Source organism: Ostrea edulis, chromosome 6 (assembly GCF_947568905.1).
Source record: "Ostrea edulis chromosome 6, xbOstEdul1.1, whole genome shotgun sequence".
Lineage (NCBI taxonomy): Eukaryota > Metazoa > Mollusca > Bivalvia > Ostreida > Ostreidae > Ostrea > Ostrea edulis.
Genome location: NC_079169.1, coordinates 10,824,414 through 11,105,860, shown reverse-complemented (window position 1 = coordinate 11,105,860; position 281,447 = coordinate 10,824,414). Strand labels below are relative to the sequence as shown.

Genomic DNA, 281,447 nt, shown 5'->3' with positions numbered 1-281,447 from the left:
ATGTTAACACTCACAGATCATGATACCGGTAATATTAATACTCACAGAACATGATATCGGTAATATTAACACTCACAGAACATGATACCGGTAATATTAACACTCACAGAACATGATACCGGTAATATTAACACTCACAGAACATGATACCGGTAATGTTAATACTCACAGAACATGATACCGGTAATATTAACACTCACAGAACATGATACCGGTAATATTAACACTCACAGAACATGATACCGGTAATATTAACACTCACAGAACATGATACCGGTAATATTAACACTCACAGATCATGATACCGGTAATATTAATACTCACATAACATGATACCGGTAATGTTAACACTCACAGAACATGATACCGGTAATATTAACACTCACAGACCATGACACAGGGATCTCAACACTCACAGAACATGATACCGGTAATATTAACACTCACAGACCATGATACCGGTAATGTTAACACTCACAGACCATGATACCGGTAATGTTAACACTCACAGAACATGATACCGGTAATATTAACACTCACAGACCATGATACCGGTAATATTAACACTCACAGAACATGATACCGGTAATATTAACACTCACAGAACATTACACAGGGATCTCAACACTCACAAAACATGATACCGGTAATGTTAACACTCACAGAACATGATACCGGTAATGTTAACACTCACAGAACATGATACCGGTAATATTAACACTCACAGAACATGATATCGGTAATGTTAACACTCACAGATCATGATACCGGTAATATTAATACTCACAGAACATGATATCGGTAATATTAACACTCACAGAACATGATACCGGTAATGTTAACACTCACAGATCATGATACCGGTAATATTAATACTCACAGAACATGATACCGGTAATATTAATACTCACATAACATGATACCGGTAATATTAACACTCACAGACCATGATACCGGTAATATTAACACTCACAGAACATGATACCGGTAATATTAACACTCACAGAACATTACACAGGGATCTCAACACTCACAAAACATGATACCGGTAATGTTAACACTCACAGAACATGATACCGGTAATATTAACACCAACAGAACATGATGCCGGAAATATTTTGGTCTGGAGGTTTTAAAACTTTTACGGTACTCATACTCAAACTCAGCCTTTTTCGTTTTGAGTATAACTCCGAGCAAGCTCCACGCATACTCGAAAAATCTTGAGCATGTACTCCATTTGAGTATGAGAATAACTTTATTAAAGCTTTATAACCTTCACTTTTGATAAAAAGATCATTGTAGATTGGACCCTGGCATATCAGCACTCAAAGTCAATAAAAGCGTGCAATCGATGTCGCCGGCACTTTATTAGAAAATAAGCTATACCAAATCATATATTTTGTGTGCTATACATTCATGGACCCATAGCCTCCCTAGGCATGGTATACTTTTTATTTCCCCTTTACTTATAAACTTGGTAGGAAGCGTAGATACCCCAATTTTGTAACGTACGTGACTGTCGCCGACTCAATTTTTAAAATTGAACAAGCAAATATAAAAATCTGAGAGCGTGTTTTTAAATTTTCTTTGCGTTAATATCATTTGTATTTCCTAAATTTTCATTCAATAAAAGTTTAACAACTTTTGCGTATGATTTTAAGCAGTGGTGTATATATTACTCCATGTCGCCAGATTATATTATGTGATCATAGGGTCAATTAAACACCCAATGTATGGACAAAGATTTCGTATTATCTTTATGTTTTTGATCTATTTTGGCGCTAAAATATTCAAAAACTGTGTGAAAATATTCATCAAGCGATATTTGGATGTGGCATTGAGAAGAAGTCATCATATTCTCAAAATTTCGAATTCTGATTTTAGAAATGTAACATACGATACACTAAATTTTTTTATGAAAACGTATTTGCAGAGCAAATGTTACCCCTTTTATGAAAATCTCGTAGTGTACAGAGAATGAAAATATAAACATTTCTTTTGCAGAAGTCATTGGTTGGTCTGAAATTTGACAAACGTGTCAAGATGTAACATTCGTGATGTAACATTCGTTACCGAGAAATTAATTAAAGGGAATGATAGAACAATTTCCAGCGTATTTTTGCTCTCTCTCTCTGCATGATGTGGTATACGACATGAACGTCTACTATGAACATTTGAGTTTGAAAGTCAATACGTGTTAAACTTTGAGAATTAGGATTAATTTTCTCTTACGGTAAGTACTGTTACAACAACTGCAATGTTTGATATACAATATTGATTAAGCAGATGAAATGTTTTGGTCTGAATTTGTTCTTCTGATATCAAAGAATGTATATCGTATTCCAAATATCTCGAAATTCTTCTGGTGTAAGAATTACATTGAGTAGAATGCTGGTAACATACGTTACTCAAAGTAACGTACGCTACTTAATGAAATGCTTGATTCGACATCAAATATTGAACTACATATTGACAAAATATCATCATTAATGATATGTTTGTTGAATATCAACTATGTTATGAAGAAACAAATGTGTTATTGTTCCCGTATTCACTAGCATATACAGATATCCTCTGCAAGAAATACAGGCCATGTTTTTCTCTGCTACTGTCCTATTTATGATACATGTAACTATGCAACTCTACATTTATCAATTTGCTAGAATTCAGCATCTTTTCATAATATATCTTAGAAATGAAGGGACTAATCTCTGATGATTGTTCTATGCAATCTTATAGAGAAATCAATCAAAAATATTTTATCTGAGTTTAACATATGTTACCACAAATTCCGTTACGTAATATTATTCTACTTGTTTTTAATTTTTTATTTATTTTTTTCAGAAATGGCGCTTGTGAGAGTAAAAGTACAGAATAACTACCATGAAAAAAAATGTATTAAAACATAAGAACAACCACGAAAAAATGTTTTAGAAATAATATTATATGCTCCCCTTGTGGCAATACTGAAAAGGTAGAATGTCTGTATAGACAGTGAAAATAAAGGTTTAACTACCGGTCAAAGGCTACCATAATGATACATGTAAGTTTTGTCTCTCAAAATACTTATAAGCAACTGGTCATTTGAGTAATTTTGTATGACCTTTGACCTTGTGACTTGGAATCCAATGGGGGTCATCTATTCATAAGGGGCACCAGTGTTTCAAGTTTGATGTCTATCAAGGAAAGATTTCTCAACGGACAATAGCGTATGTCCAGAGTAGTTTAACCGTTGTCCTTTTGACCTCAAAATTAATAGGGGACATCGTTAAATATTCATTCAGAACACCGCGTGGTGGATTATACTGACAGTTTCTATGGAAAGGTATTCCAAAATAAGCAATAAAAACATAAGATTCGGTATACATTTAATTAAAATGTTGGGAAATTAAACATTTTCTTTATATTATTATTGTAAACAGATTGTTAGAAATGGGTACATATGATTCTTTCCATTTTTTGAATAGAAATGATGTGTTTATAGTAATGAAAGGAAAAATAAGAAACATACGTTGCTTTCATTGTTTATTATAACAAAGAGCAATCCAGGTTTCAAAACATGTGTCTGTTATTTCTATAAGAATCATGAGCATTTAAATAGCGAAACATCAATCTATCACTTTTGTTTTAATCGCACATTTATTGCAAATTAACAAATTCAGAAGAAAAGACACATTTGGTAAAAATTTTTGCTTGTCTACGTTATATTTCTATTAAAATTGGTATTTCCATTGAATTAAGTGATGTCGTTATGATTTTGCAACATCAATCGTAAAGAATAACTGATGGTGGCATCGTTTTGGCACAATATTTTCATGGATGTACTGTTGTGTAAGTGTTGAAACATACGTTACATAATTATAGCGCTACTTCATTTACATACAAAAAAGCTATCGTTCTATATCTATTGCTAGTCTTTTGTTTTCATGTTTCATAAATATTGAACTGTTCGAGAATATTTGTTAATCAATTTTATTTTTTGCCATTTCAATGATATTGAAAGTGATATCTATTCGTTTATTTTGCGCTCTTAAAATCTTATTGCTGACTTTTACAGCAGATAATTTCTTGTTGTGTTGATTAAATATTTTCTTTGAAAACCTGTATTTATTGTCTTTCACAAATTAGAAAAATATATGCTCAGTCAATTCTAATACAAATTATGGAATAATACATGGAAAATTAATGTTTATCTTAAATATTATCATGTCAAGGACTCAGTAACGAAGGTTACATGTGAGAAAAATCTCGAAAAATATACCATACTTTGACCTACTGTAAAAAAAAATCTGTCATACTTAACTTGAAACAATTTGAGGTGAGTGTTCAACAGATATTTACCATTAATAAAGGCATGTTACCATATATATTTTGAATGGTCGATAAACTATTATTTTGAAACCCTCAATTGCACGCTTTTATTGACTTTGGGTGTCAGGCAACATTCCATTATGATGAAATTGTATAAAATATTGTTCTTTTATCACGTCAAATATACAGCTGAGGGCAATATAACTATCAGACGAATGATCAACAGGCGTTATTTTTTATTGTCTGTCAGCCATACTGTTTTCATTAGAAGTAATATTTAGTGATTCAGGGCTGTGGTTAGGATATCACTAAATGATTTGCATGATACATGTGTAGGTAGTTAAAGGTCTGCATGATACATGTGTGTGTAGTTAAAGGTCTGCATGATAACTGTGTATGTAGTTAAAGGTCTGTATGATACATGTGTGTGTAGTTAAAGGTCTGCATGATACATGTGTGTGTAGTTAAAGGTCTGTATGATAACTGTGTATGTAGTTAAAGGTCTGCATGATACATGTGTGTGTAGTTAAAGGTCTGCATGATAACTGTGTGTGTAGTTAAAGGTCTGCATGATACATGTGTGTGTGTAGTTAAAGGTCTGCATGATAACTGTGTATGTAGTTAAAGGTCTGTATGATACATGTGTGTGTAGTTAAAGGTCTGCATGATACATGTGTGTGTAGTTAAAGGTCTGCATGATAACTGTGTATGTAGTTAAAGGTCTGCATGATACATGTGTGTGTAGTTAAAGGTCTGCATGATAACTGTGTATGTAGTTAAAGGTCTGCATGATACATGTGTAGGTAGTTAAAGGTCTGCATGATACATGTGTGTGTGTAGTTAAAGGTCTGAATGATACATGTGTAGGTAGTTAAAGGTCTGCATGATACATGTGTGTGTAGTTAAAGGTCTGCATGATACATGTGTGTGTAGTTAAAGGTCTGTATGATAACTGTGTATGTAGTTAAAGGTCTGCATGATACATGTATATGTAGTTAAAGGTCTGCATGATACATGTGTGTGTAGTTAAAGGTCTGCATGATACATGTGTGTGTAGTTAAAGGTCTGTATGATAACTGTGTATGTAGTTAAAGGTCTGCATGATACATGTGTGTGTAGTTAAAGGTCTGTATGATAACTGTGTATGTAGTTAAAGGTCTGTGTGATAACTGTGTATGTAGTTAAAGGTCTGTATGATACATGTGTGTGTAGTTAAAGGTCTGCATGATAACTGTGTATGTAGTTAAAGGTCTGCATGATACATGTGTGTGTAGTTAAAGGTCTGTATGATAACTGTGTGTGTAGTTAAAGGTCTGCATGATAACTGTGTATGTAGTTAAAGGTCTGCATGATACATGTGTGTGTAGTTAAAGGTCTGTATGATAACTGTTTATGTAGTTAAAGGTCTGCATGATACATGTGTAGGTAGTTAAAGGTCTGCATGATACATGTGTAGGTAGTTAAAGGTCTGTATGATAACTGTGTATGTAGTTAAAGGTCTGCATGATACATGTGTAGGTAGTTAAAGGTCTGTATGATAACTGTGTATGTAGTTAAAGGTCTGTATGATAACTGTGTATGTAGTTAAAGGTCTGTATGATACATGTGTGTGTAGTTAAAGGTCTGCATGATAACTGTGTATGTAGTTAAAGGTCTGCATGATACATGTGTGTGTAGTTAAAGGTCTGCATGATAACTGTGTGTGTAGTTAAAGGTCTGCATGATAACTGTGTATGTAGTTAAAGGTCTGCATGATACATGTGTGTGTAGTTAAAGGTCTGTATGATAAATGTTTATGTAGTTAAAGGTCTGCATGATACATGTGTAGGTAGTTAAAGGTCTGCATGATACATGTGTAGGTAGTTAAAGGTCTGCATGATACATGTGTGTGTAGTTAAAGGTCTGCATGATACATGTGTAGGTAGTTAAAGGTCTGCATGATACATGTGTATGTAGTTAAAGGTCTGTATGATACATGTGTAGGTAGTTAAAGGTCTGCATGATACATGTGTGTGTAGTTAAAGGTCTGCATGATACATGTGTGTGTAGTTAAAGGTCTGTATGATACATGTGTGTGTAGTTAAAGGTCTGCATGATACATGTGTAGGTAGTTAAAGGTCTGCATGATACATGTGTGTGTAGTTAAAGGTAAATAGACCACAATGATGAAGTTCTAGAGTCAATCTTTCAGTTGCTACACAAACTACAGCTACACCAAGATATGTTTAACAGATTCCTGTGGATACAGTATAAGGTGATTAACAGTGACGGATTAAGAAATTTCTGAACCGGAGTGGATAGGTTTGGAGTCTGTGGACTGTCTGTAAGCCCCCAGCGGGTCCAGGACGAAGTCATGATGGTGGCAAAGGGAACAAAGCTCCCTGAATTTAATCGGTTCTAACGAAATACCTATATATTTCACGGTTTTATGAATATTTTTATTTAAAAAATGGCCCATATTTGTTGGTGGGCGTGCGCTCGACCCTGGATCCGCAAGTTGTTAAATAATAATTTTTAAAAAACATATCGTCGCAGAGGCCTTATTTGCAGAATGTATACACGTGTGTAAAATAGTTAATGTTTGATAACCCAGCAATGAATGTCTTTATTGCCCTCCGCCGCAGAAGAGGACACGTCCGTCACACTGGACTTTGTGGACGTAACTTCTCGGACACTGCTGTACGGACTTTGTTCAAATTTTGCTGAAATGTTAGTCACCATATTATGTAGTTGATCATATCACACAGCGATTTCATTCTAGAAATTCCCAGTTTACTTTCGGAAGGTCGGTGGTCTCTTCCAAGGTACATGGTATCTGGGTTCTCTCTTCCACCAACAAAAACTGTGCGCCACCATATCACTGAAAAATTGTTGATTGTGGCGGAAAACATCAATCAATCAATCATTCTAGAAATTTTACAGGGGTTATGGGACTTTTACGCTTTTACGGGACATGCAACGCGTGGCTATCTTGTTTGATCAGACTGGCTCTTAGGTCATTGGTATAAATGTACCTTAACAGTAGAATTTGTTTCGATTCTTGGCATCTCTGTCGTAACATTCAGTGGTACTCGGGAGGAGGATACGTGAGCCGTTGTCAAAGACCCGAGTAGTTGTGGGGACGTGGCGGGAACCTTCATTGAAGACTGCGAACAATTCATCCCCGTTTCTGAAATGTTTATACATTGGTTTTAATGAATATTTTCAAATATGAGTTTAATTTTCACAAGTAAGTGAGTTTACAAACAAAACTTCATGTTAATTTTTTTTTTTTAAATACATTGATTTTCTTCATTGGTAATATTATAACAGATAGTGCAGTTACTGTATACAAATGTTGACTTATGCTCAGATACAGAATGGAAACAATATAACCCGTGGTTTGTATGGAATGCCAAATTAACATATACTCAACTATTTAATTAATTTGATGTGCTCAACATTTCAATTAAAGGTCTCTTTGAATAATTCATAATATCTTCAATTCTGAATTAGTGCGCGCAATAATTGATGATCGCTGTAATCGGATTGTTGCTCTCTTCAAATAAATTGATGATATTAACAATTGAATTGATATTAACAATTGAATTGATGATATTAACAATTGAATTGATGCGCAGTACAATTCATTTGAAGAGAGCATTAATTCAATCAATGCGCGTATCAATTCAAATAATGCTCGCAATAATTGAATTACTGCTCTCTTCAATTCGGTTGTAGCGCGCATCAATGTCATTAATGCACGCAATAATTGACGTATTGCCCTCTTAGATTAAATTAATATCATTAATTCAATTGATGCTCGGAATAATTCTTTTTGAAAGAGCAACTATATAATTAAAGATATCTCTAATTCAACATATCCACAAATTAATTAATGATCTCTTTAATTGAACTGATACTCTGATCCGCGCATAAATTCCTTATACAAAAGCAATGTAAATAATTAAAGATATCTTCAATTGAATTGCGCGCATCATTTCAATTATTTCATGCAATAATTAGATTGAAGATATCTTCAAATAATTAAAAATATTCGTTTGGAACTCAGTAGGTTCGATGCTTCAGACTGGATGCATGATGAGAGAGACAGCGCCTGGAACTTGTAGATGATGAACGGAAAACCCCCAATTTATAAAAATTAAGTTATTATTCCCAAATAAACATAAAATGTCTTCAATAAACTACTCTCTCTTAGTAAATAGCGTTACCTATATACATCTTTAGTCTTCTTTTTCTTCGAGAGAGAGAGTCTATACTCAGGTAAAATTAAATCAGTAATACAAAGAAACACACCAAAGTGGACACTGCTTCCTTTGAAAAATGGCCATAGAAAATGGATATTCATTCTGCACTTTCTGAAGATGACGTGATATTATTATGGTGATAATTTCATCAGGTCATCGTACGGTGGAATGTAGAACAACAACAAAATTCTATCATGCATATTGCAGCGGTCGTTGGGAATGCATGTAGCAATATTGAAGACGTTTTACTGTCAGTTTTATTCCCTAAACAACTGCTCAAAGGTTTGGTTAAATTGAACTATGTCATGAATATACCTACCGTGGGAAGTGACAAAGCGTTGCAGAACGAGATAACATATATATACGACTATCACACAAATACAGACAGCGACTGGGTGAGTTCTGCGACATCTGTATATATTCATGTCCACAACTGAAACAATCAAAATCATATCAATCTGAATTTAGTCAAAATCATCAACAGAGTTTATCTGTACATCTGAAAAGATTATAAACTGGTCGTTTTAATAGAAAATTAGTATCCCGTAGATGCAGAGAAGATACACAAAGTAAAGAAGCGGTCCTTTGTGTTCATTGGTGACACGGAGAAGGTCGACTTCATTCATGTGTCGCGGGGAGGGGAGAGGACACTATCGAATGCGTCGCTAGTCGCGCACACCTTGCCAAATTTGGTACTAAGTATGTCGAGGGGGGATTCTCAGCAATGTTGCCACAACCACCGATGCACGGGTATTTTACACGCGCGCGCGCACACTCAAACCTTCAACCTAAGTGCTTCACTAATGCTAGTATATTGAGAATATTTTGTGCATCTCGGTGGTTCTAAATCACATTTCAAATAACTGTCTAAGCACATTTGTTTTAAGAAATATGGAAAATGTCACCGCAAAGAAACTTACCTGCTACAATCTGATATAAAGATTACTTAACCAATATTTTTAAATTCGAAACAAAACCAGTTGGTTTGAATCCGAGTCTGCATGAGGTATTTAATTCTTACAGTTTGGTAACTGGGAAGGAGCCAGTACGAACGGAAGTGTCAATTTATGACCTTTAATGAAGGTAAATCATTAACCCCGAGCAAGAAGTTCATTGTCTGTAAAACTGGCAACAGACAGACCGTAAGTTATCGTTCTTTTAAAATTATTGATAAAAATTTGAAACATGTATGTGACTAAACCATGAATTTATATATTCTTATTCAATCACACCGTCGGAGCCCACTGGTTTTCTCCCTCATTCCCGTTCCACAGCAGTGTAACGGAGAGAAAACCCGTGGGTTCCGATGATGATTTAATCAATGTGTATGAAATCTAAAACTGTTCAGCCTATGCATAATGCAAATTGAATTAATGTTTGATTATAACATCAAACACTTAATTAAAAATAATTATTTGTTACATGAAAAAAAGTTTAATGCGGTTTTGTATGATACTTACTTGCAACTCTCAACCTGCAAAGAAGACAGTCATTGGTATTCGCGGTAATGGACATAAAAATGCACGCAATATTCCATCTGTAAGAATATACATGAAAGTGAATCGATATATGCAATGTACATGTATAAAATCATAAGGCATTTATGCGAAAGGGAATGTTTCAAGTTTGTCATGGGAGGGTAAAATGTCCTGATAGTATAATGTCCTGATTACATGTATTTCTAAACTATGGAATTATGAATTGCATTAATCAATTTTTTTGACTTAATAGATCAATATTCTCAATAATAACAATTTCTATAAGAATTACGGGGGTGGGGGTGGGGTGGGTGGGGGTGGGTGGGTGTAAAATGCATGGTAGACCTATACTCGGCCTTGAATGGACTCAGTCATGAAAAAATTGCCTTTATAAAATAGATATATATTCCAGAAATAGATAAACATTGAAAAATATGTATGTTAACATGCTATTTTCATTGTTATTGCTTCTCAAAAGTAAGTACCCCATCCACATATAATCAACATTAATGAAAATGTATTCCTCCTTCTTATTTTACTTAATAATAATTATTTTTCCAAACAAATGGGCTGTTATAAGCAACATAGACTATATACCCATTATTTAATGATATGTAATCATTTATTTTAATAAATTTGAATAACTATTTTCATAATGTACACTTTGTGATCCCAAACATGTTAAAACAAATACTGTTGGAAATGCCATTTGATGTCAATATTGGTCTTTTCCCCCAATTTTTATGGACTAAACCTTGAATAAATTGTTTCTAATTTACAGATTATTATCTCAGAAAAGGGATTTGCGTAAGAAAATCATATGCTGATGTATCATTTTAAAAGCTATAAGCTCTAAAACAAGTACACCTCCCCCCTAAAAAAAATCTTGAATTATACATTATCATATTTTCATACGACATGCAAAAGAGTATATTTACAACCTTGGATAATAATTTGAACGAAAACAAATTCTAGAAGAGGGTATTCACAATGTTAATGTAAAACGAAAGTAACAAACTGAATTTTGATAGTTTTGCTTATTATAATTAATGTGTGTGTGTAATGTGTGGTATATGTTTTATCATAAAATCATTTGCATGTATACATAAATTGGATATACGTACATGTACACCAGGAGTTAAAGGGACAAACCATGCCCTTTATTTAATATAATATTTCCTAAAAACGGACTAAGTTTAACAACCTGTAATTGTCTCAGAATTGAAGAAAATCAAACTCCGTGTCACATGCACATCTTCCATACCCATACAAATACTCTGTAAAATAAGGTCCTCACTTGAAAACTGTGGAAGGAGAAAACATACAAATCATGTTCTCTCTATGTATTAATTCCTCAAAACTGACTAAGTTCAACAACCTGTAATTTTCTTAAAAATTTAAGAAAAGCAAAACCCTTGTCACATGAACATATTCAATACCCATACTAACACTCTGTAAAACAAGATTACCCTCACATTAAAATTGTGGGAGGAGTTAATCGGACAAATTATGTACCCTCCATATAACAATAATTTTCAAATAAAGGAGCAAAACTCCTGCAAGAGAAGTCGAAAGGGATCAAAATAGCAACATGATCTAAAGTGATACACAAAGAAGCTACCTAGCAAGTTTCAGCTTGATATGAGACAGAGAAATTGAATTTGAAACAACAAAAAACAAAAACAAACAAAAAACAAAAAAAACCAACGGACGGACGGACATCGCTGTATCATATGTTCCGTCTAAAGACGGGCGTATAAAAATGAGAGGGGTACGGTATAACGACCTGATTTTGGTGTATAATGATCTGATGACTTGATAGGATAAATCCACAGGCACTTGGGGCATGGATCATGATCACTCCACCCACCCCCTCCCAAACCTTATTCTTTCTGATCTGGGATATAATTATTTTTTCAACTCTGCATTGCAGATCATTCAAAACAGTTATTTTTCGTCTCTGTCACGTATTCGTAAAAATCACGTTATCAGTGATTCTATAATCATTAGCATATAATCACTGATATAACATGACTTTTTACCAATATGTGACAGAGACGGGGATAAGGGGGTTGAGGAGTGGGAGGGGTGGGGGGGGGGGTGGGGGTTGGAATGCCCCAAGTGCCTGTGAATAAAACATTCGATTGAAAGCATTTTATCCGGTTCTGAATTATTTTTTTAAAATTTAATTCTTGTAAAATATAAAATATTTAAGGTATACATTAAAGCTGTATGACCCGATGTTCATGTAATATTTTTGTACATAATTACTTTAAAGCTGATTAATTACTTTATAAAGTTATTAATTTTCCCTTAGTTACATGCTTGAAAACATCTGCATGTAAAAGAAAACTGAGAATGTTATTTTAGACAGTAAATATAGTCTGGTACTTATATAATTGTACAGTGTTAGACGTCTATAAATAGACCCACGAGCGTCAGGGGAATCCCAACATGATGTATTATAACTCACACGCAACTGTCTAATTTTAAGGCTTAAAGAGCTTAAAACAACGAATTACTAAGAGGAATTTGATATTTTTATTTCTATTAAACTTATGGCACGTTACTGTTGTTACAAAATACACAGCAGACCACCGATGATCTGAAAGTTTGAACTGAAGTTTGAGAAAGCTACAGGGGTAGATAATATATCACCCTTGCTATTAAGACTAGCTGTGCCATCTATAGCTAAACCATTAGCATGTCTTATAAATAAGGCAATAGAAAATTCAGTTTTCCCCGATTCATTAAAGAAAGCCAAAGTATGTCCTATTCATAAGAAAAACAGCTGTCTAGACAAGGGAAATTATAGACCGGTCAGTGTTTTGCCAGCCATCTCAAAGCTCTTTGAAAGAGCCATCCATATACAGCTTTCTGAATATTTTGAATCTATATTTCATCCTTTCCTTGCTGCTTTTAGAAATGGGTATGGATGTCAGTCCACCTTACTTAGGATCATGGAAGACTGGAAGAGAGCCTTGGATGAGAATAAGTATGTAGCCGCAATTCTTATGGATCTCTCTAAGGCTTTCGACTGTCTCTTCCATGATTTGCTTCTCTTAAAACTTAAACACTACGGTCTTGGAAATGAAGCCTTAAGTCTTATGGAAAGTTATCTCAGTGAGAGATATCAATATGTGAAAATCGGGGAGTTTTCTAGTTCCTTTCAACCAGTTTCCAAGGGCGTTCCTCGGGGCTCGATACTTGGACCAATACTGTTTAATGTCTTTATAAATGATATTTTCGGTTTTGTCTCTGACTCTTCCATTTATAATTATGCTGATGACAACACTGTTTCTTACTCTCATGAGAAAGCAGATATATTAAAGATCACATTGGAAAATGATAGCGTATCCCTTTTAAACTTGTTCAATTGCAACAAAATGAAGGTAAACCCTGACAAATTTCAGTAGGAAAGAAGAGCAAAGATTTAGAATTAACTTTTGATTTAGGAGAAACTACTCTATGCAGTGAATTAAATGTGTTAAAAAGAACAGGACACAATCTTAATCGTCTAAGTAAACTTACAATTTACCATTCCTTTATTTTATCAAATTTTAGCTACTGCCCCCTCACCTGGCACTTCTGCTCTGAGAAGAATACAACAAAAACGGAAAAACTACAGAAAAGGGCCCTTTGTTTCATATATACATATGACGAATTGCTTCATAAATCTCTTCTTCCAACCTTAAAAGTAAGGCGTATGCGCACACTGGCTATAGAAACTTATAAAATTATAAATAAATCCAGCCCTCTGTTTCTTCATGACATCATTGCATTTAAAGATCACTCTTACAGTTTTAGATACACAAACACTGCCATTGTGCCCAGTGTCAGGACAACCAGGTATGGGTTGAAATCCTTTAGGTACAGTGCTCCTAAGATCTGGAACTCTTTGCCGAATGAAGATAGGCATCTTACCACCTTAAATCAATTTAAAAGTTTTATTTCCACTTGGTCTGGCCCCACATGTAAGTGTAAATCATGCAGATCTTAGGTTCTATGGAGCGCCAAATTAACATAAACTCAAATAATTGAAGATATCTTCAATTAATATCTTCAATTATTTGAAGATATCATCAATTCAATTATTGCTCTCTTTAATTGAATTAATGCGCGCATTAAATCAATTATTGCTCTCATCAAATAAATTAATGCGCGCTTCAATTCAATTATTGCTCTCACCCATTGAGTTAATGCGCGCATCAATTGAATTAATGAGAGCAATAATTGATTTAATGCGCACATTAATTCAATTAATGAGAGCAATGATAGATTTGATGCGCACATTAATTCAATTATTGCTCTCTTCAATTCATTTGATGAGAGCATCAATTTAGTAGAAATATTGCTCGCAATAATTAATTTAGAGCTCGGTATAAATAATTTGATGATCTCTTTAATTCAATTGAAGATATCTTTAAATCATTTACAATGCTTTTGTATAAGGAATTAATGCGCGCATCAATTCTTTTGAAGAGAGCAACAATTCAATTAAAGAGATCATTAATTCAATTGCGGATATGTTGAATTGAAGATATCTTTAATTATATAGTTGCTCTCTCTAAAAGAATTATTGCTATCCTCAAATGAATTAAAGATATCATTAATTCAATTGAAGAGAGCAATAATTGAATTAATGCGCGCATTAAATCAATTATTGCTCTCATCAAATGAATTAATGCGCGCATCAATTCAATTATTGTTCTCATCAATTGATTTAATACGCGCATTATATCAATTATTGCTCTCTTCAATTGAATTGTAGCGCGCATCAATTCAATTGTTGATATCATTAATTCATTTGAAGAGATCATTATAATTCATTTAAAGTGCGCATCAAATCAGCTGAAGAATTAATGATATCATCAATTCAATTAATGCGCGCAATAATTCAGAATTGAAGATATCATTAATTATTTGAAGAGATCTTTAATTCAATTGTTGCGCGCATCAAATGAATTGATGATATCTTCAAATAATTGAAGATATCTTCAATTATTTGAGTTTATGTTAATTTGTCGCTCCATAAGGTTCAGTGTACATATAGATTTATATGTTGCTTCGGCTCTTTCTATCTATGCAGCGTTTATGTGTGTGTTTACATGGCTCAATAGACCTTTCTTTCTATTTTACTTTTATTATTTATTTTTTTAGTAAATTCCATCAGCAATGAAATTTTAAATATTTATATGATTAATTTACTATCATCATTGATTTTAATTACATTTAAATTATTTTCAAAAATTCTTATACTATTCAGCTTTTACTTGAAACAGCAAACATAGCTAATTGGCTTGAAATTTAATGATGATTTATATATATATATACTCTTCCTTGTAGTATTTTATTTCTTCCTCTTAGTCTTATGCTTTCGTATCTGTATATTCTTGCATGAAAGTTTTCTGTTATTTTGTATTCTTTTGTTAATTTGTGTATATGTGTACATGCATGCTATGTGTCTTTGTCCTTGATATACATGAATGTGATAGTCGGTTTAAAAGCTCTACAGAGCTTGTGTTTTGATATGTTGAATGTATATAGTGCCAACTTTAAATAAAATTTACTTGACTTTAAATAAAATTTACTTTACTTTACTGGTCACGTGACTGTCACATGAAATGGCAGAGTGACGTGGTTATTTGTAAACATCGATTTAAAATCAAATAATTTGGGTTAAAACAGGTGAAATAATGTATGATGTGTCATACAGCCCCATAACTACATACGTGCAATGATTTAATAGCGTTTTTACGAGATGGAAAAAATATTGTAAATCGGACCATACAGCTGTTTGGACAAATATATTGGTGTTGAACAATGTTCACATTGCTGGATTTGGAAACATGCAGGGTGGTTGAGAGTTCTACAATAAGATATGTTATACTGATATTAATTTTTTTTTAAAGATTTACTTATGATATTGAACAAATGTAAAAGTTTAATATTATTAAAAAAAAACCCATTTAATTCTGCAAAACATCATGGCTAATCAACGTATGTACAAAGTCTAACCAGGTCAACCCAAAATGGGAACTTGTAAAATTCAAAAGTGCCTTTGAACAATAAATAAGAAAGATTTTTGTCAGAACTTTAATGTACACCTTAAAAATGTTATATTTTAAAAGAATGAATTAAAAAGTCAAATTTAAACCAGAGAAAATGCTTTAAATTGAATGTTTTATCATATCCAGTTATCAGGTCAGTATTCTAAATTGTTTTTGCATTTCTCTTATAGAAAATGTTAATATTGAGTATATTAAATAAAACAAGAAATGTTTGTAAAACATATATGCCCCCCCCCCCCCCCCCAATGGTGCAAAATTGAAAAGGCCAGGTTATACACATGAATCATTTAATTGATAGTACGAATGTGGTGCCAAACCAAACAAATGAATAACAAAGCACATTATACATAAATTTCATTGACTTCGCGGCTTTTGATTCCATCCATAGTGACAGCTTATGGAAAAATTATGAAGACAATTATGGAATCCCAGAAAAGTTTACCAGAAACATTAAAGTGTTTTATACCGACTTCAAATGTTCTGTGATAGATGTGATAGAGGGAAACATCTTCGTGGTCTTTGGTAATCAGGTCTTCCAACAATCTGTTGGAATTCCCATGGGCACGAATTATGCTCCTTTGTTAGCGGCCTGTTTCTATATTCATATGAAGCAGAATTTATTCAAAAACTTATACGCGAGAAGAAAAAAATCTCTTGCTGTGGCCTTCATTCGACATTTAGATATATCGACAACACTTTGTCTATTAACAATAATAACTTTCATTCATTTGTCGATTCGATATATCCCTGCGAGCTCGAAATAAAAGACACCACAGAGTCGTCCACTTCTGCTTCATACTTAGATATTTTATTGAAAGTAGACATTAAGGGCAAACTGACAACTCAACTTTATGACAAACGGGATGATTTCAGCTTCTCCATCATCAACTTCCCACATTTATGTAGTAATATTCCATAATCACCTGCATATGGTGTTTATATCTCTCAACTGATTCGATATGCAAGAGCTTGTTCTGCGTTTAGTTAGTTTTTAAATCGAGGTAAGCTACTGACAAACAAGTTGATGTTATAGGGGTTTCTTTATAATGGACAATAAATTAACATATACAAAGGAAAGCAACAGATATGGTAGAAGAAGCAGAGAGAATGGGGCTCATCGTTGATATCGGGAAAACAAAAGTGATGAGAGTAAATGGTAAAAACAAGGAGAAAATATGCACCAAAGGAGAAGAAATAGAAGAAGTAGACTCATTACATACATAGGAGCTACAGTAACACCAGAAGGAGGGGGAGTGGGAGATATAAAAAACAGATGTTCTAAAGCAAGGAACACCTTTACCACGCTAAAGAAAATCTGGACCAGCAATAACATTAAAAGGAAAACCAAATTCAAATCATACTAAACATTTGTACTTTCAGTACCTTTATACGAATGTAAAACACGGAAAATGAACAAGGGAGACAACAAGATGATAGACACATTCCAGAACAAATGCTTTAAAAGAAAGATGATATAGATAAAATGGGAAGATCGGGTGAGAAATGAAGACCTATTACAGAGAATAAAAATGAGACCAATTAATTAGTGAGGAAGTAGCAACTAGAAGAAGGAAATTCATTGGACACACCGAAACAACATCTTACCAGTGTCTGTAACATCACACTAACATGGGCGCTAGAATGGAAACGAAAGCATGGACGACTAACAACAACATGGCACAGGACAGTAGAAAAAGAGAGGACATATGCTGGATGGAAGTCGTGGAACAAAGCACAAACAGCAGTAGACAACAGGAGTGAATGGAGATGCTCTGTAGAGGCCCTATGTGCCACCAGGCAAGAGGAGGATAGGTGAAGGTGAGGTGCCAAACCAATTCTGAGATATTGAGCAGACAATGTCTTCCTATGTCCAGAGTAGACTCACCATGTGATCTAAAAATCAATAAGGGTCATCTACTTCTCAGGATGTACCAGTATACCAAGTTTGGTTTAATATTGGAGACAATATATTACTATGTCCAGTTTGACCCTTGACCATGTGAACCCAAATCTTGTAGAGGTCATCTACTCATGATATACCAGTGTACCAAGTCTGTCAAGCATAGGGTTCTCAAGATATTGATATTTCTATGTCCAGCTTCACCCTTGATCATGTAACCTCAAAATCAATAGGGGCCATGTACTCCTCACAATGTACCAAGTTTAATGTCTGTCAAGGAAAGGGTTTTCAAGATGTTGAGTGGACAGTATTTTCCTACATCCAGAGTGAATTGACCCTTGATCTTCAACCTTTTGACCTGAAAATTAATAGGGGTCCCTTTCTACTCATAATCAACCCACATATGAAATATCATTACGATCATGTGAATGGTTCTCAAGATATTGAGTGGACATGTGGTCTACCGACCAACTGACATACAGGTGCAAAGCAATATTCCCTCTTCTTTAAAGGGGGGCATAAAAAGTTTGGTTAATGCACTTCATAATTTCATAGTTTAGAAATACATGCAATCAGGACATTATACTATCAGGACCCATTGCACGAAGGTTAGTTAATTTCAACTGACAGTTAATGTCTAGTTAACACTCAACAAGAAAGGTTAGTAAAACATATACATGTATACTCTATTTTTGCATTTTCGTGATTATCTCCCTTTAAAAGGAGCACAGCCTGTCATTTGAAAAAACTTGAATTCCCTTCACCTAGAGATGGTTTGTGCAAAGTTTCAGTGAAATTGGCCAGCTGATTCTGGAGAAGTTTTTTTTTTCAAATTGTCATTGTATTTTCACTATTATCACCCTTGGAAAAGGATTTGAAAAGCTATGCTTTTTGCCAAGTTTGGTTGAAATTGGCCCAGTGCTTCTAGAGAAGAAGTCGAAAATGTGAAAAGTTTAAAGACAGACAAATGGACAACGGGTGATCAGAAAAGCTTACCTGAGGTAAACACTGGATCACACAGCCTTTAAACCAAATCACAAAACCTTCTAGCTTTATATCAACGTCTTGGTGAAAATATGGTCGAAATGTCACAAACTCGGTGTATAAAAACCAGTCCAACTCCTAACAATTAATCATGGCTATCTCTTATTAGAGGGACATTATACCTTAACATTTATTACTGTAAAGACACCCATTCCTATCATTTTGGCTACGAAAGGACAAACAGACAGTGGAGATAATTTATTTTTAACATCACATTATTATGACCTTGACAGCTATAATGATATTTACAGTTTGATTCCTTCTTACAGCATGAAAAATCAACCTCATCCAGATCTTCCCAGTCACATGCTGATGTTAAAATGTTTGTACAAAATATCACCCTAAAAATTGGACAAATATATTAAACACAAATCGATGAGCCCCCTCTTCTTCTGTCAATTAACATTACTTAAGTGAGGCTCTCTTTTCTTGGATTTTGACAGCCGCTTTCTTCTTCATCATCTGAAGCCTTTTTTCTGCATTAACCACGGACGTGCTCCCTCCTGCGGTTTGTTTACTAGACACTGGTGCCTTTGACTTGGGAACTTCAAATTGTGAGCTAGGGGGTAATTTTGATTTGGATGAATCACCTGCTGCAGTCTTGGCCTTGAGTGCCTCAATCTTAGCGGGGTCTACCATAGATTTGGATTTCCCTGACTCCGATTTTGACTTCTCTGATGACGACTTTGATTTAGAGTCTTCTGATTTAGAACTAAGTTTCGACGAAGAGCTGGATTTTAACATTCCACTTGACTTTTCAGAGGACTGATCAGATCTCTGTTTTCCAATGTCTGTTTTGGATGAAATGGAATTTGATCTCTGTAATTCTGATTTGCCTGAGCGTGATTGGTCAGATTTTCCAGAAGAAGATTTTGATTGGTCGGATTTTGGAGATTTGCCTGGCTCTGCTTTAGCCAGCTTTGTTTGCTCTGACTTTCCTGACAGATTGGCTGCTAGACTCGCTAGTCCACTCATAGGTTTAGCAGAAACGCCTCCCATTCCACCAGTGGGTTTAGCTGCTAGACTAGCTAGTCCACTCAAAGGTTTACCTCCTGAACTACTAGAACTGTTATTTGAAGTGGAAACCTGAAAAGATATTACTTGTTTGGAATACACAAGGCAATAGATGTGCAATATTTCACAAACCCTAGAAAATTCCTTAGAGCGAGAAAACTGACAAGTCAGAAAGGGCCCCGCAATGAATATTTGAAGATAAAAAAGTTTTCATTCCAGTATTTCACAAATCCTATAATTTCCTAAGAATAATGATGGTCCGAATCTTTTAATTCATTTAAGTTACAAATTGCAAGTTACAATATTATTCAACAACATGGATCTTCAGAGTCTCTCAATACCAAAGTTGCATAGACAGATGATGGGGTTCCTTATTGCCTAAAGTGTTAAACTGGTGACAGAAAAGTAAACAAAGGACTAGATATTTTAAAATTACCGTAAATTACCTTCAGCAGTAGCCATCTGATCGAAAATAAAATCTTTGCTCCACTAATCAATTTGGTAGCAAAAATATCCGATTCATGAGTAAAAAATATATCCTTTATCAATCAGACCATGCTAAAACCCAACAAAATATGAAATAACATCCATTTTTACCTTCCTGAAGTTGAAGAGTCCAGCTGGATCACTCTTACTGGACTTGCTAGAGCTGGAGGAACGGGCTTTTTCTTTGGAATCCTCTGCTTTGTTTTTACTCGGTTTATTCACCTTGTAAACAACACCGATATTATTATGCTTTCATTTTATACTTACTTGTGACAATTTGTAAAAGCAACATCTTTATTTAGGAATGACAAAAAAAAAAAAAAAGTAAATAAAATGTACAAAATTTTGTGGCACGCACCATTTTCTTGAGACTCTTGGTACATTTGTAGCAGTACCAGACGAATCTGGGATCGTGGACATCTTGTTCAGTAACTGGAGGTTTGTGACATTCCTACAAATCAGTCCGCAAATGTTTGATTTTGTAGATTAACAACAGCCTTTATACTTTATTTGTTAATAATTTCCACAATTTCACATCCCAGTCTGAACTTATACATTATATAAAGCAAGTCTCGAACCTGATGATACAAGTGGTGACACTCCTGGCACTCAACCAGCTGATTTCCAGTCTTGACATCAAAAGATCTAACAAAAGTAAAGAAAAAATCCATAATAAACATTAACTGCTGTGTAGTTCTAATATTAACTTACTGTTATGAAAAATGATCTTTAATATTCATCATCACTAACTTGCAAACAACACAAGCGATATCGAGTCCAATGGCAAAGTCATTGAAATCATCATCACTGTCCCCAGAACCTTTGGTTTCTTCTTTTACTTTCACTTTCTCATCCTTTTCTTGTTTCACTTTCTTTTCCTCCTCTTTCCGGGACTTCTCTTTCTCTTCTTTGTCTTTACTCTGTGGTTTCTCCGCAGGTTCTTGTTTGATATCTTTGACTTTCATCTCTTCATCACTTGAGGGAGTAATTGGACGTTTGGGAGATTCTTTTCGTGATTTTTTGGGTGGAATTTCATCAGTAACTTCTAAGTTCTCTTGCTTCACCTATGAAAAGAAGCAAAAACTTCTGGTTTTCTTTCCACGGCAGAATTTTTTAATGAAGTGATTAAATATGAAAGATAGACACAATATATATGACTTAACATACAGTGTATATACAGGTGACTCTCAATAACTCAAAGTTCAAGGGACATTGATAAAACTTGAGAATTCAAGAGTTCGAGGGATCGAAATTCGGAAATTGTAGGTCTGACCATATGGTTAAGATTTTATAGTACCTGGAAATGTTCACCAACAAGATCATAATCATTTTGACATGTTTTCCTTCATATTTGTCAGGTAGTTAATTTGATATCAAAATAAAGAACTTTATTTTGCATTAATAAAAAGATTTCAAAGTTAGTGTATTTATTTGTTCTTTAATCATGCGTACAAAACTAAGTTCCGATAAAGATTTATTATCGCTAACTAAACAGAGCACAATGTTATGTCACTTTCCACATAGCAAAAATTCTAACGAATGAGTAAAACGATCTTTTAGAGTAACTTTACACAAAGAACAAACTTGAGAAATTTAACAATCTGCAGATCTCTAAATTAATGTCTAAAGCTTACTCTCTAGTTATCAAGTCAAAACAAATTATAGATTTTATTCATAGTCAGAGTATATATAATTTTAATCATCACAAGACCCCAGTGAAAGGTGTAAACGGACCAATTGGTCAATTATATACTCAAGTGTGTCACCTCCTTAAAGAAGCACAGGCGATGTTTCACCTATGTAAAAACCTAATTACCACTATCACAATATCCTTCGGCATTCAACGAAATCCAGGTAACATCCAAGCGGAAATTATTACACACTTGGTTAATGGTGGGTATACGCTACCACCACTTCGAGAGATCGAGATTGAAAAACAATGAAATATGTTTTACGGGACCCAACTTCACTTCGAGAGATCAAACATTCGAGAGATCGATAGTAAATTTGCTTTGTTACATAGAGAAAACAAGATATGTTTGTGAAACACAAATGCCCCTCATAATGGCCAATTCCAAAAATGGCCAAGGTCACAAGGACCACTTGGTACCAGTAGAAAGATCTTGTAACATGAAATGCTCATGTGCAATATGAAAGCTTTAATATTTACCATTTAGAAGTTGTGACCAATGTCAAATTTTCTAAAAGTAGGTCAAATGCCAAGATCAAAAGGTTTAGAACCCACGGAAAAGTCTTGTCACAAGGAATACTCATGTGAAATATCAAAGCTCTAACATTCACTGTTCAAAAGTTATTGGCAAGGTTAAAGTTTTCAAGAAGTAGGTCAAGCTCCAAGGTCAACGTCACAGAGTAAAAAATGTTGGTATACACAGAAAGGTCTATTCATGTGAAATATAAAAACTCTAGCACTTACTGTTCAAAAGTTGTTAGCAAGGTTAAAGTTGCAGACAGAATGATGGAATGACAGAGTGACAGACAGGACAAAAGCAATATGCCTCCCCCCCCCTTGATCTTCGATCTCGGGGGGCATAAAAATCAGGACCATGATTTCACTTTGAGAGACTGAGAACTTCGAGAGATCGAAGTTTGAGCTATCGAGAGTCACCTGTATTTCACAAATTCTATGTCTATAATATCTACAGTTGAAATTTGGTATTACGAAAATCGATATATTGAATACTAATGATATGTCAAAGTGAGTTGGAAGTTCCCACTACAGATTTTCTTGATGTGTTTTAACTAAATATCCCCAAGCCCCAAATAGCTAAAAGTTTTTTCTCAGCCACACTGAGTTCAAGATAGCAAGGTTTGACTGTATTTTTCAATGTCCAACATCATTTTATTAAATCTTTTAATTAAACAAGTTTACTGGTTAAATTTACAATAAGCATGAACTTCTGATACATGTATTTCTCAATTACAAACATTTTTCATTGAGTGACCTTAACCTTTATCAAACGTCCTTGGGTCAGTGTTGTGACACAACATCTAGCATTAAGCAATCTTCATGATCAATACTTATAACCTTTTACTGTCTTTCAGTTACACAATTATGCCCCCCCCCCCCCACACACACAAAGAAGAATAGATAAATAGACAAAGTTATCATTCCAACACTATGGACCCAGTTTGGATTCTTGTCATCCATGAGAGGAGAGAAAAAGTTTGAAGTCAATTTTGCATTTCCCGTGGGGATGCGGGTTAGAAGAGGTCCTCAGTACTCCTTGCTTGTCGTAAGAGGCGAGTATATGGGGCGGTTGTTCAGTCTCAGATGAAACCATACAAATTGAGGTCACAGCAGGTTTGGCACGATAAAGATCCCTCCCCAGCAATTGTGATGTCTCCACATGAGTGAAAAATTCTCAAGCAGAATATACAGCCAACCAAGCATTAGATGATCCATGTAACACCAGCCTCGGGACCGCATCCCTGACCTATGGGTCATGAATTTCACGATGATGGTAAAGGCCTTCATGCTCATTACATCTATGTACCCAGTTTTTATGCCAGATGTTCGAAAGTTGAGAAGATTTTTTTTAAATTATAGTATTTGTCCAGATTTGAAACCTCACCCCTGGGACCCTAAGAGGTCATTGACTTTAAAATAAATTCATTTAGTATTGTTTCCCAATTGCAAATGAATCCACACAGCAATTTTGGTGATAAGAATGTTTACAATGCATGACCAGTGATGACAAAGATACCATTTGGTCACCTGACTAAGGTGACCCAAATAAATCAGTCGTGAGAATGACTACATAAATCACCTTTTCAATGTTCCGTTTTTCTGCCTCTCGTTTTTTGGACTTGCTTTCTTCTTTTTCTTTGTGTGATGACTTAGATGATGATGAAGATGACTTGGAGTCAGAGCTTGCACTTCCCTAATTTTGCAATATTACAGAGTCACATTTTAAGTTGAAAAAAAAAGAAGTTCTGTTTCCAGTAACAACAATATGCATGTTATTAACCAAATCCTATATTATTCCAATTTAAAAGATTTAAAAAGTCACAAAGAGTTTTAAAAAAACCCAAACAACTTTGTTACAAAAGCAGATCTTACGTTCAAGAGGAACAGGAATTTATTTCGTTATATGAGTAAATTCGCTATATCCATGTTTGTAATAGACCAATGATTTTTATATTGAGCATGTAAAGAATTTGCCAGGGAAATCGGTTTAACTTTGCTATAGCCATAAATTTGCTATGTCTGTGTTTGCTATATTTGAGTTTTACTGTACTATACGTAAATGTATTATATATTGATTCATACTGAGGATTGATTCTGTTTAGCTTTATCACCTTTTGACCTTTCTTGGCATGAAGGACATCGTCCAGTAATTGTTTCAATTGATCAGCTGAGTCCTTGCTCTTAGAGTGAAGCAGCCGCAGAGCTTTGACAAACATCGGATCCAAATCTGTCATCGTCATTGCCTAACAAGGAAATAACTAGAAATCTAAACACAGTTAATGCAATCTCTACCCAGAGTTATCGTTCCTTACACTCGCAATACCTCTGTCAATGTCTCAAAATTAGCAGTGATATTCCAGTTTTTACAATTAGCAAATATAAAACAAAGAACTAGTTTATGAAATATCATGAAAATGTAGGGCAAGCAACTTATTACAGTTTTTATTTCCCATTACAATGCATATCTACCTAGAGAGTGTAAGCAAAAATATCCGCATTTCAACGCAGTTCAATGTTTCTTGTGTTACAGAAAGACATGACATCTGCTAAACATTACTTTATTTACATATAGTTTTGCGACTGAAGTTGAAAACATATTTTATTTGAGTATTTTTACTGTTTAACAGGAATCTTGATAAACCCCTCAATAAGTTGAAAGAGATATATGTGAGTGTACAGAATGATAAATCTGGGTAGAGAATACTGTTCTCAACAGCAATATACATGCATAACTTTAAAATAATTTTTCAGTAATTTATGTTCATCAAGTGAAACTTTTTCTTTTATCGGCATTGCATGTTAGTGTGTGCAAGATTATGTGGGCACAGCAAAATTATAATTCATATACTTTGAATTCCTTCAATGAAATGAAACTGTCTGTAATAATAGAAGTAGAGGTCTATACCATACCACCCCTATGTGCTTTGTTAAGGGTATAACTTCTACCCAAGACCTCTGAAAATACTTACTATATTTGATACACCCCCCTCCCCCAAAGCATTTGGCATACCCATTATATATATTGTAACAGGAAGGGAGAAAATGCAACGGACCAGACCAAGATAATGCGAGATTCGAACCCGGGCCCCCTGAATCTCTAGTCAGGTGCTCTACTAACTGAGCTATCTGGCCACCGGTGATTGAACACGGCTGACTGCTACATTTCTCCCTCCTTAATCAAATTGTCTTCACCTTTGAAGACACACAACCCAGATTCTATAGCCCCTGGCAGGACTTTCACCTGCAAGTCCAGGGGTGGTCAACAGCACCAAATGTACCAGGATGGGAGAAAATGCAACAGACCAGACCAGGATTTGAATCCGGGCCCCCTGAATCTCTAGTCAGGTGCTCTATCAACTGAGCTATCTGGCCACCGGCGATCAAATCCGACTGACAGCTACAATATGAAGTGGAAATAAAGGACCTTCCCATGTTAGCTGTGAAATGTGGCTCCCGGTGATTTAGTAAAACATAAAAGTTCGAATTATAAAATTTACAATGCCCCAAGATGTTCATTAATACCTTTAAACTTAGAGGTTTAGCATTTTATTTTACTGAAAAGTTTGTTAACATTAAGTCTGGAGCCTTTTGTCTTTTGAAATCAGGTTTGTCTGTTTTCTTAAATCTCTATTGACATTCATCGATTGACTGGTTTTTAAAGGGCAAGGTTGTACAGATTTCTCTTTCTATTACAAGTCCTTTTTGTAATAAAGAAAATTTTATATCCAAAAGTCAAGACTGGACAATACTGGTGATGAAATTCATAAATATAAATACAATAAAATCTGCAAAAACTATACGTTTTCTTTCTACCTGTATTTACCTTGGGTAGTAATTCTGTTATTTTCAGGCTAAGGGTGGCCATTTAAAACTTAGTTTTATACCCTTACCTCTTAATATCCCGGGGAAAGGACTGTGCACTTACTGGAGATACATCAGTGTTTAATATTTACCAAAAAGCATAATAATTAAATCAATTTTTTTCTTTGGTAAAAAGGGGCCACAAGTTACAGCTAAAGTGGGGAGGCACTTTGGCTTCATTGCAATTATCTACGAGGAAATTCGAATTACACCCCCTCCCCCTTGAAAAATACTTATTTTAAAAAGCACACCTCTTGCCACCAATAAGCTTTCCTTGTATGTAACACATTCAAGGATGTATGTATATTTTTAACACTATCTAAATTATTCTGTAATAAACTCTTTACCAGCTGTTTTCTTGGTAAGTACTCTCAATCCCTATTCCGGAATTTTTATGAAAGTAAAAACCAAATCTTAAATCGATCCCGATCTCTAAAAACATTTTTTTAAAATGAATTTGTTTTGAGTTTATATGCATATTAAGATATAATTTAGGACCAATATATAGATGCCTCAAATATGTATACAACCATTCTCATTGTCTATCATAAGTTAACATATAAAATCTAAAAGAAGTCGGGATCAATATTTTGAAAAAAGAAATGTAAACAGTATGGAAGGGAAAAATGCAAGATGATCAGAAAATCTATCTTCCTCTGGACGTCAGCTTTCAAGGTAATTTTGTCTTGTCTGATTTTTCGTGATTTGAGTATTTGTTGTTTAAGTAGATCTCATTAATATTTGAATGTGTGAATTAACCAAAACATACGGGATTTGAGTTTCAACAGTTCAAAGCGTCTCGGAGACATCCACATGTGATTCTCACAATCATGAAACTTGACAGGTAATAAAAATACGGTGTGACCGTTGGACCGAGCGAAGCATGATATGGTCATTGGCGTGTCCCAAGTGATAGTCATAATTCTGTTCAGTACTGTAAATTACATTTCATTTAAAAATATTATTTATGAAATTCCCATTGCGCTAAACGCCCAGCATCAAAGGAGGATAATTACAGGATCCACCTATTCCTTTAATGCGGAGAAGACGTAAACCGTGCATAGTGACATCAGATATAGCTTCTACTTTTTTCTTCGTCTTTCAAACCAAACAATTATAAACAATAATTCATTTCAAAATATATATTATTTATGAAATTTTCCTTGCACTAAATGCCCAATAACATCTAAATATTAAAGGGGGATATACGAGGATAACAGTTCTACAGGATCCGCCTATTCATTTAAAGCGTGGAATATAACGCCAGCCGACGTGAATTGTGATGTCACATTTAGCCCCGAAATTTTTCTCTTTCAAATCAAACAATTGTAAACAACAATACACCCCGTTTACAATTTAAAAGACAGTTAAAACAAAATTAACCAATAAATTCAAAGTGGTAAAAGGTAAGCGTAAATATATCGTATATTTTTATTGAAAGAAACTCATGAACTCATTCATCTATTTAGTCGTATTACTGTTTTTCTATATAATGATTGGCTAAAGACTATAACAATGATAATCATACCATTCATTTTTAACAAACTGGGTTTTTGAATTACAAATTGCACTTTAGTCTTGTATATTTGGCATTCAAAATTAAAACACGAATAACTGTAGAAGCACTAATGAACAAAGCATAATGGCGGCGCCCATATGGATCACAAAACTTTCACGTATATAGAGATTATCTGTATTCATTTGCAAATTTTCTCATTTTTTATTTTACGTATACATGTTACCTTTAGAGCCTCGCTCGGTATTATATACAATAGTGAATATAAAAGTGATAAACTCTGTTCATTTACAGGAACCGGTAATTTTGTCAGCTCCCAGTAAGCCTATCTGATGCAACATTGAAGTACGTGTACGGGTTACAGTCATTTCGCCCCATCGGCATTTCGCCTCATGCACAAGCGCCCCAAAGTATTTTATGGTCGCCACAAACAGATCCCCCACACCCCATAGTCGAATATCGAACGCCTCAAACTACAATTACGAACGCTCCAAAGTCTTATTATGAACGCCCCAAAAGTCTTTTACAAACGTCCCATATAATGTACTAGATCAGTTTATCATTTTGACATAATAAATAATCGACACCATTGAAAAAAAGAAGTTGAAATAATTTAAAGTCATTAATTATGATCACCCACAATAATGTGCTGGATTATTTCTTCATTTTGCCTGTGTAAATAATCGTCATCAGTGGAAAAAAAGCGTAATTGAAAATAGTCCTTTATGAACACCCCAAATAATGTACCGATGTACTGAATTTTTTTTCTTTCTTTTTGCCTTCAAAAATAATCGTGGCCATCGTTAATAAAAGTTATATATTGAATTATTAATTTAGTTAAAAATAATTATATGATAATTATTATAATCAAACAAATAAATATACAGAAAAGTGCCAAAGTCTTTCGCATTAGTGTAATTAATTGCTTGCCAGGAAGGCACCAACCTATTTATACATAAGATCTACCACATGCACATCTTTGATGATCTCGCAGGTGTTTGGGTTCATTCCCCCACCCCCCCACCAAATAAGCTACATCAGTGCTCGAGCTGGGCTTCGCCATTTTCGCCAATGGCGATTTTTTTTCAAAAATGGCGAAAAAAAAATAAAGTGGCGAAAATCCCTTTTTGCAGTAAATTATATTTTAAAATCTGTCTTGTGTTTTCCTTTGTCAGTGACACATTATCGCCTGTTTGTTTATGCAGTCAAAATCTGCTTATTCAGTCAACACGTGCGACCGGAAATCTCGCGTCGCTCAATTGCACACAGAGCTGGTCACGAAGGCCAGATAATAGCCTTAGGTAAGGTATGGCTGCAAGAAAAGTCGGCGATTATGTAATAAAGTACATCGGACAGCTGTGTACCCTGCTGTGGTCAATTGTTTAACATTTAAAGTCTTATTCATTATCGTCTTATCATCTTCACATTAATGTCCATTCTTAACCACAGAACCGACTGGTAATTAAATTGGCCGTATTATTGTGTATAATGTACTTATACATCAATTGCTTGTTTTTGCGGCCAAGCTCGTTGATTACAAGATTTTGATTTTGATGGGTTTAATTTTAGTTCGAATATTTCATAAACATCGCGGTCGGTCACCATTGATATGGACATAGCAATTTTAATAAATAATTTTCTTTGAAGTTCGGTGCGCAACAGTATAAAAAAGCTAATCTCATAAGACTATGCACCCCATTCTATTTTGACACTAAACTCGTAGCTTCTGACCCTAGTCAGTCTAGAATTCACAAGATATCTATGTTTTTTGCTTTACAGTCAACCCCACCTGCTCAAACATCTTATTCTGTCCAAATTGCAAAATCTTCCATACCAAAACGGAAATTTAATAGGGAATGGTTGCAATACAACTCTAAATTGGGCTTGATATTTTGTGACATCTGCATTTCGGGCAATGTACACAATGTTTTCACAGAGGGGTGTAGCATCATGAAGTTTATATTTATATGATTTATTATCTGATTTTTGATTTCCATAATAGAATTTATCAAAAAACAAACCAACTTCTTAATAATTCAGAAAGAAGTGTTTAGGAATGGTAGCTGGATATGATTAAGTAATGTAACTGATTCAAAATGCTAAAATCAGTGTAATGAATAAAATAATATGATGGAAATAATTGTAAAGCATGAGATTATTTGCGCTGCGACGCATCCCGAAAAAGTGGCGAAAGGGAAATTTGGTCCAGTGGGAGCACTGAGCTACATGAGTTGATTTTTTGTTGAAAATATTTCTAATGCATGTCAACAACTTCTTGCATACCCATAAAGTCCAAAATAATTCAAAATAACCCCTTTTTAAAAAAAAAATGCCCTAGGCCACTGGTTATAAGTTCTGTTATAATAACCAGTGAGGTTTTTTTTTTTAAAGGACTTATTTTGGACTTTATGGGTATGCAAGAAAAAAATAATTAAATCAACTCATGTAGCTTATTCGGAGGGGGAGGGGGGGGGCTGAACCCAAGCACCTGTGGATGATCTTAGAATCTCATCAAAACCGGAACAGACGGTGTGACGAGAATGTTCCACACTTTGGTGTACACATGGCGATCCTCGGTGTACAGGGTCTGTAGACCAACTTCCTGGACCTTTCTCCAGACTGCCTACGACCAGTGGAAATTACACCCGAAAAGGGACATTCCAGGAATTGTTGTTCACACTGCAATGAAGAATATTTCTTTTGAAAAACGTGAGCTAAAATATTGTTCTTATCCTTGCAATTAGAAGGTCCAAATTTTAGTTGCCTACATTATATGAGTTATATTCTTAATTTGTAACATAAAAAATGAAGAATATTTCTTTTGAAAAACGTGAACCAGTCCTTTTAAGACATTATAAAGCATGTGCAGACAGTTGGGTACCAGTCCTGCTAAACAGAGTACGCTATCTTCTAGAGATTACTGTAGAGTTCGCTGGTAAAATTTCTTAATTTAACTGCTGTTCGTAGGTGTTCTTACTTTGGTTTAACCTTATACATATATATCTGGAATATATTATGTTGGTTTTCATTATTTAGAAATTTTTATTATACAGTATTATAGCTAAAATATTGCTCTTATTCTCGTACCCGTTGGATACGCGCCCCAATGTACATGTAAGGCAAATGTGCTGAATTTATGTTTACCATACACCTATATGTAATATATAATGCTGATCAGAATAGAGATTTACGAAATCTGGAAATGCCAGTATTTTACACGTAGTAAGGTATCATTAAGTATTATGTATAGAATAACGACCATACCATTCAAGAATACTTAGCTACTGATTGAGATTGCTCAAAAAAAATCTCATGAGCAGTTATTTAATCGATGACTTTCATAAACAATATTACGTAAGAAAGGCCAATCCTACAAGTATCAAAAATAGATAACAAAACTGAGACTTTCTTCTCATACATTAGCCATTGTATACAACGAAAGCGTGATTCAAATGGTTTATTCAATCAATTTCATTCCAGCACTTCAATCATTCATTCAAAAACGAATAATACATAATATGTAATGTGTTACGATAATAAGTTCATTAATACTGGTTATCAATATCATATTGTTAGGTAAAATTTCAAGATGATTTCGTAAATACCCATGTGTTATTATATATATATATATATATATATATACATTTTAATTCTTTTTAAATTCAATTAATGTATATTCGGTCTTAATTACGATTTTAAAGAGGTAAAAAGTCACTTACCACCTTCTTGCACCATAAGCACTTCTCCATGTCTCGAAAAACCGAATGGAAATGAAACCGTATAAATTTTCATTCTGCAACTCAACTACGATAATTATGAGAGTTTAGTATTGCTATAAAAACACAGCATTTCTTTTTATCAGCCGCACGTTCGGTGCTCCTCCCTTGAAGTGAACAAATTTAATTAACAGGTTACATAATTAGAGAGGCTTGGTTTTAAAATATCACAACACGTAATGGTAAGAAAACAGCCGGCAAATTGTGTAAATAATTCAAACAATGGATTTGCAATTTTAATTGTGTATCTCACATCTATCTAAGATTGAAATACCATCTTCTCTTTTACATAAAATTTATCGTATCAATAATATGTTTTAGAAAAAAATATATCACCAAATACATGGAATGTATTGACTACAATTTAACATTGACATAGACCCCCCCCCCCCCAAATAATCAACACATTCATGATTTCGTAACTACCTCCAGTCTAAAGACAATCGGAAATTATTGTTTTTCTTATCAAATTTATGTATAATTATATTTTGATAAATTATGAAATTCAGATTCAAATTAGTAACGATTCTCTTATAAAAGAATATTATAAAACCTATAAGAAGATAATATTAGTGGGGCGCCCATAGAAGACTTTTGGGGCGTTCATAATAAGATTTTGGGGCATTCGTAATTGTAGTTTGGAGCGTTCGATATTCGACTATGGGGTGTTGTGGATCTGTTTTGGGGCGACCATAAAATACTTTGGAGGCGCTCGTGCATGGGGCGAAATGCCGATGGTGTGACATGACTAGCAACCACGTGTACATATTTAATATGTATCATAATGATATATTTCAGATCTTTATGATTGGTCCAAACCAGAGGAAAAATACCAGTATCTACAGACAGCAGTTCCTTTCGGAAGGTCAGGTTTGAGGAGGCAGAACAGCAAGACTGGTACCCTTGTGTCATGTAACGAACAAGACATAGCTGTCTTCAGGTACCACAACAAGGTGTATGCTATCAAGGAGAAATGTCCGCATTTAGGTAATTGATTAATGAATAAACAGCAACTGTAACATAATAAATGTTTGATGATGTGACAGAGCAAATTCATATGACAGTGTAAATTATTAACAATCGACTATGTTAAAGCTAAAAGGAATGAGGAAACACTGCCAACAGTTTTAAGCATGGGAATTTTACACAGCAATGATAATCAAATAAAACATATAATTTCATTGCTTTCCAAAATGTAACAAATCTATTCATGTGGGTTATGAAACTTTAACTTTGCCATTGTCAGATTTGTCCATTGCTACTTATAAGATATGAATGTGTATTAACTCAGTATATATGTAAGAAATTTATTCTCAAGAACCACTGAGCCAGAGGAGCTGAAATTCACATGAAAACTTTCTGACATAGTGCATATTTAAGTTTGTTAAGATCATGACCCCTGGGGGTAGGATGGGGCCACAATAGGGGATCAAAGTTTATACAGATATATAGGGAAACTCTTTAAAAATCTTCTTCTCAAGAAAAACTGGTCCAGAAAAGCTTAAATTTACATGAAAGCTTCCTGAATCATGTTTGTTAAAATCATGGTCCCCAGGGGTAGGGTGGGGCCACAATAGGGGATCAAAATTTCACATACTAATATATAGAAAAAAAATCTTTAAAAATCTTCTTCTCTAGAACCATAGGGTCAAAGAAGTTTACATTTGCATAAAAGCTTCCTGACATAGTGCAGATTCAAGTTTGTATAAGACATGGTTCCCCGGGGGTGGGATGGGGCCACAATAGGGAAGCAAAGTTTTACATGCAAATATATAAGGAAAATCTTTAAAAATCTTTTCAAGAACCACCATAGGGGATTAAAGTTATATATATATATATATACACACTATATAATCTGTCTAAACCGGCTATGTGTGGTTCCAAAGAAATTGGCCGGTTTGCACAGAGTCCGGAGTGCAGAATGTTGACAAGAATGAGAGTTGCTTCCCTTGTATTCACTATCTATGCATACGTGTGTAATGATTGCTAACGTTTTAATATACATTTATCACAAAAGAATTCAAAATGTAAAAATATAAATGTCAGTGTTTTATTGTCGTGCTCATTTGAAAAAGTTTCAATTTTTATTAAACAGTTTAAAATCTGGGAATTATTCGCGCAATTTTCTGTTGGTAAATTGTCGATTTCGTCTACATCATCGCCGTTATCAAGTGCTACATTATGTACGTTCGTCAAGTTTGTGTTGTGTTCGTTTAAAATTTGTCTTTCCCATCTTTCATTGAGGGCGCCATTACCTCATACGTGGTGCTGTCATAATTGAAAAGTGCACCCCCTAAAAATCAGGTTTTATTTTAAACTGATCGCGACTCATCGCCAATTGCACTCTTTTACTTACCTGTGGCTTCCCTTGCGACACCCTTTGTGTACATCGCGTGTGATCGACCGAATACCGACAGGTTGGTCATCGTGGGGTTGCTGGTTTAAATGCGATAATTAGAGCTAATTACGAGCAGTTGGGACCTTGTGTACACTGAATACAATTGACCGCAACAATTAGGGTGGTGTATCATCGAGGGGCCGGTTTACACAGGATAATTAAAGTTAATTAATAGCAGTTGGGACTGTGTAAGCCGGCCGATATACAGAATACGCAGTATCTGGAGTACAGGGAATTATTAATAAAGGATTTGTTAAAGAAATGTTAGGGACTATATTTTGTGGCCGGAATTGACAGAGCGCCGGAGTACTCAGAGGCCGGTTTGGACAAATTATACTGTATATATATATACAGTGGAGCCTCGTTAATCCGGATACTTTGGTTCCCAGCAAAATCGTCCGGATAAATGAAGCGTCCGGATAATTGAATCGCATATTTTCTAGCTTTGCATAAGTAGCCAATATGTGCCTACTTTATTGATGCATAGTGAATTAAACACATTCTATCATTGGATTTAACCATTTGCATTAGTAAAAATAAATTATGATAATGTTAACATTTACATGTATTTCAAAGCACTAAAATTTAATGTACGTGTTCAGTGTATTTGCCTGTGCTTACATTATACATGTATATTAGGACTACAAAAAAATATACAAAACTGTGTAACGTATGCACTAAAACAAATAATGAAGCACTATATGTAACTATAAGTAATTAAATCATTAGTAACTAACATAATCATTTACATTTCAAACATTTCATCACACTTTTACTTCTTAAAGAGGCCGGTAATTTCCATCTGTCACGGTTCACGGGTTCGGCGGTCTGTTTTAACAATCTTCATCGTCCAAAGTTGATATAAGAATTTCGTGATTATCATGTCGGTTGACAACATTCTTTAACCAAAATTCAATCTGCCAGACTTTATATTTCTTATTCTATAGTTATCCAAGACAATATCAGGAGAACAAAAGAATTTAAGCTCGTAATATCAAGACCTACTACTGCTTTGATCTAGTCACGCGCACCTATTATTTTCATGATGTGATAATAACGGAACAAAACTTGGGTGAAATTAACATTACAGGTACATACAGAATTTAATTGTCATTTTTCTTAAAATGGTAATTTTCTCACTTCTACGCAGAGTTTAAAATTTCGAAAGCAATAAAACTCTACAACATCGTAACAAGAATCAATCGTACACAGGTACATTCTACATGCGCGACATTCTAAACGTTAAAAAATTATACTATATATACATGTGCATGAACATACATGTATATATCACGCCAATCAACAGAATAAAATCCAGATCTAGAAGTATAATCTACACTCTTTAGATTTGAATAAGCCAATATCAATTTACGAATCAGTACAACTGATACGTGTAGCAGTTAAAAAAATTTATCATTACGGCATGATGTTTAATTTATTAATACTATTAGGGTATTGATCAAGACTATAAAATAATATGCTACAGATTTATTTACAAAATTCAACACTACATGCAATAAAGATCTTATGTGCGAAAATTGGCAATACAATGTCTCGATCGGTATGTGCTATCTAACGGACTTATCATCACACACCACCTAATTGGAGGGAGGTGTTGACAGGGTACAGGTAATCGCTTCAATTAGACAGTTCGGCTTGTTTTCTTTATAATTTACACCTTGCTAAAATTGTCCGACACAGACCTTCCCTAAACAAAATTACCGTCCGGATTAACGGTACAATTTTCAATGCATTATAACGTTTTGTAGTAAAAAGTGACCGTCCGGATCCGGAACGCGAATTTCCGGATTAATGATGCAAAATAATGTATAAAAATTCCGTTCCCTAGAAAAATCGTCCGGAAGGTGAAGCATCCGGATTAATGGCGTCCGGATTACCGAGGCTCCACTGTGTATATATATATATATATATATATATATATATATATATATATATAATTATATATATATTTATATAGTTAAGTGTTTTAACGATCAAATAGTTGTATATGTAAAATTAAAACTGGTATCGATGGGATGAAAAGATTAAATTTGTTTCTCTGAGGCTAAAGAAAGGTTTTGGTCGAGAAAGGGCAATCAGACAATTTTGAGTATTTGTCCTGCAAGGACATCTCTGTGTTGATGATGAATAAGTAGAACGTTATTTTTAGTGATATTTTGATCCTGAATCTGTACTCTACTTGTGTATATTGACAGGTGGCCCTCTCCATTTAGGAGACATAGAGGAACTCCCTGGACATACTCTCTGTGTCCGGTGTCCTTGGCACAGCTGGAGATTTGACCTTGACACTGGGCAGTTAAAGCAACCTAAGCTACCTGGAGTGTGTTCCATTGTTTACCCAGTTATTGTCAAAGAGGATGGAAAACTTCTTGTTGGATTCGATCAATTTGATCCGAAGTATTTCTCTGTGGATGCATCATTTTAAACAGATATTTTTATTTGTGAGCCCAGATGTTTAGGTGTGTTTATGTGGTATGCAATGGGTGACTTTTGTGATATGCATATATTTACTTTTCAAAGTAAAATCTTCGTTTGAGGGGGTGTTTTTGCAGGGGGTGTTTGTTTTTTAATGGTTTTTAAATAATAAATCGTTTTTTTCTTCAGTTTTACAGTATGTAACATTTTGTTAGAGCTACTAGTTAAGAGATTTATACTGATAAATGGCTTTTGTTATTGGGGTTATATTTACCCGGTTTTTAATACTTGATTTTATTGGTTGATTTTTATAGTCTTCTGGTACATGTATATTTTACATGTATGTGCATGTTTTATAATAACTGATTTTATTTGCACTGTATTTTAGAAAATGTTTTTTATAAACAGTCTCTACAAGTTGTAGAGGGATTTACAACTAAAGTTTACAGGAAATGAAAACAGCAAGCATGCCCTCATATCCAATTAGTATGTATATAATGTTCTTAGAAAGTCTCAGTTTACAATTTTCTGGTCACAAAAGTGCGTGGAGCTGGATTTTTCGAACATCAGTTTTTGCCATTTTATGTGAACGTTAAGTAATTTCATTAAACATTTTTTTTATACAATGTTACATAGATTCTAAAAGGAACAGACTGAAAACTGCCCAATAAAACTATATGTAATTCTCTACATCCGTGTCATAGAGGGGTCATATTATGGTGTTGAGCAGTGTGTTTGTCAGCACAGTGTGGGCCAGTTAAAAACCAGCACTTATAAGGCCAGCGTCATTGAACTTGTTGGACATGTTTCCAATGATTAGAGAGAATTATTGTTTATCAAGGTCAAACTTAGCAGACACAAAACAAGATAGAAACCACTAATATAAGACAAGGAATCGGAATAAGACAGGTTGTATTAGGGTTTGTTGTTGTGCGTCTGCCTATTTGTCCATTTGCACCTTGTGGGAAGGATAAAAATAGCACTAATAAGGTTAGGATATTCAAACCTAGGACTCCATATTCCTGGTAGTGAGATGAAAATTTCACAAGGTCATATTTTCAGGGGTAAACACAATCTAATGAAAATTATATGAGATCGACTCGCATATGTGTGGATCTAACATTTGATTTTAAGATTGCGGTAAACATGAAGGATAACTTCTAAGACTAGACTAAGTATAATCAAACTTGGTGCACACGCTCCCTGTTGTTTCTGTACGTTACTCAGGGTGGGTGGTTATGTTAAGTTTAACATGTTTTAGTATTTTCTGCTCTGTATAGGAATAACAAGTTTTGTTGTATATACTGTTGACTTAAGTTTAACACATGTTTTAAATTAGTAGTACAGGGATAGGTTTTTTTGTATAACAGTGTATTATTGGATTCTGGAATTATTTTAATTCTTGGAATTTACAAAACTTGGAAAAAGGTCTTATTTTTTTTATACCCCCCGCAACAAGTTGTGGTGGGGGTATACTGGAATCGGGTTGTCCGTCTGTCCGTCCGTCCGTCTAGACGCAATGGTTTCCGGGCTCTAAAGCATTATCCTTTCCACCTACCGTCACCATATCATATATATGGACTACCCATGGGATGAAGATGTTCCCTATCGATTTTGGGGTCAAAAGTTCAAAGGTCAAGCGCACTGGACATCGAAGTAGCAATATGGTTTCCGGGCTCTAAAGCCTTATCCTTTCCACCTACCGTCACCATATCATACATATGGACTACCCATGGGATGAAGATGTTCCCTATCGATTTTGGGGTCAAAGGTCAAGCGCACTGGACATCGAAGTAGCAGTATGGTTTGGTTTGTCATGCCATTTGTTTTTTACACTCAGAAAAGAGGTACCTATTACCAACACCCTTTGGGAGATTGGGGTAAACGGGGGGTATTCTTAGTGAGCATTGCTCACAGTACCTCTTGTTTTTAATGAAATATTGTTGTTATTTAGTTGTGACTAACCTAATTTGACCTGTGAATTGAAGTTATTTTTGTTAGTTAGGTGTGACTACTGATTTTTTCAGACAATTTTTCAAATTCCAAGAATCAAAATCGTTCCAGAATCCAAGAATACACTGATACATATACTGTTGACTTAGTCTAACACATGTTTTAGTATTTTCTGTTCTTTACTAGGATAGCTTTTTTTGTATATACTGTTGGATTAAGTTTAACACGTTTTAGTATTTTCTGTTCCGGGATAACTTTTTTTGTATATACTGTTGGATTAAGTTTAACATGTTTTAGTATGTTTTGTTCCGGGATAACTTTTTCGTATATACTGTTGGATTAAGTTTAACACATTTCAGTATTTTCCATTTCGGGATAACTTTTTTCGTATATACTGTTGGATTAAGTTTAACACATTTCAGTATTTTCCGTTTCGGGATAACTTTTTTCGTATATACTGTTGGATTAAGTTTAACACATTTCAGTATTTTCCGTTTCGGGATAACTTTTTTCGTATATACTGTTGGATTAAGTTTAACACATTTTAGTATTTTCTGTTCCGCACTGGGATAGCTTTTTTCGTATATACTGTTGGGTTTTAAAGTTTAACACGTTTTAGTATTTTCTGTTCCGTAATTTGTTTTATGCATGTTTTCATATATTTGTCTGTTTTAACTTTGATTAGTGTATTTTGAGTATACCATGTACATTTCAACTATTTGGTTGCCAATGAAATAAATCAATCAATAAAAAAAAAAAAACCTAAAAAAAAACCCAAAACCGAATGACTGGTTTTGTTGTATATGATTGGTTTTGTTGTATATGATTGGTTTTGTTGTATATGATTGGTTTTGTTATATGTACATGTACTGTTGAGTTGTATAAATTTCACCCTGTGTTCAATTGTATATACTTTGTTGTTTTATAAACTTGTGTGATATGTTAGGTTTGATAGCAATAAAAACATGTTATTGCACATTCTTTTCATATTTGTTTGAGATACAACTGTTTTGCATGGCAATCAAATGTTTTGATAAATAATTTCAAACATTTTCCTTTGTACAACAGTCAGGCAATTCGAAATTTATCCTTGTTCAAAATAAGGCCAGTGAAATAACTTTTACAGCTGCTCTGATTGGAGTTGAACTGTTCACTGGATACCAGACCTATTTGTTGTGTATTCAACTGCTGAGTAAACCAAATACATAGAAAGAGTAGGTTTGTTGGTGCTAACCAAATCTCGCAATGGAAAAGTTGGTCAAAAGTTCTATTTTTAGATTATTTACTCTATTGAGTTGTAAATTTTGTCTTCTTATCTATTGGTCAGAACTGTGAAATCATGTTTTAGATGTCTATAATATTCAGTTGTATAAATTTTGTTTTCTCTTTATCTATTGGTCAGTACTGTGAAGTCGTGTTTTAGATATCTATACTACAACAGAAATCGGATGAAAGGCAGCTGAGAGTGAAATCATGGCTCCTGGGGGTAGGATGGGGCCACAATAGGGGATCAAAGTTTTACATACAAATATATAGGAAAAATCTTATTCTCAAGAACCACTGAGCCAGAAAAGCTGATTTTTACATGAAAATTTTCTGACATAGTGCAGATTCAAGTTTGTTCAAATCATGGCCCCCGGGGATAGGATGGGGCTCCAAGGGGGGATCAAAGTTTTACACACAAATATATAGGGAAAAACTTTAAAAATCTTCTTCTCAAGAACCACTAAGCCAGAAAAGCTGAGATTTACATGAAAGCTTCCTGACATAATGCAGATTCAAGTTTGTTCAAATCATGGGCCCTGGGGGTTGAATGGGGCCACAAGGGGGGATCAAAGTTTTGCATACAAATATACAGGAAAAATCTTTAAAAATCTTCTTCTCAAGAACCACTGAGCCAGAAAAGCTGATTTTTACATGAAAACTTTCTGACATAGTGCAGATTCAAGTTTGTTCAAATCATGGCCCCCAGGGGTAGGATGGGGCCACAAGGGGGATCAAAGTTTTACATACAAATATATAGGGAAAATCTTCTTCTCAATAACCACTGAGTCAGAAAAGCTGATATTTACAAGAAAACTTTCTGACATAGTGCAGATTCAAGTTTGTTCAAATCATGGCCCCCGGGGGGGGGGGGGGGGGGTAGGATGGGGCCACAAATGGGGGGGGGGGATTTAAAGTTATACATACAAATATAGGAAAAAGCTTTAAAAATCTTCTTCTCAAGAACCATTGGGACAAAGAAGTTGACATTTACATGAAAGCTTTCTGACATGGTGTAGATTCAAGTTTGCAAAAGTCTTGGCCTCCAGGGGTAGGTTGGGGCCATAATAGGGACTAAGGTTTTACATGCAAATATATATGGAAAGTCTTCAGATATGGGCCAAGGTGACTCAGGTGAGTGATGTGGTCCTTTGTTAACCTGGGTATCAGCAAAGCCAGTACTTTGATGATGGTTTTCATAAGTAAAGATTATTCACCAGGGGCTACAATAGGGGTTCAAGGTTTTACAAAAAGGAAAAGAGAATCACAATGACACACGACATCTAAGGCCTTGACAGAGCCACAAGACGATATCAATATTCTTGATGGAAGTTTTTAGGGCACCTGAGGACCTATTGCAATTGGTTGTCATCTGTTGCACATTAACAATTGAACATTTTTGATCTTTTAACTTCTTGATAACTACCATTCCAATTCTTTTCAAATGTGGTATGAAGCATCTTTGTTACAATGGGGGACGTAAATGTAACAGAGTTAGTCAGGGATTTCATTTATTGAACATGTATTGCTTTACTTTATTTACAAAGTTGAATATTAGAAAAAAGTTTTATCTAATTTGAAATCATTACTAATTATGTATTTGTCTTGATATTGCATTACTTGTTTAATTTGACTGCTCACCATGCAAAACAGGTTTTCCTTCTTTAGGATAATTGTTATTATTTATAGATCACTCATCTGGTCACATGATTTTTAGGAGGGAAAATTTCTATTGAGGACAGGTATTCCTATTTTCATGCCCAAGCAGTATCGAGGAGTTGTTTTTGAAAATTTACCATAGTAGTTTGTTAAGCAGGGTCAACAATAACTTACAAGTACATCACCACAATAAAGAAACAACCCACAAGACCGGAGCTCATCTTATCATTCCACCCAGTTGCATAAATTGTAAATTTCAGGACTCCTGCACCCTTGGGGGTGGGGTAAAAATTGACCAATTTCAAAAATCTTCTTTACATCCACACTTTCTCCCTCTTTCAGGGGAGTCTTATTATTGTTTTTGTACTTTCTGTCCGTCCGTCTGTCACAAAATCTTAAAGAGTGCTTATTGGATAGACTTGAAACATTGTACAATGCTTCATTGCCATTTGTAGATGTGCGTATTGTCAGGACAGGAGGATCCAATTATTTTCCTAAAAGTTAGAGTGGATCTAAGAGGGGTGGAGGATGTAAAATAGCTTGTGAACACTTCTCCTATATGGCTTATCAGATAGATTTGAAACTTTGTACAATGTTTCATTGCCATTTGTAGATGTGTATATTGTTGGGACAGGAGGATCCAATTATTTTCCTAAAAGTTATAGTGGATCTAAGAGGGGTGGAGGATGTAAAATAGCTTGTGAACACTTCTCCTCCTATATGACTTATTGGATATATTTGAAACTTTGTACAATGTTTCATTGCCATTTGTAGATGTGCATATTGTAGGGACATGAGGATCCAATTATTTTCCTAAAAGTTATAGTGGATCTAAGAGTGGTGGAGGATGTAAAATAGCTTGTGAGCACTTCTCCTATATGGCTTATCTGACAGACTTTAAATTTTGTATGAGACTTCAATGCCATTTGCAGATGTGCATTTTGCAGGGACAGGAGGATCCAATTGTCCTTAAAGTTATAGTGGATCTAAGGGGTGGAGGATGTAAAATAGCTTGTTAACACTTCTCCTATGTGGCTTATCAGAGTTTATATTGTTTGTGTTCCTGCTCATGCTTTCTCCTCCATACCATGCAGTACATCAGAGGGAGGACTCATTTGGAGCACTACCAATTTGGGGAGCTGGGGAGACATTTGTTTTTCATAAAAACAATCTCTAGTTGCATAGTGACGTAAAGCAGGAAGGCCTCTACCAAAGTTATATATTTCATGTTCTCTGGAGTAAGGGTTCTGACCCAAGGGCAAGGCCAAACTTGGTATTTTAATTACGGTAGTGTTTATGTGTAAAACACACCCCCAGGTATCAGGGTGGGGCCAAAATCATTATAGTGATTATAATTTTCGTGCTAATTTGAAAGACTTCTTTATGTTTGCTGATAATGTATAAAAAGTAACAGCATATTTAGGAAAAGCAGGAAAGAATGTACCAAAATTATGAATTTTGCAGCCCTAGGTAGGGTCCAAATTAGTCATATCGTGTTAATGTTAGATATATTTTGTAAAGCCTTTCATCAGTATAGGCACTTTTGGGGTCATTTAAGTTTTAAGAACATATCTTGTTTTATACTGTTGCTAGATATAAAAATTTAGCTTAGATATGCAGAATAGGATTTCATAGACCCTGGCATTTAAGTGATACTTTTAACTAATACTCAGGTGACAGATAAAGCCTGTGGGGCTTTTGTTTAATCAAGTCTTCTAAATGAACTTTATTCTTCCTTTTCTTGTTCTTTTTACATGCACCTAAAAGTGTCCACAGCTTTTCTCAATATGAGAGAAAAATTCTCGACGGGAAGTAAAACAATCAATCTTCTTTCTCGCGCCTAAAAGTGTCTGACACCATTCTACATAACCCATTGATGAAAGTATTAGATATTCAAGAATATGATAGGCTGATGTATCTAGTTGAGCAGAAATATTGTTGTTTTCAGATTGAAGGGAGTTACGGTACATTTTGGGGGGGATCAAATGGGGGTGAGGGCTAATATAGAATTAATAGAACAGTATTACAGGGCCTACAAACTAGAATCAAGGTTAAGGAACTCTAGTGACCTTGACCTCTGACTATGAACATAAAACTTGTATTACTTCAGAACCAGGTCTGATAGAGACAAGGGATCTTCAAGAAGATTGATGGGCCCTACAAATTAGTTTCAAGGTCAAGTGACTTCAGTGTCCTTGACCTTTAACTTAAAAACTGGTATAACTTTAGAAATGGGATTAATAAAGACTTTGACTCTTCAGAAATACCATCTAGTTTCTAGGTCAAATGGCTCCTGTGACCTTGATCGTTAAATCTCATTTTAGAACTAGGACCGATGGAGACATGGAATCTTCAGAAATTATAAAATGATGCAACCTACAAACGAATATCTCCAATGACATTGACCTTCATCATAACTCGTAGTATTCACTCTGAATTTCATATCTTTCCTTTATAAAAGTGTATCCACCTTATCCTCCAAAACCTTTCACCATTAACTATAATCCAGTCGTTTCATTCACCATTAACTAATCCAGTCGTTTTATTCACCATTAACTAATCCAGTCGTTTTATTCACCATTAACTAATCCAGTCATTTCATTCACCATTAACTAATCCAGTCGTTTTATTCACCATTAACTAATCATGCAGTCATTTCATTCACCATTAACTAATCCAGTCGTTTTATTCACCATTAACTAATCATGCAGTCATTTCATTCACCATTAACTAATCCAGTCATTTCATTCACCATTAACTAATCCAGTTGTTTTATTCACCATTAACTAATCCAGTCGTTTCATTCACCATTCACTAATCCAGTCATTTCATTCACCATTAACTAATCCAGTCGTTTTATTCACCATTAACTAATCCAGTCATTTCATTCACCATTAACTAATCCAGTCGTTTTATTCACCATTAACTAATCCTGTCGTTTCATTCACCATTAACTAATCCTGTCGTTTTATTCACCATTAACTAATCCAGTCGTTTTATTCACCATTAACTAATCCAGTCGTTTCATTAGGGAAATGTCTTCACCATTAACTAATCCAATCGTTTTATTAGGGAAATGTCTTCTTTCTGCATCAGTTCTATTAAAAGTGGTACATATACAGTCAAACCTCATTATCTTGAACTCAGTGGGACCGAGAAAAAACTTGGAGATATTCAAGGATTCGAGGGTAAAATAATTGTAGAATAAATGGTTGGGACTTCGACATAACCATGGTATTCGAGATAGGGGAAGTTCAACTGTATTATAAATGTAAATAAATATATTATTCTTTAACGATTGACAGACATATTCTACACTTTATTTTAATGTCTCATTGGCATGGATTTTGTGCAAGGGAGTAAATATGTGAAGGAAACAGTATAGTAATAATAAAATCTCACTTTTATACAGCCAGTACTTCATTAGGAAGACTATAACTGGCAGATTATTATCATATCTTAATCTAGAAATCCATTTAAGAATTATAAGAGTAAAATATTTCAAATCAGATATGCAAGCATCCTTGTGTATTGTACATTCAAGACTGCACACACCATGATTCCCAAGGCTAGGGTGAGGCCTCAAAAGGGGTTCAAAGTTTTACATATGATTATATAGAAACATTCCTTACAATTAACTTCATCTAAAGGGCCTTAACTCTCAAAGGCCTTAACGGTACAGTTTGTCATGAATTGTAAGCATCTTCATATAGTGGCGTCGGTGGCCGAGTGGTTAGGCCGTCAGACTCTCGACCAAAAGGTCGTGGGTTCGAGTCCTGGCCACAGCAGGGCTGACGTTGTGTCCTTGGGATAGGCACTTTACATGAATTTCCTCACTCCACCCAAGTGTAAAAGGGGTACCTGGCTATAGACAGTGAAAGATATGGTTAGAATGTTAGTGCTCTTGCGCTTGTAATGGCAGCTTGCACTGTATGCTTCCTAGGAGGCTGAGAAAGTTCTAGATTGATATAAGGTCTGCCGGGGTAATAATGTACATTGATTATTGTAAAGTGCTTTGAGCAGCATACGCTGGAAAAGGCGCTATATAAAACCCATCATTATTATTATATAGTGTGGATTCTAGGATCATTTTCACATCATGAATTCTGGACAGGGCCACAAGAGTGGCTCAAAATTTTACATAGATAGTAATTAATATTTGAAGTACAAATTGTACATCTAATATGCATGCATTCTCATGTAGCAGGGATTCCACTTTGTTCATGCATGGCTTCTGGGAGCAGGGATTTGAATATTCCATGGAAATCAGAGGAAAACTGGTCAAGAGGGAGAAAAACACCTCACCTTACCAGGAAAAATATCATTTTCTGTCACATTAGATCAAACACAGAGTGTTTCATTTTTTTTTTAATTGAGCTAATCAGAGGATTTCCTCTGAAGAGGAAAAAATCACACCCTGTGGGAGCCACAATTCGGATTCAATGATTTGCATAAAAAATAGAGTTGCTCAAGTGAATAATGGGCCTCTTTTATTTGTTAATGGACAAATCCACTCAGCTGGTTTTCTTATACATGTATATTAACAAAGTTAAACCCATCATTTGATAACATTAGATTAGCTCCAAAAGAACAAACTTATTGGAGATGGATGCAAGCATCACTGAGACTATAAAAATTCCATACACACCCTTCAATTATCAGATCATGACATTAAAAAAAAGAGACTATATTGATGACCAAAGAACTGCCATGACACTCGAGCAAGTCATATGGAAAAGGTTACTGGGATTGGCAACGTATAAAATATAGTCCATTTAGGAAATACCTTCAGTTAGCTCTAAAACTGTGAGCATTTCTACACCTGGAAAATGGAAGGAATAAAAGATTGAAATAAAGTTGTAGAATTTTATTTTAAGTACATATATCAACAAGAAAATAACAAATACAATCACAAGTTTCAGGTGTCCATGTAGAGGCTGCCATTACGTCGCTGACATGACTGATACATGAATGATAATCGTTTTAACCACCCTATAAAATATTCTACTCCTCGAAAGAAAATTAAATACTATTTACAACAGATTTTAATACACAACCTACAGAATTTCATGACTATAAATGTAGTTATTTGTTATATATGTCAAAAGATATTTGGTTGAAAATTTCTGGGGAAATGAAGGATCTACTGTTTTTTCTATCCCACTGCCATACAAGGAATGTCGGATTTAGAGGTGGGAGTATCACTGATTACAGGGGTAGAAAAGCAGCACAAAAGAATTAGAAAATACACTCAGGCTTATACACCCATGTACATTCTAACTGCTGAAAGAAACCAACATTGAACATGAACCAAAGTCAGAATGGAAAGGGCAGGGTCACTGTCAAAACTCAATCACTACCCTGTTTGCCCCCCCCCCCCCCCCCCCCCCAATCAATGGGGTTGGGGAATATGCCAGTTTACATTTATGCCTTAAGTCTTTTTCATTTTCTATATCAATGGGACAATATAAATACAGAAACTATACAACAGTAAAGTTTGTAAATATATAAACAAAATGTCCTCTGTATAGATTGGGAATAATATAAGTATATAATGTACAAAATAACATTGATTTGTGTACGATATGGCTCGGGGTAACTATCTAACTGATGCTACGTTAGAATCATAGAGTAAAATCCTGAATATGAAAGTCAGGGGTGGTTAACGTGACTTCAAACCGTTAGGTTGACTTTGATGGCAAAGCTTATATAAGCACCATAACTCCAGACGCCAAAGTTCACAATCAGTATTTTACAACAAGCCTTCTGAATGCTATTATAAAAAGTAAGCTGACTGAGGGCATCAAACAGAATAAGGCAATGTATGATACATGTGTTGTGTACCACAGAGCAACTTCATCCCAACTCAAGGGGAACTTACTGAGATATACGATACAACATGTCTCAATTTAAAAAAGGCAAAACTTTATCCTCCATGAAAATTCTTATTTTAAGGAAAAAAATATGAAAGGCATCAATGTGGAAGCAGACGATATACGTATAAATTCTTTCTGAGCTTAATAAAGAAAATCTTTAAAAATACTATCAAAAAAAAAACAACTCGTATCAGTTCAAAACAAATTAAACACGTAAAAGCAGCGCCTATTTCTATACAAAATTACTTCAGTCTTTAAAGAATCTGTTTAAACTTTCAAGGCAAATTTCTAGCTAAAATAAAGACTACATGGAATGCTTTTTTAATATCATTTACCCTGGGCTATCTTGGAGAATCTAGCTGTTAACAGTATAATCGGTGAAAGATCAACATATGCACTAAATACAAATATTCAAAGTCACTGAAGTGCATGTGAAAAACAAAAGATAGTTCCGTAGTGAAATTTTCTCTTTACAGTTTATTTCATATAAAAACATCTTTTTTTAAAAAAAATCTCCTGCAGTAATTTCTTGTTCAAGATTACTGATATCAAAGTCATTAATCTCAGAAATATCAACAGTTTCCGGTCATAAGTTGAAAATAAATTGTAAAACCAGTCATTATCGTTATTGCAGAGATACACAATTTAAATTAAAGGTCAAATTTCTTAACGAGTTCTAATACTGAGAGTCAGTTTTGTAAATATTGTAAAGTAATTTTTTTATCTATATTAGTTTGTCATGAAATTCATACAATAATAAATAGCTAGATGATTCAGGCCGTCTTTAATTTCATCATAATGCATTGAATTGGCTTAAAAATGCACTGGTCTTGTATTTAGGGGATAATATTTGATTAAGAACTCGTTTTCGTTTGAGGAGTGTGGACAATAAATTTGATGTTGAAATTGTTTTACCCATTAAATAATTACTGCTACCTATAATATACATAAAAAATTCAAATGTTAGGGTAAAAATATCTATACACATACCTAAATCATGAAAGGCAATGGCAATACTATTTGACATAAAAAAAAAAATAAATCTGTTACATGCTTTAATAACATTGACTTTCTCTGACAGCACTGCAGTCCAAAGCGCTTATCAAAATACGCTAGTCCCAAAATACATTCACCATAAGCTCTGAGCTGATAGCTATCCAAATCCTGACGTGGAATTCGACAATTTTTTATCACAACAATTCCATTCTGTTTGGTCAATGTATCTTAAATTTTCTTAGAAAAGAATTCATAAAATGATTTCTCTGTATAAGCTGTAAATCTGCTATGTAACATACTATCCCTTTAAGGCTATTTGGTACGTAAAATGCTTGCCTAAATCTGGATCAACATTTTACTAGCAACAGGCTAGTGTATATATATAATACATGTATAACAATTTCCCACTACCAAATGTTCATATACTAGTAAAAAAAATACATCATTAAAATATTGGCATACATCTCTACCATTTCTAATTAAGGTATTCCATGTATAATGACCATATTTCATATCTAATAAATGGATGGTGGAATATTTGTTATCATGGTATCATTTTGAAGGGTTCATCAAATAAAAATAATCCACTATAGGAATTTTCAAAGTTTTGTTTACTGCTTGATTTATTTCACCTAGAATTTAACATTGAAGTATATGGGAAAAGCATGTTTTATTACAATATTTTAAAAACAAATTACATTTTCATACTAATCTCTTGGTAGAAAGTTACATACACTTTCTTTTTATGAAAATATGAAATAAAATTAATCATTGACCACACACATTTTTAGAAAATTAGATCTTTCTTATTTTTACAAAGGGCAGACAACTCTTCCAAAAAGTCTTAAGTGCAAAAAGGTCTGCTTCTAATCATTTACCAGTCATGTGAATTTCATCTGCTTCACTTTCATCATTATTTAACAATAAACTTTTAAGTTGATCTAAATCCTTCAAAATTGTTCATTATCCTTTCATTATACATGGAATACCTTAAGTGATTATATAAACTTATCCACATGACTCGTCACTTGAACTTTCATCTGAACTTTCTGAGCTTCCATCGCTCACTCTGATGGCAAAGATTCTAGCATCATATGAAGGCTTCATGCTATGCCTGTAGGCAATGCGTGGCATCTCAGCAGATACTGGGCGACTGGTTTCTGGCTCCTTATAAAAGAATTTTTCCCTGACAAGATTAGCCGGAGCCGAGGGCCTGTGTGGTAATTTCTTCGGAGCCGAAAAACCATAAGGTCGAGAATTAACTGGATTCAAAGGGGGCTTTTTGTTTCTTTGGTTTTGAGGGAGTGGAGGTTTTGGATGTGATCTGAGTGAATCTTCAGTGTTTAGTTTGACTTCAGAATTTTCCTGTTTCTGTTGACTAGAGTTGGGGCCGTTTCTTACCCTGTTAGAAGAGAGAGAGTGGTTACCATTAGACATTTTCCTATTCTTTAGCACCGTCGAATCAGCAGGTTGAGCAATGCTATCACATTTAGAATCACTGGACGATTTCTTAATCTCTGTCACTTTTGAATCTGTTTTACTGGATTCTTTCTCGTTCACAGTTTTTGCCGAGTTTGATCTCTGTAGAGGAGGGCGGCTAGCACCAGGTACCTTACATTTTATATTCCTATCAGAAACAGTCCTACGTATCGGCTTATTACTTGGTGGTTTCCCCTTGGAGGAGTCAGGGGTATTGGATTTGGGGCGTACACTGACTCTGTCGAAACGAGACGGTAATTGGTTCATTTCATTGGTGACCTTGGTAGCTGTTGCATGATTGCGATTGTTCCCAGCAGGTCGTTCAGACCTGGTTGTAAGCTGCGAGTCTGAGCTAAAGTTCCTCTTTCCATTCACTACTGGTTTGCTGTTTCTTTTCATGTCTAGATCATTTTTGCTGCCCCCTTTTGGGGCACTCTTTGTCACACCTAATCCTTTTCTGTAGTTGCTAATATTACGAACATTTTTAGGTTTTTCTTCATCAGAGGAATCTGATTCAGTTTCTGAAACTTCTGATGAGCTCTCAGAATCTGAGCTGTATAAGTCAAATTTTGCAGGCTGTCTCCACAGTCTCACTGGTGGATCTCTTGGGGGTGGAGGTTGTGGTCTGCTCTGCATTTCTTTCATTTTCTTTGCGTAGTCTGGTGAGCACTAAAACAAGTAAAGAAATTAGTAAATATTCTTCCAAAGTATAATTTAAGAAATGAATTCAATTTTGTTTTCATATTTCATAAGATATAAATGGGTTTATGATCAAGCATCTATTGTGCCCTGTAAAAAATCGTGAAATTTCAGCTCTGTGGAATTAAAGCAGCCTATAGTATTGGTATTGTTTTCCTCCAATTATAATTTCATACAGCTTTCTTTGGGACGGTGTTGGGTTTTTTAGTTTACATATGATGTGTAATCCATTTTCTGGAATGCTCTTTCTGACGAATTAGTTATTGCATTTAAGTTGATATGAGGATTTTGATAATACTGAATTCTCTCAAAGCTCCTGAATTTATCCACTAAACTGTGGATAAAATGTAAGAAAAAATAATCCTTCAATTTTTACTCATGTGGGATAGGGAAATTCCACCTATGAAACAGGATTCACTGTCTAGGACTCGGCAAGACTAAGCAAAGCCTCATCCTTAAGAGCCTCATCTAGGACTCAGCCAGACTAAGCAAAGCCTTGTCCTAAAGAGCCTCATCTGGGACTCAGCAAGACTAAGCAAAGCCTCATCCATAAGAGCCTCATCTAGAACTCAGCCAGACTAAGCATAGCCTTGTCCTAAAGAGCCTCATCTAGGACTTAGCAAGACTAAGTAAAGCCTCATCCTAAAGAGTCTCATCTAGGACTCAGCAAGACTAAGCATAGCCTCATCATAAAGAGCCTCATCTAGGACTTAGCAAGACTAAGCAAAGCCTCATCCTAAAGAGTCTCATCTAGGACTCAGCAAGACTAAGCATAGCCTCATCATAAAGAGCCTCATCTAGGATTCAGCAAGACTAAGCAAAGCCTTGTCCTAAAGAGCCTCATCTAGGACTCAGCAAGACTAAGCAAAGCCTCATCCTAAAGAGCCTCATCTAGGACTGCAAATCTTGTCTTCTCAGTGAAATTTCCCACTCCCATACTCTTACTAACGAAGGATTGTATCATTCCCAAATGCTCAAGTATCACAAATTTAACTCTGGTTGGTAGCTTGGTCTTTGTGTTTGCTGAACTTCTGTCGAATTCATCAATATTCATTTGCCTTTATCATGAGTACCACTTCTCGGACAGTATATCTGATATAACTATATATAGACTCCATTCCCAGTTCACTTACTAGCACAAATTTCCCCTCCTCTTTGGTAATTAATTCCACCATATCGTCCTTCCAGCCCACCAGGTCTGTGAACTTCTGAACACTATTGATGAGGTCACCTGAAACATTTCAATACATGTAGTGTACATTTTGTACAAACAGCTAAGCACACATCTCACCCTCATCCCTCAGTCTCCTCAGTCTCTTGACTATTACTAAAGGTGTCCCTTTTCGAGGATCAAAATTTTGATGAAGACAAATGACAAACAGTATATCGTATTTAACCTTAAATTTTCGTTTTGATACCTGGTGAGATGAAGTCCTGTGCACGTCGCTGATATTTGAATGGCCCTACAGCATGCATGTTGAACAACATCCGAGGCACTCCCCACTTCACAGAGTCAATGATTCCCGCAAAGGGTTGTACCTAAATTACAAAGGATTGTACCTAAATTACAAAAGACTGTACCTAAATTACAAAAGACTACCTAAATTACAAAGGGTGGTACCTAACATCATCGCAAACCATGGGTTATGTTTCATTCTATTTCACAAAATAGAATGAAACAATAACACTTGGTTTGCGATGATGAAATTACAAAGGGTTGCACCTGAATTATAAAGGATTGTACCGAAATTACAAAGGGTTGTACCCAAATTACAAATGGTTGCACCTGAATTATAAAGGTTGTACCTAAATTACAAAGGGTTGCACCTAAATTACAAAGGTTGCATCTAAATTACAAAGGGTTGCACTACATGTAAATTACAAAGAGTTGTACCGTTACCTAAATTACAAAGGGTTGTTCCTAAATTACAAAGGGTTGTACCTACATGTAAATTACATAGGGTTGTATCTAAATTACAAAGGGTTGTACCTAAATTACAAAGGGTTGTACCTACATGTAAATTACAAAGAGTTGTACCTACATGTAAATTACAAAGGGTTGTTCCTAAATTACAAAGGGTTGTACCTACATGTAAATTACATAGGGTTGTATCTAAATTACAAAGGGTTGTTCCTAAATTACAAAGGGTTGTACCTAAATTACAAAGGGTTGTACCTACATGTAAATTACAAAGGGTTGTTCCTAAATTACAAAGGGTTGTACCTAATTACAAAGGGTTGTACCTACATGTAAATTACAAAGGGTTGTACATAAATTACAAAGGGTTGTTCCTAAATTACAAAGGGTTATAGTACCTAGATTACAAAACACACAATTCAACCAAGTGCAGTTTATGATGACTGCTGTGATTAAGGGGGAAAATCCAAAGAAATGTATAAATATTGAATAACAAACCTCTAATGATGTTCCCATGACAATGACTAGATCAGTCTGCAACATGTCTCTCATGTAAAAATAAAACCTCTTTGGTAAGTCCTCACCGAAAAATGTTATATCTGGTTTGACAACTCCCTAAAAATGTAAACGTGCAATGACTTTGTTCTGTTATTCCTTATGTTAAGTACATATTTAGTAAATACCACTGAATGCAAGAACATTGTCAAGGTGACCTATGTCAGACCCTGACATAATTAACACACTGTGTCAACCTTCGTTATTATTTTCTGAATTTTCCTCCTTCATTCAACATAAGATGATTGTTGGACACAAAAAATCACATGATGTTCTTTCCTAGCATATTAAATAGAGAAAACTGTAAATCTTAAACATACCTAGCATATTAAACAGAGAAAACTGTAAATCTTAAACATACCTAGCATATTAAACAGAGGAAACTCTATATCTTAAACATACAGTGCATATTAAACAGAGAAAACTCTATATCTTAAAACGACATACCATGCATCCTGGTTTCTTGCACTTTGGAATTTTATCTGAAAATACTGCTCCCTAAAAAATAAATATTGTCATCAATCATTTCTTTGCATAATTTCAAATTACATTGCAAAAGTTGTGTATTTCATGTTTAAAGAAAATCTGCATGTAGCAGTACTCTGAGGATTTAAGTATTATTTACTTTAATATCCTCTTTATCATGTTTCAGTCGACACACAAGACAAGTGGCATCAGAAAATGTACCATGGGCTTCCACCATCTTTTCTGCAGGCAAGCCAGCAACTGTAACATTATATATGTTATATTTATCATATGTTATTTGATTTACATCTATAATATATTGTATATATCAGTTTACATCTGTAACATATTGTATATATCAGTTTACATCTATAACATATTGTATATATCAGTTTACATTTATAACATAGTGTATATATCAGTTTACATCTGTACATAGTGTATATATCAGTTTACATCTGTAACATATTGTATTTATCAGTTTACATCTGTAACATATTGTATATATCAGTTTACATCTGTAACATATTGTATTTATCAGTTTACATCTATAACATAGTGTATTTATCAGTTTACATCTATAACATATTGTATTTATCAGTTTACATCTATAACATAGTGTATTTATCAGTTTACATCTGTACATATTGTATATATCAGTTTACATCTGTAACATATTGTATTTATCAGTTTACATCTGTACATATTGTATATATCAGTTTACATCTGTAACATATTGTATTTATCAGTTTACATCTATAACATAGTGTATTTATCAGTTTACATCTGTAACATATTGTATATATCAGTTTACATCTGTAACATATTGTATATATCAGTTTACATCTGTAACATAATGTATTTATCAGTTTACGTCTATAACATAATGTATTTATCAGTTTACATCTGTAACATATTGTATATATCAGTTTACATCTGTACATAGTGTATATATCAGTTTACATCTGTAACATATTGTATATATCAGTTTACATCTGTAACATATTGTATATATCAGTTTACATCTGTAACATAGTGTATATATCAGTTTACATCTGTACATAGTGTATATATCAGTTTACATCTATACATATTGTATATATCAGTTTACATCTGTAACATATTGTATATATCAGTTTACATCTATAACATATTGTATTTATCAGTTTACATCTGTACATAGTGTATATATCAGTTTACATCTATACATATTGTATATATCAGTTTACATCTGTAACATAGTGTATATATCAGTTTACATCTATACATATTGTATATATCAGTTTACATCTGTAACATAGTGTATATATCAGTTTACATCTGTAACATAGTGTATTTATCAGTTTACATCTATAACATAATGTATATATCAGTTTACATCTGTAACATATTGTATTTATCAGTTTACATCTATAACATAGTGTATATATCAGTTTACATCTGTAACATAGTGTATTTATCAGTTTACATCTATAACATAATGTATATATCAGTTTACATCTGTAACATAGTGTATTTATCAGTTTACATCTATAACATAATGTATATATCAGTTTACATCTATACATATTGTATATATCAGTTTACATCTATAACATATTGTATATATCAGTTTACATCTGTACATATTGTATATATCAGTTTACATCTGTAACACAGTGTATATATCAGTTTACATCTGTAACAGTGTATTTATTAGTTTACATCTGTAACACAGTGTATATATCAGTTTACATCTATAACATAGTGTATATATCAGTTTACATCTGTACATATTCTTTATATCATTTTATAACCGTAAATGTGTTGTTTATATCAGTTTACAACTCTATCAATTTACAACTGTAACATTTGGTTTCTATCAATTTACATATACTGTAAATTTCACACTGACATTTTGATACAAAACTTTACTTCAACAATAAAATGCTTTCTTTGCTGTTTTATCGGGTGATAAAGGTAGCTGGCATTGTAGAAAAAATTCATAACCTGCATAAGCGAGTTAATTAACGCGTAAGCGAGTTATGTAATTTTTTTTGGCAATGATTTCTACCTTCATCACCCAATCAAACAAGAAAGAAAGACATTTTATTGTTAATATTTATATTCTTATGTATTTTTAAAAAAATTAAGAACTAGATTTAAGTACTGAAATATCATATCATTGACCATTTCATTACTTTAAACGTAACAGACAATACACCCATTGACCTTGGCAGCGCTCCATATTTGGTTATGATCACGCAGACAGGTGGTACATGTATTAAAAAACCGGATCGAACTAGTTTGCAACAAACATGTATTCATTTTATTTGATGAAAGCAATGTCAATTTCAAAAGAAATGTCAGCAAAAACATTCAGTGAATGTAATTATATACACATTATCAATGTGAGGTATTAAAACATACTTCTCTCGAGGCCATCAATATTCTGTGTGTACATGCGGAGTAACATCCCCTTGTCGTGCAAAAGACGAACGAAATAGTGTATGAAATTTGGTCTGTATTTCCCAGTGGGATATAATTCTTTGGCAAGAGTGAAGAAAGGTTTGGGATTATAATGGAAGAAGTCTATGTCAAAGATGGCCTCTGGGTAAGGAATTCTGTATTGCTGAAGGTTGTCATAGAGACCAGTTCCCGGAGTCCTAGGAAGAAGGAGATACAAATGCACACACTACAGTCTACTCCAGATATAATGAAATTCAGGGGACCAACCTGAATTGTTTGTAGGTTGGTTGGTTGTTTGTTTTACGTCCCAACAATTTTTTTTTAACTCATATTGAGGTGTCAACAGTTGTAGGTGAAGTACCACAAATTTAGACCCATGCTTAGCGCTCAGGGCCGTAGCAATGAGGGTTCTTTAATGTGCCAATGCCTGCAGCGACACAGGACCTCCATCATTTTTAAGGTCAAATCTGAAAGACCTGTGACTCTCACTTTTGAATGCCAACCATTTGGCAAGGAGCAATCACTACCTAAGTTTACATCTTAGGTTTGATGTGATCATGACATGAGTGGGGCTCGAACTCACTACCTTCCAGTTATGAAGCGAACACTCTACCACTGAGCTACTGTGTCTGGTATCTGTCTTGCACTTTGGATGTAATGAAACTGAATTGTTCATCCTAAGTTCAATATAACCAATATTGAAGTATATAGATAATGTTACTGGGAATTTAATTTCACTTCAATATAAGAGATAGTTCAATATAAGCAACTTCAATATAAGTGGAGTAAACTGTAAATAGTATTTCATTGAGCTGAGACAGTTGTCAGTAGGACAAGGTCCAATTCATAGACTATTTCTTTATAGATGTCGTGCAGATCTAAAGCTGTGCCTATTTTTCAGAAATATCAATCCAAGCTGTGGTAATTATGAATGATTGAAATCACACAAAAATCCAACAGTTAACTATATAATTATAGAAAACACTGTATGTACTGAAGATTAGGATAAAGTAATCATAAATATCATAAATATATATACATACATATATTATACATATATATATATATATATATATATATATATATATATATATATGAACTTGTTGTATGAGTGCTTTTTGATATCAATGGCTAACTACCTGAAGTCTGGAATACCACTAGGGGTGCTGATCCCAGCTCCTGCCACCACCACAATGTTTTGGAATGCCTCATTCTTTATCGCCATGGCAACATCTTCCAGAGACTTCACCCTGGTTCTGTCATTGTTTCCTCCAATGGTGAATATTCCTCTCCTGTATCAATGAAATGTTATCTTATATTCATTTGGAATTCAGAGGAAATGGGTAATATATTGTTACTAATAGAATCCTTCCTTAGTACGAGTGTGGGATAGGGAAATTCCACCGAGGGGACAAGATTCGCAGTCTAGAACGAGGTTTTGCCGAGTCCTAGACAGCAAATCTTGTTCCAGAGGTGGAATTTCCTTTATTCCACACGAGTAAATAATGAAGGATTATTTTTTTCACATTTTACCTATACAGCTTCGTGCATAAATTTAGGAGCTTTGAGAAAATTCTAAATTATCAAAATCCTCATTTGAACTTCGATGCAAAAACTAATTAGATAGTTAGAAAGAGCATACCCGAAAATGGTTTACACTGTAAGTGCAAACTAAAAAATCCAAGGTGTCCACCAGAAAGCTATATACATTAAACAATGCAAAATATTTTTACTTCACCCTGTAACATAAATCTTCACCATGTAATGTAAATCATAGAAAATATATGACATCACAATCAAATGACGTCGCAGCAGAGTGAGACAGAAAAATCTCACATGGCTGTCTCACATGGGTAAAGTTGATCTCATACTGTGATAATCTGAGAAATGTATGTCCAACACTGACAGTAAGACATGTTGTTGTGGAATGCACCTTCTAAACAAGATTGTACCTCATGTTGTTGTGGGCTGGACCTTGTATACAGGGCTGTATGAACCTCTCTTTCACCGTGCTGTTGTGGGTTAAACCTTGTACAGTAAAACTCTGATATAGCGAATTTCTGGGGACCCTCCATAAAAATTCGCTATAAGCGTAATTCGCTATACGTTTATAGCGAATTCATAATTCATATATAACGAATTCATTATAAAACTGATTTGTTCTACATGTATATCAGTTATATAAGAAACCAGCATTCGATATACTTGTGTTTTGTATTGTCTTTAAGAAAAATGAAGCATATATATTTTCGAGAAGAAATATTTTTATACAAGAAATATACACATTGATTTATGTATGATAATTTATCTTGATGGATTATTAAGTCATGCAAGAACCTGTCGACAGAGAAATGTCAACAAAAGTTTGCGCAATACATACATGTACAGTCTATTGCAATTGTCATTTACTTGTTGCTTTACACAAGTAAAGGAGTATACGATAAAATAAATGCAATCAAACTTCAAATTTAATTAGCGAGAATAGTAAACAATACTGACAATATATTTGCTAAACGTATGTGTAAGTATTGTTTTGCGTTAACAACCTTTTTTGAAAAAATACAAACAAAAATTTTGCAATAAGTGTGGATCCTTTATATCAATGGAAGACGATTGTTAAAAATCACAGAGTTTAAAATGAAAAAACAAAATAAATTCGTTATAAAAGGTGATATTTACGTTCAGTTTTAGTTCAAGGGGAATAGGAATTTACTTCGTTATATCCGTAAATTCGCTATATCCTTGTTCGTTATAGACGCATATTTTTATATAGAATACATAAAGAATGTGCCGGGGAAATCGTTTTCACTTCGCTATATCCATGTTCGCTATATTCGAGTTTTACTGTATATAGGGCTGTACGAACCTCTCTTTCACCGTGCTGATGTGGGCTAGACCTTGTATACAGGGCTGTACGAACCTCTCTTTCACCGTGTTGTTGTGGGCTAGACCTTGTATACAGGGCTGTACGAAGCTCTCTTTCATCGTGTTGTTGTGGGCTAGACCTTGTATACAGGGCTGTACCTGTATGAACCTCTCTTTCACTGTGTTGTTGTGGGCTGGACCTTATAAACAGGATTCTACCTACCTCTCCTTCACTGGGTTGTTGTGGACTGAGCCTTATAAACAGGATTCTACCTACCTCTCCTTCACTGGGTTGTGGACTGAGTCTTATAGACAGGACTGATCACACTGTACCCACCTCTCTTTCACTCTGTTGTTTCGGACTCCCCTCATGCCATTGGTAGACTCGGACTGGATTTTGTAAACAGGACTACTCTGGGACTGGAAAGTCCGGAGCTGTGACCTTGGCCCTTTAAGTCCTGTGCCACTGCCCAATGGCAGAGGTTTAGCTGAAAAATAAACATTTCACATATTCAATATATGTACATACTAGGTTATGCAACTTCAATGTTGAAGTTTGTTAAAATGTCTCAAGTGTAACATTATACAGAGTTTATGCAAATATTTCATAAGCTTTGCACAATGTTAAAATCGATTTAAAAAAGGCCAGTCGATGGTTTTATGATGATGTCAATATCTATCTAATAATGAGAAACTTTGGTAACATGAAACTCCACACACCTGCAATAAAACCTCATAAAATGGAATCAATATTTCGGATCCAGCAGGGAGTCTTTGTTTTTGAATGAGGAAGGTTTGTCACAATGAATCCATGCATAATCCATGGTGACCAGAAAATGAGTTCATGCCAAAGCTCTCATACAAACCAAGTGACATATACCAGACACTAAAAATCAATTCACCTTTTCAAAGCTTCCAATCATATGCAGTCAAAATTTAAAGGTCACAATCAATACATAACCCTTGACATGACAGTTTACTGTTTCCTTTAATTCAGAATGAATATGAGTAGGACACTCTTTGTATTTAATGTTTCATTTATACCAGTACTGTATTCATAAGGAAGGTATGCTGTTGAATGGAATGATATAGCAATTTAAAAGTCTACCTATACAGCAGGCCTTTCTTTACACATGCAAACTGTTCTTAAAATTTCAATTCAAAACATTGTTCAGTCTTAGATTTAACATGCATACCACAGCAGCTGTTAGTGGTCTGAAATTAGAAAGTTTCAAGTGGCGTAAAATGATCTGCATCTCCCGAGTTTATGCAAATGTCCGTACAGGACGTTCCCAGCTAAGTAACATCAAGAAACATTTTATAAAAATGTTTATAATATCTGTAATTCTAATTTTGGTGTAAACCTCAGTACAGTAATGTTAGAATTATTGTAAGCGAAGTTCTACAATGTTTCTGTTGAGAGTCTAACACAATACGTCAGGCCATATAACAAAACATGTGTTTACAGGACACACTGACCCCAACATTTTTATATCATCAGTATTTTTATTATTCAGGCTTTTTCCCACTTTTTCAATCACCTATTACATTATTAGATGATTGATTATATATTGTTTTAACGTCCCTCTTGAGAATATTTCACTCATATGGAGATGTCACCACTGCCGGTGAAAGGCCGCAAAATTTCGACCTATGCTTGGCACTAATTATGGCCTTTGAACAGGAAGGATCTTTATCCTGTCACACTTACTGTGACAAGGGCCTCGGTTTTTGTGGTCTCATGTGAAGGACCGACCCATTTAGTCGCCTTTTACGACAAGCAAGGGGATACTGAGGATCTATTCTAACCTGGATCCCATGACCTGCACCAAAAATATTTTATCTATCAATCAGTGTGATAATTCAAAACAGACCCCAATAGATAATTCCATGTTGATGACATTTAATGAGCAAGTTGATCAGTATCACCAGTTTAGTCTAAAGTGTTTACTAAATCGAACAAGGTAGCTGCTGCATCGACAGTCGCAGCCATCACAAACTGCATAGTTAATGATGTAGAACATTTATAACTAGTGATGAAACGATTGTCGCCGATGATCGATTGTCGGTCGTTCAGAGACCCACGATGCTACTAATCGATTAAAATATAAAAGTCGCCGACATCGTTGACCAAACGAAATCCAGAAATCACTTCAACTTTGCTCAAAGTTTATTTGCTGTATGTTAAACCCGATCAAAAATAAGCAAACAAAATGGCGGGATATGTGAAGGACGGTAACAACAACAACATTCAAAAGTTAAATAAAGTAGTCTATCTCTGATATCTTTGATACATTGAGATTATAGATAAATTCCATTACTTCATATATTGAAATTCTGATTTATTCAACTGGGAACAAATGACACAAAAAAGAATTCAAATGTTGTTTCCATACATTTAATAATTCTGTTATGTATTTTGAGGGGGAAACACTTAAATGCCAATTCCGATTATAATCGATTATTAATCGATTACATGTGTCCAATTATTGCCGATAATCGATTATGGTTTTTGGTCCGATTGCCCATCACTATTTATAACCATGATATAAAAGCCAACCCTCAGCTAGAATCAATATGATGTAGGGGTCTAGCTAAGGCCTATCATTGTGCTAACTCAACACATCTATCACATGTACCGATATCAAACTTGACACATCCATCACATGTACCAGTATCAAACTCAGCACATCCATCACAAGTGCCTGTATCAAACTCAACACATCAATCACATGTACCAGTACTGAGTAACAAACTCAACACATCCATCACATGTATCTGTATCAAACTCAACACATCCATCACATGTATCAGTATCAAACTCAACACATCCATCACATGTACCAGTGTCAAACTCAACACATCCATCACATGTACCAGTACTGAGTATCAAACTCAACACATCCATCACATGTACCAGTATCAAACTCAACACATCCATCACATGTACCTGTATCAAACTCAACACATCCATCACATGTATCAGTACTGAGTATCAAACTCAACACATCCATCACATGTACCAGTAACAAACTCAACACATCCATCACATGTACCAGTATCAAACTCAACACATCCATCACATGTACCAGTAACAAACTCAACACATCCATCACATGTACCAGTATCAAACTCAACACATCCATCACATGTACCAGTATCAAACTCAACACATCCATCACATGTACCAGTACTGAGTATCAAACTCAACACATCCATCACATGTACCAGTAACAAACTCAACACATCCATCACATGTACCAGTATCAAACTCAACACATCCATCACATGTACCAGTATCAAACTCAACACATCCATCACATGTACCAGTATCAAACTCAACACATCCATCACATGTACCAGTAACAAACTCAACACATCCATCACATGTACCAGTAACAAACTCAACACATCCATCACATGTACCAGTGTCAAACTCAAAACATCCATCACATGTACCTGTATCAAACTCAACACATCCATCACATGTATCAGTATCAAACTCAACACATCCATCACATGTACCAGTATCAAACTCAACACATCCATCACATGTACCAGTATCAAACTCAACACATCCATCACATGTACCAGTATCAAACTCAACACATCCATCACATGTACCAGTAACAAACTCAACACATCCATCACATGTACCAGTGTCAAACTCAACACATCCATCACATGTACCAGTATCAAACTCAACACATCCATCACATGTAAGAGTATCAAACTCAACACATCCATCACATGTACCTGTATCAAACTCAACACATCCATCACATGTACCTGTATCAAACTCAACACATCCATCACATGTACCAGTACTGAGTATCAAACTCAACACATCCATCACATGTAAGAGTATCAAACTCAACACATCCATCACATGTACCTGTATCAAACTCAACACATCCATCACATGTACCAGTATCAAACTCAACACATCCATCACATGTACCAGTAACAAACTCAACACATCCATCACATGTACCAGTAACAAACTCAACACATCCATCACATGTACCAGTATCAAACTCAACACATCCATCACATGTACCTGTATCAAACTCAACACATCCATCACATGTACCAGTATCAAACTCAACACATCCATCACATGTACCAGTATCAAACTCAACACATCCATCACATGTACCAGTATCAAACTCAACACATCCATCACATGTACCAGTATCAAACACAACACATCCATCACATGTACCAGTATCAAACTCAACACATCCATCACATGTATCTGTATCAAACTCAACACATCCATCACATGTATCAGTATCAAACTCAACACATCCATCACATGTACCAGTGTCAAACTCAACACATCCATCACATGTACCAGTACTGAGTATCAAACTCAACACATCCATCACATGTATCTGTATCAAACTCAACACATCCATCACATGTATCAGTATCAAACTCAACACATCCATCACATGTACCAGTGTCAAACTCAACACATCCATCACATGTACCAGTATCAAACTCAACACATCCATCACATGTACCAGTGTCAAACTCAACACATCCATCACATGTACCTGTATCAAACTCAACACATCCATCACATGTACCAGTATCAAACTCAACACATCCATCACATGTACCTGTATCAAACTCAACACATCCATCACATGTATCAGTACTGAGTATCAAACTCAACACATCCATCACATGTATCTGTATCAAACTCAACACATCCATCACATGTATCAGTATCAAACTCAACACATCCATCACATGTACCAGTGTCAAACTCAACACATCCATCACATGTACCAGTACTGAGTAACAAACTCAACACATCCATCACATGTACCAGTATCAAACTCAACACATCCATCACATGTACCTGTATCAAACTCAACACATCCATCACATGTACCAGTACTGAGTAACAAACTCAACACATCCATCACATGTACCAGTATCAAACTCAACACATCCATCACATGTACCAGTATCAAACTCAACACATCCATCACATGTACCAGTAACAAACTCAACACATCCATCACATGTACCAGTAACAAACTCAACACATCCATCACATGTACCTGTATCAAACTCAACACATCCATCACATGTATCAGTATCAAACTCAACACATCCATCACATGTACCAGTATCAAACTCAACACATCCATCACATGTACCAGTATCAAACTCAACACATCCATCACATGTACCAGTAACAAACTCAACACATCCATCACATGTACCAGTAACAAACTCAACACATCCATCACATGTACCTGTATCAAACTCAACACATCCATCACATGTACCTGTAACAAACTCAACACATCCATCACATGTACCAGTGTCAAACTCAACACATCCATCACATGTACCTGTATCAAACTCAACACATCCATCACATGTATCTGTATCAAACTCAACACATCCATCACATGTACCTGTATCAAACTCAACACATCCATCACATGTACCTGTATCAAACTCAACACATCCATCACATGTACCAGTGTCAAACTCAACACATCCATCACATGTACCAGTATCAAACTCAACACATCCATCACATGTACCAGTAACAAACTCAACACATCCATCACATGTACCAGTATCAAACTCAACACATCCATCACATGTACCAGTAACAAACTCAACACATCCATCACATGTAAGAGTATCAAACTCAACACATCCATCACATGTACCTGTATCAAACTCAACACATCCATCACATGTACCAGTATCAAACTCAACACATCCATCACATGTACCAGTATCAAACTCAACACATCCATCACATGTACCAGTATCAAACTCAACACATCCATCACATGTACCAGTATCAAACTCAACACATCCATCACATGTACCAGTAACAAACTCAACACATCCATCACATGTACCAGTATCAAACTCAACACATCCATCACATGTACCAGTACTGAGTAACAAACTCAACACATCCATCACATGTACCAGTATCAAACTCAACACATCCATCACATGTACCAGTATCAAACTCAACACATCCATCACATGTACCAGTATCAAACTCAACACATCCATCACATGTACCAGTGTCAAACTCAACACATCCATCACATGTACCAGTATCAAACTCAACACATCCATCACATGTACCAGTATCAAACTCAACACATCCATCACATGTACCAGTGTCAAACTCAACACATCCATCACATGTACCAGTGTCAAACTCAAAACATCCATCACATGTACCAGTGTCAAACTCAAAACATCCATCACATGTACCAGTGTCAAACTCAACACATCCATCACATGTACCAGTATCGAGTATTAAATTAGCATATCAATTAGATGTTCCCGATATCAAATTTAGCACACCAATCAAAATTGTCAAACCAATCAGATGTATACACCATTTGTTTCATTGTTTGGGAATTTCAGAGCAAAATTTGAGAAAAATACCTGCTTTTTAGCATTGGGGATGGGGCCTTATTTTGGCCCCCTACAGACCCTATAAAAATCCCTGACCATTTAAAAATAAGGAAACCAATCAGAGAGTAAAATTAGATATTTGAAGGAAAACCTCAGAGTTCAGGCTGAGGACTTAATTGAGAGAAGTTGGTGACAATGGGGACTGGCTCTCACTAACAGACATTTTCACTCATTTTGATACAGAGTACATCTGACTAGTATGCTCATGTTGTACGGGGTATATCTATATATACGATTGGTGCACACTGATTTTAATATTATTGGGTATATTTTATTATTGTGTAAATCTTGATATTGAGTAGATCTGATTGATTTGTTAATTTTGATAGCGAGTACATCTAACTGGTGTACTTATCTTAATATCGGATATACCAGTTTGGTATTTCAATTTTGATGTAGGGTATATCTGATTGGTTTCCTTTGCAGGTGAATTTGAATTTATTTGAGAAGAGGATGGTAGTAATCTGATTGGTTCAACCATCAGTACCCAGAGAGCTCGATCAGTTAGTAGAGCCCCGGACAAATTCGATGCAGGCCAGCTCTGATCTGTAGCATTTTCTCGGCTGTTTCCTTTCCAGAGGGACTTATATAGGGACTTGTCATATTTTGATATACATGATTGTATATTATACCGAGCAAAGCTCAGACGGGCCGAAGGCCTGTCCGTGAAGCAAGGCTCTAAAGGTAACACGTATATGTAAAATAAAAAATGAGAAAATCTGCAAATGAATACAGATAATCTCTATATACGTTCACTGAAAATTTTGTGATCCATATGGGTGCCGCCCATTAGTTGCTTCTACAGTTATTCGTGTTTTAATTTTGAATGCCAAAAATACAAGACTGACATGTAATTTGTAATTCAAACACCTAGTTTGTTAAAAATGAATGGTGTGATTATATTATTGTTACAGTCTTTAGCCAATCATCAAATAGAAAACAGTAATATGACTAAATAGATGAACGAGTTCATGAGTTTCTTTAAATAAAAATATACGGTATATTTACGCTTACTTTTTACCACTTTGAATTTATTGGTTAATTTTGTTTTGTTTTAACCGTCTTTTAAATTGCAAACAGGGTGTATTGTTGTTTATAATTGTTTGATTTGAAAGAGAAAAATGTCGAGGCTAAATGTGACGTCACAATGCATGATTTACATCGGCTGGCGTTATTTTCCCCGCTTTAAATAAATAGGCGGATCCTGTAGAACTGTTATCCTCGTATACCCCCCTTTAATATTTAGATGTTATTGGGCGTTTAGTGCAAGGAAAATTTCATAAATATATTTTGAACATGTTGAAATGAATTATTGTTTATAATTGTTTTGTTTGAAAGACGAAGAAAAAAGTTGAGGCTACATCTGATGTCACTATATGCACGTCGGCTGGTGCTATATTCTCCGCATTAAAGCCAGAATAGGAGAATCCTGTAATTATCCTCAATACATAGATATCCCCCTTTGATACTGGGCATTTAGCACAAGGGGAATTTCATAAATAATACATATTTTTAAATGCATTGTAATTTACCGTACTGAACAGAATTATGACTGTCACTTGGGACACGCCAATTACAATATCATATACTTCGATCGGTCCAATGGTCACACCGTATATATAAATACTACAAGGGAAGACACTCAAACACACATACCCCCATCGATTTTCAGTTAAAATATTGCTTTAATGTTTATTAAATTGGCCTAATCTCTTGAACAATATGTTAGAAAGCTATCTGGTGTAAGGGGTAAAATTTTGAGACATTTGGTTAGTGGAAACAGAACAATTTTTATTGTGGGCCTCATTGTGAATTTGGTATACATACCATATTAGGATGCAAAAATAAGTGTACACCAATAATCTGAGTGCAGGAAAGCAGGAGAGATGAGGGGAGGGGGGGGGGGGTCTTTTGACTGCTCTCCCTTGTAGTGTTATAGTATATATCAATAAAATAAGCTTGGTCTGTACCCGGTAAATAGTTACATACATTGATCACTGTTCGTTATCTTCACCTTGCATGCAACAGATATAGTCACAGCTGGTCAATATATGAGGTAGTTTTCCCGACTGGTGTCAACGCTAAATGTAAAACAAATGTTTAACGACAAGCCCATGTGGTCTGTTGTATCATTATCTCGTCCAGATTCGACTTGATTGTTCGTACTAGTGGATTCTATATGGACTGGTGCCAGTGACAGTGATAAACCGATGAATACACACTGTCAGATTGCGATACAGATAAACTTAATTAACGTACCTTTACCAACAGCCGTCATAATGACTTTTAGCATTTTATGTTTTACATTTTCCTGGATTGATCATCGCCACATAATGAAAATGTTCTTTTTAAGAAATGTTTACAACTTTCACAACGGGAACAAAGTTTATCAAACATTCGCCATGTTTGACTTGGAAACTGACTATTTTTACCTTCGTGATGAGAGAGTTCCGAATAAAAGGGGACATATCAAAAGCTAAAAAAAAAAAAAAAAAAAAAAAAAAAAAAAAAAAATAATAATAACATTTGGCTCTTATTTCACAGTACATGTTCTACAATTTATTATTCATTGCCCGATCCTTTGTAACTTTCGTATTTGCATGGTCTGTGTTAAAATCATGCATTGTATAATCATACTTATAACTATAGACTCTATATAGTTTCTTTACTTATGACTTGTCTATATATTGTATACCTCCATAACATATGAATTGTATAATTAGTGCAAAAAGGTTCAGAATATTAACATTACAAGAGAGGTTCAATGTTGAAAAAGTGTATTAATTTCCACTCAAAAAAGTTTAATCTAATTAATAACCAAAGAAAATGTGTATTACCAACTTTGTACATGTAGGTCAACATTAGAAAACCACACATTTATCAGAATCGTAAAAATAGATAAAAACTTATTCAAATGACAAATTTTTTAATGTCAACACTCAACAGTTTAGAAAAACTGCTAATTTATGAATATATTAAAAAAAATTGTGGATATTTGGGAAATCGTATATAATATTTAGACATGCAGTAGAGGAAATAGCAGCATAGGAGTAATTGCCCTTGACAGCATTTTTAAAATTATCTATGAGGGGGCAGACAGGGGTAGCCCTCTCCCTCTCCCACACTACCCCAGAATAGTGATAAACTGCATTTTATTTGGGTACTGAAGTGTATTGCATGCCAGTTTATAATACATATTTAAATATAACAGGTTTACGCAATATTGCGATGTATTCTTTCTTTATCAATTGCAATATTAGTTGCCGTCCGTCGTGCCCATTGTGCGTTAGCAATTAAACATTTTTAACTTTTTGATAACTACTATATTTCCAATTCTTTTCAAATTTGGTATGAAGCATTTTGGGACAATGGGACATAAATTGTAAATTTCAGGACTTCTGCACCCCTGGGGCGGGACAAAAACTGCCCAAAATTTACCAATTTTCCTAAATCTTCTCTACAACCGCACATGTGTAAGAAAACCTAAATGCATAGTGATGTAGAACAGGAAAGCCTCTACCGAAATTGTAAATTTCATGATCCCCGGGGTAGGGGTTCTGACTCTGGGGTGGATCAAACTTATATATATAGATATAGTATATATGTACAAAACATGTAAATGATGTATGTTTAATGCTATTGATACTTGATTAAAACTAAAGAAATATTTAGAAGGAGTAGGTAGTCCCTTACCAAAATTGTAAATTTCATGACCCTAGGGGGTCAGGGTTTGGTTTCAGGGTGGTGTCAAAATTATTATAATGATTTTAAGGACTTCTTTAAGTTTGTTGATACGGTATAAAATCTAACTGTATATTTAGGAATAGCAGAAAAGAATGTACAAAAAATGGTGAATTTTGCAACCCCGGGTTCAAATAAGTCATATCGTTTAATGTTAATACATATATTATGTGAAGCCTTTCATTGGTGTATGTACTTTTGAGGGCACTGAAGTTTTAAGAACACATCCGATCTTGTTTAATACTGTTGCTGAATATTAGAATTTAGCTTAGATATTCAGAATAGGAGTTTTTTTTTTCTAGATTTCGTAGCTATTGGGACCAGTAATACTTTCACTAGTGCTCGGGTGATAGATAAGGCCTGTGGGCCTCTTGTTTTCTGTATTTGTAAATTGTTTCGTTTGTCTGTCGTAACACAATGGGGACAGCATCGAATACGTATATCCGCTGTGATCAGTTTGATGCAGATAAGTATAGTGAAAAAGGAAAAACGATCCGGAAGGAGTTTTAAAAAAAAAGTAGTAGAACTTCCCCACTAAACCTCTTTCTTCCCCCCCCCCCCCCCCCCCCACACACCCGGCCCTTCCTCTCTCCCTGTCCGCCCCCTCATCAATGGAAAATATAAGCATTTTCACTATGAATAGTTTAACAAATTTTTATTTCATCCATGCAGTGAATAAAGTTCTTTTAAAAGATATATTTCTATCATGCGCAAAGTTTTATTCAATAAAGATTTTTGCTAAAACCTATGAAATCTGTAACAGGAAGGGAGAAAATGCAACAGACCTGAGATTCTAACCCGGGCCCCCTGCATGATCTTTAGTCAGGTGCTCTACCAACAGAGCTATATAGCCGACGTCGATCGAACCCGGCTGTCGACCGCTACATATCACATGAAGACATCGATCTACCTTATATAATGATAAAATTTATCGCACATAAATGGTTACAATATGAAATATTCACGATATTATAAGTCTAGCAGGCATAAAAGGTTCAATGGAATATATCATTTTAACACTGTATCACGTGACAAACAGAAAATCGAGGCAGGAATTTTCCCATCGTCTGGTTGTTTAACGTCCCTCTCGAGAATTTTGCACTCATATGGAGACGTCACCAAGACTGGCGAAGGGCTTCAAATTTAGGCCTATGTGCTCGACGCTTATACGGTCAATTGAGCAGTGAGGGTTCTTTAGCGTGCTACAACTACTGCGTTTTTAATGTTATATCCGAGGATCCGTGACATTCATCCCTGATGCGGAGCGTTTGGCGATGGAACTTTCACTACCTGTTTTAACGACTTAGGTCTGTCGCGGCCTGGATTCGAACCACGACCTTCCGCATGCGGGGCGAACTCTCTACATCTAGACTACCGCGGCGGTTCTCAGTTTTGAGATTCAGCCCTACTTTCCAAGCGTTCTCTACCGAACTGATAGTTAATTTGGATTAGTATTGTAATATAATTAAAGCTATTGATATATTGTTGTCAAACTTCAGATCCCGTAGTGAGATTGTGAAGTTGGAATCTCTTGTATTTGTGCCTTGGTTGTTCTTCTTTAAGTCGATGACAATGAGGAACAGGGAACTTGATATTACACACCATCTTGTTTTCTCACCATCGTCGACAGGAGATGCTTGCTCTTCCTGGGCACCTGGTCCCGCCTCTGGTGTGTCCGGGGGTCCGTGTTTGCCCAACTATCTATTTTGTATTGCTTATGGGAGTTATGAGATTGATCACTGTTCGTTATCTTTACCTTTCATCGTCCATCACTGTGCACCCAATATCATCATATAGATGTCCTTCGTGAATCAAGTCAAAGACTTTTTCCGAAATCAGATATAAATGGCTCTCCACTAGTTAATCTGTCACACGGTGTGCCGCAATATGAATATACCTTTTCACATACACTGAATCTATTCATTCAAAATCTCTCTTTCCGAAGACATCGTAACCCCCCTTCTGAATTTACTCAATGATGACGTTGCCCACAATCTCATGCTAGGTACAATATATAGCACTATCACACTCCTCTACTTTCTAAATTCTTTTACAGCCCCCTTCTTTGACACACTTGTAACTTCACAGTGATTCCTTTCTTCCATTTGTTCTAGTATTGTCTCCTCGTCCCACACCGTTTTGAATAATCTTGACAGTTCTTTCTTGCCTCCGATTACCCATAAATATCAATACCCAGTACATTTCCAATCTTGGTCTTCTTAACAGCTCGTTTCATTTTTGTCACTTCCGAGGTGTCCGTCTCTTGAACCGCCTCCACAGCTGCATCCTCGTCCATGTCTCTATCACTAGCACATCCTCGAAATGTCCAGCCCATCCCTCTCACCTTCTGTTTCCCTGTCGATCTCTCCATTCTGCAGACTAAAACTACCGACACTGAAATATCGTCGCATGAGGAGGGGACATGATAGAAACATTCAAAATACTAAATGGAATTTGTGTTAACAACGTCATAACAGGGTTATCAGGGCCGTAAATTAATCTTCAATTTGGAGGAGGCAGGAAATTAGGCGGGGGTCTGAGGGCCGCCCAGGCCCCCAGACGCTGAGCACATTTTGTGCACACTGAACACGTTTCGTGCAAAATCCTTGATTCTAGGGCCTTCTAAGGTGTTACTTGACTAACTCATTCTAAAAGAAAGATTTGGAATGCTTTTTAAGGGAGGTATCATGTTCTTAGTTATTGGAAACAACATAAATTCTAATGAACTTTAAATTTTAATTTTTTTTGGCTCAAAAGTTGGAGGAGGCAGCTGCCTCCTCCGCCTCCATGTAATTTACGGCCCTGGTTATCTCAATTGAATGGTCCAGTGGCGATTAAATGTGCGGTCTTTCGGATGAGACCGCAAAAACCGAGGCCCCATGTCCCAGCAGGTGTGGCACGATAAAGATACCTCCCTGCTCAAAGGTTGTAAGCGTCGAGCATAGGCCTAAATTTTGCAGCCCTTCACCAGCAATGGTGACGTCTTCACATGAGTGAAAAATTCTCGAGTGGGACGTTAAACAATAAACAACCATCCCTGTCAGTCTCTCTCTATTCTGCCTACCCCTGTTGTTGGCTATAATGCGTTACCTCTGACCTCTCCATCTTCCATCCACTTCCTCCTATCTTCCATACATTTAGCGCTTCTCTTCCCATCAGGAAGTTTTTTCTTCTCAATTTTCCGTTGGCTTGTTCAGATCTTGTGATTTCAATCATTTTCTCTTCGATTGTCTTCCGTGTATAATTTTTCAGCCATTGTTTATCGCCTGTTACGACAGAGAAACGTCGCATACAGGGTTTTCTAGGGGAACCTACGTATTGGCAGGAGATGATTACTTACTAGGAGAACCTACGTATTGGCAGGAGATGATTACTTACTAGGAGAACCTACGTATTGGCAAGAGATGATTACTTACTAGGAGAACCTACGTATTGGCAGGAGATGATTACTTACTAGGAGAACCTACGTATTGGCAGGAGATGATTACTTACTAGGAGAACCTACGTATTGGCAAGAGATGATTACTTTCTAGGAGAACCTACGTATTGGCAGGAGATGATTACTTACTAGGAGAACCTACGTATTGGCAGGAGATGATTACTTACTAGGAGAACCTACGTATTGGCAAGAGATGATTACTTTCTAGGAGAACCTACGTATTGGCAGGAGATGAGTATTTACTAGGAGAACCTACGTATTGGCAAGAGATGATTACTTTCTATGAGAACCTACGTATTGGCAGGAGATGATTACTTACTAGGAGAACCTACGTATTGGCAGGAGATGATTACTTACTAGGATAACCTACGTATTGGCAAGAGACGATTACTTTCTAGGAGAACCTACGTATTGGCAGGAGATGATTACTTACTAGGAGAACCTACGTATTGGCAGGAGATGATTACTTACTAGGAGAACCTACGTATTGGCAAGAGATAATTACTTTCTAGGAGAACCTACGTATTGGCAGGAGATGATTACTTACTAGGAGAACCTACGTATTGGCAAGAGATGATTACTTTCCAGGAGAACCTACGTATTGGCAGGAGATGATTACTTACCAGGAGAACCTACGTATTGGCAAGAGATGATTACTTACTAGGAGAACCTACGTATTGGCAGGAGATGATTACTTACTAGGAGAACCTACGTATTGGCAAGAGATGATTACTTACTAGGAGAACCTACGTATTGGCAGGAACTGATTACTTGCTCCGCTCTCCGGATCTTTTATCGTGCTGCTAGTGAATGAGGACACGCTTATAGACACGACACCGATAGACGTCCACCATTTACCCTACATGTCCTTCTTCCAAGAAATGATCATTAATTAGATAATTAGAAACATTTCTTCTATAGAGTAGTGAAGTTGCACTCTCTGAGGCCTGGGTGGGTCACACTTCCATAAGCAACGTATTTTAGATTCGCAATTGTAGAAATGGTAATACGGTAGCAGTAATCTCGGCTCAGCTGGATAATTGGAGTGACGCCTTCAACGAATCTCGGAGCAGTCCTTTATAATTCATGCCTGGGAATTTACATTAGACTTCGACCCGATCTAGCAATTGATGTGCACCTGGGTGTCACTCGCTTCAAATACGCAAGTTATTTGACTATTAAACCAACTATCACTATCAATGCTGTACGTCTAGGCATGGGAATCCCAAAATAAAAAGTCACAATTTACCGTTTCAAATGAGAAATCCCATGAAGGAATCTTTATCTCCTAACATTGAAGAGTATTATGGGATTTCCATGAATAGACGGTAAGTAATACTGCATTAATAGTGGTAGAAAGTTAGTTTAACAGTGCACCATTTGAAGCCAAAACCAGCGTCACCTAAGTGCACACTAGCTAATTGTTAAATCTCGACTGAGATTCAGCTCGGATGGATATTTGAACTGACACCTTCACCTATAATCTCGGAACAGTGCTTTATAATTCATGTCTTGAAATTTACATTCAACTTCGGGCCGTTCTAGAGATCTCGCCCTTTATTTCTATTTTATTACGGCTAGGTCACTTCGTGACGTCATGAAAATTTCAGAAACGAACTAGGTCTGTTTTAAATGGGCATTGGCGGTGAAAGTGATGGGAACCATTTTCTCTTTAAAAATTTCAATGGCATAGGAATATATTACCTGTATCGCACTTCTGATATATCCAGGGGTCCGTGTTTGCCCAGCTCTTTATTTTGTATTGCATATAAAAGTTATGAGATTGACCACTTTTCGTTATCTTCACCTTTCCGTATACATCTTGGTGGAATAGATGCGTGGATTCCCCTACCTCAGCTGTTTCGGCGCTGTCCACTACAACCTCCAGAGGTGCACCGACTGGGGTGATCAAATCCCAGCCCGGAACCGCTTGGCTCTCCATCACTGCTACCCTCTCAGTTGCTGGTATTCCACTTGTCTGACTTCCTTCTCCACATCCCGCGGGGATCCGGGTTAGAATAGGTCCTCAGTACCCCTTGCTTTTCGTAAGAGGCGACTAAATTGGGCGGTCGTTCGGATGAGACCGAAAAAAACAAACAAGGCCCAGTGTCACAGCAAGTGTGGCATGATAAAGATCCCACCCTGCTCAATTGCCATAAGCGCCGAGCATAGGCCTAAATTTTGCAGCCCTTCACGTACCGGCAGTGGTGACTTCTCCATATGAGTGAAATATTTTCGAGAGGGACGTTAAACAATATTCAATTAATCAATCAATAACTCTCCACAACCACATGGATGTCGTCTGCCTCTCTACACAAACATATTATCAGTCGTCTTCTCTCTGCTCCCGTTATAACCGATAGCTCTCCACATTGAATACCCAACAAACACTCTGCCTCTCACGTCTACTGAGAAGAATCAGACCCCCCCATCCATTCTGTTGACAGACCTTCATAAGATCTTGGTGCTTCAGATTTTTCCGCTCGTATGCGGCGTCCTCCATTCTGTCTTCCTACGGCACAGTCCGCTTCGAAAGAGTTGACTGCTATGTTGCCGCCGACCAGATGACTATACCGGGCCTCTTGTTCATGGCTGCTATCTCAGGTGGAAATTTCGTTCTTTGTTTCAGGTCTACCCGCATAGATCTGCCAATCTGTTGGTGTTCCTAACATGTTACTACCAGTTTTTTTGTTCCTTTTCACCTTCCTTTACGAAGTGGACAAATTTCAAGCCTTTTCTGCGTTTTGACGTTTCTCTCCAATGTATCAGCCAACTCAGCTAGTCCTTTACGGTGTCTCCATGTGTACCTTCCATCTTTCAACATGCAGATGCCAGATAACATATGATCTAAATTGGCTGGTTTACTACAAAGAACACACTTTGGGTCACCTGTCGTACCTCAAGTTGCAAGGTTAGTTCGACTTGGTAAAACATCGCACACTGATTTTAGCTTAAAATGAAGTGTGTATAGTTCCATCTTCCAAATATCGTTCCCTCCTAACTTCAGCTGAAGTGTACCTTCCCAATTCACCCAGCTGCCATGTTTCTTCCTTCCCACTGCTTTCACCATTCTATTGTCTTCCTCCATAGTTCACCCCGTGTTTTATACCAGTTTCCGTTTCTCTTCAGCTGCAGTTCTCCATTTTGCTATATTGGTGTGACATCAAGTCCCTACCTTCCGACATCTACTCTTCCAACTTTATCTCACTGTGCCCGCCCCCTCATAAATAACCATTGCTGCTGAAAACATGATGAGTTATATTGTGCATCCTGTGAGAAACCTAATAAAAGTACGTTAGATAACTGCCTTTAGTGTAAAGAAATTATGTAAAGAAAATGTATTGTCTTGCAAGGCAAATATTCTTTAGTCACCAAAATTACACATTCATGTGCCTGCTTTGAGGTTAAATAGTGTTTTAAATATTTAAATACTGGTGTTATTACTTATATATAAAATATAAAGCAATTTTCATTGAATTCAATATTTGGTGACAAAATCACATAAAATGTCCCTGTGATGCTGACGAAAAAGGTGAGATGGTATATCTATAGTAGACCTAGTTTGAAAAATATTTCAAGTATTTAGGTTGATGTTGACGTATTATATCAATTGCTTTGATTACACAGTGAAAGAAAACTTTTAAGATTGTGCATCGCCATGTTTGCTCATACGTGTATCGATCTCGGAATGCAGACGATTGATTTATATTGAATGAAAAATATTCTTCAAAAACATAAATTTGATTTATAACATATATTGATTAATTTTTGTGATTACAAAATATCTAAAAAAAAAAAAAAAAAAAAAAAAAAAAATTAAAGAACTTTTAGTAAATTTGAAATCCCAAAACTTTTCTCAAACCAACAACATCAAAACGTATGACTTTTCAACACTTTACATTTCTCATGATAAATTAAAGACTAGACTTTTTGACATCGTAGACATTTGCTTCTTCAACAAAAATGGAAAACGGAAATATTCATATCTAGTGATCGTTCATCCAAAAATTACTTTGTTAAACACCACTCCGATTCCACACACAAGTACTCTGAAATTGACAGAAAAAAACATGCTAGAGTTCCTCATTGACAATATCTTCATGGTCTTTGGTGATCAGGTCTTCCAACAGTCTGTTGGAATTTCCATGGGCACGAATTGTGTTCCTTTCTTAGCTGACCTGTTTTTATATTCTTATGAAACAGAATTTATTCAAAAACTTCTACATAAGAAGAAAAAATCTCTTGCTGTGGTCTTCAATATTTTACATTTAAATATATCGACGACATATTACCTATTAACAATAATATAATGTTCATTCTTATGTCGATTCGATATATCCCTGTGAGCTCGAAATAAAAGACACCACAGAGTCGGCGACTTCTGCTTCATACTTAGATATTTTATTGAAAATAGATGTAAACGGCAAACTATAACAACTCGAGACTTCATGACAAACGGGATGATTTCAACTTCCCATATTTATGTAGCAATATTCCATTATCACCTACACATGGATTTATATCTCCCAAATGCTTCGATACGCAAGAGCTTGTTCTGCGTATGGTCAGTTTCTAAATCGAGACAGGCTACTGACACACAAGTTGATGATGTAGGGGTTTCAACAGTATCGTTTAAAGTCAGCATTTCGCAAATTCTAGGGTCGTTATAACAATATAGTTTGCCAATACAACCTATCATTGGGTAAAATGCTGTCTGACTTGTTTCATACCGATTGTTAAGCTGTTCTTTGCATACTGGTTTTGACTACGGATAACTCCGTTTACCTGATCAAGATATAGGGCTCACGGCGGGTGTGACCGGTCGACAGGGGATGTTTACTCCTCCTAGGCACCTGATCCCACCTCTGGTATATCCTGGTGTCCGTGTTTGCTCAACTATCTATTTTGTATTGCTTATAGGAGTTAGGAGATTGATCACTGTTCGTTATCTTCAGCTTTCACCATCAGTTAATTATTAGTTTGAAGGTATGACCACGGCATTCCTTTGCAATAATTGTGGTAGAAGTTTGAATATACTTACTTAGTATATTTTTTCACGTGGTCCATTTCAGAGAAAGTTGTTAGATCAGTTGACATTATTAACGTTTGCTTATATGCGGAAGTTTACATGGATGTGTATACCTAGAATCCTTCTATGGCGCATACATAGAAAATACACTGTTCAAAATTATATTAAATGGATGTACAATATAAATTTCATTTATTAGTGTATATTATCATTATTTGTCCAACAATAGTTACTCCATAAATTCCTGTGAATTGTTTAAAAGACTAGACATTTCCCAAAATTTCAGATTTTAGGAGTTAAAGACCAACCGTCAAATTATCTCCCCTTGATCGAACTCTTCTGTGTATTGCATTGACTTTGCTCAGCGATCGCCATATTGCATTTTGATGTATTGTTTTGAAGCAATCAAGTGAGAAAACTGCTGGTTTACTACAAGAACAACTTTAGACAACCAAACTGGACAGGCTACCAGAGTATCTTCGTGATACTATGGACTGGTTTATGGGGTAAGTATTTATCAATTGCGGCGAATAATATTGTAGACATCAGATGTATTTGCTTGATCGTCTGCATGTGCCAATCAAAAATCGATGAAGCATCCAAACAAGATTATGAAGATACTAAAAGACTTATCTTGCAAATTCATTTCTTGGTACATAATCTGTTTCTCTAATGTCAGTGTAAATAATGAAAGTCACAGCATAATTAACGTTTGTTGTATTTTCCAAAGGTCATGGACACTCGTAAATTAGTATGATTTTGTAAATAACGGGAACAAAATCTACTTCAAAATATGACATTAAAGCAACATCCCTATTAATAGTATGATAAGGAATAATGAAAAAAAAAAAAAAATGAAAAATAAATAATTGAGTGTATTAATGATTTTGTGATGAGTGATCACTCGTTGTTAATTGTTTTAAATCCACATTGATTTGTTGTATTCAATAGAGATATTGATTAACTGAGGTCTCAAACATATCAGGGGCAATGTTTGAATAGATACTTACACATTTATGAAATTTTTCTGCTGGTTGTTTTTTCTTTTTTTCTTTTGGTAAGCTCAATTTTCCCTAGGCATCCCTTTTAACTTAACTGTAAAAATTTAACACCATATTTATTTACTGTTTTTAAAAAGTTTTGTACTGTTTTTGTAATGCATTTGGGACAACGTATAAAATGGGCTGAAAATGTCCACTTATTTGCTAAAATATATTTTTAAAAAAACCATTGAAATATATACTAATTGACCTTTAAGTTAGCTTAACCCAGGTAAGGGAATGAACTAAAACTCTTTATATATGCAATTCAACTATATTCTGAAGTTCTGTTAGAATATGTTGCAAAATATGTTGATTAACTCTCTACAGATATATTCATGTATGGAAAAAATGTGGACATTTCAATTTTATGGTTACTCGGTTTCATCTGTTCATTAAACAGATTTAATATGATGTAAAAATTTTTTTGCATCTTGCCCGCACTGTATGGCGGCTGTGGATGACATTGCAAGTACTTCTAGTATATTTTCCAGTGTTCAGTATGTTGCTATAATGAGATATTACTCCATGTGATTAATTTATTTTGGAATAAAAATATAGATTGTGGAAAAAAATGCAATAGAATAATTGTGTGGTTCTGGTTTCCCACCCTGTTATTCAATCCCTGACCTAGAAGTTTTTAAGCTTGGGATATTATAATCAAATCATCTGCCCTTACCCCCATAGAAAGTTTATGACATTAGGAAATGGTAGATGTCAAAAAGTACTGAAAGTAATGTAGTATTAAGTAGTGAAAGCTTGATACGGATCGTGGAAATCAGCCTGGAGAGTTCAGTGGTTAGAGCACATGACCATCTTTGCTAGTCAAAGGTTTTCGGTCCACTCTGCTCCTCATAAAGTTTATGCAAGTAAAGTTTATGTGGAGCGGAAAGGAAAACCCATGGCTAGCGAAGATGACACCTAACTAGTAATGCAGGGGTCCTGGGTTTGATTCCTGGTCCAGCCTTAGATTTTTCTCCTCTTCTATACTACAATATCATAATTCTGAGTAGCACAAGTTTACACAATATTTCAGTTTCATAGTATTTCATTTATCATCAAATATCCACTTGAGACTTTTGTAATACTTGTCAAAGTTTTTTTTTTTAAAAATAAATCAACCAACCTGCCCTATTTCTGTAAAGCATGTAACAGGAACCACAATTACTTATTTTTGGCCTCACGTCAAATGTTTATAATGTCAAATTATATGGAATGAAGCTATTTTTTTTAATTCTAAGAAGTGTGGTGATTTTTTTTTTTACCCTTTTATACAATATGAATTGTTGTTGTAAACTAATAGTAGGGTGTAGGTAACTGTCTTTGTGTAACATTCTCTGTGTAGGTATAATTTTCTTTGTGTGGGTAACTTTCTTTGCTTGATGTAAAGAATAGAGAGTGGCTATGTTTGGAGCATTGCTTAATCTACTTTGTATATATAAACTTGATTCTGGTGTAAACATGTGGTTCAATCTTATCATTATCAAGGTATGAAATCCTGAACCTGTTACAAACCTACAATTATTTAGGCCATGTGGTTACCTATCTCTGAGATACCGGGTTTTTATATGTGTATGTTAGTTGTTAAGTTGTGAAATAGAGATACTCTTGTGTATGAAGATATTTCATATCATTACTGACCTTAAAAGAGCATGAGAGGAGAGCTCTGCACGACTAGGAGACACATTTCATAACACCTTAAAAGAAGATAAACTATATGCAAGTCCAGATTTTTTTCTTCAACATCATGATACTCATAGATGCTACAAAAGACTTTATTTTCTGTGAACTGTTTACCGGTATATCAAATGAAACTATTTCACTTTAGATATATTTATATGTGCATGATGCTTGATTATGTTTTATGTAGAGGTTAGATGTCTGTTGTCTGGATTGTACAAGACATATGTATGTAATGCAGTTCTCAAAATTAACAGCTGATCTGAAGAGGCCAGTAAAACTGGGCTAAAGCTGTCAGAAATATTTGTATTCACAATTTTTTTTGGCCTAATTGACATTCAATTAAAAATCCCTCAATAAAATGGGAGGTGTGAGAGAGAGTGTGTGTTATTGATGTTAATGATCTAATCATGCATAATCAAAATTGATAAAAAAAAAAAATGAAATAATTAATTGGAATCAAAAATGTGTAGTACATTAACATTTTGTGTGTTAGCTTGATTTGAGCAGGTAAATTAGTAAGCAAACCAACTTTATTGGCATTAAGGGCCAGCTATGTTCAAGTAATTTTATTCATTATTACAACTGAGGCCAAAAATAAAAATGGATTTGTTTGATGTACTCCGACCGACCCATCAAATTTGCTACTACCTGATCATTTTTTTCAGCAATTTAAAATTTCATTTTTTAAAAATTTTTTTTTTTGGTTCCCTTGAAAAATAGAAAATTCTTCTTATTTAAAAAGAAAATATAAAACAAATTCATGACAACAAAAAAACAACAAAAAAAAAAAACAACAACAAAAAACAACCTACCTGCCGACCCACCTTGAAAAATGTGGGTCGGAGTACATCAAACAAAAATATTTTTAATGATGGCCTGAATATTAATACTTAGAGAGCATTACAAAAAATACACTGTACTGTATGTACATACATTACAAATTGATCTAAATTTATGTAAACCAAGGAAATAGAGACTTTTGCATAGAATGTCATTGACAAGGACAAAAAATTAGGATTAGATATCATTAATGAATAATCAACGAATAAGTAATTACATGTAACCGGAGTGACATTTGGATTAGATATCATTAATATATAATCAACGAATAAGTAATTACATGTAGCTGGAGTGACTTTTGGATTAGATATCATTAATATATAATCAACGAATAAGTAATTACATGTAACCGGAGTGACATTTGGATTAGATATCATTAATATATAATCAACGAATAAGTAATTACATGTAGCTGGAGTGACTTTTGGATTAGATATCATTAATATATAATCAACGAATAAGTAATTACATGTAACTGGAGTGACTTTTGGATTAGATATCATTAATATATAATCAACGAATAAGTAATTACATGTAGCTGGAGTGACTTTTGGATTAGATATCATTAATATATAATCAACAAATAAGTAATTACATGTAGCTGGAGTGACTTTTGGATTAGGTATCATTAATATATAATCAACGAATAAGTAATTACATGTAACCGGAGTGACATTTGGATTAGATATCATTAATATATAATCAACGAATAAGTAATTACATGTAACTGGAGTGACTTTTGGATTAGATATCATTAATATATAATCAACAAATAAGTAATTACATGTAACCGGATCGAGTGACTTTTCTACATTTTTTGTTAGAGCCCTCGGCCTTTGTGATTGGGAAAAATCATTGACAATTTTATCAAATTAAGAAAAAATCAATAAAATTGTAATAAACCTTTAAAATTGATATGTGAAATGCAATATATATAAAAATAATTTTAACATTTATACAAATGGTTCTACTTTTGTAACTTTCTCTTTCTTAACACTTTGAAGTTAATTGTTAATTATTTTCTCTAGTGATGAAACGATTGTCGCCGATGATCGATTGTCGGTCGTTCAGAGACCCACGATGCTACTAATCGATTACAAAATAAAAGTCGCCGACATCGTTGACCAAAAAAAAATCCGGACGTCACTTCAACTTTGTTCAAATTTTATTTTCTGTATGTCAAACCCGATCAAAAATAAACAAACAAAATGGCGGGAGATATGAAGGACGGTAACAACAATGACATTCAACAGTCAAATAAAGGAGCCTATCTCTGATATCTGCGATACATTGAGATAATAGATAAATTCCATTACTTGATATATTGGAATTCTGATTTATTTACCAGTGAATAAATGAAACAAAGAAAAATTCAAATGTTGTTTCCATAAATTTAATGATTCTGTTACATCTAATTTGAGGGGAAAACACTTAAATGCCAATTCCGATTATAATCGATTATTAATCGATTACATGTGTCCGATTATTGCAGATAATCGATTGTGGTTTTTGGTCCGATTGCCCATCACTAATTTTCTCTAAATTTTTATATGATAGGTCTTTGTTTAAGTGACAAATGCATATGAAAGTATGTTGTACATGAAAAATTCAATTTAAGAACAATACATATGAGGGGTCATTGTCTCAAGCCACGGTCCAGAGTCTGCATATAACTCTCTCCCAGATGGGAGAGGATTGTACATATTGGCGGTGGTTTGTGACGATGATGAGGGGTGGGGGCAATTTCAATAGGAAAAAAATCAATAGTTTTTGAGAGGGAAAGGGGCCTGTATTTGGACCCTAATTGAGTGAAGAAAAATCACTGTATAATGTTAGCAGAGACATTGTAAATACAGTCTGATGGGATGGTGCGTTTAACATGCTTAAGGAATACAGTTGTTTGATGGTTGATTTGTAGTAGATATTAGATAGGGTCTAAGGGTTTTTGATGATATATAGATTCACTGAATTAGAGAGCATTAGAATAAAATTGAATAAGACCTTAGTATTCACAATTAACTTTTAGATTGCTTAGCTGTCGGAAACCTGTTTGTTATTAGGTTATTCTCATCATTGTTTAGATAAACTTTACACCTCGTTTATGCAGTTCTTATAATTGATACGTATCTCAATCAGCCATATGTGCAACGCTGATCAAGAACTGGCCAGTGTCCATATCTGATTAAAGAAACCAGGTCTTTGGAAGGTAGACTTGATTGTGGTCAGACACAAGAGAATGTCATTGATGGAGTCTTGGTTATTGATCCCTACCTAACCGCCCTTTGAGCAAATATCCACCTTTTAAATTAGATTTGTTGAGGCAATTTCACTCTCATTCTTGTTAACGTGTTATGAACCATAAATTTTCGTAAGTGATATAAAGGTATCCCGCTACAATAGGATTTCTTTCTTGGTCCCGTCCCGTCCCCCCCCCCCCCCACATCTTCCTTACGGATGAACAGATACAGATATTGTGTGTATCAAGTCCCAGCTACAGATCAGTGTAATTTTGTAATCTGATTTTGAAATTTGTGAGAATCAATGCACTGGTTTTAGTTATACTATAACTCACAGTGACGATCTACAGATTGTGTAACTTTAGACAATGAAAGGGCATATAGAACATAGGATGATGTTTACATTATTAATTATGCGGTACCCCTGTGATTTGCTTTCATTTTATGACATCGGTTGTCAGTATTTATAGTTATTGAGGTTTTGCATGTGAGATAAAGGCATTAAAAACATAACCTATGATTGTGAGTCAATAAGGGCCAGAAAAAGTTCCCGTTTCACTCAATGCTGGTAATTCTTTGCTACATATATTTGCTATTCAGATAGGCAGATAGTTTTATTTGGTGTTTTATGTTAGAATCATTAGATCTTATTGATACTATATTTAATTTAGTACTTTAATGAAGCATATTTGATTAAGTCAGTTAAAATCACAGATAATTATTCTATTTTTATACAATGGTGTATTGATTTTAACAAAAGATGAATTGTCCTAAATATCTACCCCTTTTATAATGCCAGGATGTCATGTGAGCTAAATATAGTTGAGGAACATCACACTCTTGTGAATATTGATCTAATGTAGGGGCATTGATCAGCTGATTCAGCAAAAGGTCTGTCTTGATGTATGCAGTCACTGAGTTTCTAGGTGAGGGTGCAGTGTACCTAGTGATGATGAAACATGTACATTCTGTTTTGATAACTTCCTGGTGCAGATAATTTTATATAATTTAACTGCTTCATTCCATACCAAATCCATCTAAATCTTGTGTGCTTTTGTATATATATGTTTAGGTATATATGATACACATATCTTGATTTAGTTGTGTTTATAAAACAAAAGCATTATGTTAAAACAAGTGATGGTCTGATGCATTTGGTTGCATTCTATACTTTGATATGTAATACTATTGTAGAAGGTTGCTACTTTGCACTTTATACTGTGATAAGCTATTGTAATGATGAAGTGGAAGGTTACTGATTTACACTTTATACTGTGATAGACTGTTGTAATGATGAAGTAGAAGGTTGCTGATTTACACTTTATACTGTGATAGACTGTTGTAATGATGAAGTGGAAGGTTACTGATTTACACTTAATACTGTGATAGACTGTTGTAATGATGAAGTAGAAGGTTACTGATTTACACTTAATACTGTGATAGGCTGTTGTAATGATGAAGTAGAAGGTTACTGATTTACACTTTATACTGTGATAAGCTGTTGTAATGATGAAGTAGAGGGTTACTGATTTACACTTTATACTGTGATAGGCTGTTGTAATGATGAAGTAGAAGGTTGCTGATTTACACTTTATACTGTGATAGGCTGTTGTAATGATGAAGTAGAAGGTTACTGATTTACACTTTATACTGTGATAGACTGTTGTAATGATGAAGTGGAAGGTTACTGATTTACACTTAATACTGTGATAGGCTGTTGTAATGATGAAGTAGAAGGTTACTGATTTACACTTTATACTGTGATAGGCTGTTGTAATGATGAAGTAGAAGGTTACTGATTTACACTTTATACTGTGATAAGCTGTTGTAATGATGAAGTAGAAGGTTACTGATTTACACTTTATACTGTGATAGGCTGTTGTAATGATGAAGTAGAAGGTTGCTGATTTACACTTAATACTGTGATAGGCTGTTGTAATGATGAAGTAGAAGGTTGCTGAATTGGCAGAGAATCTGGCATCTGGTCTTCACTACATAATTAATACATATTACACACAGAAAGCCTAATTAGATCTGTCAATGAACTACAAGTGTTCTTTTTTTGAGCTGGGTTCAGTGTATCTTTGTTGCACTGGAATACCAAGATGAATGTTCTGCTGCAGTTTTCACGGCTGCACTCCACTGCAAGGTAGTACTGGTTTTGTTTTTAGATTGCATTATAAGTTCTGTGTTCCTGAGGGTTATTTTGACAAAATCGAGATAAAAAAAAAAATGTGTATTATATATATTTTGTGATGCAGATTTATATATTAATGATGATAATACATGTTAATGATTAATAATTGATAATAATGGCTGTCATATGAATAATTTCCCCATTAGAATTAGAATGAACAATCCCAAGGAGAGATCACTCCTGAGGGCTTAACCATATCTTCTCTCACACACACATGGCAGGTGTGACCGGTCAAAAGGGGATGCTCTCTCCTGGGTGCCTCATCTCACCCTCTGGTGGTGCATCCAGAGGTCCATGTTTGAATGGCCTTTCATTTACATTTTTAGCATTCAATAAAACTTGTTCATTTCTCCTAAAGAAGGTACTGGTTTACAAGGTCATCTCTAAGATTTATTGAATTGTTCATGTCGTTGGTCATATTAGTGTGTGTGTGTGTGTGTGTGTGTGTATATATATATATATATATATATAAATTTTGTATACATTTGTACATATATTATATTAATATATATATGTGTATGTATTATAAAAACTCTAAACACTTTCTTTTTAACCCCTACTTTTTTAACAGTAAAACATTTTCCTTACTGTACTAGTAACTGTTTGTTAAAAAAAATTTGTGAACATGCAGTGAAAGGTTACAATACTGCAGCTCTTAGGAAGAACCCAGTTTGAATGCTAATTAACTGAAGTGAAGAGGGATGTACACAGAAGATGGGAAACAGCAGTATTTTATTTGCTTTTGTTAAGAAGCAAATTGATGGTATCTGTATAGGAACAAGATTTTCTGTTTGTGGTATAATTGTTTTTATCTTATCAAAACTCGTTGAAAGCAGGATATGGCTATTTAAGATTAGGTTGGTGCATACATTAGGTTTCACCTTCATTTTAAGTGTTTATCTGTTTTAAAAGTGTCGAAAACACAGGTAGATCCCATCATGAATTGTAATTTGATCGTTACCAGACAAGGTGATAACCACTGCTTTATAAATCCATCAAGTTTTTGAATTTTCCCGAGAATTCAGGTTTTTCCATTCATATATGATATGGGGGCAAAGATGCAAAATTCCTTTTTAGTTTTTTGTATTTAGCATTGTATAGGTAATTGGAGCATGACATCTTGGGAAGTTTGAAACTTATTTTGAATGAACAATTTTTAACAGTGGCTTTATTATTCATAAAAATGCAGAATTGTGTTACATAAAAGATTAGAGGACTAGCTACAGACTGTTCCAATTTAAAGTAAATTTCAACAGGTAATTCTTAGAATTACATATATATACATAATATGTACTGAGTATTGATAATTGTCTCCCCTAATTCCAGAAGGGGGACACGTTGTTTTAGTGTGAATTTTTCTTCTTCCGCTTCTCATACAAAGTTTGTCTGGGCCATATCTTTTTTGTTTTTTGACATAGACCTTTGATATTTGGTATGTAGGTAAACCATGATAAAACAGTGTGTCATTTGCCATTTTTGATGACCTTTGACCTTTTATGTAAAGGTCAAATAATAGAATTATTGGGGCATTTTTGTTGTCTGGACCATAACTTTTTCATCTTTTGACATAGGCCTTTGCTATTTAATATGTGGGTAAACCATAATATGGCAGTGTGTCACAAGCCATTTTTAATGACCTCTGACCTTGACCTATTATATAAAGGTCCAATGATAGAATTTGGGTTTTTTTTTTGTCTGGACCATAACTTTTTTGTCTTTTGACATAGGCCTTTCATATTTGGTATGTTGGTAAGTTTGATTTACTATCTTATGTTCACAATACTGTTGGTTGAAGCTTTTATGTACCGTAACTCTTAACTTTCCACATTAAGGATGATCCCAAGAAATGTTTTTTTTAAAAAATATGGAAAATGGAAGGGGAAACATCAGTTTTAGTGTGCTACAATAATTCTTCCTATTTTAAAAAGAAAAGTTAATAGATTTCTGTAGCATTGTTTTTGCATTTGCACACACATTTCAATTATATGTTTAGCAGCATAACTCTAAGTCAGGTGGATGGGAAGAATATTGAATTATCTGTACGTGCAGGTGTCTGATCCTGCACACATATAAAGTGATAGGTATTTATGTGCCACATCCATCTTGACATGGGACCTTAGTTATAGGTTTATTTGGTCTCAGGCGCTGGAATAGCTAATTTCCATGATTCATTGTTCAAACCGCCAACCTGTTAGGATGAGGGGCCTATATATTTTACGAAAGACTAACTATTAAAATTATTTTCTTTAATTGGTCAAAAATGTTTCCATTTCTGTGTAAAATTTGTGAATATATGGTTGTTCGCACATCAGTTGTTTATTTTCTTGGTGTTGCCATAGATTTAAATTTGAAAAAATAAACTGCAAAAATTATATGTGGTTGTAAGAACTTTTGTAATGGGCCCTTGCTCCTTAGCATAGAAGAAATTGCCCTAACTGATGTGCTGCAAGGGTGACAACTGGTAATCTAGCTACCACTATATACAGCATTGAAAGTTGTTAAAGGTATAGGTAAAATAGCAACACCAGCTGGTGTCACTGATTTCCCGCTTCGATCTGCTCTGACTCTCCTGCACATGTTACAATGTAAAGCAGTGGTAAGAGTTAGGAATCTCAGATTATCACTATAGTATCTAAGTATTATTTTCCATTGCTATGCTGAAAAATCTATTGGTTGAAATCATATTATAAAATGTAATCCATATTTTAAAATTATTATTTATTGTAATTCTATTGGTTGAAATGATACCACATAATTAGAGAATATACGTACTGTATATCATATGCTACAATATAATTGTATACTTCATGTTTCTTAAAATAGGTGTGAAGAATAGTATAGTATGTTACGATGATATTATAAACCCCATGTTTCCATGTAATAGATCTGAAGAAAAATTAGAAAGCAATTGTAGTGTGTTAAATTGATGGGTCAAATTATGATTTTAATATACTTACAACCAAGAGCACAATGTTGATGGCGGCCTGGAAGACAAAATAGTGTACATGCTGATAGTATAAGTTGTAAGTCACATTATATCTACATAAACATTATCTACAACTTGTACGTGTAATTTCACAAGATCAGCCATACACAAAAATTTGGTTCTCACCAATTAACTTTTACATATAGGAGATTTAAGCAATGAATAATGATTTGCAAAAATAATGTCTCGTGAATAAATACATCATTTTATCCATGCAAAAATAAAGTCTCGGGAAAGGAAAGTGATCTACAGTAAATCATTTGTTTGATCACAATCTGACAGACAGACGGATTGACAGACTTACAACTATAGGCCGGAGTTTCAGCAGGTAAAATGGTGTACCATTCAGTGCAGTGGTAATAGAGAGGCAAACAGATGGCAAACAGATGACTTTCTTGAGATAGCCAGTATATGTGGTCAAACTTTTATTGATAATGACTAGAGGATTAATTCTGCACTCTTTTGTTGATGAATAGGTGGAATAAGTATTACTGTAATAAGCCAGTACAATCCTATAATAGTTTACAAGGTTCTGAAATTAACCAATATTAATACACCCAGAATATTATTGACTGAACATACTCATTTTTTCAGTGTGATCTTTTGTATTATTATTTGTGTAATGTAGAAAAAGAGGACTGCTGAGTTAATGCTTCTATAAATAAAGATGATCTCCTTTGTGAATGAGTGTCTTTATTTATGTCAGAAATAAGAGAAGTTTCTCACCATTACAGGCTATTTATGGGGACGGACAGTGACACAGATATTAATGATTCTGCCCCACTGTCATATGTGAAGCATTGTTTTTCTCTTTTTTTAATATATATCTCCAGGGAAAAGCATTTTAATTGGAGTGGAAAATATTTAATTAATCTTTCAAGGTAAGGTAACTCGCATATCTGTGTATAGGCTTATTACAAAGATCCTAATTTGTAAACAGGACAGAATAGGCTTTAAATTCTTAAAACGTGGTCCTTGGCCGCCAGTGAAACATCAAAACAAAAACCAGCCCACTGAAATAAGCCAATCAGATGTTAGCAAACAGATATAAAGAGTAATTTACATATCAATATAGACACACCACTTCTAGTAAAAGCACGTGTTTCCTCTTCAGAGCGGTTTTAGTCATATTTATATTTCACCACTCCGTGTCAATATATCACACTGTAGTTAAGGTTTGGAATGACTTAGTTTACCTTTATATCTATACATAATGGGTGTCTTTTGAAGAGGGCATCCCTGGGTCAGGTGATAGGAAATGATCAGCTGTTGTGATGACTTGTATGTTACCTGTGTGACAAAACAGACCACATTATTGGTGTCATGTGCAAATAGCTGAAAAAAAAGAAATGATGTGATTTTCACAAATTATACAAGTGAACTTTTTCTGTTACAACTTTTTATATACTTTATTTTTTTGGTGAGAATTTGCCAGAAGTTGGAGTGTTTTTGAATCTAAATTTATACAGTGCTTCAGGGACCGCCTGTCTCCAGCTCAGAGCTTCATGTAGTACCTGAAATATAGTTGATTTAAGATTTCATGGTATCTGAATACTAATTAATTCAGTGACCTTAATTACAAACTGGGGAAAAATCCTCCGAATGCTGAAGGTTAAATCGACTCTGAAGATGGCATCAGGAGTGTTGTTTGTTGTCAATTTCTGGTAAGCTATTCACGTCATTGATTTCTAATATATAAAGATGTTATTTACAAGTGTCTTTGAAAATTGATGATTTACACCCTTTTGTGACCTGTATATATATGCAAATAATTTGATTTATTGGAATCGGAATCTATAATGTGTTATGCATCAGCTGTTTATATATATATTATGTAGGCAATAATACTGTCTTACGTTGGAAACTGAAGAATTTTAAGTTAAAAATATTTGACTTTTAAAAGAATTATAAGACTTCACAATATGAGTAAAATTATAAAGTACAGGGATATGGTATTAGGTCAGTTCTGTTCTACACAGCATCAGTAATTTTTAAAGTACAAGGACGTAATTTTACATAATGTGTTGGTGATCAGTCTAGAATTCATGATTACTGTAGATTTATTATTTCCTTTAGGTGTTGACAACATTTTCTGAGTTACTACTGTAAAACAATCCTGAAAATACTCAAACTGTGCAGTAGCATTTCCATGTACAGAATCAGTTCTTTGTTTTCTATATAAAAGAAGCTAGGCTATACATTAATCACGGGCTGTTCTTCATTAGTGCTATTGTTCTATACTCCCAGCTGATAGCAGATTATACAGGTATCACATGGCATTGGGAAAGTTCCAATAGTGGCCAGTATCAGTGGACACTGATTAATACTATAGCCTTGTCCTTACTGTACTAGTAACTGTTCATTAAGTCACATGTCAGCTGACCATTACTGGCTTCCAGTCGCCTAGGGAAAATCTTTGATAATGTACAGATGAGTGTAATCTAAATGTCATCTGACTGAGAAAGTAGATAGTACAGAGGTTAGATCAATGATTGCTGGCAATGTGTGTAGCCATTTTATAGTACAGTTGTGTACACTTTTATAGTACAGTTGTGTACGTGGGGGTTATGCTTCACACCTGCAGTCTATTATTTATATAGTTATTGACTTAAAGATTTAACCACTGTAATTCCATTTCCTCGTATCTCTTTCCTTACATGGTTGTAAGAAGCAAGCTTGAATTCTATAGTCAGGCAAAGTAGTCTTAAGTAGGGCGATAAAAGTCCAGTAGTAACAGTAATATTAAGTCAGAATAGTCCAATAGTAGGGCGATAAAAGTCCAGTAATGAGTCAGAATAGTCTAAAAGTTGGGCAATAAAAGTCCATGCATTAATAAGTCAGAATAGTCCAATAGTAGGGCAATAAAAGTCCAGTAATAACAGTAATAAGTCAGAATAGTCCAATAGTAGGGCGATAAAAGTCCAGTAATAAGTCAGAATAGTCCAATAGTAGGGCGATAAAAGTCCAGTAATAAGTCAGAATAGTCCAATAGTAGGGCAATAAAAGTCCAGTAATAAGTCAGAATAGTCCAATAGTAGGGCGATAAAAGTCCAGTAATAAGTCAGAATAGTCCAATAGTAGGGCGATAAAAGTCCAGTAATAAGTCAGAATAGTCCAATAGTAGGGCAATAAAAGTCCAGTAATAACAGTAATAAGTCAGAATTCCAATATTAGGGCAATAAAAGTCCAATAATAAGTCAGAATAGTCCAATAGGAAGCAATATTTTACTAAGTCCAGTAGTAATGTTTAATAGCAGAACTTTACATGTGGTGTAAAAAGGGGGATTTACAAAAGTTATTTTAAAAGGAGTTCACCATTTGAGGACGGGTGAGGGCAGTCATTTTTCTTTACCAGTTTGGAATGGTAATGATACGAGAGCAGTTGTGAAAAATGTGTGTCTAAATTATTGTTGAAATTTCATCTATTTCTGTTGTCAGTGAAATGAACATTCTAAAAACACAATAAAAATTCATGATGTCACAATGATGAAATTGTTTGAGAGACTTTAGCAGTACTTTGGATTTATGGTATTAAGGTTGATAGGTACCCAGCTGGAAGCAGAGAGGTCGAAGCAGAGGCTTAATAAGATTCCAATTAAGATGAATCTAAATTTAGAAGTAATTTGTAAAACTATTTATAGAAGTTGGTGAGGTCAAAGAGATTTATTGTATGTTTAATCAGTAACCACGCTTAAATCAATATTTGTTTAAAACTAGAAAGTGAAAGTCACCGATACTGACAGTTACATAAGATAGAGAAAAATAGATTGTGTAAAACACGAGGATCAAAGGAAGTCCAAGTTTGCACATTCATCAATGAGTAATGTTTCCTTGAAACTTGTTGAGGTTTTGTAAAATAGAATGTTGACAATCGTGATTCATTTGTGAACAAAATCAGGAAGGGTTGTCTTCATGCACTATCAGCTGATGCTCTCAGTGGGGTACTACCAGCTGGGGGGTGGGGCACTATCAGCTGATGCTCTGGGGGTGAGGGGTTGTTGGAACCATAAACTAAACTGCACACATATATAATTATATCTATGCAGTCTTATGACAGGCTGGAGTGCACAGGTTTAATACTGTATAAGACCTATATATTCAGCCCCTGACACAAGGTCTTAAAAATATGATGCATTCACAAAATGTCAGTGACTGGATGATTGATTATGTTACATACCATACACATACATGTATATTATAGTAAGGTCTTTGTTGAACAATGAATGAAATTTTTATGGATTTTGATTATTGAATTATTTTACTAAGCTCTGTAATGGTGTAAATTTCTTGTGAGAGGATTAAGAATGACACATGCCATATGGCATTGTTTGAAAACAAATGTTTCCTGAGTAGTAATTTGTAAGAATGATAATTATTCATTATGAAATGTTGAAGACATATATTGCATTTGTCATAACCATGTCTATTTTAAAATAACATAGATTTACAGGCAGGTATGAATCATTCTTTGGTGGAGTTGACATTGGTTTAAATGACGTTCCTATCATTGTACAAATAAGCTGTATTTTCTTCATTTAATCTGATTGGAACGACACACATTGCTTTTTATAAATGTTGGCTTAGTCATGACTGCATAGTAACATTGCATTTTGTTGAAAGAGGAAGGTAGAACACATTTTGTCTATGTAGTAAAATTTGACCAACAATCAGTAATTGGAACTTAAAACTCTGGAGTCACGACACGGAAAACAATTGCACCAGACATGCTCAAATCGTTTGAAAAGGCTTAGATGTAATAGATTTAAATGGCAGGTTACTACTAAGGTTTCTTGATTTATGACACATATATGGTGGTTATATATGTAAACCTGGATGCTGCATAGTACAGATTAATAAACCACATTGTTAGTACTAGTGTCATGACGAGTTTAGTGGTCAAGAGTGAAACGGCCAGCACTAGGTCGAATTGGTGTCCTCAGGCAAGCCTGGAATTGGCAGTCACTCCAGTACAAAGCTCAAAGCTGTCACGTGGCCTGGTGGTCAGTTAGGTGCTGCGTAAAATGCTTACACAGCTATATCACTCCTATTGCCAAATGACCATATGTATATAAATATATATGTCATTGACAAATGGCTTAACATGTTTTTTGTGACTGCAGAAAGATGTCTGCAGTAAATGATTACTATAAGGCGCGTGAGTGGACTCTGTAAAGTTTGACAGGAGTATGGTATTATGTTTGTCTATTGTCTCAGAGGAAGATAATAATTATCTATAAACCTAGAATTGTTAAACTCTAGAGCCATTGATAGTCAGATAAGACTGGGATCATTGATATAACAGGCTAGGTCATCTGACTTATTTATACAATTAGCACTCACAGGGGTGCAAGTCCTCTCTTCTAGCTTACATAACCGTAGAAACAATGAAAAAAGAGGTACCCGTGTTGCCAATATGCTGTGATTGTTAAAATTCTTCAAGGTCAGGTGTCTCAAATCACGTACACAAGTTTGTGTCTTGCAATTATTTTATGCAGTGACGCTAGAGGTGTTTTTCGATCATTAAATGGTTATAGATACCCTATTTTCTGCTTCAGTTGTGTGATAAAATCGTAGGAATTAATTGTCTGTTTTCACCACTTTCCTTTCGTTTATCAAATTTTCGGTCACTCACCCAGACTTTGTAAAATTGAACGTGGCACTGCTCTGTCAATTTTCACTCCATCTGTCTTGAAAAAGTAGCTTATTGTTGTGTATGTGTTTTAAATTTTGTGCTTTTAAGTTGACTGATGAGCAAAATTGTTATCTGTTAAGGTGAACCTGTGATTAGTTTTGGCATTTTTGTTAGTTAAGATTCTGGATAGTGGTTATGCAATCTAATGTGATAGTACCAAAAAAAAAGAAGTAAAAAATAGAACTGATTTTGATATGGCAGTCTATCTGGTCTAGTCATTAGTACATGTCTATGATACTTTATTTAATATCACAGCTCTTGCAAATCAATAGTTATAACATTTGATACAAGACCAGGATGACAATTTGTACTTCATTGTACTTGAGACATATCCTACTTTGTTAACATCTCCTGTCCAGGGTATAAAATTGTCTATATAGCTCACTCTATCCTGTATTCAGCTGCAAGGCTGTCTGCAAATGATGCAAAGTCCACAAACAGCACAAAGGAATGTTTAAATAGTCTGTTTTCTGATTCAATATCAGTGACAAAAGGACAGCTGTGATGTATCAGTGATTGAAGCCTCCATTTTACTGTAACCTACCTGGAGGCTGGGAGAATTGCAAAGGGAGGGATATTGCACATCAGTCTCGTATTCTGCATTGTTAGTCGCTGTAAGATTATTGGTGGATTGTAATGTGTTTAGATTTGCTGTATTCAGTGTTGCATCAGATTCCTGCTCAGAGGAGACGTGGGATGGGGTTAAAACACAGGTGAGATACAATTAACTTGTGTAATAATCTGAAACATGGATTATCATTCTGCCATGAAGTTGAAAGCTTTATTTCTTAAAAAACAAGTTCCAAAAAAAAAAACCTGTCAAAGGTTAAATAAGTTGAGTTATGTTGGTTGTATCTTTTTTGCTTATTTACTACCCTGCTTTAAATGTATTGCGTCGTTGTGCTTTTGATACTTGTTGGGTATTTCAACAGGATCTGAGTGCATTGTTCAAATTCCCGACCTTTGCTGTATAAATGATTGGTGTAATTTTCACAATCTTGTTTATGTTGTACCCGGATACACTGACAGTAAATAAAGGGTTAATATAGGTAGCGGGTGCACTCGACTTCACAGCTAAAAATGAGGGAAAAGCGACACAGGTAGGTGGTATGCCTCTTAATTTATTTTTACCGTAAAGTGAAGTAGAAAATTGACGATACATGTACATCTTGCTGTATTTGTTTTAAAAATTATGTGAGCATTTTGATACCTGTGGTTGGGTGAAAATCTGAGATTTGAAACTATTGAAGTGTGTCGTGATAAAATGTTCATGTCTCCTGCATACCCACAGGGGTGCTCTGCTTTCTGGGATATTGTGTAATTGTATACATCTGCAGAACTACAATTGTACAGATAACAATCAGGCTCTTCAACCATTAAATAGCCATTAAAAGGAACAGATGTATGTGATAGGGAACATTGTGCTGAACTCCATCTTACACAATGAACGTGCAACTATGCTTGTAGTTCTCACTTTGTGTGTTACCTTAAATATAAGAAGGGCTAAATATAGCAATGTGTCAACAATAAAATTGATTTCTGTCTCTCTATTGTTTGTAAGGAGAGAGAGAGAGGGAAAGACAGAGTAAAGGTTAAATATAGCAATGCCTCAGCCATAAAATTGATTTGTCTTTGTATTGTGTGTAATGAGAGAGAGAGAGAGAGAGAGAGAGAGAGAGAGAGAGAGAGTGTGTATTAAAGTATAGTACATGTATAATAACCATGAAGTATGGTATATGTCAAGATCCTGAACAAAAAAACTTGCAAAAAATAACACGATTAATATTTGATGCCTGCAGGGATCCTAATTTACATATAAAAAGGTGAATATAAAATTTAAATTGGAATGAGAGCAGGTATTTGTAAATACATATTGGAGCCAGGTGAGCTGACAGAGTATATGTTACTGACCTAGATTCTCACAAAGAGATGTCCATGGCCCCAGTGATTATCTAAGCTGGACAATGTTAATCTCTTTATGTATCAGCAGATGGGTCTCAGAAAGTAATCAATCATTTTAAAACTGCTGGGCAATCAGATGGTCAACAAGTACATTTTTATGAATTAGCAAGATGGTATAGGTCAACTGGCAAAGCATACAGAGACATCATAAACAACAAACACATACAGAGACATCATAAACAACAAACACATACAGAGACATCATAAACAACAAACACACACAGAGACATCATAAACAACACACACACACACAGAGACATCATAAACAACACACACACAGAGACATCATAAACAACAAACACACACAGAGACATCATAAACAACACACACAGAGACATCATAAACAACACACACATACAGAGACATCATAAACAACACACACACACACAGAGACATCATAAACAACACATACAGAGACATCATAAACAACAAACACATACAGAGACATCATAAACAACAAACACACACAGAGACATCATAAACAACAAACACATACAGAGACATCATAAACAACAAACACACACAGAGACATCATAAACAACAAACACACACATACAGAGACATCATAAACAACACATACAGAGACATCATAAACAACAAACACATACAGAGACATCATAAACAACAAACACACACAGAGACATCATAAACAACAAACACACACAGAGACATCATAAACAACAAACACATACAGAGACATCATAAACAACACATACAGAGACATCATAAACAACAAACACACACAGAGACATCATAAACAACACACACATACAGAGACATCATAAACAACACATACAGAGACATCATAAACACACACAGAGACATCATAAACACATACAGAGACATTGTAATAAAATTAGATCAAAGTGAAAGTTCCAAATTTGATATAATGATGCGTTTTCGCTACTTCTCTCTATACATGTATATATTATGGTACAAACTTATGGAACATGGTTAAGGGAAATAAGTATTTTAATTACAATCAGTATTATAAACATAAATCTATACAAGTGAAATAGAAAAACAGACTGAGATGAAGACTTTTTTTCATTTTATTTAGTTATTGATATGTGATTTTTAGTGCATTTCAAAGATGGACATTACATAGCATGCACATCTGTTTAAGTGTTAGCATAAATATATATCATATCTTGAAAACTTTACTGGCAAATGTATCTATTTTTAGGAAAGGCAGACGGAAGGACAAGGACTCGCCCACGCCCCCAGCCCCTGAGGAAAGCAAGCGGTACTTGGAGGACACCTGTATAAAGGAACGTGTGACAGATGCCGATTTCTTCCGACTGGTATCACTTCCACACAGTCTAGATTACAACGAGTGGCTAGCAACACATGGTACTTACACCTGAAGATTTTTCCATTATATTTTGCAGCGCTTTCATGATTTTTTTTTTTTAAACAGAACTATGAAAAATTGTGTTTTCCAATAATTACAGTTAAGAAATAGATACCAGATGAACTTATTTGCAACCTCGTTATAGTATATCACATGGGAAATAATAAATTGCAATGGTATCATAGACAATTTATATACATGTATTTTAAACTTTCATTTTAATGTAACTGATACAAAATGAATACAATTTGAACATTTCTTGTAGCAATCTCATTTTTCAACCATGTGAACCTTGTATATGGTGTGGTGTCTGAGTACTGTACCTCAGAGGTATGCAGCACAATGATGGGGCCAGGGAATGTGTAAGTACAGACATGGGAAGTAACTGATATCACAGACGGATAGGGGAGGGAAAGCTTTTATCACAAAGGATCACAGATCTCCATGTTTAACAGGAATTGTAAATTATTCTAAAATAGAGAATGTTTAAGTATGGGCAGGGAAGGGAAGTCTGATATCAGAGGGCAGATGAGAGAATTTTTACATCATGGAGGATCACAGAACTCCAGTACATTTAACAGGGGCAGAAAGTGGGGGAGTAGGGGCAGAAAGTAGGGGAGTAGGGGCACAGGAGCAGAAAGTGGGGGAGTAAGGGCTAAGCCCATTTTTTGACTGGAGCCATATGTAAACCATAATATAGAATAGAAACAAGGGAAATGTTAGACCCAGGGAAACATTAGCAAAGGGAAGGAACTACAGTAAAACACAGTTATGGTGAACTAGCTTATAGCTCATAATGAATTCACACTTACAGTAATTCATAGTTACAACAAACAAGCTTATAATGAATTCATGCTTACAGTAAACACATTTATGATGAATTCATGCTTACTGTAAAACACGGTTACAGTGAACACATTTATAATGAATTCATGCTTACTGTAAAACACGGTTACAGTGAACACATTTATAATGAATTCATGCTTACAGTAAAACACAGTTACAGTAAACAAGCTTATAATGAATTCATGCTTACAGTAAAACACAGTTACAGTGAACACATTTATAATGAATTCACGCTTACAGTAAAACACAGTTACAGTGAACACACTTATAATGAATTCACACTTACAGTAAAACACAGTTACAGTGAACACACTTATAATGAATTCACGCTTACAGTAAAACACAGTTACAGTACACACATTTATAATGAATTCATGCTTACTGTAAAACACGGTTACAGTGAACACATTTATAATGAATTCACGCTTACAGTAAAACACAGTTACAGTGAACAAGCTTATAATGAATTCAAGCTTACAGTAAAACACAGTTACAGTGAATACACTTATAATGAATTCACTCTTACAATAAAACAAAGTTACAGTGAACACACTTATAATGAATTCACACTTACAGTAGAGTGATTTTCATTTCCTGTAGTTTTAAAACGTATCATAAACTTACTGGACATAACAAATTACATTTGTAATGATCAAAATTGTTCATTCTAGTACTCTGCTTTAAGCATATTTTACTGTCTACCAGGCATTGGCATAACAAGGAGAAATATTACCCAAACACACTGGGCTCCATTGGTAAAGAAGATAGCTAGGGGGTGTCATCTTTGTGAATGAAATAACGAGAACTGTATTTAAAATCTAGTGATATGATTGTCATCGCTAAAAATTTATGAAAGTACTTAGAGGGGAAGTAACTTTTGTATAAAAAGTATGCAAACAACAATCCTAAATTTAAAGTAAAATTTCCAAGGGAAGTTGTATGAGAATCTGATGAATTGAGACCTTGTACCAGGAAATATCAACTGTCACCGCTAGTCTGCCATGTCTGAAATCTTTTGAAACCAGGAAATAGGAAGTTTATATTACGGATTTCTAAATCAGATTTGTTGGACTAGAGACTACCTCTTTAACCTGGGATTATGTTGCTCTCTGTAAGATTCCTGCTTACCTTGGTTGTTGTCAGGAATGCTGATACTGATTCTTAGGGCATTTCCATTTTTTGTAAAATTTAGAAATAGAAGAACCAACTAGATTTCTCTGTGGGAGCTAGGACCTACATGGTTTTAAGAGCAGCAAAAGGAAGATTTAGTGTCCTTGGTCTCCAATTGGAGATGATGAATTGGTTTTAGTTTTGTAATTTTTTCATGCAACAACTGAGACAGCATAGATTAGGGACAGCTCAGATAGAAATGGGGGAGAGATAAAGCTTCAGTTTTAAGTGGATTATTTAAATGTAGTTCAGATTTAAAAGCTTTTGGGATCAACTTTACATAAAGGGGTAGTGCTATGATAGAAACTTTCTATAAAGGGGTGTTGTTATAATAGAAGCTTTGGTATTGCAGTGCACATGAACATGACCATAATATTCATGTGATATGAATACTTTATACTGTAGAAATGCATTTACCAGTTTTATGTCAGCACCCAATATTTATTTATGGATGCATAAATATCTTTAAAATTAACAACCTTCAAGATTGACCATGATTTAATAATAGGATTTATGGGATTTTCAAACACAAAGTGTAATGTATTTTTCTTCACAATTCATATTTAAATCTCATTTGAGTGCTTCATTCACTTTGGTTATGATCATTATTTTGTGGTTGATGGCCTCATTATATTTTGATTGATTTACTATATCCAGCACATATGTAACAGCTGTTACTGCTAAAGGCACACAACACATCAGATTGATACCCCATCAGTGCATGTACTTCCGATGTGTATAGAAAAAAATAAACTTATAAATACACATATAATACTTGTTTTGAACTAGGATTATGAATGCATGCATCAATGAAGAGATCTAACAGTATTGAAATGCAACGTATTTTATTCTATAGAGAGTCAATGAGAAATTCTTGATGCTGTTCCAAGATATTTGCCTGATTTTGATGTGTTAAGATCTATTTATGGCATGGTATGGCATACAGATAGGATTATTTGGCTTATATAAGGATATGACTTCATGCAACATCTGAATGCTCTGTTACTGACTCACAACTCTAGCTTGGACCACAGATTTTTATTTTCATGGTTTATGGATTTTTTTGGTAGAAAGTTGAGGTTGCATGGTCAATCAGAATGAAATTTAAAAAACAAGATAGGTAATGCAAATCTGGTCAGCGGATCCATAGATTAACATATCATAAAACTGTTACCTTCATTAAATGTAGACTATAAAAAGAACCACAGTCTCATTGATTGCAGTCCTCCAAGTGTCATTTGTTTTCTTTATGTACAAGGCACTCCCTCCCAATCCCTACCCCCCCCCCCCCCTACACACCCACTCTAACAAAATTACACAACAAAAACAAAATACAAGCAAAAAACATAAATTTCTTTATCAGGTTTCCAATATGTAGGTTTTAAAAGAGTTATTTAAATTATACTTTTAAGTGAAATGTTTTCAGTACAAGAAAGATTGGGATACTGAATTGCTGTTGCAGTAAAATGAACTCTTTTTGCAGGCAATTTTTGTGGTATGATGACAAAGGGAAGAAATACAAGTACAGTGCCCCTCAGTATGTGGACATAGTGACCACGAACATCCAGAGGGAGATCTCCGATGAAACAGTCTTTCCTACAAAGTTTGGTAAGGTTGTGGCTTGTATAGTGTGATGATAATGTAGTGAGGAAAATATTGAAGTGACAACCTTAACAATCATGACATTGTTTACAGTGAAACTTCTCCAAACCGGCCCCTCAGAAAACCGGTTCTCCCTGAATATCAGCCGATTTTCAAAGTCCCGGCAGAAATCTTAACATTTCCTTACAAAGAAAGTCTTACAAAATCGGCCACCCCTGAAAACCGGACATCAGCCACTTTTTAATGTACATTTGTTAACAATCATGTGTAATTTACCCTTAACATACTGGCCACTTTTTGAAGACAAGAAAATTTTGGCCAGAGGTTGATCAAGATTGTCCAGGTGTGCAAATTGACTGACCTACTGGCCAGGTGGGAAATTATCCACTGGAGGTGTGAAAAACACTAGTGGCCTCTTCAATTTCTATTGTTTACCTGTGCTGTCAAGGGTGTTAATTGACACTTAGCTAATCCAAGAGACCCTTCCAAATTCTGTACAAAATGTAAAAAACAGTTAGGAACATATTGAATGAATACAGTATCAAACACCATATTGTTTCACCATATACTATTGTATGGATATAAGCCGTATTTAATAAAGAACAAACCTATGACTGTTAATGATAATTATTAAAAGATAGATTAATTTTCTTGGTTTCCATAGGCTTAAAATTCCAAAGAAATATTCAAATTACACTATCATATTTACTACTGTACTTTTCAAAAACGTCAAAACAAAATTGTTAAAGACATAAGCGATGAATGTAAACAGAGTTCTTATAGGTAAGAGGAATTCCAATAATAGGCCTCTGTGTTTTCTTTATGTATCCTGTTCTAGATTTTCAGTTTAAAATTAGATGATTTCAGGGAGAATATTTCTTGTAATTCATAATTACCTTTAGGTACAAGCGGACTAATTTAATCTCCACTGATAATTGATCACCAGATCAAAGTGAACAGTACCTACTTTGTGAATATTGAGATAAAACGTCTATAATTGCTAAATTCTCGGTATACCGGCCATCCCTCTAAACTGGCCGTTTTTTCCGGTCCGAGAGCCGGCCGGTTTAGAGAAGTTTCACTGTATATGGATTCACCACCCCTAATTTCAGCGAGAATATTTCTTCTAATTCTTAATTACCTTTAGGTACAAGCGGACTAACTTATTCTCACATTATCACCAGTGTGAGATAGACTTTACCCATGTGAGACAGCCATGTGAGATTTTTCTGTCTCACACTGCTGCGACGTCATATAATTGTGACGTCATATATTTTCTATGATTTATGTTACACGGTGAAGATTTACGTTGAACGGTGAAGCAAAAGTATTTTGCATTGTTATCTTTAAATTTTGATGTATATAGCTTTCTGTTGGACAACCTTGGGTTTTTTAGTTTACACTTGCAGTGTAAACCATTTTCGGGTATGCTCTTTCTGCCTATGTAATTAGTTTTTACATCCAAGTTCAAATGAGGATTTTGATAATTTAGAATGTTCTTAAAGCTCCTAAATTTATGCACTAAACTGTAGGTAAAATGTGAGAAAAATAATCCTTCATTATTTACTCGTGTGGGATAGGGAAATTTCACCTCTGGAACAAGATTCGTTGTCTAGGACTCGGCAAAGCCCCGTCCTAGACAGCGAATCTTGTCCCCTCGGTGGAATTTCCCAATCCCACACTCGTACTAATGAAGGATTCTATTAATCTCCACCGATAATTGATCATAGATCACCAGATCAAAGTGAACAGTACCTACTTTGTGAATATTGAGATAAAACATCTATAATTGCTAAATTCTTGGTATACCGGCCATCCCTCTAAACCGGCCGTTTTTTCCGGTCTGAGAGCCGGCCGGTTTAGAGAAGTTTCACTGTATTTATTAATTATCGGATTTCATTAATTATCTGCTGTCTGATAAAGTGGTAAAGTTTGAGAAATTTTCTGGGCAGGCACACCATTATGAGCTTGTAAACGTTGTAATGTTTACGAAGAGTAAATATTTAACACTACGGAGAAAAGACTTGGTCAATAAGTTTCCCTATTGATAAAGTTGATATTACATAATTATTTTGTATTGGTGTGTTTTATCGGGATATTGTAGTGTATTATGTGGGAGGAAATTATGACATTTACATAGAAAGGGACATGATGAAACACAAGTTTTAGTATCCTAAGGGAGGTAACCCTTTGTACAGAAAAATAAATGTCTTGTTGTTGTAGGACAAACTTTTCCCAATACGTTTGAGTCCACAGTGAAGAAGATCCACAGATATTTGTTCCAGGTTTTAGCCCATATATACCATGTACATTATAGTGATTTTGTGACACTACAGATGCACGGGCATTTAAACAGCCTGTTTACTCATTTCATGGTGTTCAATATCAAATTCGACCTTCTGGAGGAGAAAGACTATGAAGTAGTCCAGGACTTAATGAAGGGACTGATTCAGCTCCTCCCAGACCCGAATCAAAATGAGGGCAAAGAAAACAGTGTGCCCTCTTCAGACAAGGACAGTAACTGTGTCAACATGGAAGTGTCTCCGACACACATATAACATGTGATATGTAGATACATTGTACTATTTGTGGTGTGTATTTCTAAGGTCGTTGTATGTTACCACTTCAGAAGGTTTTCAAATGCCTTGCCTCTGGTGAGGTGTTCTGACATTGTAGGGGGCGTGTCCAGTTAGTAAGCTAGGTGACACTTTGTTTATGTATGGTTTTATTGTTCATTGTTACAAAAATAAGTGCATGGACGTGTCTTTTTTCTTTGGATATCTACAACATATTCAAAAACTTACAAAAAAAAGAAAATACCCTGTAGTGGTTTGGTCATTGTTCAGACTTCAATCTGAAATTATTTTTTTCTCTGATTAATCACATAGTTTGTTTTTATTTTCAAAAATTTAGTACATGTAAAATGGCTTTCTTGTGATTTGAATTTGGCTGGGATTGTTTTGGTGTTGAGGTTTAAAGATCGGGGTCTTGGTTACTATATATAGACAAGCGGTTTCCGTCCATTTTAGCAGTAATGGCTTACTTTAACATATATGGTCTTGCAATTTAAGCTTTTATTTAAAGGCGGCAAGCTGGAATTTTTTTCTTCAATTGATACCTCAAGGGTGAACAGGATTTTAACTTATAATATTCGGAAAGTGTTAACATTTTTTCTGTGCCGGGTAGATATTGCTTTTGCACATTAAGGAGAAAACACACCTTCATAATGGCTGACTTCCTTTCGAATCACATATGTATGAATTATTTTCCTTTTATTACCTAGCTGGTTAGTTCAGTGGGTTGGCAGCTGGTGTTCTGTAGATCATGAATTTTGAGTCCCACACCAGTTTTGATTTTCCCCCATTTGACTTCATGATAGTATAGCATTTCTTTTTAGAATAAGTTCAATTTCAATTTTCAATTTTTTGGTATTTCCTAGCAGCAGCTTATTTCAAAGCATTCATAGTAATTTGGGACTGGGCTGAAACAGTACAGATGAATTTTATACTGGGTTGAAACAGTACTTAGTTATTTGAGACTGGGCTGAAACAGTACAAATGAGTTTGGGACTGGGCTGAAACAGTACAAATAAGTTTGGGACTGGGCTGAAACAGTACAAATGAGTTTGGGACTGGGTTAAAACAGTACTTACTAGTTTGGGACTGGTTTTAAACAGCATTTGAGTTAGTGACTAGGTTAAGGCAGTACATTAGAGTTTTGAACGGGGTTACAACAGTATACTGTATACAGGTTATTTTCACCTTTCTACACTTACAGATGGTTTTGTTCCATTTCAAATTCACCTAGACACAGTTGTGTTAAAAGAGACAAAACAGTTTTGCCTAGTCTTGAATTTGCCCACTGACGAGAATGAAAATAAAACATGGGTGAATATTACTTTGTATACAGTATAGAAATTTTGGACTGGGCTAACAGTTTGGGACTAGATAATGCTCTACTGGTTACTGCTGCAGTAATGTGGCAGGTGCCTCCCCTTCAACTTTCATTATTTAAGGTTTGTGACCTTTTTCAATCAATACTCAAAAATTTCTTTAAAATAGACATGTTTATAATTTGATATTTTCAATATTGATTTGTTCTGGAGATGGACATTGAACTAATGATGCCAAAATAGCTTGTGAAAATACAACAAATGTTTTGGATGCACATAGATGGTGAATCCTCCATTGACCTTACAACACTGTCTTTCTTCCAGGATCTCATGCAGATGTTTTGTGATGTAGGTAGGATTCTGTATATAGCTGTAGAGTGTCTTTGTAATCTGTTACAGTGTTGACATTGCAAGCTGGCCTTTGTAAGTTGTATCTCAGATGTTGGTGATTGCTGGTGCGTAACGCATTGTTATTGTGACAAAAACATTTGCAAGATATCAAGTAGCAATTTATTATCTGATTGTAATTTTTATATCCAATGTTTTTGTTATTTATGTATGACACACATATTCAGATGACTGGTTTATGTTGTGGAGAATTGTTGTGAAGTACCTTCTGCTGGCTTCCAGTTCTTGGGGGAAAATTTTGAAAATGGGTTTCATTTACATTGCTGTAAAAATAGCAAAATTAAATTTTGCTTATAACTTGGTGCCCGCTTTATTCTTACACTGATAAATGTTTTGCAGGATATGAATTAATTTGCCCTTTAATATTTTTTTGTTTTAAATGTTTTTTTTTTTGGTTTGCTCCTGTAGATGTTTAAAGTTTCCTTGATCCTGTAAAGTGGGACAAAATTATGGAAGACTAAAGACCTGTGATGTTTATGTTTCCTGAGATTAAGTTTCAATCAGGAAGATATTAAATTCAGAATGTGTGTCGTGAAAGGAATTTCTAAACCATATTCTGATATCTGCATACCAAAAAGAAACATATATACTACAAAACGTGCTGTTGTTCATTGTTCAATTGTATTTTGTGTGGGATTTTTTTTTTAATGTAAAAGCTTTTTAAACACTCTAGCATAAAACTGTGTGCATACAAAACACCAATGTCATCATGTAAGCACAGGTTTCCATAGAGAACAGTAATTGTGGTAATTACATTCTCAGTGATATTGATTAGGCTTTTAATGAAAGACATAGTCACTAATCCTTTGTAAAACTGGTTCATAAATTTAATCATTTGCGTGTCAGGTTCTTGCAATAAGTTACTCTAAATATATGCCCATACTACATTGTCAGTGGATAATTCTCTGAAAGTGCGTGACCCTAACTGCTTTCTTCTGGCTCTGTAGGTTACAACAGTGGGAAAGAGTGGCTGGTTATTGTTTTATTAGCTAGATCTTCTGCAGGGGTTGCATTTACCCCGTTTATTTCATATCTTTAAATACTGCATATTTCGCCTTGTTCTAGGTTAGAGACTATGCCTTTAAGAAATTGCCTGATAAAGAATTATTGTATAGGTCGTAAAGATTTATTTTATTGATGATAATGTGGAATTCAAGGAAGAGGAGATTTTATTACATATACTTGTTGTTGACTAATAGAGTACCAAATAATCAAGAGAATATAAAGATATATCGGTATATACAGTATGTTAGAACTTCCAGTGGGTAAATTTATGTATATTGTATATTTATTTTTGCTATCATCTGGGTTTTCCAATATGTGTGTGTACATTCCTACACCAAATTCCAGGTTCTACCCAACAGATCACTTGTTAATGAAAATTGACATGTCATTGTGAGAATTTATTAATTATGTTATTTCCTTTTCTTTAAAAAAAAAAGTGTGTAAAAATGTACAATGTTTAGTTTTTCTAAAAAGTTTTTTTTACCTAAATACATGTATTAAGCTTTTTAAAAATGTTTTTTTAAAGGTCAGTTATTATTACATTGTCAAGGGATGGAAGCTTTTTTTTAAAACTACATGTAGGAACTATATTTTTGGCCATTCAAATCATAAAAGAAGATAAATCTTTTTCTTTTTTTTAATTTTAATTCATTGTTGCTACTACATCCATCTGCATTATGAATTAACAAAAAGACAGCAGTTCATTTATGTTAATCACAGATAAATTAGCTAATTTGAAGTGGTAAGGATATATACTTTTAGATGCTGGTGACTGAAAACAAAAAACCACAAAAAACTAGCTGAAATCTGTGTACTATACTATTCACAAGTCCTGATAATTGTGTATTCACTTTTGCAGGTGTTGAACACATTTCCCCATGGTATTGATTTGAATGCTAAACCTGCAGTGATGCTATTTGCATGTATACATTTTTCGGGGAAATGCTCTGACGATTAGTGCAGACATTGTAGAATGTACTTTTCCATATAGATGGAAAGACAATAAATGTAGATGGATGAAATTTTCAGTTAGGATTCTTGTTCGATATACATACATGAATGTAGGGTGCTCACTGAACTTTAGACTATAAGGTGAAACTAAACGGTCAGGTCTTTATCCTAAGAACTGGTTTCTCCGGATACCAAAGAATATCATTCTCTAGCTGTAACGACGGCCCTATTTTCAGTTTTGATACCTAATATTATGTGTCAAGTGGGCAAAATGTATTTTTAAAAGTGCCAAATGCATTCAATGACATGCAAGCAAACATTCAACATTTAATGGAGAAGGATTTGTCATTTTAAAAGTGATGTAATTTTTTCCTTTAGAATGTATGGTAATGAAACATAAAGACAAATTGTTAATCCATTTTCAAGCCTCATTTTATTTTTTTGAATTTTACGAGTTTCTTTTTGAGCAGGAATAATACTCAGTGTTATGATGCATCAACAGAGTGTAAGGTTTGAATGTTTGTTTAAAGACAGAAAAAAACAACTTAGAAAATATCTTGCATGCCAGGCTTAAAAGAAAACATTATATCTTCAAAATAATGTGTTATATGAAATCCAAATGGTAGTGCTCATCCATTTTTCTTTTATCGTTTTATTTAGAATTTATTTTCTCCTTAGCAAAACAAATATGTAAAAGCCCTTCCATCTTTTCTGTAGATAATAAGTTTTCCTTAAAATTTCTCATTTTTACAAATCAAAAGACGTGTTATTTTTGTTCCTATATTGTTACTCAAAGTATGAAATGTTATGTTCTAGTCCAAATCGTGTTGCATAACAGAATTTTTGTGCTTTAAGTGTGCTTACTGGAGTTCAGTTTGTTTTAAACTTGCACTTACAGAATCGAAAAGATGTGTCATTCTGTTCACGTGTTAGGGATAGCCATAGTTAAAATACGTGAACACCGGATGTTAATTGTTAGTGTCACATACACTCACAATCCTAAACTAATGGAGATGTTGTATAGAACAATTTGTGTGCAATAAACTGTTACATTTGATGCTAAATAGTAGGTAGAAGTTATCTACCCAATAAATGTGAAATATGGTGTTTCTCTGTTTACATTTTGTTATTGCTGTTGGGATGAAAGCACAGGTGCCAGACATTACAAAAAATCTCCATCTATATTGAAAATCGCCTTACTACACCTATAAAAGATTTTCACGAGGTGAAGTTTACCTATAAAAGTGGAGTTAACACGTGATTTTCACGAGGTGAAGTTTTTGTAACATCAAGTACTGTAAACCAACGTTTATTTGCGTGCGAGAAAATTTGGAGAGATTAGCGAGAACCTCATTATTGCGAATATTTCTTGTCGTGAACCAGTCCTTCAGTGTCTATTATCTGTATTAATGAAGAAGGCTTTATCGTGAAAATTAATCTCCGCGAACCAGTTTACCACAGATGAATCACAAAATAAAGTAGCTGCGAATAATGGTTGGTATACAGTACTAGATATAAAAGTGGAGTGTAATTACTTGTACTGAGAATTAATGCCTTAAAGACGACCACGGTGAACGACGTCGTCATGTCGTAAACTGGGTATATTAATCAAATATTTGCATTCCATAGATAATGTTGGTCTGCAGAAATTTTCTAAAAGTTTCTTTAGAACAAGATGCCATTTACTCAGAGCTACAATCTTTAAGTGAGTGGAGATTTGAAATGGAGGCTTAGCAGTAAATGAAGATGTTCGGTGAACGAGTATTGTACATGTGTACTACAAGTCTCGGAATGCTAGCATCTTGCTCTGACAAACTGTAATCACCATGTACACGTCGCAGGATGAATTATTTCATGCGAATAATACATGAATATGATTTCATTACATAAATCATCATTTCATTACATTACACAAATAACATTGTAATCCGTTCCAACCCATTCATATTCATTGGGATGAATGCTGATTGGTGGAGAGATGTGTGTGAAAGGTCGGTATGGTCTATGGATGGGTGCGATTAGTTGGTATTTGTGAATTGTTTTAGTGCTATATAAGTTAGATTTGTGCCAAATCCAGACTAACCCGACAACACTCCTACTCGGACAGTGAGTGTAGCAGTCAGCTGGGTTCATTGCCGGTGGCCATGCAGTTAGCTCAGTAAAACACCTGATTAGAGATTCAGGGGGTTTGTTGCATTTTATCCCTTCCTGTTACATTTGGTGCTGTAGACCAGCCCCTGGAACTGACAGGTACGATCCTGGGTTGATATCTTCAAGTGTGAAGACATTTAAGGAGGGAGGAATGTAGCGGTCAGCCGGGTTCGATCGCCAGTGGCCAGATAGATCAGTTGGTAGTGCACCTGACTAGAGATTCAGGGGACCCGGGTTCGAATCCTGGTTTGGTCTGTTGCATTTTCTGCCTTCCTGTTACACGAGCATTTACATACGAATTTCTATTTGTTCAAGTTTATGGCGAGTTTGAATGTACTTTATTAGTAAATATTAATCTATTCTTTTTTAAAAATTCTAGATGATTTCATTACATTAACTAAAATGTACGAGTGATAGAGAATATAGATTTTAGAGCATCCTCCAGAATTTGGGATGGAGTATATAATAACAGGAAAGTACCTATACCAACAATCTGTGTTATTTATAATATTAGATGGTCACATACCTTATCAGGTAATCTTTACACCTGTATTAAGTCTCCCAAGTGAAGTTTGGAGATGTACTGTGTTTGCTAGGTTCTTATTACTCTTCCGCTTCTTTCTCAAGCCTAAATTAACTTTCTGACACCATTCTCCATAACCAGTTGATAAATGATAAGCCAATGTATCTAAAGGTGCAGAAATCTTTTTGTTTTCAGATTGAAGGGGTTAAGGTAGATTTTGGGGGGATCAAATGGGGGTGGGATTTAACATAGAACTCTACAGGGAAAAAAAATTAAATTCCAAAAATTCAACAGAAATAACTTGCAAATACGATAGAGTCCTGGGGTCTTCAGAAATGAAAGGAGAATGATGGGGCCTACAAATTAGAATCAAGGTCAAGTAACTCCAGTGACTTTGACCTCTGACCATAAAAACTGGTATAACTTTAAAACCGGAACTAATAGCGACATGGGATCTTCAGAAATGGCAAAAGGATGACAGGAACTACAAACTAGTATCAAGATCAAGTGAATCCAGTGACCTTGACCCCTGACCTTAGAACATAAATTTGGTATTACTCAAAAACCAGATCTGATAGAGACGGGGTCTTCAGAAATTATGAAAGAATGATGGATCTACAAATTAGTATCAAGGTCACATACCTTCAGTGACCTTGACCTTGACCATACAAACTCATATAACTTTAGAACTGGAATTGATAGAGACAATTATGGACCTTCAGAAATGATAAGAGGATGATAAGATCTACAAACTGATAAGATCTACAAACTAGAATCAAGGTCAAGTATCCAGTAACTTTGACCTCTGACCTTAGATCATAAACTTGGCATTCTTAAAAACTTGGTCTGATAAAGAGATGGTATCTTCAGGAATAATAAAAGGATGATGGGATTTACAAATTAGTATTAAGGCCAAGTGAATCCAGTGACCTTGAACATAAATCTGGTATAACTTTAGAACTAGGACTGATAGAGACATGGAATCTTCAGAAATGATAAAAGGATGTAGTAACCAACAAACTTGTATCTCCAGTGACCTTGACCTTAATTGATTATAAAACTTGTATAACTTTATAACTGGGACTAATAGAGACATGGGGTCATAAAAATGATGAGAGGATGTTGGGACCTACAAACTAGGATGAAGGTCAAATGACACCAGATTTACTGAAGGAAAAGAGGGTGGGGGGGATTTTTTGAAAAATTTCAAAGTCAAAGTTGTGATGTAGATTTTTCAAATGAAGTTAAAATTGGCATGGATTTTGTCAAGGGAGGGAAATAGTAGTACTCAGAAAAAGCCACTCTTATACAGCCAGTACTTCGTTTGGGAGACTGTATAATCGTAGGATTATAATCATACCTTGTAGTTGGCCAACTTTGGAATGTGAGGCCACAATTCATATACAAATATGTACTTATTCTGTATATAAATGTTCGATATTTTTTACAACTTGTATGGTCTTGTTTTCTATGTAAACCATTATTCACTCTCATAGTGGCCCCATCCTTTAATTAAGGCACACTTTGAAGAAAATTGAATAAAAGCTATAGGATTATGCAATTCAGCAATGGGTTCAAAGTTTTACGTAATTTCCTCAAGGACCACAGAAGTACAATACTGCCAGTTTCCTCCACAAGCATCCTCATGTAAGGTACATTCGTATTTGTTCACACCACGATACTAGGGTCACAGAAAAGGTTTAAAGCTTATATACAAGATAAAATTCTTCCTCATACAGGGAATATTAAAGACTGTTCACACCATAGGACATCGTCGGACACCCATGGCTGATCTTGTCTTCTATAGGACATCGTCGGACCCCCATGGCTGATCTCGTCTTCTATTAGACATCGTCGGACCCCCACGGCTAATCTCGTCTTCTATAGGACATCGTCGGACACCCACGGCTGATCTCGTCTTCTACTCATCTTGCTTTATGTGGAAAATATAACTGTTTTGGCGACCCAGTGTGACTCATTAGCTTCTTGTTCTCCATGTTTACATGGGAATTGTATCGATGTTTTTACAGTGTGCGTGCGACACTTTCTTTATTCTCCGTCTCTGAATAATCATTGTACACTTATCCACTAGCTGTGTGGGGGATAGCCCTTTTATCAAACCCAAGTTAAGACCTACCTCTCAAAGGAAATAATTTCTGCTGTGGGTTTGATAAATAACTATTTTCCTCACTGCCAATGGACAAGTCCTTCATCGTACTGCTGTCTTTCAAAAATAACTTTAGCTATAATATTAACAATAAGATTTCCTAGATTAATGATCTGAATATATTGATCCAAGGCTGATATGCAGTTTCAATTGACATTTATTCCACACTTTAAGAGAGCAACAGTACATGATCTAAATTAGCAATCAACATGCTGTCCCCTTAACATCTTTCATTTACGCTTTATGACGTTTGGACATATTTGGGAACTCATTACACACTCTGATTAACCAATCAAATTGCAGCAAACCACACTTTGGCATTCAAGGCAAAAGTCTTTTGAGAGGTAGATAAGAAATGTTGTATCCTTGGGAATAGTTCTACTATCATCAGGGAGTGGAGATGTTATTCTTCTGAAGCAAAACAGTTACTTTATCTTCTTAACTTTGTTTCGGTATTATTCTGACAAAAGTATTTATAGCGTAATTTGCTTTTAATTGGAAATTATCATATAAGTATCATGTGTAGTCTGGCAGTGATTAGCTTTATAAAAGTACAATACAGTGGCTTCACTAGCTTCTCAGGTTTATTTCAATGGACACTTATAAACAAATTCAATAAACACCAAATATAATAACGTGAAAAGATCTATCGTAACAGTACACAGCCCTGTGAAAAAAGTTAATGTTCCTAATACACATGAATTCTAAATACAAATACAATATGCAACAATGCAGCTCAAGAACATTGATGACTTTGCATCCACTCAAACCTCACACATCTAAGTCTCCTGGTCAATGTCGCCCTGTTCCACCACCGTACTAACCGAGTCCAGGGATACATTGTCATCCGAATCAGACATTTTTGACAAGTCCTCGGTTTGGATGCACTTACTGTCAGTTTCTATGGAAACACTCTCCATAATTTTTTGTTTGGCTGTGGTGCAAACCTCCAGCATTTCTCGGAGACCATTGTTTTCGTACTGAAGTTGAACCAACTTTTCCTGGTCTTTTGCTGAGTGTTCGTTGTCAATAGTAACCGCCTTCTGCATCACAGCTGCCATTTCACTGATTTTATCAATTAATTTTTCTAAATTCTGAAATACATATACATTTTATTGTAAAACATGTCTGATAAAAGTTGCATCACTCCTGAATGAAAAGTACTTTTAGTTATCCAGGTCCAATCAAGGGTGAACAGGATATACCCCAAGTTTTGTTCCATACAACCTGACGCTGCAGTAACGTCAAATTTATTTCAAATGTAACCAAATGATATTAGAGGTAATTATTTAGTGATTAAAATAAAGAAATTCGTGTCAGATATGTTTTTTACGTGATTTACAAGCTGGAATATATAACGTGACATCACAATACACTGAATCGTGACGAATATGTTCTAAGAACATTAGGATTATTTGTTTTCTATGTATGTAGAGAGAATGTTTCATGATGTCAAATCATTTACCTCCCGACTTCAGAAATTTTCAACCGTTTTTTAAAAAAACATTTTATTAACTATTCTGACAGCACTTTTTATGGACTCTTCTGACAGTACTTTTTATTGACTATTCTGACAGTACTTTTTAAGGACTATTCTGACAGCACTTTTTATTGACTATTCTGACAGTACTTTTTACTGACTATTCTGACAACACTTTTTATGGACTATTCTGACAGTATACAGTTATTGACTGGGTTCGAGGACAACAGCTGTTTTGTTTGACCCGAGAATGGGTCTGTTGCCCGAAGCGGTTGGCTGAGGGCAACAGATCCGTTCTTGGGTCAAACAAAACAGCTGTTGTCTGAGGACACATTCTATAACTGTTTTGTTATACACTTTCAATTTTTAGGATGTTTTACTAGACGCACATGCCGTGTGACATGGTTTGTTGACTTCGAACTTTGAACATGACAGAGGAATTGTATACATTTATCAACACTTCCACTAGTTTAAAAGAAAACCTACGTAATATCCTAATTAAAAATTAATAATTACATTTTTCGTGTTTCTGTGCTGTGTTTCATCTACTAAATTCTGTATCTTCATCAGTCAAATCAGTGAACCTGGCCATAGCAGCAGACCGAGAACCACGTGACTTACATAGCCAATAGAAATAAAGCAGACTATTGCCCGGTCAACAGTTTGTAAACTGTTGACCGGTCAATAGACCACGAGTGTGAGAATTGGTTTAAAAGTAAAAATGTTACTTCTAAATCGTATTAGCTTTATATAAGAAATCTTTTAAGGTGTATAACAATACTTTTTATTGACTATTCTGACAGCACTTTTTATGGACTATTCCGACAGTACTTTTTATTGATTATTCTGACAGTACTTTTTATTGACTCTTCTGACAGTACTTTTTATGGACTATTCTGACAGTACTTTTTATTGACTATTCTGACAGCACTTTTTATGGACTATTCTGACAGCACATTTTATTGACTATTCTGACAGCACTTTTTAACAACTATTCTGATAGTACTTTTTATTGACTCTTCTGACAGTACTTTTTACTGACTCTTCTGACAGTACTTTTTATTGACTACTCTGACAGTACTTTTTAACGACTATTCTGACAGCACTTTTTATTGACTCTTCTGACAGTACTTTTTACTGACTCTTCTGACAGTACTTTTTAATGACTATTCTGACAGCACTTTTTATTGACTCAGGGCTCAACAGTAACTGTTTTTCCTACTTGTCCATTCGGACAAGGGACAAAAATATTTACTTGTCCGAACTTCAACTTCAGTTGTCCGAAAAATTTTCAAAAGAGATCTAATATTGTCAACTTGAAAACTGTATTTAATTTACTTAAGATATAGTCCATGTTTATACCTGCTTGATTGATTTTTGATCTTATTTTCTTGATAAAAACAATAAATGCATAAAACAAAATTTTATTTAGACTTCCTGTCTTGAATCAATGACTTCGTAAGATCAATGGATGATTGAAAGCAGTACACAATAAGTGAACACCGATCCCGATCGAGTGTGACACAACTAGTTTACATAGCGATTGATATTGGGATCAAAGTTCATTTTTCATGCATTACTTCTGACTCTGAACTACCGATAAACTTTTCACCAAATTGTTTGGAGACTTCTTTACATAAAAAAGCACTTGTCCAATCGGACAAGTGCCCATCAATATTCACTTATCCGAAAGGTTTTTCCACTGGTACCAGACAAACATTAATGTTGACCCATGTGACTATTCTGACAGCACTTTTTATTGACTATTCTGACAGCACTATTGACTATTCTGGCAGTACTATTGACTATTCTGACAGCACTATTGACTATTCTGACAGCACTATTGACTATTCTGACAGCACTGTTGACTATTCTGACAGCACTATTGATTATTCTGACAGCACTATTGACTATTCTGACAGTACTTTATCTTTATTGACTATTCTGACAGCACTATTGACTATTCTGACAGCACTATTGACTATTCTGACAGCACTGTTGACTATTCTGACAGCACTATTGATTATTCTGACAGCACTATTGACTATTCTGACAGTACTTTATCTTTATTGACTATTCTGACAGCACTATTAACTATTCTGACAGCACTATTGATTATTCTGACAGCACTATTGATTATTCTGACAGCACTATTGATTATTCTGACAGCACTATTGACTATTCTGACAGCACTATTGACTATTCTGACAGCACTATTGATTATTCTGACAACACTATTGATTATTTTGACAGCACTATTGACTATTCTGACAGCACTATTGACTATTCTGACAGCACTATTGATTATTCTGACAGCACTATTGACTATTCTGACAGCACTATTGACTATTCTGACAGCACTATTGATTATTCTGACAGCACTATTGACTATTCTGACAGCACTATTGACTATTCTGACAGCACTATTGATTATTCTGACAGCACTATTTATTATTCTGAAAGCACTATTGATTATTCTGACAGCACTATTGACTATTCTGACAGCACTATTGATTATTCTGACAGCACTATTGACTATTCTGACAGCACTATTGACTATTCTGACAGCACTATTGATTATTCTGACAGCACTATTGATTATTCTGACAGCACTATTGACTATTCTGACAGCACTATTGATTATTCTGACAGCACTATTGACTATTCTGACAGCACTATTGATTATTCTGACAGCACTATTGATTATTCTGACAGCGCTATTGATTATTCTGACAGCGCTATTGACTATTCTGACAGCACTATTGATTATTCTGACAGCACTATTGATTATTCTGACAGCACTATTGACTATTCTGACAGCACTATTGACTATTCTGACAGCACTATTGATTATTCTGACAGTACTATTGATTATTCTGACAGCACTGTTGACTATTCTGACAGCACTATTGATTATTCTGACAGCACTGTTGACTATTCTGACAGCACTGTTGACTATTCTGACAGCACTGTTGACTATTCTGACAGCACTATTGACTATTCTGACAGCACTATTGACTATTCTGACAGCGCTATTGACTATTCTGACAGCACTATTGATTATTCTGACAGCACTATTGATTATTCTGACAGCACTATTGACTATTCTGACAGTACTTTATCTTTATTGACTATTCTGACAGCACTATTGACTATTCTGACAGCGCTATTGATTATTCTGACAGCGCTATTGACTATTCTGACAGCGCTATTGACTATTCTGACAGCACTATTGACTATGCTGACAGCACTATTGACTATTCTGACAGCACTATTGACTATTCTGACAGCGCTATTGACTATTCTGACAGCACTATTGACTATTCTGACAGCACTATTGACTATTCTGACAGCACTATTGATTATTCTGACAGCACTATTGATTATTCTGACAGCGCTATTGATTATTCTGACAGCGCTATTGACTATTCTGACAGCGCTATTGACTATTCTGACAGCACTATTGATTATTCTGAAAGCGCTATTGACTATTCTGACAGCACTATTGATTATTCTGACAGCGCTATTGACTATTCTGACAGCACTATTGACTATTCTGACAGCACTATTGATTATTCTGACAGCGCTATTGACTATTCTGACAGCACTATTGACTATTCTGACAGCACTATTGACTATTCTGACAGCGATATTGATTATTCTGACAGCGCTATTGACTATTCTGACAGCACTATTGATTATTCTGACAGCGCTATTGACTATTCTGACAGCACTATTGACTATTCTGACAGCACTATTGATTATTCTGACAGCACTATTGACTATGCTGACAGCACTATTGATTATTCTGACAGCACTATCGACTATTCTGACAGCGCTATTGACTATTCTGACAGCACTATTGATTATTCTGACAGCACTGTTGACTATTCTGACAGCACTATTGATTATTCTGACAGCACTATTGACTATTCTGACAGCACTATTGATTATTCTGACAGCACTATTAATTATTCTGACAGCACTATTGACTATTCTGACAGCACTGTTGACTATTCTGACAGCACTATTGATTATTCTGACAACACTATTGATTATTTTGACAGCACTATTGACTATTCTGACAGCACTGTTGACTATTCTGACAGCACTATTGATTATTCTGACAGCACTATTGACTATTCTGACAGCACTATTGATTATTCTGACAGCACTATTAATTATTCTGACAGCACTATTGACTATTCTGACAGCACTGTTGACTATTCTGACAGCACTATTGATTATTCTGACAACACTATTGATTATTTTGACAGCACTATTGACTATTCTGACAGCACTATTGACTATTCTGACAGCACTATTGACTATTCTGACTATTGTGTACCTGTGGCTGGTCCTTTCTGTGCGCGATTGTCTTCTCCTGTTTGTTACTCTGAATCAGTTTCATCACCTGTTCCCGATACTTTTGCATGATCAGTGCCAGGGCCTGTTGATATTCCTCTAGAATTAGACGGAGCTCTCGATTCTCCTGTTGTAATTCTCGTATTTGACGATTCTCTTGGGCTATACCTAACACCAGGGTAGACCGTGGACGGTGTTTAGCAATCTCATTTAGTTCATTAATATCATCTTGATACTGGAAATATACAACAATAAGCTACAGTTAGATGAACAATTCTACAAAAAAGCAAGGAAACTTACAAACAGGTTGACTGAGACTATACCATTCTAATATTTATTATTTGTATGTGCTTGTATCCACAACTTAGTCTACTGAATTTCCAAGGATGTAATCACAACGCACATACATGTAGCAAAACAAATACAATATACACCACTGAACCTGTTTCATGGCATCCATTCGTTTGTGCAGTGTCTGTGTGTGAGCTATCAGAATATCAGCTGACGAGTCGTGATCTCGGAGCCTAGCCACCAAGATCTGGGCATCCCCTAACAGTTTTTCTATGCTCAGCGCCATCTGTCAAAAATCATATTTCATAAAACACATATTGTTCTTCTGTATTCTTTTAATCACACACCAAAATCAACATGACAGAATACACATATACTCAGACAGTTACAGAGTACTAGTAAGACTGTGTACAGAATACACATATACTCGGACAGTTACAGAGTACTAGTAAGACTGTGTACAGAATACACATATACTCAGACAGTTACAGAGTACTAGTAAGACTGTGTACAGAATACACATATACTCGGACAGTTACAGAGTACTAGTAAGACTGTGTACAGAATACACATATACTCGGACAGTTACAGAGTACTAGTAAGACTGTGTACAGAATACACATATACTCAGACAGTTACAGAGTACTAGTAAGACTGTGTACAGAATACACATATACTCAGACAGTTACAGAGTACTAGTAAGACTGTGTACAGAATACACATATACTCAGACAGTTACAGAGTACTAGTAAGACTGTGTACAGAATACACATATACTCAGACAGTTACAGAGTACTAGTAAGACTGTGTACAGAATACACGTATACTCAGACAGTTACAGAGTACTAGTAAGACTGTGTACAGAATACACATATACTCGGACAGTTACAGAGTACTAGTAAGACTGTGTACAGAATACACATATACTCGGACAGTTACAGAGTACTAGTAAGACTGTGTACAGAATACACATATACTCAGACAGTTACAGAGTACTAGTAAGACTGTGTACAGAATACACATATACTCGGACAGTTACAGAGTACTAGTAAGACTGTGTACAGAATACACATATACTCAGACAGTTACAGAGTACTAGTAAGACTGTGTACAGAATACACATATACTCAGACAGTTACAGAGTACTAGTAAGACTGTGTACAGAATACACATATACTCGGACAGTTACAGAGTACTAGTAAGACTGTGTACAGAATACACATATACTCGGACAGTTACAGAGTACTAGTAAGACTGTGTACAGAATACACATATACTCGGACAGTTACAGAGTACTAGTAAGACTGTGTACAGAATACACATATACTCGGACAGTTACAGAGTACTAGTAAGACTGTGTACAGAATACACATATACTCGGACAGTTACAGAGTACTAGTAAGACTGTGTACAGAATACACATATACTCGGACAGTTACAGAGTACTAGTAAGACTGTGTACAGAATACACATATACTCGGACAGTTACAGAGTACTAGTAAGACTGTGTACAGAATACATATATACTCGGACAGTTACAGAGTACTAGTAAGACTGTGTACAGAATACACATATACTCGGACAGTTACAGAGTACTAGTAAGACTGTGTACAGAATACATATATACTCGGACAGCTGAACTGAAGAAATAATCAGAGACAAGATATTTGTAACAGTCAGTTTCTTTGAAATTTATCATATACAGTGAAACTTCTCCAAACCGGCCCCTCAGAAAACCGGTTCTCCCTGAATATCGACCGATTTTCAAAGTCCCGGCAGAAATCTTAACATTTCCTTACAAATAAAGTCTTACAAAACCGGCCACCCCTGAAAACCGGACATCGGCCACTTTTTAAAGTACATTTGTTAACAAACATGTGTAATTTACCCTTAACATACTGGCCACTTTTTGAAGACAAGAAAATTTTGGCTAGAGGTTGATCATGATCGTCCAGATGTGCAAATTGACTGACCAGCCAGGTGGGAAATTATTGACCAGAGGTGGCCTCTTTAATTTCTATTGTTTACCTGTGCTGTCAAGGGTGTTAATTGACACTTAGCTAATCCAAGAGACCCTTCCAAATTCTGTACAAAATGTAAAAAACAGTTAGGAACATAATATATGAATACAGTATCAAACGCCATATTGTTTCACCATACTATCGTATGGATATAAGCGGTAGTTAATAAGGAACAAACCTATGACTGTTAATGATAATTATTAAAAGATAGATTAATTTTCTTGGTTTCCATAGACTTAAAATTCCAAAGAAATATTCAGATTACAATTTCATATTTACTACTGTACTTTTTAAAAACGTCAAAACAAAATTGTTAAAGACATAAGCGATGAATGTAAACAGAGTTCTTATAGGTAAGAGGAATTCCAATAAGAGGCCTCTGTGTTTTCTTTATGTATCCTGTTCTAGATTTTCAGTTTAAAATTAGATGATTTCAGGGAGAATATTTCTTGTAATTCATAATTACCTTTATGTACAAGCGGACTAATTTAATCTCCACCGATAATTGATCACCAGATCAAAGTGAACAGTACCTACTTTGTGAATATTGAGATAAAACGTCTATAATTGCTAAATTCTCGGTATACCGGCCATTCCTCTAAACCGGCCGTTTTTTCCGGTCCGAGAGCCAGCCGGTTTAGAGAAGTTTCACTGTATATGGATTCATCACCTCTAAGTACTACAATTCTTTATTCATTGGTTTTTAAACTGTTGGCTATATGGCATGAAATGAGTTGAGGAAAATTGAAAACAAAATGTGGATTGTTCAAACTTTTGACTATATGTTGCATGCCCATACCGTTAGGTAAAATACCACTTGTATAAAACTGCTACACACTGGTCCAAAATACCAAGGCTTTCCTGTAGTTGTATAGGACCTACAAATATAGCTAAGCTCATACTACGCTCATACTAAGCTCTAAGCTCATACTACTAGTATTACTGTATATTATGTGTGAACCATATGAAACCATATTGCACATATGCACTCATTATAAACATGACATGTTGATCTAGTACCAATGCACCGTCCCGTGGTATCTTTTGCATTACAGTGGAGTTAATCAAAATGTACTTTACTACCTTTACTATTATTACATGTAGAGTTGTTATGTACATGTATATATATAGACATCTATATATGTATATGTATTTTTTTTCCCCTATGTGTATTTCTGACTGTTTTGCATTAGGATACACGGTGGTACTTACATATATTACATCAAGTAATGTCTCGTGTTATGTACATTGTCTAAGCTCATACTACTAGTATTACTGTATATTATGTGTGAACCATATTGCACATATGCACTCATTATAAACATGACATGTTGATCTAGTACCAATGCACCGTCCCATGGTATCTTTTGCATTACAGTGGAGTTAATCATAATGTACTTTACTACCTTTACTATTATTACATGTAGAGTTGTTATGTACATGTACATATATAGACATCTATATATATATATATATATATATATATATATAGACATCTATATATATATATATATATATATATATATTTTTTTTTTTCCCCTATGTGTATTTCTGACTGTTTTGCATTAGGATACATGGTGGTACTTACATATAATGCAAATAAGTATTATCATGTTCAAACGTCTCATGTATGAACATTGCTCATACTAATAGTGCAGATTTTACTCTTGTTTTGTTTTTCTTTTTATCGTCATTGCACATTGAAATGTTAACAATCATGTATGCTGTATGCCCGAGAGGGCCCTAATTTGGAAATAAATCATATTCTATTCTATAGCAGTCTGAAATTCAATTATGAAATATATAAATAGCACAATACTGATTATAATAAAGGGCGAAATCAAAAGATCGATGTCGGATAAAAAAATCTAGATTCAAATTGTTTGGGGAAGGGGAAGTAAAAACCCGTAAGTTTCTGTCATCCAACATCGATAACACTTTAGTGGGAAAAAGAAAAAGACAAATGGCTATTAAAAACCACATAATAATATTATATTTTAATGAATATTTAATAGTTGTATTGTACACTTTAATTTGTGTATAAACAGTAGTAAAGGTACACAGAGTGTTATTCATTATCGTATGTTTTTACATGTTAATCGATTGGTTTCAACATTCATCATATTTAGAATTAAGGTGTTGGGGGTGGATCTTGGTGAAAACTATGTGAATTTAGCTTTTTGTCAGACATTGGACTTTTGATCTCGCTCCTAACATTAAAAAAAACAAAAACAAAAAAACAAACCAACCTGCATCTGTTTATATACAGTTTGATATTTTCTTTTGCATTGTTTATTTTTACTTTTTTTTTTTGGCCTAATTGATAAAAACAAATTAAAAGAATTGTGTTACAGACGACATACTAAAAATCAGAAACGCTTTCTTTAAAATATTTCAGATATGAATCTTCCTACCTTTTCAGCATTTAATCGCAAATGATAAAATATGATAAATAATAACGAGGAAATTCGAAATGTATAAATAAAAGTAAATGAAGCGTATATTGCCATTTCAAGTCTATCTCCGAACGACTGATACATACGAACCTTCAAGATTTGAACTTCATCATCAGTAAATCTTCCAAATATTTGTGTATCAAAAGCAATTTGCTAGCCCCAAAAATTAGTTTGCGGAAGTAAGGCTCAATAAAATTATACGTTTCAGAACCTCTATCGCTCTAAGTTCCGGATTTCATCTCTCTCTCTCTCTCTCTCTCTCTCTCTCTCTCTCTCTCTCTCTCTCTCTCTCTCTCTCTCAATTTCAAATAATGAAAATAGGCCTGGAAATAACATTTGATGACCAAATTATATATACCGTACATATGTAAACCACCAAATTTTCCAAATGCTGTTGATCATTTCATCATTTCATAATCAGTGGATAAAGTAATTTCAAAGTATGATAAAATCATGATTATTGGTGACTTAAATTTTGATATGTTAGACATAGATAAAAGTAGACCTCTACTAGTCATATGTAATATAATCTCGTTAAAGGCCCCCCACAGATCCGCCACTGATATAATCTACTTAAAAGGCCCACTTTGTTTTACAAGAATATTCAAATCTCCAGTTTGCTCGATGTCCGTCTAACCAAAGATGATTCCAAAATACACAAGTTATGTAATTCTAGCTGTGGGGTAAGTGATGTACATAATTTTATAGCCCGCATTCATTTGAAATGCAATACCAGTGCTTTGATTCAAATGGTCGAGATTGATCCCAATATTATATCAAAAGTAGTAAGACCAAGTAAGATGGAGCGAGAGACAGGAGATTACGATCACTTAACCAATCAGAAACCCAGGCTCAGGAGATTACGATCACTTAACCAATCAGAAACCCAGGCTCAGGAGATTACGATCACTTAACCAATCAGAAACCCAGGCTCAGGAGATTACGATCACTTAACCAATCAGAAACCCAGGACAGTGAAAGATATACAGACTCTCATGAAAAAAGTTCATCAAAGATTAAGAATACTGGAAATGATAGTACAGCTATAGAAAGCTAAATATAACCCGAGGTCAGAGAGGGAAAAGATGACGGAGAAAGTAAAGGAAGTCCATACTTTGAATGAGAATGGAAAATTCGGGAAAGTGAAGTTCATTGAAAGAGGCCCACCATGGGAAAGAAGGTTAAAGGTCAGAGTAATATAAGGACTATAGGACAAATGTAAACTGTGGGAAAGAAGGTTAAAGGTCAGAGTAATATAAGGACTATAGGACAAATGTAAACTGTGGGAAAGAAGGTTAAAGGTCAGAGTAATATAAGGACTATAGGACAAATGTAAACTGTGGGAAAGAAGGTTAAAGGTCAGAGTAATATAAGGACTATAGGACAAATGTAAACTGTGGGAAAGAAGGTTAAAGGTCAGAGTAATATAAGGACTATAGGACAAATGTAAACTGTGGGAAAGAAGGTTAAAGGTCAGAGTAATATAAGGACTAGGATAAACGTGAACGATGTAAATAAAATGTAAATTCATTCAAATGCTGACAGTATTTTATAAAAAAAATAAATTGGATGAATTGAAGACAACATTTTTATCAAAATACACCAAATCTGACATTATTACAGTTGTACCGAAAAATGCAAGGTTGACACTGTCCAAAGCGGAATCCCAGGTTACGAGTTGTTTCCAGGAAATTTTCCAGCTACAGCAAAAAGAGGAATAATCATTTATGCAAAAAGGGATTGAGTAAAATTCAGTTGAGTTACAGATAGATGATAACTTCAGTGAAAGTGTGTGAATCAAGTTAAATAAAAAAAAAAAAATAAAAAAAAAATAAAAACTAAGACAAATTGTTGTTTGGTTGTATCTACAAGGGCCCATGTCGTCATCTGAGGAAAATCTACAAGAACTGAATACGTTACTAAGTACAGCCCGTAATCTTAGATACTCTCATTTGCTTATAGCAGGATATTTTAACTTTCCAAACAGGCTGGGCAGCATGGAGTACAATTAAGTGATATTACAGTTGAAGCATTCTTGGTGTCTAAGGGATGATTATACAAGGCATAGACATGGACAGGAGCCATGACTATTGGACCCAATATTAGTGAAAGGTGAAGATAACGAACAGTGATCAATCTCATAACTCCTATAAAGAATACAAAATAAAGAGTTGGACAAACACGGACCCCTGGTCATACCGGAGTAATCTGTAGTCAAAATCAGTGGACAGCAATAACTTGGTGAAAGTTTAATATCAAGATCGAGTGATCACAGAGTGATTAGTTTTGTCTATCGGGTACAACTGTTACTTAAAGTATAAAAATCAAGAATGTGAGCATAGGGACTATTATAAAGGAAACTACAAGGCACTTTGAACTGAAATGAACATCAATTGGGATCAGGAATTTGGAGATATGGAGACCAGTAAAATGTTTTAATGAGAAAGTTGGTTAAAGCTATAAACAATCACATACCTAAAAGTAGACCTGGAAACACCAAAAAGAAGTATATCACTTGGTAAAGAGACAGTCAGTAGCATAAGGCAACACAGAATGTGGGAAAGGTACACAGAATCACGCAGCACGGAAAGGTATAGAGCGGACTGTAAGGCACGTAAGAGAAAGGAAAAGGAGAAGCAAGTAGCAGAATCAACTAATACAAATAGTAAGAACTTCCGGAAATTCCTAAATCGGAAGAGGAAAAACAAAAGTGGTAAAGCAGCGCCACAGGAGAGGCAGTTTACGACAAGCAATGCTAAGGATTAGGCAGATGTGCCAGCAAACGTTTAGTAGTGTTTTACAGAGGAGGGCAATGAAGGACTACCGAACATAAGTACCAGAGGAGACACATGTGACGAAAATGAACTGATTAGTCAGGAGGAAGAGAGAAAATGGATTCAAGGTCTTAATACAATAAGTCATCAGGAACAGATAAGATTCACCCAGAAGAGTTAGTTGAGCTGAGTACAGTAATAGATCATCGACGCAAGCCACGGCTGAAAACTACACTCCTCTTCTCGTTCAGCCGTGGCTGATGAGTAATAGATATGGCTTTTTATCTGATCTGCAAGAAGTCATTAGATACTGAAGAAGTTTCTGATATTTAGAAATGTGCTATCATAACAACCTTGTTCAAGAAGGGAGACAGGAAAGTTGACATCTAATTATATACCAGTTAGCTTGACCAGTATACTATGTAAATTAGTGGGGGAAAAGTTGTGCACAAGATAATTGTAGACCACATGGAGAGGTTTAACTTGTTTAGCAAATAAGCAGTTTGAATTCTTGGGAGGTAGGTCAACATCAATGGAGTTAATAACAGTACATGATAAATGGATAGATATATTAGATCATGCTGAAGTTATCAATATAGTCTACATGGATTTTATGAAAGCATTCGATAAAGTGCCACACAGGAGATTATTGTCAAAGATGAAAGCTTACGGAATAAGTGACTGTCTATGTAATTGGGTTGAGCATTTTCTACCTGAACGTAAACATTGTGTGCAAGTAAATGAAGTAAAATCGGATTGGCACAAAGTTACAAGCGGGATTCCACAAGGGTCAGTTATTGGGCCAGTATGTTTCATGCTACAGATCAGTGACCTGCCGGAATGTGTGTCCTCAGATGTCTTCATTTTTGACGATGATACCAAAATCTTCAAAGAAATAGTCAGTAATAGCCATGGCGAGGACATACAAGAAAACCTGGATAAGTTGTTTGATTTTAAAAAACTTGGCTCCTTAAGTTCCATCCAGACAAATGCAAAGTGTTTTCAATGAAAGGTGAAGATAACGAACAGTGATCCATCTCATAACTCCTTTAAGCAATACAAAATAGAGAGTAGTTTTAGAAATTTTGATCTAGGACAGGTGGATTTTAGATACGAGGACCACAGCGACATCAACCTACCTAGAGCTTTCTCTGATTTTACCAACAAGTTTGTAGTTATCATTGACAAACATGCTTCAATGAAAAGGAGAAAAAATCTTACAAACCAAGTCCCTTACACGAATAAAACACTACGGAAAGCCATTTACAAGAAGAGATGCTGCATAATAATACCAAAAGTGCAAAAACTAGGAGGCCTACAGAAGAGCCCAAAGAAATTACGTTACCAAGACAACGAAATAATCAGTAAATGCTTACTCCCTTGAAAGATGTACAGTGGACTTAAATGTAAAGACTTTTTGTCTACCATTAAACCTTTCTTAATGAACAAAGGCAGTTGTTTTCAGAAATAGACAGTCTTATCAGAAAAAGATATCTTGGTTACCTGAACAGACTAAACTCACGGAAATATTCAATAACTTCTTTGTAAATGTGACCCAAAACATTGAAATCACACATGTAAAATCCCGTGGGGATTCGAGTTAGAATAGGTCCTCAGTACCCCCTTGCTTGTCGTAAGAGGCGACTAAATGGGGCGGTCCTTTGGATGAGACCGCAAAAACCAAGGCTCTGTGTCACAGCAGGTGTGGCACGATAAAGATCCCTCCCTGCTCAATGGCCATAAGCGCCGAGCATAGGCCTAAATTTTGTAGCCCTTCACCGGCAGTGGTGACGTCTCCATATGAGTGAAAAATTCTCGAGAGGGACGTAAAACAATATTCAATCTATCAATCACACGTGTAAATATTGACAATAACCACCGAATTATAAAGGCTATTGGTGACAATTTTCCATAACTCGGGGACAGATGATTCCATTTTAAACCTATAAATGAATGAAGCGTTTGCTAAGAAACATATAAGTAACATAAACATTAAAAGGTTACAGGTGTACATAAGAATTTTCCCCTTGGTACTGCATCTTGCAAAGCCTATTATTGCCAAACCACCGACAAAACTTGTAAATATGTCCTTGACTGACTTCCTCTGTCTTTCCAGACTTCTTGAAAATCTCATATGTGCCCCCCCCCCCCTACACAAGAAAAACAGTGTACTAGATAAGAGAAATCATAGACCAGTAAGTGTTTTATCAGAGATATTCATTTCAAAATTAAGGATTATCTCCCTCATGCATAGCTCTTATCCTTGGACGAATTTGGCTCCACTTGTTTTTGGCTATATTTAGATCTAAAACTTCATAGTTATTTCGGATTTCAAACATTTCGAATGAGCATCACTGAAGAGATATTATTTGTCGAAATGCGCATCTGGTGCATCAAAATTGGTACCGTAGAAGTTTTACAATATGCCTAGGATCTTTGAAAACGCTATCAACACTCAATTATCAGCCTATTTTGATGACTTTTTCCATCCCTTTCTAGCAGCTTTTAGATCAGGCTTTGAATGTCAGTCTACCCTTTTAAGAATTACTGAGGATTGGAAGAGAGCACTTGATGTATGCCGCTGCTATCCTAATGGACTTATCTAAGGATTTTGACTGTCTCCCTCACAACCTCAGTCTGCTCAAACTAAAACCTTATGGTCTCTCTCCACCCGCAGTACTAGATATCTTACATAGCTACCTATAGTGTAGAAAACAATGTCTCAAAATTGGCAAAAATATAAAGTTCCTTTCTTGATATTTTCAAGGGGGTACCACAGGGCTCTATACTCGGATTAGTAATGTTTGATATTTTCATTATTGATATTCCTTATTTTGTTGAAAATACCACATCTCATTAATATTCTACACGACTGCAACGGATATTTCAATCAAATAACTTCAGAATAAGGTGAAACGTTTTAATTTAACATTTATACCATATATCTGCACTCAAATTCATATAAAGTTTTTAGCTCATATATACCCTTAAAGACCCAGCAATGTAAAACTTTGCGGATTGTAACACCCTACCCCATTCTGATTTTGTTTTCAACAATTGTATTGATATACTTGAAAGGGAAAGTGGTATTCTCATGGACGGGTTTTCAGCAAACAAAATGCAGGCCCACCCAGAAAAAAATTCAAGCCATCTCCCTCGGTAGAAAGACAAATGATAAAACATATCTTTTAACTCTTGCCTGTGAAGAAGTGAAGCTCTTGACGTTACTATTGATTTTAGTCTAAATTTTAATTCCCATATTTCAAATATTTGCAAGAAAGCAGCTCGTCAATTAAATGTACTAAAGCGGATAGGGAAACTTCTTTATAGGTTGGATAAACTCACCTTCTACTTTTCTTTTATAATGACAAATATTAGTTACTGTCCTCTGGTTGAAAATTCGAGGCAATACAAGAGCGAGCTCTACCATTTATTTATGAAGACCGTATTTGTACTTACAACCAACTCTAAGTTAAATGAAATCTTCCCTCACTGAAAACCAGGATTATAAGAACCATGACCCTTGGAGTTTTTAAGTTGTAAGTAAGCAGTCTCCTGTTTATGCAGGACTTGGTGCAGCTAAGAAATTCAAACAACCATTTCAGATACCAAAAAGACTCTGAAACTACATAGACCAGGGACTACTAGGTATGGTAAACAGTCATTCAGCTATACAGTCGCCACACTGTGGAACTCCTTACCTAACCATGTAAGGAAATCATCCACCATCAGATCATTCATTTACACTTGGAGGGGGAAACTGTAGATGCAGGTCCTGTTGAGGACACGCGGCGTGGAGACGCATGGCTGAATGAATGTTTTTTCTCTCAATTGTCTTTGGTTTGCTTCTTCGTTTTATGTAAATTTTGCAGCCGTTCATCTGCATTAAGCTGCTCAATTTTGATTGAAAGCTTTATTTTGATTTTTCTCTCCTTATTGTTCTCTTCTTAACTCTTTTTTTTTTTTTTTTTTTTTTTTTTTTTTTTTTACATACATTGTAACTGAATTATTTTTTGCCTGTAGTATATTTCTTTTATTTGAACAGCTTACAATAAAGAAATATTCAATAGATAAAGCTTAAGGTTCTTCAAAAACTCGAAAAGTAGAGACAGAAAGGTAAGATAAAGTGCCTGTGTGGTACATCCCCATATATCCCAGCTTTGTTGCGAGGGGATATATCTGTACAGTACATTCCTATTTACAAGAATTTCTTTCTTCAGTAAAGCATGGTCACCATCCATGCTTTCTCTTTTAATTCTAATGTTGTGGAGACATCGGAGCCAATGTACGTAAAACTCGCACACGTACACATGAAACGGAAAGTACATTTATTCTTATATCGCTCAATAATTAAATCCCTGCAGAGAGATAGATGGATAAATGTAACTTTTAGAAGAAGGCTTAAAATACATGTCGCAGGATTTTAACAAATTAGATCGATGTTGGACTGGCGAAGCAAAGCACAGAGGTTTGTATTGTGCTGGATATATTGCAAAAGATGAAATTAACGGTGTTTTTATTGTTTTCCCTGCTCTCGTATGTTAGATCAAGTCATTTCAGAGGAGGATCAATCTCATGGAAACCAACAGCATCACCTCAAGAGGTGGAATTACGTATATTTAGTGAACTTCTGTTGATCAGTTTTGTCGTTTGCTAAATTTGAGAGGAAATACTTTTTATCACGTTTCAGTTAATTTAATCTGAGGTAGTTTATAGAAAAATAATTGATACTATAATCGAAATTAAAGTGAAGCAAATATTTGTGTTGGATTGTGTGTTTAAGAGACCAATGAACTGGATTGATCTATTATTGACAGTGGATTATACAGAACATAAAAGCTTTACATAATTTGTACACAAGACTCAGTTAAACTATAACTACTGAACACGGAAGAAATGTCACAAGAAATAAAAGCTTATTATGCACTTAAAAGGTTACAAAATGATGTCCTTCGTGTAATTTTTGTACTGGTCTAGACTATAATTCTAATGGAAACAAAGGATGAAATGAAATGGCTATACATAAACGGCCTTGAATATATTTATAAAAATAATTTTTCTTGTTTCATGTTAAAATTTACGTGGTTCAACTCATTTTAAAACATTTGTATTTTTATTATTTAAATGTTGCATGGTGCATAAATTCGTCATAAACGGTATATAAATCTGAGTTTAAAGACAGAGCTTGACCTATTTGAAAATCCAGTGGTAGTGCAGTTAAGAAATTTGATGTTGGGTGATGACGCTTATGGCTGCAGTCAAGTTTAAAATAAGTTCCATTATGCTGATAATAGATGAACTATAGAACGTGTGTTACTCAGCTAAAGGAGTGAATCATCAGTCAAATAACATTACAAAAGTAATACAATCAAAATTCTCCTTATTTTGATCAAAGAACAAAATTTAAAAAGTAATAGACAATTCTCTGATCACCCATGTTATTATGTAAGAGGTTAATTAGACTTCACACCTCAGCATTAATTATGGTACTATACCTACTCGGTAATCATTCAGAGGACATGTGTTACGGTCTTTTGTAAGCAAAATTGGGTAAAACAGTTCTGAATGAATTTTCGATGTTAGTGAAATGCAAATAGAGGTAATAAAACATTAGCTCTTGCACAGGGATTGGAGTTATCACTCTCAAGTTGATTTATTACTATGTATGTATCACAGATAACAACGACAGGCAATCACACCACCCAAGTCAAGAACTCAAAACTATGGAAGAAAGATGTATGGTTTTTTGAAATCATTGACAGTTGCTTCTTCAACAAATATGGAAAACGGAAATATTCATATCTAGTTATTAGTCATCCCAAATCTTACTTTCTTAAACACCACTCTGATTCCACGCACAAGTATTCTGAAGTTGAAATACAAAAATATGCTAGAGTTTCTCATTGACAATATCTTCGTGGTCTTTGGTGACCAGGTCTTCCAACAGTCTTTCGGAATCCCATGAACACTAAATGTGCTCCTTTGTTAGCTGACCCGTTTTTATATTCAAATGAAGCAGAATTTATTCAGAAACTTCTACGTGAGAAGAAAAATCTCTTGCTATGGTCCTCAATTCGACATTTAAATATATCGGGGACGTTTTGTCTATTAAAAATAAAAACTTTCCTTCATATGTCGATTCGATATATCCTTGTGAGCTCGAAATAAAAGACACCACAGAGTCGTCCACTTCTGCTTCATACTTAGATAATTTATTAAAAGTAGATATTAACGGCAAACTAAAAACTCAACTTTATGATAAGCGTGATGATTGCAGCTTCTCCATCGTCAACTTCCCATATTTATGTAGCAATATTTCATTATCACCTGCATATGGAGTTTATATCTCTCAACTGATTCGATACGCAAGAGCTTGTTCTGCGTTTGGTCAGTTTTTAAATCGAGGCAAGCTACTGACAAACAAGTTGATGATAATGGAGTTTCAACAGTCTCGTTTAAAGTAAGCATTTCGCAAATTCTATGGTCGTTATAACGAGCTAATTTACCAATACAACCTATCATTGGGTCAAATGCTGTCTGACGTGTTTCATACCGATTGTTAGACCGTTCGTGACACACTGATTTTGACTACGGATAACTCCGTTTACCTGATCAAGATATAGGGCTCACGGCAGGTGTGAGCGGTCGACAGGGGATGCTTACTCCTCCTAGGCACCTGATCCCACCTCTGGTGTGTCCAGGGATCCATGTTTGCCAAACTATCTATTTTGTATTGCTTATGGGATTTATGATAATGATCACTGTTCGTTATCTTCACCTTGCATGGCAGGCTTTGGACAATGCTTTTACATCAAGGAGATGGAGTGACCACCGAAAAACTTGAAGCTTTGGAACATTTTCATCAAGGATAGAAATGACACAGACGTTTACCTATGAATGTGCACATGTGTAGACTGATTTTTTGTGAGAAAATGGCTACCAAATACGAAAGATGTACAATACATGGGTCATTTCTGGGAATATTTATTTGAGGAATAATCTTTTATTAATCATAGTTGCATGACAGCCATAGACCTTTGTTGTTTTTTTGTGTAAAATTTTGAATATTCAGGATTATGTAATGTACAACGTGAGGATTTTATAAGCGAAACAAATTGAAAACCAATTTATTTTGAATTTATCTTTTGGAGGCTGATATAAGTAAGTCAAACATAGCTACACTCTGTATGTCACCATGCCTGAGTTGTACAGGTAACATCCTGTGTAAACAATAACAAACAAAATCACGCACACTGGCTGTCAATTTTGAATTTCAAATAAAAATATATGCCCTGCTTCACATTTCCCCCTGAAAAATACAGCTTAGCAAACATTTTACAGCAAATTCAATTTATGTCCAGAGGTGCACATTTACAAGAAAAGCATGTCTGGCAAAATTCTGATTATAAACTTTAGTATTTTGATATTTGTAAATAATTCTCTGCAATCTGAATATAGTCCAAAATTCAAATCTACCACCAAATTTCTCATTGGCTGCTATTTATACTCTGATACCTGCCTTAAAGCTTGCATTTTCCCCATTAGCTGAAATTTTATATGCGTGTGGCCCCGTGCGACCATACTTTTACAGATCTGAAAATATATGGGCGATAGTAGGTACAGTTAAATCATTTAGGCTATGTTTATATCTTATCAAAAAGTTTTTCATTTTGTATGGCAATAGTTGTACCCCATATTGATACTTAAGAAAAAGATTAGTAATATTTTTGTTAGAACCACTCCATTATGAAATCTATTTGAACTTTATGACTTACCTGGAATAGCTCGCTCAATACAAAAGACGATATCACGTGATTCGGATGCGTTGGAACATAAACACGCCTTCAACGTCATATATACCTTAAACAGAGTATATATATATATATATATATATATATATATATATATATATATATATATATATATATATATATGATATATATGTGTGTGTGTAAATTATTTACCAATACACTAAATTTTGATAATATGTACCTAGTTATATACACGTGTACATGTATTTACCATTATCAGAAATAAATTGACGTTTCTGAATGTAAACAAATAATTGTATATTTCCATTGTTTACATCATTGGTAAAGTGGAGTTCAATTATTATCTCATCATTTGAATTCATACGTTCATTGATTATTGCTCGCAAAGATTAATTTGGTATACATGTATATCTCTTAAATTCAAATGAAGATATCTTTCATAATATACAACGATTTTATAACTCGAAAATCAATTTTTGTAAAGAGGGCAAAAAGGAGACCATTAATGCAATTGTTGATATGGTGCATTGAATCAAATAGTTGCTCTCTCTCCCCCCCCCCCCCTCTCTCAGAATTATTTCGCCCATTAGTTGGATTAATGATATCCTTAATTCAACTGAAGAGAAGAATATTTCAATTATTGCTATTATCAATTGAATTGATACGCGCATTTATTGAATTATTCCTCTCTTAAGCTGAACTGTGGCGCTCATCAATTCAATTGTTGATATCATCAATTCATTTGAGGAGAGCAACGATTCAATTACATTGTATTCCTCGTATCAATTCAGCGGAATAACTAATGCTATTATCAATTTAACCAATGCCATAATCATTCAGAATTTAATATATCTATTGCAAGCCGTTTTACTATTTATTAAAAAACGAGATATCTCTTTAACTTTGAGCGATATATCTTACTTTAAAGAGACATCTCTTAAAATTAAGAGATATCTCTCAAAGTTGAGAGATAATTCTAACCTTAACAGATATCTCTGAAAGTTGAGAGATATCTCTTAAGCTTAAGATATATCTCAAATTTCTCTTTGAATTAGAGAGATATCTCTGTGATTTTGAGAAGTATATCTTTATTTTAGAGATATATCTCTTTAAAATGAAGAGATCTCTCTTTAAGATAAAGAAATATCTCTCAAAATCAAAGAGATATCGTTATAAGATTTTAAATAAAAAAAAAATCTCTTAAAACAGAAAAGGTATCTCTTTCCGAATTCAAGAGATATATTTCTCTAACTGAAAGAGATATCGCTCATGATTTTTTAAAAAATATTCTTAAATGCATGCGGAATGATCCCCAAAACGGAAGTGCGCCAAAATTGTGTTACATGGCAAAAGTTCGAAGTGAAGAGATGCAGGCTTTCGATCTTATACATATACATATTTTTTATTTACTCTGTCAAACAAATCTACTTGATCTATGTTTAACACGGTAGAGACAACCTCCTCTGCATGTTCAGCCATTTTGATCATGTGTACTTATTATGTTATACAAAACGCGCAGGTCCTTTGTCCTTTGCAGGACCATTGTATTCAATTTGTTAAGGTCATGTCTTTAAGAGATATCTCTTAAAGATATATCTCTATTAAATTTCATAAAAGAGATATCTCTATAACATTAAGAGATATCTCTCAAATTAAAGAGATATTTCTTTAAGTTTAAGAGATATCTCTTTTTCGAATAAATAGTAAAACGGTTCGCCATAGACATGATTAATTATTCGAAGATATCTTTACTCGAATTTGTTGCGTGTATCAAATGAATTAATGGTATCTTTAAATAATTAAAATTGTCTTCAATTATTTCAGTTGATGCTAATTTTTCGCTCCGTAGTAATAGGAAAAGCAGAAGCACGTGGGTGAAATTAAGCTTGGCCATGAAGTCTTTCAAGGATGTAACTGCATAATTCCTGTCTGAGGTAGCGCAGGCTCAGTGGTTAAAGATCTCTCTTCGTGACTGCGGGGAAGTTGAGAGCACGACACCAGCTCGTATTTTGAACGTGTCAAACATTAAAAATAAAAAATGTAGTCACTGCGCCTTTGTCAGACACTCAGCGTGTTGAAATGAGAGTTACTAGTCTTTTGGATGCTGAAGCCCAGAGTTACAGCAGAGTTTACCTTGAGTGCCATGGATAAGTACTTCACCTACAGCTGGTGACATCTCACAATGAGTGAAACATTATGCAATGGAAGTAGCATATATGAAATAATATTGATAATAAAAACTTCCATTCCTTAAAAGTCTGGGAAAAGTGTGAGATTGCTATCAACCGGAAATCTATATTACGCCTTATCAACAAATGTTGTATTACATTTGTGACAATTTTAAATCCATTGTATCTCCGATAAAAAGGAGGGGAACTTTTTGAAAAAGCACAATGTAAGGGGGATTACTCCCAGCACAAAGAAACAAATACATATAGCATAATATTAATTTTGAGAGAATTCATCTCATTTTCAATGACATCTTTTATTTTTCATTTTGACAATGATATGCTCTCTTTTTTAAGTCATAGTAAGCACGTCTTTTCATATAGTACAAAACTCATTTGAACAGCTTACAATAAAGAAATATTCAATAGATAAAGCTTAAGGTTCTTCAAAAACTCGAAATGTAGAGACAGAGAGGTAAGATAAAGTGCCTGTGTGGTACATCCCTATATATATCTCAACTTTGTCGCGAGGGGATGTGTATGTACAGTACATTACTATTTACAAGAATTTCTTTCTTCAGTAAAACATGGTCACCATCCATGCTTTCTCTTTTTAATTCTAATGTTGTGGAGACATTGCAATGTATGTAAAACTCGCGCAGGTACACGGGAAACGGAAAGTATATTCATTCTGAAATCACTCAATTATTAAATCCCCGCAGAGAGCGCGAGTAATAAATGTAATTTTGAGAAGAAAGCTTAAAATACATGTAGCAGGATTTCAACAAAATTACATCGATGTTGGGACTAGCGAAGTAAAGCACAGAGGTCCGCATTGTGCTGAATATATTGCAAAAGATGAAATTAACGGTGTTTATATTGCTTTCCCTGCTCTCGTTTGTTAGATCAAGTCATTTCAGAGGAGGATCAATCTCATGGAAACCAACAGCATCACCTCAAGAGGTACAATTACGTATAATTACTGTACTTCAGTTTGGCATATTGATCAGTTTTGTCGTTGACTAAATTTGAGAGGAAATACTTTCAATCACATTTTGCTTAATTTAATCTGAGGTAGTTTGATAATAAAGAATTGATAATATTATCGAAAATTATAATGGGAAGCAAATATTTGTGTTGGATTGTATGTTTAAGAGACAATTGAACTGAATTTATATATATATATATATATATATATATATATATATATATATTACAGTGGTTTACTGTAATTAAAATACATTATATATTTTTTAAAACATAATTTGTACGCGAGGCTCAATTAAACTATAACCATTGAACCTGAAGAAATGATACAAGAAGCAAAATATCATTTTGCACTTAAAAAATTACAAAATTATATCCTTCGTATAATGTTGTATACTTGTCTAGACTATATATATTTCTAATGTAAAACTTATACGGTACCAATTTTGATGCACCAGATGCGCATTTTGACAAATAATGTCTCTTCAGTGATGCTCAAGCCGGAATTTTGGAAATTCGAAATAACAATCAACTTGTAAGAGCTAAAAGAAAAACTAGAGTGGCAAAACCTGCAGCCAAATTCGTCCAAGGATAAGAGTTTTGCATGAGGGAGATGTAATCCTTAATTTTGAAACGAATTTCTAAATTTTATCCCAGCAATTAAATATACATCCGTATTTTCAAGCTAGTAACGAATTACTTAGCTACTGGGCTGTAGAGACCCTCGGGGACTAACAGTCCACCAGCAGAGGCCTCGATCCAGGGGTCGTAATGTAAAACTTATACGAAACCATGTAAACAAATTTCGAAAATCCTTAAAATCTTGCAGCGATAGTACTTGAGCTTTTATTTGATATTTCTTTCATCTCATTGTTTAAAAAATATGTAAGAAATGAGCAAACATTTAACATGAATATAACTATTTTATCAATGGTGAGCAAACATTTAACATGAATATAACTATTTTATCAATGGTTTGTAGCTTTAATACTGTCTTTGATAAATCCATCCGTCAGAACTACATACAGAATAGTACGTAGAACAAACTTTGTTAGGGTAATCCGTAAAAACATCTCTGGGTGAAGACAAAACAAACTTATTTTTCACTGAAATATTCAACAGTAACGTACATGAAAACTTCGGCATTTTTTGGGGTTGTATCTACCTCACCGTATACAATCCCACAGTAGAAGTGCGGATTGCAAGTGTATTTTACAAGGTAAGTTGACATATCTACCTTTGTTAGATCTACAGAGATAAAACTAGTCTTATATTAACATACGACGGTACACAGTGATATCCCCGCGTACTCTCACTCTTTCACCACCTTGCAGTTCGTACTAGAAATACGTGACACTTTAATTCGGCAACCACACGCAAGGATACAAGTTCGATCGATAGTTGGTGAAATTTTCAATTATTCTACCACTTCATATAATATAACTAAAGCCATATAATGCTGTAGCAGATACTTTTACGATTTCCGAAATTTCACGTCAAATAAACGGTGAAAACTTCAAGTTTAGTGTGTCCCACTCGGCGGTACATCTTTCGGTGGAGGTAGGGGGAAATTAACCAACCATTGTGATGAATTTAAGAAAGTGTCATTTGGATTTGAAATGAATATTAAATCATCTTTGCATTGATAACGAACATATTGTAGTCATTCTTTGCTTTGCAATTGTCTTTTTTATTATATAGCTAATAAATAGTATATTATAAAATATGCATAAAATCTAGAGAATGTCAGCGTTCAATATCCTGAGAATTTATTGAACGTTAACTTTGCATTGCGTAAATTGTATGCGCCCGAAATATTCCGAGTATGAGCGTTCAATATTGACGTTACCGTAGCGACGTAATTAAGTCAAAATGGCAGACGACGGTCCTCCGAATCTGACAGAGCCGGTATTTGATATTTACTTAAGCAAAATGCTTTACTGTACATAAATTATGTCCCCATTTACAAAATCAGTTAGCTTCATGCATTAATGACGGGTTAAATATTGAACAGTTAAGAAATGTATGTGTTATTGCACACCTTCACCTTAGATGTCAATATTGATGAATTCTTGTCTATTTTGGAGTAGTTTGAGTGAAAAGAGATATAATTTAACAACTAAATACTTTAGCTATATAATAAAAGGGTTATTGAACTTGTATAGGTGAATATTGGCACTCGTTGGCTGTCAAGATACACTCGCAAGCTAAAATAATAAAGAGTCAAAATATCAATGGTTACAATTTCAAATACTTCATAGAATAATTCCTACCAATAATTATCTTTTCAAACTTAAATTAATAGACTCCCCCATTTGTACATTTTGCAAAAGTAACATAGTAACACAATTAGCTTGTCCGATCTCTAACTTTCATACTTTTTGGTGCATCTTTGTGAGACTTACATAGCATGATTACATCCAAAAGAGGAAGGTTCCTATTTGTTTTGAAAGCTTTGTGAAACTTACATAACATGATCACCTCCAAAAGAAGACGGCGCCTATTTGTTTTGAAGTCAAAAGGTCAAAGTCACTTTGTCACTAAATGCCATAGGTTTGAGCTTGTCAGGTCTCTAACTTTCATACTACTTGGTGCGTCTTTGTCAAAGGTCAAGGTCTCTTTTTCACTATATACTGTAGCTTTGAGCTTGCCTCTAACTTTTATACATGTACTTGCTGGTGCATGTTTATTAGACTTTAAATGCTGATGGCATTCAAGAATCATGTTGCTTTTGAAATCCAAAGGTCAATGGTCAAGGTCATTATCACACTAAATACCTATTGCGGCCATTCAAAGCTTCATACTTATAAACTATATTAAATATGTGCATGTTTTTACTTCGTGAATGCAAGCGTGCATAATTTTCCAAACTGCAACTCGGCCAAATGCATCTTTGATGGAAATTAAATTTAGTTCAATCAGATTTGATTTTAACTGCATGAAGAAACAGTGTACTTTTGTTACACCAACAGAAAAGAAAGTTACAATATACACGTACTCCAAAATAAAAAAGGCTGCAATGATACATGTAGCAACAAAAAAGTGAATAGGCACTTCCCTTTATAGAACTGGAAAAAACTATGTAGAGTCTTTGCACCAATATCCAGTTACCATTTGCATGAAATACATATTGCAAAGAGAGACTGGGGAGATTGTGTTTTACATTGTAATAGAGGAAGTCAGATTGATAGTGTACTCATTGTTATTGGAGGCTCGAGTACCATAGCCCATGCTTTTACTTCTTTTCCCACGTCTGAGAGTAAAGAATATTTAAAGATTTAATACATTTTCACTAGAGAGCCATATTGCCCCCCCACCCCAAGGCCTAAACCCCTGACCAAGGGGCCTTGAATTTCACAAGTTTAGTAAAGGGATTCATGGAGATAGTGTATTTGGTTTTTCTCCTACATGTGTGGAGTAGAGAGTATTTTTGAAAAAATTGGCATTTTGTTGTTGCAGCTTTTGGTGCCACCCATGAGGCCCTGGGGGAGCTAAGATAAGAAATTTCACAATTTATATTTCTCTTATCCTACAGAATCTTCACATCAATAATGGTAACAATTGTTAATTTTCAAGAAGTTAGAAATGTAAAATCGTTAACGGACGATGACCACGACAATAGGTCACCTGAGTGACTCGTGTGATCTAAATATAGTAGCAATATGTGGTACAGACCGGTTAGAAAGAGGTTTAGAAAGTTAGGTATAGACTTTTCAACGCTAAATTCTGGTATTTTAGGAGTGGTTCAAAAGGGATTGGCCAAACAATAAAAGACACGGTATCAGTGGGTTCAACAATTTTGTATTTAAGAAAATGCAGGACCAATTTCGTATTGAAACTGTACCTTATTTCATTTTATCAAAATTACATCAATAAACAAGTGATTTAGGAGGAATTTGCCGTATCAAAAACTATTCACTTTGAGAAAATATGGCCTAGTATTCTATTTTGTTCGTACCAAAACACACATTTGAAAACTACCGCATGATATTCCTATTTACTGAAATGTGAATATTTGCATATATATCTACCTTGATATATAGATGTATAAATATAATGTTCTTGAATTATTTAATCACTTGTGTGTTTCAATGTCAGAATTGTTATCATCATCTCTATGTTTCTGATTTTGGAGTTGTTTGAAAGCAAACATTTATTTGTATGATTTGCCATATACACAGTGAACAACCTTGGGAGTTCTGTGCTTGCTTTTTACATGGTGTGATAATTGTTTTGGTTTACGAAAGTTTCATTGCAATTTGTCACGTTTGAAATGCTTAGTCTTCTTAACGCTGCAAGACATTTCGTGAGTGTTTACATATTTGAAGAGTCTACAGCATTTAGAGTACATTTTCTTTACATTACAATGTCTCTTGGCATGTCTTTCCAAAACGTATTTGTCTTTAAATTCTTTTCCACATTGCTTACAATTTGCACTAATTATAAGTGATTATACTTGATATGATTATAAAGGTCACGTTTAAAAGAAAAATGTTCGCCACAATGTGAACAAAAGTTTTCCTTTTGATCGAGACGTCTTAAATGATCCAACAAGTAATATTTTGTATTGAATTTTTCCCACGGTGGTCGCTGATGAATGACATTTTCTGTGGCTGTTTGAATTTCTTTTCAAAGAGTAATGTTTTCCACAACCTAGGGTTTCAAATACCTCCTCAACGACATCAATAAGTTGTTGTCTAATTCACCCTCCATCTTACAATGTAAAAAGAGCATTAATTTCAATAATTCAGAAAAGTTTAATCGCTCAATTATCTAGTTATAGTACGCAGCATTAGAGGAATTACAGTTAATGCCTATTTGAACAGAGATGATCGAGAAAGCGCAAATAAGATTCATAATTTTTTAAACACCGAAAAGGCCAAATATTTAGACGATATCCTCAGCGATGTATAGGGTAGTTTCGAAACAGAATCAATTCCCCCTTTTTACCAAACTCACTCTTAGAAATTACGTTAAAAGAATGTTGGTCTTAAAAACAGTCAAGAACTGAATTATGCACATCAGATAATAAATAAGTATATTTTATACTGTATATGCTGAATTTTTACAAATTTTAATAACATCATTTCATATTCGATCCTTTTGTATATGAAAGGTGAAGATAACGAACAATGATCAATCTTACAACTCCTATAAGCAATACAAAATAGATAGTTGGGTAAACACGGACCCCTAGGCACACCAGAGGTGGGATCAGGTGCCTAGGAGGAGCAAGCATCCCCTGTCGACCGGTCACATCCGTCGTGAGCCCTATACCCCGATCAGGTAAACGGTGTTATCCGTAGTCAAAATCAGTGTGCCAAGAACGACTTAACAATCGCTATGAAACATGTCAGGCAGCATTTGACCCAATGATAGATTGTATTGATGAACTAGATCGTTATAACGACCATAGAATTTGCAAAATGCTGACTTCAATCGAGACTGTTGAAACCCATGTACCATCAACTTGTTTGTCAGTAGCTTGCCTCGATTTAAAAACTGACTATACGCAGAACAAGCTCGTGTGTATCGAATCAGTTGAGAGATATAAATACCATATGCAGGTGATAATGGAATATTGCTACATAAATATGGGAAGTTGACGATGGAGAAGCTGAAATCATCTCGTTTGTCGTACAGTTGAGTTGTCAGTTTGCCGTTAATGTCTACTTTCAATAAAATATCTAAGTATGAAGCAGAAGTGGACGACTCTGTGTTGTTTTTTATTTCGAGCTCACAGGGATATATAGAATCGACATATGAATGAAAGTTATTATTGTTAATAGACAAAACATCGTCGATATATCTAAATGTCGAATTGAAGGCCACAGCAAAAACAAATTCTACTCGAGTATAAGTTTTTAAATAAATTCTGCTTCATATGAATATAGAAACAGGTCAGTCAACAAAGGAGCACAATTCTTGGCCATGGGAATTCCAACAGACTGTTGGAAGACCTGATCACCAAAGACCACGAAGATATTGTCAATGAGGAACTCTAACATATTTTTTATTTCAACTTCAGAGTACTTGTGCCTGGAATGCATGAAACTACGTGATTATAGAGAAAATGTTATTGTGTTTAATATCAAGCAGGCCTAATGTTTTGCAGAAGACACTTATAAAATGCCTTTAAGTGTGCTAATGTAAAAGAATGTTAAAAGAAAACATTGGTATAATGTTTTAATAAATTCATTATTGTGATCCGTATTCATTATTAGAAATGATTTATATTTCATTGATACCCCATTACTTGGAGATTGGTTCATTACCTCTACCGCCACTAAAAGCTGTACCCCCGAGTGACAAACACTAAAATTGAAGTTTTCACCGTTTATTTACAGCGTTATGTGCAGAAACCATGCGTATTACTTATTTTATATGAAGTGGTAGGATGATTGAAAAATTCATTAAATGTCGATCAAATTTGCATTCTTGTGTGTGGTTTCCGAATAAAAGTGTTTACATATTTCTAGCACGAACTGTAAGCTGGGGAACAAGTAAGAGTAAGCGGGGATATCTCACTTTGTTCCGTCGTATATAGACTGTAGCATAGCTAATTATGTCAACTTATAAAATACGCTTCGAATTCAGTATCCCGTAAGGTTGCTATTCCGCATCTTGAGCCAAATATGGGGTTGCACATGGTGGCTTAGTAAATCCGTGTTTATAAACGTCGAAGTGTCCAAATATTGTTTTTCCAATTTTGTACAGTTAACATTTATTTAAGATTTGCATTCCCACCTTTTACCGTGAACTAATCTTTAAAAAACTTCGCGATATCTTTGTTCACTTCAAAGGGGCATTAGCTGTCATTTTGTCATAAAAAATTGAATTGAATGAAAATTGCTCTATATTATATATTTCAGTAATAGCACCAGCATTTAATGATTTCAGACACTTTTTAATCCCAAAGCAGGCACATGAATATGTAATTTGAGAGAGTAAATAATCATTGTCTTGGAAGACAATAATTCTTCCTTATGAAAAGTGAAGATCACGAATAGTGATCAATCTCATAACTCATATAAGCAATACAAAATAGATAGTTGGACAAACACAGACCCAGGGGTACCGTATCAGGTGCCTAGGAGGAGTAAGCATCCCCTGTCGACCGGTCACAACCGCCGTGAGCCCTATATCCTGATCAGGTAAACGGAGTTATCTGTAGTCAAAATCAATGTGCCAGGAACGCTCTAACAGTCGGTATGAAACACGTCAGACAGCATTCACCCATTGATAGATTGTATTGGCAAACTAAATTGTTATAACAACCATATAACTTGCAAGATGTTGACTTTAAACGAGACTGTTGAAACCCTGTACCACCAACTTGTTTGTCAGTAGCCTGCCTCGAGTTAAAAACTGATCATACGCAGAACAAGCTCTTGCGTATCGAATCAGATGAGAGATTTAAACACCATATGCAGCTGATAATGAAATATTGCTACTAAATATGGGAAGTTGACGACGGAGAAGCTAAGGGTAACCAAACATTTGGAATCCTTAGCTGTAATCGTCATATCAAGGTATAACCAAACATTCGGAATCCTTAGCTGTAATCGTCATATCAAGGTATAACCAAACGTTCGGAATCCTTAGCTGTAATCGTCATATCAAGGTATAACCAAACGTTCGGAATCCTTAGCTGTAATCGTCATATCAAGGTATAACCAAACATTCGGAATCCTTAGCTGTAATCGTCATATCAAGGTATAACCAAACATTCGGAATCCTTAGCTGTAATTGTCATATCAAAGTATAACCAAACATTCGGAATCCTTAGCTGTAATCGTCATATCAAGGTATAACCAAACGTTCGGAGGCCTCAGCTGTAATCGTCATATCAAGGTATAACCAAACATTCGGAATCCTTAGCTGTGATCTAATTGCAAATTACATAACAGGGGGCTTGATTTAGCCATTTTGAAAAGACTCTCTTGCAGTAATCTTCCATTTCCCTGCTTGATAAATGATTGTACAATTCCTTGACGGTCAAATTCTAAATATGAACGAACTCCACGAAAGTCGATTACTTGCAGACAATGCAGTAGCCTACAATGCCATCAATTAAATGTTTACTTTGTCTAGAAGTTTGTTGTGGAAAAATAGACTAAAGGTGTAAATAATAATCCGTTGAAACATCGAGTGTAAATAAAATTGTCACATCAATCACGGTAATTATTTGAATTATAAATGAAAATAAAATAATATCAAACAAATTGTTCCAGTGAACATTCCTTTGAGAAATCTTTGTACATAATTTATTTTTAGACAAATCTATTATTTGGTTTCGTCCTCGTTGCTTAGCACATAAATTGTAATAACCCATTTTTTGAAATAATTGGGTATACTTAACAAATTCCAGGTGGGGTTAATTCCGGACACCCTCCTCCCGACCACACTCACGATACGTTCATGCTATATTTAACAAAGAAGTCTTAGAAGGAAGTAAATCGAAATCTCAACTATTCATATTATAACTATAGAAATCCATCCTGTATGAAATGTGCCTATACATCTTTAGTTCTTTGTTACATCAATATTTAAAATCATTATATTCAAAGAAATCTAACCATTTTGATAAAGATTATATCTATTTTTGGTATAGTTTTACTTGCCCTTCACATACAAAAAAACTTTGGTATTAATTTGTTTGGTTTAGAGTGTAGAATTATATTTCTTCGATAACTATGACATTATAAACACCATTCGAAACGTTTAAAGCGAATGGAGTATTTTTATGATTCACCTGAATATCTATATCTTTCATAGCATGACCAAACAAATAAATTAAACCAACAGCAATACACCCCCCCCAAAAAAAACAACAACCAAAAAACAAATAAACAAACTGAGCCTCTTCTTAAAGTAGATCCGTGAATACGTACATAATGATATGTTGAGATCTTGTTTTCAGATTCTGAAGGGTTGTTTAAAAATATGTTATCATGATGCCTTCCTATCATAGCTAGAAATAAACAGAATTATTATCTATATCAATGTAAAAAAATATTACAGTTTGTAAAATGCTTATTTTTTCAAGTTATCTGTCCAGGGATCCGTGTTTGCTCAACTATCTATTTTGTATTACTCATAGGAATTATGAGATTGATCACTGTTCGTTATCTTCACCTTTCTGCAAATAAAGAAATAAATGAAGGGACCACTTACTATTATAGAAGCACTGAAATATGTTCTCTGTGTGTATCCGGGTAGAACTAAATATACCTACAATGTTTAGTGATCCGGGTATAAGGATTAATGACCGATTACTCCTGTGTTTTCTATATAATGCATGTATACATATACTTTAAATACAATTTTTACTATGACGCCCGTGAGAAATTTCTTTTTGTTTGTATTTTTGTAACCCCCCCCCCCCATCCTCCCTAACACTGCATCACCTCATTTTTACATGCTATCACGCTTTACATTAGACAATCTAATTAGAATTTAGACATTATATATGGTAATCATGTATATGAGTGAATCTATCATGTGATTTTAATATCGAGTCTCTCACGCTGATCTCTGACTCCGAACTTGGAAGAAACAGTTTTCAAAACATTATTTTATTGTTAAAAAGTGGCTAGCCTTACGTATTTCTGAAATAAAACAGTGATTAACTCGCAAGGAGCTTTTATTAGCTGATCTAAACTTGTTAATTGCAGATTGAAATTTCCTACCAGATGGCCTGGAGAAGAAGCTATAGCTCGGGAGCTTACTGTGATGACAACAAAATTTCTTCTCGGGGTGTATTGTCGGTCAGTGCCAGACTGTACTGTAGGGTGGGCTGCAACACGGAAATTAGCAGCATGTGGGGGACATGTATCGCTTACAGCGCCAGTCAGGACTGGTCTCTGGGAGAAGGGTCATTCACGTATACTCTCCCCACATCGGGGAGCAAATACCAATTCAGGTAACTAAGCCCCTTGATCAACACGAGACGGTGATAATCAAAGCAAACCAGATATCTCCGTTGAGGCTGTATATATATATATATATATATATATATATATATATATATATATATAAACACTACGTTCCAACGTCACCCAATACCTAGAAGTGTCGGATCCACAACGTGTATACAATGTCAAATATAAAAGATTATACAAAGCACTAAAATGACCAACGACACGAACAACCAGATTGTCAAATTTTCGGAACGACCTGTCCCTTCTTCAGGTCAAACGAAAAGAATTCTATAATGTGGCCAATATTAACAGAGAATAATAACAAAACAACAAAAACAAAAACTACATATAAATACATCTAGTACCACAACTACACTAAATCTACAAACATATTTACACCACAGACTACATGATTTTGGTTTTTAAGCTTGCCAATCAATGTTAAAAGACGCTCCAGAAACCGAAGGAAATGATAATAAGGGCTAAACTGGAGAACTTTTTACATAATGGAGGTTTCAAAACATGTTCATACCTTATATGTCAATTATGTAAATATAGGTCAGACACTGAGAGTTTTAGCAGTCCTGTCACAGGCCGCAGTTATAAAATATTGGGAAACTTTTCCTGCAAAACCAATAACTGGATCTATCTCATCAGTTGCAATGTCTGTCAGAAGCAGTACGTAGGAGAAACAACCACCGGTCCTCTGTCAGAACCAATAAAGATTTGCTAGTAACTACACAATTCAATGACTATAATCAACGATATGTTTCGATTGGTCAGATTCCGAAAGAAAGCAAAAGGAAAAATTCTGGAAGCACAGGTTGAAGTCATTCGAACCGCATGGTATCAACAGGTATCAGGAGAACTCGTACCCAGAAAATTGATGAATAATACTGATATCTTTAAACGTTAATGTTGGTTTAATCATTTTGTAACCAGTAAATTAGGTATCTTAAAACGATTTCTAAATTTTTTGGGCGTTTGATGAAAGTGGGTAGAGTTTTATTGAGGTTAGAGAACTACTCATTTCTTTATTTATGGTTACGGTGAGTTTAGATAGATTCATTGTTTTGCTGTTTTCCGCCATATTCAACAATTTTTCAGTTATCTGGTGGCGCCCAGTTTTTATTGGTGGAAGAGAGAAACCAGATACAATGTACCTGGGAATAGACCACCGACCTTCCGAAAGTACACTGGGAAACTTTCTCACTTACCGGCGCGAGTGGGATTTGAACCCGCGCAGACCAGAGGTGAGAGGCCGTGTGATTTTGAGCGCGATGCTCTAACCACTCGGCCACGGAGGTCCCAGCGGGTTTAAACCTTGTGATAGGGGCATTGACCGAATATTGGGTTACCTATAAAAAGGGTAGATGAAAGATAATAATAATAATAAATACTTATTTTTGACAGGAATGTCACATTAATCGTATTGGGCCAATGGACAACTGTTTCCCTTACTTTTGACAAAAATATATTGTGTAGATTAATGAAATGTTAGAGTTTCAAAACCTATCTTCTAGTTACTAAATCTTTCTTCCTTGTGTTCAATGTTACTAGATTGGAGGGCTGTTGTTGGATGACCTTAAGCGGTGTACAGGCTAATGGGGACATGAGGATGACCATGACTGCGGACTTAGCGACGAGGGTAGATACCGGGGTCATCAACTCCTCTCCTGTCGTTACCATGGCACCCTTGGTTCGCCTCCTCTCTGGATGCTTCCACACGTTCAAAATACCTGGTAAATCATTGTAGAACGCAGTTGGTATGATGCTGTCAAAATGTAGTCATTTTTACCAAGAGGGAGTAGTTTTAAAGACAATAATTGCAAAACGTGTTGATTTTTCACGTTAAAGAAAAATAGGTACTGTATGTTTGACATGTAATCAAATTCATAAAGATGGAAACTTATTTATCATATTCAATTTATAGCGACATTTTATATAAAGATGTCTTGACAATGATATGATATAAAATCATAACCCTCTTTAGTTTCTATACATTGACCTATTCATTTACATGTTATATCATGTCTTGTCTATATATAGACATTGGCCTCTGTTCCAGTTATTGATGCTGACGGGGACATCCTCCGCTGTCGTTTTCCCGGCTCCGACTCCAACGAGTGTGGATATCTCTGTGGCGGACTTTTCGGAAGTGCAATAGATACGGTTTGTAATGGACAGGAAGTACAATAGATACAGTTTGTAATGAACAGGAAGTACAATATATACGGTTTTTAATGAACAGGAAGTACAATAGATACGGTTTGTAATGGACAAGAAGTGCAATAGATACGGTTTGTAATGGACAGGAAGTGCAATAGATACGGTTTGTAATGGACAGGAAGTACAATAAATACGGTTTGTAATGAACAGGAAGTACAATAAATACGGTTTGTAATGGACAGGAAGTGCAATAGATACCGTTTGTAATCAACAAGAAGTACAATAGATACGGTTTGTATTGGACAGGAAGTGCAATAGATACCATTTGTAATGAACAGGAAGTACAGTAGATACGGTTTGTAATGAACAGGAAGGAAAAAAGATACGGAATGTTAGTTCCCTGGATGAGCTATTAAAGAAGTACTCTTATTAGTAGGTAGTAACATAAAGACACACTTGCCATGGATTATATTTTCTTCGTTCAAATAACGCTCCATCATCAAAATAGTATCTAATCTTGTAGGGTAGATGGGGTTATCGATCTATTGGAGGCTGTGCTAATTCATGCATAAACGCCAAAATTCGTCTATTGTAGTTTATTAGTCAGCCCTCGGGCTGACTAGTTATCATACGAAGAACTTCAAACTTGTACTATAATGGCCATAGATCAAAATAGATTGACAATCCTCATCTACCAGTATCAAAAGAAAGTAAACGATTGTTACCTACAGTAACTATCAAAAGAAAGTAAACGATTGTTATCTACAGTAACTATCAAAAGAAAGTAAACGATTGTTATCTACAGTAACTATCAAAAGAAAGTAAACGATTGTTATCTACAGTTACTATCAAAAGAAAATAAACGATTATTATCTACAGTAACTATCAAAAGAAAGTAAACGATTGTTATCTACAGTAACTATCAAAAGAAAGTAAACGATTGTTATCTACAGTTACTATCAAAAGAAAGTAAACAATTGTTATCTTCAGTAACTATCAAAAGAAAGTAAACGATTGTTACCTACAGTAACTATCAAAAGAAAGTAAACGATTGTTATCTACAGTAACTATCAAAAGAAAGTAAACGGTTGTTATCTATAGTTACTATCAAAAGAAAGTAAACGATTGTTATCTACAGTAACTATCAAAAGAAAGTAAACGATTGTTATCTATAGTTACTATCAAAAGAAAGTAAACGATTGTAATCTTCAGTAACTATCAAAAGAAAGTAAACGATTGTTATCTATAGTTACTATCAAAAGAAAGTAAACGATTGTTATCTTCAGTTACTATCAAAAGAAAGTAAACGATTATTATCTTCAGTAACTATCAAAAGAAAGTAAACGATTGTTATCTATAGTTACTATCAAAAGAAAGTAAACGATTGTTATCTATAGTTACTATCAAAAGAAAGTAAACGATTGTTATCTACAGTAACTATCAAAAGAAAGTAAACGATTGTTATCTATAGTTACTATCAAAAGAAAGTAAACGATTGTTACCTACAGTAACTAGTATTAATATTTTAAACTGTTAATTATATGCGCAAAAAGACCTAAACTCTACATGCATACTAAATGGAGTAAAATGAAATGAATGCTACGCAAGATCAGTTGTATGTATGTATATCAATGTAATCTTGTGGTTCATTTCCTAACCTTTTTCTTATATGTGTTTTGTATAGCTTTAACCCCAATTATGACCAGGGGGGGGGGGGGGGGGGGGGGTTGTCTTCATTTAACAAAATGATTTTACCTGATGAGTATACTTGTATTTCAATCTGACAAATCACACAATGTTTTTTGTTGTGGAAATATACAAGAAGAATTTGTTTTCAATATTCTAAGCCGCCGCGGTGGTCGAGAGGTTAGAGCATTTGGGGCGGAAAGCCGGGATTCGAATCCCGGCTGCGACAGACCTAAGTCGTTAAAACGGGTAGTGACAGTTCCATCGCCAAACTCTTGGCATGAATGTCTCGGGTCCTCGGAGATGACCTAAAAAACGGATGTTCCGTGTCACAGTAGGTGTGGCACGCTAAAGAACCCTCACTGCTCAATCGCCGTAAGTGCCAAGCATAGGCCTATATTTGAAGTCCTTCACCCGTCTTGGTGACGTCTCCATAAGAGTGAAAAATTCTCAAGCGAGACGTTAAGCAAGATACGATCAATCAATCAATATTCTAAATACCATGGTCCTCCGTTAGTTGGCCAATAAAACGTATTTTGGTTGGTTTTACATTGTTTAACGTCCCTCTCGAAAATGTTTCACTCATATGGAGACGTCACCATTGCCGATGAAGGACTACAAAATTTAGGCCTATGTTCGGGATAATGGCCTTTGAGGAGGAGGGGGGGGCGGGGGGGGGGGCTTTATCGTGCCACACCTGCTGTGACACGGAAGCTCGGTTTTTGCTGACTCATTCGAAGGACCGCCCCATTTAGTCGCCTCGTACGACAAGCAAGGGGTACTGAGGACTTAATTAACCCGGATCCCCATGGCACTCTCTAGTTTAGAAGGTTTTCTTCACTTGAAATCTGACAATTGGTACCCGTATTGGTCTTTAGGATTCTAACATTACATGATAATTTTCCAGTGTGAAATTCAAAAGCCCTTCCTATGACCCCGCTTTGAACCCAGTAATCATGGAATTAAGAAACTTGATCCAGCATTACATGGGGATGATTGCATACAATTGTAAAAACAAAATGTTCCCCTGTAATTCTCGACAGAAAATCTGGTATAATTCCCTGTGTAATGAGTCTTTATTGTGACTTGGAATGGTCATCTTCCTTCATTTGAAAAAAAATCTGTATCTAAGAAAGCCTCGTGGGAAGGTTTAGGTTTAATCTACCCAGTGGATGGATAATGTAAATCTGACAGGCAGATGCCAAACAGAAGTTGATAGATCTCGATTGAACCTTCGGCTCCAGTTACTAAATTTGAATTCTTTACTGCAATCATTCGATTTACAGAAAGGAATGCTATAAATGGTTTGCTTTGGAAATACAAATATTATACCACTCCTAGGTCCATTCTAAAATATTTTTCCATCCCACACTACACACTAGGGCACGTGCATGTTCTCGTACAATGCGACTTCCGGAACAGGAACCTATGGTGTGCACATTCAGATCGAAGACTTTTCAAGTGTTGCACCCAACACAGTCCTCAGCTCCGTTCCGCTTCAGTTTCTGATAATGGTGTTTGACGACCCCCTGGACTGTAACGATGCACCTTCCTTTGTGAACCCCACCCCTCCCGAAGGTAGCTGCCATGTTGTTACGAATACATTTCGCCAGACACTCGTAGCAAGAAGTAAAAAGGCATCACACACGTAAGATTATCATTCTATCGATTTGATGGAACTTTTCGATATATTTCATGTATCATATTTTGAAATTTATATTTGTAGAGTTACAAAAATATCACTAATGGGACCAATAGGAACGACAAAAACTAGTTTGTCCCCTTATGGTGCCTCCGGCAGGGAGTGGTCAATTACAGTCACGTGGTCACCAACGAGTAGTCAGCGCGGGCTTCATTTGATGTGTTTCAATGCAGAAATTGAAAACAAGTTATGAGTCGGCATTCATTTCAACTTACAGAATTACATGAAATGAAAAATAATAAATAATACCTCAAATTTTGAATTCTTTGAAGTTATTTTGTAAAAAAGAATATCGATTTTTCAGACTTTCCTCAACCTTGACTTGTATTGATCTGCTGAAAGAAAGTAAGTTGATTTGTTGGATTCTTGGCAAAAAAGAATTGATCGATTGCAATAAAGAGCATACAGTTGTGATTCATTATCATACTTCATCTTATGCTATGTATAATTTCGATTTGTTCCAAAACGAAACCGTAAAGTAACATTCCAGTCATCATGTAGTTGATATTTTGCTGAAATGCAATGTGAAATGGAATGAAAAAAGAACGTGATATTAATAATGCTACCACTGTGATAAACTCTGACTAGGGGTTTTATAGATCTAGTATGTTTCATCGCTTCTCATCGTGTCAGAGTGTAACGACATACATTATATGTATTATACAATTTTTGCAGCCCCTCCTTCAATAGAGCTCACACAAGGATGTTTAACACCATTGGGAGAAATAGAAGCACATCTCATCAACACATTAAAGATGTGCTTTGGCAGAAAGGTAAGATGAAACTCCTTGTCAATCAGGTCATTGTCACAATGGCTGATATTTTATACTGGTAAACGCGTAATCTAACCACCAGTAATTAGCACATATGATACACATGAAAGGTGAAGATAACGAACAGTGATCAATCTCATAATAACCTTATATAAAAAACGAACTTATGTAAATTCATTCAATCAGAAGCAACAGCTGTCATGATGAAATTTCGATGGCTTCATGACAATGTTTCTTGGATCATGTGACTGAATATGTAAAGGCTATTGAGAATAATTCGAAAATATGGCGCCAAATTGTGAAGTCGTGACAGACATTTTAAAACTTCCTCACTGCTTTAAACATGATAGTTCTGCCTACTTGGCCTATATAAGAACTTTAATGCCAAAGGTAACTATGAATGAAGTAAATGAAACAATTGTACTTTTCTTGATGAACGACAACAGAAAGTATCATGCATTAACTTTCAGCTCAGAGATGCTAAAATATAGATATTTTGAATAATAAATTTCAAAAGTCTATGCAAATTCCACTTTTTAGTGTTTCTTTCTTTGACAGTTTGTTCGTCCCACAACAGACAAATTCTTAACAATACACCACGCCAATGGAACTGAGGCACGCACATTTAATATGACAGACCCGGCTGTAGCTTCATTTCCGGTTTCGGGAGGTCACGAGGTCACAGTTACGTTGGGTAACTCTTTTAACTTTGATTTGACGAAGTGAAACAAAAATGATATCACAAATAGAACGACTCTCTAAGTTTAAACATTCGTTTGTAGGTTCAGTTCTTCTACCTATAGGAGACTACTACGTTCTCGTCAATTCAGGTAAAATACAATTTTATAGTTAAATTCTATCTCATAGTTGTGGATTGGGAAGGTGGTAAATGCATTTGATAATTCCTTTGATATGTTTTCAAAACAATTCATTTAAATAGGCGCGAAACGCATTATACAGTTTGGATTGGTTTTAATTGGTCAAGATTTTTTGTCAATCATTATACTTATTTCGCAATTTTGAAATTATTGGTAAGTTGTGTGTATCTAATGCTTTTTATATTAACCGTAGTTTTAGCAACAAACATAGCAACGTTCTGCACACTTGTATGGTCCTCTCGTGTGCTGAACGATTTATCTTGCTAGACGAAAATGCTTGCTAACTATACTTGTAACATTGTTCGAGTTAAATACATGTACTTGGAAAATATATACTGTATAACCATTTTAGAAACTTCAACGAGATATGCAGTAGAGTGACCACGTGATAAAATCCTAAGGTTTTCTCAGTAGAGTTGATTACGTACTCGACATGTTCGATATCTCCAGGCCAATATATACTGCTGTGCTACAGCTAACCATCGTTTTTTAAGTCACTGAGAAATCTTATTACACTTCTTATTTGATAAATGTCCATGCTTTGAACAGGCGTATAATGTTATGACCTTTGAACTCCTAAACTCCTCATTCATCTCCTCATTGAAAATTGAAATTGTTTTGTTTTGGCGTTTTATATAGCAAACGAATATCACAAATGCATATATAACAAATTGAATTTATCCATTATGCTAATGGTATAATATTCATAATCAATAACTATTCGGGATGTAATTTTAGAGTGATAGCAAGTTCCTAACGCCAACGACAATAACAGTTACTTAAACTGACATGATTAATCGAAACCTGCATGCAAAGGTCTTACCAGCAATACAATTCGTAAAAACTGACTTGATTTATACTAGCAATACAATTAATATAAACTGATATAATTTATGATAGAATTAGAGTTTGATTAACTGGATATTGTTTCTACTAATAGTACAATTTATTTTACTGTCATGATTTTACTAGTGATACAAGTTCAAACATCTGACACTCTCATCGTTTGAAAACGGAGGTTACAAGTAAATGAAATCACCTTTAGGAAAGATGAAAGGAAAATGGATATCCAACATCCATTGATTATTGTACATACACTGATCTGTGGATATATAAATATGACGTACCTTTTTATATCAGGATCTGTTGCCGCTGATTCCTTTGATTGTTTATCGGATTGGAAAGGGATCACACAGCCCTTCTTCTGGAACTTCACTGTCGGTAAGGAAACTTATAGTTCAATTTGTGGAAAACAATGTATATAGAGAACTCTTGGTTCTATGAATTTTTGCATTATAATTAAAGACGATTGTATTATGTTTCATCTTTTTCAATTAAGTGGACTTTGACCCACCCGTTCTTACATTTACATCGTCTCCAATACAAATGAACAACAACGAGACTTTCACCTTGACATGGGATGTAAACGAGGCTCTTTCGGTAGAAAGCTGTAATTTGACCACACCCACTTCAACTTCCATAATTACGTGCAACAAATCCTTCAATAGAACCAATCTGATGGCGGGAAACTACTCCATAAGTATCGAAATAGAGGATTTGTCAGGAAACAAAGCTCGACCTTATGTACATCAATGGATTATCGGTATGGTCAATAACATCTAATCACAAAAATATACTTACGCTAATTTTACGCTTACGAATTCCTGTATCATATTTTCTAGGAATCTGGATATTTGAATAATGCAGTAATTGATTCCTTCGTCAATGAAGAAACAGCACACCACCCATCATATAATTGAATGATTTATGTGCATACATTAATGATATATCTTACCGTTCAAAAATCTTTGTCTTCGTCCAGGGGTGGTCAATGGCACCAAATGTAATAGGAAGGAAGAAAATGCAACGGACCATTTGATCATTCAAACTGATATTTAGTCTCTCTGTTGCTTCCTCGCTGCGTAAAAGAAAAGGAGCTGGGGAATCGAACCCTGGACCCTGATTTGCTAGTCAGGTGTTGTAATTACTTAAATATCTAAGCCAATATCCAGAATCCAAATCACTATAGTCATCCCTCCTTAAATTGTCTTCGCTGACTCCCGTGGGGATCCGGGACAGAATAAGTCCTCAGTACCCCTTGGTTGTCGTAAGAGGCGAGTAAATGGGGTGGTCCTTCGGATGAGATCCCAAAAGAACAAGTTCCCGTATCATAGCAGGTGTGGCGTGATAAAAATTCCTCCCTGCTCAAAGGCCGTAAGCACCGAGCATAGAATCAAATTTTGCAGTCCTTTACCGGCAATGGTGACGTCTACATATGCGTGAAAAATTATCGAGGACATTAAACAATATACAATCAACGATCTTCAATCAATCAATCTTCGCCGTCGAAGTCACATAACCCGGATTATTTTGCCTTTGGCAGGACTTTCATCTAGAAGTCCAGGGGTATTCAACGGCACCAAATGTAATAAGAAAGGAGAAAAACAACTAACCAGACCGAACTTAGAACTTTGGCCCTCTCAATCGCTAGTCAGGTGTTCTACCAACCAAAGCATATGTTCTATATGAAAATACAAAAATTTTCAAAATTGGACGTCTTTCAGCGTCAATTGAAAATCATTCTGAACATAAATTTTGCATTGACACATACTAATCTGTATAGTTTTCATAGAAAATGGTAATGTTCAGAACATTTTCCTGTGAACTTTAAAGTCACGATTGTGTTATGTAGATGTAGTCACAAACACGGCATTGGTTAAATCAATTGCCAAGATCATATCAAACATTTCGTATTGATTGATGTTTTCCGCCACACTCAACAATTTTTCGGTCATCTGGTGACGCCCAGTTTTTATTGGTGGAAGAGAGAACCCAGATACAATGTACCTGAGAAGAGATCACCGACCTTCCGGAAGTAAACTGGGAAACTTTCTCACTTACTGGCGCGAGCGGAATTCGAACCCGCCCCGACAGAGGTGAGAGGCCGTGTGATTTTGAGCGCGATGCTCTAACCACTCGGACACTGAGGCCCTTCGAACATTTAGTAATTAGTAGGTCAACTGTAATATGAGTCTTAACAAACGTACTGTTTTGTCTGTAAACATCTAATAATTAACTTATTGTACTGACTTCTTTTTGTACTGGGGTACTGTTAAATCTATTTTTCCCCGGAGGTTTATTATTCGTTGTTTGTAGTTACCAACAGTCGAAAAGTAAACACCAGTGAGAAAGGACAATGGTTGAGCCACGAAATCAAATCCAGGAAAATTGATTTTTCCCTCAAAAGTCGAAAAAGTTTACCCTACGAAAATAAGTGAAGAGTGATTTTATTTTGATAGAAACAGGAATATGATGAAGCGTTTTATTCTCTAGATCAAGTATCCTTTGTCTTTGGTTTGAAATTTCTAAGAATGTACAGGAAATGATGAATTGTTAGCACATGATGTGTTTTGTAGTTGACGTCACACCCCCAAGCCTCACTTTCACATTAAATCCATCACTGACAAAAAGCAACGCAACTGTAGCATGGACTGTAAGCGAGTCCTTGACATCGTCTGCTTGTATCATTACATATCCAAACACCACACAAGTGAATGACACATGCAATGGTCAATGGGAAGCCGTAGATTTACCACGTGGTTCATACGAGATTAGCATCACGTTAGTCGACTTGGTTGGTATGACAGGAGGACCGTTTCTTCACACATGGACCAACAGTAATAAGATATTGTCACTTACTAGTTGTAATGAGTTCTCGTAAAAAACAAACACCTTACATTTAAGCCGTAATAACATTAACAGATCATTTTTTAAAGATGAGTTTTATTTAGAAAATACACAATAAACATCAAAATGTTTGTGGACTAGCGTCAAAATATATGTAACATGCTACATTATACCAAAATTTTATGCACATTTTTATTTGACATTTTATTTCGATATGCAAGAGCTTGTTCTGCGTATAGTCAGTTTTTAAATCGAGGTAAGCTACTGACAAACAAATTGATGGTACAGGGGTTTCAACAGTCTCGATTGAAGTAAGCATTTCGCAAATTCTATGGTCGTTATAACGATTTAGTTCGTCAATACAACCTATCATTGGGTCAAATGCTGTCTGACGTGTTTCATACCGATTGTTAAGCCGTTCTTGGCACACTGATTTTGACTGCGGATAACTCCATTTACCTGAACAGGATATGGGGCTCGAGGCGGGTGTGACCGGTCGACAGGGGATGCTTACTCTTCCTAGGCACCTGATCCCACCTCTGGTGTGTCCAGGGGTCCGTGTTTGCCCAACTATCTATTTTGTATTGCTTGTAGGAGTTATGAGATTGATCACTGTTCATTATCTTCACCTTTCACTTTAGTGCAGAGAGTTCAAGCTAATGAGAGTTTGATAATTCAAGTAGCATCACATGATACGGTATAATGTTTACGTTAGCACAATTTTCTGTAAGATTTTGAAATATCCCACACCTTTTCTTGATATCATTCTCCACACCTACTTAAAATATATTGCAGGTGGTGAAAACTATCTATAAATATTCCATACTTTGTAGATTTCTCCGTAAACTGATTAATGCATTGCGTGTATTATTCCTTCAGTCGATGTCACAGTTCCAATACTAAGGTTTACACGTAACCCGAAACAGTCTCTAAACAATGCCACCATCACGTGGGTAACTAGCGAGGTTGTGACTGCAGTTTGTGAAGTGGAAGGTCCTTCTTTTTACCGGTCTCTGGTATGCCATGAAATGTGGAACGAGGATTATCTACCAGAGGGAACTTTCACACTTAATGTCACAGTTTATGATGAGTCTCTGAATATGGCAGGTCCTTTTCAACATAGTTGGTTCAACAGTAAGTTTTGGCATTCTTGTCCGTTAACTGGTGACACTACCTATACCTTAACTGTATCTTGTAGACTTGTAAATTAAATCTTTTACAGTATTGTTGCGTGTACTATAGGTTTTAGATTAGTTCAATTACCTGTAATTTATCTTTTATATCAATACACTTTTTCAGTTTAATGTTTAGTGTTACTATTAATTGATATAATACTTTAGACGATGATGTCAATTTATTAACATCCCCTAACCCCCGGAGATATGTAAAATGCAATGAACAGTCTGCGAACTAAATTCCTCCCTAACGCACTTTGTTAAACGATGTATACAATATAATATCGATGTTGCTGTCACGTGATTTTCTTTACAGGAGACGTAAAGCCTCCGGAGTTGACCTTGACCAGTACTCCCTATTGTGATAAGTCCTCTGATAATGCCACGGTCACTTGGACATACAACGAGGTCGTTACATCTGTATGCATCGTCAATACATCGATACAGATCAAAGTATTTCCTGTCTGTGACGGAAGTTGGAGTGGAACATTTTTACCCGAAGGGAACGTCACTTTGGAAATAACTGGCACAGATAAATCTAATAATTCTGCACAGGCCAAATACACATGGTACAATGGTAATTGTCTCTGTTGAAAGGTGAATATAACGAACGGTGAACAATTTATAACTCCTATAGGGAATATAAAATTGAGAGCTGGATGACAGGGGATGCTTACCTCCTAGGCACCTTATCCCACTTCTGGTGTGTCCAATGGTCCGTGATGTTCAACTCTCTATTTTGTATTGCTTATAGGAGCTATGAGATTGATCACTGTTCGTTATCTTCACCTTTATATGAGCTATGAGATTGATCGCTGTTCGTTATCTTCACCTTTATAGGAGCTATGGGATTGATCATTGTTCGTTATCTTCACTTTTCCTTTTTTGATGATAGTTCTAAGTAATACTGTAAAGTGTAGATAATTTTAGTATTCTTGATTCTTTGAAAAATATAGGTCTATCGAGTGGATCAAAATCCCACCACTGGTATATCCAGGGGTCCGTGTTTGCCCAACTCTCTATTTTGAATTGCTTATAGGAATTATATGATTGATCATCGTTCGTTATCTTCACCTTTCATTTAACTATATTGACGGTAAATGACACAATACAATGATTTGTGTCATGCTTTCGACGTTTTATCTATTAAGAATATTCACTTTCATTCATAAATTGATGAGATATAGCCTAGAGAAATCGAAATAAAAGACACCATGGAGTCTGTCATCTTCAAAATTAGATATTTTACCGAACATAGCCGGTAAACACAAGTTAACTTTTATGACAGATGACTACAGCTTCCTCAACTTCCTATATTTGTGTATCAATATTCCATTATCACTTTCATAAGGTGGGTATGTCTTTTAACTGATTCAATTACGAGAACATTATCTGCGAATGATGTTACTTGAATTTCAACAGTCTTTTAAAGTCGGCAGTTTGCAAATTCTATGAATGTTATAATGATCTTAAAATACAACCTGTCATTATGTTCAATGTTCTCTGCAGTGTTTCATACCAATTGTTAGACCGTTCTTTACATACTGATTTTAACCAGGGATTACTCTGATCGAGATATAGGGCCCACGGCAGATGTGACCGGTCAACATGAGATGATTACTCCTCCTAGGAACTTAATGCAATGTTTGGTGTTTCTAGGTGTCCATGTTTGCCCTTCTCTTAATTTTGTATTCTTTGTAGGCTATATGAGATTGATCACTGTTCGCTATCACCACCTTTTTCATGTAGATGACGTCACTCCTCCAATCCTTACATTCACGCGCATTAGTGTCCTCACAGTAAATGACGCAACAATCACGTGGTCGGTAAATGAGCCAGTGTTGGCGACCTGTACTTTGATAACGCCTGACAACACCACTGTGTTCTCGTGTGACTCTAGATCCTGGTCTGGCATCAGTTTACAGGGAGGAAACTACAGTCTCAATATTCGTTTAATCGATCTTGGCAACAATACAGCGGACTTTGGTCATAACTGGCATAACGGTGAGTAAGTCAAACAGAATAGCATTGTCGTAAAATAAAGCAATCAAACTTTATTGATACAACAGTGATAAGGGTGAGTAAGTCAAACAGAATAGCATTGTCGTAAAATAAAGCAATCAAACTCTACTGACACAACGGTGATAAGGGTGAGTGAGTCAAACAGAATAGTATTGTCGTAAAATAAAGCAATCAAACTCTACTGATATGGTAGTAATAATCATAATAGAGAAAACTGTTTGATTGCGCTAATCTTGCCATGATCTGTAGAATATATGACAACGGCAGTGCCTCATAATATCAACTATGTTTCAATGTCATTATTAAATAGTGGATACAATCAAACCACGATTGAGGTTTTCTGAAAAACCGCCAAGAACTTACAGTAACGTAACAATAACTTGGACCGTTACGGAACCGGTAAACACCAGCTGCCTTATTCAGGATCCCACAAACTTCACAAGTAACGTGTCATGTGATGGAAGCTGGGTAGGCGTGGACCTTTCTCCGGGATCATTCACAATCACGATCACGCTGACAGATTCATCAGGGAACTTTGGAGGACCCTATGTACACTCTTGGATTAATGGTATTAATTTCAGTTTTTTAATATTATATATCCATTTAAAAACTTTAGGACAAGCTATGTAACGTACATTAATTGCTACATCAATCTGTATAATTCCTGTAAAAGTGACGAAGCATATTTCGTACGATGTAAAATCTCTGGTCATTAAAATAACATTGTTTGCTTCATTTTTCTTGAAAAGTACATTAAGGCATGTAATTTTAACTTACAAGATACCAAGTATTCTTCAAACTAGAAAATCTAAGACATAAAATCAAAGTTCCTGACGTGTAGTCTTACGTCAGACAGTCTCACAGCTTCTTTTAGCAATAAATAATAGTACGTGCTTTCTGACTGATGTTAACACGTGCGGTAATACTATTGCCTCTTTAAAAACATTTTCCAGATATTTCAATATATTTACATTTGCAACTGTTTTTTCTTATATAACACTATTACGAGCAAACGTATTTATTCCTGCATAAATCCACTACGGGGTCAATAGAGGTCACGGCTGTGCGTATGAACATTTGTTAAAAGTAGGTAACAGGTACTACTTTTACTAAGGCAATACACATCTAGCAATCGTTCTCACTTACTACAGAAATCTATCAATAGATGAAATCAACATCACAAAATGTATTTCCGGTTTTATTTGTATTCCAAGCAGTGGACTTTCATCTATAATTGATAAAAGCATTTCTGTAAACAATATTTTACTATTGTATGTCTAAAATTTCGTCTGCTACAACTTCACCCTGGTCATCGGTGATGCGGAATTGTACCTACTGCTAGACGATGACATTAGGGTTTAGCAAAAAGGTCATTCACAGGATGTATGGCCGATAAGTCGTCAAAGTGCATTAAGACCTACACACCACACTGCTTCCATGCCACAGCAACCATATAGGTGATTGATGTCGGTTTCCAAGTTTAAGTCGGGACATCGAAGCGAGGCGTCGTTAAAAACCTATTACAGAAATTTATCGAGTCAAAAGAAGCGTTCAGTGAGCTCATGTTTGTCAACGATTACATATCCAAATCCAAACCGTCCCTTACCTTCGTGCAGTTCCACATTCTCTGCGATGTTCAGTTCTTTCCGGAGATTCATCTGAGCTGCGTCCTCTGTCCTGTCTATAAATGATTTGCCTACACCTGATGACTCCCCCCCCTGTTCTTCATGTTCCTCCATCTCAGTCTTCTGTTAACTCCGTAATATCCACAGAATATCTTTCAAAATCGGTCTTCAACGTCTTCACTTTTCAAAAGTGAAAGTGCATCACAACTGTAAGTGTAACATTGCGCACCCCCGTATAAATCATAATTCCCCACCCCCTAAAATTAGACATATGGAAGAATTTCCCATTATATACTCCCGAGTTAATGTATAACTATATGTTGATATACTTGCTTTCTAGCGTCTTAATAATTAAGACAGTTCTTCATTTTATGGAACTTTGTTTTGTGTTGTCGTCATTTTGAACATCTATGACGCTTCGTTGTGGACGTCAACAATTTGAAATGTATGCAAACGTGTTGTTAACACAATTCAGCAATGTTACCGACCAAAAAATGTAAATATAAGTAATAAGGTATCATTTTAAAATATTTATCGGGATATAAATACGGGTTGGTACATGATCAAATTTTCCATAAAGCCCTTCGGGCTTTATGGAATTTGATCACGTGACCAACCCGTATTTATATCCCGATAAATATTTTAAAATGATACCTTATTTCTTAAATAAATACAGTAGGTACTTCAGTGAATCTCAATTTAAACTGAAATATTAATATCAAACATGTACGTAAATGAAACGTGCATACAATAAACCAAACCCAAACAAAGAACAATTTTTCAGAGGACGTTACACCACCCTCACTCCAATGGAATAGGATACCGCCTTCACAAACTGCTGGAAATATGACATTGTCATGGACGACAAGTGAAGCAGTGACGTCAGTTTGTATCGTTCAGTCTCCTGTACAGTTGATAACAGTATCCTGTAACAACAGCTGGATTGGAGCAAAACTAAGGAATGGAAATTACGCGCTGACAGTCAAAATGGTAGATGGATCTGGAAATGCTGCTGAATATGTGCATCGGTGGAAAAACAGTAAAGAGTTTTCCTTCTCTTGCACTCTTACACACAATGATACTGTTAAAAAGAAAGTGGAAAGAACTAAATACAAAATATAGCGTCAGTCGGTCACATATTACATATTACGGAGTGTCTATTATGATATGTTTATGTAAATGGAAGGTATTGTGTTTCAGATGTACAAACAATATACATGACTGAATAATTTTCAACCCTTTCAGATGTACAAGAATTAGTTTATGAAGTTATTTTAATTCTTTCCAATATTGATGTAACGGGCAATATCAACAAAACATCCAGAAAGTACACCAGACTTGTCGCAGAGAGCGAAGTGTCGGTAAGTAGAAATTGCAAACCTCTATATCAGGTTTATGTACCAGAAACTGTACATTGCTACAATTAATTATTGTTTTTTTTAATTCATAAATTCAACCCAATTGAGTTTGTATAAGACATAATAAAAGATGTGTAATTGCTTCCAGTTTGTTTATTCAATATATGAAGCTTAAAGAGAGATTGCTTTGTCGGTCTCCTTATATCTATGAAAAAAGAGTTGCAGGAAGTGTTGTGAATTTTCAGCACAAGTATCGGGTGTTGTAGATGAAGTACACATTTTCCCTTTAGAGTTTTGTCATCTTTTTATACTCTTCTATTCCCTTTTCTCATATGTGTGGATGTCTGCAGACCAAGATGCCATCCCCATTGCCCTCCATCTACTAAAACTACATCTTCCTCTCCAACCTTCACGATATTTGTATCATAGGAAGATCTTCTCTTAGATCCACTGATATTTAAAATGATGTACTAATAGACACTGATATTTTCAGTTGGAAAGCTTCTACAAGCCGAGAATCAACAGCTTTAAGACTATCTATATCAGAGACATTACTATTGTGTAAGTACATGTAAATGAATCTACTATACAGTTGAATCATTTATCATCGTGGGACTGATGTTTTGCGGTTACCATCCCTTTTTCGTGAGAATAAAGATTAGTGGTTCTAATTTTTTTTTAGAACATCCTCTTAACATTGAACAATGCTGGATAATAATTCAAAAGAGTAGTAATTCAAGGGCATTCTGTTGACCGCCAAATACACGAAGTTTGAACGAGAAATCATATTATTCTACAGTATAAAGGAAATAGTAAATTGAAATTCAATTAAATGAGTGCTGATATTGACCATATTTGATATTTCAAATTCGAAAAGCAACAGAAGAAGGCGTAGCATCCGAACGAACGGTGACCTTTCTGTTGATCATGATGTGGTAATTGACGGCTCCAATATGTCTGCCAGTACGGCGGCTCTGTCCAAGACCCTCTCCACGCTATCCACTGGAACCTCCTCCATACGGCTCAGGGGGTCAAATTCAACATTCTCCGAAGTCACTTTAATGATCAACGAAAGGACGACAAATGGTAGCATTTAAGCCATTCTGAACATATTAACATGTCGCAGTGAAAATACTATCTCAACTTGTTTGCAAATTGAAGACTCAAATACATTTAATGTGTCATCAGTTTTTCAATGTACTATATATATCTTATGGTCTATGATTAGGATTTTATCTTATTGTTTAAAGAATATTTGTTGCAGTAACATTCACTCGAAGAACTAGGACATGTGAAATAGCTGCACTATATGTGACGTGTTCTCTAAGAGAGCATTGCGACGAGGACACCGGTTTCTGCAAGTAAGCTGAACAGTATGTTAAGCTTTATAACATTATATTATAGTACTTCGTTACTAGCTTGAAAATACGGATGTATATTTAATTGCTGTGATAAAATTTAGAAATTCATTTCAAAATTGAGGATTATTTCCCTCGTGCATAGCTCTTATCCTTAAACGAATTTGGCTCCACTTTTTTGGCACTCTGATTTCCCCTAAAATAGCTCTTAGGGCCTACAAGTTTACTGTTATTTCGGATTTCAAAAATTTCGGTTGATCATCACTGAAAAGATATTATTTGTCGAAATGGGCATCTGGTGCATCAAAATTGGTACCGTATAAGTTTTACATTATATGACAGAACAGAAGTTCTTAACTGAGAATAAAAGATACACCATTTCCTTGGAAAACTTCTTTTTGGATACAAAAATACAAAATAGATATGTAAGACTCCAAAATGCGATGGGACTCCAAAGTGAGATGGTCACGCCAAACCCCGATGGTCTGCGCCAAACCCCGATGGTGTGACACGCCAAAGTGCGATGGTCCACACTCATGCACCAAAATGCGATGGTCTGACACGCCAAAGTGCGATGGTCTGACACGCCAAAATCCATTGGTTTGTAAACGACACAATGTTTTGGTGCAGACTGTACCACCCGTGTGTTGTTTCACTAAAATATCAGTGCAAAATCCATGCATAAAAATAAGAAATTCAACTTATTTCATTACCATCTACTTGTGTTATCAAACACAAAATTTTCCAACGCAAAAACGTATAGAATGTTTTGCATTATCGCATATCCCCAGGATTTTATTACGTGTACGCCACAAGTAATAAATGATCATGAATTACAGAATGTTTGGGCGAAGTAGATAGTTCGACAACAAATGTACTTTGCCGTTCTCACTATCCTGAACCTTGTATACTTTGCCGTTCCTGTCGTCCGTGTTGCATTTCTTAGGTTTTATTTTGAAAGACGTCATAATGACGTGACGTCACAAACGTTACTGAACTCCGCACCAACGGGCTTTAGCGTGGCCATCGCACTTTGGCGTCCGTAACGTTAACAAACCATCACACTTTGGCGAAGACCATCGCACTTTGGCGTGACCATCGCACTTTGGAGCGACCATCGCACTTTAGAGTCTTACAGATATATTGTTACAATGCACAAGTAAGTTAGCATTTAGCCCTAGTGTTAAGTTAAATGGTAGGGAGTTGAGTCTACATGTTTCCTTATTATTCATCTTGTGCCTGATTACAATTAGTTATTTTGATATTTCAAGGGGTTCATGACAGAATTTTCCGTCCTATAACACGCGAGTTTGTGCGACTCACCCTCCCACGATTGCAGTAGAAATTTCCTTATTTTCTATCATATGTTAAAAAAATGCTTAATTCGCGACGTCGGGCCATTTAATAAATCTGTTTTTCGATGCGCTACTACGACATAATATCTCCTTGCAAAGTGTTAGGTCATCTGAGATGAACAATATCGTAGGAATTTCTTATGACATACCTACGTCAAACTCGCAAAATCTTGTTCCTCCATCGGACTTCCTTTCTACATCTGTCACACAGATATGGAAATATTGGATGTCTTTGTTTGTGTCAATATTGTGACGTCACCATCATATTATGAAGTGCCAGTTGGACTTATGCATGGCGCTCATAGCCGCACACAACAGTGCTGATTCTTTATCGTACCAACACAGATCATGACAGGCAACTTGTTTTTAAGATCATATATCAAAGATCAGTGACCTTTACGTCAGAGGTCATGCGCTTGGCTTTGCTTTGGCGAGGGAACAATCTCTGCATAAGTTAAATATTTAAGGTTTAGCGCGGCGTCGTATAGGGCACTAGGCTTCCGCGACTCCATTTTGACTAGACAAACATACCGTAAGTTAATCATATGAAAGTTATATAGGAAATCAACCAACTACTCAACTTCGACATTTTTTGGCAATGCTTGTATGTAAAACTTATATGGTACCAATTTTGATGCACCGGATTCGCATTTCGACAAACATTGTCTTTTCAGTGATGCTCAACCGAAAGTTTTGAAATCCGAAATAACAATAAACTTTAAGAGCTATTTTAGGGAATAACAGAGTGCCAAACTGGATTCAAATTCGTCCAAGGATCAGAGCGATGCATGAGGGAGATAATCTTTAATTTTGAAATGAATTTCAAAATTTTATCCCAGCAATTAAATATAAATCCGTATTTTCAAGCTAATAACGAAGTACTTAGCTACTGGGCTGTAGAGACCCTCCGGTACTAACAGTCCACCAGCAGAGGCCTTGACCCAGGGGTCATAATGTAAAACTTATACGGTACCAATTTTGATGCACCAGATGCGCATTTCGACAAATAAAGTCTCTTCAGGGAATAACAGAGTGCCAGTAAGTGAAGACAAATTCGTCCAAGGATCAGAGCGATGCATGAGAGAGATCATTCTTAATTTTGAAACGAATTTCTAAATTTTATCCCAGAATTAAATAAACATCCGTATTTTCAAGCTAGTAACGAAGTACTTGGCTACTGCATGCATCCCTTCCAAACCTCGACCACTCCATACGCTAACAACGTCAGGAAGTCAATCCTAGATTGCATGTGAACGGAGTAAATGTAACTGTCTAGAAAATATATGTGCTGCTCTTATGAATAAAATTTGTATGGAGTGATTGAAATATCGCATAGTTTAAAGCAATACAAGCTGTAACTGACGGTATTTTGCAATTATCAAAGTAACACCAATTAAGACCTATCGGTATAATTGATATAATCCCCAAGATCTGAGGAAAATGCTGCAAAATAAACAAGGGAATATTTCACTGAGAGCATACCTAGAATGGGCGTTTCGTATAAATCGCAATAGCCTCAGGCGCAATCATCGTATACTCGGACATGGGAACGAGGATCACCGAACATAATCAGGTTGCTGAGACCGAGGTCATACAGAAATGGAAACTGACGTGATTAGCTTCATATTTTGTTGGTTTTGAAATATTACATCATGTCATGAATGGCTTTGAATATTATAAGTGTAAAAATGTAATGGTTACGCAAATGTGACAATCAAATGAAATTTTGACAATGAATTTACCATAAAATTGGCACATAAAATTGTGAACAAATCTGACGATTGCGTAGTGCCCCTCTTCCGCCTTTTTTCGAACTGGTGACCTCCGAGGTCATTGCACACGGGAGATTAAATACGAGCAGAAACTACTGTCAGGAAAATAATAGTTAGTGAATCGACATGTTCTACTGATTTGACCAGTTCATTGCATCAGATCCACTCTGATTCTATGAGATTATATATATACAATCACAAGTTATTCTATACTTTCCTTTATTTTTCAATCTATCCTGTGGAATAGGTCCTCAGCACCCTTTGCTTGTCGTAAGAGGCGACTGAATGGGGCGTCCTTCGGATGAGATCGCATAAACCGAAGTCCCGTGTCACAGCAGATGTGGCATGATAAAGATCCCTCCCTGCTCAATTGTCATAAGTGCCGAGCATAGGTCTAAATTTTGCAGTCCTTCACCGACAGTGGTGACGTCTCCATATGAGTGAAATATTCTCGAGAGGGACGTTAAACAATATTCAATCAATCAATCAATATTTTACAATCTATTTACCGTCAATTATACAGCTTGTATTGCTTTAAAGCTGTATGGTCCGAATTACAATATTTTTTCCATCTCGTAAAAACGCTATTAAATCATCGCAAGTATGTAGTTATGAGACTGTACGACATATCATAAATTATTTCACCTGTTTTAACCCAAATAATTTGATTTTAAATCGATATTTACAAATAACCGCGTCACTCTGCCATTTCAAGTGACAGTCACGTGACCAGTTCAAACTTTCAGATCATCGATGGTATTATCTGTGTAAAGCTGTGTATTTTGTTATAGCAGTACCGTACCATAAGTTTAATAGAAATAAAAATATCAAATACCTCTTAGTAATTCGTTGTTTTACGCTCTTTCAGCCTTAAAACTAGACAGTTGCGTATGAGTTAATACATCATGTTGGGATTCCCCTGACGCGCGTGGGTCTATTTATAGATGTCTATTATGGGATGATTTATATATGTAGCCACTATATTTACTTTCTAAATAATATTCTCACTGTTTTCTTTCACATGCAGATGTTTTCAAGAATGTAATTAAGGGAAAGTTAATAACTTTAGAAAGTAATTAATCTGCTTTAAAGTAATTATGTACAAAAAAAAATACATGGACATCAGGTCATACAGCTTTAATGCTTAATCTTGTTCATCTAGCTCTGGAATGTGGAATAGCAATGTAATTCATTCTTAAATAGTAATAGAATAGAAAGAAATTCTTTCTAAGGTAGGTTTCGGGTTTTCTAGCAAAAAGAAAAACAAATCCAGACCGACGGGGTAACTTCAAATCCTACGCGGGAAAACGCGGGAATTTTTTTTTTTTTTTTTTTTTTTTTTTTACTTCATACGACTTAAAGAATTTGTTTGAAGTCCATGATTAACGTTTGATTTCTTTCACATTGTGTCTCTTTCAGGATCAATTCAAAACCAGGTAAGTCCATAAATGCTACCTTGTTATTTCTCGTATCACAACTTTAAATCAAAGTACTGAAAGTACTCATGGGAGTTGAACATTGTGGAAATTCAGTTAGAACAGATAGCACTGGAAGGGTAGGGGGATAAATGACTGAATATTATCATGATTTTAGATACAAATCAACTGTTGTTGTTTTTCAAAGCGTTACAACAGCAAACATGGATAATGGAAGGCCCATGGGCCACAACGCTCCTCGAGTAACTGAAGTTGTGTTGTTGTTTTCTAGAATTTCACCCCTTTATATTCTCATGATAAATGTGACCACATACTATGGCCCAAACATTCAAATCAATATGGTTATCAATGCCTTGCAGTTATGAAGAAGTTTTTTCCCCTGTATATATACATTCAAGTTTAATCCTAGTTGTAGCTAATTCTAAGGATTCATTACTTGAAAAGGTAGTCTGATATGCTAAACTGTCACCTGAGTATACTACAGTCCTGTAGAGGATCAATGGAATGGTAAATAATTGTATAATAACTCAAAATAAATGAAATGCAAAAAAATTAAAAATCGTCCGGCATCGGAAATGCACAAACCGAGTTGCGCAAGGAATGGGCATAAAGGAAACCGGCAGAAAAGTTTGCAAGAATTATCAAGCAGGAAGCAAAATTTTGCATACATAAATTTCAGCCGACTTAAATCCTTTGACCTTGACCTTTAACCCTTGACCAAAATCAATAGGCTAACCGCTTCTTTGTCTCATCAAGGGCGATAATCCATCTAAGTTTAATTGAGATCCTATAATTCGTTAAAAAATTATAGTGCAGAAAACAAAATTTTCTCCAATTTCAGTCTATTTATAGCCACTGTGACTTTGACCTTGTGACCCCGGAATCGATAGGCTTCTTGTCTTACTGAGGGTGACAATCGATCTAAGTTTGATTGAGATCCTATAATTCGTTCAAGAGCTATGGTGTGGAAAACAAAATTTTCTCCAAATTTCAGTGTATTTATAGCCAGTGACCTTGACCTTTGACGAAGTGACCCCAGAATCGATAGACTTCCTGGTCTTACTGAGGGTGACAATCCATCTAAGTTTGATTGAGATCGTATGATTTGTTCAAGAGCTATGGTGCGGAAAACAAAATTTTCTCCAAATTTCAGTCTATTTATAGCCACTGTGACTTTGGTCTTTGACCTAGTGACCCCAAAATCGATAGGCTTCCTCATCTTACTGAGGGTGACAATCCATCTAAGTTTGAATGAGATCCTATAATTTGCTCAAGAGCTATGGTGCGGAAATGAAATGTTGATGCGTGCCCGCCCAAAGGCACTTCATCAGATCATAAGCCGAGTTCGACTTCATCGCAACTCCGCTAAAAATGAAACACTAGTCAAATAATGTTATTCATAATGTTATTCATTGCCAAGGTATTTGGGATATTATACTGTGGCTCAAACAGGGGGTGAATGAACCTGACAGTATGGGAAGCATATAGTGGAATCAGACTTGTGATGCTGGAAATATATAGTGATTAATAAACTATACATGTACAAGATCCATAACTATTTTTTTTTCCAGTTTATGAGGGAGAATCCTCATGTTTCTTTCATCTGTAGACAAATAAACTGTAGACAAATAAACAATGTGTTTTGACCAGAGCAATTTCCAATCCTTTTTGCAGCATAAATTCAACATTGTGGCAACTGGCTTAAACTTTGATAGTGAAGTAATACATGGCAGCACCTTATCCCATGCTCTTAAAATTTCTGTTTGACACACACTCATGACATCCACTTAAACATTACAGAGTGCAGCAAAATCCCATTGTAATAGGGGATTCAAAATGGATAACTGGTACAAAATATGGTACATACTATTCGAAAAGGATAATGAATTTGACATATTGATGTCTTGGAAAAGGAAATTCTGACATCGGGGCTCTAAGCGTTTTCAAACATTGTCATTTGATAAAAGTGTTCTACATTTTTAAAAATAGAGATTAATAGAGGGCGAAGCGGAGCTCTCCCTATAGGTAACACGTATATACATGTTTATAAGGAAAATATAGGAAAATAATGAAAAATTAAACCATACCTATGGAACTTGAAAAGTTTGGTACTAATGGCGTCGATTCGAATACTATCGCGTGGACATGTATTTCTCCATTTTGAATCTCGTCTACCCTAGTTCACGTCGTTCTGAGATGTTACATAAAATCCGTAAAAGCATGTAAATCTTATTTTCTTAATCATATATAATCACTCCACGATTAACGCCATGTTTTTTGTTGTGGTTCAAACGCTATGTTTGTAAATTTGCTAAATAACGACGCTGAATATGACGTCACAATGTACTGTTTACATCGATTGCGTTATATTTCCCGCGTTCAATATATAGGCGGATCAAATGTCCAAAATTAGGATGCTTTGATACAGCTCTGTCCTAGTGCTAACTTTGGGTTATTTTTGTCCTGTTTTGGATATAGGTACTAATGCCAAAACTTTTTTGTTTCGCCCTCAAACACGGTCACGCCGTAAAACATATTATGTCTTTACATACATAGGTGAGAAAGTTTCCATTATTCCTAGCCGAGACATACCATGTATGCGCAAAAAATTCATAAACAAATATCAAAATACTCACGTAGAAAATGTGGACCTTACCGTCATCAAGCGCAGTGAAACACGCCATTTCGAGATTTTCGCCGACGAAAGCTCGGTAACAGTAATGAATAAGGTACACTCATTTTGTATCTATTTTGTGACTTTCTTTATTAAAAGGAACAGTTCTCTAATGTGTAACGTGCAATTACTACGTAATTCAATAACTTGAAGCATGAAGCAGTTTCACTTTGCAACCGGATATAAGAAATTTTATTTCGTATTCCGATCCCGATCGAAAGTTTAATTCAATATACATGTAACATCAAGCATTTTTTATATCACATTAAAAAAAAACCAAATATATACACATACACAATGTTGTAGAGTTATTTCTTGTAAATTTTCTTGTAAGGTTTCGCACCATATTCGATATTTCGCGCCACGGTGTCAATAGGTCTTGTGTGCAGTTGTCGTTCGTTTCCCTATCAATGTTTATAGGTGACGCTGCGCTACAAACGACAATTTTCAACCTTATCTTTTATTTTTCTATGTCTATCAGTATCAATTTGATCGAAATCTTGTATTCAAATTGATTTGAATACAATATCATTGCATTTACTTACATGTCAATTATCAAAATTAGATTAATTCAGAAAAGTTACATGGATTATTTAATGGCGGATGTTTATAAAAGTTTATGTTGATTTACCTAGGAGTAAATCAGCTGACACAGAACCCCCGTTGACGACCACTATACAAATCAATACAAATTACTACGCAGAAAAGTGCGTGATGACCAAGGGAGATTGAACATAGTTCAACTCCCAAAAACACAACTTATCTCTCCAAAAGTATTGAAACTTCGTGTAGATGATATAAACTGGTCATATATCAAATAGGATTTGTATGTAAACGTCTTAAAAGACATATATTTAGACTTCATTAAATTTCATGAAAATCTTCATAAGATATTGTGGAATTCATGAGATTGTTCAGAGTTCGTTATTTTCACTTTTCATTTTTACTTGCTCGATTTAATTGTTACACTCAAATAATAAAGCTGTATGATGTGGTAATTTTTCTTCAGAAGTGAAAGTTAATTCCTTATAAAAATTGATTTGTCATTTCTTAAAAACTAATGCCAATACTTACTCTAATTTTAAGATCTTTTTCAGACAATAATGGCATGATATTAAGCATCGGGCTCGGGGTGTCATCAGCCATCGTTTTAGTTTTGGTAACAGTCATCATCATCCTGTCTTATTGCCGCACGAAGCAAGAACAGAAAAAGAGAAGAAAAGAAATAGAAAATAAGAAGAAAAGAAGGTCGGTTTTCTTGATATATTACACAACTATTTATACGTCCCGTATTATGTTACAGCGCTGTTCGTGCATATACGTGGAAAATTCTCTAGAGGGACGTTAAACAATATACACTCAATCAACAATCCATGCGTCAGGCTGACTGTCAGCCCGAAGTCATGTTTTCCGGACCTTTTTTCTATAACGGATGCATGTAAAGCGTTGGAATTTGGTCAAAGTTTTTTTTCCCTTCAAGACGCGCAAGAGTGCTTTTACATTTCACCTGGATTGGTGTACGTTAACCTACATTAGGCCTTAGAGAAGGTCGAACAGTTTTCCGGACATATTTCCTATGGATACAGATATAGTTACAAGCTTTCTCTCGGATGAGGTCAAGTTTAGCTTGCATTTCAGCTGGATTGGTACACACACCGTGACTTTACTTAACATTTAGCGTTAACATTTGGTCAAATATTTCCCGGACTTATTTTCCTTACGGAGATAGGTATTGCCCTGAAATTTAATCTCACAAGCTTCATCTCCGAGGAATACAAGTTCAGGTTGCATTTCAGATGCGTTGGTGCACCATGACCTACTTTAGGGCTAAAAGTAGATCTAACAGCTTTCAAGATTTCTTTTGTTGTGGATACAGGTATTACCCCGAAATATAATCACAACCTTTCTCTCAGAGAAATACAGGTTCAGTTTGTATTTCGGCTTAATTGGTGCACCGTGACCTACTTTAGGGCTAAACGTTGGTCAAATAGTTTCCTGGATCTTTTCACATAATGGATAGAGATATTGCACTGACATTTTGTCATCACTGCCCGACGGGCCGTATGATGCATGTTTACGGTACTCATGATCATCGCAACAAAGTGAATTGCCAAACTGTCAAAAAACAAACAAACAACAAAACACCGTGCAATACATGGTACATGTATCTCCATGCAGCATTTTGCATTCCCAAAATGCCCGTCAATGCCCTTGTTTTCTGATTTTCAAACCCCCTGATATCCGAAATTGTATAGGAAAGCATCCACGCCCACACGTATTGAAATTTGACCTCAAAATAGTCTTGCCTATCAGGGATTTCGAAATTTTCTTTCGAGTAATCTTGATTTATCATTTTACACCTGACCTTGCAAATCAAAATAAGAACAATAATCTAACTGCAAATAAGCATTGATACATTCAAGGAAAATGACCTTGAGGTGTTACATATGAATTTGAGAATTAATAGAAACAGACCTGACAGTTATCAGAAATTGTAAACAATATGTGTCGGATAAATTCAATCTTTATATATACCCTGATAGGTACGCCAAACAGTAGTGCCGTGCGTGATTGTTTGATAAAATTAGTCAAGAAATGTAACTTAAACTTGCATACAAGGAGTACTGAGTTGTCTTCATGGACTTGGGCATTTGTGCAAACCCAATATTGAAATCTTGTTCGTTTTGAAAAATATTATTTTTATAAAAAGCATCTTGGACAAGAACATTTCTAACTTGTTTTTCCATTGTATTGAAATGCTTATTATGTTTGACCGTGTTAAGCAATAAGAATGCTTATTACGATTAACCATATTAAGCAATAGGAATTCCTTGTGCAAGGTAACATTACGTCAAGCAAAAATAAGACGGCGACATTTCTACGCTAGCTACAGTTTGAAACAATCTGGATTATCAACATAGAGTGGAAACAATGAGAATTATTTGTTTTATCCAATAATGACTTAATTTAACTACATACCGTGATGTTTTATCATTATTCAGCTTTTGTCTCTAAGGTATAGTTAGTGGTGGTGGTGGTGGGGGGGGGGGGTGTTTTGTTTTTTGAATAACTAAGTTTTTGGTGAATCAGAGTTTTGTTTGTTAAAAATTCAAATGTAGTCATCTACATCGTCGCTGATGAAAATTAAATATTGTCATTATGGATTTACTACCTCGAATGAAAATTAAATATTGTCATTATGCTTTTACTACCTTGAATGAAAATTAAATATTGTCATTATGGATTTACTACCTTGAATGAAAATTAAATATTGTCATTATGCTTTTACTACCTCGAATGAAAATTAAATATTGTCATTATGCTTTTACTACCTCGAATGAAAATTAAATATTGTCATTATGGATTTATTACCTCGAATTGATAACAGCGTGCTGACTTCTCTATTCTCAATATTTAGGTTCTGATACCAAATTATAGTTGTTTAATTCTATACATGTATTTCAGGTTTGGACAAACGGATAACACAATGACGTGTGCCCCTCGCATAACGTATATACCCTACAGATATTGGCAGTGAATCGGAAGTCGAATATCAACGCACGTGTCTAAGCAACATGTGCATGTGTTCTATTTTCTTACGCGAAGAGATTGAATGTTCTTTGTATTCATGAATATATATGTATTTATTAGAATGAACTACTGTGGACTGATTATATTTCGTGGGGTTCAATTTTCGTGAATTTGGTAAATATCTATCCACGAATTTCACACCGCAACGAAATATACAAAATATTTAATGTACAGAAACCATATCAATGAAATTACATCCCAACGAAACTGTATCTCTTAACAATGCACGAAAATTACATTCCAACAAAACTGTATCTCTCAACAATGCACGAAAATTACATTCCAACGAAACTGTATCTCTCAACAATGCACGAAAATTACATTCCAACGAAACTGTATATCTCAACAATGCACGAAAATTACATCCGAACGAAACTGTTACTCTATACAATGCACGAAAATTGAGCCCCACGAATTTAAACGATTCTTAACAGAGGTGAAAACCCGGTCATATTATTTACTGTACTAGAATTAACGGAAGTAGGTTGATTAAACAATGCAAGACGTGTGCAGACGACACCGAAGTGTTATCATCTACATGTACTTCGACTGCAAGAAAAGATGTATGTACTTGAGCAAATTCTCAAAAATTGGTGTTTGATTTTCAAATTAACTAAAATTCAAATTTTCAACAAAGCTTGAATATATCTTCAATCTAAATACAGGGTTAGGGTTAGTAATCTATATACATGTTTGCCCAACTATCTATTTGCATTGCTTATAGGAGTTATGGGATTAATCACTGATCGTTATCTTCACTTTTCATGTATAACAAAACAAATCTTAGATGTATGTCCAAATATCAATACCAATGTTTTTTCTTCGCTCTTCTGGATCTTTCCTACAACAGAGGTTGTGAGATAATAAACGCATGATTGAGAATAGAGTATGTTTTAGCTGCTCCTCTGGAGAGGCAGAGAATGGCGTGCATTTCCTTTGTCCATTTAGTTTCTGTACACGTAGTTTCTGTACCAAAATCTTTGATAATTTGAATCGTAAATCTTCTAACGCTGTCTACGCCATTGAGTGTAACCTGTGTGGCTTAATTTATGTGGGAGAAACCAAGGGTTCACTTAATAAAAGAATATCGGGACACAGATTTCAAATAAATAATGGTGGTAACCAACTTCTTTACAAGAATTTTAATGCACCAGACCACTCCATCGTGTCTATGCGGGTAAGGATTTTGGAAAAAATTTACCATCACACAAACAATCCAACATTAAGCACCCCTTTTCGTAGACAACGAGAGGATCACTGGATCAGGACCCTAGGCACTGCATTTCCATATGGATGCAATGATAATGTATATGATGTGGGAAATTTGACTACTCCACAAGGAATGTGATGGGACTCTTTCCCAATACTCAAAGACGGAAACGCAGTCATGGACAACGTACATATAAAAGACCAAGCATAATTGATGTCAAGTTTGATTCAATTTTACCTTACGTCAACAGACAATTAGGTCCACATCATATTCGTACAAAACTTTACTCTGTTCCATTGAGAGTTTTATATACGTTATTTGAAGAAGTTACAGCTAGTCTATACTTGGATTTTTCAACACCTGAATATAGACTGAACTCTATGATTATGGATATTGCCAATCACAGGCTCTTTAAACCAGCACGGGTCTTGCACGATATTCCTTCTAAATCATGCCGCCAGTTCCTTAAGCTCAAATTTACAAACAAAAGAATAGATGCCGTCAACATAAGCAACATTCTTCGTCATAAAAGGGTTCAGTCGTGAATTCCAACTTATTTCAAGTTCAAGTTTACACCCTGTATTTCCTACAGCTATACTTCTACTATTGCATCCAAACTTTTTAATTATAAACAAACTTTGCAGTGCCTAGATATAGACCATCTTACACGTAATCCACCAACGTGTTCTTGTTCTTCATCTTCTTTCAACTATAGCCCAGCTGGGCATGTCATTACTGGTGTTATTGATATAGTTGAAAATGAGGACCTCAAATCACTTATTCTAAAAGTTCCTAAATACAGAGAACCTCGTTCTTTTAATTGGCAACAGAACTTCATCTCTATTATGAATTCTGTCGAAGATTATGCCAGACGATGGGCTATATATGAAAATGAAGAACTTGATACATTGTCAGAATGGGTTAAAAACATAAGAGGAATATTGAAATCCCACATTAGACATATGAAAACAAAAGTACGTACCATCTATCCTTCTGCGTTTAGTAAACCAGAAGTGATAAAAGAATTAAATAGGTTACATGAGGAATATGTTTTGGTTCCAGCTGACAAAGCTAGTAACAACATTGTCTTTGTAAGGCTCATTATTACAACTGTATTTTAAACGAACTTGGCATTAATTCCACTTTTGGTAATCGTACTTATCCTCCAACTGCCCTTTCAAAAGATGAAATTCTTCAAAATCATGCATAAGTTTTAAACACATTTAATATCCCAGTCAATTGGTCGAATGAATATGAGTTACCATACCTATACTGGATTCCTAAACTACAGAAATCCCCTTACAAACAAAGATTCATTGCTGGATCCAGTAAGTGATAGAGTTCCTCATTGACAATATCTTCGTGGTCTTTGGTGATCAGGTTTTCTAACAGTCGGTTTGAAATCCCATGGGCACGAATTGTGCTCCTTGTTAGCTGTTTTCTATATTCATATGAAGCAGAATTTATTCAAAAACTTCTACATCAGAAAAAGTCTTGCTGTGGCATTCAATTCGACATTCAGATATATCGACGACGTTTTGTCTATTAACAATAATAACATTCATTCATATGTCGATTTGATATATCCCTGTGAGCTCGAAATAAAGGACACCGCAGAGTCGTCCACTTCTGCTTCATACTTAGATATTTTATTGAAAGTAGACATCAACAGCAAACTGACAACTCAACTGTATGACAAACGGGATGATTTCAGCTTCTCCATCGTCAATTTCCCATATTTATGTAGCAATATTCCATTATCACCTGCATATGGTGTTTATATCTCTCAACTGATTCGATAGGCAAGAGCTTGTTCTGCGTATAGTCAGTTTTCAAATCGAGCAAAGCTACTGACAAACAAGTTGATGGTAGAGGGGTTTCAACAGTCTCGATTGAAGTAAGCATTTCGCAAATTCTATGGTCGTTATAACGATCTAGTTCGTCAATACAACCTCCCATTGGGTCAAATGCTGTCTGACGTGTTTCATACCGATTGTTAAGCCGTTCTTGGCACACTGATTTTGACTACGGATAACTCCGTTTACCTGATCAGGATATAGGGCTCACGGCGGGCGTGACTGGTTGACAGGGGATTCTTACTCCTCCTAGGCACCTGATCCCACTCCCGGTGTGTCCAGGTGTTCGTGTTTTCCCAACTATCTATTTTGTATTGCTTATAGGAGTTATGTTGGATGATGAACAATGAAAATTGTGGATGTTTGAGTAAAGTACATTCATATCATTTGATTGTCCAATATGACCATGTAGATTGAAAGAAATTACCTTACATTGAATATATATATATATATATATATATATATATATTATATGAAGCACAGAAAATTTCACTTCATTTAGAAACCCACTTCCGCCTCTAACCGGGGTTGAACTCACGATCTGCGTAACCAAATCTCCTAGCAGCATGTAACCAGCGCGCTAGACCGCTCGACCATCTAGGCAAGTCAAAAAACTGCTACGAGATTGTGTTCCGCAGGTCGTGAGTTCAACTCTGGGTAGGGGCGGAAGTGGGTATCGAAATGAAGTGAAATTGTCTGTGTTTTATATTAAATAGTTCTTCACTTAGGGCAGTTATGTACATTTAAGAGTTCATTGCTATTTCTGTGCTTTATATATATATATATATATATATATATATATATATATATATATATATAAGCACTAAAGTTCCAACAACACCCGATACCTCAAAGTGTCGGATCCACAACATGGATACAAGGTCAAATACCAAAAATTATACAAAGCACTAAAATGACCAACGACACGAACAACGAGATTGTCAAATTTTCGGGACGACCCGTCCCTTCTTCAGGACAAACGAAAACAATTACATAATGTGGTCAATATCAACAGAGCATAATAACAAAAACTACATATAAATACATCTAGCACTACAACTACACTAATCTACAAACGTATTTACAACGCAGACTACATGTTTTTGGTCTTTAGGCTTGCCAATCAATGTTAAAGTGGAGCGAATTAGGACATGCCTTATTCGCCCAAAGAGCTGATCCAAAATGTCCGAAAAGAAAAACAATAAACTTAATTAATCTCAAGTGGAACGAGTTAACCCAATTACGTTGACAAATAGTAAAGCTAACTCGTACCCAGAGAGATTCTATTTTAACCTTGCATAATTTATAAAAGATAATAATAAGTAACAAATACAAAAAAATAAATAAATAATAAATAAATAAATAAATGAAAATAAGCTATGTAAACGAAGTAAGAGATGAACAAAGTTTGAGAGAAAGATAATGTAAACAACAAGTTTGAATAAGTTAACAAAATGGACCAACTCCAAGCAAAAACAAAGAATAGGCAGCCCAGGAATATTGAATCAACATCAGACATTCCCGTACTGATCATGTCTAGGGTAGATGTGTAAAAAAAAACACCATAGAATCACGGAAACTGATAAATGGGTTTTACATGTAAGCAATCGGTTATGAAGTTCAAAAAAATTAAAAAAGATGGACTGATTGTAAACAGAATTGAAAAGAAAAAAAATGTGTTCAAAAATGGTCTTACTTCGTTTACATAGCTTATTTTCATTTATTTATCTATTTATTTATTTTTTTGTATTTGTTACTTATTATTATCTTTTATAAATTATGCAAGGTTAAAATAGAATCTCTCTGGGTACGAGTTAGCTTTACTATTTGTCAACGTAATTGGGTTAACTCGTTCCACTTGAGATTAATTAAGTTTATTGTTGGGTCGGTGTAATGACTTGATAAGTGTAATGACCTGATTGACCTGATGGGGTATAATTCAATCTCCGCTGAAGTATATATTAAAAAGATGATATTTTAAGATTTGTTCTGATTAAATATACACCTTTCTTTCATATGATAATGATTTTAAAATCAGCGATTATTTTATTATTTATAAAACCGGAATGAAAATTTTCCACACTTTTGAAGATTTAAAATGGTGATTGAAGATTTTACCTTGAGATATGTGTAAATGGCTCTTTATTTCAGTGTTGCTGTTTTGAGAATTTCCGTTTGATATTCCGGACATTTTGTATGAATTAGTACACGGTAACAACTTTTCGATTTTTTAAATAAAAATTATACTGGGTGACAAAAAATGAAAATAAACAGATTGCCATATATTATGCACCCAACTAATTTTTTTCTAAAAGTTTGACCCAATTTCGTAACATTGGATGTGCCGCGGAAATTCAATTTTGCATTATTCTTACGTGGAATAGCACTTAATGCATTATAATTCATAATTTTCAAACCCGAGGGGTGTAATGACCTGATATTTAGTGTAATGTCCTGATGGGACATTTCTACAAAAATGATATATTTCTACGATGTTTTATGCACCCAAATCATTTATGTATATGAGTTGGTATATATCTTATGATATTCAATTATTGTTTTTAATAATACCCGGTTATTTTTTATTATTTTAGATTTCAACTAAACCTAGGGTGTAATGTCCTGATATCGGAATGACCTGATGACACGATAGAGGGTTATAGAGTAATGTCCCGATGTGCTGTTTTTATAGTAGACAAAGCTTCTTTCGGCGTTATTTGTTTTTATATTGAATATTTTCACAAACATTAATTTTTTGAAATGATATTTTAAAAAAAAATCGAAGATTTATAAATTAACGATGGTTATTTTTTATTTCAAATTTGCAGAGGTGTAATGACCTGATATTGGAATGACCTGATGAAAACTGTTGCGAGTATTATTAATAAATTCAAATTAAAGGATAGATTTGTTTAATGTTAATAATGATATGTTGATTGCATAATTTAGATAGTGATAGTACTGAGCGAAATGAAACATTGGACAAAACATTTGTTTCCTGAATTATGCAAGGTGAAGATAACGAACAGTGATCAATCTCATAACTCCTACAAGCAATACAAAAAGATAGTTCGGCAAACACGGACCCCTGGACACACCAGAGGTGGGATCAGGTGCCTAGGAGGAGTAAGCATCCCCTGTTATATATCAAATAAATATGTACATTCATATGTTCATGTAGCTGGAAAAAACATTGACCAAAAACATGTAAGAGGTCAAAAAAAACTTTTTAAAAAATAATGTTTCAATTTCTGCTTGTGTGTAGAATGAAATTAAACAAAAACTATTTTATTATGCTTGGATTTCCAAATTGGATCCATACAGAATTGGCATCCAATGATTTTGCATACTTATAATTTGGAGAAGTTGATAAAGGAAAATAAAGTATCCAATCCCGATAGTCCAAGTGACACAAGCTAAATAATTTGGTAATTGTGAGTGACTACCGTATACCTGGCTTATTTCGACTTCAAGGCTAAAATACCGCGATGTAAAAACAAATTAATTTCAATTTAGCAATTAATTTTCAGAATATCAAAGGCACATCTTTAATCGCTGAAGTTAAAGTATGAATGGTAGTAAAGAATTCGGTAACATCAAAAATAATTTAAACTATCACGTCAAATACAGATAACAAATTGCAGTTAATATTGCAGTTTTATACATATCTTGATTTATATTCGATAATCTTGTTATTTATATTTGAAAAATTGAACAAGATTGTCAAATATAAATCAAAATTTCCGCATATAAATATCAAGATTATCGAATTCAAATATCAAGATTATCGAATATGAAGCAAGATTTGTATAATATTACAACGTTTTACTTGGTAATTTTTCATTAATATTTTCAAAAGAAGAACTTGAATAATAATAAACACTGTTCATACGATAAAAACTTGTACAACTCTGGTATAATTCGTAAATTATATATATCTTATATTGTCATGTATCGTACATGTATATGTCATAACATATATTGTTGTGATTGTGTACTTATCTTGATTTTTTTCTTCTTGAATTTTGTATGCCTAACATATAGCCCAGGATTGGATGAATGAATAAATAATTAAGATAAACGTTAGAAATAATAAATGAAAAGTATGACCTAAAATATTGCATGCGACGCACAAACAAATAATTTCAATATACCAATTTTTGGAATAGCAAATCTACTCCTTTCAAAATGCCGAAATTAAAATAATCTTTATGAAAACTTTAGAAATAATCAATATATGAATACTACTTCTTTCATATAACTTTCAAATCAACTTGTTAAAGTAATAAAGCTATACGACACGTCTTATCAGGTCAATCTTCATCAGGACATTACACCGCAGAAAATCTCATCAGGTCATTCTCCATCAGGACATTACACCACCGCGGAAGAAAACTCGTTATAATACTCGTTTAAACAATATTTAATAATTATGTTTTACAACATATTAAATATAACTATTCATATACTCTTCCTAAATGTAGACTTGACCTATTTAGGAAATCCTTTGTCCCTGACATAATTAAGCAACGGGGCCATCTTAAATATCTCAATCAGAAACAATATTAAACATATCCCTACAAAAACGCATTTTACTTTGTTATGAAAATGGAAGATTCAACATCATTCACGCCAAACTCAGACATAACTGTTCATGTATTTAGAATTATGATTTGTTGAGAGAAAAATATCATTGAAAGTCCCAATTGTTTGTGTGGTTTACCTGAGGAATCATATCAGTTTTTCTTTGTATGTAATGTAAAACTTATACGGTACCAATTTTGATGCACCAGATGCGCATTTCGACAAATAATGCCTTTTCAGTGATGCTCAAGCCGAAATATTAGAAATCCGAAATAACAATAAATTTGTAAGAACTAAAAAATGAGTGTCAAAGACTGAGGTCAAATTCGTCTAAGGATCAGTGCTATGCATGAGGGAGATAATCCTTAATTTTGAAATGGATTTCTAAATTTTATCCCAGCAATTAAATAGACATCATATCTAGTGATCAGTCATTCAAAAACTTACTTTGTTAAACACCACTCTGATTCCACGCACAAGTACTCTGAAGTTGAAATAAAAAATATGATAGAGTTCCTCATTGACAATATCTTCGTGGTCTTTGGTGATCAGGTCTTCCAACAGTCTGTTGGAATTCCCATGGGCACGAATTGCGCTCCTTTGTTAGCTGACCTGTTTCTATATTCATATAAAGCAGAATTTATTCAAAAACTTCTACGTGAGAAGAAAAAATCTCTTACTGTGGCCTTCAATTCGAAATTACGATATATCCCTGTGTGCTCGAAATAAAGGACACCACAGAGCCGTCCATTTCTGCTTCATACTTAGATATTTTGTTGAAAGTAGACATTAACGGCAAACTGACAACTCAACGGTATGACAAACGGGATTATTTCAGCTTCTCCATCGTCAATTTCCCATCTTTATGTAGCAATATTCCATTATCACCTGCATAATATATGGTGTTTATATATCTCAACTGATTCGATAGGCAAGAACTTGTTCTGCGTATAGACAGTTTTTAAATCGAGGTAAGCTACTGACAAACAAGTTGATGGTAGAGGGGTTTCAACAGTCTCGATTGAAGTCAGCATTTCGCAAATTCTATGGTCGTTATAACGATCTAGTTCGTCAATACAACCTCCCATTGGGTCAAATGCTGTCTGACGTGTTTCATACCGATTGTTAAGCCGTTCTTGGCACACTAATGTTGACTGCGGATAACTCCGTTTACCTGATCAGGATATAGGGCTCACGGCGGGTGTGACCGGTCAACAGGGGATTCTTACTCCTCCTAGGCACCTGATACCACCTCTGGTGTGACCAGGGGTCCGCGTTTGCCCAACTATCTATTTTGTATTGCTTATAGGAGTTATGAGATTGATCACTGTTCGTTATCTTCACCTTGCACATCCGTATTTTCAAACTAGTAACGAAGTACTTAGCTGCTGGGCTGTAGAGACCGTCGGGGACAAATATGATAATGCCAGAAGTCAATCATTAAGAAGCGTTTTACATTTTTCTTAATATTTTTTATTGATTGTTACTTAATTCTATGGGGAGACGAAGCTCAACATGTTGAAATAAACTAACATATTTTTCCTCTGTTCAAAATTTAAACAGTGGCTATCACAGAAAGATTATTCTCAAATTGTGTTTTTTCGATTGCTCTGGTCCAAGGAAGCATCAGAAAGGAGGCCGATCCCGATGTGATCAATATTTATACTTAATACGAGCCCCAATATCCCGCACCTGAATTTAATGCAAGTATTTCTCATGCAATAAAGGCATCTATTTTATATGGAAATATATGCTATTATTCATACAGTGAGAAAAAAGCGAAACCAGTTTAAACTTTATTTGGCGAGCATTGACCGTGGCATACAGCAAGAATTGTGGGATGCCATTAACAACGCGTGTGGGCAAACCCACACAAAATGCAACATCAATCAACCAGTTCAAAATTGACCACCCCGGGTTAACCGCTGATGGTTACTTAATTAGAGTATGTTAAATTAACCCAATATTTAGCTTAATTACGCAATGAGTTACGATAAAAGCACTCATTGTTTACAACAGTCAGTTTCACAAGTTTCATTGCAAAGAACAGTATCAAATTCACTGACAACACAATACATATGGAATCAGTTGGAGTTAATTCTGAGATGTGGAATCCATTTGGAGTTGTGATAATAGTAATCATTTTGACAACAGTCGCAGTTTCACAAATTCATTCACATTTCAATTGCACATAACAGTTTCAAATTCACTGGCAACACAGCAATACATATAAAATAAATTAACTTGGTGTGCGTAAACGCCACGTGTCTGCGAACAGGTAAGCACTATTTGCAGTCATCCCACCAAAGGGGGAGCCACCAATCAATTGATCCTCTATCAACCTCGCCTAATTTCCATAAATGTAAAGGATACACTGAAAAATCATAAAAACCAAGTCCTCAGTAAATAGCTGAGGGACACATCATAAAAAAACAATGCCATCCATCATGCCCCTCACCTTCAGGATGGGCTTACCTACTTCACTGTTGACTTGGGAACAGTATCTCCCCATAGCATCATAATGTTGGAATACATCCACTTTGATAGTGGAAGCATTTGGGAACAAATAAAAAAATAGTGGGGATATCACTGTTTAATCAACTGCAGACGTTTCAAATAATCAACAAAAATGTATACAGAGGAATGTTTTACTTCAAGATCATTAACCACACTGACAATCTAATTTGTTATTCATCAAGATATACACATTTTCTTTTTGAAGTTCAAGACTTTCACACCAGGGTATCCCAGCCACCAGATACACATGCACAACTCTCTCAGCTCGACCGAAAATCTGTGAAAGCTACCTCAAAGATGGTTAAATCAATACACCATCCACTTACATTACATTTTTCTGCAATATTTAGGCCATAAGAGAAACGAGCAACTAAACAATACATAAATTGATGCTATAGCAATGGCAAATAAAACTTCAAATTACTCGCCCTTGATTACAGGTGGCGCACGATCCGTTAACTCCACGGCGTTTCTAACCTCAAGTTTAAGAGAGCGTCGGAAGGACACGTTTAGATTAGAAAGTTGTTGAATATTTAGTAACGAAGGCGGATTACGGTTCGTGGGACCTCACTGCGCATAGAGACGAACTTAGAAAACGCAATGCAAGACTCTCTGGGTGGATAGGAGAGCACGTTGAGAGTTTCAGCTGCAACCGGATTTTCTCTGTCACATCGATTAAATAAAGACATTCAATACACATTGAAAGTTTTTCACTATAAACTACTTCGTGATTAAGTTTACATGCTTAAACAGTAGTTTAAGTTGAATATATAATATACAATACATCATGATTCTTTATAAGTTGTTGAATTGCACATGTTTAAAACAATAAGATGCGGACCCCCCCCCCCCCCCCCTCTCTCTCGGATTAAGAATATCAATTATTAAATATATCCATATATTTCTGAATTTCTATTATTAAGCTGTTAAAATGTGTAGTAATAGTGCATGTATATGTATAACTTCTCTTTATAAAATAAAATTCACGATAGAAAAGGTAGCCTATACATGTATATAGACTACATATATCATAACCCTTAACTTCACATTTAACAGTTTATTTGCGTGTTTTAACTTACATGTATAACACTTACGTGATGACGTCACGGTAGGTAAACAGTCCTTGCGATTAAATTTTTATTAGTCCATAGGGCAACCGAGAGCATAAAAATTGGCAGGTCAAATAAATTTTACTACCCCATATGCTAGCTGTACAATAATAATTCAAAATTTCGAGTTTCTACATTTTAATTGAATATTACAATTTGGATTGCAAGTTTAAGACGGAAGTTCAGGCTTTCTTTCAACTTCTAAATTCACGTCTCCATCCATATACTATGATTGATATACTATGAGTTGGTTGTAGTCTGCGTTAAAAGCACGACTGCATCCTGCGTAGGAATGGTTGTATCCAAATGACGTTTGTCCATGGTGTTGCAGAAAACTGATGTAGGCCTACATAATTTGACCCGTGTTTACTTTCATGAATAAGGATTTATCATGCTTATAAGTACCATGACAGTTCATGATAGAATGATTTAATACTAAAATACACTTAACAAATGTTGTACACTTTTGAATTTGAAGGTCAATTTGAATGTTCAAACTTCAGATTGGAATCGAAGTTACAAGTGAATATTGAAAAATGTAATGCAATGATTTTTTAAAATAAAAACCACAATGAACAATAGGCCTATGTATGGCTTTTATTATAAACACAACATTGTATATATGACAGTGAAATTTGTATTTACTTCACTTGGATAAATTTATAGCTTTATGAATTTGCATTTAATTTTGATAAAAGTAGATATAATTCAAACTTTATTTCTAAAATTTTCAGAAATGCATTTTTCTTCTCGTTTGCGTCAACAGTTAAAATAGGCTAGGGCTGGTATTCATTTCTTTGACGTATTGGACTGTACTTCCGTGGGTCAGTTCCTCAACATGACATAACAAAATAACCATGATAATGCAAACGTTGATAAGTTATGAAAGTTTGACAATTTCATCGCATATTTTGATTAATATCATACGTACTGAAGAATCCAGACTCGTTTTCCCAGAAATTCAAACAATACATGTATTTTACAACACTTTTTGAATTATAACAAAATTAACAATGAAAGTAAAGTGTTGAAATTAATTTACAATCCAGTCATCAAAAACGAAAACAAGACCTAGGAATATTCACTGCCTTACAGTTACAGTCTGATTATAGCCACCCCTTCATTACAGTAGCGTCGTCGTACCAAGTGACGGCGGAGGGCGTGGGGTGCTGTTAGCAATCGCGTTCATTCATATTTTGACGACCTTGGTTAACTCTAAAATTAGTTTTTAAATGACATCTTAAATATATTTTTGTACCATACTTCGTTTATATATTGATGACTCAAATTTCCATTGTTCGATTATAGATCTAGTCTATAAAGGGGGAGGGGGGGGGGGGGTGAGAGTCATGGAATTATAAGATCATTGATGACTGTATCACTAAGGATAGATACAATTTCAGCATAAAACTTTAATGCAGAATATTACGATCTACAGAGCAAATGTTTAACACACCGTAAATACTTTATGCAACAAATTCGTCATCTGATATCTTGTGAAGTCGGGCTGAACTGAAGACTGGTGTTTCTAGCGCACGACGCTGAGTGGAAATTAAAACGATCGTTGTCGCTGTTAAATTTGATGACAATGAACCAATTGTTTTTTTTTTTTACAAGCTTCATTTCTCGGGAATTCTACCCCTGCTCCCTGTTTGCACAACAAAAACTTTACACTCTCTCATAAACCTTATGTACACCGGAAGTCAACAAGGACGTAAACGAGTCTTGCGCCACCCGTGTTTCAAATAGGGGAAATAACTGACAAATATTCGCAATTGATTAATCACAATAGCCAAAACACTGGGTCCCTAACACAAGGCAAATCCACATAAAAATACAATCCTTCACTAGTTGGACAGTTATTGAGCCTTATAATTTACCCCAAACATAACGTCATTTGACTTTAAACTTCCATCACCCAGTTTCATCATGGTGTTCCATAGGTCTTGAAGCACACTGCTCTTAAGACGAAAACATTTAGCAGTTGTGGACACATGTGTAAACGGTAAAATATGGGCTTCATCAACCTTCAAGAAGCTTGTCAAGATAAAACAAGCACATCATTCCAATTGTGAATTTACTGAAAACCGATAGTCGCCACCTCTAGCTGCACAATAAGAGCAGTTTTAACTTGATAAATAAGATAAAAACTGTACCACATGGTTTCTCATGTTGGCCAGATTTGCAGATGCGAGATAACCAAACTATGTACAATATTCTTTTAAATTGAATTGAGACCAGTGTCATTCGATATTGAATATTTCTAGCAACTGAGATATCCTTTATTCATTTGAGTCTGTGACTAAAGTTGACCGACTCCTGCAAATTGAGGCTGGTACTCGGTAGTTGGTGTCGAACACCGGAGATGACAACGCTTGATAGAAATTTCAACACGAAATGTCTCCCCAATTCTAATACCAACTTAAATTTGTAGCTCTACTCAATAAAAACGTTAACCAATGAAAGATATTGACAAAATACAACCAGCTTTGTTCAACATTGTTGCCATAACTTTAATGAAAACACCATGGAACATATCTTGAAAAGGTTTATGTTCTACATAAGATCATGATAATGCAAGGTGAAGATAACGAAGAGTGAACAATTTCATAACTCCCATAAAGGTGAAGATAACGAACCGTGATCAATCTCATAACTCCTATAAAGGTGAAGATAACGAACAGTGATCAATCTCATATTACATAACTCCTATAAGCAATACAATATAGATAGTTGGGCAAACACGGACCCCTGGACACAACAGAGGTGGGATCAGATGCCTAGAAGGAGTAAGCATATACTGCCAAATTTGATAGATCCCATGGTAACTGTAGTTGAAAACTTAAATAAAAGCCATGCTCAACATTGAGGAGAATATAAACAGCAACAAATTGTTGATTCATTGACAATTTGACGACAATATAAACGCCCGAGACTGAAGTGCTCACGATACACCTTCCATCCCATAGCACCATGTTATCCCAGCAGCACCCACTCGAACATCATGCAAGTATCTGAATAGCCCCTGATCTCAGGATTACCGGTCAAGTAAAGCTGTGTACAGTAAGAATGTATCATTTTCTTAATAATTGACTCTCCTTTCTCAATTCAACTATATCACTATCTGCAATGAATCTCAATGACAAAAGCAATGCACAATCTATGCAAAAAGAACAAATTTTCTTGAATTCGAGACACATTGCTAGACAATGATAAAGCTAAGAATACACCAGTATCTACCAGGAATATAAATTCCTATATATGCAATTGTATACGCAACTTTTACCTGTTAGCTATCCAGAGACACATGACTGCACGTGGTTACACGGTCAACAGGGGATGCTTACTCCTCCTAGGCACCTGATCCCACCTCTGGTGTGTCCAGGGGTCCGTGTTTGCCCAACTATCTATTTTGTATTGCTTGTAGGAGTTATGAGATTGATCACTGTTCGTTATCTTCACCTTGCATGGAAAACTGTTGATGTCTTAAGAATGATGACCAAACGTAACAATCAGGCATTGTCATATTTCGATCTTCCCGTGGGGATCCGGGATAGAATAGGTCCTCAGTACCGCTTACTTGTAGTAAAAGGCGACTAAATGGGGCTGTCCTTCGGACGAGACCGCAAAAACCGAGGTCTCGTCTCACAGCAGGTGTGGCACGACAAAGAAACCTCCCTGCTCAAAGGCCATGAGCGCCGATCATAGGCCTAAATTTTGCAGCCCTTCACCGACAATGGTGACGTCTCCATATGAGTGAAATATTTACGAGAGGGACGTTAAACAATATTCAATCAATCATATATTATCCTCTAGACTTAAACCCAGTCGTGTATGGCGATGGTCCTCTTACTGGAGGCATCTCGATCACTTGAAATAAAACCAGTATTGTGTTAATCTGCTATATTTCATTTCTTTTTAATAGATACAATATGTCATTCAGGCACGTATAATCAGATTGTGATGGGGGAGGGGGGGGGGGGTTCTTGGCAATGTATTGAAAACTGTTATAACGGATGACCCAACCCCCCTTTAAATCATTTTATTCACTTTAATATTTCTATTTATGATAGAGTGGTGCACAAATATTCAGAGGTATGTGATTCATGAAATTTAAGATTTGAACACATGTAGTGAAGGATAACCCCACCCCCAACCCCCAGAAAGCTTTGTACTCTCTACCGAGACAATGTAGTTGTGTTTTTGTTTTTGTTTTTTGCTGTTTTCCGCCATACTCAACAATTTTTCAGTTGACAATTTAGTTATAAAGACAAGAAACGCTTCCCTTTCTGCCCCAATATATGAAAGACGATATACGCGCCTGTTGAATCGAGACTGTAAGTGTTGCCTGTGAGAGTCTGTTTTATCAAAGTGTGACTCAACAATCGGGCGTCCCGGATAACATGATCTATACGAATCATCCATCTACTATAGTAAAACAGACGACACATACAATTATGTCAAACAAACAAAAATAACTCGCCTTCAAATATTTCCAACGAAATAAGTAGACGAAATTATAATTTAATTTAGAAGGAAGAAAGATGATCGCCTTAACAATGCATGGCTGCGGATAGGGTATTTTGTTTTTTTTTTGAAGATCCACTATACCGCCTTAAAAGATTAATATATTTGAAGAATTAGAAGTCCCATATCAATTTCATGACACCACGTTACTGTGCACGCGGTGCAGTCATACTAGTATACGTAACTTGAAAATCTACAACCATCCATACATATTGATTGCCTAATACTCTAAAAATCTGAATGTGATTAATAGATAAAATAGGTATATAATATCAATCAAACTAAATATGGGATGAGTGGGTGTGATTTTGGAAAGATGGCACAGTACATACAGTGGCTATCACAAAAGGATAAATCTCAAATTGTTTCTTCGACTGCTGAAGGCAGCATCAGAAAGGAGGCTCCGATCCCGATGTGATATCACGCGTCCGAATTTAATGCAAGTATTTCTCGTAAAATAACGGCATCTATTTTATATGAAAATAGATGCTATTATCATCGCGTGTTTTAAACTACTTCATGAACTGCTCATGGTCATAGGAACGGATTGTGTCGCGCGCTGAAATTGGTTGGAATTCATGGAGGAAAATGCGATTTGTAGTTTGAATATATTTACAAGTCTCCCTTGTGTGATTTTCTCACTAGCAATGTATGGTCTTGATGAAACAAAGCATATAAATATTAACTAGTTCTCGACTTCATTTGATCAGAATCAAGATGTCTGTAGTATATTTGATTAGAATCAAGATGTCTGTAGTATATCAGCAATTCTCCATTATCATTATCAATAAGTGGGGATCTTTTCCTCCATGATATATATGAAGACTTTCATGTAACTCTCTAAAGGGGCCTACTCTATCATTAGACTTTCATGTAACTCTCTAAAGGGGCCTACATAACCATGTCACTCTATCATTAGACTTTCATGTAACTCTCTAAAGGAGCCTTCATAACCATGTCACTCTATCATTTCTAATCTTTGTTCCTAAGCATTTGATTATCTATATGCTTATAATCATAAGCACCTAGAGCTGAGTTCAAAAACAAATTAAAATCTCTACACCGGGTTATAATTTTACAGTTCATGTTATGTGTGTATGTACAGTTTTAAAAAAACAACTGGGGGGGGGGGGGGGGGGGAGGGGGGGTGTCATTGCTTGGACCATGTACAATATGTATGTTGCATAGCAATACTTCATGACCTTCTATTAAATTAACATTTTTTAAGTAACAAGTAGTTACCATCTACATCTTTTTTGGTTAGAACCTTAAAATCAAAATTATTATCCATGAGGACAGCGACGCATCTTGAGTTTGAATCATAAGAACTGAAAAAAACACTACAATCCCAATAGATTTCTGATATCATTTTCAATTTCGCTTGAAAAATGTGAGCAATAAATATCAAAATTCAAATACTTTGAATAATTAAAAACTACTCTACGTTTTGCAACATCTCTCAGACCTTGACAATTTACTGTACGTTTTGCAACATCTCTCAGACCTTGACAATTTACTGCACGTTTCGCAACATCTCTCAGACCTTGACAATTTACTGTAAGTTAGTTAACCATTCACGTTTTGAATCCATGTAAATTCTAAATACACGATACCCACCACAATCATATCTCCCGTTCATTGAAAGAGAAAAGAGAAAGGCAGAAAAGAAAACCTTACATATATGTGTAGCAGTTTAGTTTCAATAATGTTGTCAATTTTGGGTTCGATAACTGTAACGTTTTGCGCCTTCCGCCCAGCATCTTTGTACAACGGTAAACGCATCAACAACGATAACATAGGGATGGAGTTCATCTGTATGAATTGGGCAACATTCTATTTCTCAATACAATTACTGGGAGCTTGGAAGCAATCATAGGCAACCAGACAAAATTCTATCCACCCCAATAAGCATTCACCATTGTTGGGATACGAAAGGGCACGGCTGTTTGACACCGCTCAGGACCACCACCAGTCAGTGGCGGAGCCCCCATGCATAAATGCTATCTTAAAGCATTTAATTATGGGGTCTTGTGGCGAACTCTAATTTTTCTGTTTTGGACCACTGCACCACCCAGGGTCACAGTAAAGATCATGTAAATATTGTTACACTTGATTTATTTCCCCATGACCTCTGCACCTCTCCGGGTCATGGACATTTAAGACTATTTTTACTTTGAACTTTCTATTCTTTGACCATCACTTCTGCATCTTCCAAGGTCAAGGTGACATAAAGTTGTTATTTTGCATCAAAATGTTGTATGTTGTTGATTGTGTTGCTGGGCTACCCATTGTTTTGGAGGCCCAATTTGTTTGTATTATCAGCCGTGCCCATAAACACCAAATAAATGTAACCCATAATTTGTTTGCTCTTATTGCGCTTGTAAGAAATAATGGTCGTTGTCAGAAAACATGCTTTCATGTAAAACATTATACATGCGTTCTTACTTTCCAATGAAGAATTTGTATATAATGTATACAATTGTAAACTAAAATGATATGATGTGAACTACTTTACATTTATTCATATTATTTATAAACACCCTTAAATGTATTTAAACAGTCATAAGCATTTATGCGTCGAATTATTTATTTCATTTGTTTGAGAACGGTGTATCACAATGTGATTATACACCCTATCACGACTCCTGAAGCTAAGATTCATTTATTGAATATTCTATCTTTCTATCACGACTCCTGAAGCTAAGATTCATTTATTGAATATTCTATCTTTCTATCACGACTCCTGAAGCTAAGATTCATTTATTGAATAATCTATCTTTCTATCACGACTCCTGAAGCTAAGATTCATTTATTGAATATTCTATCTTTCCATCACGTACATTGCAATGCAAACCAACCGATAAATTTCCCAAACATTACTTGCAGAAAGTAAAGATCTTTAAAAAGTCTATAAATTCTGAATAATTCAAATTATTCATACTTAATTAAACATTTCTTATAACCTCAACCTCTACTTGCATGGTAGATAATAGATATGGTGCTAGCATTCTTATCTTTTTAAAATATAAGCTTGGCTTTGATTATGTTTCTTACAATTCGTTGAATATTACGTATAACAGAGACGAAAAATTACATTTTTGGATAATCTTTATTGTATGTTTACATGTACAAATCATAAGTAGAAGCGTGTAGATCCTAGATCCGAAACTGAAAATAAGATGGGGGTGACATATGTGCCTGCTTGTTAAACTACCCCTTTGTGACCCCACCATGTGTGTCTGCTTGTTAAACTACCCCTTTGTGACCCCACCATGTGTGTCTGCTTGTTAAAGGACACATCTCGTGTTTTCAAAGTATACAGAATTATATGCATTTTGTCTTCCTTATGCTTATAGAAATTAATTGTAATAGTTCGTTCGCTGAAGTATTGCGATAATTAGCCACAATACGGACTTAAATCTAAGCCCCGATTTCAAAAAGCCTAGTTAATTAGATAGGTAGTCACGTGGTACAGTGACGTCATATGCGACCTTCGTCCATCAACTTGTTGTAAAAGTAGTGTTAGATATTTTTAAAAACTCGGGTTTTAGGGGCCTAATAAATTTACCATGGATAACATTTATTTCGATGTTGACAAATTTCTCGAGTCTTATATCTTTTAGCCACCAGTGCATACAAATAGCGACCCAAATTTAGCGAGAAAAGCGAGTATGAAATCTGCATAAATTTGCGAGTAAATAATGTTTACATCGGATCACTGTCTAAACACAATTTGGTAATGCCATGTCTGTAAACAACTGTAATTAGCGGTGTTGCTTTTCTAAAATAAACAGTGCAACTATTATTAAATTTATTTTTGGAGAAGTTAGATAGGCCTAAATTATGATACGATTACATGTATGTATCATTGAAAACTAGGCCTACTGTCACGCGCGCATTTCGAAAAAGAAAAAATAATAATAATGATCAAACTTATTATGAAAATCACAATACTTTTAAATTATTTTATTAAAGCAATTTTATTAGGCCTAATCATTATTTTTTGTTATCAACACGTTGTTACTTAGGAAGTGGGAGCGCGGCGTGCTGTTGTTGTAAACACATAGCGTTCCTTAAAAATAATGTAAGCATTATAATTCAATTCAAAGTTGGGAAATATTATATTTTATTATTTATAATTGAAAGTTCAATTATCTTTTATCTTTAAATTTCTTTTTTAAAACTACCAGTTGGTAGACACTGTTAGCAAAGTTCTGCCTATATGTTGTTACAAGGTGAAGGTCAGTTGGTGCGAGTGTGTATTGAATTCGAGAGCAGAACGGAAAGCATATGCCGTAGGCCTATATGTAACAGTGCGTAGCTTCGATAGAACCATTTTCTCGCAGTTTATCTACGTATTTGTCCAAGTGCTTGTTTGAAAAAGTACAGGGACAAATTTTACTGGGGGGTTTTATGGCAAAGTCGTTGTGCCGACAAAAAATATTCACGTCTTGTCCCTCATAACTTCCTTCGAAAATTGAAAAAAACACAGTCCAAATCTTCTCTACTGACAGCAAGTACACCCTTAAACGGCACAAAACACCCTAATGCAGTGTTATTTACAAACTGTTAATGTGATAATTGTTTGTTTGTCAATTAAATCTAATCTGTTTATGAAATGACTATCAACTGTTTTCAAATCTTCTCGCTCGAGGTCGCATATGACGTCACAGATAATGGCGCGTAAAATATCGAAGAAAATATGCATATCGCAAGAAATGAATTTCATCGCTTTCAAACTCGAAAACTACGCAAACTGTTTCATTTAAAACACATGTAAAGTAGTTTTAGGCATGAAATGAATTAATTTTGCTGAAAAAATTAAAAAGTTTAAAAACATGCGATGTGTCCTTTAAACTACCCCTTTGTGACCCCACCATGTGTGTCTGCTTGCTAAAATACCCCTTTGTGACCCCAGCATGTGCACCTTTGATGAAATATCAAGCCCGATACTTACAATTAAAATAAGCAATAACTTTTCTTCAGAAAAATTGTGACGTGCGGGCGCGCGGAATACAACTAGCTGATTTAAATATCTCCGCCCAGTTTTGAATAAATGAAAACCGTACGAATTCGGGTAGTAATTCTTTAGTTTTCAGACTAACCATTTAAAACTGAGTTTTTTCTGCCCCTATCTTCCAATATCACAAGGGTAAAGGACAGTGCAGTTACTGGATATACACCAGTGTTTGATATTTACTAAAACGTTTAATATATAAATCATTTTTTTTTCTTTGAAAAGAGTGATTGTGAAAACGGACCACAAACTATACAGCTAAAGTGCGGAGGTCCTTTCTATATTCTATATCTTGGACATCAGATATAAACCTATCTCCCTCTTAGTGATGTGAAATAAGTCAAGTTCGTATATTATTCTTCCCTCAGGAAAAGAAGTCATTAAATGTACTTTAATGATAAAAAATGATAAAAATTAAGTAATATAGATCTATGAAATATCATTTTCTATTGTTATGTGTGTGATTTAATATCGGTTACATGAATTAACAAAACAAATGTCCTCTTCCTCAAGATATCCATGTATAAAATACATTTAAAATATATCCTAGTACTCTAAAGAAATATACACACCTTTTCGGTATAGTCTGGTGCATGCCTGACCCAATAGCGGAAATTGGGTCAGGCATGCGCCAGACTATTTGTCGGCAATGACAACGACTTGTACATTATATAATTTGCGACACAAGCCCGAACGAAAATGAAAAATAGAGGACATTCCGAACGGCAACCTACTTCTACGTGGTCTGAACTAGCATCAGCCGGCGAAGTAACGCACAGATGCCCACCGTCTGTTGCAAAAGATGAAATTAACGGTGTTGATATTGCTTTTCCTGCTCTCGTTTGTTATATCAAGTCATTTCAGAGGAGGGTCAATCTCATGGAAGCCAACAGCATCACCTCGAGAGGTACAATTACGTATATTTACGGTACTTCAGTTGGGTAATATATTGATCAGTTTTGTTGCTTGCTAAATTTGAGGGGAAATACTTTTAATCACGTTTCAGTTAATTTAATCTGAGGTAGTTTATTAAAAAAAAAAAAATTGATAATATTACCGAAATTAAAATGAAGCAAATATTTGTGTTGGGTTGTATGTTTAAGAGACCATTGAATCTAATTTATATATATTTTTTTAAAAAGTGGATTAATGTAATGAAATACATTATACAGAACATAAAGGTTTACATGATTTGTACAATAGGTTCAGTCAAACTATGATTATTGAACGCGGAAAAAATGTCACAAAATGTAAAAGTTCATTTTGCGCTTAAAAAGTTATCTTAGCACAAAGTTCTTTAATCGGTGTTTTTCCGCTCCCCGTTCGGGTAGCATACAAAAAAGACCTGGGTCATAAAACGTGACATTTTAATAGCCTTCACGCAGCAGTTTTCCCCATCGTCGGATCATAGACAATAGTAAAATTACAAAGTCAAGGGTAGAAATTTGATAACTGGTGTTTTTAAAATTCCAGCTGGGCGAAAAGTCTATATATTCTATTTTATCTGCATCGTAATATTTCCGAGTTTTGACCATTTTATTTCATTTTTAAAATAATATATTTCTTTGATTTATCTTTTTTCTACTTGACATATTTAAAAAAAAAAATTTTATCCGTAGATATAAAAATATTAGCAAATAAGGTTTTCAATTTTCATTAATATTTTTTTGATTAAAAAATCAGAACGTTTATCTGAGTCGTTAAGAAAGTTTCGATGCTGAAATCATACTTCATAAGAGGTGTTTTGGCGAGCCATTAAATAAAATGTTGGTGTAATGAGCTACATGTACCATAAGATAGATAGTGATTGCTCCTTCGCCAAATGCTCGGCATTTAGAGGTGAGAATCACGAGTCTTTTGGATATGACTGAAAACGGAGGTCCCGTGTTGCGACAGGCGTTGGCCCGATAAATAACCCTCACTACTACGTCCCTGAGCGTTAAGCATAGGTCTAAATTTATGGTACTTCACCTACAGCTGGTGACGACTTTTAAAATATGAGTGAAAAATTCTCGACGGGACATAAAACAATCAATCAATCAACCACTCTGTTTAACCCATTGATTATGAAAAAAGCCGTCTTAAGATCACCAAAACCCACGGTCGTAAATGTGTATATTTATTTTTATTATCAGTGGGTTCAATAATCTGTAAAATTGTTCGAGAAAATTATGTTATGTATTCAAAAATAGTGTTCTGTGTTAAAAAAAAAAAAAAAAAAAAAAAAAAAAAAGCCTGAAAATCAAACCACATTGGCTTTTAATTGAAATGAATAAAACGCAGGTGATCAAATTATATATATTCGATGAAGAAAAAAGAAATAATGCACAAGAATAGATAATCATTAAGTATTATCGAATAAAATACTATTTGTTATCATATTTATATTTTCCCACAAATTCACGATTTTTGTAAGTTGATAATGCGTTCTAAATGAAATGAAGGCATATTTCGATTCCTAAAAATAAAATAGTGTAACTTCTTTATTTTTGTTATTATTTATAAGCATTGTCCATTGTACAAATAGAAATTAAGTGCATCATAATATATACTTTTAAAGGTAAGATGTACAATGGATATATAATCATTAATACCAACCATTCATACTCCACTCATACATTTCAAAAATAGATGAAATTATGGGGTACCTGTAAAGTGCGAAACGAAACGAAACGAAATCTATCGAAACGAAACGAAATGTACCGAAACGAAACGAAACCTACCGAAACGAAACGAAACCTACCGAAACGAAACGAAACAGATTGTATAATCGAACTCTTTTAATTATAATAATTAAAAATGGTATCTCAGGCCCCTGTTAAAGTTTACACATATAAATAAAATTCGCCTCCCCTTTGATGTAGGCTTTCGGTTTGACTGATACAAAGTTTTAAAAGTTGGTGTGGGGGGGGGGGGGGGGTAAGCACAAAGCACATAAATACCATGTGCAATTAGTTTCGGATCCATAAATTTCAGAACGGGAGGTTACAGTCTCACAGGTCAAAGGTCTGGGGAACACACTAAACGAGGGATGGGGTCGTCGGCGTTGGATCCGCTTTTGGGCATAGATACATGTTTCAGTATTTTTGTTCTAAAGACAAATATATGTATACATGTGGATATTGTGTATTTGTATGTAGTATATCAAACGGTGGATTCTGAATATGTCCTCCCGTTCTCTTTGTGATTTCTGCTTAAAATTCCCTTGTTCATAAGCCTTTTCATTTTACAAAATGCCGACCTCCTCCTAATATTATTGCATTAAAAAAATTCCGTTTTCCGTCCCGTTTTCAATTCCCCGTCTTAGCAACACCCCAAATGTCAATCTCTCACCAGAAGGCGTATTACGCTACGCTACAACGATAACTCTGGGTAGAGATTGCCCAAATGTATAGAGTTTTTCCATTATTGAAAGTACTCGCACCTCAGCAGTTAGAGATATAAAATAAGAGGTTAAGAGCTCTTCCTGCTTTCAATTTTCTCAGACACCAGCTTCTTCAAACAATGTATCTATGCCCAAAGGCGGATCCAACGTCGGCGACCCCACCCCTCGTAAAGTGTGTTTCCCCAGATCTCTGAGACTGTAACCCTCGGTTCTGAAATTTATGGATCCGAAACTAATTGTACATGTCATTTAATCAACTACGGATATGTACTTTGTGCTTACTCCCCCCCCCCCCCTTTCCAACTTTTAAAACTTTGTAACAGTCAAGCAGAAAAGCCTACATCAAAGGGGAGGCGAATTTTATTTATATGTTGTAACTTTCACAGGGGCCTAAGATACCACTTTTAATTATCATAATTAATAGAGTTCGGTTATACAATCTATTTCGTTTCGTTTTGGTAGGTTGCGTTTCGTTTCGGTGGGTTTCGTTTCGTTTCGGTAGGTTTCGTTTCGGTAGATTTCGTTTCGTTTCGTTTCGTTTAGCATTTTACAGGTACCCGAAATTATGCCCCCAAAATTCTATTGAGGTTGCTATAATAGTATCATAAAACATAAATTCATACAAAACATGCAGTAAAAAATATATTATTCAGTGGGTTCAAATATACTGTTCCACAAATTCCATTGTTTTTCAAAAAATAATTGATTGGAATTGTAAATAGATATACGCCTCTCAATACTGTATTTTGTTTTCAAGTGGTTCAGAAGACCTAAAATATTTTGTGTTTTACCTTGTAATGAGCTATTGAAAATATACTGTTTAGTATACAAAATAATAAAGTTAATTTTCATGTTGTCTTTGGAAAGTGGTAATTCTCCCAAAATGATATTCTTCAAACTAAAACCAATCCTTTTTGAAGTAGTCCTGTAAATATGCAAACTTAAACCTCTCCAAAGATCGAATACCTCATTACAACTAACAAACATATGTTGAATAGTTTCTGTTCCTTTTTTTTTTTACACAAGTTACAAACAACTGATGTTTTGATTTGAATTTTTTTTAGTACGGTCGAAGTTTCTGCTTTATAGCTGTTAATATTTTCGTGAGGAGGAAAGTTAGGGGCTTGGTAGAACAGTTACTGGATCCAGCAATGTATCTTTGTTTGTAAGGGTTTTTATGAAGTTTAGGAATCCAGTATAGGTACGGTAATTCATATTCATCTTTCTCATTGACTGGGATATCAAATGTGTCTAAAGCTGAAGCATGATTTTTGAAGAATTTTATCTTTGAAAGGGCAGTTGGATTATAAGTACGATTCCCAAATGTGGAATTAATGCCAAGTTCGTTTGAAATACAGTTGTAATAATGAGCTTTAGAAACAAAGACAATATTGTTACAAGCTTTGTCAGCTGGAAACCAAAACATATTCCTCATGTAACCTATCTAATGCTTTCATCACTATTCCATTATCACCTGCATATGGTGTTTTATCTCTCAACTGATTTGATACGCAAGAGCTTGTTCTGCGTATAGTCAGTTTTTAAATCGAGGCAAGCTACTGACAAACAAGTTGATGGTACAGGGGTTTCAACAGTCTCGATTAAAGTCAACATTTCGCAAATTCTAACGATCTAGTACAAGGGGCCCCCGTGAGCGAGTGGTTAGAGCATCGCGCACAAAATCACACGGCCTCTCACCCGCTGGCTTTGGTAAGTGAGAAAGTTTCCCAGTTTCCTTACGGAAGGTCGGTGGTCTCTATCCAAGTACATTGTATCTGGGTTCTCTGTTCCACCAATAAAAACTGGGCGTCACCAGATAACTGAAAAATTGTTGAGTGTGGCGGAAAACATCAATCAATCAATCAATCTATCAATCAATTGTCACTACAACCTATCATTGGGTCTAATGCTGTTTTGATAATTAGTCCATCGTCTGACAAAATTCATAGCAGAGATGAAGTTCTGTCGCCAATTAAAAGACCGATATTTTCTGAATTTAGGACCTTTCAAAATAAGTAATTTCAGGTCCTCATTTTTAACTATATTTATGTCACCAGTAATGACGTGTCCAGCTGGAATGTCGTTGAAAGAAGACGAAAAACAACACAACTTTTGCGCTCCATTTTTCTTCCTCTTTGGTTCTGTTTTCAATTTTGGCTAATATTTCGAAACTTAAATTTACTAAACTAGTGGTATGAATAGTGAAAATCTAAAATACATATTTTGCCTTCATTATAGGATTAAACATTCTTTTTGAAGAATTTATCGATGTGTAAACTCTGGACAATTAATCACCAACTGAATAAAAGTGCAAAGCAGTTTTATGTTTAAGTGTGGCACACTAAAGAACCGTCACTGCTCAATGGCCGTAAGCGCCGAGCATAGACCTTTTGATGCCTTTCACCGGTCTTTGTGACGTCTCAATATGAGTGAAAACTTCTCGAGAGGTACGTTAACGTAGGTCGCGGGTTTGCTTACGTCATCGTTTTCAAATCCTACGACTCAGCGTCTTGTTACGTGTATATTCAATACGCCGGTTTCAAGGTACACCCGAATTATTTCCCTTTGAAGAATTCTCTTACATAGTGAGGCGCGAAACAATTTGTTTACACGCGGGAGTGGGACTAATATTCATCACAGCGTAAGTGAATATACTCAGTGAGTTTCTCATACACTGTTAGATTACCCAAATTCGACTGATACACAAACTGAGTAAGTTATAAGTATTTAGGGAGTAATTAAATACATAGAATTCTTATCATATCACGTTATTTCGTTGGTCATAAATACCATATCTAAGATATTACTTGCAAATACGACATTGTTTTTATGTTTCCATTTTAGTAAAACATTTCTTTTGATAGTATTTTGTATTTCCCACATTTACATATCAAAAGAGAAGCCGCTTTTATTACATTTCATCGTCTTCCTCGTTGACTGTAGGTCCACTCTGTCCCACTTAGTCATTCAAAGTTCCACTAAATGCACCTCCTACACAGAAGAGTTCGTATCTCGAAACCGGCGTATTGTGACGTAACAGTTGTTTGAAAAAAGTATGTACATGGGTCAATGACTGAATATAAAGAACGTAATACCTTACTGATATCACATAAATAATATGTTGTACGGTGTGACCGTTGAGACGAGCGAAGCCCATTAAGATCTTGCAACACGACTTATAGACATTTTAACCGCCTCTATATTTAACGCGGGAAATATCATGCGGTGGATGTAAACAGCTACATCGTGAAGTCATATTAGCTGCAATTTTTTTCTTCTTTCAAACCAAGCAAACACAAAACGTTTGAAGCTATGAGAAATTATGTCTGGAATTTAAAAACGTTTATGGTACTTTCTAAACAATCTAATTAATTTGATTACGGGATTGTCAATGAAGTATACCGCAGTGACGGCGACATTTTTCCAGAAGCATTATGGGTGATACTCATCTTTTTTCAACTGATAAAGAGCAAATCACGTGACTCATATGTGTAATCATTGGAGCGAGCTTCGCTCGCTATTACCAACAGTTATTATCGAAGTAGAACATGCTTCGTTTGATTTTGTTAGTCTTTCTTTCGTTTCCGGTGCAAAATTTCGGCTAGTAATATGTTTTACCTTGTTACTGTAATATGTATACGGCGTAACCGTTGGACCGAGCGAAGCATGTAATGGTCATTGGAGTGTCCCAAGTGGTAATCATAATTCCGTTAAGTACGGTAGATTATGATTCATTTAAAAATATATATTCTAATGAAATTTCCTTGCGCTAAAAACCCAATAAGATCTCAATATTCAAGTGTTTTATATGGGGACAACAGTTTTACAGGATCCGCCTATTCATTGAACGCGGGAAATAAAACGCAAGGCGACGTCAACTGTGCATTGTGACGTCACATTTAGCTTCGACTTTTTTTTCTTTTTCAAAGCAAACAATAATACATTCCTTATGCAATGAGAAAGGCCGTTATAAAATTAAACAAAATTAAACCAATAAATTCAAAATGGTAAAATGTTACCGTAATTTTATCGTATGCAATTTATGCAAAGAAACTCATGAACTCGTTCATCTATTTAATCGTATTACGGTTTTATATGTAATTATTTGCTAAAACCTGTTATAATGATAATTATACAATATTTTTTTTTATTCACTTTGAACAAACTGGGTGTTTAAATTACGAACTACAAGTCAGAGTCTTCTATTATTGGCATTCAAAATAAAACACGAATAACTGTTGAAGCAGGTAATGAAAAAATAAATGGCGCCGCCCATATGGATCACGAAAATTTCAGTGAACGTATATAGAGATTATCTCTTTTTCTTTTGCTGAATTTGACTTTTTTCTTTTACATACGTGTTACCTTTAGAGCCTTGCTTCGCGGACGGGCCTTTGGCCCGTCCGAGCTTCGCTCGGTATTAGTTTAGCAGCGGACAACTTTGGGATGTTGGCAATGCTAAATTATAAGCGTTTTTATATCCTGGGGAAATATCGGTCAGCAGTTTCCCAGTTCATGAAAGTTTTATGCAGAGACTTGACGCGTTTAAGGCGGACATTTGAAAATGGCGAGTTCATAACTTCATTGCTGCCCCACCATACAAATTTCGTGAAGATCGGACAATATTGAATAATTAAAAGCGTTGGGCAGGGATATCCTACAAAGAAATGTTTCAATGTGCCCTTATGCAAATGTCCTTGAAAACATGAACTCCTGGAATAAATGAGCTGGAGTTGCATATACTTTAAAGCTCTCCTCCCCCCAAAAAGAAATTGACGAGAGAGAGAGAGAGAGAGAGAGAGAGAGAGAGAGAATCGATCATATTTACAAATGAATGCCGGTTTTGGGGAACAGCAAGTAAACAATACATGTATTCTAGTAAAGTTGAACCTTACAACTGCCCACCTCAAGCAGTGTTTGAAACTCGCTGTAAAATTAGCTAGACATGCAGGACTGACTGCTTGTAAAAGTTGTTAGCCCTGCCAAAGATCTACTAGCCCTGAGAAAATAACTGCATTTTTAAAAACTTCTTTTACGTATATTACTACATATACATATGTATCTATCTTCTAATGAAGTACGATGGACCTAATTCATTTCTAGTACATTATATTTCATTGAAAGTTTGATATACGGTAGAATATGCGGTAAAATGTACGAGATTGACGAGGTCTGTCCATTTTGTTACAGATACAATAACGAAGTTGATTCATCTAAATTTTATTTAGCTGAAATTTTATCACGTCCGATCGGGCGTCTATACCAAGAAATTTATTCGCCCGTTATATTTATGCGTTTCGGGCGGTCGGGCCAGTCTAATTAAAATCAGACTTCTTAGATCCGCGCCGTATACTCTGCGTAAGAAGATCTGACATTTGAACTTTATATCAGCCAATCAGCGCGTCGGCTTTGAAATCGTCGGTGTGCACAATTCAAGGAGAACGGCTGCGATTGTTTGGTTTGAAAGAAAACACATCACAGTTAGATGTGACGTCACAATGCACCGTTTACGTCGACTGGCGTTATATTCCTCGCGTTAATTAAGTAAACTCTTTTGATAAACTGGTTCCCCGCTGATTGGTGCTACACACAAATAACGGGTAAGCGGTACTTTGGTTAGCCCAAATGAGCTGATGTCATTGGTTAGTTGATTTTTATGTCTCACTAAAGAAATTCTGAATGGTAGAGTCGTTGTAGTCTAGTTATGACGTCAAAGTCTACTGCGCTACGTTACGAAGTTTCGCGCTGCATACGCCTAGATCTACTTCACTGTATATTCGTAATGTAGTGTAGTCGACTGTGACGTCAAAGTTAGCGTCGTTGTTGTTTTGAAAGGAACTCTCGTTATACGCGTGAAATAACGATACAGCCCGAATCCTGGCCGTCAAAAATTGGCGTTTACCTGTTGTACCCGTAGAGAAGCGAGATCAACAGGGAACCAGTTTACTCTTTTGAAAACTATTCAAATCGTACCCATCCCTATTCATACATAAATCGCAATTCACAATTAATTTGATTTGGGTGTATTTTATCTCGTACGTTTTGTTGTTTGTATGGACGGAATAGATTAGGCATTATTGCGAAAGTTTAAAATTCCTTATGTGAGAATATACAGTTTTATATAAACTTCTTGGGAAAGCGATTACTACAACTTGTTTACGAATTGCCGGGAACCGCCTGAATGTATGGCGCAATCTGACTGGCTGATAGATCTTATGAATATTCCAAGCAAAAGGTCATGTGGACATGACCCCCAATGGAGTTATGTCAGATCCTATCATAGCGATTGTGAGTGTATCCTAGGATCTGATTTTAATTAGATTGGCGGTCGAGCGCACGGTTATTTCAAACACTGCAACGGGCTGAAGACTCTAAATGAAAAAAAAAAAAAAACAACAAAAAAAACAAACAAAAAAACAAGAGAGTGAAGTTGGTCGAAAATCAGAAAAAATAGCTGACGTTTCAAGTGAATCTGCAATACAAGTTTAAAATAATTATAGTTTTAAACCGCGTTCATGTTTTCGAGGGGATATTTGGTTTGGGAAAATGAGCATTTCTAAGTGTTTGTGGGGGTGGGGTGGGGGGTGGGGGTAAATAAACATACATATAATAATTGTACAATAGAAACAACTTTAGTTGTATTTTTGATTAGAATATAAAGACATGATTAAATTATATGAAATCAAAAATTTAACATTAATGGGATTCAAAAATAAGATTATACTATTATATCAGTTTATTCATTGTTACTGCGATCATGTGATCGTAAAAGAAGAAAAGAATTTCAATATTATTAGCCGAGCAACACAATTAAGATATATAGCGCAATATTTGTATACATTTATATATATTAAGAAATTGTACGATATGTACATATATGTATTTTGTAAATAATTTATTATTTTGTCCATATATATGTTTGATTTCCCCTTCAAAACCAGGAGTCAATATATATAATATGTTTTACGGCGTGACCGTGTTTGAGGACGAAGAAAAAAAGTTTTGACATTAGTATCTATATCCAAAACAGGACAAAAACAACCCGAAGTTAGGACGCGGACGGAGCTGTATCAAAGCATCCTAATTTTTGGACATTTGATCCACCTATATATTGAACGCGGGAAATATAACGCAATTGATGTAAACAGTACATTGTGACGTCATATTCAGCGTCGTTATTTAGCAAATTTACAAACAAAGGGTTTGAACCACAACAAAAAACATGGCGTTAATCGTGGAGTGATTATATATGATTAAGAAAATAAGATTTACACGCTTTTACGGATTTTATGTGTAACATCTCAGAACGACGTGAACTAGGGTAGACGAGATTCAAAATGGAGGAATACATGTCCACGCGCTAATATTCGAATCGAGACATTGGTAACAAACTTTTCAAGTTCCATAAGTATGGTTTAATTTTTCATTATTTTCCTTTTAAACGTGTATATACGTGTTACCTATAGGGAGAGCTCCGCTCTCACGGCCCTTCGGGCCGTGAGAGGGCTTCGCCCTCTATAACGTTGTTTTGAGTTCTTTTTGAAATGATGCATGAAAAGTAAATGAATAACGTTGTTGAATGACGTCGCGAATATTTGGGTTTTTTTTTTTCTTTCATAAATATTTTTCAAATTGTTTTTGTTTCGCTTTGATATTGATATTATCAAGCACCAAACTCTGTCTATTTTAAGTTGAATTGTGCAATGAATAAAGTCAATCACTATTATTTTCTATATAATTCAATGGAAAACAGTGTCACTACCGTTAAAACAATTGTATTTTGAAGACGTAATTACTAAAAAAAAAAAAAAAAAAACAAAGAAAAAAACAACCTGTGCTGTTGAATGAAAACAATTTTCACAGAGTAGTACATACATTGTCAAGATACATCGGTCAAATCTTCAGGTGGGGTTGTTTTCGAGTGAGAAAGAAAAAGTCTGTAAACCCGCGACCTACGATTTACGTTAAACATGATGCAATCAATCAACCAACTGCAAGGGCAGATCACTCTTTTTTTCAATAGAGTAAAAACTTTCAATCCAATAGAAACAAGGAATTGTGGCTCCAGGGATTCCGGAGACCTCGGATTGTGGTACCGGGGGATTCCGGAGACCTCGGACTGTGGTACCGGGGGATTCCGGAGACCTCGGATTGTGGTACCGGGGGATTCTGGAGACCTCGGATTGTGGTACCAGGGGATTCTGGAGACCTCGGATTGTGGTACCGGGGGAGTCTGGAGATCTTGGATTGTGGTACCGGGGGATTCTGGAGACCTCGGATTGTGGTAACGGGGGATTCTGGAGACCTCGGATTGTGGTACCGGGGGAGTCTGGAGACCTCGGATTGTGGTACCGGGGGATTCTGGAGACCTCGGATTGTGGTACCGGGGAAGTCTGGAGACCTCGGATTGTGGTACCGGGGGAGTCTGGAGACCTCGGATTGTGGTAACGGGGGATTCCGGAGACCTCGGATTGTGGTACCGGGGGATTCCGTAGACCTCGGATTGTGGTACCGGGGGAGTCCGGAGACCTCGGATTGTGGTACCGGGGGAGTCCGGAGACCTCGGATTGTGGTACCGGGGGAGTCTGGAGACCTCGGATTGTGGTACCGGGGGAGTCTGGAGCCCTTAAATTGTGGTACCGGGGGATTCTGGAGACCTCGGATTGTGGTACCGGGGAAGTCTGGAGACCTCGGATTGTGGTACCGGGGGAGTCTGGAGACCTCGGATTGTGGTACCGGGGGAGTCTGGAGACCTCGGATTGTGGTACCGGGGGAGTCTGGAGACCTCGGACTGTGGTACCGGGGGATTCTGGAGACCTCGGATTGTGGTACCGGGGGATTCTGGAGACCTCGGATTGTGGTACTGGGGGAGTCTGGAGACCTCGGATTGTGGTACCGGGGGATTCCGGAGACCTCGGATTGTGGTACCGGGGGATTCTGGAGACATCGGGTACCGTGGCCGGTTGGCGGAGGCGCGGCGCACACGAGCAATCTACTGGTTGTCCTCTGTTGCTCATGCGCTCCCACTTTGACATTTAAATTTCGGTCCAGTCTTGATTCATTCGGCACTTAGATTTATTTTCAACTCGATCTCAATTAGTACATCTGGTTTTGACTACAATAAATCAAAGTATAAAAGTTCTTTGCTATGGTAAACTTAATTACTTTAGCGGTATTCATATTTCAGCGCCTTTCACGCTTCTTCTTGTCCGCTAATTAAAATTAAAATCAATGTGATTATTGTTTCTAAATTAATCAAAAGTTAAGGACAGTATACACGTTTTATATGAACAAAGTATTTACTATGAGAAATGCAGTTTTGCTAACGTAAATTCACATTTTTCATTCAATATATCTTTTTTCAGTATAGTATGCTGCAGTTAACTTAGTTTTCACTAGTATACACAAAACTTTTACCTTGGTAGTAAGCCAAATATTTCTCTACACAAAGTATTTTTCTCTATAAAACCATGGTGTTCTTACTTTGATTAATCAAAGGTTGAATGTTTTCATTACCAAAAAAAAAAAAAAAAAAAAAAAAAAAAAAAAATCACCAAAGCTTTTCTAAGCTTCTACCGGTACTATTATAGTTAATCAAGATTTCTAAAATCTATCAAAATTAATACGGGATATCGGAACTAGAAAATTTTGGAACTCTTCAGAAAAAGAAGTTGCGAAAATTATGCGTCAATTGGGCAACTCTTGTATACAAATTGGCGATTGTTTAAGACAACTCATTTCTGATACAAAAATATCTGCCTGGTTTGAAGATTATTTTTCAGAATGTTGCAAATGAATGCCCTGGTACCAAAACATGAGATATCACTTTTCAACTACAGCAAAAAATAGTTTCAGAGTTTTAACTATAGTCAGTCATTTTGTTATTGTACATGTGCTATATTAAAATCCAAACGTTTCAACACTGCGCTGGGGCCAACCAAAGTTTTCATATACATGTATATCAGTTGATCACCTCCATTTTATTCATTCAAAGCCAATAATATCGTTTGATTTTCATGTTTTGTTTTACACAGAAAACTATTTTTGAATAACGTAATTTTCTCGAACACTTTCACATATTAAATTTTGAATGGAAATATCATACATACATGTACTTGTATCAAAAACAGTTTAGCAGTAAGAATGACACGCATGAATGAAAATATACTGCAAAAATTTAATCCGACCATGATTATCGGTACACAGATTCGAACATCACGAGTCTGTATTCATAGCTATAAATCCATCAGATTAATCAAAATATCGATATCATATGCGGTTAGATAGTCGTGAAGTTTATCAGTAAACTGTTTGCACAGCTAGATCTTTAAAATACCAGTCTTAAAATTTATACACTTGACTTTTGAATTTTACTGTCATCTATGATCCGACGATGGGGATAACTATTGTGTGTTTTTTTAATGTCACGGTGTGAAAGTCCCAGATCGGGACCCTTGTCCTTGTTGTGTTGTGTGCAACTAGGTAAGGGTTTCTATATTCAAATGCGCTATAATTGTTTGGGTGAAATTACACTCAAATGCACAGTATAATTAAAATTGTTGCGGTTAAACACCGAAACGATACATTCCATACGATACGTTGACTGTTACTAAGCAGAAAGCTACCGTTTTCATTTTTCCTTTATTTCCTCCCAATGGAGATTCATGCGATACAAAATCAAAATATGTAGCTTTAAATAAGTGCTAATTTGTACATATGTGCAAAAGATAATATGAAAATAAACATAATGCAAGGAATATCAGGTTAAATACAAATACATTTGCACGTAAGTTTGCAATAGAGTTAATGCACAGGGGCTACATGGAACATTATGAGGATGCTGTTGTTTTTCTGTAATACGCCTCTGCCACATCTTTTATAAATCGAAAGTTAAAAAGATGGAGTCCTAGTCCGAGAGTGAGGTAGTTAAGCCTCTCGCACCGAGAAGAAACAAATATAAATCATTCTGCGACAGTCCTGATAACTCAGCGCCTAGTGAGATGTCGTAGTCCTCAATCACAGTTTCCCACCAGGCATTGCGATACAGGGATGTTTCAGGGCAGACTGTAGTAATGTGCTCGAACACGCTCGTAAAACTTTTTGTACAGAGGCAACACGATTCATGTGGTGTGTTTAGGAGGGTCAATAGTTTCACAATGAATTTACACAGAACAATGCCTTGAATATTATCTGGAATAACCCATAGATGTTTAGGTGGTTTGTCTGCGCAGAGAATGTTAAATTGAACGAAGTCAGGGTCGGCACGCATTCGGTTGCGTCTAGATGAAGAGTGAAACGATATGACGGAAGATTTCACGGATATTTTCCACTGTGACTTGTTGGGGAAGAATCCATTTGCGAGGTACTCGGTTAACACGTGATACAGGTTGTATTTCAACAGTATGAAAGTGATGTCCTGAATAAACCCATAATGCTTAATACTGGGATTGAACAAGTAGGAAAACAGACGGATGATGAATATACGCTTTGTAAGGTATGTTGTGTTGAGTTCACAGAGACGACCAAAGAATTGCAATTTCTTGATGTCGATCTCTGCTGTAATTGGTAGGAGACCTAGAAGGCTTTCGCACATGTCTAATCTAGTATGTTGGGGCAGTCCCATAACATGTTTTGCGACGAAATGTTGGAATGTGTTAAGTGACTTAATGTCTTTTGCCCGAAGATCGCACCATAGCTCGCATCCATAAAGAACCGATGGTAGAACAACTTTTTTATAGAGTTTGGCAACCGTTATGGGGTTCAGCTGTTCGGACGTTTTAAGAGCGAAAAATGCTTGTCGTCCTTTCCTGCAAGCATTAGATGTTCTTTTGCCTGGGTCAAAATTAGAGCTTAAGAGAATTCCAAGATGATTGTATGAATTGGAAGGTTCAATAGGTTCTTTACCAAGATGCCAGCTGAAAGTGTCGGCGGGATTACAACCTTTTTGATGAAAATATAGAACGTTGGATTTTGCAGCATTAAAGGTAAACCGCCAGCGTACGGAGTATAGGAAAATGTTATCTAGGATTTTTTGAAGCTCTCGTGGAGTGAGAGCAATAACACAAATGTCATCTGCCAAGGTAGGGTTTGAGCTTTGGATATTGAAGACTCCAATGTTTGAACTTGGGTTTTGAATCTCTAAAAGTAGATCGTCTATGAATACGAGATACAAGAAAGTGGAGAGAACACCTCCCTGTCGGACGCCTTGTGATACCCGAAACCACTGTGATTTGGTCTGGTTAACTACAACGGAGACGTGTGTGTTGGAGTGACAGTCATTTATTAGAGACAACATAGTGCCCGATATTCCGAGTTTGAATAGTTTGCACATGAGGCCGAGCCTCCATACCGTATCAAACGCTTTTTTTATGTCCAAAAAAGCAACAAAAACAGAACTATTGTGTTCAATGTTATGAAAAACAGTCTCTTGCAAATTAAAAGAAGCTGTTAGACACCCAAGTTTTTGCTGGAATCCTTGTTGTTGAGAACAAGGAAATGGGATTGTGGGCAGTATGTTTGTCTGTATCCTAATAAGAATGAATTTTTCAAACATTTTAAACACGCAAGGGAGGAGGGCAATTGATCTGTAACTGTCTGGAGATTTCCGAGGTTTGTTGTTGCCTTTATAGATGGGTACGATCAAGTCTTTTTTCCAACAGGATGGGACGTACCCAACTTCCAGGATTGCGTTGAAAAGGTGAGTGATGCATCTTGCTAGATGTATACCGCCATGAATAAAATGTTCATTTTGAATGAGATCGAGACCGGGTGCTTTCTGTGTTTGAGATTGCGAATTATGTTATGTATTTCGTCGACAGTCGCAGGACCTCCTGTGAAACCAGCATTTCATGAACATGAGGCACGTTCGAGTTCGCTATAGCGGTTTTCAATTGAAGTGAGGAAGTCAGAATCGTAATTTGAGTTTTCTTTGGGATTATAAATGTCTGAGAAATGCTTCGCGAATGCAAAAGAGACGCAAGGGGGGGGGGGGGGGGTCATCGAACTGTTCGTCATTATACTCAATTACGGGATAGGTGCGAGAGGAACGTGGTTTTAATCATCTAATCACCTGCATTTTATTCATTCAAAGCCAAAATATCGTTTGATTTTCATGTTTTGTTTTACACAGAAAACTATTTTTGAATAAGTAATTTTCTCGAACACTTTCACATATTAAATTTTGAATGGAAATATCATACATACATGTACTTGTATCAAAAACAGTTTAGCAGTAAGAATGACACGCATGAATGAAAATATACTGCAAAAATTTAATCCGACCATGATTATCGGTACACAGATTCGAACATCACGAGTCTGTATTCATAGCTATAAATCCATCAGATTAATCAAAATATCGATATCATATGCGGTTAGATAGTCGTGAAGTTTATCAGTAGACTGTTCGCACAGCTAGATCTTTAAAATACCAGTCTTAAAATTTATACACTTGACTTTTGAATTTTACTGTCATCTATGATCCGACGATGGGGATAACTACTGTGTGTTTTTTGTAATGTCACGGTGTGAAAGTCCCAGATCGGGACCCTTGTCCTTGTTGTGTTGTGTGCAACTAGGTAAGGGCTTCTATATTCAAATGCGCTATAATTGTTTGGGTGAAATTACACTCAAATGCACAGTATAATTAAAATTGTTGCGGTTAAACACCGAAACGATACTTTCCATACGATACGTTGACTGACTAAGCTACCGTAAGTTTTATTTCCCTCATGTTAATTTCCCTTGACGTCAGTTAAATATCACGTAACACTTTATATTAGGCCCTACTTGTAATCAAAAGTTCGGGTGCATGCGGGCTACCAGCTGAATTTTTATTATTTTTATTTTATTATTATTATTTTAATATTTATATATTTTATTTGGAAGGATACAATTTTGGTTGCGATAAAATATCCTAGGATATTCCCACTTATTCCTCACCTATGGTGCCAGGGCCCCATTGGATTGGATGTATTTCTTTATTAATTACATACGTATATATATATATATATATATATATATATATATATATATATATATATATATATATATATATATACACGATTTTACTTTTAAGAAAATGAATATATAAGTCATATATATACGCATTCATATAGATACACATTCAAATACATAAATTCGATATTCATAATATTATATCAAATATATACAAATATGGTAGAGATATTTTTCAATAAGCCATGCTGCCTGTGGGGAACAACCTTAAACAAACAATGTCCATATTTTCCCCTCCAGGCAGCGCTACTGAAGGACAGACCCCTTCAGATAGTCTGACTATTTTTAATTATTATCATCACAAAGTCATAGAAATATCATAAAACCATTTATAATTGAAGTTGAAATTCAGATTTTTATAAGTCTCATATTGGAACATTAAGTTTGTTTTTACAAAATAGAAAAAGTCATTAATATTGTAACGAGATAGCTGTCTGAACTATCTCACTTCTGACACCATTGTAATATTGAATGCGACTGTCAGGATTCTGGCCCTTTCAATTGTCATTTACCGAGATTTGATAGAAGAACAAAACATTTAATTTCAGTTCATGAATTTATTGAGTCTGCATGCATTAAATAATTTTAATTACATTCTATGGCATAATGATTGATCATAATTAATCCACGCTTCTTAACCACCCCTAAATACAACAAAGTCAGATTCTGAAATAATCAGAATATGTGACTTGTAGATTTAAAAATATAATTAAAATAATTTAGACTAATTTAAGAATTTCCCCAATTTAGTCTGATCTCAAAATAATTGAGATATATGTGATCCCAATTAAATTCCCTAACTTACTAAGAGCAATTTAAATCAATTAACAGTTGACTAAATAAAAATATAATTACCAAAAAACCTATTAATCTGTTCCCCAAAAAATGAAAAATAGCAGACTGGCGAATTTGCGGAAAACTCGCCTTATATACTCCGTAATAAAATCCGTATCTGACTCTGATACTGATATAGAAATATACGAATTCGTATCAAATATTACGGAGATTTACGGAGAACCTATACGGAAAATAGTTCCGTAAAAATCTAGTAACTTCTATTAAACAATAAAAAAAAATAGGAATAGTTTCACTCATACGACATTAAATAATTAATTACATACCTTGTAGAAGTTCATAATTTGTTTTTACCGCCTCTGTATATATACGCGGATCAAAGAAAAAGTTTGACCCGGAAGTATGACGTTATATCCCATAATGCAACATACATGTACATAGCAGAAACATGTATGTAAACATTGTGAAGTAAAAGTTAACAGGATCGGGAATAAAACGAGAAATTACAATATGTAACCGTCACTACACTGTGAAATTGCATTTACAGGAAAAAGATAACAATATTTATCAGCTAAATATATTGGCCATGAATTAACAATCCAATACATAACTGGAAATGAAACACGTCATCCGTACGACACACGTGGTGTTAACTCTATATTTTAAAACAAGAAAAATACTCTAAATTCTTGATACATCATAACATGTTACTGTATGAACTTCTTATAACTCAAAGAGAAAATACTCGTATTAACCATACATAATACCTATCAATTTCTATCTATTTCACTCTGACATCGTAATAAGATTAAGGGGTTAGTTTCAAAAGTTAATAAATAAAATTATCAAACTATACGGTGAAAACCTCAAATATTACAATATTTTTTTCTCTATTTTCATATCTTAACTTCATCTTTATCTTATATATGTAAAAAGCTGTATATGATAATAAATGATTTATTGAAGTGGTAGTTTTATTTTCTTCATGAAAAAATCCTAATGCACATGTTTCCATTTTAAATTAAATTTCAAATGATTTTCTAATTTCTTCCATATTAATTGTACGTTTCTACACTCAAAAATTAAATGTTTTGTGTCTTCGAGTGTTTGGCAAGACGGGCATTGATTAGATACGTTCTTATTCCATTTGTGAACAGATTTATTATTATTAAGTAGATTTTGTAAGAGTTTGTAATTAAATTCTGCTAATTGCTTGTCTTTGATTTTAGTGAATTTTGACAGATAAATATTTGTTTTGTTTTCTTCAAAATTGAAATTGAAGCTTTTTGCCCAAAATCTCTCACAGTAGGGTTTAATAGAGGTTTTTTTGATAAATATATCATATATTGTTTTGCTATTTATCAAGTGTAGGGGTATTCTTCTCTTGTTTTCTAATAAAATGTTACTTTGTTTTCTTATGTTTATATAGACTCCTTTTGAAGTAACGTGATATTTTTGGACAGGTTTAATAACCTTTTTCAGTGTGTTATATTTGCAAATCAAGTTAGACTTGTTGAAAAGAATTAATATTAGAAAAATAATTGATATCATGAAAATTTCCGTTTTCATCAAACAGGTCTTTAATGTATAAAATTCCACTTTTTATCCAATCTGTGTAGAAAAGAAGTTTACCATTAAATCTAGTCAAGTTGTTTAACCATATAGTTTGAGACAATACTTCAACGTCAGTCATCTCTTTTATTTTATGTGTTTTACGTTTGCATTCATTCAATGTACTGAGTACTTCGCAGTAAAATATTGGTAATGATTTGAAAATTTGCTTCATTTCATCAGCACTGGTTGTATTTGTCTTTATGAGATATTCGGGTGTAATGAATCTTTTAAGAATACACGAATTAAAGAAAGATTTTAAAGATGATTGTTTTTCATTGAAAATTCTTGTTACCCAAGCAGCCTTGAGTGCTTTTAATTTACAATCAATATCAACAATACCTATTCCTCCTTCATCTTGTTTTCCAATTAAAGTATATCTTTTTATCCTTTCTCTTTTGCCCCATAGGAAATTGAAGATTGTTTTCTTTATTTTTTTTTATGGATTCTTTTCTTGGTTATTGCAATATAGTTGCACTATAGTATATTTGTGTTATAAAGTATTGATTACGGTACATTTTCCATATAAGGTTAATTTTCTTGTATTCCACAATGTAAGTCTTTTTTCTAGTTTATTAATTTTTTCCGTCCAGTTTTTATTGTAACATTGATTAGCATCATGACCTACATATATTCCTAAGCATTTAACGGGTGCATTGGTGATATTGATATCATATAATTTATCATATCTATTTTTCAAAAGACCTAATAGTATTCCTTCAGATTTATTTTTATTGAGTTGCATTCCTGATACCTGACCAAAGTGTTCAATTATTTTAATGACTTTTTCTATAGATCTGATATCCTGTAAAAAAAAAAAAAAAAAAAAAAAAAAGTGATGTGTCGTCTGCGTGTTAAAGTATTTTTATTTCATTAGTCATAAGGTCATTTCTAAAGCCTTTAACCTCTGGTGAATTGAGATTTTTTTCGACATTATTTCTACGATAAATAAAAAAAGCAATGCTGAGATTGGACATCCTTGTCGAATGCCTTTGGTCATTTTACAGGTCCTAGATATCCATCCATTATTTTTTATGCGATTTACAGGCTTTGTATATAAAATTTTTATCCATTTTATGAATTGCTCTCCAAAATTAAATTTATCAAGGGTGTTAAACATGAAGTTCCATTCTACAGAATCGAAAGCTTTTTGAAAATCAAGAAGTAAGATTGCCTCTTCTTTTTGTTTTGTTTCACAGTATTCAAATATATCAAGTAAAAGTCTTGCATTTTCACCGATATATCTACCTTTAATGTATACGGATTGATCTTTACTTATTGGTTTATCTATAACTTTTTGTAATCTTATAGCTAAAATTTGTGCTAAAATTTTATAATCACAATTTGTAAGACTAATTGGTCTATAATTTCGAAGATCATTTTTCTCTCCCTTTTTATGTATCAGAGAAATAATTGATAATTTTTGAGAAAAAGTAATTTCCCCTTTTTCAAATGTTGTAATTAGTGATTTATAAAAGTAATTTTTAATGTCATTCCAAAATATTTTATAGAATTCGATAGGTATTCCATCAGACCCGGGGGATTTGTTGTTTTTCATCTGTTTTATAGCTTGTGCACATTCGGAAACCGTTGGAAGAACATCACATATAACTTTTTCTTGATTGGTTAGTTGAGGACATTCACAATCCTCCAAATATTTTTTTTATATTTTCATCAGGGGCATTTGTTGAATACAAGTTTTCATAAAAATTGCATAGTGAATTTTTATTAATACACTCGGAAAGAAAAAAAAATATTTTCATGAAAAGTGCTGGGAGCAAATGCATACTCAAACAAAACATGCTATAATTTATCATATCAACAGTCATCAGCGAATTACCGGCGTTGTCCACATTCCCATATATACCACACCATTAAAATACAAGAAAGAAGTTGTTCCTAACACTTTTCAAACGCATAAATATATCTAGAATATATCTCAGAAAAATTCATACTGCTGGGCGAGTGCTGGATACATGTATGTTACGGCACGTTTGGTCGCCGACGACCATTCGTGCTGCACGTTTGGTCGACGGCGACCATTTGTGCCACACGTATCGTCGCCGGGCGACCGAACGTGCCGTGAGGGTGAACACAATTGGTCGCCAAGTTTAGGCCATACCCGAACACGAATGGTCGCCACCCAAGCCCCCACTCTCAAACACCAACTTTACTTTTCTCCTTCTCCTCCCCCCAGCACTCCCCCCTTCCCTTTCTCCCTTCTAATCCTCCTCCTCCTTCTCCAAATTCTTCAATTTCTTCCGGTTTGATCAAAACGAATGAGTCTTTTGAATTGGCGGGTAATAGCTAAGGGAGATGTGGAGCTTTCTAGTAGCCTTCGATTAACAATCATATGCAAATGGACGCCCCCTATAAAAATCACAACACATCTTATTCCGATTCGAAACAGCTCTTCAAACCTTCGACATTTTTCAAGTGTGCAGAGAATAGGCCTAATCTTGCATTTCATAAATGTGGCGTAAAAGGGTAAGCCTACAAGAGGAGAGAGTTCACGAAACATGACATGGACATACCCACAAAACTGTAGTATTCCTCCATAGACGCCTACTCTTCAACGAGTCAGAGCTATCCCCGCGCTGCCCCTCCAATCACCCTCATGTAATATATCTCTCTCTATCACTCACGCAAACACACACAGTCTCTCTCTCTCTCTCTCTCTCTCTCTCTCTCTCTCTCTCTCTCTCTCTCTCTCTCTCTCTCTCTCTCCCCCACGCCAAATTCAATAACAGAGAGAAAGACTACTGTGTTTGTGCTAAATACTTTTAGAAATATTGGCTCTAGTTTGAGAGAGCCAATTTCATGTATGAAAAGTGCTTCATACCTATGAAGTTGCAAATTTGTAGATTTGCTTACTCCACCTGTTCAATTTGATGCGTACTTTGTAAAAGTACCAATTTTGTAGCTATTTCGTACACTTTACTTTCATGCTTATCGGTAGTATAGTAGTTGGCTTAAATTCCTTCTTTTTAAAATTCTGTTCACCATAATAGTACTGATGGATCTTATTTTTTTTTTTTTTTTTTTTTTTTTTTTTTTTTTTTTTACATTAAGTTAACTTGGTAAGTCGCAAAGTGCTGTTCATGAATATTATGTTCACTAAAATTAAAACTGCACACAGTGTTGTTTATGATGAATTCAAAGATTTCATTTTCATATCAAACCATGACAAAAGGTAGTACTTGCTTTGTATTTCACTCTGTGTGCTCATGTGTATTTGTATGCGTGTTTGTGCACTCACACTTATCAGGATGTATGTCACGACATATTTATATTTACTCCTTTATAAAGGTATCTTATATAATCTATGAGATATCTTCTATTTTGAATAAGATATCTAATAAATTTCATAAGATGTCTCATAAGATTTACAGTTGATAATATATCTCATGAAATATGTAAGATGTTTTTTAAACCATATAATAAGATATCTCATAAACTTTATAAGATATCTTGCATATCAAACAAGATATCTTATAAAGTTTACGAGATATCTTATAAAAGATAGAAAATATCTTATAAATTTATTTTTGTAAGATATCTTATAAACATATATATAAGATATCTCATATGTTTTATAAGAAGATATCTCTTAAATGAATTTTGATAAGATATTTCATCTACTTTGAGATATCTTATAAAACATACGGGATATCAAATATGTTTTATAAAATATCTTTTACATATTATGAAAGTAAATTCATATTGTTATGGATCAGAATTAGCCAGCAGCAGAATTTACTAACAAAGGCAGTCAAACAAGTAATAACATTTATTTGCAATTCTTGAAAGAAAATTATAATAATAACAAAGTACTAACTTACAATAGGTGAACAATAAACAATGTCCGTGTCGAGCTGAATCTGTATACAAAACAAATCACAAATCGGCTGTTAATTTCCAACGATATTCCTAGATCCTAGTCCTAGTTATAGAATAATCCAAACTACATAAAGTGCTTGTCTAACCAGAGCTTGACATTGGCTAAGTTCACATTGTATTCATAATCAGAATAATGTTCTGGTACATTCTTGAAAGACACAGTTCGTCATCTTTCTACAACGTGATAAACATCGAACTCTAGAACAATCTAGGTCACAGGTGTCACTCAAGTGCAAGTATTACACAACAATATGATACGTTATATATTTTATAAGATATTTTATAAAAATTCATTGATAAGATATCTTATAAAAATATAAGATATCTTATAAAGTTTAAGAAATATCTTATAAAACATATAAGATATCTCATATGTTTTACAAGATATCTTATAAAATATATGAAATATATTATAAAATTTCTTTTATAAGATACCTTATAAAAGTTATAAAGTATCTTATAAGACTTAATGAGATATCTTATATCAAAAACGTTAATAAGACATCTTATAAAGTTTATGAGATATATTATATACTATATACATGTAAGATATCTCGTATAAGAAAACATATTAAGATATTTTATATCTTTTATAAGATGTCTTATAAGATTTATGAGATATTTTTGAAGAGTAATAAAAGTAAAAACATTGTGCCATTAGGATGGTATGTAAGAGTATTGTGTTGCTAAAATGTTGCGACTCGTGTGTTTGTTGTTGCTGCACGTACGTGTCTGGAGATCGATGTATAAATTGTGATTAATTATATCATTTCTTAACGGTCGGTTGTTTTAGTGACTCGAGAAAATCTTATAAAGTAAATATCCACATACATACGTACCGTTTAGGAAATAGACATTTTTTTTTATATATCTCCGCTACCAAACATCAGAAATTTAATCCAATGACTCATGTTTTGATACTAGGGCATTCACTTGCAACATTCTGAAATATAATCTTTAAATCAAGCAGATATTTTTGTATCAAAAATGAGCCCTAATTTGTATACAAGAGTTGCCCAAGTGACGCATAATTTTCGTAACTTTTTTCTGTAGAAATTTTCTAGCTCCCATATCCCGTATTAAACTTGACTTTTCTGTTGGTGTCAACACAACATAAGCAACACAAATCGATCATTACATTAAATAGATACATAATCATGTCTTCTAACAATACAGATAAAAAAAAAGTTTAATACAAGAAATGGAAATAAATAATGACCTTTTTGCACTTGATATGCGAAAAAAATGCATGATATCATTTGAAAGTTTAAAAGGACATATATGCTGTTTGGAAAACAGCTAACATGATCAAGTACACAAACAGCATTTAGCTTAGTCCTTTATTGTAAGCTGTGGGTATGTGTGTGTGTAGGCGTGTGGTAAAGTGCTGAAACGAGTACAAATAACACATAAATATGACATGAAAGAAAATAGCATATACAATGTATATATAACAAACATAGATACCTTGAAACATGATGCATACATATATAATCAACACAAGAAAAATACTTGTAATGATATGACATGACAACATACCAAAAAATATGCACCCAGTCTGAAAACTGTAACATGACAGAAATTAACGTGTCGGGTCTAAATAGGATAATAAACCAAAAATAAAAATGTAGAATTTACAATTTGACTTTAGAGTTATGTATTAACATTAATCAAATAATAAAGTTATACAAAAATAGAGTAAACCATGTTTTGATTTATATAATGGATAACACGAGAAAACATGGCGACTTACAACACTGTACAACCTCGATTATAAATGCTTGGGTGCATGAAATATAGCTTATAAACATGGCATAACTTAAATGCCACATAGATAGAATATCTAATATATTATGTAAATACATAATAATACTTACAATTTGAGGGGACAGGGATGGAACATGAGAAAGTCTACTGGCGTTTGTAGCATGCGCACCGCGGGCTGTAAACATGACTTAAAAATGAAGAGTTCCACAAAGGAGAGAGAACTCTGAATTATCAAAATGAAAATAACAAGGGCAAAGAAAGATAACTCTAGGTTCCATCACAACATATTTGGAGTAATGTCAATTTTTAAAATTTTTACATAATTTTCAAGGTCTTGTCTTAAAATAAAAAAAAGAAAGTGGGGGTTGGAGATCAAATTCTTAAATTATAATCGAAAATAGTGGATATTTATACAAACTTTTTGGTAAATTGATTTAGACGTTTTTAAGAATCGGTGTTCTGTTTGATTGATTGTATCTTGGTTAACGTCTCACTCGAGAATTTTTCACTCATATGGAGACGTCACCCAGACCGGTGAAGGGCTTCAAATTTAGGCCTTTGCTCAGCGCTTACGGCCATTGAGCAGTGGGGTTTCTTTAGCGGGCCACACCTGCTGTGTCACGGCACATCCGTTTTTAATGTCAACTCCGAGGACCTGTGACATTCACGCCTGATGCCGAGCGTTTGGCGATGGAACTGTCACTACCTGTTTTAACGACTTTGTCGCAGCCTGGATTCGAACCTTCCGCATGCGGGGCGAACGCTCTAACCTCTAGGCCACCGCGGCGGTTCTGTTTGAAAAATATATCAACCATATTTGATGCTTTACAACATTTGAACTAGTTCCAAGTCTCAACTACTTGTAACATAAATCATAAAACTGAAATACATGTCTAGGAGAATAAGAATAGAAGATATATTGGATGAACAGAAACTGTAATATCATGCAGATTTAGAAATTTTTGATTAAACAATCCTTCCACCACAAAATATAGTCCCTGCCAAACCCTTTAAAAATTGGAATTGACACAAAAAATTTCAGCTGGATAGGATTCAGTAATGGATGCGTAGTATGTTTGTACTAATGAGCGAGAATTGAACCACTAAATACTTAGTTGTAGCATCCTGTGCAATTGTGCTCAAAAGCTCAGGAGCCAACTTCCTTAACTGAGCTGCGTGTGATATTCATCTCTGAAAACCCGAACGGAGAACGAAAGAAACCCACCGATTAAGGATCTGATACGGAGCTTTGTGTTTCCTCACATCATTATACATTAGAATAAAATAAAAAGGTGAAGATAACGAACAGTGGTCAATCTCATAAACTCCTATAACTTAAATAATAAGCAATACAAAATAGAAAGTTGGGCAAACACGGACCCTTGGATATACCAGAGATGGGATCAAGTGCCTAGGAGGAGTAAGCATCCCCTGTCGACCGGTCACACTCGCCATGAGCCTTGTATCTTGATCAGGTAAACGGAGTTATCCGTAGTTAAAATCAGTGTGCCAGAACGGCCTAACAATCGGTATGAAACACGTCAGACTGCATTTGACCCAATCAATGATAGGTTGAATTTATTCAATATTGGAGTTATGAGATTGATCACTGTTCGTTATCTTCACCTTCCATTTACATGTTAAGTTATTGAAAACATGTAAAGGAGAATATCAAGTTGCAAACTTTACTAATTAAAATTTACTTTGTTGTTTGTGAAAATTTGGCTTGAAATGAAATTTTGTTAAATCATATTTGATTTTAACAGCAGGGTGATGTCATGAAGACAACGTACACAAAAATAAAAAAGGCTGCAATGATATATCTAGCAACAAAAAGTGAATACACATTTCTCTTTATAGAGAGTTTACACCAAAATACAGTCACGATTTGCATGAAATACATATTTCTAATAGAGAATGGGGCTGATTGTGTTGAAGTTCCTCATTGCAATAGAGGAAGTCAGATTAATCACGCTATAGCGCACTGTGTTTGGAGACGGTCAGATTTCACTCTTTAGACAAGAGGCCCACAGGTCATAACGGTCACCCGAGTACCATAGTCCATGCATTTAGGTTTTCCTCTCACACGTCTGAGAATAAAAGATTTTTAAAGATTTAATCAATTTTCAATAGAGTAGAGAGCCATATCGGCCCTACCTTAAGGTCTAAACCCCTGACCAAGGGGCCGTGAATTTCACAATTTTGGTAGAGATCTTCATGGACATCATAACCATGCATTTAGTTTTTCTCACACAAGTCTAAGAGTAGAGCTATACAAAACACATTAGAAAAAGAATTTAGGAAATGAACCACAAGAAGATTTGATATAGCTTTACCATATGGCCATATTTGCCCCATCCTAGAGATTGAACTCCTGACCAACCAAATTCACAAATTTGGTAAAGGGCTTCATGGCCATCATAATCCCGTGAGGATGCGGGTTAGCTTGTCGTAAGAGGCGACTAAATGAGTTGTTCCTTCGGATGAGACCGCAAAAACCGAGGTCCCATGTCACAGCAGGTGTGGCACGATAAAGATCCCTCCCTGCTCAATGGTCATAAGTACCGAGCATAGGCCTAAACTTTGCAGCCCTTCACAGGCAGTGGTGACGTCTCCATATGAGTGAAATATTCTCAAGAGGAACGTTAAACAATATTTAATCAATCATGGACATCATAACCATGCAATTGAGTTTTCCTCACACATGTGTGGGAGTAGAGAAGGGTTTGAAAAATAGCATCTTTGTTACAGTTTTGGCCCCACCCATAAGGCTTTGGGGAAGCTATGATCAGAAATTTCACGATTCAGATTTCTCTTATCCTAAAGAAACAGTAACAATTGGCCATGTAGTTTTCAAGAAGTTAAAGATGTGAAATTGTTCACGGACGACGACCAACGACAATAGGTCACCTGAGTGATTCAGGGCGACTTAAAATAGTAGCAATATGTGGTACAGGCCAGTTACAAAGAGGTTATAAAAGTTGAGTATATGCTTTTTAACGCTAAAGTCTTGTATTTTAGGGGGGTCCAAAAGGGACCGGCCAAAGAATAAGGGCACGGTATCAGTGGGTTAAACTATTTCATATTTTAGAAAAATACGGGGCCAACAAGGCGGTGTTTGCTGCATCAACAACATAATGTAAAAACTATTCACTTTGAGAAAATATAACCTTTGGCATTATTATAAAGGTCAATTTTAGAAGAAAAAATACTTGCCATAATGTAAACAGAGGTGTTATTTTGATTATGTCTTCTTGAAAATGACCCGACAAGTAATGTTTTGTTATGAAAGTTTTCCCACAGTGAGAATGACATTTTCTGTGTCAATTAAAAATTTGTTTTCACACCCCAGAGTTTCAATTACTTCCTCCACGACATCAGATAAGCTGTTGTCTAATTCACCCAACATTTTACAATGTAAACAGAGCATTAATTTCAATAATTGAGAAAAGTTTAATCGCTCAATTATCTAGTTCAATTACGCAGCATCAGAGGAATTACAGTTAAAGCGTATTTGAACAGAGATGAGAAAGCGCAAATAAGATTCATGATTTTTAAAACACCGGAAAGGCCAAATATTTAGACGATATCCTCAGCAATATATAGGGTAGTTTCGAATCAGAATTAATTTCCTCTTTTTACCAAACCCACTTTTGGATAAAATTGTTTCGAGAATATTGATCTTAAAGACAATCAACAACTGAATTATGCACATCAGATAATACATATTTTATACATGTTGAATTTTCACAATCAAATTTTAAATAACATTATTCATTTTACATTGGATCCTTTTGTACATGTAAATACGTGGTTATTGAGAAATGGTTACTGTGTTTTATACCAAATAGGTCTAGCGTTTGCATAATACACTTGTAAAATGTCTTTAAGTGTGCTAATTTAAAAGAATGCAAGAAGAAAACATAGGTATAATGTTTAAATAGATTCATTGCTGTAATCCATATTTATTCTTTAGAAATAATGTATACATGTATCTCATTGATAACCCATAACTTCGAGATCGGTTCATTGCCCCCTACCCCATAGGGAAACTGTACCCCTGAGTGGCACACACTCGAATTGAAATTTTCACCGTATATTTGACGTGACATTTCGGAAGCCACAGAAGTATCTGCTACAACGTTATGTGCAGAAACCATGCATATTAGTTATATCATATGGAGTGGATATATTAATTGAAAAAATCATTAGATACCAATTGAATTTGCATCCTTGTGTGTGGTTGCCGAAGTGTTCACATGTTTCTAGCACGAACTGCAGGGTGAGGAACGAGTAAGAGTTAGCGGGGATATCTCACTGTGTTCTGTCGTATGTTACTATAAGACTAGTTTTTTCTCTATCGCTGTGTTCTGTCCTATGTTACTATAAGACTAGTTTTTTCTCTATCGCTGTGTTCTGTCCTATGTTACTATAAGACTAGTTTTTTCTCTATCGCTGTGTTCTGTCCTATGTTACTATAATCATGACTAGTTTTTTCTCTATCGCTGTGTTCTGTCCTATGTTACTATGAGACTAGTTTTTTTCTCTATCGCTGTGTTCTGTCCTATGTTACTATAAGATTAGTTTTTTCTCTATCGCTGTGTTCTGTCCTATGTTACTATAAGACTAGTTTTTTTCTCTATCGCTGTGTTCTGTCCTATGTTACTATAAGACTAGTTTTTTCTCTATCGCTGTAACATAACTAAGTATGTCAACTTGTAAAACTTGTAAATCAAGGTTGGAATTCCGTACCTTTTAAGATCACTATTCTGCACCCCCAATTGTGGGGTCAAGGTGTTCCAACATTTTGTCCAGTTTCATTTCTTTAAAATTTCCATTCCCACCTTTAACCGTCAAGTAATTTTTAAAGGGGCATGGACACGATTTGAGCTGAATTTTTTTTAAAAAAAATTTATTATTCCATTTTTAGCTCACCCGAGCCAAAGGCTAAAGTGAGCTTTTCTGATCAAAATTTGTCTGTTGTCTGTCGTCGTCGGCGTCGTCGTAAACTTTTCACATTTTCGACTTCTACTCAAGAACCGCTGGGCCAATTTGAACCAAACTTGTTACAAAGCATCCTTTGGGTAAAGGGCTTTCAAGTTTGTTCAAATGAAGGACCGTGTCCCTTTCAAAGAGGAGATAATCACAGAAATGCAAAAAAGTGTGGGGTCATTTAAAAATCTTCTTCTCAAGAACCACTGGATCAGAAAAAACTGAGATTTACATGAAAGCTTTCTGATATAGTACAGATTCAAGTTTATTAAAATCATGGTCCCCGTGGGTTGGATAAGGCCACAATAGGGGATCAAAGTTTTACATACAAATATATATAGGAAAAATCTTTAAAAATCTTTTCTCAAGAACCACTGAGCCAGAAATACTGAGATTTACATGAAAGCTTTCTGACATAATGCAGATTCAAGTATATTCAAATCATGGCCCCTGGGGGTATGATGGGGCCCCAATAGGGGATCAAAGTTTTACATACAAATATATAAGGAAAATCTTTAAAACTCTTCTTCTCAAGAACCACTGAGCCAGAAAAGCTGATATTTACATGAAAGCTTTCTGACATATTTCAGATTTCAGTTTGTTAAAATCATGGCTTCCAGGGGTAGGATGTGGTCACAAGGGGGGGGGGGTCAAAGTTTTGCATACAAATAAAATCTTTAAATTGAGCCAAGGTGACTCAGGTGAGTGATGTGGCCCTTGGGCCTCTTGTTATTGTTTATAATGCTTAATTAAAGTATTTCTATTGGTCAACCAAAATTTGAATATCAGTTTTTTAGTTACAAGTGAGATACATCACTCACAATTCTTTGCATGTAAACAAGGGTCGTGCCATGTTTTTGTTTACATATAGATTACTTAATCGAAAATATAATGTTAAAAACAAAATGAGATGTGCTAAACACTAGAAACTATTTTTAAAATTGTCTTCAGAATTAAAATGTAATTGAAAAATCTGCTTTAAACAAACTTTCACTAGTATATTTAACCTATGTAAACAAAAACATGGCACAAGCCTTGTTTACATAAAAGAATTGTGAGCTCTGTGTCTCCCATGTACCTCGAAAATGTTTGCTGATCATCACAGATAAAGGTATCTTAAGCATTCTAAACACTATTAATGGAAAAATAAATTGAAAATGTTCAGCTTAAATCGTGATACAAGCTGTAACTGGCGTTAAATAAATTGAAAAATAAAAGAACAAATATTTAACATATTTGTGATTGAATATATATAAGTTCACAGAATCGGAGTGAATCTGAAGGAACAAACCCGTCAAATCAGCAGAAAATGTCGATTCATGAATCATTGTCATCCGTCCGTAATTCCCGCTCGTAATATGAGATACATGTATGCATTGACCTAGGAGGTCACCAGTTCGAGAGAGAAAAAAACCCGGAATAGGGGCACTGAGCACGTGTGAGATTTTGTAAACAATTTTACATTCCAGTTTTTATAGCAAATTTACTACCAAAATTTCATTTCAGTGGCACATTTGCATAATTCTTACTTTCTGACACCAAAGTACTTCTTATCATTCATGAAACGATGTAATATTTTAAAAGAAACGAAAATTGTATTTACTCACGTCTTTGAATATGACCTCGGTCTCAGCAATCCGATTATGTTCGGCAATCATCGTTCCCATGTCCGTGTATACAACGCAATGGCGGTTTGTACGGAAAAAAAACAATATTTCTTTGTTTATTTTGCTGATTTTTTCTTCAGATTTTGGGGATTATATTATTCATTATATTGTTATTAGGTGCATAATTGGATAGTTGAAAAATGCTGTCAGTTCCAACTTGTATTGCTTTATAAAACTTTGCGACATCTTTGTTCACTTTAAATGTTTTGTTGCTTGACGCAAACACGACAAATCTGACGTCACACAAAGAACCGCTACTCCGACTATGCCCTGACAGGGATATGTCTGAGTTAAAGTATAAATGAAGGAAACAAAGTTGATTGGGTTAAGATAACCCCGTATTACCCCGTTTTACATGGTTTACCTGGCTCACGACGGGTGTGACCGGTCGACAGGGGATGCTTACTCCTCCTAGGCACCTGATCCCACCTCTGGTGTGTCCAGGGGTCCGTGTTTGTCCAACTATCTATTTTGTATTGCTTATAGGAGTTATGAGATCGATCACTGTTCGATATCTTCACCTTTCATGGTCCATGTATCACGTTCTGGATTGTACAATCTAATCAAGATTAGATGTTATGTATGATAATCGTGTATACGAGCGAATCTATCATTTGTTTTTAATAGTCTTTTACGCTGACCTCTGACCCCGAACTTGGGAGTGACCTCTGACCCCGAACTTGAGAGACACAGTTTTCACAACATTATTTGAAATGGCTAGCCTTACGTATTTCTGAAATAAAACAGTGACTAACTCGCAAGGAGCTTATATTAGCTGATCTGAACTTGTTAATTGCAGATTGAAATTTCCTACCAGATGGCCTGGAGAAGAAGCTTTAGCTCGGGAGCTTACTGTGATGACAACAAAATTTCTTCTCAGGGTGTATTGTCGGTCAGTGCCAGTCTGTACTGTAGGGTGGGCTGTAACACGGACATTAGCAGCATGCGGGGGACATGTATCGCTTACAGCGCCAGTCAGGACTGGTCACTGGGAGAAGGGTCATTCAAGTATACTCTCCCCACATCGGGGAGCAAATACCAATTCAGGTAAATACGCCCCTTGATCAACACGAGACGGTGATAATCAAAGCAAACCAGATATCTCTAAATTCTACTGTGGTATCATATAGTATATCAAAATATATACATTAATCTACAAACTGGTCGCGGTAGCTCAGTGGCAGAGCGTTCGTTCGTAGGCGGGAGGTTGTGAGTTCGAGTCCCGTCATGGCCGCATCAAAGCTAAGATGTATACATAGGTAGCGATTGACCCTTCATAATCTAGGCAAAGAAGTAAATATAAAAAATTCCGAAAGAGACATAAAAAGGAAAGAAACAACATATATATGTACAGATTTAAAAATTTCATTAAAAGCAGACGATATCTGTAGGAGGAAAAAGTATTCTTAGTATCAGCGCCATATTGTTCGTTGAAATCAAAACTCGATGCAGTGTTAACTCTCACAAAAGATGAAGTGAAATGACTATAGGCTAACGACCCAAAGTATATTTATAAAAATACATTTTCTTGTATCCTGTTAACATCTACCTAATTCAACTCATTGACATTTGCACTTTTATGACTTAAATGTTACATGGTGCACAAATTCGCCACAAATGGTATATAACTCTGAGTTTAAGCTTGGAGTTTCCTCATTAGCTGAACTTCCCACAGGTGTTTGGTTCCGCCCATACTAATATATGTGGGCAATCGTAGGTGCAGCTAAATCGTTTAGGCTACAATGTATCTTTGTATATCATTAAAAGCTTTTTAATTTCGTACGGCGCTAATTGTACTCTATATCGATGATAATTTTTAAGAAAGCTAAGCAAAACTTTTGTTAAGACTTCCCCATTATGTTTGAATTATATCACCTACCTGGAATACATGTACCTCGCTCACTACAAAAGACGATATCACGTGATTCGGATGCATTGTCAGAGTGTTGGTAACTTAACACGCCTACAACATCATGCACTTTAATTTATCTACCAATACAGTCAATTTTGATAAATTTTATCTAGTTTTATTATATACCCATCAATGTATCGTTCGTTGATACTGTGGATTTCACAGCGTGTGATCCGGTTTTCCGGATCACCACACTGTGGTTTTCTGATTCCGTATCAGTATCCTCTGAAACTGATGACGTCACAATGCATCAACGCAACGTTATTTGTGGAAAATATTGACCGCGTCACAAAACAAAACTACGTACACAAAACATAATTTCATGGTATGTCTGTGTTTTTGATAATTTGGATTACATGTATCATCTTATAAATGCGGATTTAAAATTCAGAAGGGGGTATATAATAGATTTATCATTACTACAGTAACTTGATCCGAAGAGTTGGATCACGTCTCGTTGACAGGCGCGGATCATCAGATCAAACTCGACGCTTCGCGTCTCGTGTGATCTGATCTGTTGACAGGCGCGGATCATCAGATCACACGAGACGCGAAGCGTCGAGTTTGATCTGATGATCCGCGCCTGTCAACGAGACGTGATCCAACTCTTCGGATCAAGTTACTGTAGTAATGATAAATTTATTATATACCCCCTTCTGCATTTTAGATCCACATTTCTAAGATAATAAATGTAATTCAAACTATCAAAAACACAGACATACCATGAAATTATGTTTTGTATACGCTGTTTCGTTTGTGACGCGGTCAACATTTTCCACAAATAACGTTGCGTTGATGCATTGTGACGTCATTGTGACGGCATCAGTTTCAGAGGATACTGATACGGAATCAGAAAACCACAGTGTGGTGATCCGGAAAACCGGATCACACGCTGTGAAATCCACAGTATCAACGAACGATACATTGATGGGTATATAATAAATATATATATCATTAATATTATCAGAAATAAGTTGACGTTTCTGAATCTTACTTTCTGATCATGTAATCATATATTTACATTATATGCAAAGTGGAATGCACTGGTAGAATTTTACTTGGTGATTTATATTTGCTTTATTCAATGATTTGAAATGGTGTAACACTGATTTCAATGCGCTAGATTATATTTACAGTGTATGTTGTACCAGATACAGAAATAGATTCTTATGTTTGCATGTATATGAGATAGAACATTCTAAGTTTTAAGAACTTGTGTAAATTCAGTTAAAATAAAATATATTCAAACCGAACTAACTTCAACAGATAAAAGAAATGATATAGAATAACTGTTATAGATGTTCTATTTCTCTCATTTTAATACTGATTATCTCGCCTACGTCATGAGTTCAGATGCATGCTTGAGGTTATATTATTGTGTTTTTACCTTCGCGCACCAACCCGAAGTGCCTTTACCCAATGGGTGTTGGATAAACCTATAATTTATCTAATTGCGACATATATCACAGTTATGATTGATCGATTGATTGTGTCTTGCTTAACGTCCTTCTCGAGAATTTTTTCACTTTTTTGGAGACGTCTATTACAACTTTGAGATGAATAGTAGTGAAATGGTGAAGATAACGAACAGTGAGTTTATGTATATCAACCAATCTTTATTTCTTTGAGCCAACTGACTGATCAGAGGAACAAGTACACTAATAAATGTAGGTGAGAGAGAGAGAGAGAGAGAGAGAGAGAGAGAGAGAGAGAGAGAGAGAGAGAGAGAGAGAGAGAGAGAGAGAGAGAGAGAGAGAGAGAGCAAAGCTCGTTAGAGTAACAAGAACAATGGTAATTACAGGTAATCTAGAGAGAGAGAGAGAGAGGAGAGAGAGAAAGAGAAAAGAGAAAAAAAGAGGAGAGAGAGAAGAGAGAGAGAGAGAGCACAAAGCTCGTCAGAGTAACAAGTACAAAGGTACTTAGAGGTAATCCAGAGAGAGAGAGGAGAGAGAGAGAGAAGAGAGAGAAAAGAGAGAGAGAGAGAGAAAAGGGAGAGAGAGAAAAGAGGGAGAGAACAAAGCTCATCAGAGTAACAAGTACAATGGTAATTACAGGTAATCCAGAGAGAGAGAGAGAGAGAGAGAGAGAGAGAGAGAGAGAGAGAGCACAAAGCTCATCAGAGTAACAAGTACAATGGTAATTACAGGTAATCCAGAGAGAGAGAGAGAGAGAGAGAGAGAGAGAGAGAGAGAGAGAGAGCACAAAGCTCATCAGAGTAACAAGTACAATGGTAATTACAGGTAATCCAGAGAGAGAGAGAGAGAGAGAGAGAGAGAGAGAGAGAGAAGAGAGAGAGGGAGAGAACGTATCTAGTAAAGAAATGAAATTAAACATCAATATGAAATTTTCTTTTAGACTAATATAACAACACTCAAAAATTTTCCCAGTGTCAAAAGATCGGTGACATTACTAGTTTTTTGAAAATAATTGAATAAATTTAGATTTAAAAACATTCGGTCTAGAATAATGATAATTTTTCAATCCCCCCCACCCCCACCCCCCGATCGTTTTACAGTACAGTGGACGTCTTTTGATATAAAATGAAATTCGTCCTCAATAACATAAAGGTCACAACATGTATATATTCTGTTAGATTTGTTTACGTTATTGTGTCTGTTTATAACAGACAAAACATATACATGTAGTCTACCCGAGTTTCTGACCAGATATAACTTGTGGTCTCTGCCTATTTTAATATTAAGAAGATTAGACAATCTAAATTGGTTAACACTTTCCTATATCTTTTATCTGAAAGTTTGGTTAAATATGTTTGCAGGCAGAAATTATCAGTAAGGTGTTGATATAAGTATCCTTTTGAAGAGCTTACAATATGTTCAGGGCCGTAAGTAGGGTTCTAAATCAGGGGAGGCAGGGGATTGGGGGCCGCCGATTGACTTTACGACTGAAAATGACACTTTTTAAATCCCAATTTATCATGTTTGTGTTTCATTTGTACTATGTAAAGAATCGTAATATGGTGTCAAAGACAAAGGTGCTTGTCTTCATTTTAAACATATATCCTATAATATAACATTTATATAATTTTATTTTCTTTTTTGCCAAAAAATCAGACGAGGCAGTTGCCTCGTCTGCCTCATCGGCAGTTACGGCCCTGATGTTCTATAAACATTTTTGTTGATATACATCTAAAATTCTTTGTTGTAAAATAACAGAAAAAAAGTTTGAAGTATACATGATTTTCTGACCAGATACAGCCTAAACCGAGTGATAAGGATTCATTTTTGATTTGTAAAATCCATTTGTCGTTTCGTACCATTAGATTTTGATAACGACTTTAACCAATATTTGAAAATTCTATGTATATGGAACACATATATATCGTAATTGTAATGGTATTTCGCTTAAGGTGCGAAAATTTGATATATATAGGAGGCAAAATTTGCTTTCCGATACGAAGTTAGATGAATGGTGAAGATAACGAACAGTGATCAATCTCATAACTCCTATAAACAATACAAAATAGTGAACCGATCAAAATTACAAATTGATGAATAATGCTAATATTTTCAAACATTAATGTTGGTTTAATCATTTTATGCACGTTAATCAGTAAATTAGGTATCTTAAAACGATTTTAGAATTTTTGGGGCGTTTGATGCAAGTGGGTAGAGTTTTATCGAGGTCAGAGTTCGATCCATTTCTTTATTTATGGTTACGGGGAGTTTAGGGTCGAAGCGGGTTTAACCCTTGTGATAGGGGCATTGACCGAATATTGGGTTACCTATAAAAAGAGTAGATGAAAGATAAAAATAATAATAAATAATTATTTTTGACAGGGATTTCACATCAATCGTATTGGGCCAATGGACAACTGTTTCCCTTAGTTTTGACAAAAATATATTGTGTAGATTAATGAAATTTAGAGTTTCAAAACTTATCTTCTAGTTACCAAATCTTTCTTCCTTGTGTTCAATGTTACTAGATTGGAGGACTGTTGTTGGATGACCTTAAGCGGTGTACAGGCTAATGACAACATGAGGATGACCATGACTGCGGACTTAGCGACGAGGGTAGATACCGGGGTCATCAACTCCTCTCCTGTCGTTACCATGGCACCCTTGGTTCGCCTCCTCTCTGGATGCTTCCACACGTTCAAAATACCTGGTAAATCATTGTAGAACGCAGTTGGTATGATGCTGTCAAAATGTAATCAAGACGATAATTGCGAAACGTGTTGATTTTTCATGTTAAAGAAAAATAGGAACTATGTCCTTAGACGAATTTGGCTCCAGTCTTTGGCACTCTGTTTTTCCTTTTAGCTCTTACAAGTTTATTGTTATTTCGGATTTCAAAAATTCCGGCTTGAGCATCACTGAAGAGACATTATTTGTCGAAATGCGTATCTGGTACATCAAAATTGGTACCGTATAAGTTTTACATTACGACCCCTGGGTCGAGACCTCTGCTGGTGGACTGTTAGTCCCCGAGGGTATCTGCAGCCCAGTAGCTAAGTACTTCGTTACTAGCTTGAAAATACGGATGCATATTCAATTGCTGTGATAAAATTTAGAAATTCATTTCAAAATTAAGGATTATCTCCCTCATGCATAGCTCTGATCCTTAGACGAATCTAGCTCCAGTTTTTGGCACTCTAGTTTTCCTTTTAGCTCTTACAAGTTTATTGTTATTTTGATTTTCCAAAATTTCGGCTTGAGCATCACTGAAGAGACATTATTTGTCGAAATGCGTATCTGTTGCATCAAAATTGGTACCGTATAAGTTTTACAAGTATGACATGTAATCAAATTAATAAAAATGGAAAATAATTTATCGTTTTCAATTTATAGCGACATTTTATATAAAGATGTCTTGACAATGATATGATATAAGATCATAGCCCTCTTTAGTTTCTATACATTGACCTATTTATTTACATGTTATATCATATCTTGTCTATGTATAGACATTGGTATCTGTTCCAGTTATTGATGCTGACGGGGACATCGTCCGCTGTCGTTTTTCCGGCTCCGACTCCAACGAGTGTGGATATCTCTGTGGCGGACTTTCCGGAAGTACAATAGATACGGTTGGTAATGATCAGGAAGTACAATATATACTGTTTGTAATAGACAGGAAGTACAGTAGATAAGCTTTTAATGAACAGGAATTACAAAAGATACGGAATGTTAGTTCCCTGGATGAGCTATTAAAGAAGTACTCTTATTAATAGGTAGTAAAATAATGACACACTTGCCATGGATTATATTTTCTTCGTTTAAAAAACGCTCCATCATCAAAATATTATCTAATTTTGTAGGGTAGATGGGGTTATCAATCTACTGGAGGCTGTGCTAATTCATACATAAACGCCAAAATTTTCGTCTATCGTAGTTTATACTATAATGGCCATAGATCAAAATAGATTGACAATCCTCATCTACCAGTATCAAAAGAAAGTAAACGATTGTTACTTCATTGTTATTTCGGATTTCAAACATTTCGGTTGAGCATCACTGAAGAGACATAATTTGTCGAAATGCGCATCTGGTGCATCAAAATTGGCACCGTATAAGTTTTACATTACCTACAGTAACTATCCAAAAAAAGTAAGCGATTGTTATCTACAGTAACTATCAAAAGAAAGTAAACGATTGTTACCTACAGTAACTATCAAAAGAAAGTAAACGATTGTTACCTACAGTAACTATCAAAAGAAAGTAAACGATTGTTATCTACAGTAACTATCAAAAGAAAATAAACGATTGTTATCTACAGTAGCTATCAAAAGAAAGTAAACGATTGTTATCTACAGTAACTATCAAAAGAAAGTAAACGATTGTTATCTACAGTAACTATCAAAAGAAAGTAAACGATTGTTACCTACAGTAACTATCAAAAGAAAATAAACGATTGTTATCTACAGTAGCTATCAAAAGAAAGTAAACGATTGTTATCTACAGTAACTATCAAAAGAAAGTAAACGATTGTTATCTACAGTAACTATCAAAAGAAAGTAAACGATTGTTACCTACAGTAACTATCAAAAGAAAGTAAGCGATTGTTATCTACAGTAACTATCAAAAGAAAGTCAACGATTGTTATCTACAGTAACTAGTACTATTATTTTGAACTCTTGATTACATGCGTAGAATGACCTAAACTTTATATGCATAACTGGATACTAAATGAAGTGAATGCTACCGAAGTGCAGATGTATGTATGTATATTAATCTTTAGATTCATTTCCTATCTTTTCCCTCAAATGTGTTATGTATAACTCTAACCCCTATTGTGACCAAGGGGATATTCAATTAACAAACTGATTATACCTGATGAGTATACTTGTATTTCAATCTGACAAATCGCACAATGCTTCTCGTTGTGGAGATGTAGACGAAAAAAATTGTTTTCAATATTCTAAGGCACCGCGGTGGCCGAGAGGTTAGAGCGTTCGCCCCACAAACTTTGCAGTGCCTAGATATAGACCATCTTATACGTAATCCACCAACGTTTTCTTGTTCTCCATCTTCTTTCAACTTTAGTCCAGCTGAGCATGTCATTACTGGTGATGTTGATATAGTTGAAAATGAGGACCTCAAATCACTTATTCTAAAAGGTCCTAAATATAGAGAACCTCGTTCTTTTAATTGGCGACAGAACTTCATCTCTATTATGAATTCTGTCGAAGATTATGCTAGACGATGGGCTAAATATGAAAATGAAGAACTTGATAAATTGTCAGAATGGATTAAAAGTATCAGAGGAATATTGAAATCCCTTATTAGACATATTAAAACAAAAGTACGTACCATCTATCCTTCTGTGTTTAATAAACCAGAAGAGGTAAAAGAATTAGATACATGTAGGTTACATGAAGAATATGTTTTGGTTCCAGCTGACAAAGCTAGTAACAACATTGTCTTTGTTTGTAAGGCTCATTATTACAACTGTATTTCAAACGAACTTGGCATGAATTCCACTTTTGGTAATCGTACTTATACTCCAACTGCCCTTTCAAAGATGAAATTCAATTTATTCAAAAACTTCTACTTGAGAAGAAAAAATATCTTGCTGTGGCATTCAATTTGACATTTAGATATATCGCCGACGTTTTGTCTATTAACAATAATAAATTTCATTCATATGTCGATTCGATATATCCCTGTGAGCTCGAAATAAAACACACCACAGAGTCGTCCACTTCTTCTTTATACTTAGATATTTTATTGAAAGTAGATATTAACGGCAAAATGACAACTCAACGGTATGACAAACCGGATGATTTCAGTCTCTCCATCGTCAACTTCCCATATTTAGGTAGCAATATTCCATTATCACCTGCATATGGTGTTTATATCTCTTAACTGATTCGATACGCAAGAGCTTGTTCTGCGTATAGTCAGTTTTTAAATCGAGGCAAGTTACTGACAAACAAGTTGATGGTGCAGGGGTTTCAACAGTCTCGATTGAAGTCAGCATTTCGCAAATTCTATGGTCGTTATAACGATCTAGTTCGTCAATACAACATATCATTGGGTCAAAAGCTGTCTGACGTGTTTCATACCAATTGTTAGGCCATTCTTGGCACACTGATTTTGACTACGGATAACACCGTTTGCCTGATCCGGATATAGGGCTCACGGTGGGTGTGACCGGTCAACAGGGGATGCTTACTCCTCCTAGGCACCTGATCCCACCTCTGGTGTGTCCAGGGGCCGTGTTTGCCCAACTATCTATTTTGTATTGCTTATGGGAGTTATGAGATTAATCACTGTTCGTTATCTTCGCCTTTCACACTGATTATCCTTGTGAAGATATACACTAAGAATTTGTTTTCAATATTCTAAATACCCTGGTACTATGTGGGTTGACCAATAAAATGGGGTTTGTTTGGTTTTATATTGTTTAACGTCCTACTCGAGAATTTTTCACTCCTTTGAAGACCTCACCATTGCCGGTGAAGGGCTACAAAATCTAGGCTTACATTCGGCATTTACAGATTTGAGGAAGGATGAATCTTTATTGTACCACACCTGTGACACGGGACCTCGAATTTTAAGGTCTCATTCAAAGGATTGCCCCATTAAATCGCCCCTTACGATAAGCAAGGGGTACTGAGGACTTATTCTAACCCGGACTGACATGGGACTCTCTAGTTTAGGAGTTTAGGAGTTTTTTACTTAATGAAGACGCTTGAAATCAGACAATTGGTACCTGTATTGGTCTTGAGAATTCTAGCATTACATTTCCAGTGTGAAATTCTATGACCTCGCTTTGAACCCAGGGTTTATGGATTTAAGAAACTTGATCCAGCATTACATGGGGATGATTGCATACAATTGTAAAATCAAAATGTTCCCCTGTAGTTCTCGACAGAAAATCTGCTACCATTTCCTTTGTAATGAGTCTCCATTATGACTACGTTCTGATCCCGGAGTTCACGAATTGAACAAATCATATTGTCTACTATATGAGTATGCTTCCATATTTAGTTGGCAAATTGTAGCCTTGTAGTTTCCTAGGCAATCATATCTGAAACAACAAGCACATATAATGACCCTGGCCCCAGAAGGCTATAGGGATATAAAAAAGGTTAGAGATATTTTTACACCCCAGTTTATTTCATATATTCATTTTGTATCGCCTCTTGGAATGGCCATCTTCCTTCATTTGAAAAATAAGAATGCTTCATGGGAAGGTTTAGGTTTAATCTACCCAGACAGGCAGACGCCAAACAGAAGTTGATAGATCTTGATTGAGCCTTCGGCTCCGGTTACTAAATTTGAATTTTTTACTGCAATCATTCGATTAACAGAAAAGGAATGCTATAAATGGTTTGCTTTGGGAATACAATTATCATACCACTCATAGTTCTATTCTAAAATATTTTTTTTATCTCACACCACACTGTAGGACACGTGCATGTTCTCATACAATGCGACTTCCGGGACAGGAACCTATGGTGTGCACATTCAGATCGAAGACTTTTCAAGCGTTGCACCCAACATAGTCCTCAGCTCCGTTCCGCTTCAGTTTCTGATAACAGTGTTTGACGACCCCCTGGACTGTAACGATACACCTTCCTTTGTAACCCCCACCCCTCCCGAAGGTAGCTGCCATGTTGTTACGAATACATTTCGCCAGACACTCGTAGCAAGAAGTAAAAAGGCATCACACACGTAAGATTATCATTCTATCGATTTGATGGAGCTTTTCGATATATTTCATGTATCATATTTTGAAATTTATATTTGTAGAGTTACAAAAATATCACTAATGGGACCAATAGGAACGACAAAAACTAGTTTGTCCCCTTATGGTGCCTCCGGCAGGGAGTGGTCAATTACAGTCACGTGGTCACCAACGAGTAGTCAGCGCGGGCTTCATTTGATGTGTTTCAATGCAGAAATTGAAAACAAGTTATGAGTCGGCATTCATTTCAACTTACAGAATTACATGAAATGAAAAATAATAAATAATACCTCAAGTTTTGAATTCTTTGAAGTTATTTTGTAAAAAAAAAATATATCGATTTTTCAGACTTTCTTCAACCTTGACTTGTATTGATCTGCTGAAAGAAAGTAAGTTGATTTGTTGGATTCTTGGCTAAAAACAATTGATCGATTGCAATAAAGAGCATACAGTTGTGATTCATTATCATACTTCATCTTATGCTATGTATAATTTCGATTTGTTCCAAAACGAAACCGTAAAGTAACATTCCAGTCATCATGTAGTTGATATTTTGCTGAAATGCAATGTGAAATGGAATGAAAAAAGAACGTGATATTAATAATGCTATCACTGTGATAAACTCTGACTAGGAATTTTATAGATCTAGTTTGTTTCATCGCTTCTCATCGAGTCAGAGTGTAACGACATACATTATATGTATTATACAATTTTTGCAGCCCCTCCTTCAATAGAGCTCACACAAGGATGTTTAACACCATTGGGAGAAATAGAAGCACATCTCATCAAAACATTAAAGATGTGCTTTGGCAGAAAGGTAAGATGAAACTCCTAATCAATCAGACCATTGTGACGTCAGATACAAGAAACGAACTTATGTAAACTCTAAAACCGATCAGTTGAGTTTTGTCCTTAAACCAGAAGCAACAGTCGCCATGATGAACTTTCGATGGCTTCATGATAATGTTTCTTAGATTCGGTGATTGAACATGTATAATAAATTTCTCTATGTAGTATTTCTTTCTTTGACAGTTTGTTCGTCCCACAACAGACAAATTCTTAACAATACACCACGCCAATGGAACTGAGGCACACACATTTAATATGACAGACCCGGCTGTAGCTTCATTTCCGGTCTCGGGAGGTCGCGAGGTCACAGTGACGTTGGGTAACTCTTTTAACTTTGATTTGACGAAATGAACCAATAGTGATATCACAAATAGAACGACTCTCTAAGTTTAAACATTCGTTTGCAGGTTCAGTTCTACCTTTAGGAGAGTACTACGTTCTCGTTAGTTCAGGTAAAATACAATTTTATAGTCACATTCTCATAGTTGTGGTTTGGGGAGGTGGTAGATATATTTGTTTATTCTATGGAAATGTTTACAAAACAACAAATCAGTTTAACAGGCGCGAAAAACATCACACAGTTTGGATTGGTTTTGATCGGTCAAGGTTTTTTGTCAATAAAAATATAAAAATAAAAAATATTCCACAATATTGAAATAATTTGTAAGTTTTGTGTATCTGATGCTTTTTATATTAACCATATTTTTACGATTGCTATATCCTAGATAAACAGAGTCAACAAAAATGGCAATGTTCTGCATTCTTGTATCGTCCTCTCGTGTGCTGAACAATATATCTTGCTAGACGAAAATGCTTGCTAACCATACCTGTAACATTGTTAGAGTTAAATACTTAGAAAAAATATACAACCATTATATTTTAAAACCTTCAATGAAATATGAAGTTGATTGGTCACGTGATAAAATCCTAAGGTTTTCTCAGTAGAGTTGATTACGTACTTGACATGTTAGTGTCACATTCAAATGAATGCATATCTTTTTATAGTTTGTTTCTTTTTCTCGATTCACATTGGAGCAATTGGAACGCACCTCTACCCTGCTTCTGAATCTTTTTCAAAACTGCAAATACCCTTTATCACACCTCAGTGTATTAGAGCATTAAACCGCCAGTCTGTGCTCTCAGTAGGAAGGGGACAGACCAGAGAGAAGGACGCATTTGGCTATTAAATACAGTTTACCAGTAACATACCAATATTCAGTAACAGTTTAAAGCCAGTATAATGTAAATATTGCCTTTGTTCTGTTTTTCTGAAGTGAGTTTTATTTAATTATTTAAACGTATTTTCTTTGTTAAAAAGGTCCTAAAGGTTCTAATTTTTGTGCTCAATGCCTTTGTTTAAACACTTTTGTATGTATTTGTTCGCTAGTCCTGTTGGTAAAATTACGGCGTCCAGTAGTGGCCATAATCAAATTTCGTTCTTAGGAACGTGTGGTGTAACTCGTGCATATAAAACCCCAGGATTTTGTGCATTCCAAGTGATATATAAAATAAAGTAACATATATGTATTACAGTATATAGTGTATATGTCCATGGATAATATAAAGTAAGGGTTCAACCTGAAAACCTGTATGTCTACATGTATTTGATATGTTGACTTTATTGTCGTAGGTCCTAGATTGTAGCTTGTGCCGAATACTACGGTAGTAACTAACTTGTACCCAGTTGGGGTGCATCAACATGACGTGAGGTGTGTCCACGTGAACTCTCAAGACATCGTTCACGGGATCTCCCAAGACATCGTTCACGGGATCTCCTAAGACATCGGTCATGTGAACTCTCAAGACATCGGTCATGTGAACTCTCAAGACATCGGTCACGTAAACTCCCAAGACATCGGTCAGGAGGAGAGTGAATCATACTCCCATGCAGTAAAAACGGATAAAGAAACAATTATTGCTGATAATTCATCCATGTAAACTTGAAATAAATTTATGAAATTGTGAATACTGGGTTACCTTATCATATTCAAGCACGGTAATCCGTGACAGTTAGACATATAGACGTAGCTAACCATCCTGTGGAAGCTGCTGATAGTTTTTTTCTTACACTCTTTATTTGATAGATGCCCATGCTTTGAACAAACATTCAACGTTATGATCTTTGATCTCTGAAACACTTCATTGAAAATTGAAGTTATATTGTTTTGACGTGTTTATATAGCAAAGGAATATCGCAAATGCATACATAACAAATTGAATATATCCGTAATGCTAATGAAAGGTGAAGATAACGAACAGTGATCAATATCACAACTCCCACAAGGAATACAAAATAGATAGTTGGGCAAACACGGACCCCTGGAAAAACCAGAGGTGGGCTCAGGTGCCTAGGAGGAGTAAGCATCCTCTGTCGATCGGTCACACCCACCTTGAGCCCTATATCCTGATCAGGTAAACGGAGTTATCTGTAGTCAAAATCAGTGTGCCAAGAACGGCCTAACAATCCGTATGAAACATGTCAGACAGCATCCGACCCAATGATATGTTGTATTGACGAACTAGATCATTATAACGACATAGAATTTGCGAAATGCTGACTTCAATCGAGACTGTTGAAACCCTAGTACCATCAACTTGTTTGTCAGTAGCTTGCCTCGATTTAAAAACTGACTATACGCAGAACAAACTCTTGCGTGTTGAATCAGTTGAGAGACATAAACAGGTGATAAGGGTATGGTGCTGTGGAATCATGAGGGTAATTTTCGTGGGTAAGCAACTTTTGCTGGTTCTTGGGGACGTAATTTCGTGGGTAAGCGATACGATGTCACTAGGAAACTCTACAAAACATCACAGAAAACGGAAGTAATCAAAGGGGCTTTCAAGCTCGCTGGACTTTGAAAAGAATGAATGCAATTACTAACTTTTGAGTACGTTGTCGGTGCTAGTTTTGATGATTAAATAGATCAGAATAAACAATTCCATTGTTGTATTTTTACATTTAACAGCTTGATCGAAAGAAAAATAACGGGGTTACTGATGTAACGATCATATTAATACAATTTTATCGGAATTATGTTTTTGATGATCAAAAATTCATTTTAAATATTTGTATAAAAAATGTTCCGAGTACACGTAAATTCGTGGGTAAGACTGGCCCATGAAATCCACGAAGATCAATAGCAAGTTCCTAACGCCAACAACAATGTCATTTACTTAAAATGGCATTAATCGAAACAAGCATGCAAAGGTCTTACTAGCAATACAATTCATAAAAACCTTACTTGATTTATACTAGCAATACAATTCCTAAACACTGACATGATTTATTCTAGCAATACAATTGATTAACCTGACATGGGTTTTACTAATAGTACAATATATTTTACTGGTATGGTTATTACTAATAGTACAACTTATTTTACTGACATGATTATTACTAATAGTACAATTTATTTTACTGGCATGGTTATTACTAATAGTACAACTTATCACACTGCCATGGTTTTACTAGTAATACAAGTTCAAACATCTGACACTCTCATTGTTTGTAAATAAAATCACCTTTAGCAAAGATGAAAGGAAAATGCATTGATTATTGTACATACACTGATCTGTGGATATATAAATATGACGTACTTTTTTATATCAGGATCTGTTGCCGCTGATTCCTTTGATTGTTTATCGGATTGGAAAGGGATCACACAGCCCTTCTTCTGGAACTTCACGGTCGGTAAGGAAACTTATAGTTCAATTTGTGGAAAGCAATGTAAATAGAGAACTCTTGGTTCTATGAATTTTTGCATTATGATTAAAGACGATTATGTTCTGTTTCATCTTTTTCAATTAAGTGGAATTTGACCCACCCGTTCTTACATTTACTTCGTCTCCAATACAAATGAACAACAACGAGACTTTCACCTTGACATGGGATGTAAACGAGGCTCTTTCGGTAGAAAGCTGTAATTTGACCACTCCCACTTCAACTTCCATAATTCAATGCAACAAATCCTTCAATAGAACCAATCTGATGGCGGGAAACTACTCCATCAGTATCGAAATAGAGGATTTGTCAGGAAACAAAGCTCAACCTTATATACATCAATGGATTATCGGTAGGGTCATGTAACAAAAACAGTATTAGCAAAGAGCAAGGGTATATAAATCCCTAACTTTGTTCAATGTCTAACCAGATATTCCCGAGTCGGGGGATTTCTGCCTCTTCTAATAACCCTTGTACCCCTTTTTCTGAAATTGACAGTGAAAATAGTATTATATTTGTTTAATATTATATATGCAGGGGTCCGTGTTTGCCCAACTATCTATTTTGTATTGCTTGTAGGAGTTATGAGATTGATCACTGTTCGTTATCTTCACCTTGCATATGCATGTACAGTTCAACACAAAAATAGTGTACTTGAAATTCCTTGCGCACCGACTAGTAATTTATCAAATGAAGCAATGAGCTTTAATGCGATTTTGTTTTTTACAGCGGAATGTTAAAACGTATAGATACTTTCTAGGGGCGGGGTGATTGTTGTAAATCCCCATGCAGCAAGTCTCTAATTTTACGCTTACCAAGTTCTGTATCATATTTTATAGGAATTTGGATTATCAGACTATGCAAAATTTGATTTCTTCGGTAATGAAGAAACAGCACACCATCCAACTTCCCATTACGATGTTGTCATTCAATGTCATCCTATTCGATTTGATTGAATGATTTACGTGCATACATAAATGATATGAATTAGCGTTCAAAAAGTACATATCTCCGCCCAGGGCTGGTCAGTGGCACCAAATGTAACGGGACGGGAGAAAATGCAACGGACCATTTTATCATTTAAACTCAAATGTAGTCTCTTTGTTGCTTCCTCACTGTGTAAAACAAAAGGAGCTAGGGAATCGAACCGTGGATCCCTGTATTATTAGTCAGGTGCTCTAACAACTGAACCTATTTCGGCGTCGATTAATAATTATTTTAAACATAAATTTTGCATTGACATATACCAATCTTTATATTTTTCATAGAAAATAGCAATGTTTAAAACCTTTTCCAATGCTTTTTAAAGTCACGATTATGTTCTGTGGATGTGTTCAATCCCAAATCACCGCATCACTAAACTCGTTGGTAAAGATCATAACGGTTATTTAGTAATTAAAAGTTCAAACGCAGTATGAGTCTTAACAAAAGTACAACTTCTAATATTTTGTACTGTGGCACTGTAAAATCTGTTTTTTGTTTTCGGAGGTTCAATATTCGTTGTTTTGAAGTATGCACTAACAGTCGAAATGTAAACACCATTGAGAAAGGACGATGATTTAGCCACAAAATAAAAACCAACAAAAATTATTTCATCCTCAAATGTCGAAAACTTTACCCCATATGAAAAAACTGAACAGTGATTTTATGTTGAAAAAGACAATTTTGATAGAAACAGGAATATGATGATGCGTTTTATTCTATAGATCAAGATAATATTTAGAAATTCATTTCAAAATTAAGGATTATTTCCCTCATGCAAAGCTCTTATCCTTAGACGAAGAAGTAGGTACAGTTTCTAATGTCATCTGGTCCAGAAAATAGATGATTTCAGCAGGGGTCCCAAAATCTGGCATTCAAATAAGGAATATATAAGCAAATCAAAACTACGTTTAGTTTGAAGCGAAATTGCTTTGTGTTGTATGACAGGAAGGTGAAGTTGGCATAAAATTGCCAAAAATGCCAAAATCAATGAAAAATAAATAAAATTTAGGGTGTTTTCCTTTCAGAAAACATACAGCCCATGCGGCGAGCAAATTCACATTCAAATACATTTTTCGTCTTCTCTTAATACACAATATATATTAATTGCATTTTGCTCGACGGATGGGAACACCTTTTCCTAAGCAATAATCTGGATAAAATTTAACATTTATCACTCTTTTCGAAAAATGGCGGGAAAAACTCTTATTCATGACGTAATAATGATATGAAATTAGAAATAATTTTGATTCAAGTTGAGATAGTATACTTGGCATGTATTGAACTTATTCAAAACACATATCAAGCTTGATTTAAGACATTTAAATCAGAGAAATTTTTTGGGCCTTTTTATGTACAAAATTGTACCTTGTTCTTTGGCTCTAATCTTTGGCACTCTGTTTTTCCTTTTAGCTCTTACAAGTTTGATATTAGTTATTTGGGATTTCCAAACTTTCGGCTTGAGCATCACTGAAGAGACATTATTTGTCGAAATGCGCATCTGGTGCATCAAAATTGGTACCGTATATGTTTTACATTACGACCCCTGGGTCGAGGCCTCTGCTGTTTGACTGTTAGTCCCAGAGGGTCTCTACAGCCCAGTAGCTACGTACTTCGTTACTAGCTTAAAAATACGGATGCATATTCAATTGCTGTGATAAAATTTAGAAATTCATTTCAAAGTTAAGGATTATCTCCCTCATGCAAACCTCTTATCTTTAGACGAATTTGGCACTCTGTTTTTCCCTTTAGCTCTGACAAGTTTAATATTATTTATTTGGGATTTCCAAAATTTCGACTTGAGCATCACTGAAGAGACATTATTTGTTGAAATGCGCATCTGGTGCATCAAAATTGGTACTGTATAAGTTTTACCTCAAGTATACATTGTCTTTGGTTTGAAATTTCTAAAAATGTAGATGTATGAAAAGCGAAGATAACGAACAGTGATCAATCTCATAACTCTTATAAGCAATACAAAATAGATAGTTGGGTAAACACAGACCCCTGGACACACCAGAGGTTGGACCAGGTGCCTAGGAGGAGTAAGCATCCCCTGTTGACCAGTCACACCCGCCGTGAACCCTATATCCTGATCAGGTAAAGGGAGGTATCCGTAGCGAAAACAAATGTGCCAAGAACGGCCTAACAATCGGTATGAAACAGTATTTGACCCAATGATAGGTTGTATTGACGAACTACATTGTAGATCGTTATAACGAACATAGAATTTGAGAAATACTGACTTCAATCGAGACTATTGAAACCCCAGTACCATCGACTTGCCTCGATTTAAAAATTGACCATACGCAGCTCTTGCATATCGAATGAGTTGAGATATATAAACACCATTTGGAGGTGATAATGGAATATTGCAGCTAAATATGGGAAGTTGACGATGGGGAGGCTGAAATCATCCCGTTTGTCATACAGTTGAGTTGTCAGTTTTCCATTCATGTCTACTTTCAAAAAGATATCTAAGTATGAAGCAGAAGTGGACGACTCTATGATGTCTTGTATTTCGAGCTCAGAGTATATATCGAATTGACATATGAATAAAAGTTATTTTTGTTAATAGACAAAACGTCGTCGATATATCTAAATGTCGAATTGAAGGCCACAGCAAGAGATTTTTTCTTCTCAAGTAGAAGTTATCGAATAAATTCTACTTCATATGAATATAGAAACATGTTAGCTAACAAAGGAGCACAATTCATGCCCATGGGAATTCCAACAGACTGTTGGAAGACCTGATCACCAAAGACCACGAAAATGTTGTCAATGAGGAACTCTAGCATATTTTTTATTTCAACTTCATGGTAATTGTGCGTGGAATCAGAGTGGTGTTTAAAAAAGTAATTCTTTGGATGACTGATCACTAGATATGAATATTTCCGTTTTCAATTTTTGTTGAAGAAGCAACTGTCTATGATGTCAAAAATTCTAGTCTTTAATTTATTGTGAGGAATGGTCGTGTATAGTGTTGAAAAGTCATAGGTTTTGATATTATTGATTTGGCAAAAGTTTTGCGATTTTAAGTTTTCTTAGTCCGGGTGTGTCTGGGTAGTGCAAAGGTAACGCTTTCGCTTCTCACCGCTGCGACCTGAGTTCGATCCCCGCGATCGGCAGTGGTTGTTTGTAAAGGGGTATGTCGGTCTCATGCTCGGACACGTGGGTTTCCTCCGGGTACTCCGGTTTCCTCCCACATAAAATACACCCTAGCGCAAGCATCCGTGCATCAATACGACCCCATTGGAAAAGAAGCTTTCGTGCTTTCATGGGTTATCTTTAGTATTTATGTATATATGTTTGTATGCATTTATATACAGAATAAACATTTATTTATTCTATTTATCTATTTACTTATTATATGATGTGTTTTGTAGTTGACGTCACACCTCCAAGCCTCACTTTCACATTAAATCCATCACTGACAAAAAGTAACGCAACTGTAGCATGGACTGTAAGCGAGCCCTTGACATCGTCTGCTTGTATCATTACTTATCCAAACAACACACAAGTAAATGAAACATGCGATGGCCAATGGGAAGCTGTAGATTTACCACGTGGTTCATACCAGATTAGCATCACGTTAGTCGACTTGGCCGGTATAACAGGAGGACCGTTTCTTCACATATGGACCAACAGTAATAAGATATTGATAATTACTAGTTGTAATAAGTTCTCGTAACAAAAATACGTTTAAGCCGTAATAACATTAGCAGATGATTTTTTAATGAGTTTGATCTAAAAAAAAAAAAAAAACAAAAAAACAAAAAAACAAAAAAAAAAAAAAACCCAAACAACAAACATCCAAGGCTGATCAAAATGTTTGTGGACTAACGCCAAAATATATATAAAATGCTACATAATACCAACATTTTATACACATTTTTATTTCGCTTTTTATTTTTCTGCAGAATTTCAAGCTATTTAATGCTATATATAGATAATCAATTCAAGCATTCACCACATGATGTACTGTTTTCATTAGTGCAATGTTCTATACGTTTTGTTGTTGTTGCAAAAACCAACATCTTTTCTTGATATCATTCACTACCGCCATTTAGGATATGAAAGATGAAGACAACGAACAGCGATCAATCTCATAACTCCCACAAGCAATACAAAATAGATAGTTGGGCAAACACGGACCCCTGGACACACCAGATTGTTACAGTTATCTATAAATGTTCCATAATGAGTGGATTTCTCCGTAACATCATCAATGCATTTATGTATCATTCCTCCAGTCGATGTCACACCTCCAATACTAATGTTCATACGTAACCCGAAATAGTCTCTAAGCAATTCCACCATCACGTGGGTAACTAACGAGGTTGTTTTCTTAGTCCGGGGTTGTCTGGGTAGCGCAAAGGTAACGCTTTCGTTTCTAACCTCTGCGACCCGAGTTCGATCCCCGTGATCGGCAGTGGTTGTTTGAGAGGGTATGGCGGTCTCCTGCTCGGACATGTGGGTTTCCTCCGGGTACTTCGGTTCCCCCCACCACATAAAATACCCCCTAGCGCAAGCATCCGTGCATCAATGGACCCCATTGGAAAAGAGCTTTCATGGGTTATCCTTAGTATTTATGTATATATGTTTGTATGCATTTATATACAGAATAAACATTTATTTATTCTATTTATCTATTTACTTATTATATGATGTGTTTTGTAGTTGACGTCACACCTCCAAGCCTCACTTTCACATTAAATCCATCACTGACAAAAAGTAACGCAACTGTAGCATGGACTGTAAGCGAGCCCTTGACATCGTCTGCTTGTATCATTACTTATCCAAACACCACACAAATGAATGAAGCATGCGATGGCCAATGGGAAGCCGTAGATTTACCACGTGGTTCATACCAGATTAGCATCACGTTAGTCGACTTGGCCGGTATAACAGGGGGACCGTTTCTTCACACATGGACTAACAGTAATAAGATATTGATAATTACTAGTTGTAATAAGTTCTCGTAACAAAAATACTTTTAAGCCGTGATAACATTAGCAGAAGATTATTTAATGAGTTTGATCTAAAAATAAAAAATAAAAATACACGGTTGATCGAAATGTTTGTGGACTAACGCCAAAATATATGTAAAATGCTACATAATACCAAAATTTTATATACATTTTTATTTGACGCTTAAGCTATTTAATGATATATTGAACATCAATTCAAGTAGTCATCACATTATAATGTTTCCATTAGTACAATTTTCTGTAAGTTTTTGAAAAGAACCTCACCCTCTCATTATATCATTCACTCCGCCCACTCTAGACATACTGCAGGTGGTGAAAACTACTGTATCTATGAATGATCCATGATGTGTAGATTTCTCCATAACTTGATCAATGCATTACGTGTATTATTCCTTCAGTCGATGTCACGCCTCCAATACTAATGTTCATACGTCACCCGAAACAGTCTCTAAGCAATGCCACCATCACGTGGGTAACTAACGAGGTTGTGACTGCAGTTTGTGAAGTGGAAGGTCCATCTTTTTACCGGTCTGTGGTATGCCATGAAATGTGGAGCGAGGATGATCTACCAGAGGGAAATTTCACACTTAATGTTACAGTTTATGATGAGTCTCTGAATATGGCAGGTCCTTTTCAACATAGTTGGTTCAACAGTAAGTTTTGGCATTCTCGTCTGTTAACTGGTGACAGTATCTATACCTTAACTGTATCTTGTAGATTTATTAAATCCTTTACAGTATCGTTGCCTGTACTATAGCTTTCAAATAAGTTCTATTACCTGTAATTCATCTTTTATATCAATAAACTTTATCGGTTTAATGTTTTGTGTTACCATTAATTGAATTGGACAGACTTTATATGATGATATCAATTCATTAACACCCCCCAAATCAAACACTCCCATATGTAAAATACAATGAACAGTCTGCAAACTAAATTCCTCCCTAACGCACTTTGTTAAATGAAATATACAATATAATATCGATGTTGCTGTCACGTGATTTTCTTTACAGGAGACGTAAAGCCTCCGGAGTTGACCTTGACCAGTACTCCCTTTTGTGATAAGTCCTCTGATAATGCCACGGTCACTTGGACATACAACGAGGACGCTACATCAGCATGCGTCGTCAAAACATCCGTACAGATCAAAGTATTTCCTGTCTGTGACGGAAGTTGGAGTGGAACATTTTTACCGGAAGGGAACGTCACTTTGGAAATAACTGGCACAGATAAATCTAATAATTCTGCACAGACGAAATACACATGGTACAATGGTAATTATCTCCGTTGAAAGGCGAAAATGACAAACAGTGATCATTTCATAACTCCTATAAGGAATATGAATTAGAGAGCTGGTTATACAATGTACCAGAGGTGGGAGCAGGTGCCTAGGAGGAGTAAAGATCCCCTGTCGACCGGTCAGACCCACCGTGATCCCTATATCTGAATCTTGAACTATCACAAAATATGAATTACCATGTTTCATGATTTTCATGGTTGTTCTAATTAATTCCTTAAAATATAGGTAATACTATAGAGTGTGGACAATTTCAGAATTCTCGATTCTTTGAAAGATATAAATATATCGAGTGGATCAAAATCCTACAACTGGTATATTCAGCGGTCTGTGTTTGCCAAATTGTCTATTTTGTATTGCTTATAGAAATTATGTGAGTGATCATTATTCGTTATATTCACCTTTCATTTAACTATATTGACGGCAAATGACACTATACAATGATTTATGTCATGTTTTCGACGTTTTATTTATTAACAATATTCACTTTCATTCATATATTGATGAGATATAGCCTAGAGAAATCGAAACAAAAGACACCCTGGAGACCTCCACATTCATAATTAGATATTTTACTGAACGTATACGGTAAACACAATTTAACTTTTATGACAAATGGTATGACTCCAGCTTCCTCAACTTCCTATATTTGTGTATCAATATTCCATTATCACCTTCATAAGGTGGTTATGTCTTTAACTGATTCAATTACCAGAACATTATCTGCGAATGATGATGTTACTTGAATTTCAACAGTCTTTTAAAGTCAGCAATTTGCAAATTCTATGAATGTTATAATGATCTTAAAATACAACCTGTCATTATGTCGAATGTTCTCTGCAGTGTTTCATACCAATTGTTAGATCGTTCTTTACATACTGATTTTAACTACGGATTACTTTGATTATCTTATCAAGATATAGGGCCCACGGCGGATGTGACTGGTCATTATGAGATGAATACTCCTCCTAGGAACCTAATGCAATGTTTGATGTTTTTTAGGTGTCCATGTTTGCGATGCTCTCAATTTTATATTCTTTATAGGCTATATGAGATTGATCACTGTTTGCTATCATCACCTTTTTCATGTAGATGACGTCACTCCTCCAATCCTTACATTCACGCGCATTGGTGTCCTCACAGTAAATGACGCAACGATCACATGGTCGGTAAATGAGCCAGTGTTGGCGACCTGTACTTTGATAACGCCTGACAACACCACTGTGTTCTCGTGTGACTCTAGATCCTGGTCTGGGATCAGTTTACAGGGAGGAAACTACAGTCTTAATATTCGTTTAATAGATCTTGGCAACAATATTGCCGACTTTGGTCATAACTGGCATAACGGTGAGTAATTCAAACAGAATAGCATTGTCGTAAAATAAAGCAATCAAGCTCAAGTGATACGGCAGTGATAACGGTGAGTAAGACAAACAGAACAGCATTGTCGTAAAATAAAGCAATCAAGCTCTACTGATACAGCAGTTATAATGGTGAGTAAGTCAAACAGAATAGCATTGTCGGAAAATATAGCAATCAAATTCTACTGATACAGCAGTAATAATGGTGAGTAAGTCAAACAGAACAGCATTGTTGTAAAATAAAGCAAGCAAGCTCAACTGATGCGGCAGTAATAATCATATTAGAGAAAAATGTTTGATTGCGCTAATCTTGTCATGACCTGTAGAATATATGACCACGGCAGTGCTTCATAATATCAACTATGTTTCAATGTCATTATTAAATAGTGGATACAATCAAACCACGATTGACGTTTTCTGAAAAACCGCCAAGAACCTACAGTAACGCCACAATAACTTGGACCGTTACGGAGCCGGTAAACACCAGCTGCCTTATTCAGGATCCCACAAACTTCACAAGTAACGTGTCATGTGATGGAAGCTGGGTAGGCGTGGACCTTTCACCGGGATCATTCACGATCAGGATCACGCTGACAGATTCATCAGGGAACTTTGGAGGACCCTACGTACACTCTTGGATTAATGGTATTAATTTCAATTTTTTTTATATTATATATCCATTTAAAAACTTTAGGACAAGCTATGTATCATACATCAATTGCTACATCAATCTGTATAATTCCTGTAAAGGTGATCAGGCAACTTTCGTACGCTGTAAATATCTGGTCATTAAATACAGTTGTTTGCTTCATTTTTTGGCAAGTACATCAAGGTATGAAATTCTAATTTACAAGATACCAAGTGTTTTTCATAGTAGAAAAATCTAAGGCACAAATTGATTCCTTATATGTCCGCCTGCACTAAATGTCCGCCCAATTTTGGACCAGTCACTATATGTCCGCCTGCACTATATGTCCGCTCAATTTTTTTTTCAAAGGGTCAATATATGTCCGTCTGATTATTGAAAGAACTATTACAATATGTCCGCCTATACGAATTTGATTACTATATAACGTCGGTGTAAAAGACATATTTCGAATTCTATCAGTACAAAAGACAGAATTTGACATCTACACAGCAACTAGATAAATCACTTTTAATCATTTAGCTTATATTTGCACAACAGTGATTGTGCATTGCATGGCTACCGAGAATTTAGTTTTGTTACGAAGTATTTCCGTTATTTTCTTATATCGATATCAAAATTTCGGAATATGTAAGCTAGAGTTAGAATGTCCAAAACGGATAATTTGGGGGAAATGGAAACAAAGATTTTCTGATGTACAAGGGCAAGTCAATAAGTAACCAGTCTCACTTATTTCCGGTTGAGATCCACCTCTTCTTTTTAGATGTAATTGCCCTCTAGTGTGATGTATTTAGACCAACGGTGTTTAAGTGTCCTCAGCTCAGAACGGAAAAAGTCAGGGTCCTTTCCATTGGCCCACTCCTCAAATACCGTCACTACTTCTTCGTCACACGGGAAATGACGTCTATGGATATCCTATTTCAAGTTTGGGAATAGGAAGAAGTTGTTAGGAGCTAGGTCAGGCGAAGAGAAAGGATGTGGTATTAATTCACACCTGTTTCTCGCTACAGCATCCATTGCAACTTTGAAAGTGTGGACTCTTGAGTTGTTCTGTTGCAGAAAAACACTTTTAGAGAGTTTACCTCGGCGTTTTTCACAGATGGTGGTTCTCAGCTGGTCCAGCAAATTGCATATTACACTCCAGCTATTGTACTTCTCATGGGTAAAACGTCCAACATAATAACGTCTTTTGCGTCAAAACATACTGTGGTCATCACCTTGCCAGCAGATGGTTGGGTCTTCAACTTCTTTGGCCTCGGGGCCCGGGCCCTATCCACTGACGACTCTGAGCTTTATTCTCTGGCTCATAATAATGAACCCAAGTCTTATCTACAGTCACAAGACGCAACCAAAAATCATCTTTTGACCTAAAACGCTTCAACAATGCTCTGAATAATGATACTCTGGTTGTCATTTGCTCATCGCTAAGGGATTTGGGGACCCAACAGGCTGTTAGCTTGCGCTTACCTAAACGATCATGTAAGATTGTTGAAATGCTACCATGTGAAATGCCTAATGCCTGCGCTATTTCTTCCACCTGAATTGGCCTATCATAGTATACCAGATCCCAAACTTTCTTACACATTTCTTCGTCGGTGGCATCCAGTGGGCTTCCAGGCCTGGCTTCATCTTCTAAAGACGTTCTACCGCGTTTGAATTCCCCCTACCCCCAGAATTTAACCTGAGCATAAGATGGTGCAGAAGACCCATAAACATCGGCTAACTCGTCGTGTATTTCCTTGCCCGTTTTACCTTTTATTTGCAAGTACCGAATTATAGCACGGTACTCAACATTAGATAAAAAGCATGCCTTAGCATATTTGATATTCAATATCTTATTAAAGAATGACTCGATACGCGTGCAATTCTGTATCCATGTATAAAACATGTATTGAATCAAGGCATGAAAATCATGACCGTCTCGGTCAATCGGAAATGGGATAGGCTGGTTACTTATTGACTCGCCCTCGTAGCATTCTTGGGTTCCATGTTAGTATGTACGTATATTTACATTTCCGATGTTTTGCCTTTGATATCTTTACCTGCTGTAATAGCCATTACCTCATCAACGATTTGTAGTTGTCAAAAATGCGCGTATGAATCTTGATAAATATAGTACTTCTTATTTACATGTAACAGCTGAGAATATCCGAAAGAATTGAAGGCAGAAAAGAATTACAAGAAATGAATTTCATGTTTGAAAATGCATAAGAGTATGAACAGCAACACTTTACGCCACCATGCATAACTGCAGATTTCATATGCAGGCGTGAAGCCTCAAATGTGTTCATACTCAAATGTATTTTCAAAAGCGAAACTTATTTTATAGCGTTCTTGATATTGTCTGCAGGAAAATGCTTGGTGAGAGTTCTACAAGCATGGCAGCATGTTGTGCACGGATATTTATCCGCGCAACGGTATTGTGTGTGCTGTTTATAGAAAATATTGTCAGTACAGGAGCGATTTCAATGAAGTTTGTTTTTAACATTTTAACATGTTATTTGAAATAATGCCAATTTTTTAAAACAAGTGCTTTGTGAATACGCAACATATCAGCGGGACAGCGTTCCTTTATTAAAAGGAGAGTTGTATTGTTGGAACGATGGTGTGCCACTAAGAAATAGTCCCTCGTTGGGAATGACAGAAGAGTACGGAGCTGCATCCTCAAATTATTCCATCTCTATGCACTGACACTGTGTAGTATACACACAATATCGCACACCTGTCCGTGACACCCCAATCCGTACCTGATTATCGAAGTTATCAACGACAGTTTCCTTTGATCTTTAGATGAGGGGGCGGACAGAGGATAGCCCTCTCCCCCTCCAACTCCCTCCCTCTGAATAGTGATAAATTGCATTTCATTTGGGTACTGAAGCGTATTACATGCCAGTTTACTACCCATATGCACTGTAATTGTTGTAACGCATATAAATGTCATAAGCTTAACCAATATTGCAAATGCATTCTTTATTAGTTTACTCAAGTGACCTATTGCAATTGGTCGTCGTCGTGGGTCGTCCGCCATGCGTTAACAATTTAGAATTTTTAACTACTTGAGAACTACTATTCCAATTCTTTTCAAATATGGTATGAAGCATCTTTGGGACAAGGGGACATTGTAAATTTCAGGACTCCTGTACCCCTGGGGTTCTAGGGGCTGGGCAAAAACTGCCCAAAATCGACCAATTTTCAAAAATCTTCTCCTCTAGAACCGCACAAGTTTAAGAAAACCTCATTGCATAGTGATGTAGAGCAGGAACGCCTCTACCACAATTGTAAATTTCATGATCCCCGGGGTAGGGGTCTGACTCCAGGGTGGGTCTGACAAACTTTATATATATAGTATATATGTGCATAACATATAAATGATATCTGCTTTAATGTTATTGATACTAGATTGAAACTAAATGGATGTTTAGATTTAGTAGATAGTTATTTAATAGGATAGTAAATTTCATGATCCATGGGGGTAAGGGTTTAGTTTCAGGGTGGTGTCAAAATTATTTTAATGATTTGAAGGACTTCTTAAGTTTGCTCATATCGTATTAAATGTATATCATGTATAGCATAAAAGAATGAACAAAAAATGGTGAATTTTGCAACCCCATGTATCAAACGTGCACGGAAATGAAACATGTATACAATGAACCAAAACGATCCAAACAATTTTTCAGAGGACGTTACACCACCCTCACTCCAATGGAATAGGATACCGCCTTCACAAACTGCTGGAAATATGACATTGTCATGGACGACAAGTGAAGCAGTGACGTCAGTTTGTACCGTTCAGTCTCCTGTACAGTTGATAACAGTATCCTGTAACAACAGCTGGATTGGAGCAAAACTAAGGAATGGAAATTACGCGCTGACAGTCAAAATGGTAGATGGATCTGGAAATGCTGCCGAATATGTGCATCAGTGGAATAACAGTAAAGGCTCTTTCCTCTCTTGTACTCTTACACATAGTGACACTGTTAAAAGAAAATGGAAAGAGCTAAATACAAAATATAGCGTCTGTCACATATTGCTCAGTGCCTATCATGTTAATGTAAATGAAAGGTACTGTGTTTCAGATGTACAAACAATATACGTAACTTAAGAATTTTCTAACCCTTTCAGATGTAAAGGAATTAGTATATGAAATCAGTTTAACTCTTTCGAATGTTGATGTGACGGGCATTATCAACAAAACATCCAGAGAGTATATCACACTGGTCACAGAGAGTCGGACGACAGTAAGTGAACAAATTATCACACTGTCACAGAGAGGCAGACGACAGTAAGTGAACAAATTATCACACTGGTCACAGAGAGGCAAACGACAGTAAGTGAACAAATTATCACACTGGTCGCAGAGAGTCAGACGACAGTAAGTGAACAAATTATCACACTGGTCACAGAGAGGCAGACGACAGTAAGTGAACAAATTATCACACTGTCACAGAGAGGCAGACGAGAGTAAGTGAACAAATTATCACACTGGTCACAGAGAGTCCGACAACAGTAAGTGAACAAATTATCACACTGGTCACAGAGAGTCAGGCGGCAGTAAGTGAACAAATTATCACACTGGTCACAGAGAGGCAGACGACAGTAAGTGAACAAATTATCACACTGGTCACAGAGAGGCAGACGACAGTAAGTGAACAAATTACCACACTGGTCACAGAGAGGCAGACGAGAGTAAGTGAACAAATTATCACACTGTCACAGAGAGTCCGACGACAGTAAGTGAACAAATTATCACACTGTCACAGAGAGTCCGACGACAGTAAGTGAACAAATTATCACACTGTCACAGAGAGGCAGACGACAGTAAGTGAACAAATTATCACACTGGTCGCAGAGAGTCAGGCGACAGTAAGTGAACAAATTATCACACTGGTCACAGAGAGGCAGACGACAGTAAGTGAACAAATTACCACACTGGTCACAAAGAGGCAGACGACAGTAAGTGAACAAATTATCACACTTGTCACAGGGAAGTGAACAAATTATCACACTGGTCACAGAGAGTCAGGCGGCAGTAAGTGAACAAATTACCACACTGGTCACAGAGAGGCAAACTACAGTAAGTGAACAAATTACCACACTGGTCACAAAGAGGCAGACGACAGTAAGTGAACAAATTACCACACTGGTCACAGAGAGGCAGACGAGAGTAAGTGAACAAATTATCACACTGGTCACAGAGAGTCCGACGACAGTAAGTGAACAAATTATCACACTGTCACAGAGAGGCAGACGACAGTAAGTGAACAAATTATCACACTGGTCGCAGAGAGTCAGGCGACAGTAAGTGAACAAATTATCACACTGGTCACAGAGAGGCAGACGACAGTAAGTGAACAAATTACCACACTGGTCACAAAGAGGCAGACGACAGTAAGTGAACAAATTATCACACTTGTCACAGGGAAGTGAAAAAATTATCACACTGGTCACAGAGAGTCAGGCGGCAGTAAGTGAACAAATTACCACACTGGTCACAGAGAGGCAAACTACAGTAAGTGAACAAATTACCACACTGGTCACAAAGAGGCAGACGACAGTAAGTGAACAAATTACCACACTGGTCACAGAGAGGCAGACGAGAGTAAGTGAACAAATTATCACACTTGTCACAGAGAAGTGAACAAATTATCACACTGGTCACAGAGAGTCGGACGTCAGTAAGTGAACAAATTATCACACTGTCACAGAGAACAAATTATCACATTGGTCACAGAGAGTCAGACATCAGTAAGTGAACAAATTATCACACCGTCACAGAGAACAAATTATCACACTGGTCACAGAGAGGCAGACGGCCGTAAGTGAACAAATTACTCTAGCTTATCTATCAGAAACTGTATATTGCTATAATTAGTTCTTCGGTGTTTTTTTTTCTAATTCAGCCCAATTGGGTTTATATAAGACATATTAAAAGATGTGTAATTGCTTCCAGTTTGTTTATTCAATGTATGAAGCTTAAAGAGAGATTGCTTTGTTGGTCTCCTATCTATGAAAAACGTTTAGTGTTGCAGGAAGTGTTGTGAATTTTTAGCACGAGTCTCGGATGTTGCTCATGAAACACTCATTTTCCCTATAGAGCTTTGTCATCTTTCTCTACTTTTCGATTCCCTTTTTTCATATGTGTGGATGTCTACCAAGACGCCATTGTCCTCCATCTAGTAAAACTACTTCTGGGTAATGGTGCCAACCTTCACGAGCTTTGTATCATAGGACAACCTTCTCGTAGATCCACTAATACTTTCAATACCACATTTTCAGTTGGAAAGCTTCTACAAGCCGAGAATCGACAGCTTTAAGACTGTCTATATCAGAGACATTACTATTGTGTAAGTACATGTAAATAAATCTACTATACAGTTGAAGCATTTATCATCGTGGGACTGATGTTTTGCTGTACAATTAATATTCCTTTTTTGAAGAATAAAAATCAGTGGCTCGATTGTTTGCTTTTTGTTAGTTTTTTTTTTTTTTTTAGAAAATCGTCTTGACATTGAACAATACTGGATAATAATTCAATTGGGTATTAATTCAAAGGATTTTGTTACCACCAAATACACGAAATTTGTACGAGAAATCACATAATTGTACAGTATTAAGAAATTTGTATATTGAAAATTAAATGGGTACTGATATTGACCTTCTTTCATATTCCAAGTTCCAAAAGCAACAGAAGAAGGCGTAGCATCCAAACGAACGGTGACCTTTCTGTTGATCATGATGTGGTAATTGCCGGCTCCAATATGTCTTCCAGTACGGCGGCTCTGTCCAAGACTCTCTCCACGCTATCCACTGGGACCTCCTCCATACAGCTCAGCGGGTCAAATTCAACATTCTCCGAAGTCACTTTAATGGTCAACGAAAGGACGACAAATGGTAGCATCTAGGCCATTCTGAACATATTAACAATATTTTTTTTGTTTTTCATCTTGATGTCGCAATAGAAATACTTTGTGCCATCGGTTTTTCAATAAACTATATATATCTTATGATCTATGATTTGGACTTTAGCTTATTGTTTTAAGAATTTTGCAATATTTCTGTTGCAGTAACATTCACTCGAAAAACTAGGACATGTGAAATAGCTGCACTATATGTGACGTGTTCTCTAAGAGAGCAATGCGACGAGGACACCGGTTTCTGCAAGTAAGCTGAACAGTGTGTTGAACTACACAACATTATGTTATATGACAGAAAAGAGTTTCATAACTCACAGAAGGCACTCTTTTCCCTTTGAAAACTTCTTTTTAGATGCAGAAATGAAATATGGATATGAATTCTAAAGTTTCCTAATTATTCATCTTGTGCCTGGGTACATTTCAAGGTGTCCATGACAAAATGTTTGTGCGACACATCCTCCCACGATTGCAGTAGGAATTTCCCCTAGTTATATCATACATTAAACAAATGCTTAATCCTCGACGTCATGATTTTTCACAAATGTGTTTTTCGATACCCTACTATGAGAAATATGATATTTCCTTGCTAAATGTTAGGTCATCTGAGATTTTAAAAAAATATATAGATCGTAGAAATTTCTTACGACATACCTACGTCAAACTCGCAAAATCTTGTTCCTCCATCGGACTTCCCTTATATACTATCGGGGAAAAGAAACTGTGCATTATAAAATTTAGTATAATTTTTCTATATTTATTGTTTATATTTATAAAATCTAAACAATCGATAGAGGTGATGTTTTTTTTTTTAACAATATTGGATAGTACCCGACTCAGATGCACGGACGTTTTCATGGTTAGTGAACACATGTTGTTTATTGAAGTGTTCGTACGCACAAGTTTTACTGGCCAATACTGTTTGGAGTAAGAAGTGTAAAAGGTTTGTTTTGACACTATTCGTTAAGAAAAGCACTTTAGTTTTGACAAAATTTACCCTTCTGTCATGCCACGACTCCGCGAAAACCAATGTAATCGTGCTGTTGGGATGCTTCAAGCTGGAATGGCACAAAATATCGTAACAAGACACTATGGAGTTCATCGGAAAACCATTCAGTCATTATGGAGACGTTTCCAACAATCTGATAGCACTTGGGATCGACCACGTTCTGGGCGTCCTCGTATGATGTCGCGTCGACAGGACAACCACATTAGACTTGTGCACCTGAGAAATCGTTTCCAGACAGTAAGTTTGACTGCTCGTAGCATTCCTGGACTTCGACCAATTAGTCCAAGAAATGTGGGTAATCGTCCGCGCGAGCACAACATTAGACCAAGACGTCCAGCGGTGCACCCAATGCTGCTTCAACGTCATGGTATCGCTAGACTAGCGTGGTACAGACGACATCTGCGATTCAGAATACAGGACTGGGCCAAAATTCTGTTCATGGATGAATCCAGATTTCATTTGTTAGCAGTGACGGCCGTTGTAGAGTGTATCGTCGCGTTGGGGAGCGGTACCAGGATGCTTGTGTTGTGTAACTTAGACAATTCGGTGGAGGTAGCGTTATGGTGTTGGGTGGAATAACAGCACGTGGAAGGACCCCTCTACAAATTGTCAATGGAAATCTCACCGGCGTACGCTATCGAGAGGAAATGAAATTATTTAGCGCCATGTGATATCCTTCATACAGAGACAGCAAAATCACATTACTCTGCAGCAAGACAACGCAAGGCCACATGTTGCACGTGTAGTCAGGGACTTTTTGTTCAACAGAATGTCGATGTCTTGCCTTGGCCAGCTGTTTCCCCCGATTTTTCGCCGATCGAGCACGTCTGGGATGAAATGGAACGACGTCCACGCCGTTTACCAAATCAGCCAGTGACATTGGATGATTTAGGCCAGGATTTAACCAATATCTGGAACAACGTCCCTCAAGCATTTCTTAACACTTTAGTGGCATAAATGAGGCGCCGTTGTCAAGCATGCGTGAATGCAAATGGTGGTCACACGCGTTATTAACTTTGTTAATTCAAGTTCGAATATCAGTGTCTTCGAGTGTGCTGAAATTGACGTTATTCGACGTCAACATTAATGGATTATGAAATGTTGTAACGAATACATTTGTTAACAGTATTACAAAAAACAAAATTAGTTCATTGTTATGTCTTTTTATTATTATTTTTACATATATTAAACAATGCACAGTTTCTTTTTTCCGCTAGTATACATCTGTCAAGTGTCCATTCCATCTAACAGCAGTCAGGCAGATATCGTGAAAATGTCGGAAGTTTTCATTTCGCTTGACTTTTTCACTCACGTAGAGATGTCACAATCATATTGTGAAGTGCCAGTTTGACTTCTGTTTGGCGCTCACGGCCGCATGTCGTAGTTCTGATTCTTTATCGTACCCACACAGATCAAAACACAAAACCTCTGGTCTTAAGAATCCTATATTAAAGATCTGTGACCTTGTTCGTTCATCTAGCTCTGGACTGTAGAATAGCTTTGGCAATGTAATCAATTTTTAAACAGTAATAGAATAGAAAGAATTTTTTTCTAAGGTAGGTTTCGGGTTTTCTAGCAAAAAGAAAAACTAATCCAGACCGACGGGGTAACTTCAAATCCAACGCGGGAAAACGCGGGAATTTTTTTTTTTTTTTTTTTTTTTTTTACTTCATATGACATAAAGAAGTTGTTCGAAGTCCATGATTAACATTTGATTTGTTTCACATTGTATCCCTTTCAGGAGCAATTCAAAACCAGGTAAGTCCATAAATGCTACCTTTTTATTTCTCGTATCATAACTTAGAAAACCGCAACTTTTTCTCTACAAAAATATTGAAACTTCGTGTAGATATTATAAATTTGCCACATATCAAGCAGGATTCCCATTCTTATGTTCTATATACATTCTCGGACTTGTATGTAATCGTCTCTAAAGAACATATATTCAGACTTCATTAAATTTCATGAAAATTTTCACTTTTTTATTCTTACTTGCTCGATGTAATAGTTACACTCAAATAATGAGGGTGTATGATGTGGTCATTTTAGCTCACCTGAGCTGAAAGCTCAAGTGAGCTTTTCTGATCATCCGTTGTTCGTCTGTCTGTCCGTCGGTCTGTCCTTCCGTCTGTCTGTGAACCTTTCATACTTTTGACTTCTACAGAACTACTCGGCCAATTTCAACCAAACTTGGTACAAATCATTCTTTAAGTTTGTTCAAATGAAGGACCATTCCCCTTCAAAGAGGGGATAATCACAAAAACTGCAAAAATAGGGTAGAGTCATTTAAAAACCTTCGTCTCAAGAACCACTGGGCCGGAAAAACTAAAATTTACATGGAAACTTGCTGACATAGTGGAAATTCACGTTTTTTAAAATCATAACCCCTAAGGGTAGGGTGGGGCCACATTTTTACATGCGAATATATAGGGAAAATCTTTTTAAGTCTTCTCAAAAACCACAGTGCCAAAAAAGTGGAGATTTACCTAAAAGCCTCCTGGTTCCGGGATCATGAAACCGTCTTAAACTTTAAGACTGTCTTAAATCAATAAAGTTGCACTTAAATCTTAAGACTGGTCTTAAAGTGGATCACAAAAAAATCACTTAGGCTTAAGATTGGTATTTTGTCTTAAATTTTAAGACTGCCTTGGAGCTGTCTTAACTTTCTCAGACTATCGCTAAGTTCGTTCAAAATGGCCGCGCTGGTTGCATTTTTGAGGCGATTAAGAGAAAATCTGTCGTTGAAGATGTCTGTCCCTACCATGAAGCGGGCAAATCATTTATTTAAGAAACAATAGACTGTCGGTAGATCGAAAACAGGATATTGACATTGAAAATCATATAATGAAAAAAAAATTGTTTTTCTTTAAGCAGAGTATTGCCATTACAGGAAAAGAAGTCAAATCCATGTAATCGAAAAGTAACACCACTCGCCCAGAAAAATTGAGAGCGGGCGTTTTCAAATATACAGGCATAAATATGACTTCTTATGTGATCAAAACATCACAGGATTGATTGCCCGATTGTCCGTTTCACTGCCTGATCGTAGTTTGTAAAGTAGATGTAAATGTGAAAGTAGCATGTACACATACGACCGTTTCACTAAAACGTTACGACTACAAAAGTACATGTATTTACCTGATTGAGTTTGTTGACAATGTGGAAGAAGAAAACAATCATTACTTGCAGTCTGCATTTGCATACGAATAATGTGCAGCCCGAGCCCGAATTTGAAATTAATTAGAGTTATCCTTCTTTGCTACATGTACTCACACAGTCGACAAAATAAATAAAGTCCTGCATTGAATTTAATAAAATTATCGCTTCAATTACTCTTACATTTCCACTTTCATTCATTACTACTTTTAGAAAGAGGGAGGCGACAGGGTCAATACATCACAATTTGTATGAACATGTATGTAAAAATGAAAATAAGTTTCTTTTTAATAAAAGGGGGGGGGGGTGTTGGTACATGTATGTGCCTGCGTCAGCATTAGTGATCATAAACTAGACGTTTTAGACACTGACTATGTTGTTTAAGTCATTTATTTTTTATATCTTTTTGTTACCTCTACGCAAAAGAGTTCCTTGTTGCTATAGCAATTTAAGATTCTAGACTTAGACTTAAGTTAAGACAATCTTAGTTAAGATTTGCTTAAGTTCGTTTTGTGATCCATTTAAGTCAGCAATCTTAGCTAAGTTCAAATCTTAATTTAAAGTCAAAATTTTGGCTTAACTTTAAGACAGTTTCATGATCCCGGAGCCTGGTATAAAGTAGATTTAAGTTATTTCAGATCATGGACCCCAGGGTAGGATAGGCTACATTAGAGGATCAAAAGCTTACATGCTGATATACAGGAAAATCACCTTTGCCAAAATTAATAGGCAATTTTAACCAAATTTGGTACAAAGTATCCTTAGGTAAAGGGAATTCACGTTTTTTCAAATGAAGGGCCATTGCCCCTTCAAAGAGAAGATGATCACAAAAATGCAAAAATAGGATGGGGTCATTTAAGAATCTTCTCAAGAACCGCTGGGCCAAAAAAGCTTGAATTTACGTGAAAGCTTCTTGACATAGTGGAGATTCGCGTTAATTAAAATCATCACCATCAAGGGGTAAGGTGGGACCACAATAGGGGATCAAATTTTTATTTGCGAATATATATGGAAAATCTTCAAATGTCTTCTTCTCAAGAACCACTGGGCCACAGGAGAAGATTTTATCTGAAAACATCATGGTATAAAGTGGATTCAAGTTTGTTCAGATCATGACTCCTGGGAGTAGGATGGGGCCATAATAAGGGAGCAAAGTTTTACATGAAAATATATAGGGAAATCTTAAGAAATCTTCTTTTCAAGAACCACTTGGCCAAAAAGGTTTACATTTACATGAAAGCTTCCTGACATAGTGCAGATTCAAATTTGTAAAAATCATGGCCTCCAGAGTTAGGTTGGGCCACAATAGGGATCAAAGTTTTACATGCGAATATATAGGGAAAATCTTTAAATATAAAGCAAGTAGACTCGGTGAGCTATGTGGCACATGTGTCTCTTGTTCTTCAGAAGTAAAAGTATATTTCTTACAAAAAATGGTTTGTCATTTCTTAACCTAATGCACAATACTTGCTCTAATTTTAAGATATTTAATGTATAACGAAAAGATAATGAGCAATTTTAAAGGATTTATATCAACATAAATATTTATTGTTAAATAATGATGAAAGTGAAGCAGATGAAATTCACATGTCTGGTAAATGATTAGAAGCTATCCTTTTTGCGCTTGATACTTTTTTGAAGTTATCTGCTCTTTGTAAAAATAAGAAAATCTAATTTTTTAAAAATGTGTGTGGTAAATGATTAATTTTATTTCATATTCTTATAATGAGAAAGTAGGTGTAACTTTTTACCAAGAGATATGCATGAAAATATAATTTCTTTTAAAAATATTTTGATAAAACATGCTCTTCCCATAGACTTTAACAATGTTAAATCATAGGTGAAAAAAATCAAACAGTAAACAAAAAAATTAAATTACTTTGGTAGATTATTTTTATTTGATGAATCCTTCAAAATGATACCATGATTGCAAAAATCCAACAATCCATTTATTGATATGAAATATGGTCGTTATACATTGAATACCCTATAATCTTTTTCAGACAATAATGGCATGATTTTAGGCGTCGGGCTCGGGGTCTCATTGGCTATTGTTTTAGTTTTGGTAACAGTCATCGTCAGCCTCTTTTATCTCCGCAAGAAAAAAGAACAGGAAAAGAGAAGAAAAGCTATGGAAAATGAGAAGAAAAGAAGGTCGGTTTTATACACTTTTCTTGTAGGAATGCGGGTTAGAATAGATCCTCAGTACCCCTTGCTTGTCGTAAGAGGCGGACAAATAAGACATTCCTTAAGATGTGATCTCAAAATCCGAAGCTCCATGTCACAGTAGGTGTGGCACGATAAAGATCCATCCCTGATTGATTGATTGATTGAATATTGTTTAACGTCCCTCTCGAGAATATTTTACTCATATGGAGACGTCATCATTGCCGGTGAAGGGCTTCAAAATTTAGGCCTATGTTCGGCGCTTATAGCCTTTGAGCAGAGAGGGATCTTTATCGTGCCACACCTGCTGTGACACGAGACCTCGGTTTTTGCGATCTCATCCGAAGGACCGCCCCATTTAGTCGCCTCTTACGAAAAGCAAGGGGTACTGAGGACCTATTCTAACCCGGATCCATCCCGGATCAAAGGATGTAAGCGCCGAGCATAGTCCTAAATTTTGCAGCCCTTCACCAATAATTGTGACGTCTCCATCTGCATGAGTGAAAGTTCTCGAGAGGGACATTGGACAATATCAAGTCAATCAATCAATATAATGTTGCATTTCTGCTAGAGTGTTGCACCTAGACCTACTTTAAGGCTAAAAGTAGGTCAAATAGTTTTCCGGACTTTTTTTCGCTACGGATACAAATATTGCCTTAAAATTTAATTACAAACTTCCTCTCGGAGGAATACAAGTTTGTATTTCAGTTTAATTGGTGTACCATGATCAACTTTAGGGCTTAAAGTAGATCAAATAGCTTTCCAGATTTTTTTTTAAGTTATGGATACAGGTATTGCCCTGAAACATAACCACAGCCTTTCTCTCAGAAGAAATACAGGTTCAGTTTGCATTTCAGCTTAATTGGTGCACCATGACCGACGTTTAGGGTTAAAGTTAGGTAAAATAGTTTTCTGGACTTTTTCTCATTATGGATATAGATGTAAAACGTATACGGTACCAATTTTGATGCACCAGATGCGCATTTCTACAAATAATGTCTCTTCAGTGATGCTCAACCGAAATGTTTGAAATCCGAAATAACTATGAAGTTTTAGAGCTAAATATAGCCAAAAACAGCGTGCCAAACAAGTGGAGCCAAATTCGTCCAAGGATAAGAGCTATGCGTGAGGGAGATAATCCTTAATTTTGAAATGAATTTCTAAATTTTATAACAGCAATTAAATATACATCCGTATTTTCAATCTAGTAATGAAGTACTTAGCAACTGGGCTGTAGAGACCCTCGGGTCTAACAGTCCACCAGCAGAGGCCTCCATATTGCACTGAAATTTTGTATCGTTTGCGGTTCTCTTGTTTATTTTGTCATCGCAACAAAGTGAATTGCCAAACTGTCAAGAAACTTGCAATACATGACACCCTCGTGCAGCATTGTGCATTCGCAAGATGCCCTACAATGACCTTATCTTCTGATTTTCAAAACCCCTGATATTTAAATTTATGTAGGAAAGTATCCACGCACACTCGTTTTAAAATTTAACTCCAAAATAGTCTTGCCTATAAGAGATTTCGAAATTTCTTCGAAGTAATCTTGATTTGATATTTTACACCAGATCTTGCAAAACAAAAGGAACCATAATCTAACTGCATAGCATTGATATATTCAAGGATATTTGTAATCGAACAGTAAGTAAAATGACTTTGAGATGTTACATATGAATTTGATAATCAATAGGAAAAAACCTGAAAGTTATCAGAAATTACAAACAATATGTCTCGGCTAAATTCATTCTTAATATATACCCTTAAACACTTATAGGCACGCGAAACATTAGTGCCATAAGTGATTGTGTGAAAAAATTAGTCAAGAAATATACAGGAAATATTGAGTTTTCATCATTGACTTGCGCATTTGTGCAAAACATGTTGAAACCTAATATTGAAATCTTCTTCGTTTTGAAAAGTATAATTTCTATAAAAAACATATTGTATAAACCATTTCTAACTTCTCTTTCCATTGTCTCTAAATGCTTATTATGTTTGACCATGTTAAGCAATAGGAATTATTTGTGCAAGGTAATATTACGTCAAGCAAAAATAAGATGGCAAAATTTCTACACTAGCTACAGTTTGAAACTATCTGGATTATCAGCATAGAGAGGAAACAATGAGAATGATTTGCGTTACCCAATAATGGCTTCATTTAACTACATACCGTGGTGCTTTATCATTATTCAGCTTTTGTTTCTAAGATATCGTTAGTGGGTTTTTTTTTAATAAGGTTTTGGTGAATCAGAATTTTGTTTGTTAAAAATTCAAATGTAGTCATCTACATCGTCGCTGATGAAAATTAAATATTGTCATTATGGACTTATTACCTTGAATGAAAATTAAATATTGTCATTATGCTTTTACTACCTCGAATGAATATTAAATATTGTCATTGTGGATTTATTACCTCGAATGAAAATTAAATATTGTCATTATGGATTTACTACCTCGAATGAAAATTAAATGTTGTCCTTATGGATTTACTACCTCAAATGAAAATTAAATGTTGTCCTTATGGATTTACTACCTCAAATGAAAATTAAATGTTGTCCTTATGGATTTACTACCTCGAATGAAAATTAAATATTATCATTATGGATTTACTACGTTGTACTAGCGTCTTCTTTCTCCAATCTCAATATTTTGATTCTGATACAAAATTATAGTTGTATAATATAATTTTATACATGTATTTCAGGTTTGGACAAACGGATAACGCAATGGCGTTAGCCCCCCGCATAACGTACGAACCTTACAGATATTGGTAGTAAATAGGACGTCGGGTATCACGAACGTCTCTAAGCAATGTGTTCGTGTCCTATTGGTCGATGTTCTGCTGTATTCATATATATATATATATATATATATATATATATACATATACATTGTAGTTATTAGATTGAAGCAAAATGAACTAATGTGGACTCATTATATTTCGTGGTGTTCGATTTTCGTGAATTTGGTAAATATCTATCCACGAATTTCACACTGCAACGAAATACACAAAATAATTAATGTACAGAAACCATATCAACGAAATTACATCCCAATTAAACTGTATCTCTCAACAATGCACGGAAATTACATCCCAATGAATCTGTATCTCTCAACAATGCACGAAAATTACATCCCAACGATTCTATCTCTCAACAATGCACGAAAATTGAGTCCCACGAATTTAAATGATTCCTAGCAGAGGTGAACACCCGGTGAACATCCGGTGATATTATTTACTGCACTAGAATTAATGAAAATGAATTAATTGATTAATTAATTAATACATGACGTATGCAAACGATACCGAAATGTTATCTTCTACTTCGACTGCAAGAAAAGATGTTTATACTTGAGCAAATTTTCAAACATTGATGTTTGACTTTAAAGTTAACTAAAATTTAAATTTGCAACAAAGTTTGAAATTAACTTCAATCTAAATTCGTGTATAACAAAACAAATCATGTCCAAATATGAAATACCAAGGTTTCTTCTTCGCTCTTCTGGATCTTTCCTACAACAGAGGTTGTGAGATGATAAAGGCATGATTGAAATATAGTATGGTTATAAGCTGCTCATCGGGAGAGGCAGAAAATAGCGTGCATTTCCTTTTTACATGCAAGAAAAAAGTATAAACAAGATAACAATGATCTGCTTTACACCATTTTTAGAACTTCAACAAATTCAATGATTTACAGAATACTCAAAATCTATGTTGGATGATGAACAATGAAAATTGTGGATTTTTTTAAAATAAAGTACATATATACATCATTTGATCATGTAGATTTTTTTTTTTACTTAATCCTTCCTCCAATCGCATTGAAAAAATTGTTACATATATACATTTATCATATGTATATGAAGTTGTGAACTACACTTTCTCCTTAACTGTCAGGATATCAAAACTTTTCCAAGTATGGATAATGTTTGTTCTCCCAGCATATTAGATATCACTGTGCTCTGGACACGAGAAGAAACATATATATGTACATTTACATGATCAATGTTTCTAAACGCCCTGTCCCTTGGTATCCTTTACATCTGTCTGTAATTATTATTGTGTATTATTTCATTCATTAACTACCGTTGTCTTTATTGTCTGTCTGTAATTATTATTGTGTATTATTTCATTCATTAACTACCGTTGTCTTTATTGTCTGTCTGTAATTATTATTGTGTATTATTTCATTCATTAACTACCGTTGTCTTTATTGTCTGTCTGTAATTATTATTGTGTATTATTTCATTCATTAACTACCGTTGTCTTTATTGTCTGTCTGTAATTATTATTGTGTATTATTTCATTCATTAACTACCGTTGTCTTTATTGGCTGTCCTTTTCGTTTTGATATGTTTATAAATATATATGTTGTTGTAACGACGTCATGCAAGAAATATAAATTCCTTTTATCTCGTATCATGTCTTGGCATGTATTGTATCTGAGTTGATAACTATGTACCATAAAGTATATTGTATTGTACATGTAAACAGGCACATATTCCAGATATGAAATACTCAAAATGTAAAACTCATGTTTGATCTATCATGCATTCAATGTTTCCTTGGTTTTGCAATAAACGTCATTTTCATTCATTTGCGTATTGGTGTATAATATGCAACAAGATACGTCAACATTGATTTTGTTTGAAGTTCATCTAACACTAATCCATTAAGGGTGTATGTTTCATGCTACATAAACACAACCATTGTGCAAAGCATTAAAAAACAAGAGTTCCCCAGCCTTATCGGTCACCTGAGTACTAGTGAAAAGTATCACTACTCCCAACATAGAAAAAAAAATCCTGTTCGGAATACCTAAGCTAGATGTTCAGAAACAGTATAAAACAAGATGTGTTCTTAAAACTTCAGTGCCCTCAAAAGTGCATATACTGATGAAAGGCTTTATATAATATAATATGTGTATTAACATTGAAAGATGAAAGGTGAAGATAACGAACAGTGATCAATCTCATAACTCCTATAAGCAATACAAAATAGATGGTTGGGCAAACACGGACCCCTGTACACACTAGAGGTGGGATCAGGTGCCTAGAAGGAGTGATTATCCCCTGTCGACCGGTCACACCCGCCGTGAGCCCTATATCCCGATAAGGTAAACGGAGTTATTCGTAGTCAAAATCAGTGTACTAAGAACGGCCTAACAATCGGTATGAAACACGTCAGACAGCATTTGACTCAATGATGGGTTGTATCGACAATATATGATTAATCTGGACCCGTCCTAGAGTCAAAACCCCGGGTTGTGAAATTCATCATTTTTTGTACTTTCTTTTTCTGCTTTTCCTAAGTATGCATTTAGACTTTATACAATATCAGCAAACTTAAATAAGTCTTTCAAATCATTATCATAATTTTGACCCACCCTGAAACCAAACTCTTACCCCTTATCACTAGGATTATCAAATTTACAATATTGGTAAAGAACTACCTACTCCTAAATATCAATTTAGTTTCAATCAAGTACCAATAGCACTAAAGAAGATGTGAATTAAACGCTTTACACAGAAACACTAAATACTAAATTTGGCCCCAACCTGGGGTCAAAACCCCTAGCCCAGGGATCATGAAATTTACAAATGTGGTAGAGGCCTTCCTGCGCTACATCATTATAAATTTAGTTTTTCTTAAACATGTGCAGTTCCAGAGAAGAAGATTTTTCAAAATTGGTCAATTTTGGGCAGGTTTTGCCCTGCCCCTAATGCCCCAAGGGTGCAGGAATACTGCAATTTACAATTTATGTCCCCCTTGTTCCAAAGATGCTTCATACCAAATTTGAAAAGAATTGGGATGGTAGCAATCAAGAAGAACTTGGAAATTCCGATTGTTCACACATTTAATAACCATTTTGGCCACACCCTAATACCAAAACCCCTTCTCCTGGGATCATCAAAGTTACAATTTCGGTAAAGGACTACCTGCTCTTTGTAAATATTAATTCAGTTTTAATTTAATATCAATAGCACTAAAGATGGTGTTATCTAAGTGTTTTACACATAAACACTATGTACTAAATTTGGCCTCACCCTGGGGTAAAAACCCCTACTCCGGGATCACAAAATTAACAATTTTGGTAGAGGCCTTCCTGTTCTACATCACGATGCATTAAGTTTTCCTTAGACATGTGCGGTTAGAAGATTTTTGAAAAAGTGTCAATTTTTGGCTCTTTTTGACCCGCCCCAGGGGTGCAGGAGTCTGACATTTACAATTTATGTCCCCCTTGTTCTAAAGATGCTTCATACCAACTTTGAAAAGAATGAAAATGGTAGTTATCAAGAAGTAAAAAAAAAATATATTTTTCATATTATTTTGGTCACATCCTAACACCAAAACCCTTCCCCTGGGATTATCAAATTTACAATTTTGGTAAAGGACTACCTGCTCTTTTTAAAAATCCATTTAGTTTCAATTTAGTATCAATATTATTAAAGGAGATGTTATTTAAGTGTTTTACACATAAACACTATATACGAAAATTGGCCCCGCCCTGGGGTCAAAGTCCCTACCTCGAGGGTCATAAAATTTCCAAATTTGGTAGAGGCCTTCCTGTTCCATATCATTACGCATTTAGTTTGCCTTGAACATATATGGTTCTAGAGAGTATGATTTTTGAAAATTGGTCAATTTTGGGCAGGTTTTGTCCCGCCCCTAATGTCCCAAGAATGCAGGAGTCATCAAATGTACAATATATGTCCCCCTTGTTCTAGGAAATATTCATATCTAGTGATCAGTCATCCAAAAACTTACTTGGTTAAACATCACTCTGATTCCACGCACTGGTACTCTGGAGTTGAAATAAAAAATATGCTAGGTTTCCTCATTGACAATATCTTCGTGGTCTTTGGGGATCAGGTCTTCCAACAGTCTTTTGGAATTCCCATGGGCACGAATTCCATTCCTTCGTTAGCTGACCTATTGTCATATTCATATGAAGCAGAATTTATTCAAATACTTCTACGTGATAAGAAAAAATATCTTGCTGTGGCCTTCAATTCGACATTTAGATATATCGACGACGTTTGGTCTATTAACAATAGTAATTTTCATTCAAATGTCGATTCGATATATCCCTGTGAGCTCTAAATCTCGAATTGAAGGCCTTAACAAGAGATTTTTCTTCTCAAGTAGAAGCTTTTGAATAAATCATGCTTCATAAGAATATAAAAACAGGTCAGCTAACAAATGAGTAGAAGTCGTGCCCATGGGAATTCCAACAGGAAGACCTGATCAACAAAGACTACAAAGATATTGTCAATGAGGAACTCTAGCATTTTTTCATTTAAACTTCAGAGTACTTGTGCGTGGAATCAGAGTGGTATTTAACAAACTAATTTTTTGGATGACTGATCACTAGAGAAGAATATTTCCCTTTTCCATTTTTGAAGAAACAACTGTCTATGATGTCAAAAAGTCTAGTCTATCATTTATCATGAGGAATGATAGTGTAAAGTGTTGAAGAGTCATACGTTTTGATGATGTTGATTTGAAAAGAGTTTTGCTATTTCAAATTTACTTAAAGTTCTTTAGATTTTAATAAATATCCACATTTGATTTACACAATTTCTGGCATGTGTTGTGGCACATTACGTTTGAAGTTTCTCCTTCACAGCTGTTAATGTTTTCGTGAGGAGCAAAGATAGGGGCACAATATTGTTACAAGCTCCGTCAGCTGGAACTAAAACCTATTCCTCATGTAACCTATTTAATTCTTTTCATCATATAGGGTTTCTAGAATAGATGGTACGTACGCACTTTTGTTTTGATGTGTTTAATACGGGATTTTAATATTCCTTTTATACTTTTGATCCATTCGGACGAGGTATCAAGTTCTTTTTCATATTTAGCCGATCGTTTGGCATAATCGTCGACAAAATTCATAATTTAATAGAGATAAAGTAATGTCGCCAATTGAAAGATCAAAGTTCTCTGAATTTACAACCCTTTAAAATAAGTGAGATTTCGGGACTTCAACTATATATCAACATCACAAGTAATGACAAGTCCAGCTGGACAATTGTTGAAAGGAGACGAAGAACACGTAGGTGGATTAAGTATATGATATGGAAAATTGTTACATATATACGGAAAGTTAACGATGGAGAAACTGAAGTCATCCCATTTGTCATAAAGCTACGAGGGCTGTTTGATATGTAATGTGTAATGTATCACAGTGTGATAACTCTTTGCACGATTTCGTAGGTTATGATACTCTTGAATATCTCTATTCAATACCTTTACAACAGTATAAACACGAGCCTTCAGCTCCACATAGTTTTAAACTTATAGTCACTTCAATAGAGCCAGTCGTTGAACACTGTTGTAAAAACTCGGTCATTCGGTAATGCAGATTTGTACTGAATTGGGGGAAGTTTATGGGTCTGATAAGGTATCTTATGAGACAGTTCGTAGGTGGAGAAAGAACTTTCCGACTGGCACAGAGTCCGTCAAAGATGCAGCAAAGTCTGGCCGACCTGTGACTGTAACAGACAAGGCAAATGTGTCAAGTCTGGAAAATAATTGAAAGTGATGGCAGATACACGATTCGTGATATAGTCAAAGCTACTGGCATCTCGCTATCGCGGGTGCATTTCATATTGAAGCGTATTTTGAAAGCACGAAAGATTTCTGCCAGATGGATACCGCATATATTGACAAATGACCATAAACGGGTACGAGTACAAACCGCTAAACAATTGCTTAAAATGTTTTCAAATTCATTCAAAGACAATTTGCAAACATTGTTACTGGTGACGAAACATGGGTTCACTATTTCGAAACAGTAAGAAAAATTGGAAATAAAATATGGCTAGCTAAACAAGGTAGAAGGCCTATAGTTGCCAAAAGAACTATAAGCACAAAGAAGGTTCTTTATTGCATATTCTTCTCATGTGGTGGTATAGCCGTACAAATTCCGGTGCCGAAGGGCAAAAATGTTACAGGTCGGTATTACCGAGATGTTATACTTAAAAAAGCTCAAGAAATATTATCACAAACGACGCCCTGTGTCAGGATTTAGGCATGTTCGTCTACTTCATGATAATGCCCCCGTCACATACATCTGAGCCTGTGAAGCAATTTTTGAAGTCTGAGAAGGTTACCGTCTTGCTATACCCACCATACTCTCCAGATTTAGCCCCATGCGACTTTTTCCTTTTTCCAAAACTTATAAAGTTCTTATCTGGTCGTCGTTACAAGTCCCGACAAGCCCTTGGCTCAGCCATCAGTCAGTGCCTCAGGGGTCTACCTAAATCAGCATACCGTGACGCATTTCAGAAATGAATTCAGAGATTGAATTTATGTATTTCAAACCGCGGAGATATTTTGAAGGGATGTAATGTTCATTTCACTATTTGAGACGAATGCTTTTGAGATATCGTACAATACACATTACATATCGAACAACCCTCGTAAGTTGTTACTTTGCCGCTAACGTATACAGGCATGAAGTAAAAAGTGCAAGATTCTGTGGCGTCTTTTATTTCGAGTTCACTTGTGTACACACAGACAGACAGACAGACAGACAGATATATATATATATATATATATATATATATATATAAAGAAACTGTGCATTATAAAATTTAGCATAATTTTTCTATATTTATTGTTTATATTTATAAAATCTAAACAATCGATAAAGGTGTGGTTTTTGAACAATATCAGATAGTACCCAACTTTTTCATGGTTAGTGAACACATGTTGATTATTGAAGTGTTCGTATGTACGAGTTTTACTGGCCAATACTGTTTGGAGTAAGAAGTGTAAAAAGTTTGTTTGGACACTATTCCTTAAGGAAAGCACTTTAGTTTTGACAAAATTTACCCTTCTGTCATGCCACGACTCCGCGAAAACCAACGTAATCGTGCTGTTGGGATGCTTCAAGCTGGAATGGCACAAAATATCGTAACAAGACACTATGGAGTTCATCGGAACACCATCCAGTCATTGTGGAGACGTTTCCAAAAATCTGGTAACACTCGGGATCGACCACGTTCTGGGCGTCCTCGTGTGACGTCGCGTCAACAGGACAACCACATTAGACTTGTGCACCTGAGAAATCGTTTCCAGACAGTAAGTTTGACTGCTCGTAGCATTCCTGGACTTCGAGCACAACATCAGACCAAGACGATTTCATTTGGATACCAGTGACGGCTGTTGTAGAGTGTATCGTCGCGTTGGGGAGCGGTACCAGGACGCTTGTGTTGTGTAACGTCGACAATTCGGTGGAGGTAGCGTTATGGTGTGGGGTGGAATAACAGCACGTGGAAGGACCCCTCTACAAATTGTCAATGGAAATCTCACCGGCGTACGCTATCGAGAGGAAATTATTCAGCGCCATGTGATATCCTTCATACAGAGACAGCAAAATCACATCACTCTTCAGCAAGACAACGCAAGGCCACATGTTGCACGTGTAGTCAGGGACTTTTTGTTCAACAGAATGTCGATGTCTTGCCTTGGCCAGCTGTTTCCCCCGATTTTTTGCCGATCGAGCACGTCTGGGATGAAATGGAACAACGTCCACGCCGTTTACCAAATCAGCCAGTGACATTGGATGATTTAGACCAGGCTTCAACCAACATCTGGAACAACATCCCTTAAGCATTTCTGAACACTTTAGTGGCATCAATGAGGCGCCGTTGTCAAGCATGCGTGAATGCAAATGGTGGTCACACGCGTTATTAACTTTGTTAATTCAAGTTCGAATACCATTGTCTTTCGAGTGTGCTGAAATTGACGTTATTCGACGTTAACATTAATGGATTATGAAATGTTGTAACGAATACATGTTAACAGTATTACAAAAAAAATTTGTTCATTGTTATTTTTTCATATGTTAAATACTGCAGTTTCTTTTTTCCGCTAGTATATTTTGTGAAAATAAGAATACAAAAACAGACCGGCTAATAAAGGAACACAATTCGTTCACATGCGAATTTCAATAGACCGTTGTAAGACCTGATCTTCAAAGACTATGTTGATATTATCAACCATGCACTCCAACGTCTTTTAAAGATCAACTTCAGAGTACCGGTACTAGAGTGGTTTTTAACAATACATACATCTTTCCCAGTTACGATTTTATTGTAGAAGCAGTGGTCTAGCTGATGTCAAAAGCCTAGTCTTTTATTTATCATCAGGAATGGTATATCCGGGTGTCCGCGTTTGCCTTACTCTTAATTTTGTATTCTTTATAGGATTTATGAGATTGATAACCGAGAACTTGCCCAGTTTGTGGGTTGATCCAGCCTCTCTCTGGATCACTGATTCAGCCTCTGTTTGGATCACTGCTTCAGTCTCTGTTTGGATCACTGATTCAGCCTGTCTGAATCACTGATTCAGCCTCTGTTTGAATCACTGCACCATGACGTCCAATCGTTTACCTCGCCGTAGTCACAACAGAGGTACACGCATCCCGTGAAGGTAGCTTATTACATCAAAACTTTTATTTAATGGCTCGTTAAAACACCTCTTATGAAGAATGTTGTCTCTATCAAAAAAGTGATACAAGCTCTCAATTATTTTATATGAAGTTTTTGTGATTTTTCCGGAATGATAAAAAAGGTGTTTTGTTCGCAAATAGGGTATTCTAGATTCCAAATTTTGCTGCGACTTGATGCATGATATGAATATCTAATAAAACATGCGTAACGACTTAGATAGACGTTCTATACATGTAGTTCTAAATAAAATAATATCTTTGAAAATTGAAAACGCTATTTGTTAATAATTACGAATAAAATCTTCAAAAACATTTCAATTTGAAAAATATATATCAAAAAGAAATTGAAATGTAACGGTAAAAATTCAGATAGATTGCGATTTTTCCAATTCGAACAAAGCCCTAAAGGGATTTATAACAAGAATACCGCAAACAGTACACAATACACCCGTAAAAATGCTTACATAAGGTGTTTTTCTTAAGCCATAATATGTAGAACTTTGCTTCAGGTAGTATCAGCCATCATCAGGCTGTGACAAGAAATCCTTTACATTGTATGAATAAATGGTCTTAGCTTAAAACTGTGACAAGAGGTAGATAAACAAACCAAGAGTTCTGTGTGTAAAATATAACCCCAAATTTGACAGTTCAACAACCTGTATATATTTAAAACATGTGTTTAAAGAAAATTAAAAATTGTTGAGACTAAAAATCTTTGCACTATTCACATCTTCAAGTTATTCACTAAGACCCTAGCCTCTAAGCTGTGAGAGGAGTTGTAAGGACAAGCCATGCCATTTATTTAAGTCCGACAAACTGTAATTTTCTCAAAAATTGAAAAAAAAAATCAAAATCCTTGCCACGTGTACATCTTCCATTCCCATACAAATACTCCGTAAAATAAGAAGGTTCTCATTTGAAAACTGTGGAAGGAATTCACCAGACAAATCATGTACTCTCTAATGTAATATTTCCTCAAAACTGACCCTGTAATTTTCTAGACAATTAAAGAAAATCAAAATCCTTGCCACATGCACATCTTCAATACCCATACAATCTGCAAAACAAGATGACCCTAACTTAAAAATTGTGGGAGGGGTTAACCGTACAAATTATGTACTCTCCACACAAAGGGGCTTCTCATCGATCCATTATGTTCTCAATCAATATATAAATATCGAACTATATAGATTGAAAAAGAAAATGGATATGAAGCCCCTGTGCTCCACATAACAAAAATTTTCAAAGAAAGGTGCAAAACTCCTGCAAGAGATCAAAAAGGCAACATGATTTTATAGGGGTTTACAAGCGAAGCTACATCGCAAGTTTCAGCTCGATATGCGACAGAGAAATGAAATTAGAAATAGAAAACCCCCGAACGGACGGATGGACAGACATCACTGTGTACCATAATACGTCCCATCTAAAGACGGGCAAATAAAAAAGAAATCATATAGAACATTGTAGTCAGAAAATTACATTCCCTTGATGTACAATGGTTTAATTTGTAAAGGAAACTAATTTATTAATGAAAAGCAAATACAACTAGTTCTAATTGTAACGGGGACCGTTACATATGTTCCCCAAACCTCCCCCAATTAAAAAGCGATGTCCTTGTGAATCTATAACAAAAAATCATTTTATTTTAGCCTTTAACTACATGTACATGTAGTACGTTCAATATGGTCATTTCAGTACCAAGAAATGAAAAAAAGCGTTCCACGTGCACACACGTGCACGTGTGTATGATTCCGAATTTTTGTTGATGTCGTTCAACAGGCATTTGTATCATATACCCACAGTATGAATTTCATAACGTTTCCACCAAATATAAGGAAGTTATAGCGATTTCAAAATCGTCCAATCAGAATTCAGCACACGTGCATGCAGGTGCTGAGCAGTAATTCTAACCACAGCAATTTGTAAGGAGTACCAAGACACATCTACACCCCTAATATCAATAGAATTTGATGAAAAACAAAAACGTTATCGTCCTTTAAATATTGAACATTTGAAAAACGTTGCACGCGCATGCGCGTTGGCATTTTTTGTTACACCAATATATAGATACACATATTGTCTACATATGCTGTGAATATCATCTTATTCGCTTCATAAATAAGATAGTTACAGACATTTTAGTACTATCCAATCAAAATGAAGCGCACGTGCATGCGCGTGCAAATTGGTAATTTTGACCATGCAAATCAGTTAAAGGTCTCAATATCTACCTATGATATGAATATCAAGCCATTTCAATGAACAACAAAAAAGTTAGACCGATTCCAAAGTTAGTGTACAAATTTTGTAATGCACGTGCACGCGCATGCGTGTAGACAAAATAAATATCATTTTTCATATCTACAGATGATATACTACCATCCTATTTAGGTTTCATATCGATCCCTTTAATATTCTGAATTTCCATTTTTTGTACCAAAATTGCAGTGCACGTGCGCGCGTGTGCAGACAAAATGACTACCACTATGCACATCTACAAACGCTATACTATCATCCTGGAAAGTTTCATATCGATCCCTTTTGTAGTTTCTGAGAACACTACCGGACAAAAAAGTACCGGAGAAAAAGAATAACGAGCTATAACTGTGTTGGGATGCCAACACAAATGTCTCCGAACACCTCCCCATGTCAGAAATGCTTTTTGATGCCAGATATGCACTCAGGGTCCTCCAAAAACCATAAAAACTAAATTTGGTTGAAATCTGACGGACTTGATTTTTGGCCGCCATTTTCTTCAATGGCGGCCATTTTGAAACATTTGAAAATTGATTGGAAGGAAATACTGATGCAGAAATGAAATGTGGACCCTCAATTTACCCCAGAACCCAAATGTTGTAGAGATTTTAACACTTTGAAATATTTCAGTATATGGCGGCCATTTTGAAAATGGTGGCTCAAAAAAAAAAATTGATGGTGGAAATGGACTTGGGGTCATGCAGAAATGAAATGTGGACCCTCAATTTACCCCAGAACCCAAATGTTGTAGAGATTTTAACACTTTGAAATATTTCAGTATATGGCGGCTCAAAAAAAAAT

At 35.3% G+C, this 281,447-nt stretch overlaps 5 protein-coding genes, 1 long non-coding RNA gene and 2 pseudogenes across 13 annotated transcripts; 4 read left to right on the top strand and 4 right to left on the bottom strand.

Moving 5' to 3' along the window:
* Positions 1 to 19,234: 19,234 nt before the first annotated feature.
* LOC125647954 (integrator complex subunit 12-like) lies at positions 19,235 to 27,042 on the bottom strand. The gene is made up of 8 exons (XM_048874828.2): positions 26,969 to 27,042; positions 24,872 to 25,003; positions 24,340 to 24,453; positions 21,302 to 21,615; positions 21,130 to 21,196; positions 20,910 to 21,002; positions 20,663 to 20,773; positions 19,235 to 20,137 (listed from the first exon to the last, which is right to left on the bottom strand). The coding sequence occupies exons 2-8, from the start codon at positions 24,998 to 25,000 to the stop codon at positions 19,457 to 19,459; spliced, it is 1,509 nt and encodes a 502-aa protein (XP_048730785.2). The 5' UTR covers positions 25,001 to 25,003; positions 26,969 to 27,042; the 3' UTR covers positions 19,235 to 19,456.
* A 166-nt stretch (positions 27,043 to 27,208) lies between these two features.
* LOC125646918 (Rieske domain-containing protein-like) lies at positions 27,209 to 39,676 on the top strand. 3 transcript variants are annotated; one of them, XM_048873577.2, is made up of 5 exons: positions 27,243 to 27,296; positions 28,432 to 28,482; positions 29,917 to 30,846; positions 32,712 to 32,900; positions 36,528 to 39,676. In XM_048873577.2, exons 3-5 carry the CDS (start codon positions 30,678 to 30,680, stop codon positions 36,755 to 36,757), a joined length of 588 nt encoding a protein of 195 aa, XP_048729534.1. In that variant the 5' UTR covers positions 27,243 to 27,296; positions 28,432 to 28,482; positions 29,917 to 30,677; the 3' UTR covers positions 36,758 to 39,676. The 3 variants fall into 3 exon arrangements, with proteins under 3 accessions (XP_048729536.1, XP_048729535.1, XP_048729534.1); XM_048873578.2 differs by lacking the exon at positions 28,432 to 28,482 and having other exon boundaries at positions 27,225 to 27,296; XM_048873579.2 differs by lacking the exons at positions 28,432 to 28,482; positions 29,917 to 30,846 and having other exon boundaries at positions 27,209 to 27,296.
* A 6,798-nt stretch (positions 39,677 to 46,474) lies between these two features.
* LOC125646812 (NAD-dependent protein deacetylase sirtuin-1-like) lies at positions 46,475 to 67,918 on the bottom strand. Of its 2 annotated transcripts, XM_056141532.1 has the most exons (11): positions 67,663 to 67,918; positions 59,261 to 59,411; positions 57,198 to 57,350; positions 56,020 to 56,255; positions 53,771 to 53,871; positions 53,593 to 53,643; positions 53,089 to 53,205; positions 52,091 to 52,211; positions 51,806 to 51,903; positions 49,490 to 50,642; positions 46,475 to 48,978 (listed from the first exon to the last, which is right to left on the bottom strand). In XM_056141532.1, exons 1-10 carry the CDS (start codon positions 67,694 to 67,696, stop codon positions 49,503 to 49,505), a joined length of 2,202 nt encoding a protein of 733 aa, XP_055997507.1. In that variant the 5' UTR covers positions 67,697 to 67,918; the 3' UTR covers positions 46,475 to 48,978; positions 49,490 to 49,502. The 2 variants fall into 2 exon arrangements, with proteins under 2 accessions (XP_055997507.1, XP_048729313.1); XM_048873356.2 differs by lacking the exon at positions 67,663 to 67,918 and adding an exon at positions 59,644 to 59,887 and having other exon boundaries at positions 46,475 to 50,642.
* Positions 67,919 to 77,948: 10,030 nt separating this feature from the next.
* Positions 77,949 to 108,584, top strand: LOC125683619 (MOB kinase activator 2-like). 4 transcript variants are annotated; one of them, XM_048924969.2, is made up of 5 exons: positions 77,949 to 78,118; positions 97,436 to 97,602; positions 97,869 to 97,965; positions 101,103 to 101,227; positions 103,445 to 108,584. In XM_048924969.2, exons 1-5 carry the CDS (start codon positions 78,102 to 78,104, stop codon positions 103,777 to 103,779), a joined length of 741 nt encoding a protein of 246 aa, XP_048780926.1. In that variant the 5' UTR covers positions 77,949 to 78,101; the 3' UTR covers positions 103,780 to 108,584. The 4 variants fall into 4 exon arrangements, with proteins under 4 accessions (XP_048780926.1, XP_048780922.1, XP_048780925.1 ...); XM_048924965.2 differs by lacking the exon at positions 77,949 to 78,118 and adding an exon at positions 83,387 to 90,259; XM_048924968.2 differs by lacking the exon at positions 77,949 to 78,118 and adding an exon at positions 83,387 to 95,387.
* Positions 108,585 to 112,884: 4,300 nt separating this feature from the next.
* Positions 112,885 to 123,161, bottom strand: LOC125646226 (FGFR1 oncogene partner 2 homolog). 2 transcript variants are annotated; one of them, XM_048872422.2, is made up of 5 exons: positions 123,022 to 123,161; positions 121,275 to 121,353; positions 118,606 to 118,740; positions 118,147 to 118,398; positions 112,885 to 113,412 (listed from the first exon to the last, which is right to left on the bottom strand). In XM_048872422.2, the coding sequence occupies exons 3-5, from the start codon at positions 118,738 to 118,740 to the stop codon at positions 113,098 to 113,100; spliced, it is 702 nt and encodes a 233-aa protein (XP_048728379.1). In that variant the 5' UTR covers positions 121,275 to 121,353; positions 123,022 to 123,161; the 3' UTR covers positions 112,885 to 113,097. The 2 variants fall into 2 exon arrangements, with proteins under 2 accessions (XP_048728379.1, XP_048728381.1); XM_048872424.2 differs by lacking the exon at positions 121,275 to 121,353 and having other exon boundaries at positions 123,022 to 123,154.
* Positions 123,162 to 125,484: 2,323 nt separating this feature from the next.
* On the top strand, positions 125,485 to 176,335 carry LOC125645517 (uncharacterized; annotated as a pseudogene).
* Positions 176,336 to 197,427: 21,092 nt separating this feature from the next.
* LOC125645516 (uncharacterized) lies at positions 197,428 to 269,699 on the top strand (annotated as a pseudogene).
* On the bottom strand, positions 220,219 to 222,440 carry LOC125646347 (uncharacterized). Its single transcript, XR_007359688.2, has 3 exons — positions 222,221 to 222,440; positions 221,183 to 221,286; positions 220,219 to 220,517 (listed from the first exon to the last, which is right to left on the bottom strand). It is a non-coding gene; the product is annotated as an uncharacterized LOC125646347 (long non-coding RNA).
* Positions 269,700 to 281,447: the final 11,748 nt, after the last annotated feature.

Coding starts and splice junctions, on each gene's coding strand:
- LOC125647954 (XM_048874828.2), bottom strand. CDS start 25,000: ATGACGATGACAGATTTGGATCCGATGTTTGTCAAAGCTCTGCGGCTG. Junction 24,454..24,871: donor ATGCCAAGAAAGGTCAAAAG/GTGATAAAGCTA, acceptor TTGCAAAATTAG/GGAAGTGCAAGCTCTGACTC. Junction 20,138..20,662: donor GACTCTTCAACTTCAGGAAG/GTAAAAATGGAT, acceptor ATATCTTTTCAG/GTTTCCACTTCAAATAACAG.
- LOC125646918 (XM_048873578.2), top strand. CDS start 30,678: ATGTTCCACACTTTGGTGTACACATGGCGATCCTCGGTGTACAGGGTC. Junction 30,847..32,711: donor GAATATTTCTTTTGAAAAAC/GTGAGCTAAAAT, acceptor GATATATTTCAG/ATCTTTATGATTGGTCCAAA. Junction 32,901..36,527: donor GGAGAAATGTCCGCATTTAG/GTAATTGATTAA, acceptor GTATATTGACAG/GTGGCCCTCTCCATTTAGGA.
- LOC125646812 (XM_056141532.1), bottom strand. CDS start 67,696: ATGCTAAAAGTCATTATGACGGCTGTTGGTAAAG. Junction 53,872..56,019: donor TATTGATGGCCTCGAGAGAA/GTATGTTTTAAT, acceptor ATAATGTTACAG/TTGCTGGCTTGCCTGCAGAA. Junction 50,643..51,805: donor AGGAGGGGAAATTTGTGCTA/GTAAGTGAACTG, acceptor TACTTGTTTTAG/TGCTCACCAGACTACGCAAA.
- LOC125683619 (XM_048924964.2), top strand. CDS start 94,924: ATGTGTTTAGATTTGCTGTATTCAGTGTTGCATCAGATTCCTGCTCAG. Junction 95,001..97,435: donor GGGATGGGGTTAAAACACAG/GTGAGATACAAT, acceptor ATCTATTTTTAG/GAAAGGCAGACGGAAGGACA. Junction 97,966..101,102: donor ATGATGGGGCCAGGGAATGT/GTAAGTACAGAC, acceptor CTCTTTTTGCAG/GCAATTTTTGTGGTATGATG.
- LOC125646226 (XM_048872422.2), bottom strand. CDS start 118,740: ATGGCGCTGAGCATAGAAAAACTGTTAGGGGATGCCCAGATCTTGGTG. Junction 118,399..118,605: donor GAATGGATGCCATGAAACAG/GTTCAGTGGTGT, acceptor GTATATTTCCAG/TATCAAGATGATATTAATGA. Junction 113,413..118,146: donor ACAGAAAGGACCAGCCACAG/GTACACAATAGT, acceptor TATGTATTTCAG/AATTTAGAAAAATTAATTGA.